At 37.5% G+C, this 243,793-nt stretch overlaps 1 protein-coding gene across 10 annotated transcripts; it reads right to left on the bottom strand.

Annotated features, from left to right (window-relative positions):
• Nucleotides 1-225: 225 nt before the first annotated feature.
• Nucleotides 226-134,309, bottom strand: ATP11B (ATPase phospholipid transporting 11B (putative)). 10 transcript variants are annotated; one of them, XR_009540683.1, is made up of 32 exons: nucleotides 134,023-134,309; nucleotides 110,840-110,956; nucleotides 104,831-104,920; nucleotides 103,096-103,176; nucleotides 97,829-97,936; nucleotides 97,515-97,643; nucleotides 96,786-96,889; nucleotides 88,049-88,096; nucleotides 85,838-85,902; nucleotides 83,247-83,328; nucleotides 81,273-81,423; nucleotides 79,979-80,176; nucleotides 70,917-71,159; nucleotides 69,739-69,914; nucleotides 69,173-69,241; nucleotides 67,554-67,627; nucleotides 67,377-67,480; nucleotides 64,354-64,535; nucleotides 62,656-62,859; nucleotides 57,301-57,454; nucleotides 55,390-55,492; nucleotides 52,639-52,784; nucleotides 51,395-51,454; nucleotides 49,719-49,846; nucleotides 48,404-48,542; nucleotides 36,122-36,187; nucleotides 35,478-35,581; nucleotides 34,029-34,194; nucleotides 31,271-31,356; nucleotides 20,143-20,276; nucleotides 2,056-2,123; nucleotides 1,692-1,745 (listed from the first exon to the last, which is right to left on the bottom strand). XR_009540683.1 is itself a non-coding variant. In XM_060150073.1 (31 exons), the coding sequence occupies exons 1-31, from the start codon at nucleotides 134,047-134,049 to the stop codon at nucleotides 1,627-1,629; spliced, it is 3,639 nt and encodes a 1,212-aa protein (XP_060006056.1). In that variant the 5' UTR covers nucleotides 134,050-134,309; the 3' UTR covers nucleotides 226-1,626. The 10 variants fall into 10 exon arrangements, 8 of the variants coding, with proteins under 8 accessions (XP_060006056.1, XP_060006058.1, XP_060006064.1 ...); XR_009540682.1 differs by lacking the exons at nucleotides 1,692-1,745; nucleotides 2,056-2,123 and adding exons at nucleotides 15,914-15,964; nucleotides 18,611-18,686; XM_060150073.1 differs by lacking the exon at nucleotides 31,271-31,356 and having other exon boundaries at nucleotides 226-1,745.
• Between the last annotated feature and the right edge of the window lie 109,484 nt (nucleotides 134,310-243,793).

The following is a 243,793-nucleotide window of genomic DNA, read 5'->3' as shown; positions in this document are numbered from 1 at the left end:
TGTTGTATCTTCCCTTTGTCATTATCTAGTGCCCTTATTACTGAAAATGTTCCTTGCTTTGAAATCTGCTCTTCTTGAAAATTATATAGCTGCTCTTGCTTTCTTTCGATTAGCATTAGTGTGGTGTATTTCTCCCTATCCATTTATTTTTTTTTTTAAAGATTTTTCGGTGTGGACCAGGACCATTTTTAAAATCTTTATTGATTTGTTACAATATTGCTTTTATGTTTTGTTTTTTTGGCCCTGAGGCATATGGGATCTTAGCTCCATGACCAGGGAGCAAACCTGCACCCCCTGCATTGGAAGGCAAAGTCTTAACTGCTGGACCACTGGGAAGTCCCTCCATCCATTTACATTTAATCTATATGTCTTTATATTTAAAATGGGTTTCTTGTAGATAACATATTGTTTATTTGGTCATGTTTTTAGATCCACTCTAATGATCTCTATTTTTAAATAGGTACATTTAAATAACATACTGATTAAATAACATTACTGATACATTTCTATTACTATCTATGATATGCATTACTGTTTCTATTTGTTGCCCTTGTTCTATTTTTGTCTTTGATTCTTTTTCTGGCTTTTGTAGTTTTAATAGCATTTTCTATGATTCCATTTCTCTCCTTTCTTAGCATATTAGTTATACTTTATTTCCCACCTTGTTTTTAGTGGGTACCCTAGAATTTGTATATACAATTATAGCTAATCCAATTCTGTCAAATAACACATCACAGGTAGTGTACCTTATAGTAATAAAATAATCCTAAATCCTTCTTCCCGTTCTTTGTATCACTGCTGTTATTCATTTCACTTATATATAAGCATATACATTAGCATACATATTCATAACACAAATACCTAAGCATACATAATCGAATACATTGTTGGCATTTGGAAGAAACTGTTATCTGTTAGATCAACTAAAAATAAAAGCTTTTATTTTACCTTCAGTTATTCCTTCTTCATTGCTCTTCCTTATTTTATATAGATCTGCGTTTTTGACCTATATTACATTCATTCTCTTTAAAGAACTTTTAACATTTCTTGTATGGTGAGTGTACTGGCAACAAATTCCATCAGTTTTTGTTTGAGAAAGTGTTTATTTCTTTAGTTTTGAAAGAACAGTTTTGCAGAGTACAGATATCTATGTTGGTGATATTTTTTTCTCAAAAATTTAAATAGTTCACTCCATTTTTTTCTTGCTCACATGGCTTCTGAGAAGTTAGTTAGATGTGATACTTATCTTTGTTCCTCTGTAGATAAAATGTTTCTTACCTCTGGCTTCCTTCAGATTAGCTTGGTGATCTCTGAGTTTCCTGGATCTGTGGTTTGGTGTCTGACATTAACTTGGAAATCTGTTGTTGTTTGAAATATTTCATCTTTTCCTTTATTTCTTTTATTGATATTACCATTGTACATATGTTATACCATTTGTAATTGTACCAAAGTACTTGCATAATATATTGGGTTTTTTTTTTTTTCCAGTCTTTGTATTTGCCTGCCTTTCCAATATGGGGCAGCAGTGTGCCCTCTGTCCTCCAGTCTGTTATGAATTCAAGAAGTTTTAAAATACCTGTTCAACTTCTTACTTGCTGCTAGGATGGAGTGGTGACTTCCAGCTCTTTAAATGCAGAACCAGAAACAAAGTCTTGATGTGCACTTGGAACATTCACCAAGATATATCAAATGCTGGGTTTTAATATATTCCCGAGGTCTGGAATCATTCAGCTTATGTTTTCTGACTATAACAGAATTATAAATAATTAAAAATAGTGTATCCCCCCAAATACTTGGAAATTAAATAGAAACTTACTTAAAATTTTTAATTAAAATCATTAAACACTTAGAAAACTTAGATTAAATAAAGCTTAATTCTTATAAAGATTAATCACTTATAAAACTAGTACAAAGGTTAAAAGACAAAAGTAGTAAAAATAACTGTAATAGTTAAGTGATACACAATACAAAAATATGAAAAGTGTGACATCAAAACCCTGAAACGTAAGTGGGAGAGAGTGAAAATATAGAGCTTTAGAATGTATTCATACTTACTTAAGTTGTTATCAACTTCAAGGACTGTTTTGTTATATGTAAACCTCATGGTAACCACAAAGGAAAACCTATAATAGATGCACAAAGATAGAGAAAGGAATCTAAGCATACCACAAAAGAAAATCATCAAATCACACAGGAAGAGAGCAAGAGAAGAAAGGGACAGAGAAACTATAATACAGCCAGAAAACAAGGCACAAATGGCCATGAGTATATACCTATCAATAATTACTTTAAAAGTAAATGGACCACATTACTCAAAGATAGACTAGGTGAATGGATAAAAAACCAACCAACCAACCCAAGACCAATCTAGCTGTCTACAAGTAACTCACTTCAGATATAAGGACACACTGACCGAAAGTGAAGGGACTAAAAAAGACAATCCATGTAAATAGAAACCAAATGAAAGTTGCAGTGGCTACATTTATATTAGACAAAATAGACTTTAAAACAAAGAAAGACTGTAATAAATGACAAGGGCATTACGTAGTGATAAAGGGGTCAATCCAACAAAAGGATATAATATTTGTAAACATTTAGGAGCCCAACACAGGAGCACTTAAATATATAAAGCAAATATTAACAGACTTTAAGGGAGAAATAGATAGCAATACAGTAATAGTAGGGGACTTTAATACTCCACTGTCAATAAATAGATCATCCAGATGGAAAATCAATTAAGAAAACATTGGCTTTAAATGATATGCTAAACCAGACGGACTTAACAGAATATACAGAAAATTTCATCCTAAAGCAACAAAATACACATTCTTCTCAACTGCACAAGAACATTCTCCAGGACAGATTTTAGGCCACAAATCAAGTCTTAATAAATTTAAGAAGATTGAAATCATATCAAGCTTCTTTTTTTGAGCACATGGTATGAAACTACAAATCAATTACAAAGAAACAAACAAAAAACTGGAAAATTCACAAATATGTAGATTAAACAACATGCTACTGGGCAACCAAAGGGTCAAAGAAGAAATCAAGAGAAATAAAAAATACCTTGAGACAAATGAAAACGGAAATACAACATATGAAAACTTATGGGAATACAATTCTTAGAGGGAAGATAAGTGCCTAGAAAGAAACAAGAAAAATCTCAAATAACCTAACTTTACACCTTAAGGAACTAGAAAAAGAAGAATAAACAGCCCTAATTAGTAAAAGGAAGGAAATAACAAAGATCAGACTAGAAATAGATTAAAAAGGCAATAGAAAAAGATCAATAAAACTAAGAGCTGGATGTTTGAAAAGTAAACAAAATTGACAAACCTTTATCTAGACCCATCAAGAAAAAGAGAGGACTCAAATAAATGAAAGAGATGTTACAAGTGATACCACAAAAATTCAAAGGATCATGAAACTATTATGAACGATTATATGCTAACAAACTGAATAGCCTAGAAGAAATGGATAAATTCCTAGAAACATACAGAAAATCTGAGTAGATCAATTACTAGTAGGGAGATTGAATCAGTAATCCAAAACCTCCCAACAAACAAAAACTCCAGGACCATATGGCTTCACTGGTGAATTCTACCAAAATTTAAAGAATTAATACCAAACTTTCTCAGACTCTTCTAAAAAAACAGAAAAAGAAGGAAACCTTCCAATGTCATTTTACGAGGTCAGCATTACCCTGGTTCCAAAATCAGACAAGGACACCGCAAGAAGAAAAGTTACAGGACAATATCCCTGATGAACAGAGATACAAAAACCCTCAACGAAATATTAGCAAACTGAATTCAAGAATACATTAAAGGGATCAGACACCATGATCAAGTAGGATTTATTCCAGGGATCCAAGGATGGTTCAACATCTGCAAATAAATAAATGTAATATACTACCTTGTCATATGATTTTTATCCTTTATTTTGTCAGTCTCAAAAGATGGAGAAAAAGCTTTTGACAAAATTCAACCCTCATTTATGATAAAAATTCTCAACAAAGTGGGTATAGAGAAGATACACATCAACATAAAGGCCATTTGACAAGCCCACAGATAACATGCTCAATGCTAAAAAGCTAAAAGCTTTTCCTTTAACATCAGGAACAAGACAAGAATGTCCCCTTTTGCCACTTTTATTCAACATAGTATTGGAAGTCCTAAGCAGAGCAATTAATTAGGCAAGAAAGAGAAATAAAAGGCATCCAAATCAGAAATAAGTAAAACTATATACAGATGACATGATATTATATATAGAAAACCCTAAAAACTCCACCAAAAACTATTAAAACTAATAAACAAATTCGGTAAAGTTGCAGGATACAAAATCAATATACAGAAATCTGTGGTGTTTCTATACACAAATAACAAACTGTCAAAAAGGAAAATTAAGAAAACAATCCCATGTACAATTGCATCAAAAAGAATAAAATACTGGGGAATAAATTTAACCAAGGTAGCAAAAGACCTGTACACTGAAAACTATATGACACTGAAGAAACTGAAGAAGACACAAATAAATGGAAAACTAGTCCATGCTCATGGCTTAGAAGATTATTGCTAAAATGTCCATACTCTCCAAAGCAAATTACAGATCCAGTGCAATCCTCATCAAAATTCCAATGGCGTTTTTCACAGAAATAGAACAATCCTAACATTTGTATAGAACCACAAGAGACCTTGAACAGCCAAAGCCACCTTGAGAAAAAAGAGCAAAGCTGGAGGTATCATGCTTCCTGACTTCCAAATATATCACAGAACTCTAATAGAACAGTATGGTATTGGCATAAAAACATATATAGATCAATGGAACAGAATAGAGAAACCAGAAAAAAACCCATACACGTATGGTCAATTAATTTACAACAAAGGGGCCAAAAACCTACAACAGGGAAAGGAGTCTCTTAATAAATGGTGTTGGGAAAAGTGGACCACTATCTTCCACCATACACACACACACACACACACACACACACACACACACACACACACACATGCACGCTCAAAATGGGGGGCTTCCCTGGTGGCACAGTGGTTGAGGGTCCGCCTGCTGATGCAGGGGATGTGGGTTTGTGTCCCGGTCTGGGAAGATCCCACATGCTGCGGAGCGGCTGGGCCTGTGAGCCATGGCCGCTGAGCCTGCGCGTCCGGAGCCTGTGCTCCACAACGGGAGAGGCCACAACAGTGAGAGGCCCTCGTATCGCACACACACACAAAAAAGCTCAAAATGGGTTAAAGATTTAAATGTAAGACCTGAAACCATAAAAGTCCTAGAAAAAAATAGGTGGTAAACTCCTTGACATCAGTGTTGGCATTGATTTTTTGGATTCAATATCAAAAGTAAAGGCAACAAAGTCAAAAATAAAAAAGTGGGACTATATCAAACTAAAAAACTTCTGCACAGCAAAGGAAGCCATCAACAAAATGAAAAGGCAACCTACTGAATGGGAGAAAATACTTGCAAATCATATATCTGACAAAGGGTTAATATCCAAAATGTACAAGGAACTCATACAATTCAATAGCAAGAAAATAAACTATCCAATTAAGAAATGGGCAGAGGATCTGAATAGACATTTTCCCAAAGAAGCCATACAAATGGTACATGAAAAGGTGCTCAACATCACTCATCAGGGAAATGCAAATCAAAACCACAATGTCACATCACACCTGTTAGAAAGGCTACTATCAAAAAAAGAAATAAGTATTGCTGAGGATGTGGAGAAAAGGAACCCTTCTACCCTGTTGGCAGGAATGTAAATTGGTGTAGCTACTATGGAAAACGGTATAGAAATTCTACCTATGACCCAGTGATTCTACTTCTGGGGATTTATCCAAAGAAAAGAAAAAACATTAACTCGAAAAGATATGTGCACACCCATGTTCACTGAAGCATTATTTATAATACCTAAGATATGGAAACAAACTAAGTGTGCAACAATGAAGAAATGGATAAAGAAAATGTACATACATACATGAAGGAATATTCAGCCATAAAAAAGAAGGAAATCCTGCCATTTGGGACAATATGGATGGACTTTGAGGGCATTATGCTAAGTAAAATAAATCTGATAGAGAAAGACAAATACCGTATGAGCCAACTTATATGCAGAATCTAAAAAACAAAAACAAGAAAACTGAGCTCATGAATTAGAGAGAGAACAGATTGGTGGCTGCTAGAGGTGGGGGCTTAGGGTTGGGTGAAATGGGTGAAGGGGGTCAAAGGTACAAACTTCCAGTTACAGAATAAGTCATGAGGATGTAATGTACAGTATGGTGACTACAGTTAATACTGTACTGCAAATTTGAAAGTGCTGAGAGATCTTAAAAGTTCTCATCACAAGAAAAAATTTTGTAACTACGGTGAGGGATGTTAACTAGGCCTATTAACCATTTCACAATATATACAAATATCATTATGTTGTATACCTGAAAGTAATGTTATCTGTCAATTATACCTCGATTAAAAAAACAAAAGTGTGGAAAGAGAGGAGAAATTATTTCAGACGTATGGAGATAAAAGTCTTATGAACTAAATTTAAATATTTAAATAAAATGGATAAACTCCTAGAAACATATAAAATATACAGGAATAACTTGAATAGATTCATAATTGTAAAAAGTATATTAGAGATAGCAGTCAAGGACCTGTCCTCTGAAAAAACCTCACGTCCAAATGTTTTTATTCTATGAAACTCTACCAAACTTTCAAAATAGCTAATTCTATTTTATGCAAGTTGTTCCAGAAACCAGAAAACAGGGGAAGTGGGAGGTCTTCCCAGCTCATTCCTTGAGATTAGTGTAATACTGACTCAAAAACCAGAAACAAAAAACCCAAACCAAGAGAATAAAAAGGAAAATTATAGGCCCATTTTGTTTATGTATGCAGATTCAAAATCCTACATAAAGCAATAGTTAAATGAATCCAACAGAGCACTAAAAATAACATATCATGAACAAGCAGGATTTCTGCCAGTAATGCAAGGATTGTTCAATATCAGAAAAATCCATCAATATACTTCTCTATATTAATAAAATAATGGAGTAAAACATTTCATGATAACTTTAGTTGAACCAATCATTTTGCAAAGTTCAACACCTATCTATAATTGTTAGTAAACTAGGAATAGAAGGAAATATTCTTAATGAGGGAAAAGCTATGTATACTCAAACTCTACAGTATATATCACACTAAATGGGTAAACCTTAGATGCATTCCCTTTAAGATAAGAAACAAGATTAGGATATCCTTATCACCACAAATGTTTAACACAGTATTGGAAATCCTGACTAACACTATTAAGAAAAAAGTGAAGGGACTGGAAGGGAAAAAAAGTATATCCCCCAAATATTTAGAAGTCAAAACACCTCTAAATAATCCAGGGATCAAAAAAGAAATCATAAAGGAAATAAAATATTCTGATTTGAATAACAATGAAAGGATAAAATCTGTGGGAATCACCTAAAGCAGTACATGGAGGGAAATGTGTAGTTTTAATGTCTTTATTAAAAAGGGTTAAAAATCAATTTATCTAAGCTTCAAAAAAGCCATAAAAGAAGAGCAAATTAAAACCAAAATAGAGGGACTTCCCTGGTGGTCCAGCAGTTAAGAATCCTTGCTCCCAATACAGGGAGCATGGGTTCGATCCCGGGTTAGATCCCGCATGCTGCAACTAAAGATCCCACACGCTGCAAAGAGCCTGTGTGCTGCAACTAAGGCCCAGTGCAGCCAAATAAATAAATGAATAAATGTTAGAAAACAAAATCAAAATAGAAAGGAATAATACAGATGAGAGCATTAGGGCAATAAAAATAAATGGGTAAAATTAACGAAGCCTAAAGTTGATTCTTTGAAAAAATTAATAGACTTGATCAAACCCCTAGCAAGATTGGTCAGGTAAAAAGTCTAGGAAAAAAGCTACCAATAAGCAAAAACAATACATATCCTATAGTCACTATAAGGATAATCAAAGAATATTCTGGACTTTATGTCAAAAATATTGGAAATTACATGAAACGGACAAATTCCTTAAAAGATACAACTTACCAAATTTCATAAAAGAAACAGAAAATGTGAATAATCCTGTCTGTTTCAGAAATTGAATTTGTGATCCACAATATTCCCCCCCCTGCAAAAAAAAACCCCCCAAACCCCTCTAAGTGGTCCAGATGACATGAATTCTTCAAAACATTAAAAGAAAAAATAATAACCTCATAAACTCTTCCAAAAAAAGGGAGGAGGGAACACTTCCCAAATTGTTTTGTGAGGCCAGCATAACCCTAATACCAAAACCTGACAGAGATGGTGTAAGAAAATGAAATCACAGATCTATATCCTTCATAAGCATGGATACAAAAGCCTCTAACACAATATTAGTATATCAAACAGCAATATATAAATGGATAACACATCATACCCCAGTGAAATTTATTTCAGGGATATAAAGTTGGTTTAACATTTGAAAATCAACCAAAATAGTTCACCATAGTACCAAGCTAAAACATACAAAACCGTATGCTCATCTTGAAAAATGGAGGAAAAACATTTTCAAAACTCAACACCTCATGGTTCTCACCATGTCTATTTAACATTGTACAGGAAGCTCTAGCCAGTACAATAATGCAATAACAAGAGACAAAAGGCATGAAAATTGAAAAAACTGAATTCTCAGATGACAACTGTTTACATCAAAATCAAAAGCATTCTACCCAAAAGTTAAAAAAAATAGAAAAATTGAATGAATTTAGCAAGGTTTAAGTTACAAAGTAAAAAGCACAAAAATTAATTGCATTTATGTATAACAGTAATGAGTAACTGGAAGATAAATTAAGAAACAATTCTATTTACCGCAGCACCAAAAACCTTAAAAATTTTAAGAGTTTAACAAAGATTTGCCAGATGTCTATACTGAAGACTACAAAACCTTCTTTAGAAAAGACCTAAGATAAATGGAGAGATATATCATGTTCATGGATTAGAAGAGTCAATATTAAGATGCCAGTGCTTTTAAAATTGACATATAAATTCAGAGCAATCCAAATCAAAATCATACAGGATTTTTTTTAAATAAATTGATCAGCTGATTCCAAAATTTATATGGAAATGCAAAGAACCTAGGATAGACAAAACAATCTTGACAACAGAGTTGAAGGGCTTAAACTACCTTATCTCAAAGCTAGGCATAAAGTTATAGTAATTAAGACAGTGTGCTACCAGTGTAAGGCTAAATGAACAGAATTGGAGAGTCCAGAAATAGACCCACATTTATACAGTTAACTTTATTTTATAAATTTTTTGGCCACACTGCGTGGCTTGTGGGATCTTAGTTCCCCAACCAGGGATCAAACCCATGCCCCCTGCAGTGGGAGCACGGAGCCCTGATCACTGGACTGCCAGGGAATTCCCCAGTCAGCTAATTTGATGAATTAACGAATTCACCAAATGAATTCAATGGAGATAGAGAACATTTTCAACAAATGGAGCTAAACCAAATAGATACTCTTATGGGGGTTGGGAGGAAGGAAGATCCTCAATCCTTGCCTCACATCTTACACATAAGTAAATTTGAGATGGATCATGGACTTAAATGTAAGAGGCTGCTTTCAGAAGAAAACATAGGAAATTATCTTCATGAACTTGGGGTTGACAAGAATATTTTAGATAAGACACAAAAAAACACATAACCATAAAGGAAAAAAAATGGACTTCATCAAAATAAAACACTCCTGCTCCCCAAAGTCACCAGTAAGAAAATATACAGGCAGAGCACAGGCTGGGGGAAAATGCTAGTAATACATATATCTGACAAAGAACTTACTAACATCCTTATAAAAAGGATTCCAACCATTCTGTAATGAGACAAGCAACCTAATGAAAAAAAAAAATGGCCAGAGCCTTCAATACACATTTCAGAAAAAAAAGATAAATTGTCAGTAAGCATATAAAAAGGAGTTAAACATCATTTGTTATGCAAATTAAAATCATGAGATATAATAAAACAACTGGAACTCTCATTGTACACAAATGCACATAAAATGGCACCTACAGTCACCTGGGAAAACTTTTGGCAGTTTCTCATAAAATTAAACATAAACCTACCTTATGACCCAGAAATTCTACTCATTATTTAATAAGAGAAATGAAAACACGTCCACGAAGAATGTTCATAATAACTTTATTTGTAATCACCCCAAACTGTAAATAACTCAAATGTCCATAAACCAGAGAAAGGATAAATTGTGGGATGTTCATGAAAAGGAACACTACAGAGTAGGAAAAAACCCTCCAAACTATGGATATATGCAACATGTATGAACCTCACAGACATTGTGAACAAAGTCAGATGCAAAAGTGAACATGTATAATTCCATTTATATGAAATTCAAGAACAGGTGAAACTGATCTATGACAATAGATAACAGAAAAAAATGGTTGCCAAGGGCAGAAAGGGAGAGAAATACATTTCCTGGACACCTTCTGAGATGATAGAAAAGTTCTCTATCTGGACTTGGATTAGGATCACACAGATGTATACAATGTCAAAAGAAATAGAACGTAATCCTAAAATCTCTGCACTTCACTGTCTACAGATTTTACTTGAATACAGACCGTTTTACCTTAAAAATTAGTATTAAAAATCTGACATCAGGGCTTCTCTCGTGGTGCAGTGGTTAAGAATCTGCCTGCCAGGGCTGGGGACACGGGTTCAATCCCTGGTCCAGGAAGATCCCACATGCCGCAGAGCAACTAAGCCCGTGCGCCACAACTACTGAGCCTGTGCTCTAGAGCCCGCGAGCCACAACTACTGAGTCTGCATGCCACAACTACTGAACCTGCATGCCTAGAGCCCGTGCTCTGCAATGAGAAGCCACTGCAATGAGAAGCCTGTGCACCGCAACGAAGAGTAGCCCCTGCTGGCTGCAACTGGAGAAAGCCTGCATGCAGCAATGAAGACCTAACACAGCCACACACACACAAAACAATCTGACATCAGATTTTTATCAGATCTGCCACTTCCAAAGACAGTTGTTCACACAGACATGTGAACTCACCTCAATTTACAACAGCTTTGTTCTTTGAGTCAGTTACTCTTCAAAATAAAACTTGAATTGTTTTCGAATTCACTAAATTTTCTAGTGAAATGCTGCTCATAAAATTTTACTTTCTTGCCCTAAATTTCCTATTCATTGAGAACATGATCCAGGGACTTCCCTGGTGGCGCAGTGGTTAAGAATCTGCCTGCCAACGCAGGGACCCGGGTTTCAGCCCTGGTCCGGGAAGATCCCACATGCTGCAGAGCAACTAAGCCCATGAGCCACAACTACTGAGCCTGCACTCTAAAGCCTGCGAGCCACAACTCTGAGCCCGCGTGCCACAACTACTGAAGCCTGTGTGCCTAGAGCCTGTGCTCCACAACAAAGAGAAGACACCGCAATTAGAAGCCCGCGCACCGCAACAAGAGTAGTCCCTGCTTGCCGCAACTAGAGAAAGCCTGTGCGCAGCAACGAAGACCCAACATAGCCAAAGATAAATTTATATATAAAAAAGGAACATGATTCATTATGTTGTACAATAAAAGTTAAAGACCGAAGTACCCTAAAGATAGTCCAAACCCTCAACTCCTTTTAAAATAAAAACAGATGCCGAGATAAACTGACTTGTCCAGGATCATGTTCTTGTTTCATTTCAGAAATAAAAATACATATATACATTGTCACCCTTTGCAAATACTAACACGCAAAAACAACAGCTTACCTTTTTAATAAACGTAGATGAAATAATTACGTGGCAACTGAAGCATTAGAAACGATGACTGATCATTAGGTTAGAATATTTTAGAAATAAATGTTATATATATTTTATATATATTTTTTACATGTTATATTTTAAAGCACATTTTTAAAAACTTTAATTTTTTTGGCCGTGCCATGCAACATGTGGGATCTTAGTTCCCCGATCAGGGATTGAACCCTGAATTGGAAGCATGGAGTCTTAACCACTGGACCGCCAAGGAAGTCCCAGAAAGCACATATTTTCTATTAAACTAAGGCATTTCCAAATTTACACTGGCTGGTTTTTCATGAATGATACACTTTCTAGTTGAAGTGTGTTGGCCTTTACAGTTGGTGCATTTGAATCAGACAGCTTTTCAGGAACTGTACTGATAAGCTATAAAACTTGGGTAACAAAAGAACTTCTGGATTTTTGAAAACTGCAGTTAGTGAAAGGCATAATGGAATTTCTGTACTCTAATGGAGGGAAAATGTAGTAAAAATTTAGCTAAAAAAACCCCAAAAAACTTGGCAGTGCTGGTTGTGATGAGCAGAGAGAGGCTTAAAATGCATTCAAATAATGGAAAAAGACTTTTACTTACATAGGAAAATTTTTATTTGATAAATATAATTTCATAAACTTTAAAAAATTACTGAGAGCTGTACAATAGGTATACTACATTTACTGACAATGCAGATAATTTAGATATTAGACAGCCACAGTGTCTGAGGTCCAAGATTTTAAACTGAGTGTTGTGACAGTATTTCCAACTACTAATTATTCATAAAAATCTAAGTCACCATTATTACAAACATATCATTAGCTATGATCTATTTTTTGCAGGAATATCATTCAGGTTATCTCACATAAACAGCACTTTAATAATGTTCTATTTTTATGAAAATAGATGACTCATCAGGATAGAAATAAAAATGTCTCTAAAGGGGGACCAAAATTAATAAAACACGTTTTACATAACTCTTTGGTGTGTTAGTCTTATTAATGCCTGCTTGTATCATACTCCAAATTGATATTTACAGGAAAAACACAAACATGGATGATTTTCCCTTTCTCCCCAGTCCCCAATAACTTTTCAGAGCAGCATATGTTAAAAAGTTTTGGTATTAATTATAAATTTTTTAGTGGCCGTGACTCCTGCCTATCAGATAGGAGTCTGAAGCTTACCACAGGAGCCCAATTTCACAATCTTAACGCAGTAGAAACGACCCTGGTCTGAGTAAGGTATTCCCTAACTGGATGATTTGCCTCTGTTTAACCTCCTACTCAGGACAGTGCCAGAGTTTGGATCAGGTCTGGGAAGCCTTTGGACCTCAGGGAGATTAAGACCCAAGGAGGAGGCTAGTTAAGAGAAATTCAAACTAAATTCTCCCCTTTTTTCTTCTCAACCCCACAGAAAGGCTGGGTAGCTGTAGTTCTCCTGGCCCACATTCTACTCCTTCTGGGGTGAGCCTAATGCTTGCTAAAGCTAAGGCAGGGTGCTGAGTCACCTAAAGCAGCTGATAGGCAATTTTGGAAACTGACTTGGTGCTTGCTGCTATCTTCAGGGCTACAGGCTTCAGGCTTGGCAAAAGCAAGCAAGTGAGGCAAATAGATTTGGGACCACTAACTAGCAGTAACACATGTAGCATCGTACCCTGGTTTTGGCAGATAAAAGTTAATTATCAACATCATACTTTCCAAAGAATTTTAAAGAAATATGCAAGGGAGAAAATTTCTGATTATGCAGTAATAGTTTTACAATATGAATATTTAGCACTAGAAAACTACCGCAAGTTTGTAGACAAGAGTTGCTTTCTTAAATAAACAGAAGAAAACCCCTTTCTTACAAGCTAATCTTCCTTTAAATGGAGTAGGTTTTGAACAACAGACTAGGAGAAGCATGTCAGCGGATGCTATTAACTTTTTTCAGATATAAAATTCCTACATAACTTCAAATACTGAATGCAGAAAATTGCATCAATCACACCTTGAGCACCATATAGGCTAGCTGACCTCATGCCTTGCTGTAGTTGGTCAGAGACTGCTTGATGGCTTTGCAGTCCTTCCCTAGTGTTAGTAGTCAGTTAAACTGATGGCAAATAAACACTGTAAGGTAGATGTAATGCAGGGCTACTGAACGTCATTTTGTTATATGAACATTTTATAAGACAGTCTAAGAAAAAGCAAATTCTGTATTATTCTCCACTAATACTCTACTGAATATTTTCTGCAATATTTCCTCTTCTGGAACATGAGCTGGTAAGGGTACACACTGTACATTATCCCTTTACTGTATTTGCAGGATAACAGTATCTTCCTAAACTCAATCTAAGTTAAAGAAGGGCTATTTATGAAAATTAATATTTAGGCTGAAATTCATAACCTAATATCCTTACATTATTGAAAGAGACAAATGTTATATTAGCAAGAAAACAGTTTACCAGTGAACAAAGGTAAAGTCTTAATTCTACCATTCTTCCCCTACCAGCCCAATTCCAGAAGTCTTATATTCATGAAATGGGAAAGGGGTGGAGGGTTGTGCAATAAACCTACAGAAAGGAATTATCATATTCTCCAGGGAAAATTTTGGCAACACCTTACTTAACCATTTCCATACAATTTTGAATGTATATGTACACAATAATATGCTTAGAGATGAGTAACAGTTCTTTAATAATCATTTCCAAGTTTTAAAACATTACTTTTTATCAAAACAAATGACAAAACTGGATCTACATGATAAACTCAGGATGAAAATCAAGTACTGAACTGCAGTGAGTTAACAGCAGTAATACATACCTGATTAATTATTTTTAGCATTTAAATTTACTGCAGCCATTACCCCATATAATTTAGCATTTTAGACTTTGCTTCATTTACATTCTATAGCCACACCTTATAATGGGACACTGGGCAGATTTCACTTCACTGTAGTAGTAAGTTAGATAACGTATACTAACCTAAAAATAACAGGATTCTCATCTGAAATTCTTTATTCTAAAAGCTAGCTTACTGAAAAGCAAGAGCAATTCTGAGCTAGTTACAGAAAGAGGCTCTTCTCATTTTATTGATTTAATTATCCTAATATTTTGATTTGTATAATTAAAAGTATTTGCAATATTTAAATAGTTTTCAAACTGGTTTTTTATTGATTATAGTTGAATTTACAACAGTGTCGTAAAATACTATACACAGAGCCTTCAGATAGACAAAAAAAGCGAATTTAAATATATTAACCAGATTAAAGCATGCGAAAGATCCAATGATAAACACATTAAATAATAATATGCTAATGGTGTCTAATTTACCCACTATAGGTTCTTTACATTGTCACAAAAATAGTAAACATCAATTTGAAATTTGGTGAATGGACTTGATTCCTGATTTATAGGTAAGATATGATATACCCTTTGCATGTATATGGTTAACTTAACTGGTTGTGTTACAGTACATTTAGAGAAGTTTTGGTACTGGTATATATTTACTACCCATACTGCAGCAAATAATGGTTGGAAATGCATTCTCCTAATTTGCTCTGTGAACTTAGAAAGCACTAATGAATGAACAAACATGGGTCACTGAGGGACCAAATTCCTTACTATTCACATTAACTTTTCCCATGAAAAGTTTCAAATATAACTCTAATAAAAAAATAGAGTTTTCAAGGCAAACTTTTCAGCATAATTTATAGAGGCAGATTTAAACAGAAGACTCAATAACCAAGCCATACTAAAAAATACAGTTAACTAGGAATTAGCTCCCTTTTCTACCTTGATGTTAAAATATTTAGTGGCCTTAGCAAAAGGCTGAAATGCCATTGGGAGTCCCATAAGCACACGGGGACAACCCAGATAAAGAGATGAAAAATGTCTCTTTATTCATAAATTTTAACATGTTCAGATTTAAATTAAGAGGGCAGCTGACAGGGGTGCATGGTAATGCTTTTTGTTTGTTTGCCATTATAACTCTGAGTGGGCATGAACTACTCCAGAGATTTCAGAAAGTAATTCCGCAGAGGTAGTGTGGCCATTACCAGGATGATCACACTGAATTTTAGGAAAGGAGTTGAAATGGCTCCCACAAAGTACTACTGCCCCTTTAACAAGTAGACGAGTCCATTGTGGAGAGAGTCAAGATGCTCCTGTCGTTGGTATAGAAAGGATCCGATGCACTCCATGATCTAAAGTAACAATAAGAGAAAAGTTTGGCTCACCAGGACCTATGTTTCAATTGAGAAAAAATTTTACTCTAAAACTTAGGACCAAAATGCGATTTGAGTATTAAAATAAGCACTGATTGATGCATTTTAAATGCTAAAGATAAGTTCTTCTTACTAGCACTGAAGGACCAAACATTATATTATACAAAAACTTGGGAAAAATAATGCTCTAGTCATCATATAAAAATATTAGCCAAAATTCATTAGCATTAAAACAATTTCTATAGGTAGCAAAGCATGAGACACTCTTAAAATCTTAATTCAATAAGAAACAAGTTTGTTATTAAGAGGTATGCACATTTGGTTTTACTGAAAAGCAACTAGGCTGTGTTTTGACATCACGAAAGCAAACAAACAAAAATCCCACTTACCAAAAGCTTTGGAATGAAACAGTAGTATGTTCATATTATATTATTATTTCTTTTCAGGTATAAATTCTATTCTAAAGGTTTTAGCATTAATTAGCTTGAACAAAGTAAATGTTTTAATTCAATAGGTATCAAAGACACCTTGAACGAAGTAAATGTTTTGACTCAATAGGTATCAAAGACAGCTAGAAGTCACTAGGGTTTTCACTTAACTAAGAACAAATGATCCTCTGTTGGTCTGGAAAATGTTAACTACTGTCTGTCTGAATGATAAGGCCATAAGCAATTCATTATATAATACTTTATTTGCAGCTGTACCAATTTCAGCTAAAATAACTTAAGACTAAAAATAGCCTGCCATGCTTAAAATGGCCTAACCTATTTCAAGGACAGTATTAGGATTACCAAGTTAAAGGTGGCCTTTCTTAGAAGACTAAAAGCACTTAATAAATACATTTTATGTAACTTTTTCCAGGGTTCCCACTTTCCTTAAATAGAGAAGTTAGAGAAAGAGATTAGCACTTAAAATGGCCCAAGTTCACTTTTATAAAAAATCTGCTGTTTCCTAGAGACTAAAGTTTGTATGTAGTTCAATTATAAACCGATTAAGTGAGCATAGTCACAATGAAGACTGGAACCTAGAAACTTTACAAAGTTGGCAAAGAGGAAGACAAACAAGCAACAACAATACCAGTGGTTTACAGGTTCTCTAATTTTACTAGTTTCCAGAAAACTTAAACAGTATCTACCTTCGTTTAAGAAGGGCTTGCTCACTACGGTCTCTCTAGCACCTAGAACTGTGCTATAGTAGGTACTCAGTATTTGTAAAATAAATGAATGGAGTAAGACTATGAACATTTCTTAGAGTAAGTATTTATGCAAGAAAAAGTATGCTCAGACACACATGACAAAACATAACTATAAACAATACTCCCAAACTGCCAATATTTTAGTTTTTCCTCTTTCCCAACCATTGCTTACATAGAAGAATCTTATTAGGTAAGGTTTCCTTCATTTTTGATCTTTTCAAAGCACACATGTGCATTCATATTGTTAAATATCATATTTGACAGAACATTAAACACCTGAACTACATATTAACTATTAACTCCTTTCTACTTAAAAGACAGTTTTGATTAGCATAAAGTAACTGTTGGTAAATTACACACAGAAAAGCATTTATTGCTGAAGTACAGCCCTTTAGAGTACAACATGGCATATCCTTTATGTAGCACCATGATGCTATCTTTGAAACAGAGTTTGCAATATGGCATATTCCTTTGACAACATCAATTAGTAAAATGTAAGTAGAATTTTTGTGCCTGGATGGTAAAACTTTATTAGTAAAGAAATCTGTCATATGAAAGCACTAATTGTATTTCTCAGGAGATGACCATTACCTCTTATGTTTAATTAATGTTAATGGAACAAATATCCAAAGGATTCTACATCTTGTAAATAGAGGTATCAGTCTTGCCCTACCTTTTAAATTAGACATGAGAGAAATGTAGAATAGACGCTATTCCAAAAGCAAAACAGAATGCCAAATATATTTCGCTAAAACAATTACAAGTAAAAAACAAAAACAAATGACTTTTCAAAGTTTAAATATAATGTTAATGGATCCATGGCAATATTCATATAGCCCTTAGAAAAGCACCAAGTGGTTTTGAATATTGTATAATTTTATCCACTAAAAAAAAAATAGAACAAATCTCAAAAGACTTTTTAGATTATTCATTTGAAGAAAACAGGGAGATAATGACAGTAGTAACCAACAGCATAACCTGAGATGCTGGACAAAATTGGAAAGGTATTTATAGTCTGTCAAATAAGATATTCATTACTGTTAAACATTTTATTAGAAAAAAAAAACTCTTAAAAAAGAAAAAAAGTGAGATACAATTTTAAGGGGAAAGAAGTACAGATGAGAAGAGACACCTTCAACAGAACATGCAGAAATAAATCCCATAATTCCTTGGGCAGGTTCAAAAGGGATAATGCAGCATAAAAATGGTTATGTAAAGAATAATGGGGTGCATCACCTAAATAGTTGATATCCAGAAAATGGGAATATATATAAAGCAGAAAAATATTCTGGGATCATTTAAAATTAATTCTAGTCTTTTTTTAGTAGTTAGTGAAGACGTATATTGTCATTAAAGAGAATTTTGTGTTGAAAAAGATGTTCTAAAAATTCTATACAAGTTCTACAGTAGTCTCTTAGTCTAATTCCCACCTTAGTTCTGTGCAGTAAAGCTGTCTTATATTATACATTAGGTCTTTCTGGAACTTCCTTTGGGACACTTGTTGGCCTGGGTACATGACAGAACTACTTTCTTATAATGCATTTCATAATACAGTTGTGTAAGTCATAACATACAAGTCCCAATAAATTTAGGTGCTCATAGTAATTCTTACATGTGGAAAAAAATGCCTACAAAATAATATCACAGCATTATGGAAATATTTTTGATCACATTATAATCAACAAATGGGGTCTGAAACCACAGACATTATGTTATTAACATAAGAATGCTCTTTATAAATGCAACTGTACCATAAAGAAATGGCCACAACTAAAGGCAAAGTGGGAACTAACAAGTTCACCAGTAAAAGTTACCTGAATTCTATGATACAAGAATGATGTCATACTCATTATTTTTAAAACATAAAGTCAACCAAATATTAAAAATTCTTATCAACAGATAAGAGTAGTGCCTCCTCTGCCCTTTATTCCCTGCTCCTGGGGTCTTTCCAACCTTTTCCCAGGCGTGGCACATGTAGAAAGTGATACTATTCATGTGGCACGCTGTGGACAATGGAAATGACCATCCATTCTTGCCCATCCGTAACCCTTCATGAACACGAGTGCACTGCTGCTCTGACTTTGAGACTTTGTTATCATTCACCTAAAGAATACCAAAGTGTGAAAAAAATTATTTCTATTCCTTAATATTCCCTAAATAATAACATGTCTCTTGGGGAAATGTATAAAGAATTGAATCAATTTCACTTTTAAATAATTTAAGTGGTATATACCAAAAAATGGTATTTTTGTTATGATCCAAAAGAGCAAATCTAATTCAAGAAACACATTTAGGAGAAGACAAAAACACTAAAATTCTTCTAAACCGTAATTTAAAGAGCCTGTTCTAACCTACAGACTTTTAATTAGACCATAAATACCGAGTAAAAACTTAAAAATCACAGCTTATTTTAAAACCTCATTATACACATAAAAAGGTGTAAGAGAGCAGAATTTCAGCCTTTTATGTTTATAAATACCTCAAAGTCTCAAATGAGTGACTAGACAATATACATGAAGAATAAGAAAGGCAAAATCTTTTGACTTTACTATTATGTGTAGCTTATTTTGTAAATACAAAAAGCAAACATACAAGCAAAACAAATACAGGAAATAAAACAATTTAGGTATAATCAGAAAAATAAAGTTATAAAAATAAAACGAGTACCAGATACACACTCCTATTCACCACATTTGAGAAAGACTGTAAAGCAAGATATTTTGTTCATTAGATGAAAAGTCTCTTCAAAGGTGCTTTCTGTTCCTTTGTTAGTGAAAGAAACCCCTACACCCTAAAGCCACAAAGTGAAATACCATCAAAGAGTGCTAATAAACAGCACACTTCCTGCTTCAGTTGGTAAAACCAGGGGCTGATTTATTAGGTATCTAGAGATGCAGGTTCATCCTGTTCCAGTTTATAGGATACTCATCTGCAGCAAAGGCTACTTAGAGAAATTTCACACCTGCTGACATGGGACGGACTACATCTTCCTATTACTCGTTCCAGCATTCTTCCAACAGATGCGCACGCTGTTTCTCCTTCTGAGAAACAGCACATGGAGTCCAAGCACTTGATACTTGAATTTGTTTCAGTAAGCTGAAGGAGTTGAAGGAGAAAAATATTAGTTATTTATAGATTTGAAATTCCAAAAAGCATTAAAAAAACTGCAACAAGCACTTTAAAACCAAAAGTAATATATACATGTTTTCTATAATATGGAAATGTATGGAAGGCTTTAATTAAGAGTAATCATACAAAAATATTTAAAAGGCACTGTGTCCTAAATTAGAGGCTGAGTAAAATCATTATATAAAACAAGTACCTGGATACTATATAAATCTGCAAAGATTTTGCATTTTAATATCTTAATATATTATGATTAAAATGATTTATTTACATCAACCACTCAGAGACTTAATGAATTCTCATTCTTCTTTGAGCTTTTGTTTAGGTGAAATGCTCCTGCAACTTCAATTAAAAATATCTAGTAACTGAGAAAAGTAGAGTTTAAATTATTTTGAAGACTGGGAAATAACCAGGCAGGACCAAATCCCAATCTTCAACAATAACAACAACAATAGTAGCAAACACCTTATGTAGTGCCAGGTTCTAAACACCATATAGATATATATATGCACATCATAAATAATTCTTGAAAAAAGCATCATCTGCCTTAAATTGCTAAGCAACTATTAAGTGCTAATGCCCATAATAAGTTCATCTTGCTTTTTAAAAATTAACTGATGATACATTATTAAAATAAAGAAGTAACTAAGTAGTACTATTTAGATTTAAAACTGAATTAATTTCTGTAAGCTTGCAAGGTTAATATTGATTGAGGGATAAAAAAACCTGGCAAGAAAAACTTAAAGCCACAGTACTAATAATTTCAATCCTGTTAAAATAAGGGGTAAAAAATGGTATGACCACATAGCCCAATGACTCCCAACCCTGGTTTTGACAGTCAAGGGTACACCTAAATTTCTCAAGGGTTATCATTTTGAACTTATTTTCACTCATTTTCCTTTACGTATATAACATATTGCATAACAAATCTTTCAAAAGCATAGAGGAAGGAAAACAACAAAAATAGATTCATTAGAGTGCTGCAATTCACAAAGGTTGGGAATCACCAAGTGTCGAGTGTAGGCATGGCAACAGGGGACACTTGTGGAGACACTCACAATGGACAGAGGACACAAACATGATGAAACGTAAATAACCTGGCATTCCGAACCTAAGTAACTGGTGAGGTCCTGCAAAATCCCTGCTCAGAATAATGCGCCAAATACCAAGCAGTGCGAGACAACTTGGTTCCTGTTAGGCAATGAACTGATTGCATCAATGTCCTAGGATCTGCTAAGCACTGAGAAATAGCCAAATTTTACTTATTCCTTCATTATAATACCCTTGGGTTTAGGACTGTTTACGATACTATTTCTTAAACTGTGTATTATGAGATATTTACAGACATTGCACGAAAAAAAGTTCTGTGGCCAATTAAGTTTGAGAAGCACTAGTTCAAGGAATGTCTAAACAGACTTGGTGAGTAAAGGACTGTCAGTAAGTCAGGTTGTGCGGTCAGTCTCCAGGGAGAGAGCTAGACATGGTGCAATTCTCAAATTTGTTTTTTTCAGTAAACTCCCCTTCCTCCCCTCCCCAAATGGAACATTAATCAACACCAGGAGGAACATTAATATTCAGTGGAAGATTTTAGGAAATGCTGGTTTAGGTAACAGGATTTCACCAGTTTCCCAGTTTCCTCCTCGGGTCACTGGGCTCCAGCTTCCTCCATCTCAAAGCCAACCTCTGTAGGAAGCAGGACTTTAGAGCTCCCACATGCTCAAGGATAAAGTACTACACCTCAAAGAGGCCTGTAGGGCCCTTTATAACCTGATATCAGGCTGCCTTTGCTGCTCTACTTCTAAATGCTCCTGTACAGTCTCTACACAGCCAACCAGGCAGTGCTCCCTGCCTGTGGGTGTCAGGGCCTGTCACCAATTGGGGGGCAGACTGCTGACCCCTAACACCAAGTTCAGTTTAAATACCATCATCTCTATGAAACCTCCTCCACCTCTCCAACTATCAGTACTACCTCTTTCTCTCTAGATTCTACTCCAATTCTTGTTTGAATCATTTAAACGACAGAAGCACTGAACTTCAACTTATACTTCACTGAGCAAGGCACTGTGCTAGTTCCTAAAGGGGACAGCAACCCTGCCTTCAATCTGTTGAGTAAAGGATAAAGAAAAGGGTGGGAGATAAGCCAGAACAAGTAATAATGGCAGTTATATTAATGGAATGCTTACTATGTATGTGCCAGTTAGTATATAAGATGCTTCTCATGGATTATCTCATTTATAACCACCTTTTTGGACAGGCACCAGGCTCATACACATTTTACAGATGAGGAAACAGAGAAGTTAAAAATATGTTCATGCTCACCCAGCTGGGGCTTGAGTCTTGGTTTGATTCCAGGGCCCAAACCTCTTTACCATGCTGTTATACTGCCTTCTTATAATTATGGTATGAAGCAGAGTACAATATTGAAAAAGAGAAAGGAAAGCTCAAACCCAGCTATTGTTGTTGGTATTACTGGGAGAGCATGAGAGATTTGATGAAAAAGATGGCATATGAAGACTGGATGGGATTTCAATAGCTGGAGATGGGAGAGTAACAGCATTCCAGGCTAAGCAGAGAGAATGAGTAACTGCGTGGGCAGAGAAGTATGATGTGCATTTAGTGCATGTTTAGCCTAAGTGTAGAGAGAGTAGTTGTTACTCCTACCCCCTTGCAAAAAGACCAGTGTGACTCTAAGTGTGATCTATGGATCACTGTTGGTCTGAAAACACTGTTACTAGCTCATGAGAGACAAGTGCGTCTGGCCCGTGAGAGTAAGAGATTAGACAATTTTATGGCAATTTGACAGAATACTTTTGTAACTGTTGAATCTAATTTAAAAAATGGGGCTTATTTTATATATCTTTCAAATTTCATTTCCTAGTAATTCATTTTTATTGTATTTTACAAAAGTATTGGTCCGTGATGAACTGGAAATGAACAACAACAAAACAAACAAGAAAACAAACTGGTCATTCACAACATTTATCTGGGGAGCACTGAACTAGACCAGAAACTTGAAAGAGCAAGGGGTTTGGTTCTTCTTAGCTTAACAACATGTGCTTTACTACTGCTGGTGCTCAACCAACTGACAGGGATTCACTAAAGATAACATCCATAAGGTCAGCAGCATTTGAGTGTCCACATACATGCAGAACACTGCTTAGGTTTGGATCTGCTTTGCATTCATCACCTGTTACTTTAAAACCTAAGGACAAGTATTAAACTAAGGGCAACTCAACACAGAGAGTAAACATCTTAATATGTCAAAAATATTATACGGGCTTCCCTGGTGGCGCAGTGGTTGGGAGTCCGCCTGCCGATGCCGGGGACATGGGTTTGTGCCCCGGTCCGGGAGGAGCCCACATGCTGCGGAGCAGCTAGGCCCGTGAGCCATGGCCGCTGAGCCTGCGCGTCCGGAGCCTGTGCTCCGCAGCGGGAGAGGCTGCGGCGATGAGAGGCCCGCGTACCGCAAAAAAAAAAAAAAAAAAAAAAAAAAAAAGAAATGACTTTTTCAGATCACCTTCTGAACTAAGCAAAATATATTTCCTTTTTATTCCCTAAGGAGAAAGAAAAAACCCAACTGTTTTGAAAATGCTGGTTAACTGTGTTACTGTAAAGCTATCTATAGAAAACACTATAGTGTTCTCTAGCAAACCTCCAAGCTCCATCATTTTCCATATATACATATTTGATCTCATATCATAGCTTCCAGTATAACCGGGGGTGGAGCATTTAGATCTCATTTCATTCAAAGTAAGGAGAGGGAGTCATTACCTTTTTAAAAAAGAGACTATTAATAAATACTAGAAAAGAAAACAAGTAACAGGAGTGAGACCCTACCTGGTGGCACTAAACAGTAACTTTTAACTTAACAGAAATTTTGATTTATTGGTAAGACTCACTCTCCACCACATTTACGTCCCAGAAACAACCACATAACTTAGAGCTAAAAGGGCTGCCAAGCAAAACAACTATGGAGATCCAACATGGGTATGTATGGCTAATAAAAATTTTCATCTTTATAGAACTTCCCTTTTGAAATAAATTCTGGCTCACTGCTCTTATTTCCATTATTTTCACATCAATGATGGTAAACATTTAGAAGTTTCTCCTGTTACTTCTATAAAAATCTTCCTTAAATTTTCTAAGTGTTGGAAAACTGTCATACGTTTCGAAGTTTTTTAGTCACGCCTATGACATTTTACCCTATCAAATCAAATAAAGTTCTTTAAGTTTAGATAGAAATTATTTAACTATTGACCATATTTGTTCTTTTGCCTGTAAAATTGTTTTATATACTTCATAATCAAAGAACACCTTGTTTAGCCTTAAAGGAGATATTTGGAAAGAAGCCTTAAACTATAATTATGGAGGGAAGAAAAGGCATTTAAGGAAATGATTTTCTTTTAAATGTGAGATCAAAAGTCATCAAATGTTACCAATTTCCATATTTGGCTAAGAATAATAAAACCCCTACAACAAGTTAATAGCTTCAAGTTCTTATTCAGAATTGGAAGAGGTACCTGTTTAATGATGGTATTTAAATAACTGCTTCGCTTACTCAAGGCCTCTTTCTCCAAAACATGCTGTAAGCTCACATTTACTCCTCTGGACTCCCTTCCCTTTCTTTTTCACCAAGTAAAATAAACAATTTTGAAAGCCAATTATAAGTATAAATAAAATACCTCTATACTGACTTTTAGGGATCTCCAGAATGAAGGAGATTTCCATATGTGTTGCCTTAATTTAAGTGTGAAAATAAGCATACAATATGAATTCTATTTATTAGGTAAGCTTGTTCTTTTTTTTTTGTGGTACGCAGGCCTCTCACTGCTGTGGCCCCTCCCGCTGCGGAGCACAGGCTCCGGACGTGCAGGCTCAGCGGCCATGGCTCACGGGCCCAGCCGCTCCGTGGCATGTGGGATCTTCCCGGACTGGGGCACAAACCCGTGTCCCCTGCATCGGCAGGAAGACTCTCAACCACTGCGCCACCAGGGAAGCCCAGGGAAGCTTATTTTAATAAACTTGGCTTATTCCTTGTTTCAAAAAGACTGAGGCCCCTTTATTTTAATGATGTGATTGCCAAATAACAGTATCTGACTAGGAATTTGTAGTTTAGGTGAACAAGAGTATGAATTATCTGTGAAAAATGATAAAATCTCCGATTTTAATTTAATGGAGAGAGTAAATCAGAATAGCAACAATTAACTAATCAGCACAGCTGATGTTAAGAAATCAGTTTTCTAAGTATCAATCATTCACAGCATATCTCATTACCATTTGGTAGAAATAATATCAATACTAATATTTTTCTTCATTTTGACCTCCAGATGAAAAAGCTATTCAATAAGTCAGGACAGATTTGAAAATAACATTAGTTTTGTAAACTGTCACATTTATCAGATATGCATCTAGGTCCTGCCTTACTATTATTAGTCTTTTAAATGTTCGATTGTATTTGTTTACAAAATTTTACTCATTCAGAAAAGTGTAGCTTTTAGTGGCCAATAACTAAATACAGGCCATTAAGGTTTTCTGTTCCTTTTGTAGTTCACTGCTTTGTTAAGTGAAGCAATAGCTGTATGTATCTTTGTCACACAAGAAGAGGAAGGTGACTTGTAGTTGGTTGAAACTGCTTAAAATGTTTTTTGTTGTTGGTGGTGGCAGGTTTCAGGTCTGGGGCTTAAGCGTCCTGGTTCACAATGAGAAAGGTCAGTAGCCGTAGCATCCTGCTGATATCTCTATGGTAGCTAGGTGCAAGCTGGAAAGAGGGCATCCAGAGTAGGGCCAGGAATCCAGAGACAAAAATGTGACAGAACAATGAAGGCCTAAGAGGCAGGGTGACATAGAGAGAGATGACTAGGAGAGTCTAGCCCATGGCAACATTTAGGGCTCAGCATAATTCTGCCAGATTTGGCAAGGCTGACCAAATTTTGATTAGAGAAACAACTGCCGTTTCAAGACAGAAAATATAGGAGAGAGAGATTATTTAATACTTACTTTTTAAAAAGTGATTTTTATCTCAAAATATATGCCCAAGACAGAAATATATGAGACGAGAAATACTCAAGATATATTTCATTCAACTAATTAAAATTCAGTGATAAGCAGGAAAAAACTGCAGATCAGGGTAAGCACCTCCAGCAATTTTACTAAAATCATATCGATGGTTTGAGGGCTTTTCTACTTTCTTGTTTATAGGAAGAGAGACCATACGTCACAGGATGATAAAAGAATTCACTTATCATTCCTTTGTAAAAGTAACCATAACAAGGCCCCTATTATTGAACAGGGGTATTCTAAAAACCCAATTCTCAACTGTTCTATACATTTTAATAGACATATTAAAGTAAAGCAGCACCATATCCATGTCTTTTGAAATATCCACTTGAGCTTGAATCTTTGGGGAACTTTTATCGCAGAGGACATAATTTCACAGTATTAGCACAGTCAGTTCCCAAATGGATTATGTGCTCTGGGAATTAACCAGGACATCTTATAAATCCCAGCTAGCTTCCCCTCTTTAATCAATGAGTTCTTCAGCTGAGTTTTCCTTGTAACCAATGAGGGCATGTTCTAAAAACTAAAAATCTTTCTATATTTATCAAAGCAAAATACAAGATAAATATATTATGAAGGTAATCATATGGAATATCCCAAAACAAAATAAAAATTCAGAATTGTTTTGAATTTCTTTTCAACTAATAATAATAATGACTGGGAGTTGATTAATCTTCAACATTTTCCATTTTCAGCAATTCACTAAAGGAATCTAATTTTTAACATATGTCTTCCAGAATAATTCACATTTTTTCAAATTATTGTACCTGTTCCACTGTCTGATTTATAATCTTCAAGTAGCTTTGTTTTACAGTTTCACCATTTATGAGGGTTATCTCAGATAAGACAACAGCACCTTCTTGACCAGTAATTAGAATGTACAAAGTGGCAAACAGCCCAAGTAAAAATGTAATTACTAGTGGTAAGAATTTTTATCTTCCATGGTTACTACCAATTAAAATATTTTGCATATCCCAATTAGGTCTAGAAGTGGTTGTTAGGGTTTAATTCTCAAGAGGGAGTGAATCAAGTCCTCATTAATTCATACTTTTTTATTACAAAGATGTAATTATGAAAGTTTATGAAAAGTAAGAACTGAGAGTTTGGTGAATACCAGTCAACAGAAAATTATTCAGTACCAAGTCTAAGCACTCACTCATTTGACCATTCAACTCAAGAGGTAGACTTAGATAAGTAATTCAGTGTCTAACTATGTTAACATGTATAAAATGACACATAACTACAAGTGGGAAAAGTGATTTGGGAAATAACAGAAATAGCATGACATATTTTCAAAAGAAGTGAAAAGGAATAAATTCTTGAGTATAAGACAATAGGTTAGAATTTGAAGTAAAGTAAGATTTAACACTATAAATCCAAAGGAAGATTAATGAAATATTCAGATACAGACACATAAAAAATGTAAAGATCATAAAAAAGGAAAACAGGTAAACAAAAACAATATATGAGAAATGGTGAAGGAATTAGTAAAGTAAAAACTGAAATGTCAGGCCAGTTCTCCCATAGCATGCCCCAAGCTTGAGAACTTAGCAGATATGTCCCCAGGAAGGTCCAGCGCAGTACTACCTAGTGCACGTAAGAACTGTCCTGCTGGCTGCAAGCCTCAGCTAGCAGGTGCCTACTGTCCTCCCCTCTGTGCTTGCTTTCAGCAAATTCATATGCTGAGCTGACTGAACCCTTATCTTCTTCCATCTGGAAGGACAGAAAAGCAACAAGTCTCATATTACAGAACAATACTCTCACTGTATATAAGTTTAGAATCAAAATAGCAAGTTGGGGTCCACAATCTGTGAGGCACAAATGAAAGTTCACACAACACCACATTCATTTACTGTCACAAAAGAGAGCAAACAGTAGCTTCTTAAGGAGCATACAACAGAGCATACAAAAAAAAGCCATGATTTTCTGGTGCACAAAGTTAAATTAAAACCAGGTTTCCATGAATAAAATTAAATTTCTTCTATTAAACAAATTCCTTGCCACTAAGAGTAGGGTTCTTATTGCAAAGGTATGTCCCATTTCGCATCTCTGATGCTCCCTCTCAGAAGACTTCTCTACTTTAACTGGACTTCAGCAGAGTGGAAGGGTCAATCATATGGCCTTTCAAATGTTAGACATAAGAGTAGGGGGGAGCTTGACTTGATGTAGTAAACAAAATTAATTTAATCCTTAATTTGAAATATATTTTTTAAGTGAGTGTTAACTTATATAAATTTCTACTCTTCTGCTTTTCCTATTTTTTTTTTTTTGGCTGTGTCTTGTGGGATCTTAGTTCCCCAACCAGGGATTGAACCCAGGCCCTCGGCAGTGAAAGCGCAAAGTCCTAACCACTGGCCCACCAGGGAATTCCCTCTATATTTTAAGTATTAGAAACCTTCTAAGGAGTATGTGCCCAGAGCCAAGCTAATTTTAACCTTTCTTAAATTATAAAAAAATGTCCTCAATAAATAAAAAACAATTTTCCCCCTCATTTCTATGTGTTTTCTCAGTCTTAGGACTAATCAATAATTATTTCTATAAAAAATGCTATAGTAAATTTCTTACATACATAAAAAATAAAGTAGTAGAATTCCTTGGTTTCAAGAGTACAGTAAGTTTATGTAAAGGTAGATTATTATTATAGTTTTGCCTATAACATAAAGGAGTGTAAAATACTCAAAATGAGTTTTCTTTTATTCAAAAGAAAATTATTAATAGTTTTGTGTTAATGGTCCTTAAGAAGTACTAACCTGATTAAAGATTTGAAAGCTCTTAAAGATATTCGATATATGCACAATCTTCCTCTCTGTCACAACAGTAAACAATTAAGCTACCATGGATCACACCCAGGAATATCGTTCAACGTAGTTCAAAAACAAGATGTATTCAAAATCCACAGCATGCATCAACAGACAGATGTTTGTGGACACTTGTTCTTCATGAAGCTATGAGCAAATGCCCATCCAGTGATCATTCACCACTCATGTAAGCAATTGTTATTTCTGCCTGGCCTTTGGTTGAGCACAGTATTTCTTTTTGTTTTTCTCTGATGCTGATAGTAAGCATATAGACCACAGTATGTAAAATAGTCATTTGATAGGTGAAGAACCTAGAGGCTCAGAAAGGTGAACTAATTTCATTAGGATATACAAGGTGCAGGGCCAAGGGCATGCTGTGCTAGCATTCAGGCCCACCATCTCCCCAACAGGGCTCTTCTCCCTTTGTTACACTACCTGATTGGACGGTGCTTACGGGAAACCCTACCTGACTCATGTACCCTGCTCTCATTGTGTTCCTTCATAGATGAATGTTAAGTTTACTACTTTATTACACTATTAAGGAGAGTGGGATCTCTTTAATTTATGATCTCCGTGTATCATTCTTTTTTAGTCTATCATTGCTCAAAAAATGTTGCTTGATTTGAGCCACCATGATATGAGAAAATATGATTTAATAAAAACATTAAGATTATTCACAATGTAAAACTTAATCCTCACAGAAGTGCTTGCCGGAGTGTTCTTTTAAATAATGAGCTCTCCTATTGCCTTGGAGCTAAATAATTAGATGTTTGAAAATGTGATAAATACACACTGTTTTCAGAAGGCACATATAGATAAAATGTGATGCACATATTTGGCTCAACCAAAGGTGAAGGCAAATCTTCCAAGCTTGTTTTGATTTTAGTTCTTGTTTTATACATGAAATTTAGTTGACTACCACTTAACCACCCATTTGTATACTCATTTACAATTATTATACCTTTGTAATTCAAAGTAGAATATTTCAAAAATCCTGATGCTAATAGGAATAATAAAATCGAAAGGTTTGGTAAAATTTTCAAACAGCTCAAAATTATGAACTCATAGGACTACATAAGAAGTTATTTAAGCAGTGCTCTGTCAAAGTCATTTGTTTGATCAAGTGAACATAGATGGATTAGAAACCTTGAGAATAAAAAAGAATTAAAAAAATATATGACTAAAAATCCAGGGTGAGAAGTTGAAGGGTGCCAAAACAAAACAATCAGTTATATTACTTTTCCTTTTCAAACCAGACTGGAGTTAAAATTAATATATAGCTTTGGTATCTTAATATGAAAAGTTCTAGGATTTAAACTTTCATTCTCTTCCATCAAGACATCTTCGGATTACTGATTATTTTTTGTGGAAACTGACAGAATGGATCTGTCTGTGGAGATAAAGGTATACATATGAGATACAAAATGTATTGTTAAAATCTTACCTATTGTTTAAGCAAAAAAAAAAAAAGGAAAAAAAATTAGGACACACTTTTGCATTATTTTAAAATAATTTGTAGTCAATAAACCTGCTTGAAATCTAGAGTGATTTTTTTTCAGGGCTGAATTATTTATACCAATAAAATAATTAAAAAGTAAAAGAAAAAAGTATTTGTTCAATTTATAGATGCACTAAACAGCAGCAAGGATATGAAATGTTTCAGCAGCCATTACAGTGTACAAAGACAAATATACACATGTATTTGCAACACAGATTAAGGCAAGATAAAAAATGGGCAATTCTCACTTCCAAGTAACTGAAACTTAAAACTTTCAATTTCTGTAGCTTAAATTACTCAACATGCAGGAGCATTCTTACGTACCAGTACGACAAGCAGAAGCATTAGAATTGTGCTAGAAAAGGTAGTTAAGGTATAAAATATATAATAAGGTACAGATCTCTGTCCTGTTATACTGAATTTTTGTCTCAAAGAAATGGATGTATTTTTTAGGTTTTAACATGCATATTGATAAAGGTCAAATTAGAGACAGAGCTGTGCTAACAAAAATGCCCCACTCTTAATTCATGCCTCTGCCCATCTTTTGAATATTTTTAAATTGACCTTTAGCATGCAGAAGAGTTAATGAGGTTCTACTCCTCCTACTCTACCTAAGTTTGCTCAGCTGATTCCTTGCCCTCGACAATGGCTGCAGTGCGATGAACTCGTCACTGAAAGCGACTGTGTTGGAGTACATCTATAAGTGGACAGAAAAGGGATGGGACATACAACAAGTCAGTGAGCTGTATTTATCACCTAAGAGACAGACACAGGACAAGCTTTGCAAAGACATTTGTCCCTACAAGAATAGGATATATCATACATGGTACACATTTGTAGGGCCATTGGCTTTGCTATCAAAAGAATTTATTCTTAATACCACATTGTTATTCTGCAGAAAAACAAAGCTCAAAATAAATGCTGACAACTCTTCTTTTGATATGATTTTTCTTGCTACTTTTGGTAAGCAATGAAGTAAGTAGCTGACAACTTTCTAACAACTTTCTCAACGTTTGAAATCAGAGTTGAAAGTACAAGGCTGAAATAATAAAGATTACTGACTATAGCGAAAGAATAATGTCACACACGGGATATGAATGACCATATACTGTCTCGACAAAAACAAAAAAATCCCCAGTAGGCTAGAAAATCCCTGAGTGGAAGTAGAGATTTCCTCTTTAGATTATTTTTATTTCCATGTTTATTTTTTATTGACGTATAGTTGATTTACAATGTTGGGCCAATCTCTGCTGTACAGCAAAGTGACTCAATTTTAAAAATATATATCACATTCTTTTTCTCTTTAGATTAGATCACAGTTGAACATCCAGTCAAATCATTTAAAAGGAATTTAGTAGGGTAGAAAGGGAGATTATACTGGCTTTCATACATAGAAAAATGATTGATTTTTAAAATCAACTTCATTTTTAATCAATTTAGCCTATGGTAAAATAACTAAAATATATATAAAGTACTTTTAACTTTTTCTTGTCTAAGGGTCCGCCTTAAAGTATCAAATATTTCCTGTGTAATCCTTTAAAAAGAGTTCTACAAAAATGGTAATAAGGACTAATATTATCACCTTTTATTATCATTAAGAAATCTCTAAGATATAATGCTCTGCCTAAAGAAAATTTCTAAGGATAAATGTAAATAAATCATTATTTACTTTTATAAAGAATAAGTTTTAAGTGATGTCATTAATATATTTTGGTGAAATATAACTTTATATAGCCAAGAGGGCAAGACAAATATGTTCTACATAAAGGTCTAGAAAAAGTATAATAGACAATGTATTAAAAGTAGTATTCTATTATCATGAATATCTCTGAAGATTAGAAAAAAGATAGGCAAACCTTTCTGACATATATTTAAGTAATATATTGCAAGGTGGAAAAGTCTGCCCATACTGATATAAATATATGCATAGGCAGACACAGTAATCAGATTATGCAAAGTTTTTCAGCCCCATCTGAAGATCAGTATCAGAGCAACATCCTCATCTTTCTTATAGTTATGTTCTTACTGAGGACTTACTACATACAGACCCAGGGTTAGGCACTTTATATTAATGATCTCTAACCAGCAAGTAAGGTAGTTATTATTCTGATTCTACAGAGGAAGAAACTGAGGCTTAGGGAAGTGACTTGATTAAAGACATCCATTTTATAAGTGGTTAAAACAGTATCTGAATTAAGTTTGTCAGGCTTCAGAGGCCTATGCTGCTTCAGTGGTGTTAAAATGTATATTGGCTAGGACTGAGTGACCAAAGCAAACAAGTGCTAAAGAAATGTTAATATGATCAACTGAAATTAAAACCAATACACTGTTTAAGAAGCCTAACTCAAATCACTAAATACTTAAGAAGCACTTATTCTATTTGTAGCATGAACACACAACTAAATTTCCAAAATTTGCTTGGCATACAGCAAATATGCAAAAAACAAAAAAAAAAACAAAACCCCCCTCAAAACCCTCAACCTAGGCAGAACTAAATGATTAATAAACTCTGTGTTTACAAGGGCATAAAAGTTGATTAGAATGTACTCTTGAGGACATATGTTCAATGTCATGATACGGTTAATAAGACAAACCAATATTTCTAGCTTATGTACAAGTCAAATACACAAAAAAGTCAAATATACTAAATAGCTATCATTTCTTGAGGATATACTCTGTGTTTGAACATTATTCCATTTAATCCTTATTACAAATGTAATGAGATAGACATTTGTCATAATTTTACCCATGAAGAAATGGAGACTTAAAGTTATAGAGCTACTCAGTGGTAGAATGTGGGTTTTGAACCCACAACTATCAGGCCCTAAAGACCATATTCTTAAACACTATGTAACATACTATTAATATCTGCTGTAGTATAATATTATTAGTAAGTGTCTAGTGAGAGAATATATTTTATAAAAATCCATTCTGTAGAAGTTATTTAGGTTAAAGAACTTATTTCATACTTTTGTTGAAAACAATATGACCTGAAGAAGCACTACTGAAATTCTAATGGTTCTGAAGAAATGGATATATATCCCAATTATATATATTTGATAGAAGGCTGTGATAATAGTATTTAAGACATATTTATACTATTATTTGGACATAACTTGATAGTTTTATACTTAAAACCTAGTTCTATTAATAACACAAGGTAATTTTTAAAAATTATAATTTTTCAGGAGTCATAAAATTCATAGCAACAGTAACAACTTTAAAAATATCACATGTAACAATATTTATATTGCAAAATACTTGATACAGGAATAGATAATTTCCTATTTTCTAATATAAGCAAATTATAATGACAGCTATTCATCAAGACTCCTAATTAAAAAGGTATTGTATATAAAAAGTGGTTACCTGTGCCTTTTCAATATTTGTAGGATGAAACTGTCGGTCAAATACTTTCTTCACAATATCAAGAAATAGGCATGTAACAACCATGAGAATTATGGCAAACCAAGCAGAACCACTTGACAAGAGCTGAATAAATACAAAGTACATATTCTGGGAGCTCAAAAATGGCCTGCAAAGAAAGAAAGTGGGCTTATAATAAAAGAAGAAACCAACAAGACAGATTCTTAAATCAAGACATTAAGTAAACCCACTATACATGAAGGTTACAATTTTAAGAATACTCCAGGAAAATATTCAAAATGTGGAATCAGTGTAATTTAATTAATCAACTAACTAATAAAACATGGTAGATTTTAATTGTTAAAAATAAAATCCAATTTAATTCATTTGAATGACAACCATGGTTTTTATAATTAGGAAAGTGGCAAGTAATTGACTTATCCTACCTTAAGTGTTAGGATAATTCAAAAGAATTATGTAGTGAATAATACAGACTTAAGAGACCAAAAAAGCAAGAAAAAGTATGTAATAAAATATTTTCTACTAAGCAACTACAAGCTTGATTACCCAAATTTTAGGTTGAAAAGCTCTACTCAGAGGATCTTCTCTACACATGGATTTTAAAATAAATGTACTCACAAATATTAGTTCTACATAGTAGTAGGTATTGTCAAGATACTCTTTTTGGGTTTGTGTATATATCACTTCAAAACAATGAGGGGAAATACCGGAAGAAATGCAGAAATAAAGAGGATTGAAAACAAACAAATGATATTCATTAGAGTATCTTTTTATAATCCTAAATGAAAGTTAATGTTTAGCCAATACAAGTTTTTCCCCTGCCTTTTGTAATTTTGCCTGATACAGGGATCACAGGCACAGTAGGCAATGTAATATACATTCTCCAATTGAGGGATTTCAGCTGTCCATCACTTACCAAACAATCTTAGGAAAAGCATTAATTTTTAATCTATCAGAATAGCTGAATATCTGATTTTACCAATGAATATGCAGCACATTACTTTTGAGAGAGAAGTTAACTCATTCATGAAAATTTAATGATTCTACGTGACTTTTTAAATTATATACATTAATAATAATTTAAAGGTAATACGATTAGTGTAAAGAACATTAATTTTCAAGTAAATCCTAGCTTTGCTACTTTTAACCATTGTGATCTTGGAGCTCAGTTTCCAAATAGAAAAAAATGGGGTAACAAGATTATCATGATGAATCAATGTAATATCTTAGGCAAAACACTAGAATATAGTAGGTATTCAGTATTTGTTAGTTTCTTTTTTCTTCCATATCAGTAAGATCAACTGAAAAAACTAAATTTCTTATCAGGATAGGGTCTCAAAACTATTCTGAGTAGAATTTGTTCATAGTAAAATCTATCATAATAACTATTTATTAGAGTTGAATCAATGTAACTAAAATATAGTCACTCACCAGAGAATCCCTCCATAAAACAAAGAAAATACAAAATAGAATAAAATAGATCCCCAGGTAACAAGATGATTGATCCAGGTCCAAAAATGAGTTTCCAAAGCCATCTAAAAAAATAAATAAAAAAATCCTTAATGTAAATTAATAAATCTTTAACTTCTCAGCTAAAACTCAAGAATAAAATGTATTAATTATAAGTGACTAAGGTTGCTATGGCAAAGTCCCTCAGAAGATAAATATTAATGAAAAGATCTTAGTATGAAATTCAACAATTTCAAGTTTATAGTATTTTTCTTCTGTGAGGAAGCAGTATTAAAATTTCATGAGTACTTTGTTCAGAACTCCATGGCCTAAACCAGCTTGTGTTGTCTTGCATTACACAGAGAGAAGCAGAATTTCGGAGATGAGTACTGAGGGGTTAACCTTTATCTGACCATAAAAATCAGCTAAGGCTTTACAAAATAATGAATTTTAAAAATGATTCATAATGAATTTTTTGACAGAAATTAAAATGAATTTTTAAACTAGGCATCCATGAAATTATTCATGACTGAAAAAGGAAAATCTATCAACAAAGAAATGAGGAAAATTAACTAAGAATTATGCAGACACAAAATGTATCTGTGCTTCTAATTTCTGTACCATACCTTTGCTGTGACTGTAATAACCATGACTGTGAAGACCAAGGTACCAAATGTCCAATTTCCAAACATCTAAAACAGAATGAATAAACCAGTATTGCATTATGGGTTAAAATGATGCTAAATCAGAAGTGATGCAAAGAGTAACTAGTGTACATTCTTTACTAAAAATCATTTGCATCATTTACGCCAGTTACATTTGAAATCTGTGACTAGATTAGTAAAGTTAAAGGAGAATGAGAAGAAACACCATAAAGTATTATCATGTTTATTATTATGTAAAATGATTCTTTGGATAACATTATCAGACTGGAAACTCAAAGATGGGTTTGGAATTATGTGGCACAGCTTTTAGTGATAATGATACAGCTGTTAGTGACTGCTTTACTCCTATCACAAAGTAAAAATCAAATAAAACCCTGTTCAATCACAATTATTTTCTGAAATCATTCCAACCAGATGTCACAGCAGATCACCTGCCACTGTATTTCTGGACACACTATAGAAAGAGCAGGTAAAAAGAAACTTATACACAAAACCAACACCTGAAAGGAAAGATAATGGCCAGTGGACCTATTCAAGGGATTTCACGTAAAAATGCAGTTAATGCCAGTTAGATAGTTTTGCCCTGGGCTTTATAGCCAAAACTTACTAAGGCCTATTAAAAATGAAGAATCCCCAAAGAATGTCAGGATTTAATTTCCACAAATAAAAGCACCAGAAATTTATGTTAATTTAGTTTACAAAGTAGTCATAATCTTTACCATTGGTTTAAAAAATTATTTAAAAGATTGGTTGTTTAAAAAGAAAGAAAAAAAAATATGGGTTCCAATGGCAATAAAACTCATCTAAGTAATTAAAGATAAACCACAACCTCAGTGCTTATAAAATTATTGTTTATTTAAAAATACTTAGTATATTGCCTGGTATAAATAAAATACTCAACAAAATTTTTAAAAATTTGTATGGAAACACAAAAGACCCTGAATAGCCAAAACAATCTTGAGAAAGGATAATGGAGCTGGAGGAATCAAACTCCCTGACTCCAGACTACGCTATAAAGCTAATGCAATCAAAACAGTATGGTACCGACACAAAAACAAACATATAGATCAATGCAACAGGATAGAAAGTCCAGAAATAAACCCATGCACCTATGGTCAATTAATCTATGACAAAGGAGGCAATAATATACAATGGAGAAAAGACAGTCTCTTCAATAAGTGGTGCTGGGAAAATTGGACAGCTACACATAAAAGAATAAAATTAGAACATTCTCTAACATCATATACAAAAATAAACTCAAAATGGATTAAAGACCTAAATGTAAAACTTCTAGAGGAAAACACGGGCAGATCACTCTTTGACATAAAATGCAGGAATATTTTTTTGGATCTGTCTCCTAGAGCAATGGAAATAAAATCAAAAATAAACATATGGGACCTAACTAAGCTTAAAAGCTTTTGCACAGCAAAGGAAACTATCCACAAAATGACAAGACAACTTATGGACTGGGAGAAAATATTTGCAAATGATGCTACTGATATGGTATTAATTTCCAAAGTATACAGTTCATGCAGCTTAATTATCAAAAAGAACAAACGACCCAATCAAAAAATGGGCAGAAGACATAAAAAGACATTTCTCTAAAGAAAACATACAGATGGCCAACAGGCATACGAAAAGATGCTCAATATAACTAATTATAGGAGAAATGCAAATCGAAACTACAATGAGGTATCCCCTCACACTGGTCAGAATGGCCATTATTAAAAAGTCTACAAATAGTAAATGCTGGAGAGGGTGTGGCAAAAAAGGAACCCTCTTACACTGTTGGTGGGAATGTAAATTAGTGCAGCCATTTAGGAGAATAGTATGGAGGTTCCTTAAAAAGCTAGAAAGAGTTACCATATGATCCTGCAATCCCAATCCTGGGCATATATCTGGAGGAAACTCTAATTTGAAAAGATACATAGACCCCAGTGTTCACAGCAGCACTATTTACAATAGCCAAGACATGGAAGCAACCTAAATGTCCATTGACAGGTGAATGGACAAAGAAGATGTGGTACATATACACAATGGAGTATCAGTCAGCCATAAAAAAGAATGAAATCATGCCATTTACAGCAACATGGATGGACCCAGAGTTTAACATATTAAGTGAAGTCAGAGAAAGACAAATAAAATAAGATATTGCTTAAATGTGGAATCTTAAAAATGATACAAATGAACTTATTTACAAAAGAGAAATAGATTCACAGACATAGAAAACAAACTTATGGTTACCAAAGGGGATAGCGGGTGGCGGTGGGGGGTGGGAGAAGATAAATTAGAAGTTTGGGATTAAAATATACACACTACTAAATATAAAATAGGTAAACAACAAAGACCTAATAGCACAGGGGACTATACTCACTATCTTGTAATAACATATAATGGAAGAGAATCTGAAAAAGAATATTTATATATATATATAACTGAATCACTATGCTGTACACTTGAAACTAACAACACTGTGAATTCACTATACTTCAGTTAAAAAAATAAATAGCTTAAAAGGCAAAAAAAAAAATCAATAAATAATGGTTATTATAATCAACAATGAAACATTAATATTCCTTCATTTGAGAGTATTTTGGGGAGTTTATTTGTCAAGAGGAAAAAAATGGAAAAGTCATATTGACTTTTCCTACTTTTATCATCTCTAGAAATGACCTGGAAATACTGAAAAATCATTGGATCTCACTTAACTCAGCTCTTAAGAGAGCCAGCTCCTCTTTCAGGGATATGGAGATAGGTAATTGATGTAGTCAGGGAACCTGGGTCTGGGAGTGGTAACAGCCACACATGTCTATCCCTCAGTATATGGTTTTACTGGGCCCAGACTGGGGCTAGTTACATGGTATCTTCCTTAGAAGCAGAGGAAGATTTAGGGCTCCTTCTAGTATTCAAGGCCCTAGAGGGAGCTATAGAAGACACATTCACATTCTCTCTCCTTTTTGGATAAAATTAGCACAAGTTATGTATTTCAATTGCATCAGTCATTTAAGACTCTTTCCATTCTGTTTTCCCCTTGAATTAGTTTAGGTGGTGATGAAGTGAGTGGCAGAGGGGATATTGGGGATCTGGCTAAAGAGAAGTTGAGTTGGGCTTATTACATTGGCTTGGGTTAAGTGGGACCTATTTATGTCACTCATAATCACTTCCACATATACTTGTGTTTGTACTTACAGTTCTTTCCCTTAAAGAGGGCCTGCCAAAACGAGTAAGGCTTAGATTACTCTACTAAACCTGGATCTGCCCCTGCTCAGAATAGACAGACCTCTTACCCTATGTGTAAGCTCCTGACCTCAAGGAGCTTACACATAGTGGAGGAGGCAAAAAATAAATAAACCTAAATATATATACTTTGAGGTAAAGAGCCCGTGCTCTGCAACAAGAGAAGCCACCACAGAGAAGCCCGCACACTGTAACAAAGAGTAGCCCCCGCTCGCTGCATCTAGAGAAAGCCCGTGCGCAGCAACGAAGACCCGATGCAGCCAAAAATAAATAAACAAACAAATAAATAAAAGAAAATAAATGTAGAGTAAGGGGTCGGGAAGTGATGGAAGGTGAGGGAGATGGGATTTTACTGGAGTGGGCTAGAAAGGCCTACTCAAGCCAGTGACATTTCAGGAGACCTGAATGAATAAGGGAGATAGTCAAATGACCACGTGAGAGAAGAGCATCCAGGCAGAGAAAGAGCAAGTGCAGAAGTCCTAAGGCAGGAACTAACTGGTCTGAAAGAGCAAGAAAACCACTGTGGCTGGAGTAGGGTGAATAAAAGGGAAGGTGGAAGGAAATACAGTCCAAGAGGTAGTCCAAGATCTTTTCATTTTTAAAAGATCACTTGGGCTACTGTGTGGAGAATAGATAGTAGGAAGGGGAAGAACAGAAGCAGGAGGAGGAAGAAGGCAGTTATTATGGTCTCCGAAGAGATGGTGATGATCTGATTGGTGTGGAGGAGGAGAGAAGTAGAAACATCCGGGATATGTGTGACATCAGAACCAATGCGATTTCATATGGGTTGTGAGAGAAGAAGTGAAATGAAGGATGATTCCTAGATTTCTGCCTGAGCAGATGGGTAAAAGGTAGCTCCATTTATTAATAAATATAAGAAGAACTGGAAGGGAAATGGGTTTACAGAAGACATAAAAAAATTCTGTTTAGCAATATTAACTTTGGGATTCTTATGAGACTTACAGGTAGAGAATGTAGTTAGTTATTTGAATCTAATAAGCAACTGGCAGAGATGTAAAATTGGGAGTTCAGCATATAAGCAATGTTTCAACCATAAGAAGGATGAATTCACCCTGTGTACAGATAAAGAAAAGATGGCACAGCACTGAGTCCTAGGCCACTGCTCCACGTAGAACAGCGGTTCTCAAGGTGGGGGCATTTTGCCTCACGGTGGACAGCTGGCTGGATCTGAAGACATTTTTGGTTGTCATAACTGCGGGGCGGGGTTAGGGGTGTATGCCTGTGTGCTACTGGTATCTAGTGGGTAGGCATGCTGCTAAACATCCTACAATTCATAGGGTGAACCTCCACAGCAAAAAATTATCTGGCTCAAAATGCCACTGGTGCAGAGGTTGAGAAGCCCTGATTCTGAGGGTAGGAGGTGAAGACTGAAAAGAAACAGTTGGTAAGGAAGCCAAAGTAACTTACAGAGGCTGAGAGAAGATAATGCGGCAGGCAGGAAGGCTTCAAAAATTATACCCAATGGTTGAGTTCAAAAGGGCTGAGGCACGCTCATAGATTTAGCAATGAAGTGGTGGCTGGTGACCATAAAGAACATGGTTTTGATGGGAGTGCTGGGGGTGAAAGCCCCACAGGAGAACATTCAAGGGAGAAGAGGAGGCCAGAAAGTAGAAATAGTAAAAAAAAAATATAACTTCTTCAAATTTTGTAACAGGTCTAACTTAACTACACATTGATCTATAAAAGAATTATCTTCTATAGAGTTAATCAGTTGTTCAGTTCTCCAGTACAAACTATCTCTTTATTATTGGTTTTAAACACTGACCAATTGTTGGGTGATACCATAAGAAGCAAGGTATATTCTTCTGTTCTCTGTATATGATGTAATTTTCTATTAATTGCTTGGAATATTATTAGTGCTTTAAATATTTGTCTCATGAATAAATGAACATATAGGGAAATTCTGTAATGAACTAGATAATCAAAGATATTTTAATCATACAAGCTTTAATTAAAAGAAATCTGTATCTACTGGCAGGAATTAAATTGCATATGTGTTCTTGAATGACCTGATTGGTAATTATGGTGGTTAAATCATTTGAATGAAAGTAAAGGATACTGAATTCTCAGTGGAATACAAATATAAAATAGTATATTTCTATCTTAACACAGAGCTCTTATCATTTGATGGCTAGGTTTCAACAGCTGATGACATGTATAGTGTGAAAGAGAAACTAATTAAAGATAGGAAGTTAAGGGGAGAAATCATTAACATTAAAAAAAATAGTAGTAAAAACTACAAAAAGGTTTATTTTTCTCTTTCTCTCAAAATTACAACCTGAAATTTCAACTCTTCCATTCTGTGTTGCTGATTGTTTTCCCCCAACTAGTCTGGCAAACAGTCCAGACCTAGAAGGCTTGAATAAGAGGTGAAGAATTACTTTTTCATCCTTATTCGTTCCTTTGTCATTTGATTTTTAATGTGGTAGAACAGTGAATATATAGTTTAGAATGGTGCCGAGGGTCTGATAATTCCAGCTTCCCTACTGGAGAAGTCCAACTGGAATTAGAATACTCTTAATAGTTTTTCCCTTTTTCTCTGATCCCATATTTTTTTGAATTTCAATTATTTTAGTTTTCCAAACTGGGTATAATTCCATACAGAGAGAAAAAAAGAAATTAATGGTTGACATTTTTCTTTGAGTTTCTGTATACTTCAGTAAAACAAAACCAAAACAAATTTTAAAAACCCTTATTTGGGTGGGATCTCATTTTAAACAGTAGTTATCTAGATTGTAATTTTCATATCAGACCACTGAGAATGAGTGGAATAGGTATTAGTGTTTAAGTTCCTGAGTTAACAAAGGATTTTTTCTTTATTCTCTTTTTCTTCTGAAGTCTTCGGTTGAAACCACTAGACAAGCAGAATGTCATGGAATGTTGGGATGGGAACTCAGCTACCTCTGAAACTGTTCTCCCAATATTTTTCTCCCTACATCATCTTAGTTTTCCACTCTTACCACATGACTAAAATTCCCTCTGTTCTGTTTCCTTCACTATAAATTTTTTTTTAATTCTTCTAATATACACTTACCCAAGCCACGATGCCTTTGCCATTGCATTCTATGGAAGTTTGCTTTAACTGGAGGTGAACTCCTGTAATCTAAATTGTTCCTCTCATACTTTCCTTATCTATAATCTTAAGTAACATCTTCCCTTGTCTATGACTTTATAAATATTCTTCCCTGAGAAAAGTTTCTTCGTGAGATCACAGAAAGACAACATAAGCTATTTCCAAAAGTATCCTGGACAACAGCAACACTGTTAGAACAAGCAGTGTCCCAATATGAGAACAGTTACTCTGTAGAGATAAACAAAGGAGATAAATTTTTCTTTTTTAAAAAACATAGTCATTTGCTTTTAGTACCTCTGTAATTTACAGTAACCTTAATAAACATTCTTCATTGGTGTTCACTTCCCAATTATTTAGCTTCTAAAAAAAAATGATTTCATAGGTGGTCAAATTCATAGAAGCAGAAAGAACGGTAAATTCCAAGCGCTGGTAAGAAGGGAAATGGGTAGTTCTTTAATAGGCACAGAGTTTCAGCTTTGCAAGATGAAAAAGTTCTGGAGATCTGTTGCATAACAATGTGAATTTACTTAACACTACTGAACTGTACTCTTAAAAATGTTAAGATGGGCTTCCCTGGTGGCGCAGTGGTTGAGACTCCACCTGCCGATGCAGGGTACACGGGTTCATGCCCCGGTCCGGGAAGATCCCACATGCCGCAGAGCGGCTGGGCCCGTGAGCCACGGCTGCTGGGCCTGCGCATCCGGAGCCTGTGCTCCACAACGGGAGAGACCACAACAGTGAGAGGCCGGCGTATCACCAAAAAAAAAAAAAAAAAAAAAATGTTCAGATGGTAAAAAAGTATCAAATTATAAAATTTTAAATATATGCAGCTTACTGTATACCAACTATACCTCAATTAAGCTGTTTTTTAAAAACCAGTATCATGGAAGTCAGTTTTTTCTATTATTCTTGGAGGAGTTAACATTTTTTAAAAGTTAAATTAAGATCTCTAACAAAATACATTATAACAATTTTACCTTTGTCAAAATTCAATTAATAAAAAAGAAATGATTGTTCTGTTCTCTTCTACAAAGCCTGTTAAAAAACACCAACTCAAACAAAGTTGATCTTGTTGGATTACAGAAATAATATGAAGTTTTATGCTAAGCTCATTTTCAGCTCTGGAAAAAAAAAAAATGAAGGGACTTCCCTGGTGGCGCAGTGGTTAAGAATCCGCCTGCCAATGCAGGGGATATGGGTTCGAGCCCTGGTCCGGGAAGATCCCACATGCTGCGGAGTAACTAAGCCTGTGTGCCACAATTACTGAGCCTGTGCTCTAGAGCCTGCGAGCCACAACTACTGAGCCTGTGTGCCACAACTACTGAAGCCTGCGCACCTGGAGCCTGTGCTCCACAACGAGAAGCCACTGCAATGAGAAGCCCGCACATCGCAACGAAGAGTACCCCCGCTCACCACAACTAGAGAAAGCCCAAGCACAGCAACAACGACCCAACACAGCCATAAATAAATAAATAATAAATTAATTTATTAAAAAAAGAAAAAAAAATTACCCAAATATTCACCAAATTTCAAATCTGACTTTTTGACAAATGTTTGTGAAAAGATGATACTGAGGTATTGGAAGACAAGCCCCAGTTTTTAACTAATACTTATATTCCAAATACTTTGAGTATTTTAAGCCTGCATAAGGCTAGACAAATTTTATTTGAGTTTAACTCTTCTAATATTTAGAAGAAAAATAATTAAAAATTAGTTAGGGGCTTCCCTGGTGGCGCAGTGGTTGAGAGTCCGCCTGCTGATGCAGGGGACACGGGTTCGTGCCCTGGTCCGGGAGGATCCCACATGCTGCGGAGCGGCTGGACCCGTGAGCCATGGCCGCTGAGCCTGCGCGTCCGGGGCCTGTGCTCCACAACGGGAGAGGCCACAACAGTGAGAGGCCCGCATACCGCAAAAAAAAAAAAAAAAAAAGTCAGTAGTTCAGTCCTCTTAGTATATTTTTTGTTCTCTGCAGGCAATCAAGGAGTGGCAGTAAAGGAATATCTTTTTTATGGTGCTTGGAAGGTAAAGATCTGTCCATAGGAAAGCAGTTTATAGACACACACACACAAACAGGTACTCAGACATGTCATATACATTCTTCTAGTCTTTCCAAATCTCAGAGAAAACTTATCAGGATTCTTATATTTTGCTAAGAGAAAAGACCTATTAAAAAGATCTGAGGGGAATATATGAAGAATAAATAGTTCTTTCCTAAGTAAAAGAGAAGTTAAGAATGAATGAATGGATACTTCAAAAATATTTGTTGAGGGAGTTCCCTGGTGGTCTAGTAGTTAGGATTCGGCACTTTCACTGCTGTGGCCCAGGTTCAATCCCTGGTCAGGGAACTGAGATCCTGCAAGCCACATGGCATGGCCAAAAAAAAAAATTGTTGAAAATTAATTAATACCTAGAATATTCATGATACTGCTAGGCCCATCACAAAAGATGGGGGTAGAATCTTAACTTCCCCTGAAGTCTTGCCCTGCGTGGATCCCAAACTACTGCAACTCCTTCTCCTCCTCCTTTCTCAGGATCATTTGTTTGCACTGACTTCATCTTCACCTCTAGCCACTTCTCTTCCCAGTACTTCCCCCTAATATTTTCTACTCTAGGTCCTCCATTGTTTGCAGATTTCTTGGGCATACAAGAATAATTACTGGAAAACAGAGCATTCAACCCATGTCGAAAAAGACTTTCAGTATAGGGAGGCGTAAGAGGGAGCTACAGTGAAAGGACAGGGACCTGTGGGCTCAATCTTGAAGAATAGACAGTCATAAGACTGACTTTGGAAAAAAGAGGCAAGAGCATTCTAGAGAGAAAACATAGTAATGGCTTGGAACTAGAAATGAGCACTGCATGTTCTGAGAGAGCCAGCAAGGACAGTTTAACTTACACCATTAAAGAGGAGAGTTTCTGGGAGAAGTAGATTAGAGGGGGACTGGGTAGGACAGGGTCTTCAATATAATGATTTGATAGTAATAATAACAAGTAATACTGCTAAGATTTATTGAGTACTTCTATATGCTAGCCACTATGCCTAATGCCCTACATGTAATATGTTGTTTATTCCTCACAGCAAACCTATAAGGTAGTAATCATGTTCCTAATTTTGCAGCGAGGAAACTGAGCCTTACGGAAGTTAAAGAACTATTCCCAAATCACTCAAATAGGAACTTCAGGTGCCAGGATGTAAATCCAATTTGACCAATTGCAATGTATGCTTCTTTTCCACTGTTTCTACAGGGAGTGGTAGATTAATTTCTAGTGGTATATATGAGTGGTAGAACCGGTAGGCTAAAAGGGGAAGTTAATGATGTACAATTTGAGTTAAAAAAAACAATAACAGGTGGTAAAAAGAAGAAAAACTTTTGTACTAAAGGGCCAACAACAATTTACACTTCATTAAGATTCTTTTCTTTTGTATAAAGCATGCTCAAGATTTAATTTAAAAAAATTATTTATTTATTTGTTTGTTTGGCTGTGCTGGGTCTTAGTTGTGGCATGCAGGATCTTTGCTGCTGCGTGCGGGATCTTGAGTTGTGGCATGTGACCTCTTAGTTGTGGCACGTGAGATCTAGTTCCCTGACCAGGGATTGAACCCGGGCCCCATGCATTGGGAGCACGGAGTCTCAGCCACTGGACCACCAGGGAAGTCTCTAAAGATTTAATTTTAAAAGTCACTAAAAACTAGAAACAAACCTAAATTATAAGTATTCTTAAATAATTTATGCCATGTAATGAATATTATGTAGCTGTGAAAAAATATTTTTGAAGCATTTTTAATAACATGAAAAATCACTTAGACTATAGTAAGGGGATAATTATAATAAGCCTATCATTGAGAAATAAGGGGATAAGTTATGACGTTAATGAAAAATAGTAAAAAATTTAAAAAAATGGAAGAAAATATGTAAAAATGACAGAAATAATTACACCTGGGTAGAAGAAGAACAGGCGGTTTATTTTCTTTGTATATTTTTCCTATAGAGTATTTCAAATTTACCATAATGGGCATGTTACTTGAACCTCTCACTGTCGTGGCCTCTCCCGTTGCGGAGCACAGGCTCCAGACGCGCAGGCTCAGCAGCCATGGCGCGCAGGCTCAGCAGCCATGGCTCACAGGCCTAGCCGCTCCACAGCATGTGGGATCTTCATGGACCGGGGCACGAACCCATGTCCCCTGCATCGGCAGGCGGACTCTCAACCACTGAGCCACCAGGGAAGCCCCCACATGTTACTTTTAAAATCAGAAAAAAAGTAGTAACTAGCAACAAGAGAGATCTCTTTTAACTTCCTTTTCATCCAATGACATCTTCCTTCTTTCTTAACTCTTTTCCCCTCTTCACTCTGTCCAGTTTTAGCCCAGTATTTCAGGTGGAAATGGGCATGCTCACTCATATATCTATATGTTTGATGGTCTTTGCACAAGTGGCAATACTGCACAGAAGGGTACCAGGCTAATACTTGTTTCTCAAAGGAATTTAGGATCTTGGCTAAGCACATAGGTTTTGAAGTTATACAGATCTGAGTTTGAATTATACTCTTGTAATTTATTCACTATGTGACCTGAGGCAAGTTTCTTAACCTGAGGTTAATTTTCTAATATGAAAAAATATTTTCCTCATACAGGGTTATTACAATTTAGTAAGCTAATACATGGAATATACCTGGCAGAGAGAAAAAAATTCAATAAAAGGTAGTTATTACTTGGGGGAAGTGCTGTAACCTTCATGTTACACAAACTAGATTCATATATTTGTCCAAACCAGGCTAAATACGTCCTCAAAAGTAGAGTGGCAATAATACGTTCCATTTCTACATCCTAAAGGGATCTGCATGGTTAAAGCCTCTCTAAAATTGAAACCCATTTCCTTCACTGCACTTGAATATTTTATTTTACTTGTTTATTTTCTGTTTCCCTCACAAGACTCTTAAGCTCCATAACTGAGTGTGTTAGTTCCTCTCATAAATCCAGACACTGGTATAGTACATGGTAATGGTTGGTCCTCAATAAATGTTTGTTGAACAGATAAAACTTCATATTCTCCCAACTGCAAACCTTGTATCTCTGTTTCTGCAAATATATTGAATATTTTGGAATACTTAAGTATTGCCAGTGGAAAAGAGAAACTAAAGGTGACAAGCATTTCCAGTCCACCATAGTACCACAGCTGTCATTTATTTTCCTCTGACCCATCTAGCTAAGCTTAGAAAGAGAGGCCTAGTTTTGCAGAGTCTCTCAACACGAGCACTCCAATCAGGACACAGAAACAACATACTGTGTGGTACTCCTTTCCAATTTCACATTTCAGAAAAATGGCCACTCTAAGCAGTAACTTGACATCCTTGGAATTGCTGGAGTGCACTGAAAAGTACAGTAGCACTTCCTAAGCATACCACCGCGACCCCCCAAAAAGAAAAAAAATTCCTGCAATTAAAAGCAAAAACCTAAACATTAAGTCCTTATTTCTCATCTAAAAAAGCTGAATCATAATATCTCTCCAATGGGAGTATTGTGAGGATTAATGGAAATGGGGCATGGAAAGCATTGAACACAATAGTTAAGTACGAAATAAACAGTAGCCATTGTTAAAACACAATCCTGAAGTGAACATCATGCAGAGGGGCATGAACATATCCTCATGTGTGAATTAAGTTTTGAACAGCAAAACTGCTTAGGTAACTTGAGTTTCATATTAAAATTACACTGCATTGCCTTTCTGTTTTAATTCTCATTTGTATGAAATTTTATTAAGTAAAAAAAAGTTAAAAACCTTTTTATAATTGCATTTTAATTTAATTCCTGCAATTTTATAACTTAAATGGAATTTTACTTTATTTTGTATGACAGAAAGTTATCAAAAGCCAAACTAAATTATTAAAAATGTTCTTTAAAAAACTATGTATTTTACCTGGCCATTTCCAAGCAGAGATGTATCTTTCCCTATCAGAAAATAGGATCCAAAAAAGAAAATAAAGGCATGACTGAAACCCAAGATGGTCCAATAAAGAAATGTTTTCATGCTCAGTTGACGGTTTTTACTAATGTCCCTGCAAATTTAAGAAAAAGGAAGAAAAAAAGAAATGTATTAGGACTTATTATACCTACTAAATAATTATTGCAGTTTGATAATTAAAAAACAAGATGGATTTTTAATTTAAAATTGCTTAAAAATTTTAGCAGAAAGAATAGAACCTAATTTACAAACCACTATACATCTGTGTAACAGCTTATAATTCTCATAACATATTCAAATACATTTTCTCATTTAATAAAGAAATATGATATAGGCATAATACTTCAGTTTAATTGTGAAAAGTTGATTTTTCTTTGTTATATTCTTTTTTTTTTTTTTGGCTGCGCCTCATGGCTTGTGGGATCTTAGTTCTCCAACCAGGGATCGAACCTGGGCCCCAGAGCAGTGAAAGCCTGGAATCCTAACCACTGGACCACCAGGGAATTCCCTCTTTATTATATTCTGTTGTAAACATTCAGTCATTCTGCCATGATTGTTTCTTTTTAGTGGAGTCATCTGAGTTAGGTTCAGCACTGAGGCTCCTGAATGAGTTCCTGTCTATCAATAGCTATTATGAGAAGAACCATCTGTGCCAATCTTGGGTCAAGACCAGTCCTAGTTAACCTGGGAAATCAAGGTAAGTTACTGCCATTTCTGGATAACTGAATATCTCTGTAAGTGTAGAGGTCAAGTTAATGTGGGAACCATAAGCTGGTCCTGAGCTGACTCCACATATCTATGATTACTTGGTTCTGAGAAAGGAATAACCCAGGGGAGCTGGGAAGATTTAATGTCCTCAACTCTGCATTTTGCATCAATTACTACTCATAAATTTGGCAGTGCCAGAACATGAACTAATTTCTTAGGAACTCCAGAGACAACTAATTACTGAATAACTTCTTTTGTGTCCATGAAACAGAGTATTACTGGTTTACAGCAGTAAGTGTAAATTACACAGCTGCTCAATGCATTCCTAGGATGAAACTACTCATTCCTAAAAACATTGGAAAAAATCATTCAAATCTTCTCTTTAATGTTCAACAATTATAAACCATATGACAACTGAAGTACTTCCTCAGTAAAGCATTAAGCACCAAGACAGTGCTTGATATATCTGCTTATTTTTAAGATACTTTCAAAAATTGATAACTATGTAATGTACTATTTGCAGTAAGAAGTGTATGGACATTTAATACTGGAAAACACTTACCGATAGAGAGCGGGCTTGTTCTGTAACACATGAGGGTCTATATGCTGTTCCAACAGACTATATATCAGAATAGGCAGGGATGTAAAACAAATATTGTATAAAGTCAGGTACACGCTGTCATACAATGTCTAGAAAGAGAAATTTGTAGGAATTTTGAGACCCTAAACTATGTATTACTATTATACTTATGCATGTAATTACAAAGAAGCATATTAAAAATAAATATAAAAATTACATTACATATTTTCTAATTTACACAAAATTCATTTTATTAATTCCAACTTGTTTCTTATATAGACATAATGTTCCTAGATTTATAATCTTTGTGGAATCTGGAACATTTTGTTATGTCAAGTGATTCTGCTATTATAGTGAATTGGATCTATATTTCAAGATACTCAAATTTGGTCGCTGTGATATAATTTTAGACAATTCTCCTACATGTATCCTGGGCTTGTTATTATTCCCTTGATATGCTACACATATAGTTTTGCTTTCATGGCTTTGTCTTCCCATCTAAGTCCTACACTTCCTTTAATCCATGATCCATGAAACTTAAAAACACTGGCTCAAATTCCTGATGATAGCTGCTTCTTCTAAAGTCATATGTGCTACTGTTGGTAATTAGTTGGTACTAATTGCTTAGCACTTTGCCTATTCTTTGAATATTGCTTTTCTTAATATTGATGCTGTCTCTCGAATTATACTATAAACTCCCCCAAAACCTAATCAAAATAGGTTAAGTCTCCTTGTCACATGCTCTTACAGCATTCTTTATTTCATCCAAGTAAGCAAACATTGTTACTGGCAATCAATGTCCAAGCAGGTATCTGAAATTTAGAGTTATAGGTTGTAAACAGAGGAGAAAACAGTGATTAAGGGTAGAAACAACTCATTAAAAAACCCTAAGAATAATACACTTGTCATTTCAATAAACTAGAATAAATGTCTTGATCAATTAGAGATGTGGAGTGTGGTATGTGAAAAGGGTGCTCAGGTAGTCAGTCAGAAGCGGTAGGTCCAAGTATGGTTTAGCTATGGGATCTTGGGCAAGTTACTTAATCTCTACGGATTTCAATTTCCTTTTCTATGTGACATGTATACAACAGAAGACCCACCATGTGCTTATTATAGCTACTGCTAACCTATTACAGAGTTTTCCCTCTGAGCCTATAGCTTCAGAACCCTTTTCAATACAGCACTCCTGGAACCTCTATTAATTATTTACCTTCTGAGATGAAATCTGTATGTCATCCCTGGACTCAATCACTAATGTTTCTTCCAAATCTAAAAAAATTCTATGACTCAAAAAATAAACAATGAGGTAAACTTCCAATAATTATCTGGCCTGGCTTGATATGGATTTTGCAGAAACACTACACGTAAGTTGAAAAAAGTTCACAAAATTCTCTCATAAGCTATTAAGAGTTAATATCTAGTTTTTTAAAAAGCATCCAGAGTTAAAATATATTTTGGTATTAACACTTGCTTCAAACTGAAAATCAGAATAAAGAAATATTATGGATGTTATGCTAATTAAATACACTATTAGAAAAGTTTTGTCTAGTTATCTGTAGGACTAGGAAAAATGGAAAAAGTCCCTCCAAGTATCTACCAAAAACTGAACACACACACTTTACTTTAAAAGGATAAAACAAAAGATTCTATTTACTTACCTGTTGAGAAAACAAACAGTAGAACTGATATAAAAACTGGGGTGTGATAAAGCACACATTCTGAAAAACAAGATTAAATGGAAATAATTGAAATATTTAGGTCTAAAAGAGAAACAATTTCTAAAAATGGCTATTAAGAGTCCAAAAATATAGTATCAGTTGATATGGTAAGTAGATCTGCCCATAAGAACTTGTCCGTATAAAATGGGGAAATAGGATTCCCATTTTATTAAAAAATGTCTAAAAGTAGTCTAGGCAGCATTACAAATGTCAGAAAGAAAACACCTTTGACTCCTATCATTGCCAAGCAAAACCGTAATTTTGAATTTATAACCTACCAACTATTATTCAATACTTTTCATTTATAGTACAATAAGAAAAGTTTAAACTTTAGAGCTAAAATTGCTTTAAAATGCAGAAATATTTAAAATACAACAAATGGAACGATCAAAACATCTTTCCATTTCAATAGCCTTATGTCACAGCAAAAGTTATAATAACAAGCTAGGAAAAAACTGCCACCATCATCTGTTAGCATTATGCAATCTACCTGTGTTCTTTCACTGGGTTGCAGCTATTAATTAATTATAGAAATATACGCAATATAGGACATTCTGATGTATTAAATGTCTTGGTACTCAGAGGCTCTTAATATGGATTCCACAGAACCCCATCTTTGCCCATAAGGGTCAAGAGATTAGGACAGTGTTTCAACATAATTGGTTTCCTTGTAATCCTATATATTTTATTTTATGCATCTAAAATCCCTATAATTTGTAATCTCAAAAAAGATTAAGAACCTCTGCTTGAAATCATCATATTGGAGTTAAAATTAAAATTTATTACTGGTTCAGGACAACATAACAATAAAGAAATCAAACTGTGTTCTAATTTGCATAGAATAACATACTAAGTGTGAATTTTGATGTATTCTGACAAATTCACACAGCTGTGTAACCACCACCATAATCAAGTTGAACTTTTCTGTCATGCAAAGTTCTCTCATATTCCTTTCTAGTCAATTCTATCACCTGCACCCTTGGCCTCAGGCAACCACTGATTTGCTTTCTGTGAGTACACATTAGATTTATTATAATAAAATAATAAAAGGATATTCCATAAACTGTTAGTTTTACTTAGAGAAAAAAATTTTAAGAATAATTTGTACAGTAATAGCATTCCTTAAACTGAAACCTCAAATACTCTGTTAGAAATTGATTCTAAAATATATCCATGAAACTTACCTTATAAAAAAAATACTGTACAAGGGTAGCTATTCTAATATAATAAAAATGACCATGAACAAAAAGCAATTTGGAGAGAAATTTAAATCTAGCTATTGCATAGTCACTGTTCCTTGCAGCTTGTCTTCCTTCTTTACCCATGATTCCTGTAATAAGGGGACAAAAAGGTAAGTTCATTGATAACTGATAAGTGTAATGTTTATGATATATCTGCAAATACCTTAATTAACTGTAGCAGCTGAACCTGGACTTAGGATCACTATACCCTAAAATATAGTAGACAATAGATTCCCAAAAGGTTGCTCCCCTTAAATCAAATATGTAATTAACACAAAGCTGTAACTTATACCAGGCATGCAATATCAATTTTCAAAGAATCAGAATAAAATTAATATAAAAATAATATTAAAAGTTCAGGATCTAAGAACATTAAAAAAAAATTCTAATGAAGAGAATGCTATAAAACAGCTTTGACTTCACTATTTCCAATTAACATGAAAAATATGCAAATTGAGTAATTTGAACCAAGCAAATATGATCATGTTTAATGGTCTTAAAACTTTCATGCGTAAGTCAAACACAGTGTGCTTTTTAAAAGGAAAATGTACACTATTACTTGAAATCAGTACATAATTTTATCTGATAAATATGAGAACTTTTTTTTAGGTTACTATAATTCTTTAGGTTTCAAAAGTTATTGCCAAATTTGTTTATTCAATATGGAAGCAGCTTTGAAAAAATTATTTTTCAAAATTAAAATTTTTTACTTTTGTCATAAAAGTGTTCCAAAATGTATAGGTAAAGACAATCACCTATATTCGCAACTCCTAGAGAAAACCACTATTTTTGGTCTATATACTTTTAGAATTTTTCCTTATGTGTATTTCATGTATGTGTATTTAACATATATAAAAACGAGTGCATAAAGATGGGATTATTTGTTTTGTAATCAGCTTTTGTCACTTACTACATTATGGACATTGTTTATAACATATGTGTTTGTTAACATATTCATTTATTTTCTTAAAAGAAATTCCTGGATGCAAAATTGCTAAGTCAATAGGCACACATTTAAAATTGTTATACATAATAATGCAGGGGTACCAATTTACATTCCCACTAACATCGTATAAGGGCATCTGTTAATCTATACCTTTGTCAATTCCAGGTTTTATCAATCTTTGTAATTTCTGCCAATCTGATAAGCAATTTTAATTTATATTCTTTTAATTATTAGGGAGACAACATTTTTTTCGTGCATTTAGTATTCTGTTTAGATTTCTCCTTTTGTGACAACTGATGGCTCACACCTTTCAACATATTTCTACTAGAATGTTTTCCTTATTCTCCTTAATTTGTTAAGACCTCACATATTAGGAAGATTAAGACTGTCATCTATTTTGCAAATATTCCTTACCAGCTTGTCTTTAAAATTTGTTTATGGGAAGTATTTACTTCTGCCACACATATTGATCTTTTTCCTTTTTAGTTCCTTGTTTTGTTTGGTTTTGTACCTAAAAGATCCTTCCACACCTCAAATAACAGGATTATTCATTAAAGTTTCCTATTATTTTTTATGGCCTTCAAAAATTATTTAAATCCTTAATCCACCTGGAATTTGTTTTGCTATAAGCAATGGAAAGGAACCCACTTTTTTTTTCCAAATAATTAACTAGTTATATCAGCATATTTTAATCAAATAATTTGCTTCCCTACTTATCTGAAACATCTCCTTTGTTATATACTAAATTTCCAGATGTTTGAACTGATTCTGTTCACTGGTCTGGCTGTTATCATATTAGAATCAAACTGTTATAAATACTGTAGTTTTTATGCTCTAACATATGGTATAGGAAGTTATCATCAAATTACTATGAAGATTTCTGGGTAACAACAGTATACACACTAGAAAGAAAATGAAATTTTCAAAATGAAGAGTTAATAATCCCAAAGAGGAAGGAGTTGATTTGAGAGATACACTGGAAATATTAGACCCAATAACTACTCATCACATAGGCAATTCCAGAGCGAGGAGTATCCTCTTTTCTAACTCTAAAATTTTATCCTTCAACAAAAAACCCATACTCTTCTCTTTTCCTTCCTCAATAAAATTATTGAGGAAGTTAGGTCAGAATATGGTTTAAATAGGAAATGACTGATAATTTAAACATAATAAAGTGATTTTAGTATTCTGAATCTAATAAAAATTTTAGGCAAAAATAGAAAAGAAATAAGAATGAAGGTTATTAAATTAGAAAGTATTTGAAATTTTACAATTATATTATAGTTTGGTGTAATTTCCTGTCTCTAAAATTATCTTTAAAATAAGTTGCAGAATCTTTGATGAATAAAGTAAATAATAATAACATTCTAAAATGAGAATTTAAAACCATGAGGGTAACTATGTAAATCACAAATTTAGAGTGTTAAAATGATAAAATAATGTGTAAAAGTACTTTAAAAGGTACAAAATGGCAAGTAAAAGTAAAGTTACTTTATTGGGAAGGAGAATTGGCAAAGATAAAATTCACTAATGTGGTATTTATTTCCTTGAAAATTTGGAAGTAAAATATCCTAAATATTGGGCTTAGTTATAATAGCTTTCCGATGGAAATACACTGTGATATATTACCCTGCTGCATTTAGTGTTCATTCATATATTTGATATTGTGCTTTAGTCTACAAAAGGAAAATTCAAAATCACCAATTGATTAAACTAACTTTTTAAAAGTTCAAGAAAAAATCAGTCACCTATGCCAACATGTGCTTCTTGTATCATGCTTACATCATTAGCACCATCGCCAACAGCCAATGTTATAGGCTTCTCAGGTGAGATTTTTATCAGTCTTATTACCTGAAAGACATACAACTAATTAGTTTTAGATAAAATTTAAATCTTCATGTATTTATATAAAGTCATTTATCTGAAACGATCTGTTGTAAGAAAGGTAGAGCAATGAAAAAAATGTTTATATTAGACGATAATAGGCACCGAGGTTCACTTTTTGAGGGATGTCTCCATTAAGATGTTAGGAATGTTTTTCAGAAATGACACAGCAAAACAGAGTATTATCTTTGGATTTTCTGATGGTATGTAAGAATCTTTTAAACAGTTTAAATTTGTAAAAAGCTTAATAATAATTGTGTAAAAAATAATTACAATTAATTGCACTTTGTCAGGCAATTTTTTTTCCTTCTCAAGAAATTATTCTTTTCATTTGATACAGGGGAAAGATAATTATTTTCTCTTGTAATAAAATTTTTAAAATTTTATAAAGCAATCAAAATTAAATTCAATAAAATCAAAAGAAAGGTTTCTTTGGAATACTTGAATATACTTTTATAAAGAATCTAGGAGGACTTCCCTGGTGGCACAGTGGTTAAGAATCCGCCTTCCAATGCAGGGGATGCAGGTTCGATCCTGGTCAGGAACTAGATCCCACATGCGTGCTGCAACTAAGAGTTAGCATGCAACAGCTAAGGAGCCTGCTGGCTGCAATCAAGGGGCCCACCCGCCGCAACCAAGAAAAAAAAAGAATCTAGGCATTAGCTCTGTTTGGTCTCAGGTTTTAGTCTCCATAGACTGGGGGAAATACATGGGTTATAATAATAATAAAATAGGCACTGTAAAAAAAAATCCATGAAGCCAAAAAAACTGGATGTAAAATTTTTTAGACCTATATGTAAAAAAATGTGTTCAGATGTGCATTTCAAAGGGTATCCTTGTGAAGATTACAGTTGCAAAAAATATTTGTATAGGCTATCACTTGAATCATAGTTAGCTGAACTTTAAATAATTCCTGTATATAGCTTCATATCAGAATTAATTGGCTTTTCAACTTTTTACTAAAGTTCTATTTATCACTTAACAGCTATCTTTAACAAAGAGAATTATCACTTCGTAAGAATGCAAGAATAAGCACAGATCAACAGAACCACCTGGAGGTGCAGATGAACTGAAGTCTTATAGGCTCCCTCACCAGTTAAGTAACTAACTTGTGAGACTTCAGTTATCACAGTTCAAATTTATGTCTCAGGAAAATCACAAACTGCTACCTACCACGTGGTCATTTCTAGGTCACAATGATCTATTTCTAGGTCATTATGAATAGTTGAAACTTCAATATTCACTGTGAAATTTCCAAAGGCCTAATGTACGTGGTTAAAATTCATATTATGAGAAGTGACTGACCCCTAGTAAGATACATATACTGCATACCACCAAATGGAACTATATGAGGCATTAACGTTAAAGAATACTTTTTTTTTTTTAAATTAATTTTACTTTTGGCTGCTTTGGGTCTTTGTTGCTGCAGGCTTTCTCTAGTTGCGGCGAGTGGGGGCTACTCTTCCTCGTGCTGCGCGGGCTTCTCATTGCAGTGGCTTCTCTTGTTGCGGAGCATGGGCTCTAAGCATGCGGGCTTCATTAGTTGTGGCACATGGGCTCAGTAGTTGTGGCTTGCGGGCTCTAGAGTGCAGGCTCAGTAGTTGTGGTGCACGGGCTTAGTTGCTCCACGGCATGTGGGATCTTCCTGGACCAGGGCTCGAACCCGTGTTCCCTGCATTGGCAGGCGGATTCTTAACCACTGCGCCACCAGGGAAGTCCGAAGAATACTTTTAAATCTAAATATATTTATGGGACTTGTTATGACATAAACATACCTTTGCTTTCTGCAGTGGTGCCATACGACAGCACATTACAGCTGAACAATTTTTACAAACTTCCATAAATAGTTTTTCATGTTCCCTGAGTGCAAGAGACAGACTGGTCCCATCCACCACCAGACCATGCTGAATCACATGGTCCTCTGTAATTCTAAAAAAGAAAATAATTATATTCTCTGTAAGATACTTTAAAGCCATATTATTCAGACTCATCTAGTAAACAAAAGCTTCTTACTGAAAGATGGATCATTTACTCAGACTTCACTGTTACAAAACTGGCATGTCAGGGAACAGAGTTCTATCACTTGAAAGTTAAGATTAAGCAGAACTGAGAGTGACTGATATGATGAGTAAAACAGACGATGTTCATTTTTACAATGAATTGGTATATACATGCAGTAACCATATTTTCTAAAATGTGAACTGTAATACATAATCTGAGGATATTCTCCCAAACTGTGACTATGGAAAGTCTTACAAAAATAAAAGAAGTTACTAGTTACACATTTAGCAAATTCTAATTTTAAAAAATTAAATGACATCAAGAATGTTCGGGAAAATTTACAAGCTAGATTCACCGTAGGAAGGAAAGGAATGAAGGAATCATAACTGTCTCTTGATATTTAACCCTACAATGGACTGTAATGCCAGGTATTACGACGGTGGAACATGGATAACCCCTCTTGTGGGCATACACTATACCGAGGACTACTCCAAAGCATGACCTAATTACTGGCAACTGGGCAAACTACTTGTGACAAGAAAGAGGTAAGAAGAAGAAAAACAAAAAGAAAGATAAGAAGCTTGCATCAGTATGTAAATCAACTGTATTACTGAGCACACTATTTTGTTCAACTGCTTTACCCCGCTCCTCCTTTGGTAATAAGAGTTTCTCGCTGAAAGAAGCAGCATATGTATATACAGATTTACATTCTGGAGCAAGCTTCTTATGCTGCTAAAGGCCAGCACTCAAAGTAGCATTGCACTAAATCCACCAAAAGGAAAATACTACAGTTCACCACTGGGTTCACAGTATAGCAAGATTGCTACTGAGAAACATCCATACATTTTCAATTTTTTTTCAGCTTTATTGAGATATTATTAACATATAACATATATAAGTTTAAGGTGTGCAACATGATGGTTTGATACACATATATACTGCAAAAATGACTACCACAACAAGGTTAGTTAATACCTCCATCCTTTCACATATTTTTTTGTGTGTGGTGATAACATTTAAGATCTACTTTCTTTACAACTTTCAAATATATAATATAGTACTGTTAATTACAGTCACCATGCTGTACATTAGATCCCCAGAACTTATTCATCTTATATATAAACTTATATATAAGTTTGTACCCTGTGACTATCATCTCCCCATTTCCCCCACACCCCAGCTCTTGGCAACCACCCTTCTACCACTAGCTTTTTAAAATTCCACATATAAGTATTTGTTTCTCTCTGACTTACTTTACTCAGCATAAAGCCTCAAAGTCCATCCATGTTATCACAAAAAGCAAGATTTCCTTCTTTTTTATGGTTGAATAATATTCCTTTGTGTGTGTGTATACACACACGCATATCACATTTTCTTTATCCATACACACAACAATGGACATTTAGGTTCTTTCCATTCTTGGCTACTGTGAATAATGCTGCAATGAACATGGGAGTGTGGATATCTCTGAGATAGTGATTTCATTTCCTTTGGATAAATACCCAGGAGTGGAATTGCTGGATCATATGGTAGTTCTATTTAAAATTTTTTCCATACTGTTTTCCATAGTGGTTGTACCCTCAAATTTTAAATGACAAGTGAGAAGACTATTAAATGAGCAACAAGCTATAAAAACTAAATAAATACTGTAATTTTTGTCTTATAATACTTAATTCTTTTCTGTAAGTTAAAATTATGTCTTTCATAGTATGCCTAACAACTACTGTGTTGCACTACAACTAATAAGTGGTAAACAACATTCACAACATAAAATTTAAAAAATGTGTATTTCTTTTAATAATTCTCCAATATCCAAAATCAGCACCTAAACTATTCTTCCTCCCTGTTGGCTGAACTTATTTAGCAGCCTCTGCTGCCTCCAATACATTCAGCGTGAGCACTGCCTGAGCACATGGCCTCATAAGAAGAAGTAGCAGCCAAGAGTAGGATAGATCAGATCAGTTTCCCTTGGCAACCTTCCCACAGCATACTAACTTAGGTTTTCCTCTGGACAGGTGTCATAAATCAGCATACTATCTCACAATCCATGGGGTGACATTTATGCAGTACGGAAAACCAGCTCACAGTTCTGGTACACAGTAAGGTAGCATCTGCTTATTTCTGTAGTCTCATGTCTCAATACTTCCCACATCATCTCCCATCTATTCCATTCTCTGGCCATATTTAACTACTATCAATTCCTTGAATGAATCTCTCAGCTCTGGGAATTTGCATACATTGCCCGCTTTGCTTCTTGGTGTTACTCTCTGATCAGTTTACATTTCATCGCTGGAAACAACACAGTCGTGAGTTCTAATGTAGAGCAAGAACTTAGCCTACGCTAAGCTCAGGCTAAGCTTCCCTCTTCTGTCTACCCACAGCTCTCTGTTCTTGCCTCAGTTACAATTCAGTTGTGATAGGTCTATGACAATATATTTATTTCTGTTTTTCCTACACATTGTAAGTATTCTGGGAATAAATACACCTTATGTGACTCTGTTCCAAATGCCCAGATAAGAGACAATCATTATATGTTTGTGAAGGACTGGATATATACACTAAAGCTTTCAAAGGTATGGAATTCTTTTGCTATACCCAAAATTTTTAGAATAGATACTTCCTGAAAGTCTGTAAATCAAAATCCTATTGACTTACACGGTTAACTCAGAAAATGCACTCCAGGAACTCCCTGGCAGTCCAGTGGTTAAGAGTCTGTGCTCCCACTGCTGAGGGCCCAGGTTCAATCTCTGGTCGGGGAGCTAACATCCCACAAGCCTCATGGCATGGCCAAAGGAAAAAAAGAAAAGAAAACGTACTCCACCAAAAAGATGGTATCTCTAAAACATAAGTTTCACACAGCAAGCCTAAAATTCATTTTAAGGTATAACCTTCACTTTATAATACAGCTTTTGTACAAAAAGGGAAATGAACAATACCCATGATCTTAACAGACTCACTAAAAGCACATATATAGAAGACTTAAAAAAATTCTAAAATACAAGTCATAATTATCTTTAGATGGCTGTATTATATTATTAACCATATCTTCTTTACCATTTTCAGTATTTTTTAAATGAACATTTAGTATTTTTAAAATCAGGAGTAATATTTAAGAAGTAAATGATTCTGAGCAAATAGTCTGTATGTTTTAGGGAGTTCTTGACATTATGATACTTAAATGTTTAAGCAATCACAATAGTGTTGGCACTGCTCCAAAACTGTAGTATAATTACCTAAATTAATCACCTTTTTGAGCTCAAGCAAAGACCCTTCTGAGAGCTGTACTGTCTCTTTAAAACATTCCTTAAGTAAGTTTTTCTCTGATGAAATCCAGAGTTTAGTATCACATCAATCTCTGCATAACAAATGTAAATCAAGCACTGAATGTACATTGACAACTGTGGCATTGTCTTTTCGCATTTGTTTTTCTGCATTAATATTACAAGACTGCAAAGACAGGTACCTGTATAATATCTTAGATGGCTACATACAAGCAACCCTGATGCTTACACTGAAGCACTCCTAATTTATTGTAAAAACAACTGACTGTGTTAAATGGGGGCTCCTAAATAAAGTTGATTTACCGAAAAAAGCAGATTTAGAGAAAAAGAGAACGCATTAAGAAAATAAATACCTATGAAATTATCTTTGAACAGTAAAATGCAGATTAATTTCCCTGTTTGGTCATGTGAACCTCATCAGTGGTTGGCAAATGTTTTCTGTAAAGCGTTAGAAGTAAACATTTTGATTTTAAGTTTTGTGGGCCATGAGGCTAAATTGAGGATATTATGTAGGTACTTATGCTACAAAAGAGGAAACAAATTTTGACAAAAAAATTTTTAAGTAAAAAATGTAATAATTAAGGGACTCTCTCGCCTTCTGAGAGGGTCCACACTGTCTGTGGAGTGTTTCTCCCTAAATAAATCCACTTCTTATCTATCACTTTGTCTTTCACTGAATTCTTTCTGTGATGAGACATCAAGAACCCGAGCTTCATTAAGTCCTGAGGCCAGTCTTTTGAGTTCTGCGGGAACTAAGGCCCGCACCCAGGTGGAGGATGGAATGATGATGTTGACCCACATGACTTTAATCAACTAAAGCTTGGACTCTATCAATCGTGGCCCCAATTCTATGCTGAATTCTCCTCTGCTCAAGCCCCTTCATGAATATGCATGTACCCTTAACTTAAAACTTCCCCAAGTTTGCTGTTTGGGGGAGACACTATTTTAGGAAAGATCCCCAGTGTTCTCCTTACTTGCTGCAAGTAATAAATCTTTCCTTTTCGCGAAAAAAAAAAAAATTAAGTACAATTTTTAAAGTAATAGAAGTCTACTAATGAGGAGAACAGAAACCTTTTTATTTTGCAGGGGGAAGAACTCCAATTAATTTTGATTAATTGGGGTTCAAAGTTCATGTTTCCTATCATCAAAATCAATTGCACATGTCCATGTGTTAATGCTGATCTGTAATGAAATTTTACATTTTATTGCAAAAGAACCATCTGTAATGAGATTTTGTATTTCATTTTTGATTATGTCTTTTCAAACAGGCAGTATATTAAAGCATATTATCACTGAATAATAAACACAATTCTTTGCCACCTAATTTGATAATAATCAACACTCCACTATGCTTTAAGAGTGTGATATTAAAATTCCATTTTTCTTTTCATGTTTGGACATGATGGTTAAATACAGATAATAAAAATATACTAAAATGTCATACGGCAAAATGTGTGGCACGGAAAACATTAACAAGTTATAATTGTGTCGCTGTGATTTGTAGTATATATCAAGCAGCAGTGAGAAATGAGAAAGGTGCTTTATAAGGTCTCTGTCCCAATTACTCAACTGTGCTGTTATAGTGCAAAAGCCTTCACTGATGATGTGTAAATGAACAAATGTGGCTCTGTTCCAATAAAACTTTATTTACAGACACCGAACTTTTAATTTCATGTAATTTTCACACCATGAAATATTACTCTTCTTTGACTTCTTTTTCATCCATTAAAAAATGTAAAAATTATTTTGAGCTCATGGGCTGTAAAAAAGGCAGTAGGCCATATTTGGGCCCATGGGCCATAGCTTGCTGGCCCCTGAACTCCATGATACAGATAATTATATTCTTACCTTCTGGCAAGCTGCCTCAACTTTTCAGCACATTCACTGTCTGACGTCTGGTTTATAAGTTCAAGGATGTTCATGGTTCTGTGAAAATGTCCACATGACAAACTCACACTAACAGCTGTTTCATGTTTATCTCCAGTAAGTACCCATACTTTGATACCAGCCATTCTCAATGCTTCAATAGTTTCTCGAACTTTATCTTGTAGTCTGAAAATAAAAGAAACAAAATTAGTAGTAGAGAACATTTTTTTGACTGTATTTAAAGTATGAATCACAAAGTAAAGTAAGGTAATTCCGAACTCCTTAACCTAGGGATGTTATAGTATAGTAATATAATTGAATTTTTTTCCATTAGGGAAAAAATAGGAATAACCAAATTAGTGACCACCTGGCTAATATAAAATCTACAACTGTGTGCTAACACGTTTGTCACAATGGGAATTCCAGAGTTGTGAGGCATTTTAGGTGACAGATACTAAATGATCGCTTGGGTCAATACTGCCTTAATGAGAACATTTGTGCATTCTCACAATTGTAAAGTTTCCTTCCCTTCATTTTGGTTACTGATAATACTACTGTAAATGTATTTGGTTTTTTGAAGCTCACAGGGTATTGATATGTTGGAGCACTATGTAAACTTAAATGTAAAATCTACAACTTCATATTTTAAGAGTGTATCTTCAAAGCTGATTTTTATAGAACCAACTAACTATATAGTCTTCATAAACTCATTTTCTTAGAAAGTCTTAAATTTCAAATTAGAAGATTTTCTCCTTTTTCGGCAAGAAAATCTCTTACCTCATTAGTTCAAAATTCAGACTGTGGACAATAATGGTCTACATATAACCTCAGGGAGTCTCATAAATCTCATGAGGACAACTGAAAAGTAAATGAAACCCTAGATTTTAAAAAATGCAAGCACCTTTAGATCTAGCGGGTAGAGAAAAACGTAACAATAGGCTTAATTTGTAGAATTCAATTTAATTCAAGAAACTGTGAAACACACATGGAGAGAGATGCTGGGAACAAAGGCAAAGAATAAGTAGACCTCAAGGAATTCATAGGCTAACAGAGGAGAAAGTCTTCAACAAATAATATACTGCCTACAAAACTACTACAACAGAACTACCTACAAAACATGGAGGCTTTCCAAACGAGAGAATTTTTAATACTATTAGGGGTTAGGAAAGGTCTTCCTGGAGTGGGGGTGATATATGAACTATGGTTTATGAATAGGTATTCACAGATGGATAAGGGAAGAATGATCCAGGCAGAAAGCACAGCCTTGCCAACGAAAAAAGTCACAAAATAGAACACTTTTAACTATAGCTGTCGTTCAGAGAACTAGACAGTTTGGTACTGTTGAAATGTAAAGTGGAAGGGGGCAGTGGTAAGAGGTGAGGCTGGAGAATTAAGCAGGAACTTAAAATCTTTGTATGGAACACTGAGGAATAGTCTAAAAACTCCAGACTACAGGCAAAACTATACATGGCTGTATTCTTTCAACTATTTCAGATAGCTGGCTAGAACAAAAATTATATATATGGACTGGGAAAAATTAAGGCTTTAATTCTCTATTTTCATTTTAAATATATTAAGTATAAAAATGTTAAAAAATAGAATTTGTCATAAATTAGAAACACTTGGCTAGAAAAATTCTTATGAGAGAAAAATGATATTGCCTATTTGTCTGATACTTACTTGTCTTCTACTGCTGTAGCTCCCAGTAATATCAGGTCTTTCTCTATGAACTGGAAGACATCTGCCAATTTCTCTTCCCGTTGCTGCAAGGCAGTCCTGGCTTCAAATAAATGTCTATCTATTTCCTCATACTCCTTAGGTGTAAACTCTCTATAGGCCATACACAGAGTTCTTAGCCCTTTCTAAAATAGGAAAATTAAAGACAAAAATTGAACAAAGATAACTAATGGGGAATTAAGAAGTCACTGAAATAAACTGAGGACCCCATTACCAAAATTCAACTATAAATAATTTAAAAAGTACTATCATCTAGTGATAGGAAATAAATAAACTGTCACAAAACCCTAGTTATCTGAGTTATGGGACACATATTATCATAGCTCTTGCAATTTTTGATGAGTTCCTAAACAGTTGCTCAAAAAAATTAAGGTCATTGAATTGTAGAACATTAGAGCCTAGACAGGATCATAAAGACGATCTACCTGTGATTTTAAATATGTTTTACCAGGAAAGCCAAAAAGTTCTATAATGGTACCTTTAGGATTGTCAAGAGAGAGGCAGCCCCAGGTTCTTCTCTCCTGTTTTAACCACTACAACTCCACTTTTATCTATTTATTTTTTTTAGACAATTTTTTTAAAAGTCTTTATCGAATTTGTTACAATACGGCTTCTGTTTTATGTGTTTTTTTTGGTTTTTTGGCCGCAAGGCATGTGGGATCTTCCCGAGCAGGGATTGAACCTGCATTGGAAGGTGAAGTCTTAACCACTGGACTGGCAGGGAAGTCCCCACTTTTATCTACTTTAAAAGAACTTTTTTTTAAGCAAAGGGAACTATAATTTCCTGAGGGTTCATGATATGACAAATTCACATTTCAAATAAAGAAGCCTGTAAAGTGGTCATTATCAACCAACCAATACTTTCTAGAGCCACTGAATGAATGATTTTAAATTGTATCATTATACCTTTACTGGTGAATTGGAATTTCACAAAACTTAGGAATATATATTTGATTATCTGATTCTACCAGGTGTAAACTTTTCTTATGGTGTTAATATTTGGAAGTTGGTATCTAAATCTGAAAGCTTACAAAAGTTCTTTTTCTTGCAACACATTTTCCTCAGAAAAACCCAAAATAAATGTTCTAATAGCAGGACTCAGAAAGGAAAAGTTTTAAAATACTATATGACACTACTTAGCAGATTTCTAAATGTTGTCATTCCTTGATTTACAAATGACCTACACCTATAAACACCTGCTTCTCTTAAATAACAGTTAAGAGACTATGAGAGTTACTAAATTAATTAATTCCACAACAAACATTTATTGAGTGCCAACTACGTGCCAGCATTTTTCTGGATTAAAATGACAGAAAAGTAGAATAGGACTTCCCTGATGGTGCAGTGGTTAAGAATCTGCCTGCCAATGCAGAGGACACGGGTTCGATCCCTGATCCAGGAAGATTCCACATCTTCCTAGGATGTTGCTTGCCATGGAGCAACTAAGCCCGTGCACCACAACTACTGATCTCACACTCCGCAACTACTGAGACCACATGTTGCAACTACTGAAGCCTGCAAGCCTAGAGCCGGTGCTCCGCAACAAGAGAAGCCACTGCAACGAGAAGTCCACGCACCGCAATGAAGAGTAGCGCCCCCCACTCGCCACAACTAGAGAAAGCCCACAGGCAGCAACGAGGACCCACCGCAGTCCCCGGCCCCCCCCCAAAAAAGTAAAACAATGCCTTTGTTCTTATGGATATTACAGCGTGGTAGATGAACTAGACCATAAACAAATAGAAAGTAATGGGAGAAAAGAAACCATAAGTAAGTAAAGGAGGCAGGTGGGCAGCATTTATAGAAATGCAGAAATGAGAGCTCATGAGGCTCTAAGACTGAGACGGAGCTGCTTAATAAGTTTCCTCTTCACATGAATTGTGGCACTTTGTTTTTGTAAGATTTTCCTATTCTTTTATTGAGGGACATAATTCACGTACCATAATTCACTTTAAAAAGTACAATTCAGTGGTCTTTAGTGTACTCACAAAGTCGTGCAACTGTTATTACTATCTAATTCCAGAACATTTGTGTCACCCCCAAAAGGAATTCCATATTCATTAGCAGACACTTCCCCTTCCCCCCTTTCTCCAGCTCCTGGCAACCACTAATATGCTTTCTGGCTCTATGAATCTGTCTTTTCTGGGTATTTCATATAAATGGAACATGTGGCCTTTTGTGACTGGCTTCTTTCACTTAGCAATCTTTTCAAAGTTCATCCATGATGTAGCATATATCAGTATTTCATTCCTTTTAATGGCCAAATAACATTTTGTTATATGGATATGACACATATCATATATGGATATGACACATCAGTTGATGGACATTTGCGTGTTTCCATTTTTTTGGCTATTAGGAATAAAGCTGCTAAGTACAAGTTTCTGTGTAGATGTATGTTTTCAATTCTCTTGGATGTATACCTAGGAGTGAAATTACCAAGTATATAGTAACCCTATATTACTCTATGTTCTATGAGGAATTGTAAAACTATTTTTGGAAGTGGCCATATCATTTATATTCCCATCAGCAATGTTATCAGGGTTCCAGTTTCTACACATACTTGGGATTTTTGTACGTCTCTTTTTTTTTTTGGTGGGGGGGTCATGCTGCACAGCATGCAGGATCTTAATCCCCCGACCAGCGATGGAACCCATGCCCCCTACAATGGAAGCACGGAGTCTTAACCACTGGACTGCCAGGGAAGTCCCTCCCTTTTTAGTATAGCAATCTGAGTGGTCCTTGTAGCCATAAGTACTCTGGCTGTACTAGGTGCAAAGAGAAGACATATTTTAGCAGGTTAAAAAAGGTCAAATTTTAACCAACGAATGAGGAGCCAACATATAATGTAACAGAACTGCAGAATTTCTATAATTTTTGATAAAATACTAATGCAAAAATGAAACCCCAAATCTTTCATATATATATATATTTTTAGCGGTTTTTAAATTAGAGAAATTTGCACTTACCAAAGCAAATTCATCTACATGAATTCTTGTTTTTTCTATTTCTCCACCTATACATTCCGGGAGAACTGATGATTCGGCTCCTTTAACAAATAAAAGTTTCTCACCTAAAAAGAAAAATGAGTTATTAAGTTCTTAGTATTACATAACTAAAAATTCATGAACATTTAAATTGGTTACCTGAAGGTGCCTGAACAATTACACTCATTCTTCTACGATCTGAATTAAATTCCAGAATATGAAGCAGTTTGTACCTAAGGAAGAAAAAATAAGAAAGACAAAATCTGTACTTTTTTGAATATTAAGTGAATATTTGGAAAGAATCCCTATAAAAGATAAAATGGTTAATTTAGAACAAGAAATTAATCTCAGTTACATTTTTCAAGATGATGGATTATGAGTCATTAATAACACAAGACAGAAAAAGAAGGAACTGACATTTATTAAGTACTTACCAAATGCCACGTACTTTACATACCTTATATCATTTAATACCCATGAGAACCAAACGAGGTAGGTCTTATCTCATTTTACAGGTGAGGACTATTAAACTCAGAAAGATACACTCATTTACCTTAAGTCAAATAAGCATGTGAATGGCACAGCAAGGAATGGAATACATATCTGCCCAGCTTCATGTTTTTCCTCACTAAAAAAGGTGACTGATTCTCAACTCTTTTTTCTGCCTAAACACACCTGAGAAATACGAACACTCACATTAGTAACAGAGGCTCATTACAGCAGTGATTCTGAACCTACGACAGGGCATGTGTGTGCAGTTGGGGGACACAAAGGCCTCTCTAGGGAGCTGTAAAAGAATTTGTGTGGATGGGTCAGGTGTGGATTGAAAAGTCTTCTAGATGAATTTATACAATGATGTACATATGGAATGTTTTGGCACATCTCAAAGAAAAACACTGAGTAGAATGGTTTATAAGTTGATAAAATGAGCTAGACAGGCTCCCAGATAAAAGTAGCCAAAGACTGGGCACTATTTAGTTCAGAAAAGCATAGTCTGGAAAAGCACAAGTGGAGCTGAGATATGATCAGAAATGATAAAACCACGAAAGATATGAATGTGATAAGAATGGACTAATTTATCAAACAGAGGAAATACTGGAAATAATACAACAGTTCCTTAATGTTTGAAAGATAAAAATCATAGGAAAGATGAGGAAGTTTTTATTTAGTGAGTAGAAATTTACAAAACTCATTATCCTAAGAATGTGTAAAAATAAACACATAAGTAAATTCAAGAACCATTAAGCTAAAATACAGATGAAAGTTTCAGAGTATTATACTGTTACTACCATGATGAGATACAATGTAATACTGACATCATTCTAGAGCAGGTGTCAGTAAACTTTTCCTGTAAGGGGCCAGACAGTAAATACTTTAGGCTTTGAAGACCATATATGATCTCTGCTGCATATTTTTTTTGCTTTGGAAAACACTTTAAAAATGTAATTTAGGGGGCTTCCCTGGTGGTGCAGTGGTTGAGAGTCCGCCTGCCGATGCAGGGGACGCGGGTTCGTGCCCTTGTCCAGGAAGATCCCACATACCGCGGAGCGGCTGGGCTCCTGAGCCATGGCCACTGAGCCTGCTTGTCCGGAGCCTGTGCTCCGCAACGGGAGAGGCCACAACAGTGAGAGGCCCGCATACCGCAAAAAAAAAAAAAAAAAAATGTAATTTAGTTTGCAGGCTGTAGGCCAGATCTGGTTTCTGGGTCATAGTTTACCAATTCCTGTTCTATAGTAAACACTTAATATATAGAAAATTACAATATAGAAAAAAATTACCGTTCCAGTTTTCCAAGTGTTTTAACTTCCATAGTTTCTCCAGAATTGCCAATAAATACAATGCCAAATCTAGGGAATAAAAGGAGAAAGAAATATAAGATTTAAAGGATGATATTTTATAATTCACAATATAACTAACTTGAATAAAATCATTTAAAATATAAGTTTAAGATGTATTTTAAAGTTATTTCCTTTGAGTATAGGATTATTTTTAAGAACTTGAAGGATGACAGTAGATCCAAAACAATACATACACAAGTATTTCTCACAAATTATATTGTTCATATTTCACAGTAACCAGACTTTTAAAGAGATCTCTTCAAAATATGACTTAATGCAAGCCTGACAACAAAATTAATGACATTTCAAATTCTCATTTAAAATACTTTTATGTGTAAATATACATATAAATAAAATACCTTTATGTGTAAAAAAAGTGTAAAAATAAAATAAAATACCTTTATGTTTCTCAATTTTGTCTGAGAATTTAAAATTATGTTCTTGCATTTTCACATTTTCATTTAAAAGGTATTTTTCTGAAGATTTGAAAATTAAACTTAAACTACCTTGCAGCAGCTTCCACGAGAGCCTTTTCATCTGGTGAAGATGCATAGTACTCCAACTGGGAGGGTGCAAGGTTGGTTTGCCAGGGACCATCACCAATTCCATCAGTCTGAACACTGCTAATCTGCACAGTGTGACAGAGACTGACTGCTTTAAAGAAGAGATCATGTTCTTTAATCTGTAGAAACATAATTAATATTCATAATAAAATATACCAATACCAAAAAACATGTAGGAACATGTAGGAAACCAGAAACAAAATTCTAAAAAATGCCAATACAGCTCATAATTTGATAAACTAAGACGTAGAACCAGAGTGCTACAATTTTGAATTGCATAAATAACAGCTGGTTGCTTCTGAATCCCAAGAGTAAAATGTCACATTTGCTTATGACCCTTCAACATCTGAGTATATTTTTAGGAGGCATAAACAAATTGCAAGTAAAGGTGAAAACTCTTTTGTGGAAGAACTGAGATCTCAAAAACTCTATTAAGCTCTATTCCTTAACAAAGTCCTCTTTATTTCAAGGCAGAAAGGGCTTTCTTTAACTTAGTCCCGTTTAAATACCCAGAGAACTAAAGTAGATGCATACACACACACACACACACACACACTTTTTTTTTTTTGCGGTACGTGGGCCTCTCACTGTTGTGGCCTCTCCCGCTGCGGAGCATAGGCTCCAGACGCGCAGGCTCAGCGGCCATGGCTCACGGACCCAGCCGCTCCACGGCATGTGGGATCTTCCCGGACCAGGGCACAAACCCACATCCCCTGCATCGGCAGGCGGACTCTCAACCACTGCGCCACCAGGGAAGCCCTATATATATTTTTTTAGTGGAACATTTTATTTATTTATTTATTTTTAATAGATCTTTATTGGAGTATAATTGCTTCACAATACTGTGTTACTTTCTGTTGCACAACAAAGCGAATCAGCCATACGTATACACATGTCCCCATATCCGCTTCCTCTTGAGCCTCCCTCCCTAAAGTAGATGCATATTAAGTGACAAACTGGCTTATGACTATAAATTTTCAGTGCTGAATCAAAGGCTAAACATTTCAAATGTATATTCCTTGCCCCACTAACACTTAAACTTTTTCTCCTACAACCCACCAACTAACAAAGAATTACTATTTCAAATGAAACTCCTATTTATTAACTTAAAAATTGCTTACTAGTTCAGTTTCATTTTCAGGACTGGTTCTGAAAGAGGAACTGGTTGCAAGATGGGATAAGTTGTTAAGATGGGATAAACTACTAAGATAAGATAAGTTTCCATCTGAAGAGTCTGGTGTTGGTCCTTCAGATACAAGTCTACCATTGATTTCTTGGTATTTTATACCATTAATTGAACATTCCCGAAACTGCATCTCGTTTTCGGTCAGTGTACCAGTTTTGTCTGTAAACACATACTCGACCTAGAAATAGAAAACAAAAGAAAACAAACCTTTATGTTCAGGGCATTATGTTAAACAAAAAAACTTTGTACTCTGGCTCCTGAAGTTGTTTACCTATTAACATTGATATACTCATGTTAAAAGTCTTACTTATAATCTGAGCACAAGCAAATAATTAAAGATGCCACAGAAACAAAACAGGGTAATACAAAATATTTAAAATCTATATACTCTTTGAAGTCTGTGGCATCTTTAGGTTCATGTTCATCTGTAGAGTTGACTGATAATTTCTGCTGAACAAGCAGGAGAAATACGAACTGCAGTTATTCTCTCTGGGTAAACTGAGGAAAAGTCAATACTGATATTTGGGGATAACCCCCAAAAACAGCTGGGCTGCCAGGCTTTTCTAGGGAAAACTTTTGGACTTGTAAAGAAAACCAAAGATTAGCATTCATTTGAGGATATCCCCTTACATGAAAAGGCAAAGAGAGTCTAAAACAAATGACAGGCAGTTCCACGATAACACTGTCTTGAAAACACAAGAACTTATTACAATGAGACTGATATATAAGGGAACAATTTGAGCATAATATGAACTTTGCGTTTGATTATGAACAGTTTCATCTGTGAGAAACACTAGGTGAACACAGAAAACTGCATCCAGTATACATGAAATATACAAACCTCAAACAGCTAGCAGCTACTTCAGGTCGCCATGTGTGTTATGAGCCATAACCATTCACATCTGGTATCATACTTTCCTTCTGTTTTCAGACAACCTTCCTTCCAATACTTCACAATAACACACAAATTGCAATACTTCTGATGGCCACTTTCACAAGAAAACTTCAGGTCATTTTCAAGATAAAGTGCCATATTTATTGTAGTATTTATGTATTTCTTAATAATCTAGCAAGTCCTGTTGTCATTAGGTTCTTATCTTTTTTGTTGTTTTTTGCGGTAAGCAGGCCTCTCTCACCACTGTGGCCTCTCCCGTTACGGAACACAGGCTCCAGACGCGCAGGCTCAGCGGCCATGGCTCACGGGCCCAGCCACTCTGCAGCATGTGGGATCCTCCCGGACCGGGGCACGAACCCGCGCCCCTGCATCGGCAGGCGGACCCCCCAACCACTGCGCCACCAGGGAGGCCCTTATTTTTTTATTTTAAATGTGTTACTGACAAAGTTTTTGTTGTATCCCAATTCCATTTTCCCATAAGCCCTGTGTGTTTTGTTTTTTTTTTTTTTTGCGGTACACGGGCCTCTCACCGTTGTGGCCTTCTCCCGTTGCGGAGCACAGGCTTACGGATGCGCAGGCTCAGCGGCCATGGCTCACGGGCCCAGCCACTCTGCGGCATGTGGGATCTTCCCGGACCGGGGCATGAACCCGTGTCCCCTACATCGGCAGGCGGACTCCCAACCACTGCACCACCAGGGAAGCCCAGCCCTGTGGTTTTTACTAAGTAATTTTGCATAGCACAGTGATTTTAGGAATGCATATGTCACATTACAGCGGAACTGATGTACTGAGAAAGGAACTAGGAAAAAACTGAGAAAATGCAACTAGCAGAAGGCTTTAAAGAAACTGTCATTAATATCCTCAAAGAGGTGAAAGAACAGATTATATTCAAGAAACAAGAATAAGATGTAATTAAAAGACGACCATTCTGGGAATTCCCTGGCTGTGCAGTGGTTAGGACTCTGCGTTTCCACTGCGGGGACATGGGTTCGATCCCTAGTAGGGGAACTGAGATCCCGCAAGCTGTGTGGCCAAAAAAAAAAAAAAAAAAAAGACCATTCAGATATACTAGGATATTAGAAATTAAAAACATTACAATACAAATAAAAGAAATCAAAAGATAGGTGGAACCAGAGGGCAGACGGCAGAAGCAAGAAGAACTACAATCCTGCAGCCTGTGTAAAAAAACCACATTCACAGAAAGACAAGATGAAAAGGCGGAGGGCTATGTACCAGATGAAGGAACAAGATAAAAACCCAGAAAAACAACTAAATGAAGTGTAGATAGGCAACCTTCCAAAAATAAATTTCAGAATAATGATAGTGAAGATGATCCAGGACCTTAGAAAAAGAATGGAGGCAAAGATCGAGAAGATGCAAGAAATGTTTAACAAAGACCTAGAAGAATTAAAGAACAAACAAACAGAGATGAACAATACAATAAATGACAATGAAAACTACACTAGAAGGAATCAATAGCAGAATAACTGAGGCAGAAGAACAGATAAGTGACCTGGAAGACAGAATGGTGGAATTCACTGCTGTGGAACAGAACTAAAGAAAAAAGAATGAAAAGAAATGAAGACAGCCTAAGAGACCTCTGGGACAACATTAAACGTAACAACATTCGCATCATAAGGGTCGCAGAAGAAGAGAGAGAGAAAGAACCAGAGAAAATATCTGAAGAGATTATAGTCAAAAACTTCCCTAACATGGGAAAGGAAATAGCCACCCGAGTCCAGGAAGCGCAGCGAGTCCCATACAGGATAAACCCAAGGAGAAACACGCCGAGGCACATAGTAATCAAATTGGCAAAAATTAAAGACAAAGAAAAATTATCAAAAGCAGCAAGGGAAAAACGACAAATAACATACAAGGGAACTACCATAAGGTTAACAGCTGATTTCTCAGCAGAAACTCTATAAGCCAGAAGGGAGTGGCATGATCTGCTTAAAGTGATGAAAGGGAAGAACCTACAGCCAAGATTACTCTACCCAGCAAGGATCTCATTCAGATTCGATGGAGAAATCAAAAGCTTTACAAATAAGCAAAAGCTAAGACAATTCAGCACCACCAAACCAGCTTTACAACAAATGCTAAAGGAACTTCTCTAAGCGGGAAACAAAAGAGAAGAAAAGGACCTACAAAAACAAACCCAAAACAATTCAGAAAATGGTCAGAGGAACACACATATCGATAATTACCTTAAACATGAATGGATTCAATGCTCCAACCAAAAGACACAGGCTTGCTGAATGGATACAAAAACAAGACCCGTATATATGCCTGTCTACAAAAGACGCACTTCAGACCTAGGGACACATACAGACTGAAAGTGAGGGGATGTAAAAAGATATTCCATGCAAATGGAAACCAAAAGAAAGCTGGTATATCAATACTCATATCAGATAAATAGACTTTAAAATAATGTTACAAGAGACAAGGAAGGACACTACATAATGATCAAGGTATCGATCCAAGAAGAAGATATAACATTACAAATATATATGCACCCAACATAGGAGCACCTCAATACATAAGGCAACTGCTAACAGCTATAAAAGAGAAAATCGACAGTAACACAATAATAGTGGGGGACTTTAACACCTCACTTACACCAATGGGCAGATGATCCAAAATGAAAATAAATAAGGAAACAGAAGCTTTAAATGACACAAAAGACCAGATAGCATTAATTGATATTTATAGGACATTCCATCCAAAAATAGCAGATTACACTTTCTTCTCAAGTGCGCATGAACATTCTCCAGGATAGATCACATATTGGGTCACAAAGCAAGCCTCAGTAAACTTAAGAAAATTGAAATCATATCAAGCATCTTTTCTGACCACAACACTATGAGATTAGAAATGAATTACAGGGGAAAAAAACGTAAAAAACACAAACACATTGAGGCTAAACAATACGTTACTAAATAACCAAGAGATTACTGAAGAAATCAAAGAGGAAATCAAAAAATACCTACAGACAAATGACAATGAAAACACGACGATCCAAAACCTATGGGATGCAGCAAAAGCAGTTCTAAGAAGGAAGTTTATAGCTATAAAAGCCAACCTCAAGAAACAAGAAAAATCTCAAGTAAACAATCTAACCTTACACCCAAAGGAACTAGAGAAAGAAGAACAAACAAAACCCAGAGTTAGCAGAAGGAAAGAAATAATAAAAATCAGAGCAGAAATAAATGAAATAGAAACAAAGAAAACAATAGCAAAGATCCAATAAAACTAAAAGCTGGTTCTTTGAGAAGATAAACAAAATCGATAAACCATTAGCCAGACTCATCAAGAAAAAGAGGGAGAGGACTCAGATCAATAAAATTAGAAATGAAAAAGGAGAAGTTACAACAGACACCACAGAAATACAAAGCATCCTAAGAGACTACTACAAGCAACTCTATGCCAATAAAATGGACAACCTGGAAGAAATGGACAAATTCTTAGAAAGGTATAACCTTCCAAGACTGAACCAGGAAGAAACAGAAAATATGCACAGACCAATCACAAGTAATGAAATTGAAACTGTGATTAAAAGTCTTCCAACATGGGCTTCCCTGATGGCACAGTGGTTGAGAGTCCGCCTGCCGATGCCGGGGATAAGGGTTCGTGCCCCGGTCCGGGAAGATCCCATGCCACAGAGCGGCTGGGACCGTGAGCTATGGCCGCTGAGCCTGCGCGTTTGGAGCCTGTGCTCTGCAACAGGAGAGGCCACAATAGTGAGAGGCCCACGTACCGAAAAAAAAAAAAAAATCTTCCAACAAACCAAAGTCCAGGACCAGACGGCTTCACAGGTGAATTCTATCAAACGTTTAGAGAAGAGTTAACATCCATCCTTCTCATACTTTTCCAAAAAACTGCAGAGGAAGGAGCACTCCCAAACTCATTCTACGAGGCCACCATCACCCTGATATGAAAACCAAACAAAGATACCACAAAAAAAGAAAATTACAGACCAATATCACTGATAAATATAGATGCAAAAATCCTAACAAAATACCAGCAAACAGAATCCAACAACACATTAAAAGGATCATACACCACGATCACGTGGGATTTATCCCAGGGATGCAAGGATTCTTCAATATACGCAAATCAATCAATGGGATACACCATATTAACAAACTGAAGAACAAAAACCATGATCATCTCAGTAGATGCAGAAAAAGCTTTTGACAAAATTCAACACCCATTTATGATAAAAACTCTCCCGAAAGTGGGCATAGAGGGAACCTACCTCAACTAATAAAGGCCATATATGACAAACCCACAGAAAACATCATTCTCAATGGTGAAAAACTGAAAGCATTTCCTCTAAGATCAAGAACGAGACAAGGATGTCCACTCTCACCACTATTATTCAACATAGTTTTGGAAGTCCTAACCATGGCAATCAGAGAAGAAAAAGAAATAAAAGGAATACAAATTGGAAAAGAAGAAGTAAAACTGTCACTGTCTGCAGATGACATGAGACTATAAATACAGAATCCTAAAAATGCTACCAGAAAAATACTAGAGCTCATCAATAAATTTGGTAAAGTTGCAGGATACAAATTAATGCACAGAAATCTCTTGCATTCGTATACACTAATGATGAAAAATCTGAAAGAGAAATTATGGAAACACCCCCATTTACCACTGCAACAAAAAGAATAAAATATCTAGGAATAAACCTACCTAGGGAGACAAAAGACCTGTATACAGAAAACTATAAGACACTGATGAAAGAAATTAAAGATGATACCAACAGATGGAGAGATATAGCATGTTCTTGGACTGGAAGAATCAATAGTGAAAATGACTCTACTACCCAAAGCAATCTACAGATTCAATGCAATCCCTATCAAATTACCAATGGCACTTTTTACGGAACTAGAACAAATCATCTTAAAATTTGTATGGAGACACAAAAGACCCCGAATAGCCAAAGCAGTCTTGAGGGGAAAAAACGGAGCTGGAGGAATCAGACTCCCTGACCTCAGACTATACTACAGAGCTACAGTAATCAAGACGATATGGTACTGGCACAAAAACAGAAATACAGATCAATGGAACAGGATAGAAAGCCCAGAGATAAACCCACGCAACTATGGTCAACTAATCTATAACAAAGGAGGCAAAGATATATGATGGAGAAAAGACAGTCTCTTCAGTAAGTGGTGCTGGGAAAACTGGACAGCTACATGTAAAAGAATGAAATTAGAACACTTCCTAACACCACACACAAAAATAAACTCAAAATGGATTCGAGACGTAAATGTAAGACCCGACACTATAGAGGAAGACATAGGAAGAACACTCTCTGACATAAATCACAGCAAGATCTTTTTTGATCCACCTCCTAGAGTAATGGAAATAAAAACAAAAATAAACAAATGGGACCTAATGAAACGTCAAAGCTTTTGCACAGCAAAGAAAACCATAAATACGAAAAGACAACCCTCAGAATGGGAGAAAATATTTGCAAACGAATCAACAGACAAAGGATTAATCCCCAAAATATATAAACAGCTCATGCAGCTCAATGTTAAAGAAACAAACAACCCAATCCAAAAATGGGCAGAAGACCTAAATAGACATTTCTCCAAAGAAGACATGCAGATGGCCAAGAAGCACATGAAAAGCTGTTCAACATCACTAATTATTAGAGAAATGCAAATCAAAACTTCAATGAGGCATCACCTCACACCAGTTAGAATGGGCATCATCAGAAAATCTACAAACAACAAATGCTGGAGAGGGTGTGGAGAAAAGGGAACCCTCTTGCACTGTTGGTGGGAATGTAAATTGATACAGCCACTATGGAGAACAATATGGAGGTTCCTTAAAAAAGTAAAAATAGATTTACCATATGATCCAGCAATCCCACTACTGGGTATATACCCAGAGAAAACCATAATTCAAAAAGACACATGCACCCCAATGTTCACTGCAGCACTATTTACAACAGCCAGGTCATGGAAGCAACCTAAACGCCCATCGACAGATGAATGAATAAAGAAGATGTGGTACATATATACAATGGAATATTACTGAGTCATAAGAAGGAACGAAATTGAGTCATTTGTTGAGACGTGGATGGATCTAGAGAGTGTCATACAGAGTGAAGTAAGTCAGAAAGAGAAAAACAAAGATCGTTTATTAATGCATGTATGTGGAACCTAGAAAAATGGTACAGATGAGCCAGTTTGCAGGGCAGAAGTTGAGACACAGATGTAGAGAACAGACATATGGACACCAAGTGAGGAAAACCGCCATGGGGGATGGTGGGGATGGTGGTGTGCTGAATTGGGCGATTGGGATTGACATGTATACACTGATGTGTATAAAATTGATGACTAATAAGAATCTGCAGTATAAAAAACAATGCAAAAAAAAAGATAGGTGGAAAGATAAAGTTCATGAATTCTCCCAAAAAGATTATAAAAACAGAGAAATTAAAATTGAAAGTCAAAGAAATCAGAGAGTCAAGATAAATGATCTGACATCCAAAATAATAAATTTCAAAAGAAAATCCCATAAAACATAAAAAGACACTTTACCAAAGAAATAATATAAGAAAAATTCCTAGAACTGAAGGACTTGTGTTTCCAGGCAAAAAGGGCTCACAGAGTTTATTGCCCAATGAAAGAAAAAAAAAAAGACTCACACCAAGGTATATCATAAAATTTCAGATTCATTGAATAAAGGGAAGATCCTAAAACACTAAACACTTCCAGAGATAAAACAACAGATCACACATAAAGAACTGAGAATCAGAATGGCATTGGATTTCTAAAAAAAACACTGGAAGCTAGAAATAAATGAAGAAATGCTTTTGAAATTTTGAGGAAAAATAATTTCCAACCTGGCATGTGTTACCCAGATAAATTATTTTTTTTAAGATTTGTTTATTATTTATTTATTTTATTAATATTTTATTTTTTGGGGGGCTGTGTTGGGTCTTATCTGCAGCACATGGGATCCTCGTTGAAGCATGCAGGATCTTTCATTACGGTGCGCGGGCTCCTCGTTGGAGTGTGCGGGCTCCTCGCTGGAGTGTGCGAGCTCAGTAGTTGCTGCACGTGGGATCTTAGTTGCCCTGCGGCATGTGGGATCTTAGTTCCCTGACCAGGGATCAAAGCCGCGTCCCCTGCACTGCAAGGCAGATCCCTTACCACTGGACCACCAGTGAAGTCCCTACCCAGCTAAATTACTAATCAAGTGTAAGAAGGGAATAAAGATATTTTCAGACATGCGAAGTTTCAAAGTATTTCCCTGTTATGCATCCTTTTTCAAGAAGTTATTAGATGTGTTCCACAAAAATAAGAGAATAATCAACAGGTGGGAAGACATGGGATCCAGAAGACAGGAAATCCAAAACGGGTGGGAGACAAAGGAAGTTCTAGGGTGATGGAAAAGCAAGCCCACGGTGACAGCAGAGAAGCAGGCCCAGAAAGAAGTCCAAATTGAAGCAGAAAAATAAAAGGCTTCAAAACAGAAAGTCAGCGAGATAACAAGAAAGAGAAAGGAAATCCTAGATTACCTGGTGTGTTTGAATACGTGGAGAGATGGTTCATATACTTGTCAGAGATTTGTTTGTGGTAAATGAAAATTAAGCAAATAAAAAACAGAGCAATTAACTCCAGCAAAACCAAAATACATAAGAAATAAAAATGTAAGTATAGTATTACAAAGAGAACAAGGAATTAGTAAATAATACCAAAGCAGTCCTAATAATGTAAATGAATATTTATTAAATCCCAAATTGTGATTTAACAATACTGGGGTGTCATGGGGAGGCAAAGTTGGTATATGTCTGGGTATGCGTGTGGAAGGAGTAGTGTAGTATTATATGTTTAGATTCCATAGTAAATAATGTCTCAAATTTAAAAATCAAGAAAGAACACTATATAGAAATACAGTGCTAAGTAATGAAAAAAACAGCTTAAGATTCCAAAATGGGAAACAAGAAATTAGGTGTGGAGCAAAGAAAGTGTGGCTGTTTTTTGGTATAAGCCTTGTAATATTTAGTTTTATTAGTCTTTGTACACTTATTATTTTGATAAAAATAACAAATTAGAAAAAAAACGGATCATTTTTACCTGTCCAAGTTCTTCATTCAGATCAGAAGTATTGACTTGAGCTTTCTGATCTGATTCTTCATGATAGAGATCAAGATCCCAGCCAATAAAAAATGATCCAAGAAATTTCTGCATTTCAACTGTCACATATAATGAAATTGGAATGATGAAATTGTAGAGTACCAAAAAAGCAAGGAAGTCTGAAATAAATTTCAGAATCTAGGGGAAAAAAATGATTGCTTGATAAGACAAAAATATGAAGGAAATTATCGGATAGTTTCATATCTCAACAGACCATCAACTATATTCTGAAGCAGAAAAGTCTCATGAAATGAAATTCATTTACTGAATTGTCTTTTTAACAGATTTCCTTTGGTTATTTTATTGCTCATTAGAATCTTGAACAAATTAAAAGAAGAAAGGTTAGAACCAAATTACTTAATTTGTTACTTTTTAGAAGCTACCAGAAAAGCCTGGTGTGACTGAAATTACTTATGACAAAATTATAATTAGAACCTCTGTAGCATACTTACCATTCTATTTCTACACATCAAAATCACAGATAACTAAAAACTGACGGTAATTTTAAAAATGTAAAATAATTGCTAGGCTAGAACTGCTAGAAATTAAAACTCTCAATTACAGATTACACAGGAATAGCCTACTTCAATGGCATAGCAGTTCCACATTTTAAAATATGTTCTGTAAAAGATAAAATACCTAATTGTAAATGATACTGAAAATATGTTCCTGTGATTATCTGCTTTTTGGTCTCTTGACATTCAAACTTATCTTCCAATATTTGCACTTTAATCTAAAGTGAAATTTGGAGAACAATTTACCAAAACTGCACGTTAACTTCTCCTGGTAGTCCATATTTACTCAGTTTAAAACTTTTTATGACATAATTCGTATTTACTTCATACCACCAATATATTGACAGTAAGACTCCTTGAATTATTCTGATAGAAGTGAAAATTCTATTTACATACAGTAAGTAGAATAAAAATTTCAATTTGTATTACTGAAGTGGAATGCCAATACAGATGACTTAAATGTCTGTGATCTCTTTTAATTATTCAAGTCATGCCATAGGGAATATAACTGCTTATGCTGTAAAATGTAAAAAGCATACCAGTACAAACATGCTGGCTACTCTTCACATGCAATAACCTTTTGTCACCCTTCAATAGTGATAGTTTTAGGGATGACAGTGGTCACTCCTATCAGAAGTCACTACCAAAGCATTAAAAGAAATAAAATTTCCAAAGAATAAAATTTTCTTTGTAACAGAGTCAAGAACACCATGAAGTACCTTACTACTATTTCTTTGATGTTCTGTTTTTTGGTTATACCAAGGTTCATCCCATTTTTCTTCAGCTTGCCATGTATATTTCAAGATAGTACTGATGATGGCTTCAGAAATAAGAATTATTAGATAAATTATCAAAAATGTATTCATTGACCTGAAATGAAGAAAGAGAATATAAAATGTATCAATTATATGTTACTATACTCATTTGTTTGGAAATTAACATTGGTATTAAATAAGATACTAAATATCAATATATAAGATATAACGGTAGCTATTTAAAGGACACAGTCTATGTTTTTAAGAAATGACCATTCAATTCAATCCATTTACTAGAAATAAAAGAACAGATACATAAGATTACAAGCATATTTACTATAGTTAACTACTGTTCAAAATGCTTATAGTGGGCTTCTCTGGTGGTGCAGTGGTTAAGAATCCACCTGCCAACGCAGGGACATGGGTTTGAGCCCTGGTCTGGGAAGATCCCTCATGCTGCGGAGCAACTAAGCCCACATGTGCCACAACTACTGAGCCTGCGCTCTAGAGCCCGCGAGCCACAACTAGAGAAAGCCTGCACACAGCAATGAAGACCCAATGCAGCCAAAAATAAATAAATAAATAATTTTGTTTTAAAAAAAAAAGAAGAGCACATTTCTGCATTAGCGTGTCCCAGGAAGAAGAGAGACATGAGAGGCAACGCTGAGTCATCCCAGCTCCTCTCAGCAGAGCTCAGCTGACCCTCAGCCAATCCACTCATCTGTGACAATGAATGGAAGTGAATGAGTTGTAGGACAGTTTATGATGCAGCAATTTGGTGGCAGTAGCTCACTGGTACACCCTCTATGTTGGTACTTCCCCTCAGCCAATAAACCTACCTAAGTCTCCCATTAGGCAGGGAGACTCCCAAAAGTCTTTTCTTTGGGGGGGGAAAAATTGAAATCTTGCCATCTGTGACAACATGGATGAATCTAGAGGTTATTATGCTAAGTCAGACAGAAAAAGACAAATACCGTATGATCTCACTTATATGTGGAATCTAGAATAACAAAACAGGGACTTCCCTGGTGGTCCAGTGGTTAAGACTCTGCTTTCCAATGCAGGGGGTGTGGGTTCGATCCCTGGTCAGGGAGCTAAGAACACACACACAGTCCCTGGTTGGGACGCTAAGATCCCACATGCCTTAAAAAATCCAAAAACATAAAACAGAAGCAACATTGTAACGAATTCAATAAAGACTTTCAAAAATGGTCCACATCAAAAAAATAAATAAATAAAAATTAAAAAAATTAAAAAACAAAACAAAATGAAAACAGACTCATAGATACAAATAGGTGGTTGCTTGCTGGTATGGGGGGGATGGGTAAAATAGGTGAAAGGGATTAAGAGGCATAAACCTTGGGTTATAAAATAAGTAAGCCACGAGAATGTAATATACAGCATAAGGAATATGGTCAATATTATTGCAATAACTTTGTATGGGGCCAGACAATTACTAGACTTACTGTGGTCAACATTTCATAATGTATGCAAATGTCAAATCACTATGTACTACACCTGAAACTAACATAATATTTTACGTCAACTATATTTCAATAAATTAAAATTAAATAAATAAAAATGAGAAACCATCCCTATCTTCAAGGATACCATCGTTTGTTGACTTGAAATATATATTTTTATATACATATTTTCTACATATAGAATAATATACATAGCAATAGTAATATTGGGACTTCCATGGTAGCTCAGTGGTTAAGACTCTGCGCTCCCAATGCAGGGGGCCTGGGTTTGATCCCTGGTCAGGGAACTAGATCCCACATGCATGCCACAACTAAGAGTTCACATGTTGCAACTAAGGAGCCCTCAAGCGACAACTAAGGACCTGCCTGCTTCAACTAAGACCCAGTGCAAGAAAATAAATTAATTTTTTAAAAGTCCTATTTATGTGTAAATAAATGAAAATAGTTTTCTTACTTTTCTACTGCAGATCGTTTCTGTGATTTGCTCTTGTAATTTAATGCCATCTTAGTTTCCATTCCAGTATACACAGCAACACCTGCAAAACAAACAGTCTTAAGATAATCCTCTACCATGTTTCACAAAAGAAATGTACTCACTAGCACGAAAGAAAATCTAAGAAACTGTATCATCTGAGAGTTGTCAGAATTTGGCTTTCCTTTAAGTCTTTCTGGAGTTTTTTTTAAAAGGCTTTCCAAGTGCAATTTTGGGAAATTCCAGTCATTCAACCGGTTGAATGAGGAAGGCATGTGGGTTCTGTTCCTGAATTATAACTGGGATATCTGAATGAAAGAGGTATTATTTGAGTTGGAATTGATGGAGGAAAGAATTCGGAAAGATAAAGAAGGCAGGGAAGGCCATTACAGACAGAGCAAACAGTGTTAACAAAGACAAATAGAAAAGCGCTTTCTGTTAGGCTGTAACAATGGATTGGCGTCAGTTTGAAAGACCTTGAATGCCAGAATCTGGAGTCTAGACATAATCTCATAAGCACTGGAAAGATAATATGGAATGTCAGAGTAAATGAAATAAACACAAGGAAAGTGCTATTTTAAAAATATGTGCCTACGTGAATGACTGAGATGAGAATGACAGTAATAAGGGGACTAAAACTGGGGTAGGACCAGTCTTATTTAAAAACTTTGGAGTTAGAGCTTGGTTTGAAGGCTAGCTCTGCCACTTATCAGTTCTGTGACCTTGAGTAAGTTATCTAATCTTTCTGAGTCTCAATTTCCCCATCTTTAAATGGGAAAAATACCTAATAAAACTGGTATGAGAGTTGTGTGGCAGATTAGCAAAATGCCTAGAAACAGAAAGACGATCAATAATTGGAATTTTCACTATTGGAATTATCCTTCCAAGGCAGGGATTACAACTCAAATGATAAAGGGCACCAAAATTATAGAAATGTGAGAAATGAGACAAAATGGTACAACACAGAGAGGTGGTGCTGAGGAAAACAATAGCAGACCCATTTAAAGGCATTCAAATACACGTTTCCTAAATTGAGTGTGAAAGGTGTTACTGCTAGAGAGGTGTTAAAATACAGCATTACACGAGAGGGCCTAAAAGCCCTGGAGGTTTTCTCTGGCTTCTGCCATTAAAACTTTACTATGGTCCCCTTTTTAAAATTGTGGTAAAATACACATAACATACAGTTTGCCTTTTTAATACAATTCAGTGGCACTTAGTTACATTCACAATGTTGTGCAACCATCCTATCTAAGTTGAGAATATTTCATCACCCGCCCCCCCCCCCGCCAAAAAAATCCTGTACCCATTAAACAATCATTCCCAATTCCCCTCCACTCCCCAGATGCTGGGAACCACTAATCTACTTTCTGTCTCTATGAATTTGCCTGTTTTGGGTATTTTAAGTATAAATGGAATCATACAATATGTGGCCTTTTGTGTTTGACTTCGTTCACTAAGCATAATGTTTTCAAAGTTTATATATGTTGTAGCATATATCAGTACTTCATTTCTTATGGATGAATAATATTCCATTACTTGGATATCCTACACTTTGTTTATCCATTCATTAGTTGGTAGACATTTGGGCAGTTTCTACCCTTTGGCTATTGTGAACAGTGCTGCTATGAACATTCTCATACAAGCCTTTGTTTGAGCACCTGTCTTCTTCAATTCTTTAGGGTATATAGCTAGAAGCAGAATTGCTGAGTGATACAGTAATTCTATGTTTAACTTATTGAGGAATTGCCAAACTATTTTCCACAGCAGCTGCAACATTCTACACTCCCACCAGCAATGTATGAGGGTTCCAGTTTCTCCACATTTTTGCCATACTAGTTATATTCCTTTTTTAAAAATATATGGAATTCTTTATCAGAGAGCCTAATACTGAGAGATAAGATACAGTACAGTTAACAGGAAAGAAGAGACTGAGGAAGAAGAGCTCAAAAGCTGTAAATATTCAGTGAATAACACAAGCTGGCCAGAATATGACGGGCCATTCCTGAAAGGCGAGGAGCCAGTTGACAGCTACAGGTTATCACTGACTTCACAATTTACCTAGAGTTGACTCAGAGCATAATGAATTAGTTTAGCTCGACAATGCAAGAGCACTATTTATTCATCCTTTTGATCCAGTCAGTGTATGTTCCAACAGTATCTGTTATATAGTCACAGATCAATAAGAATTCATTGAATGAATAAACAGATGAACAAATGAGTCAGCAGTTTTAACAATCCAATCTACGAATAATCATAATGGAATTTTATACAAGTGGTTTACTGCACCAAGGTGTCAGAGTATATAGTTCTCAACACCATTAACAGAAGTGCCAGAATTATCTTAGCATGGAGTATTCACGAAGAAAATATAAGAGCAAGGTTCTAACCTATTACTCAAAAATAGGAATTAACAAAAAATATAACACAAAATTATATTAATACAATCTTTGAAAGAAAATTATCATAGACAATACATTATCTAACCAAAAGACCACAAATACTGTGCTTTTAAAAATACTTCATATAAAGCATCAAAACGAATCTATAATTTAAAATTTTCAATATATACAAACCAAAAATTTCTTTTGTGTTTTTTAATCTGGCTCCACGAAGCAAGAGACTCTCTGGCCCCAGAGGTCTAGGGAAAAAATAACCAAAATCATTGAATATATTAAAATTTCAATTAAATTTTAAAATGGCATCTTTAACAGACAGAAGGTACTTCAGCTATACTTATAACAATGCTTTCATATAAAACCAAAATCTCTGCTACTGTAAAGCTGTCGAGGTCAATCATGATGCTAGTTACCATAACAACCAATATCTGCCTTAGCATTTCAGTCATTTTAAGATCAATGGCTCAGAAATAAGACTATACCTGTAGATAAAATCACAAAGCCACTTGTTTCAGAAGTTTAAACATAAAACTCAACAAAACCAAAAATTAAGCAATGATTTTAAAATGTTTTACACAAGATAAAATTCTGAGCAAAATCAATTAACATTTTTCAAAGGGAAAATACAGAATTAAAATGCAGTGTAAACAGGTTGTGTGAAGAATAAAATGCAAAATAAACATAAATTGTAGTATGATTTGTATATAACTGCATGAGTTCTGCACAATTAAAATTATACTAGGTTATAGAAGATAACATAGTAAGTGAGTTAGTACTTTTTCTAGGCAAGATCAACACTACAACTTGACTACTTGCATTGCATACTTCCTGGAGCACAGGTCTTCTTGCTGTTTGAATTTCTCTCCATAAAGGAGATATAAAACGAAAAGAAATAACTAGAAAGGAAAATTGTATTTTCTTAGTGATAGCAAATGATAAGACTCTGGTATGGATAAGTAAAAAAGCCTTTATTTTGTTGATATTCCTTATCATAAGGCTTTTCTGAAATATACATACACAGTTATCCAAATCAAACAGAATCTGAACCAATTCTGAAGAGGTCTGCAAACCTAAACACTGTAAAAAAAATAATCCAATGAACACAGTCGGTGGGGGGCCAGGTGTTTGGGCTATGGTTAACAAGTATGGTTTTATTATATAGTCGTATCTGGAGCACCCTGAATGGATATTCCAAAATCAATTATTCAGGAGCCATATTATAGCTCTTTTCTACTTGGTTTTGGTTCCAGCAATGAATAGAAAAACTTTGAGCTCATGTTGGCATATAAAATTGGGATATAATGATAGAAAGCTTCAAATTAAAAGATAATTCATCAGTTCACTCTGGTTGCTTTAGCAAAGAACATGGCTCTTTTTTTTTTTAAAAACCATTCTACCTGCTAAGGTAACATAATTGATCTTTTCCTTTACCAGCCACAATATCTTAATGCAATCCATACTACGTATCCACACATGCATCCCAATATGTCACTGTAGAAATCAAAATAAAACCCAGTCACTGTTATTCAGCAGGGGTCCTACACTTAAAAAGACCTTGTTACAGTTTATTGAACGTGCTCCTGTATTGACTTTTATTAAAAGTGTGAATCCATGCTGATGCATATTTTTGGTAGCTTGTCTTGAGGATTTCATTTTTAAAAATTCTCAACTCTTTATGTTAGTGACTTATTTCATGCAGTCAGTATAAATTGAACGTCTCCAGAAAAGAGGTGGAGTGCTAAGTTAACTAGAAGTTCAAGGGCTGATTCCGAGGTTTTTTCTAAATTCAGCTTTGTGGTCATGAGTAACAATGTAATCTCACCCTATCAGAAAATCTTTGAAATGAGCCAAAGCCTTTCATGTAGGTACCAGAAATTAACCTGAATATTGAGGGAAAACAAATCAAAACAACCAACCAACCAAATAACCAATCAGAAGAGTATATAAGAAGTTACTGGCCAATAAATACTCTAGTTTGTAAGGAATGATCTTGAAGTGAAGAAGACCATAATATTTTTATTTGTTAAACATTACATAAGACATTTTTTGTATTAGAGACTTATGTGGTGGTACGTTTAGATGTGTAAGGATCTGGATAGGGACCACTATGATTCCTTTATGTTACTACCCAATATATCAGACAAAGAAATATGAGTACACAAATAATCTTACTAAATGTTTTTGATGTCATTTCCTGGCATTTGCTTCATCCTCATCTCATCTGCTGCTGCTAGAAATTACTAGAAGATGAAATGCTAAATGTTTTTAAATTAACCCTTTCCCATGATATGGGATATGGATATACTTGATATGGATATACTTGATTTTAGTCCCTCCCCCAAACAATTCTCACTTATAAGCGATTGGATAATACAAATTTATTCTTACCTTACAATTTCTTCCATTTGTTGAGTTATTATCATTCGTCCCATGAATCTATCAAAGAATTCACTATGTTACAAAAAAACTAATGAATGATACATTACTTATGACATCAATGGGTGGAAAATTTTAAGACAGTTCTGGCACTATTCTTAGATACGAAACAAAACCAACCTTTTGCATATATGAATGGTCCAATATTCATGTTAGAAATTACAAAGGTGAATCAGTCATTAAGCTTTAAAAAATTAATATTCTTGGAGTCCCAGGGAGCGATCAGGGGTGCTGTTTGTCTTACCATCCTCTTCTGCTTCACCCCTTTCCCTTTCCTGAACTGTTTTGTGGAGGAGCAGTGTAAAGCCTTCCCTCACTATGAAGTGTGCTCCTTGCCATCTGCTGCATAATCTTCCTGGGCTTCGCAGATGATGTACTGAATCTGCACTGGCGCTATAAGCTGCTGCTGCTGCCCACAGCTGCCTCACACTACTTCTCCTCATGGTCTATTTCGCCAACTTTGGCAACACGACCTTTTTGGTACCCAAGCCTTCTGCCCAATTCTTGGCCTGCATCTAGACTTGGGGATCCTGTACTATGTCTACATGGGGCTGCTGGCAGCGTTCTGTACATGACCCTCGTCAACTTGCTACTTAAAGTCTTTGGGCCCATGCATTAGAGAAACCTCACTCTGTTCCTGCTGCTGCTACATGTCATGGGCAGTGTTGTCACCTTCTCCAATGGGTACCAGCTTGTCGAACTCTTCTGTGATGTCTGAGTCCCCTAATCCACTGCCCTTTGCTTCACAGCCTCCAGGGTTCCTGACTCAGGCTGACCTCTTCTGGATCAAGACTGCCTCTGGGCTCAGGCCTCTCCCACCCTTCATTCTCCTTCAGATTTTGTACTCAACATTTCCTTTCCCCTGTGATTACTGACATCCTGGGCTTTTCTTGCCCTCTAATGACTACTGATTGGACTTTGCCTATGGCTTTCTTCAACTTGCCACTCTGCCCTCTCCGTCCCATCTCTGCGCCCTTCTAAGGTGGGATACTGTAGCTTTTATGCAGTTACCCACAACTCTGACACTCAAGGAATACGTTGGGCCTGGGGATAGAGGACACAGGCTCCTGGCTGAGGATAAGGACACAGGCTCAAAGATGACTTGACATTTGACTATAAATTAAGTATTCTGATGATTAAGAGCAGGCTGGGGGCGCCAGGTGTTCCAAATGGTGACAAGAAAGTATTGTCTTTAAAAAAAAAAAAATTCTTGCCATCTCTACTCCAGCTATAAGCAAACTAATGAATGAAAAAATGTTTTCAAAATGGCAATGCAAATGTAATATATTATTATGATTATCAGTTTGGTCATGATGAGACTTTATAATTGCTACACAGAGATGCATATATTATTTAGCCAACAATGAATGCTCATACATTTTTATCACAGTTTACTAAATAAAGACTCCGGTAACCAGAATCATTCATTCACTCATTCACATACTTATTCATGCACTCATTTATCCAACAAATATTCACTGAGCAAACTACTATGTGTGAATTACGTGTGGAGGGTAGAGTAGTAAGTAAAAAAACTATTAGTGACCTCCAGAGCTTCTTTAACTTTTGGTTTCCTGAAATTTAGAGTGAGTGGCCTGTTGTTATAATGAATTTTCATAGCCTGGCCTTTTAGTTCCAATTTCCACTACCAAAACAGCTCCATAGCACAAAGTCAACTCAAGTGAAAAATTACTTTCTATAATAGTGAGAGGTAAATTCTGAGTTGAAGCAAATTCTGGGCAGAGCCTCACGTTAATCATTTAACTATGCAAAGAAGTATTAAGCATGACTTTCCAAATGTCCCCTGTTATCCCTCCTGTTTCCAGGTTACAGATGCTTCACCCCTTGTAGACTTTGGATTCATTATTTCTTGCTAATCTCTTACTTCTTCTTCCTTCAGCCTCCTGTATCAGGGAGAAGCACTGCTTTTTTTTTTTTTTTTTTTTTTTGCGGTACGCAGGCCTCTCACTGTTGTGGTCTCTCCCTTTGCGGAGCACAGGCTCCGGACACGCAGGCTCAGCGGCCATGGCTCACGGACCTAGCCGCTCCGCAGCATGTGGGATCTTCCCAGACCGGGGCACGAACCCGGGTCCCCTGCGTCGGCACTGTGCCACCAGGGAAGCCCTGTTGTTTTGTTTTTTTTTTTTTTTTGCTGTGCCGCGTGGCATGCGGGATCTTAGTTCCCCAACCAGGGATCGAACCCATGCCCCCTGCAGTGAAAGCATGGAGTCTTAACCACTGGACCGCCAGGGAAGTACTGATTTTTAATTATCTCTACTTAACGGAATTTTATGTAGCTCTGGTTTGAGCCTCAAACTTTGGATTTAGATTCAAAGAGCCAATTCAGCTGGTGACTCCTAGACCCTGTTCAGAGATAATGTGTGGTCAGTCTTTCGATTTTCCTGAGCCAAATGGCAACAAGAGACCTGTTCTCCTTCATTTTATCTGTCCCGTTATCCTTGATTCAAAAGCACTTCTTGTATTTGTTCATGCCAGTACCATGCTGGATTAACTCATTCTGCACTTTCCATAGTCCTTTCTCCAAACCCACACTATGATTTGTTTCAAAATGGAAAAGAGCTTTATTATTCTTTACTGATTATAAAGACTGAATATACTCAAATACACATACTTTATAAAATGATTCAGACGATGTAAAAAGACGACAAAAAGGAAACAACAATCATCAGTAACCCCACTACTCAAATAAAACATTATTAATATTTTGAGGTATGTTTTCCAGGCTTTTTTTCCATGCACATATAAATATGTATGTATCTTAAAAACAAAAATGGGATCATATCATAAATACTGTTGGTAATATTTTCTCCCCACTTAACATGTCCTGTGAAAAATACAGATCCAGGGCTTCCCTGGTGGCGCAGTGGTTGAGAGTCCGCCTGCTGATGCAGGGGACATGGGTTCGTGCCCCGGTCCGGGAAGACCCCACATGCCGCGGAGCGGTTAGGCCCGTGAGCCATGGCCGCTGAGCCTGCGCTCCGCAACGGGAGAGGCCACAACAGTGAGAGGCCCGTGTACCGCAAAAAAAACCAAAAAAAAAAACCAAAAAAACAGATCCACATCATTACTTTTAATGGCCACACATAGCATTGTATTTTGGGGTCACTGCATAATTTATTTAAGTAATTCACTACTGACAGAAGCTTAGGTTTTTTCCCAACTTATGGACAGTCTAAACAATACAGCCCCAAACAAGCTAGTGTACATATCTTTTCACATTTGCATTAAGATATCTTTTTTTTTTTTTTTTTTTTTTTTTTTTGCAGTATGTGGGCCTCTCTCTGTTGTGGCCTCTCCCGTTACGGAGCACAGGATCTGGACGCGCAGGCTCAGCAGCCATGGCTCAAGGGCCTAGCCGCTCCGCGGCATGTGGGATCTTCCCAGACTGGGGCACGAACCCGTGTCCCCTGCATCAGCAGGCAGACTCTCAACCATTGCGCAACCAGGGAAGCCCAAGATATATTTCTAAAAGCAGAATATCATTATTTTGTTAGGAAAAATTCCCAGAAGTAGAACTGATGAGTTGGAGTCTACAAAAAATAAAGAGAATAGAAAGAATTAAAAAAAAAGAACAAAAAGAGCAAAGGAGCCAAGGAAAGAGACTATGGAGAATACTGTGAAATATGCACCTGCTAGAGGCTGTACCTAAACAGAAGACTCTCCTAGTTTTTATTTCTTCCAGTGGTTGGGCAGAGATAATTTCTTAACCGTACTCTAGCCTCTCCTCAATAAGCTGTTAAAGTTTTCTAAAAGGAAATAATGTGGACTTCCCTGGTGGCGCAGTGGTTAAGAATCCACTTGCCAATGCAGGGGACAAGGGTTTGAGCCCTGGTCCGGGAAGATTCCACATGCGGCAGAGCAACTTAGCCCGTGCACCACAACTACTGAGCCTACGCTCTAGAGCCTGTGGGCCACAACTACTGAGCCTGTGCTCTAGAGTCCGCCAGCCACAACTACTGAAGCCCGTGCACCTAGAGCCCGTGCTCTGCAACAAGAGAAGCCACCACAATGAGAAGCCCGTGTACCACAACGAAGAATAGCCCTCGCTCGCCGCAACTAGAGAAAAGCCCGCGTGCAGCAACAAAGACCCAATACAGCCAAAATTAAGTAAGTAAATAAATTTATTTAAAGAAAAATAAAAAGGGAAATAATGTAACCACTGTTAACTAATAGGTAACTGGGAAGGAACTGACAATATCCAAAGGAGAAAAGTTAATAAACACAGAAAAATGTTCAGCTTTTCTTTTTTTTCTTTCCTTCCTTTTTTTTCTTGGCCGTGCTGCATGGCTTGCAGGATCTTAGTTCCCCAACCAGCGACTGAACTCAGACCCCGGGAGTGAAAGCGCCGAGTCCTAACCGCTGGACTGCCGGGGAACTCCCTGCTCAGCCTTTTTAGTAAAACAATAAATTAAAACTAGTTTTAAAACTATAAAACTATTATCTACAAAATCAGCAAAAATTTTAAAACTATAATACTTAATACTAGGGACTTCCCTGGTGGCACAGTGGTTAAGAATCTGCCTGCCAATGCAGGGGACACGGGTTTGAGCCCTGGTCCAGGAAGATCCCACATGCTGCAGAGCAACTAAGCCTGTGCACCACAACTACTGAAGCCTGTGCACCTAGGGCCTGTGCTTCGCAACAAGAGAAGCCATCGTAATGAGAAGCCCACACACTGCAACGAAGAGCAGCCCGCACTCACTGCAACTAGAGAAAGCCCGCGCACAGCAACGAAGCCCCAACACAGCCAAAAATAAATAAATAAATTTTAAAAAGCACGAAAAACAAAACTTAATACTTGTAACATTTTGAAACAATAATAAGCCTCATAAACTTATACTTAGCTCATAGCAATAAAAATTAATCCAATGTTTTTGGAAAGTAATGTGTCAGTAGGTTTAATAAAGGCCAAATTCGATTAGGGTTTTAATCTAATAATTCCACTTTTGCAGCTCTGTCTGTTCTTAGGGAATAATCTAGTATTAGATTATTAACTCTAGGAGTCAGGAGCTATCACTGTTTCCTTACTGCTGCATTCCCAGTATCTAGCACTATGCCTCAGTTATTGGAGGCACTCAATATATGATGAATAAATGGGCAATAAAAATGTTCTCAAATCCTTTGATTAAGTAATACTGTGGAACTCTTATCATTCATTTACTCATTCAACAGATATTTATTGAGTGTCTATTCTGTTCTAGGTATTTCAATTCAATAGTTAAGTGAATTGTAACACACACAAATCTTAGTTGCATATATCACAGAATTCAATAAAAGGAAAAACTTAAGTGCATAAAATTAAGTCCATAAAGATATTTATTCTTTTCAACTGTCAACAAACATGTAGTAAGGCCTCCTATATGCCAGATCTGTTCTAGGTGCTTGGGATACATCAGTGAACAAAACACACAAAGATGTCTGTCCTTGAGTTTACAATTTAGTTGGAGAAGGAGATAATAAGCAACAAACATAATAAATAAGTACATTACATAGCATACTAGAAGGTATTATGTGCTATTAAAAAAAAGCAGGAGAGGGTAAGAAGGATTAAGTCACAGTATTAAATAGTCAAAGTAGGCCTCACTGAAGAAGTGATTTTAAGCGAAGACTAGAAGGTGGTAAAGGAGTTAGATAAAGAACAGCTAGTGAAAAGGTAGAAGTGGATATGGCATTTTCAAGGGAAAATAAAGAGGCCAGTGTAGCTCGAGGGTGAGGCACGAGGGAGAAGGGTCAAAAATTAGATCAGAGATCAGTTGGGGATGGAGGCAATCAGTTAGATCATTATAAAGATATGGGTGAGACAGAAAAGCCATTGTAAGGTTTGGGCAGAGGAATGCTATGATCTGACTTACATTTTAAAAGGATGACTCTGGCTGCTTTTGTGAGAACAGACAGACCGCAAGGGAAAGAAGAGTAAAAGCAGAAAAACCAGTAAGGAAGCCTTTGATAGCAGTAATCCAAGCAGAAGATAATGCTGGTTTGGATCAATTGAGTAGCAGAGAAGGGGGTGAAAGATGGTCAGGTTTTGGATGTATTTTGAAAGTAAACCAATATGATATTCTGATGGATTGGGATGAGATGTGGCAGAGAAGGTGAGAAGAGGTGAGCAGAGAGGGGATGAAGGAGTCATGGCTGACTCCAAGATTTCTGGCCGGAACAACTGAAAAGATGGACTGTCATCAGCTGAAATGGGAATGGCCGTTAGCATAAAAACTTCTGGAGGAAAGATCAGGAATTCAGTTTTCAACGTGATTAATTTGATATTTTTTACTAAATATCCAAGTGGAATTGTGGAACAGGAAGTTGGATATAAGAATCTGAAGACTAGGGAAGAAATCTGGGATTGAGATATAAATTTGGAGTCATCAGCATATAGATGGTTTTGAAAGCCATCAGCCAGGATGAGATCACAAAGAGTGAGTTCAGATAATGAAAGGTATAGGTAGAGGAGGGAAGAGGACTGAGGATAGTCCTGGGGCACTCTAACATCAAGAAGTCATAGAGAAGAGGAGAAATCAGCCAAAGAGATTGAGAAGGAGGGACTACTGAAGTAAGAGGAAAATCAAGAGAGGGAGATGTCTTGGAAGCCAAGTGAACAAGTTGTATCAAAGAGGAGGGAATGATGAACTATCTAACTACTGGATTCTGAGTTGGTAAACTTATATGTAATAAGGTGTCATGCAATACTTCTAATAGCAAAACAATGGAAGAGTTAAGTATGGAAAGACTGGGGAACCGTTAGGTTCTAGTACGTTTACTTAGACTATTATGCAGCCATTAAAAAAGATCATTAAGAATACTGTGTAGTAAGATGGAAAATACTTTAAAAAAACCACAAAGGCAATCCATATTCTTTCAAGAAATATTAGAAAATATGGAGAACAAAAAAGGTGATTAAAAAGCAGCTGAAATCGTACCACCAAGAAATAAGTACTAACATTCTGACATGTAATTCCTCTAGGTTTTTCTTTCTCTCTATACCTATTTTTTTTCTATCTAACTACCTAACTACCTATCAAATACACATACATACATATTTCTTTTTATATAATTGGGATATGAGACTACAGCTCTATAACATTTTATTCAACATTGTATTTCAGTATGTTGCTATGTCATTAAATTCTTTGAAAGCATCATTTTTATTACCTACCTAATTAATCTTACATCTATACCATAAAGCCATTTAACCATTCCTCCTACTTGGACATTAAAAATTTTAAACATCAATATTTCCCTTATAAATAGCATATAGTATGGTACAGTAAACTGAAAAAATACAGTTAGAGATATATAAAATATCTTTACAGCTGTGAGTTCCTCAAGGATGGAAACTGTGCTTATTAATCTTATTTATCACTTATCATAATGAGCACAAAGGTGCTCAACAATAATTTGTTGAATGAATGAATAAAAACAGCAATAAAAATTTTAAAGTAGTGGCATAATTATGAGTTATTTTTCTATTACAAAAGTCTTCTGTAGTAATTACATTTGTATTTTAAAAAAACCCATATACTTTCAGTAAGGAAGAGGAAAAGAGAAAATAAAGAGGAATACCTTATATTCAACAGTGAATTATTTCTTATTTAACAAAAATATTTTTAAACTTTCTCCCCATTTTCCAAATAACGTAAAACCACCCACGAAAGCATTAGTTACATTTGATCTCATATTAATCTTATGCTTTCTTAATGCTGCATCATTTTCTAGTTTTTAATACTAATCTTTTAATAATTCACCCTTGTCTGAGACTTGGAAATAACAGCAATAGAGAACTCTTAAAGTACTAAATTCTTCACAGTTAAATCTATCTTATAATCTAAATGCTCTTAAAGCATAGAACTCCAAATTTTTACAGTTAATTGGAAAACTCCATATTGTATCCATATTTGACTTTGATGAAAATGCAAGATTTTTATAATATCACATAGAGAAAACTCCATTATAAATATATGGATCCAGAATAAAGATATGTAAGACATCTGAAAAATCCAATGACTAGTGATAAGATTTTAAAACATTTCAACCAACAAATGGAGATGGAGAATATGACAAGAAGCTGAGGGTAATTTTTACAATGTGGTTATACTTTATATTCTATCACCAGTTATTGAGTAAAAATGAGTAGTTTCTCATGGAAGTCTTTAATAATAAAAAGTTGTTTCCATTCCATAGACCACAATAATTAGCACAGCACTCACTGAAAGATAACTTACACTGTATTAATATTTAGTAAATTGTAATGTTAAAAGTAGTTAGTTCCTATTGAACATAAAGACATGGCCCTTGCCTTCATGGAGCACATATATACACACGCACTCACACACGCACACCATTAGATTATTTTCTTCTAAGGAAATAATCTTATTTCTGTTGTAACTACTATTATAGTTATAAAGTTTATTGCTATTGTTATAAAGCCAATTCATACCAAAGTAGAAGGTAATAGGAAAGAACATGTGACTAAAAGCATGGCTTTTGAATTAATACTTTGGCTTAGAATTCTGGCAAATTCTGCTTTTAGCTTTTTTCCCCTTTAACTGATCTCCCACCTTGCTCCCCCCAATAATGTCAATTAGCTAACTATCTCAGTGCACGTTTATCATTGTAAAAATGAAATCTGTAAACAGAACTTAAAATGAGCATGGTGATTATCACACCATACCTGTACAAGTCTGCTTCTGGTTGCTGACATTCTATCACAGCTATAAGAGTGTCCAAATTGGCAACTGTCTGTAATACTGCTGTTTCTGGAACTGCCACATGGGTCTGAAAAAAAGAAAAATTAAATCACAGTTTTGAGATCTACATGGAACTTTAGATAACATTTATTTCAAACCTCTTTTACATATGAAATCACAGCATTCTGTAGCTGAGATCACTTAGCTAGATGGCAGAAGAGAAAGAAGAATGTAAAATAACAAGTAGTAAAAGGAGCTACTGTGATTACCTGTCTACAGAGGACATTTGCATACCAGGAAATTTAAGTCTGTGTTAACAATCATTACTGCTCTAAGTTTATTATAAAAAATTTAATAGGGGGAAAAAGTGTATCAAATAAAATCCTTGATTGTATTAATACTTTGAAAACTGAGAAAAATGTAAATGTGTCCCGTATCTAAAAAAGCACCAATGTATTAGAAGATTATTTTTTTCCTAAAAACACTTTTCGCTTTTCTTAAACTTGACTAAATTATGTGAGGCTCCCCTTGAAGTAAATGTATAATAACATTATTTCTTTAAAAAACACTTAACTTTTAAAAAGTTTCAGTAATTTAAAACATTTCTCCTTTTTCAGGTCAAACTTTATTACCTTAACCAAAGGAAAGTATTACTATAATCCAAAGGCATTTTGTTCACCAAGAGCGACACTCAAACATAAGCATGTACAAACCTTCAGGTTAGTTTCTCCATCCAAGCTAGCAGTTGTAACGTGACAAGAACCATCAAGTCGATCTGAGGACAGAAGCACCAAATCTGCAGGGAAAATTTCATCTTTGGCTACTCGAACAATATCACCCACCTATGAAGAATTTTGGGGAAAAGTGGATATACAGATTTTAAAAGGCAAAGACTAAATTTTATTGAGTTCTAAACAAGTGGTCTATCATAATATTTTAATGTAGGAAAGCAGACTTTTAACTAAAACAATCAGAGAATTTGTGATTTCAAAGTATTATTGATTTCTATTATTTACTAAGTGCATACCCGAATGTTTTTTGATCTAGTTTTTACAAGGCCACCACTTCGAACAACATAAACAGGAGCTCCATTTACTTCATTATCTGAGTTATGTCTTAACCAATCTTCATATCCCTGTAAACATCAAAAGAATAAAAAATGCCCCTCTTAGTATTAGAAGATACTTTTTATCAAATGAGAAAAAGAAACATAAAAATTTCCCCCAAACATTTCATTCATTAGAATTATGTTAGGCTACCTGACTCAGGTATTTGACATTCATCACTACTAGAAACACTCTTTTCTCTTGGTTTTCATCACATACATGTTCCTGGTTTTCATACTATCTCTCTAATTACTCCTCCTCAGTTTCCTTACAGGAGGCTCCTTCTATGTCACCTTAATGGGCTTTTTTTGCACCGTTCACTTTCTCATTACCAGATTTCTTCTATCCCTGTGTCTTCAAAAAGTTCTGAAATTTAGGGACTTCCCTGGTGGTGCAGTGGTTAAGAATCTGCCTGCCAATGCAGGGGACATGGGTTCAAGCCCTGGTCTGGGAAGATCCCACATGCCGTGGAGCAACTAACCCCGTGTGCCACAACTACTGAGCCTGCGCTCTAGAGCCCGCGAGCCACAACTACTGAGCCCACGAGCCACAATTGCTGAAGCCTGTGCACCTAGAGCCTGTGCTCTGCAACAAGAGAAGTCACCTCAATGAGAAGCCCACGCTCTGCAACGAAGAGTAGCCCCTGCTCACCGCAACTAGAGAAAGCCTGCGCACAGCAACAAAGACCCAATGCAGCTAAAAATAAATAAATAAATTTATATAAAAAAGGGGAAACATAAGCATTTCACAAAGAATCCTTTGATTAAATGTTAAAGAGTGGTAATTTTTAAAAAATATTTATTTATTTTTTATTTGCTTGCACTGACTCTTAGTCGTGGCAGGAGGGCTCCTTAGTTGTGGCTTGTGGGCTCCTTAGTTGTGGCTCACTAGCTCCTTAGTTGTGGCATGTATGTGGTATCTAGTTCCCTGACCAGGGATCAAAACCAGGGCCCCTGCATTGGGAGCGTGGAGCCTTATCCACTGGAAAAGACTTATGCTATTTTAGAGAAAATTCAAGCACTCAGAGGTATAGCACAAGTATAGATAATGGAATGATATCTAAGAAGTAACATTAAGTGATAAAAGTAAGGTACAGAATGTGTTGTAGTCTATGCTATCATTTGTGAAAAATATATGCTTACTAATGTGAACACTTTGTATAGATACCTGGACTAATGTACAAATAATGGCTCCCTCAGGGGAGGAGAACTAGGAGACTAAGGGATAGGAGCATAAGAGACTTTTACTATATGTTATTTAATTAATTAATTTATTTATTTGGTTTACAATAGCCAGGACATGGAAGCAACCTAACTGTCCATTGACGGATGAATGGATAAAGAAGATGTGGCACATATATACAATGGAATAGTACTCAACCATAAAAAAATGAAATTGAGTTATTGGTAGTGAGGTGGATGGACCTAGAGTCTGCCATACAGAGTGAAGTAAGTCAGGAAGAAAAAAACAAATACCGTATGCTACATACATGTGGAATCTAAAAAAAGAAATTAAAAAAAAAGGTTCTGAAGAACCTAAGGGGAGGACAGGAATAAAGACGCAGACATAGAGAATGGACTTGAGGACACAGGGAGGGGGAAGGGTAAGCTGGGACGAAGTGAGAGAGTGGCATGGACATATATACACTACCAAAAGTAAAAAGCAGCTCGGTGCTTTGTGACCACCTAGAGTAGAGGGGTGGGATAGGGAGGGTGGGAGGGAGGGAGACACAAGGAGGAGGAGATATGGGGATATATGTATATGTATAGCTGATTCACTTCATTATAAAGCAGAAACTAACACACCATTGTAAAGCAATTATACTCCAATACAGATGTTAAAAAAAAAATTATTTGGCTGTGCTGGGTCTTAGTTGCGGCATGTGGGATCTTCGTTGCAGCATGCAGGATCTTTAGTTGTGGCATGTGGGATCTAGTCCCCTGACCAGGGACTGAACCCAGGCCCCCTGCATTGGGTGCACACAGTCTAAACTGCTGGACCACCAGGGAAGTCCCTATGTGTTATTTTATACTGTTTCCATTTTTAAAAAATATGTGCATCTATTACCTAAAACTATTACAACATTATAAAATATAAAACAAATACTAAAGATTGCTCTGAAGGTCTATGTTTTTCAGGGAGAATCCTTTTGGGAAAGCATTTTTAAGACACAAATTATGCTGGCTCAATTTAAGATGTGGTATGTCAATTTTAGAGAAATTTAATTGAGAGTCAAAATACCTTTCCTGAAACTGTCAAAAAGCATACTTTTATAGTCAGATGACATCAATAAAGCAATAAATTTAAAATTATCTTTTTCTGAAGTTATCATTCCATTTACTTCCATTGACAAATTTAAACTAAAACAAAAATGTATTAGAAATCTTTGGCTTACAAGTACAAATGAAAAAGTATCATTACATACAATCTATGATACAAAATAGACTGCTTTTTCACAAGAGCAGTCATAAGCAGATTTACTTAGGGTTTTATTTTGATTTTTTAAAAATCTGTTTTGTTTTGCTTTGTTTTTAGCAGTTACACAGCGATTTTATAGTGCAGGGATTTCAAGTGCTAACATAATTTCTGATTTTTCAATTGAAAACTCTAGAGACCATTTCTTGATGTTTCCTACCCTGGAAAATGTTGTTCCCCTTGATTCTTCAGACTCTGTTGTTCTTACATTCCTAATTACCTTTCATATCTTGCTTACTATTATTCTTTTGTGTAGATACACTTGTCTCCCAAAATCCAAATATATATCAGCAACAACTCTAAACAGTTGGGGAGGCATACAGTTAAAATCTTTTTAAACACAAGTTCACAAACTATAATTCATCCTACATGTCACTGCCAGATTAAGCTTTCCAAAACACTGTTTTAATTCACTATCCTGTTCAAACCCCTCCTGACAACTCTCAAAGAGTCTTCCAGCCTCTTTAATTTAGTACCAACATCCATTTCCAGTATGTTATCTTTTAGTACATTCCTACACAGGGTCAAACATTAGTCAGATATGTCATTCCCTAAAATAAGTCTTGCCTTTTCTTCCATTTAAGCCTTTGCTCAAGTTGTTTGTTTCTATCTCACCTTCTTTACCAACTATCATTTTATCCATATTCCAAAGTCTCATCTCTAATATTTCTTCCATGAAGCCTTCCTTGATTATCCAGATGAAGTGTTCCACCCTTTCTCTGAATACCTACAGCTCACTGGCTCTTTCTATGATCTTATTAAACTATAATTATTTTTGTATTTGGTCTTACCTTCTCTACTTCATACGTTTTAAGCTCATACAGGACAAAGATTATGATATTTACCAGAGCACTATATCTTGCATTACACAACTAAAGAGAACACAATTTGCAAATATAGCTGGAAGAAGTTAAAAAAAAAAATCTAACAACTTCATTCATATTAAAGTATAAACCAGGGCAAGAAGTATTACAACATTTAACATTGCCTTAAAAATATTCAAGAGATTCATTCATTCATTTATTCACCTATCAAACAAATATTTACTGAAGGCCAAATATGTGCACAGCCTTGTTCTGGTCACTGGTAATAAACTAGTAATATAAAACAAAGTCTCTTCCCTCATAGAACGAAACATTCAAATGAAGATGACAGACAAACTAATAAACAAGCATTTATTCAATAGAACCATAGGTAGGCAAAAATGATATGAAGCAAAAAGACCAGAGCAGGAAAGAAGAAAGTGACACAGAGGTCAGGAAAAGCCTAAGATATCCAAGTGGAAACAGTTGTATTTCCAAGCACAAAGAGTTGTATATGTGTGTCTGGAGTTCAGAGCATAGTTTCAGGATACATGTAAATTTGAGACCCATCAACATATAAATGGTACCTTAAGCCACTAGATTGGAAGAAATCACCAAAAAGGAAACTATATATAGAAAAGAGGTCCAAGGGACAAATGTGTGTTACTTTGATAAAATAAATGACATCTACAAAGCCAAGTAAATATGCATTAAGTGATATGGATGCTTACTGACTTACACGAATTCTCATCTCCAACAGAACACTGAATATAGGGAAATCAAACTTAGAACGGTAGCATGATATTCTGACACACTAGATAAATAATGCAACTGTTAATCTACAGACTCCCCTTACCCATATCATGTAAGTAATAAATATACTACATCTCAGAATTATTAAAATGTTTTCCAATTTTGTTTCCATGTCAATTTCTACCTTATCCCTATATCTTATATAATGAATATTTATCATACTGACACAAGAAAATTCAAATTAACTCCCTTTCAGGAGGAAGGGTTCAGTTCTGTATAATTGAGCCTCTGGCCCAGTATCTTCTCAAAGATATTTTGAGAAGTGGTAGTATATAAACATGTCATTTCTAGGAATTTTTAAACTTCTTACTTGTCATGTTTATCCAATAATACTGTTCTTCTATACCTACTTTTTTTTTTTTTTTTTTTTTTTTTTTTTAGCGGTACGCGGGCCTCTCACTGTTGTGGCCTCTCCCGTTGCGGAGCACAGGCTCCGGACGCGCAGGCCCAGCGGCCATGGCTCACAGGCCCAGCCGCTCCGTGGCACGTGGGATCTTCCCGGACCGGGGCACGAACCCGCGTTCCCTGCATCGGCAGGCAGACTCCCAACCACTGCGCCACCAGGGAAGCCCAATATACCTACATTTTAATATCAATTCAAGATCTGGTTGAAGCTATTTCCCCTAGAATACTATTTTACATAAAAATCGACCTCACCAGAGGAAGTTGTAAAAAGTAGGAAAGCACTGTACAATTCTTATTCAGAAATGTTCGTGCCAGAAGTACATGTTCTGCTCCTTATAAACATATCCCCTTTGAACTGTATTTCCTTTAAATATGACCAAACTCTGCAAAGATGATTATAATAATTAATCTGTTTCATATATGAATTGGTTTGTACATATAAAATGCTTATTTTTGGATGCTCCCTAGGTGTATCAAAGGAACGACATATTTTAACAATTGTAATCATCCCATCAGTCACCAGGTACCTGATAACGATGGCTTAATTCAGTTTAATTTTACCATAGGCAGAATCAAATAAATTTCTTGTTATGAAAATTATTTTCACAACAATAAATCTTACTTTGGAGTGGAAATATTAAGCAACTTCTGAATGACTTGGGAGAAAAATAACAATATGAAGTATTTCATACCTGCTTTATGGCTGTTACTGTTATCACAAAGAATAACGGGAGTCCACTGGTAATTGGACTGGTAGGTGTATCAATCATAAGCTGGATTAAAAAACAGAGAAGGCAGAGTATATTTTATATTGTACACATATTGTGTATACTGTAATAACATCTAGAACCTCATAATTATTGGGAAATCTGAAAACATTATACAAAACATGTATCATGGTCCAGATGAAAAAATAACATGAGAGAGAGACTACGCAGTGAGTGTAGTTTAGGTCACAGTTTCACAAGTTCACTTTGATGGCTTTTATATGGGGTTAGCAGAATACCTAAATCTATTGCATACCCACAAATACTGCTAGGGTGGACTCAGTCTCTGCTTTCTTAACACAGAGTACTTAAGGTCTTCCTCGGTATTTGCCTTGGAGGGGAGCTATAGCTGCTCAGAATCTCAGTTCACATTTCTTTGCCCATCCTGAGAAACGCTGTAAAGTCTGTCAGTTTTTACCCTGGGATCCAGCATAAACTCACCACTTAGGGAGAGAAAACAAGAAATGGGACTAGGGAAAGGGTTTCTTTCTACAAGTGATTTTGTTACACCTAGCGGAGCCAGAAGGGTACAACTTGGAAAATGCTGCTGCAATTATCTAAATCATACAACTGAGGTTTCAATAAACTGCTGGAAAAGAAATATTTGTAGTAATTATATCTGGTTATTTAGAACATGGGTCTAACGATTTATTAATATTCCTTTACTCTGGGTAGGCCAATTAAATTTGTTCTACTCCACACACAAGCTGAATTCCTTATCTTAGCTAGTAATTTCACAAATGCATGTTACATGGACATAGTAAGTATAAATTTCTCATTTTTCCAACTAAACCAAGCTGAAGTTCTACTGATGAAAAAAAATCAGAAGTTCCTTTTCTGTTCATGAAGCAAAGCAATTAAAAAAAAAAGTTTCCTCAAGCTTTACAGTGACTACTTCACAAGTTTTTTTCTTTTGAAAGCCCAGGTTCTATGGAGAGAAAAGTTCAGAGTTTATACAAAAATTCAATGCCACACTGGAATACACTGCCAAGGTATTATCAGAAAAGAATAACCTCTTTAAAAGAAAATGACACTTATTTTAAATCCTGATTTATACTCAAGTTTCATAAGCTGTTCTCTTGATATTTTGACATTAGGAAAAAAAGCACAATGTGAAAATCAAGAAACTGTCAAATAGCTTATAATGAACATAGATTTAGGTTAAGAAAACAGTCTCCTGGAGAAAAATCAATAATCACGGGGATTCTTAAAAATTATAATTAAAAAAATTTTTAAATAAAAGTAAAATTTAAATTAAAAAAAAGAAAAGCCAAAGAAAGATTTACTTTGTACAAAGATGGTTCCATAGGCAGAAATGTGCCAAAAACATGTGCTGTATATTAAAAGCCAAAATATTTATGTCCGAGGCAGAACATCTGAAAGGATGATGTTATTTTCTTGGCTTTGATTATGATTATCAGCACCATAGCAATCAGTGATAAAACAAAATACAATTAATCTTAAAATTCACTGGCTATTTTTCAGACATCTTGATGTGGTTTAAATCATTGTATTCAGTGAATACAATGGGGAAGCTCTGCAAAAAAAAAAAATGGTCCCACAGTCAAATGATTTAGAATGCAATATAACTTTTCCCTGAAGATATATTTTTAGAACCCATGTCTACAAACTTAACAATTTATGAAGTGATAAAGCTTACCTGAACCAAAAATATAATAAGAAAATAAAAGTTTGCCACTCTTCTGAATTGTTCAAATAAATTTTTTGGAACAAAATTCCACACAGTATACTAAAAAAAACAAAGGAAAAAAAAAAGAAAAAAAAAGATCAATAAGTTAATATTTTAAAATAATATATACTATACACATATAATAACAAGAAAAGTAGTATCAGATTTACTAAGCCCTTAGACAAATTCATGTAACTCTCAATGCTACAAAAACTATCTGGTTTTTAGAGTTTCAGGGCTTTTATTCTATTTTTTTCTGCCTTTTACTATTTATTGGCAATTTTAGTATAATTTTTAAAAATGAGATAAACTGGAACCCATCAATTTTGCTATTAAATTCTTAGTTTTTTAGAAGTTGGAGATGGCAGATCTAAAATAATATTTTAATAACTGATTTTGGTTACACAAGACTGAACCTAATGCTGAAGATGAATTAAGAGTTGATAGAAATGCTAACACTGGATTCAATTTATTTTAAATTTTATTAAATTTATATTATATTTATTTTATATTTTATTTATTCAGAAACAGAGGCAATGGTATAATTTTTCAGTTATTCCATTAAGCATGGGATATGGAAAAATAAACTAGAATGTGAAAAAGATTAAAAATTACTTTAGGTAAGTGATCACTGGTATAACCATCAAGAAAATCTCATAAAGGATATGAAAGTCTGTCACAGTGTCAATTTTTAAAGACAGCAGAGTATAATGGTTACGAACATAGATGGTAAAGGGTTAAACTGCTGTGGCCTAAATCCTAATCCAAGGTCATTTAGTGACCTTGGACCTAATCTCTTTGTACTTCACTTTGTGCCTCTATAAAATGAGGACAATAACAACAATCATACTGTATAGGGTTGTTATAAAAATTAAATGAGCTAATATATTTATGAAGCACTTACAACAGACCCTGGCTCATATTAACTGCTGTGTGTCTGTTGTTGTATTATTCATCAGTTTATAAGCCTATAATGCTATATTATGGGGGCAGGGTAATATCGTACAAATTTTACTTGTGCCACTCACTATTCACAACACAACTTTATGCATGAAACAGGGAAACACTTCACAGCACTGTTACTTTACCCTATGTCCATTCTCTCAGTAGAATCTAAGATCCCTAGAGACATTGTTTTATTTACTGCTCTATTGCAGTTACACTAGAGCACACAGCTAGAGATCAAAACTTTAGCAGAATAGATAAGTAAATAAATATGCTTGGAAAAAGAATTTTTTTCCCAGATAATTCTCCTGATGTCAGGCAATAACCATTGGTCAATTCAACTACTGACCAATAACCATTGGTCAATTCAACTATTGACCAATTACCATTGGTCAATTCAACTATTGACCAATAATCATTGGTCAATTCAACCACTGACCAATTCAAGATTTTCTCTGGTGCAATGAAAGACAGTTCTAATTTCTGAATTTTGGTACGTCAGAAATTTGCTTCTTAATCAGTTTTTTTTTTTTTTTTTTGGGCTGCACTCTGTGGCTTGCAGGATCTTAGTTCCCTGACTAGGATTGAACCTGCGCCCTTGGCAGTAAGAGAGGAATCCTAACTACTGGACCGCCAGGAAATTCCCTTAATCAGTTTTTTAAGACCTCAAACATCCTTTCACATATGAACAATTTTATAAATACGGTTAGGTTCCCAGAAGAGCCCACAAAAGCCTATTTGACCCAAGGGTATATAAAGAATAGTACAATTCCTAACACCTTCCTTTCTTAGGTGAAATTATATTTTCAGTTCTAATCTGGGATACCTGAAACATATTTACCTGTGGTAGTGGTAGCACCAGTGGCTCTAGAATCTGGGATTGGGAACTATGTTCAAGGCTCTAGAGAGAAGAGAGGTAGAGACTTCCTGGAACCAGAAGAAGTCAGTGCTCAATGTGTGCATATGAGGTGGTAATTCTGGGTCAAACCATTGCCAGTTGATCTTCACTGGGGTAAAAAGGCAGTTGTCCCTACAGGGGTCATAGTATTTCCATGCAACTTCCTCAGCACCAGATCAAATGTATAAAACTTTATAGGAATTAACTTGACGATGTTCTATGTTTACATCAATCTATATAATAGTGACAATATATTTTATCTTTCAGAATCTTGAAAAGAGCAACTATATAAGTTGGTAATAAAGTAAATTAATTGGTTTCAGGATGCTCTCTTTGGCTAGCTCAATAATACAATGGAAAAAGTGAGAATACATAAAAATTTCTTAAGAAAGCTAGCTTACAAATGTTAGGAATTATTGTTTTCGGGTTTTCTGAAATACAAACATTAATAGATTGAATAAGTCTAAATTCTGCATTTGTCCTGTCACACATAGAGGAGGCACTCTAGTAGAATAATATTAAGACACATGAAAAAACTTCTAAGAAAAATAATTCATTATGCTTTAAAATTATTTTAATTATTATGTAATAACAGTCAAGAAAAATGAACTAGAAGTATACCTTCTCTATAGCTATGTATACAACTTTATCATTGACTTTTTTTCCTCCTAAGGTCTGACATTAGTAAGAAAACAAAAACATGGTTATAAAATTAAACCTTCTGCAAGGAAATTTTTTTTTTAACGTCTTTACTGGAGTATAATTGCTTTACAATAGTGTGTTAGTTTCTGCTGTATAACAAAGTGAATCAGCTATACATATACATGTATCCCCATATCCCCTCCCTCTTGTGTCTCCCTCCCACCCTCCCTATCCCACCCCTCTAGATGGACACAAAGCATAGAGCTGATCTCCATGTGCTATGTGGCTCCTTCCCATTAGCTATCTATTTTACATTTGGTAGAGTATATATGTCCATGCCACTCTCTCACTTCGTCCCAGCTTACCCTTCCCCCTCCCCGTGTCCACAAGTCCATTCTCTATGTCTGCGTCTTTATTCCTGTCCTGTCCCTAGGTTCTTCAGAACCACATTTTTTTTTAGATTCCGTATATATGTGTTAGCATACAGTATTTGTTTTTCTCTGACTTACTTCACTCTGTATGACAGACTCTAGGTCCATCCACCTCACTACAAATAACTCAATTTCGTTTCTTTTTATGGCTGAGTAATATTCCACTGTATATATGTGCCACATCTTCTTTACCCATTCATCTGTCAGTGGACACTTAGGTTGCTTCCATGTCCTGGCTAGTGTAAACAGAGCTGCAATGAACACTGTGGTACAAGACTCTTTTTGAATTATGGTTTTCTCAGGGTATATTGCAAGGAAATTTAAATTTAAGATAAGGAAGTTACTATAGCAAATTAAATTAAAGACATATCATGCATCTACAATGTGTAAGACACACTATAAGAGGAATAAAGAGAAGAAGTTTAATTTAAATAGAGTAGATTAAGAACAATATATCAATAGCTATATTCAAAGATAAAGTAAAAGAAGGAATAGACAAAGAATTCAATGGGAAGGCAATTCAAGAAGTCAATTAGAAAGAAAAATTTAATGAAGGAGGTCACATTTGACACAGGCTTTAAGAGAGGAACACTCAGCAGGCTGAAAATAGGGGGCAAACAGAGGGAGAACATTTCAGGAAGGAAAGACAGAATGAACAAAGGCAGCGAGGAGGGAAGTTGATCGTGGCTTTGTGGTATAGAAGATATACAGTCTGAAAGGAGTTTAGGGAAATAATAGGGGAGTAGAAAGGTAGTAAAAAGGGAACAGTGAGAAGCCAGCCTCATTTGTGGTCAGGAAAAAAAAAAGACACTGTCTATATAAATATCTACATTCTTGAAACTGTGGTCAAAAACATGAAATATACATTCTCTGCAAAAACATATAACCTACTTTTAAAAAACTGCAGTTATCAATACAAAATCATAGCAAAGGCACAGTGGTAGGGAAGTTCAACATGAATTCATGGAATAGCAGGTAATCTGGTTTGGAAGTTTAAAAAAGTGGTAATGGAATAATAAGGAAGTAATAAGGGAATAATGAGAAAGTCTCCAAATGTGTGAAAAAAGGGCAATGTTTATTTAAATATCTACATTTTTGAAACTGTGGTCAAAAACATTAAACTTCATACTGCTGCATATGAAAAGTCATAAAGATAGTTAATCTCAGAAGTTCTCCAGGACACTCAGCTTCCAGTATTGGCAGACTGTGAACTCCTAGCAGATAAGAATTATGAAAACTAGATTAAAACAAACTATTTAAAATTCTGGAACATGTCCAAAATATAGACAGAAACTGGAAGAGAGTTTAATTTCAAAAAAATTACAAATGGAAGGAATATGAATGATAAACTATGGCTTCTTAGTCTGGAGATAATATCCAACTCTCACAGCTAGAGCAGCCAAACAGTGGGGGAAAACTACCCCCTTATCAACAAAATATCACAGAGATTTAGAGTTCAGGGCTAGAAAAGTGGCTGGAAATTGATGGGAAAATACTGATCGCGAAACCATGCAAGGAAAATTACCCAAATTCAGGACATAAACTATCCAAACCTAGGCTGACAGCTAAACTATGCACTAAAAAGGAAATGAACTAATGAAACTGATACTTGCAACAACAAGGATGAATCTCAAGAGTACTGTGTTAAGTGAAAAGAAGTCAGACACAAAAGACTCCTACTGTATGATTGTATTCATATGACATTCTGGAAAAGACAAAACTATAGTTAAAGAAAGCAGATCAGCTGCTAGTGCTAAAGGTGAGGAGGAGGGGGACTGGTTACTAACTTTCTGGAGTGACAAATATATTCTGTATCTTGATGACAGCGGTCACATGTTACACATTTGTCAAAACTTATCAAATTATACACTTAAAATTAGTGAATTTTATTGTATATAAATTATACCCAGTGTTTTAAAAACTTTTTTCAAGAAGGACTTTTATTTCTTGCATCACTTACTAAGAACTGTATCATTAATCTAAAGCTCCTATATTACCCTAGATTCTGATATTTCCCCTTCCTGCCCTCTGCTTTAGAACCACTGTCCAAAATGAGATGTCAGTAATGCGTGTGTTGCATATGTAAATAATGTAAAGCCTGGAAAAAAGGAACAGGGAAAAGGAACCATTGGCCTAAAACAACATCTTCAAGAAAAATGAGATCAGGATTAGAGAGAAAATATTAGTCGCCCTGGAAGAGAGGGAAGGAGCAATACAAAGATGCTTCTTAAGGTGGTCTATTAAGCAATAGCTATGCTCAGAGAGAACCTTACCCTCAGTTTCTGACTCACATCCTCTATAACTGCACTGTCCAATAAGGTAGCCACTAGTCACATGTGGCTACTGACAATTAAAAAAAAATTAAAATTAAATTAAAAGTTAAGTCCCTCAGTTACATTACCACATTTCAAGGCCTAAACAGCCCTATGTGGCTAATGGCTATCATATTAGACAGCATGGAAAACATTTCCATCATGAGAGAAGAGTCTATCAGATAGTCTATTTTGAAATTGAAGATTATAGAATAATGCTAAGACATCTTAAAAATGCCATAGGAAAAACTGAACCAAGGAAAAATATGTAAAAGTGAAGTGGTTCCTTGGTACTATAAAATGTTTATAGAAGAATGATAAAACTGGAGGAAGTGAGGCTTTAAAGTCACACAGAACTGAGTTCAAACTCCGATCTCATCCCTGGGTAAATTACTTCCCTGCACTTCAATTGAAAAAACTGATATAAAATGAGTATAACAACACTTTGTTAAAGCTATCTTAAAGTTGTTTTAAGAATTAAATAATATGAGAAGTACCTAATACAGTGTCTGGCACATGGTATAAATATTAGTTCCTTAGTTTAACTGCAACTAAGGGTAATTTTGGGCGTACTGGCCACCTGATATTAGCAACCAGAAACTTTTTATTTTACAGTTCACAATTTTTGTTAAGATAAATCTACCAACCACCATTTCCTTGAATTTTAAAGGATATAAATACAAACAAATCACCTTTTAAAACAAAATAGTACATAACCCACAGTTTTAGTAATAAAAGTGTTAATTCTTACCTTAGATGAAATGATTCGGTTATCTATAAATTTCTGAGGTGTGTAAAGGCCATACTGAGGAAACCTGTTGGCTATGTAAATAGTTCTTGTGTCACTTTGATGTGGTGGGTCAAAACCCTAAGGCCAAGCAAAAGAAAAATAATGGACAACAAGGTTAGTTGTTATGATTCTTTACTGCTGGTTCTATTTAACTGATCATATTACACATATTATTACTGGCCTTGACCTGCATATAGGCTCAATCTATTTAATTATCAGAAGAGTTAAGCCATATATTTTTTTCTTTCAAAGTAAACAGGTACATTTTCTTCAGATATAAACTAACTAGGTAATAACCTCTGGTAATGAAAAATAGTCCATACTGTCAGAAATGCTACCACAAGAAGACCTACAGAAGCACTTGAAGACAAGGCTTCTTTCCTTCCCTTTCATTCCTGGGGTTCCTTGCTTTTCTCTTAGGATAGATTCCTAGCCAGTGATATGGAAGTCCTGTGTAGCTAAGGCCTAGTCAGCACCTACCATATCTAAGGACAAAGGCTTACATTTTATTTTACACCCAGATCAACTCGGTTTCAAAGGGCTTTGTTCCCAGAGGACATAAAATGCATTGGATAGCCCAGATAAAATGTATTGGATAGCCCATTCCATACAAGCATTTCTTTGCGCTAGTTACATTATCAATCTACTCCCTGAAATATGGATATATGCTATAATCCTGGCCTCAAATTTAGAAGACCCTCAATTAAGGTACATTTAGGAATGATCTCTAGTGGAAAAGTTTGCCCTGGTGACAAGAATACTGATACTTTATTCCTACAGCATTGTACTCTTTTCCAGAGGGGCAAGTGAATCTTTAAGACTCCTTTGATAGATATCGGCATCCCTGTAAAATTTCCACTAAGCACAGACACAAATAGTGGAAATTCCCATATTACCTAGAGGGATGTTTTGTTTAGCACATCAGAATATTAGAAGTGCTATATATGGGTTTCAACTGCTGTTATTCATGGTTTTAAACAATTTATTTTGTGATCTTAGAAACAGCTAATACAGAACTGTGCAAATTAAATATATTTGTATACTCCATTAAAAAATGAAGTTTTATTTTATTTGTTTATGCTACTTAAAGTGATGACCACATTTTGTTGATGTGCCATTATGTATCCGATTTCAAAATCAGTTTAAGGATAAAATGTGGCACACATGTTTATTTTCCTCATAAATTTTCTCTTAAACATTTCACAACTGTGCCCTGTCACAACTCATGGGAGAAAGAGGGCAGGTTCCAAAATCAGAGTCAGAACTCACTGCTCTATCTGGAATATCATAATCATTTAAAAGATATATACCATTTATTCAATCAATAACTATTTACTGAGTTTAAGCACTATGTTAAGCCATGAAGGATTATGTGATTTGTTACATACTCGAGCATATCATAACATGCTCCAACTCAATAAATAAATCAATGAACAAACAGTTTGAATGCTACTGCTGTAGTCTATGGATGTGTTTTTCAAAGATGGTCCACAGAAGTTTGCCTGTAACGTTCATAAAATAACAAAAGGGACACACAGGTAACGGAAGCATTAGACTCCATGAAGCATATTTATTCTGTATCCACTCTGTAACCATGTTAACATAACACTAAGTCATACCCCATGCATGTAAACTTCTGAGACAAAGAAAAATAAAGTAAACTTGAGGGTTTGAAAGAGTATACAAATCTTTAAGAAGATGTCAAGACAACTGAGACTGAGAACCACTGATATAAAATTTTATTTTATTTTTTGCTAAATCCCACCAAGATTATTACTATGTACATCTAAAGTTAAGAAACAAAAAACAGGGACTTCCCTGGTAGTCCAGAGGTAAAGAATCCGCCTTACAATCCAGGGGACATGGGTTCACTCCCTGGTCAGGGAACTAACATCCCTCATGTCGCAGGGCAGCTAAGCCCATGTGCCACAACTACTGAGCTTGCGTGCCTCAACTAGAGAGCCTGTGTGCCGCAAACTACAGAGCCCACGCGCGCTGGAACCCGCATGCCACAACTACAGAGCCCACATACCTTGGAGCCTGTGCGCCACAACCAGAGAAGAAAAAACCCTGCATGGCACAACTAAAGAGAAGCCCGTGCTGCAATGAAGAGCCCGTGCACCACAATGAAAGATCCAACGCAGCCAAAAATAAATAAAATAATAAATCTCTAAAAAAAAAAGAAACAAAACAAATGCCCTCCCCCAAAATATACTGATGTTTACATTATAACCTCTCATTCATTACTAGAATTAATATACTATATACATAAATGCGTGCACTTTACAGGAAGCAAATGCTCATCATTCTCTATCCCTCTCTCCTGGATGAACCAGTGACCACATACTAAAGTTTTGGAACTCCTGAGATTTCTACAATTATTTCAAGGAGATATTTTGAGATGTTCCAAGAATAAAATCAGTTTTAAATTAAATTGAATTTTAAATTCAGCATCGCCATATTCCAAGAAATCATAATTTAAAATAAGATGACAATACCAAAAGGAGAATAATGATAGTATGTTTTTCCTTATTCCCAAAGGTGCTATAACATCCACTTAAGTATTTTGAGTTGTTTTTCCAGTGATTAATTAAAATGACCTTATCCAATCATGTTATAATCAATGGCATGTATATACATGTGGCTGTGGGTATTTTTTTACACACACAAAATAGTTAAATTTTATATTTGTGACTGTGGTATAAGTACAGCTAAGCGTCTCTCATGGAAATTAAAGCTATAACTTCAATTCATTAGCATCAACTTCTTTGCCACAAATTCAATTAGCCATGAACTAAAAAGAACAAAACTGTCCAAAAATGAGAAAAGTGACTTAGGGCAGGTCTGTGAATCTCTGAAATTGTACGCAAATTTGCATATCCGTGCATTAAAAATTTTTTTTTTAAATTTTGGCCATGCCACACGGCTTGTGGAATCTCAGTTCCCTGACCAGGGACCGGACCTGGGTCACAGCAGTGAAAGGGCCAAATCCTAACCACTAGATCACCAGGGAACTCCCATACATGCATTTTGCTGATGACAGAATAGTTTTCCTCAGATTCTGATGACATAAAGAAAGTTAGAACCACTTATCTAAGGTCTTGCTTTTATAATCAGTTCCCCACCTCAATATTCCATATTTTAAAAATGACACAGAGGGGAATTCCCTGGCAGTCCAGTGGTTAGGACTCTGTGTTTTCACTGCCAAGGGCCTGGGTTCAATCCCTGGCTAGGGAACTAAGATCCCACAAGCCGTGTGGTGTGGCCAAAAAATAAAATAAAATTAAATTGGAAAAAAAAAAAAAAGGAACTTAAAAAAATGACACAGAGAATTGTTGCTTCAATAACACCTCTACTTTGTTTAACAGGAATCAAAACAAACAGAGTTTATCAAAATTAATTGTATAATTATACCATAAATGTGAAGTTCAAGTATAGTTTCATGCTATTTCTAACAAGCATTATCAGCAATTCTATGCTACTGCACAATCCGAACTCCCTAATCACTAGGCTATGGCTACACATCAGGGTTCAGAAACCTCTGGTATGTATTACACTTTCAGCCCAGACTACCCATTCACACCCTGAACCCCTGGATGGCTTGCTCCTTTCTTCTATGGTTTCATCTTGTCCTGGATAAAGGAACTGAGATACATTAATGCTATTCTAGCCACCCTGGTTTTATTTTTATTTTTTAACATTTATTTATTTGGCTGTACCAGGTCTTAGCTACAGCATTCAAGGATCTTTAGTTGCGGCATGCGAACTCTTAGCTGCGGCATGTGGGATCTAGTTCTCTGACTGAGATTAAACCTGGACCCCCTGCATTGGGAGCACAGAGTCTTAGCCACTGGACCACCAGGGAAGTCCCCACCCTGATTTTATTTTAATGCCTGCTAAAAAGTACAGCTGACCCTTGAACAACTCCAGGGTTAGAGGAGTCGACCCTCCACACAGTCAAAAATCTGAGTATAACTTCAGAGTTGGCCCTCTGCATCCTCAGATTCAGCCCTATAGTACTGTTGTATTTACTATTGAGAAATCCACATATAGGGGGACCTGCACAGTTCAAACCCATGTTGTTCAAGGGTCAACTGTATAGGCTTTTGGAAGCACATAAATTTAAACTATTTAAAAATAACAACTCTCATTAACTCTAAAAAAGTATGAAATTAAAAACCTCTTTTCTGTCTGGATTTATGAGCATATGTAAAAACCACAGGTACTTTTAAAAAAAGTGGATCTGGGCTTCCCTGGTGGCGCAGTGGTTGGGAATCTGCTGGCCAATGCAGGGGACACGGGTTCGCCCTGGTCTGGGAGGATCTCACATGCCGCGGAGCAACTAGGCCCATGCAGGACAGCTGCTGGGCGTGTGTTCTGGAGCCCACGAGCCACAACTACTGAAGCCCCCGTGCCTGGAGCCCATGCCCCGCAGCAAGAGAAGTCACCGCAATGAGAGGACTGCGCGCCATGGTGGGGAATTGGCCCCCCACTCACTGCAACTAGAGAAAGCCCAAGCGCAGCAACAAAGACCCAATGCAGCCAAAAATAAATAAATAAAAGAAATTAAAAAAAAAAAGTGGATGAGCATTTAAGGTGGAAAAAAATTCCCATGATGGCATTCAAGGAAAGAACTGAAAACACAAGGGACTGATTTGAAAAAGACTCCTTTTGTAACAGTAAACTGATGAAACCTAGGGAAGCCAAACCAGAAAACAGCTTATAATTTTTAGATGTTGGTCTCTGGCACAAAGCAGTACTTAGAAATGACTCATAACATTTTGTATTTTCATACCAAATATACCAGCCTCTGTACTATTCTTAAAATCCCAAAGATTTTATGAAAAATACGAGCATTACAAATAAGAGCTAAGAAGAAACTAAAACTACAGTCCTATAATTAAATATTGCCACACTTCTTTAACATAACTAAGAAAACATTTTTAGAGTTCAGTGATTAAATTTGTACATTTAATCATTCCTATGTGTGATCTACTTCCTCCATAATAGAAAGAAAGAAGCTACAAAACAAACCAAAAACCATGAAAAACAACATAAAAAGAAGCATTCAAAACTGCAATGGCACTGTTATTAAAATAAATGAACAGAAGCTTTATTTCAGTCACACACTTTATATGACACAAAGTGATTTTTGTTGGCTACGTGTTCCAATGTACACAGTACTTCTGGGGAAGAATGATTTCACGTATTTTACCAAATCTACAAACTTAATTGTGAATTACTGTTTCCTGGATATAGACTTTGAATAAAATACATCTATACGAAGGTATTATAAGAACAAGATAATTTTACACTGTTAAGAGACCAAAGCAAGGTGAGAGGGAATAACTTAAAATGTCCATGATCTAAACACAATTTAATTTTAACTTTTTGTATCATGTTACATAATTTTCATTTTAGGATTTAAGGTAGTTTGCCATCTATCAGACCAGTCTGGGCTTCCAAGAACTCTGGCTTACTGCAGAGGTGGGTAGGAACTGGCTTTCTAGTTACAGGGTTCAAAATTTAGAGTGATCTTTGACTCCAAACATCTTAAATCATCTGCAAATACTTTACTACAGGAAGTTCATCTCTTATAGGAAGCTCATCTCTTATATTACCTCCCAAACTTGATTTCTCACTCCAACATACACCTCTAGCAGCCCCTGTGGAAATAATATGGTGACCCCTCAAAAAAGTAAACACAGAATAACTGTATGATCCAACAATTCCACTTTTGTGTGTAAACTCAAAAGAAATGAAAGCAGAGACTTGAACAGATATTTGTAAACCCATGTGCATGGCAGCATTATTCACAATAGCCAAAAGGTGGAAGCAACCCAAGTGTCCATTGACAGATGAATGGATAAACAAAATGCGGTGTGTACAATGGGATATTATTCAGCCTTAAAAAGGAAGGAGATTTTGACACATGCTATAACATGGATGAACACTAAAGACATTATGCTAAGTGAAATTAAGCCTGTGACAAAAGGACGAAATTTTAAATTTATTCCTCTTATATAAGGAGTAAGAGTTGACAAATTCGTACTTTGCCAGGCATTTATTCAAGGGGGGCTGGGGAGGGGAGAGGAACAGGGCATTAGTGTTTAATGGGTATAAAGTTTCAGTCTGGAAAGATCAAACAGTTCAGGAGACACATGGTGAATCGTGATTGATGGCTGCATAACAGTGTGACTGTACTTAATGCCACTGAACTGTATATTTAGAAATGGTTAAAATGGCAAATTTTATGTTAAGTATATCTTACTAGAATTAAAAATATGTCAATTTCACCCATTTGGGACTTTACCATGGATTTTCTGGATTACAAGAATCCTATCTGGCCATAATTCAACTGTGACAGTAAATGTCTCTTATTTGCTAGACTGGTGATTTGAAATCACAGAGACATTTATGATAAAAATAAATGTGTGAGGTAGTCTTAGTTTAGATCAAATTTAAAATCACAGATTTCACTAAGGGAGAATTTAAGGTTTCTGTAACCAAGAACCCTAAATTGATTTTTTTGGTTTACCTAGCCAGTTTAACACCGGCTGGATAAGGAATGAAACTAGTAACTCTTCTACCTGTGGTATCCAGATTGGAGACAGAAGAGTAAAATGGAATTTCTAGTAAGGTTTCCCAAACATTTTTAAGCCTTCTCCCTCTCCACTCACAATCATAAACAACAACGGCAACGAAGATGGCTTCCTACGTCCTCCTCAGTATATCAGAAGCAATGGGGTTACAGTTCTGAGGCCAGAGACAAATATCCTTTACACAGAAAACACATCCCTTACAAAATATCTTCAAAGTGTAATATTTTAAAATATATATCAATCACAAAGACACACCCACAAAATTCTAAACAATAACATTAAAAAGTATATTGAAATCAACTATACTTCAATTAAAAATAAATAAAAATTTAAAAACTAATAAAATGGCGAAAAGTATATTGAAGACAAAGAATAGAGACAAAAATTGACACAAAAGTTAGAAAGAAGTAGGGTGGAAGGAAGATACACAATTGTCCTGTTAATTTTATATATAGGAAACTTGTTTTCAGGAATGCTTGAACCAACAAACTGGAACCAAATAAATAGCAGCAGCAGCAATAACAAAACCCAACAATCTTGTACCTACTACCAGTCTCACTTTCCACAACCTAGACATCCTACCTTTCATCCTGCCATAATTATAAACATTTTAAATGTTTCTCAAAATTGGTAACACTCTTGCTCTTATGTTGAATGAAATTGTATGCTGTTCCTGTTACCAGATAGCTACAATTGAATACCAAGCATTAATATTTAGCAAATCAACCAAAATAACACTATCACTGAAATACTATTTCTGAATGACCATATAGTTTGCTTTACAGGCTTTTCTACTCACCTATGTTTTCTGATCAGTTGCTTAATTGTGTTTCCCTATTCTCATTGAGAGAAATTATATGTAATGGTTCTCAATTAGAGCTAAGAGATTACACGCCTCAGAGTTAAAACTCCTTTTGGGGAATGAGCCTAAGGAAAGGAAGGAAGACTTCTAGAAACCATTTTCAGAAATGAGGTTGGGACTGATTTTCACAATGATTTGAGGGGTGGGGATGTCTAGTGGCATTTAGTAGGTGGGTGAATGGGTGGGGCAGAGATATTAGACATTCTTCAATGAACATCAGAGTCCTGACAACAAGGAAATGTCCTGTGAACCAGACAACTTTCAAATGCCCTGCCTGATATTCACATTCGTAAAAATCTCTTTAGAAAAATATGAACCTCCTCTTTAAAAACAAACACAAAATGCTTTGCACGGATTTGTGAATTTTTCAGCAATGCAACTACCATGTAAAATGAAGGAAGATAACATTTTGTCAGAACTTCCCAGAGTGTTCACTGTTTCAGAAAACTGCATCACCAATGGAAATGTCACTTGTATATGAGTCACCAATACACTACACTTTCAGCAGTCTGCACTAGTAGCCATGAAGTCACACTGATTACAGCATTTTATTATTCACTACCTTTAGTGTAGTTACGATTGAGTACTTACATACTGAAACAGATATTATTTAATATAAATGTATTTATTTTTCCTTCATACTAGTTTCCTCCATAACTAGGGTTATAATGTTGATTTTTTTTAAAAAATCAAGTTATATATGTAGCAGGTTATATATTTAAATTTTATTTCAAGATAAAAATGGAAAGAACATTTATGAAATATCTGTTAGAAATAGGGGGCACTGGGCCCAACAGGATTGAAAACTATGTACTTTTATGGCCAAAATCTAACCAATATTACAAGTACTATCTTGGGTTTATAATAGAATCCCCTCAAGTTAGAAGCTGCTGCTTATACCATGAGCAGAATATCAGTATTCAAACTAGGAAACTACAACAAATATTTCCAAGTACATATTTAAACAGGCTTAGGTGTTACGGAGAAAAATTCTAAACAATAACAACATAAAAATATATTGAAGTCAGAGAATAGAGACAATGAGTGAATCCTATTTAGTTAAGAAAAGAACTAAAACAAAAGGTAAAAAAAGTAAGGTGGAAGGAAGATACACAATTGTTTTACTAATTTTATATGCTGGGAACCTGAGAAACATGCTTCAGAAGAAAGTAAAACATGTCTATATAAGATTTAAAAAAAAAGAACTTAGCAAATCCTAAACTATTGCTATGAAAATTTGATAAATTTTAAGCATGGAAATGATTATTCAGCAACACTGGGTCAAACTGACATAATTCTGAAAATGTATTTTTAAAAAAACACAAAAGAATATGTTCGCATATTTTCAGTTCTTTTGGCAAACAATTCATTTACCCTGTATAATGACTATTAAAATTCTACTGCTGATCTGCAAATTCTTGCCTTTTGGTATTTTCCGGCACGTAATGAAAAAAATTTACTTTAACAACCAATCAAAGAGTATTTACTGAGTACTTAACTAGGTGCTTTTCAATGCACTAAGGACCACTGATGATAAAAAGGAATACGTGACTTAGTCCTTGCCCACTTGGAGATGATGAAACCTTAGTATTTTAGGCCCTACAATTTATTTCTTAGATATCACCTAATTTCCTATTTCCTCTCACATATTTAAGATCAAACTAGAATTATTTTCTGGTTTGAATATGGTACACCCAGCATGGATATCTACTAAGCAACTTTATGTAGAGTTTAGGAGAGGGTTGGACTTGAGATTGGAAGCCAGCAAGCATAATGATGGTGGTTAACGTCAAAGATATGTATGAGACTGCCTGTTAAGAGAATACAGAGGAAGAGAATAAGGGTAGGAGATGGAATTCTGAGGGCTATCATTTAAGATACATGTGGCAGAAAAGGAATAAGCAAAAAGGAAAAAAGATCATCAGAGCAGAAGAAAAACAAGAAGAGTAGTATGGCAGAAACCTGGGAAGAAGTTGCAAAAAGGAATTATTTCATATGCTGCAAAGGAAGATAAGAACTGAAAAAAAGACAACTGAATTTAACAATTCGTAAATCATCAGTGGCTTCTGCCAACGCAGTTTGAGTACAGTTAAAAGGGCTACAGTGGATTAATGACTGGGGATGGAGAGGAGGGTGGGGAAGTGGGGATAGTGGTTAACAACTGAAAAGCTGGATCAAGCGAAACATTTTTAGTAAAAGCAATACATAAGCTTATTTTTATGTTTGAAATGAAGAATCTGGTAAAGAGGAAGAAAAAGTTATGGGAAGGAAAAATCACTGAAGGATCAAGGAAAAAGAAGAGAAAACAATCAAGAGCCAAGGTATAAAGCATTAACTGTGGAAATGGACAGGATCTCTAATTCGAAATGGAATTTAAAAATTTGAACATGAAAAATGAAGAAAGCTGAAATCATATACTATTAAATTTTCTATTTTGGTAATTTTAAGAAATACCTTTATGATGAGTTGATACAGTCATCAACTGAGTAACTAAGTTCAGTTACTCAGTGTTTACAGACTTCCTATCTTCCTATGGCTTTTTGTCTACACTCACATCTAATGGAAACTGACTGCCGCCACAAATCAGATCACCAATTCTTCCCTATAAGATTCAATTAACTCTAAACTTCACATTCACTTTTTTAAAAAATTACTAATAGATATTTCTTTTATAACAAAAAAACATAATTAGGAAACTTGGAGACACTAATTATTAATGGTCATCACACTGATTTCTGATAACCAAAGGCAACGGTTCACAGAGTTTTGGATTTCACAGAACAGTAAAAAAAATTTTAACTGGAAAACTAACATAAATTTGCCAACTTCTAATTCTTCTAAGCAAGAATATTAATAAAAAAGAAAGTAAGGAAAACAACCTAAGACTTAGTTCTTCTCATAAGTCTGAGAAACTATCACAGCCCAGTGGAGCCTAAGAACACATGAAGACTAAATGTAACGTGTTATCCCAGATGAGATTTTTTTTTTTGCAATATGCGGGCCTCTCACTGTTGTGGCCTCTCCCGTTGTGGAGCACAGGCTCCGGACGCGCAAGCTCAGCGGCCATGGCTCACGAGCCCAGCCGCTCCGTGGCATGTGGGATCTTCCCGGACCGGGGCACGAACCCGTGTCCCCTGCCTCGGCAGGCGGACTCTCAACCACTGCGCCACCAGGGAAGCCCCATCCCAGATGAGATTTTGAACCAGAAAAAGAATACTAGTGAAAACCACAATGAGATATTACCTCACACCCGTTAGAATGGCTATTATCAAAAAGACAAGAAATAACAAGTGTTGGTGAGGATGTAAACTGGTACAACCACTATGGAAAACAGTACAGAGGTTCCTCAAAAAATTAAAAATAGAACTACCATATGATCCAGCAATTCCACTTCTGGGTATTTATCTGAAGAAAATGAAAAACACTAATCTGAAAGATATATGCACTCCATGTTCACTGTGGCATTATTTACAATAGCCAAGGTACGGGAAAAAACTGAATGTCTATCAACAAATGAGTGGATAAAGAAAATGTGGTGTGTGTATATATATATATATAAAATTATAAAATATTATTCATCCATCAAAAAGAATGAAATCTTGCCATCTGCTGCAGCATGGATGGGCTTTGAGGGCGTTATGCTAAGTGAAATAAGTCAGAAAGAGAAAAGACAAATACTGTATGATCTCACTTATATGTGGAATCTAAAAAAAACTCCAAGCTCATAGATACAGAAATAATGGAGAACAGACTGGTGGTTGCCAGAGGTGGGGTTGGGGAGTGGGTGAACTGGGTGAAGGGAGTCAAAAGGTACAAACTTCTAGTTATAAAATAAATAAATTATAGGATATAATGTACAGCCTGGTAATTATAGTTAATAATACTGTATGTATTGTATATGTGAAAATTGCTAAGAGTGTAGATCTTAAAAAGTTCTCATCACAGGGAAACAAATTCTGTAACACTGGGTGGTGATGGATATTAACAAGACTTACTGTGGTGATCATTTTGCAATATATACAAATATGAAATAAAGTACAGGGTTTAATAATAATGTATTAATATTGGTTTATTAGTGTAACAAATGTAGCACAGTAATATGTTAACAATAAGAGAAAGTGGGTGAGAAGAATGTATAGGAATTCACTATTATTTTTGCAAACTTTCTGAAAATCTAAAACTATTTTAAAATAAAAAGTTAATTTTTTAAAAGTTAAAATGACAGTCCTCAAAAACAAGGACATATATAAGTTTAAGCAAAGACAAAGACACACACACACACACACACACACACACAGAGACGTGTGTGTTACACTGACCTTGCTTTTTTCATTTTGCCATAGACCACTGAAAACTTTATCTCCATCTACAGGAAACATCATTTATTAGGGAACTCATGGTCTAAGAGACTATATAAAGATTGATAAAAGCATCTCTGATTATTTAAGAATTTTGACTTTTCCTGTCTCATAATAAATTCCTAAGTTTCTTTCTTTTTTTTAAATTCTGCAAATATACGATGGAAAAAAGGTTGATCAACACTCACAGGTAAGCACTGCATCAATTCCCTTTAATGTTGCATAGGAGTTGGACACACAAAGTCTGAAGGTCTGCACATCTAAGTTAGAGGCCAGTTCCTCCACAGTATTTAAATTTCAATAGGAGGGACTTCCCTGGAGGCGCAGTGATTGAGAGTCTGCCTGCCAATGCAAGGGACAGGGGTTCCAGCCCTGGTCCGGGAAGATACCACATGCAGCAGAGCAGCTAAGCCCGTGCACCACAACTACTGAAGTCCATGCTCCTAGAGCCTGTGCTCTGCAACGAGAGGCCACCTCAATGAGAAGCCTGCACACCTCAACGAAGAGTGTCCCCCGCTCGCCGCAACTAGAGAAAGCCTGTGTGCAGCAACAAAGACCCAACACAGCCAAAAATAAATAATAAAATAAATTAAAAGAAACTTTCAATAGGAAAAGACAAGGTTAAGAACTACTTCCTTGCCTTTCAGTAGTAAAAAAAAAAAAAAAAAAAAAAAAAAAAAAAAAAAATCAAGCCCATCCTCACATCTTTGTTAGTTTTCTGAACTAATATATTAAAGAGCATAGTGGAGAAGTGAGGTAAGGAAGGATATCTATATTCGTTTTGTAGTTCATGAAATGCAGTAGTGAAGAAACAATTTCCTAGGTAAAATGTGATTAAGACTTGAACTGACTTATATACTACTCAAGCTTTATCTATCAATTGCACTCATTGCAAAAGACTCTTCAAAGCAAAATCTTAAAAGACCAATATGTAACACAAGTATTTACTGAGGAACATGTGCTTGATACTATGCTAGGCACTGCACCAATTTAAGTAAAAATATTCGACCATTATGAAATATCAAGCCACTTACTATTTCATTTATTAAATTACCCTATTGTTAAATTACCCTATAATTTATGATTTGTATGATTTTAAAAATCATTACAAATACTGTGAACATTGACTATGTGCTAGGTAATATGCTTGGTACTGTGGAAATACCAAAATGAGAAGTAAGGGCCTGAATAAAACTTCATTAAAAAAAAAAAGCCTTTTAATAAGCACAAAAAGTGAAACAAATATCAAGTAAAATGAGTAAAATTTTGACTGAAATAGCAGTAAGTCATTAGATGACTCACTTTTTTTCTATAGAAAATTATCAAGTACATTCTTCTGAATAGAGTTAAATAACGATTTTTAAATATAAAAAATAAAGTATGGCATAATTTCATTACAGATGTAATAAAAGTTATTAATAAAAATGGACAACTAGGAACTGCCCTGGTGGCTCAGTGGTTGAGAATCTGCCCACCAATGCAGGGGACACGGGTTCGAGCCCTGGTCCAAGAGCAGCTAAACCCGTGCACCACAACTACTGAGCCTGCGCTCTAGAGCCCACGAGCCACAACTACTCAGCCTGCACACCACAACTACTGAAGCCTGTGTGCCCTAATGTCCGCGTGCCACAACTACTGAAGCCTGCACGCCTAGAGCCTGTGCTCCGCAATGAGAGAAGCCACCACAATGAGAAGTCCGCGCACCACAACAAAGAGTAGCCCCTGCTCGCTGCAACTAGAGAAAGCCCCTGCTTTAAATTAAAAAATTAAAAAAAAAATTAAATTAAAAAAAAGACAACTATCTTAACTCTTCAGCATTTCCAATTTCTATTTCAATATCACAAACTTCTCAAACTTCAAAATAGTTTGTGGTTCCTAAAGTTTAAGATGAAAAAAGAAATTTAAAACTGAAAATCTTTCAAAAAATTTGCCATGCTGTTCAAAATCAATTTAAATGTATTGCATTTGATATTAGATAACATATTCAAGAGGAGATATATATTAAGGTACAAGCAAGGCCTAGCTTCTTCTGGTACCTAAAATATTATGTCAACTTGAAAATGGCCATAGCTGACTAACTACAGGAACCCTTGATCACTTCTCTCCTTTTCCTCTACAAACCTGTCACCCCCATCTCCAGAGTACCACTGCTGCCTAAATTTCTTTCCCTAACTTATTCTTCTTGCCTCACTCTTGGATAGATTTAAAATGGCAGGATTAGGAAAGAGATATATAGGGAAAACTGCTGCTACTGCTAATTCTCTTCCACACTGCTAAATTCTCTGGAAAAACTCTCTGGGTTAAGTCCTGCCTCTGGCACTAATTAGTTACTGACCTTGGAAAAGTACATACTTTGAACTCCTCCTTTTACTTCACAAAAGCAAAGACAGACAAAAAATGTTTTTTTCTTTAATTAAGACGACTTAGCTAGGCTTAAAGCAAGATAATCATTTCGGTAATCAGGGGCTGAGCCTATGGGACTCTGGGTCTGGAAATAGGCAGCCTGAAGTTCAATCCCCTTTTGTACCAGGGTCCTAGAGTCAGGTCAACTGAAAGGAGGTTGAAAAAAGCTGTGTACTTTTAAACATGTTTAAAACCTCCAAAGAGGTAACAGAATAATATATTTTTTTAAAAAAAGAACAAAATATTACAAGACAAATCGGCCAATATGCATCAAGAACAGACAGAAACCAAGAGGTCCAATAATAAATTCTGGAAAAAAAAGTCATTTAAATTAAAAATTCAAAAGACAAGGATGAACTCTAGATTGGATATGGAAAGAACTGATGACTAGAAGCTAGAACTAAGGAATTCACACTGAAAGCAGCACAGAGAAAATAGATGAGAAATATGAACAAGAAGTTAAGAGCCAGAGCACAGATTAATATCAAGCAAGAGTTTGAGAATGAGAAAATTAAAGCCTGAGAAGCAATATTTAAAGGGAAAAAAAGACTGTAAATTTTTCTGAACTGTAGAAATGACAGCTTTCAGATTTAAAATACACACAAGTGTAGAGCAGGAAAAACAAAAATCATATGAAACAACATGATGAATACAGCAGAGTAAAAACTGCAAAATATCGAGGACAAAGAGACAATCTTAAAAACAACGTTTAAGAGAGTATCAGCAAAGTAATGACAATTAGATTAAAAGCATATTTTACACCAGCAATAAATGTCCAAAAGCAACAGAATAAGTAGTATCTTCAATATGTTGAGTGAAAGTAACTGTTAATCTAGAATTCTGAATCTACTTAAATTAGTATTCAATAATTATGAAATAGACATTTTAAGACATAAAAACTAAGAAAGTTTACCACACATGAAGTCCTGCTTAAAAATAACTAAAGGATGTATATTTCAGCAAGAATAAAAGTAAATACAGAGGGAAGAGATGGTATTCAAGAAATAATGGTGAGTTAAAAAAAATCACTGTAATCAATCAAAATGAGTTACAGTTAAAAAGTTAAGAGAGGGCTTCCCTGGTGGCGCAGTGGTTGAGAGTCCGCCTGCCGATGCAGGGGACACGGGTTCGTGCCCCGGTCCAGGAAGATCCCACATGCCGCGGAGCGGCTGGGCCCATGAGCCATGGCCGCTGAGCCTGCGCGTCCGGAGCCTGTGCTCCACAACGGGAGAGGCCACAACAGTGAGAAGACCGCGTACCGCAAAAAAAAAAAAAAAAAAAAAAAAAAAAGTTACGAGAACGTTTTGAGTTTAAAAAGAAGTAGAACTACAACACACATTATGGAAGAAAATATTTGCAAATCACATACCTGATAAGGGTCTTGTATCCAGAACACATAAAGAACTCTTACAATTCAAAAAAAAAAAAGACAACTTAAATACGGGCAAAAAGATCTGAGTAAGCATTTCACCAAAAAACAAACAAACAAACCCATAAAATACAAACAAAAAAACTGGTTAACAGGGACATGAAAAGATGTTTGAAACCATCAGTCATTAGGGAAATATAAATCACAATCATGAGTTACCATTTATACTCACAACCATGACTGCAATCAGAAAGGCAAAAACAAGTGTTGGCACGGATATGAAGACACTGGAACCCTCATAAATTGCTGGTGGAAATGTAAAACGGTGCAGTTACTTTGGAAAACAGTTTGGCAATTCCTCAAAAAAGAGAGGTACCATATGACCCAGTAATTTCCACTCCTTAGGCATTTACCCAAGAGAAATGAAAATATACATCCACAAACTGCACATGAATGGTCAAAGAATCATTATTTCTGATAGCCAAAAGGTGGAAACAAACTAAATGTCCATTAATTGATGAATGAATACACAAAATGTGGTACATCTATACAATGGAATATTTGATATTAAGAAGAAATGAAGTACTGATATATGCAACAACACAAATGAACCTTGAAAACATTATACTAGGTGAAAAGAAGACTGTGACAAAATACCACATAGTGTATGATGCCATTTACCTGAAATGTCTAGAGGAGGCAAGTCTACAGACACAGAAAGTAGATTAGTGATTGATTACGGCTGGGGGCTAGCGGCTTGGGGGAATGGAGAATGAGAGTTAGTGGGTAGGGAGTCTCCTTCAGGGCGTATGAAAATGTCCAAACATCACAGTGTGGAGGTGGTTGCACAACTCTACGCAGTACGGTATGTGAGTTATATCTCAAGAAAGTTGGTAAAAGAAAAAAATAGAGCTAAACTATTATGTAACAGTAATGTGGAAGGTGAGAGGGAATACTGAGGTCAACATCTTCTAAATCCCTATATTATTTGTAGGTGGATAGAGATGCTCAATATATAGGCACAGCTAGGGAAAAAAAAGGATAAAAATACAATCCATAGCTTCTACATGATCGAAGGGAAAAAGTATGAATAGAAACTTAATGAATTCAATGCAAGGCAAATCAAAATCCTAGAAAGATTTCCACAGAATTAGACAAACTGATTATAAAAAATAGCATATGGAAGAGTAAAGATCCCAAGCAATTCTGGGGGAAAAAAAGGAATTGGGGGTTCTGCCTGGCCAGATATCAAGACTTCTCATAAAACACTATAACTAAGATAGTGCCTTACTGGTGCACCAACAGATCAATACATGAACGAAACACAATAGAGAACCTAGAAACAGAACACAAAACAAAGAGAATGATGGTATATGACAGAGAAGGCAAACAACACTGGCTAGTGGGGAAAAGATGGCTCATTCAATGAATGGCACTGAGACAAATAACTTCTTATGTGGGAGAAAACAAATTCCCTACTTTATTCCATACACAAAAATAAATTCCAGGTATATTAAAGACCTAAATGTTGTAAAACTAAATTTTTAGACAACTTGAAGAAAACACTAGAAAAACAGCTTTATGACCCTGGTGTAGAAAAGGAATTCCTAAACAAGTAATAAAAAGTAGAAATCATTCACCTAATAAATTTACCTACAAATCAATTTACAACATCAAAAAAGACACCATCAACAAAGTTAAATACAAGGGGCAGGCTAAAAGAAGATATTTACAACATATACAACAAAGAATTGGCATCCAGACTACAGAAGAAACTAATAAGGAAAAGACACACCACCCAAGAGGAAAATGGGTAATCAGTGGAGGCTAACACAACGTTGTAAAGCAATCATACTCCAATAAAATAAAAAGTGGGTAATCTATTCATATGAGTGAAACACAGGACACCTGAATCTCACTAGCAATCAGCAAAATGCAAATTAGGGCAAAATGATATACCTCTCACACTCATCAGATTGGTAAGTTTTTCAAGTCTGACAGTACAAAGTGTTGACCAAGATGTAGGAAAAGGGGAACTCTCATGTTTTAGAAAATAATCTGGCAATATCTAGTAACAGTCATAACGTGCACACCCCATGACCCAGCAATTCCACTTCTAGGTATTCCAATTTAAAAAAAACACACATAAACAAAAATGATCACCGCAACATTTTTTTTAATAGGAAAAAAACTGACATCAATTCAAATATCCATTAGTCCTCGAAGAATGGCTAGGGCTGGGGTTGCTGCATTTTGGTAGTTCCAGAGCCTAGCAATATGCTATCACAGGTATATGTTCAGAAAATCTTTGGGTGAATGAATAAATAAATGAGAAAGAAATAGTGTTACCTATAAGTAGATGCAGAGTTGAGAAACAGCTTTTATTACATGGAGAACTAAAACAAAATAGACAAAAATCCTTGCTTTCATGATACAAATGAGACAAATAAGTAGAGTACAGAGCATGTTAAATAGTGATAAGTGCTAAGAGAAATTAAAAAAGCAGTGAAGGGGATAGGGAAGTATGGGGGTGGGGATTTACAATTTTATACTGAATGGCCAGAAAAGGCCTCACTGATATGGTAACATCTGAATAAAGATTTGAAGGGAGTGAAGGAGCCAGCAGATACCTAGGGGAAGAACATTGCAGGCAGAGGTAACGGCCAAGGCAAAAATCCTAAGACTGAAGTACGCCCGGCACTTCTGATGAATAGCAAGATCTGTGTGGATAAAGAAAAGTGAGTGCAGAATGATGGGAGGACTTCCCTGGCGGTGCAGTGGTTAAGAATCCGCCTGCCAACGGAGTGAACACAAGTTCAATCTCTGGTCCGGGGAAGATCCATCCCACATGCCAAGGAGCCAACTAAGCCTATGTGCGTGCCACAACTACTGAGCCCGCATGCCACAACTACTGAAGCCCTCACGCCTAGAGCCCGTGCTCTGTAACAAGAAGCTGCCGCAATGAGAAGCCCATGTGCAGCAACGAAGACCCAACGCAGCCAAAAATAAATAAATAAATATATAAAAATTAAAAAAAAAAAAGAATGATGAGAGATGAGAAGTGGTTTGGGGAGCGGGGTGGATACAGATCTAGCAGAGACTTTGGCTTTTACTCTGAGCAAGAAGGCAAGTCCTCAGGAAGGTTTTAAACACAGGAATTACATGACCTAACCTGTGTTTTAATAAGATCACTCTGGCTGCTATGTTGAAAACAGACTGCAGGGATTGAAGGGATATTTAATGATGATAGTGGCAATCACAAGGTTCTTTGGGGTATCTGGACAAGGTCCCTACTTCAGTGCTGTTAGGATAATTGGGATTCCACTAATGCTTGACCTCTCTAACCAAATGAAAAATTGGGTATCTGAGAATATAAGTCTGAACATAGAGATAAAATAAGCAAATACTCTAAGCTCTCGGATCTTAACCATTTTTGAGGTTAAAATTTACTTGTTCACACCAAAAAAATACCACCGTAGGCCTGTGCTTCCCTGACCTACTCCTCCTCATTCATTCCTTGAGAGAAAGGCAAAGAACACAGGTACTTCCAAATTGATGCTGAAATAAATCTGATACTCATTCACTTAGTCAACCAACATTTGGTGGGCGAGTACCTACAATATGGGCCAGCTGCTGTCTTGAGTGCAAGGGCTATAAAGATGAACAAAATATGGCCCATCCTAAGATATTTACAGTCTAGTGTGTGAGCTACCTAGACTTACATAATGTGCCATAAAGAAACACAAGCTCACTTTTAATGTTATACAGCAGCACTAACAGAAATATAACATGAGCCACAAATACAAGCCACATATGTAATTTAAAAATTTCTAGTAACCATTTTTAAAAAGGTAAAAAGAAACAAGCAAAATTAATTGCAATATTTGACTTTATTGAATAAATCCAGAATATTATTTCAACATGTAACAATATAAAAATTGAGATTTTTACATTCTTTTTTATACCATTTTTTAAATCCTAGGTGTATTTTATACTTAAGCATATTTCAACTTGAACTAGCCACATTTCAAGGGTCTTGAACAGCATAATTATGCAGAATAGACCTATTTTTTAGAAAACTGAAAAGAATTTGACACAGGTACAGGGCAAAGTAAATTAGTAGAGGGAGGCTTGAACATGTTCACAGCTTAAAGAAAAAGAGTAAACACTATAGAAAATTGATATGGAGTGTGGAGAGCAGGATGAAAGAGCACGAGTGAACTGGTTAGTTTGGAAAAGAGGACCGTCGCACTTCCTCTGTGACAAGTGGAAAGGTTAGAATTAAGATATAAACAAGTCTGGTGAATGCGAATGGGTTGAGAGTTTAGGTTAAGAGCTTCCCATTTTTCTCAGTGAATCAGAAGACAATCTTACTAGCCTCCTTCCACCACTGCGGATACAAACCTGAAGGGACTACATTTATGGAACAATTTAATAAACTGTATCCTAGTATGACAACATTAAGTTGTGTTTTTAAAAATTATAGTAATTTTCTAGCTTTCTTATGGACTGGTCAATCTTTGAATTTTGTCACTTGATCTCTAAACACAGAAGCAATACTATGGATTCATTCTTTATTTTCTCACCTATTCATTTATTCAGCAAACATGTACCCAGTGTCTACTCATGTCAAGTACTGTGTGAGACAATGAGCATACAGAGATGAATAAGGCCCTCAGTGACCTACATTTGTGTCCCCAGTATTTAGCTTATTATGTCTGCACACAGTAAGTGCTTTAAAAACACAGCACTACATTGCCCTGTAAAGAAATATTACATGTCAACTAAAATATGAACTGACGAAGACTTTCATTTGTCTAAAGTAGCGCTGTACAATGATTTTCTGTGCTAATAAATATGTCCTACTCTGAACTGTCAAATATAGTAGCTAATAGCCACATGAATTTTTAATTAATTAGAATTTTAATAGCCAAGGTGGTTAATGGCTACCACAAAAATCTAAATATGAGAATACAGTGAGTAGCTAATGGCATTTCCACTATTATAATCTTGGTGCTGTCATCTCTAATGAGTTAACACACATGTGATGCTAGAATAATACCAACTGTACCAGAAAGACATAAGAAAATTTTCTTAGTGTAAAATAACTTTAGCATTATGAGCCCAAAAAGAAAGAACAAAAGAGAAAGAAAAAATAAAGGATAGTCCAATCTTTTCAGTCTACTTCCCCAAAGGAAAACATCAACTTTCTGACAACCTCCTAATTTTTCTCATTGTGTCAAGAAGTGAAGATAGTCTGCAGAGATAAGGAGTCAAACTTTTTTAAATTAGAGGAGAATTAATAGAACATATGAGTTGTTTCAGTACAAAATGACAATGAACTTTTTTTTTGGCAAGACAATTTAACTTGTTGAAAATCGGGATGCATATAATGAATTAAGTGTTTTTATAGCTCAAAAAAACCTGTCTTTGTGATCTGCTTATTAATTTCTCCAAATCTGTCCTAGTTATCTGAATTTTCTTAAGTGAACCAACCTATTGCTAAAAGACTCAATTCATTGAGCAACTGGAAGTATAATTTAAACTAGACTTTGAATTGAATAATTCTTGGTGTAGTAACCAGAATGGCTGTTTATGACTGGGATAGTAAAATACACTTTCATTACTCTGTGAATCCACTATCCTTAATGTATAATTTAAGTGACTGTACAAAGGTAATCAGAGAAACAAAGTCCTACATGGGCACAGGTCTGATTACATACTTCCGTACTTCCATACTGATAACTTAAAAGTAAAACCAGTGAAGTGAGCAACCAATGTCAGAGAGAGCATTTTTTGTGTACAGTGAACTTGTTCAACTTGTTAACCACCCTGTAAGGCAGCTGTCTTGTAAATTAACCACACAACTCCCTGCCCTTCCTTTTAGTTGTGTTCAGCTGAAACCATTTAAAATAAACATTACCAGACTGCCTATCTTGAAGATGAGAATGGTTATACAATCAGGATTTTATTCAGGTTAACAAAAATACCTAACACTGAGAAGTGGTGTCTTAAATCTACTAGAAAAAACTTTAAGAGAACCACTAGCACACAAAAACACCATCAGGTAAACAAGACTTCTATACATGAAGATGGGCAAATCAAAGGCATGAGATCAGACCTGAAATAATCAACTTCTAAAGTTACCGAGCTGCCACTTACTGCAACGAAGCCAAAGTATTACAACAATCTGGTATTATGATGACATCATTAGCTTGGTTTCCTAATAAGGCATATATCTGGGATATATGAATGCCCAATTACCTAAAAATAGAGAGCTAACATTTGTCTGAGGCAGTGGCAGGCAGTTCTAGTTTTATTTATAAGATTTTTTTTTTTTTTTGAGAATGATGCCCACTGCCAAATGAATTAACAGAAGGCTAGCTCTGAAACAGCATACTTCTTAGTCATAACAACAACAAAAAAATGTTCTTCCAGAGCAGGGAAAAAGAGGTATCAATGTTTTGGTCCCACAAAATCTTTACAGTTCCACAAAAACGGTTTTTGCTTCACGGCCTTTTGAATTCGTAAGTGAAAACACCGAAGTTGTAACAGCATTTAATTACTAATGCGATTTAGAAATTAAGCCGCAAACAGTAACAGACCTCATCATGGAGGTAAGGTTAGGCTTCTTCAGCCAGGAGCAATTTCAGTCCTAACTGTCACGTTGCCTTAGTGGTGTATTTTGTGGGCTGCAGCTGCCAGCAGGCAAGAAAGTTTTCTCTGTGAATTAATTCTGAGAAAGGTGGCGCTTTTTATATGCCTTAAATCACCCTTTTCTAAGATCCTTTTTTTTCTCCAGGTGTTCCAGTAAAACTGAAAAGTTAACCATTGCTTCCAAACCGGTCTCGTTCAAACTGCCTCGGGAGAGCGGAAAAAAAGGGAGGTTCGCGTTCGAAAAGTTTCACTTGGGGTTAGGGCGAGGACAAGGTAAGAAGGAAAAGTCCGCCATAACTACCGTACTTACCTTCGAAACTAGACGGGGTGTTGGAATATTCTTTCTTTCCCTCACCCAGGCCTTGGGTAAAATTTCTTTCGTTGAGAGCGGTTAGACTAGGTAAGTGACCCTCCTCCTTGATAACGCAACCGCGAAAACAGCGAGGAGAGGGAGCTGGAGACAAGTCCTCACCCTCCCCTTCGCTCAAACGAGTCCCAAATTGTTAAGAGGCAGGAAACACAAGCCTCTTTTCTCTCCCCAAGACCTACTCTCTTTCCGTGCCCTCGCCCGAGTTCCTCAGGAGGGACGCCGACCCCGCTCCGGACTCGCTTCTGATCGCAGCCGCCCAGGTGCGCCGAGGAGGAGGGAGTAACCGAGAAGCGCGGGCAGGAAGCGGCCGCCGACCTCGGCGGCCCGGGCTCGGCGGCGAGACGCGTGCCGGAGCTGCTCGGGGCTCTGCCGGCTCCCGGGCCCTAGCCCGCCTCCGCTGCGGCCTAGCCCGGAGCCCGCGCCCCGGCCTCGAGGCTCCGCGCCGCCGGCCCTTCCTCACCACCTGGGCCCGAGAGACCGCGCAGGAGCAAGCGTCCGGGAGGTGAGGGGCGGAGGCACCTACCAGCTGCTGCCGGACCCAGCGCCACATGCCCCCGCCGTTGCCGTCCCGGTCCCGCGGGACGCGGGGGCCGAGGGGCTGCAGGTGGAGGCCGAAGAGCCAGAGGGGGAAGCAGGAGAGCCCCTCCGGCTGAAGTTCCGCTCGCCGTCGCGCTCGCCTCACTCCCCGCGCCGGGGCCCCATCTCGCCGCGCCGGCCCCGAGGTCCTACAGGCGCGGTCCCGGCACCGCCCCCGCCCGGCGCAGCTGAGTCCGCTGCCGCGCCGCAGCCACCTTCATTATTGACCGTTGTCACCCGCAGTACCGCCACAACCCCACCCCCGGCCCCACCCGGGCCAGCCCCCGGCGCCCCGGCCCGCCTCCGGACGTGACGAAATTGGCTGCGCGGACCGAGGGCCTAGGCTCAGCCGCGTGCGTGGAGTAGGCGGCGAGCGTGGAAGGGGGCCGGGCTTCCGAACGCGGCGTCTGGGCTCTGCCCCTCCCCTCATATCTGGGGTAGGATTTAGTCGCGTGGGTGTGTCTGTCTACCGAGTCTGCAGCTCCTGGCCGACTCCTCTATTCCTACCTCCTGTTGCGGGTCTGCTTCTGGTTCTCTGCCTTCTTTGGTTCCCCCAGCAGCCCGACACGCATACGCAAGATCAGGAGTGTAGTGATTGAAAGTTAATTCCCGGAGGTCTCCAGTTTCGGTTCAGTGAAATTGCCAAAGCCTTTGTCTCAACACTTAACGCAGCTCTCTTTAGCAAAGGACTGAGCTGGGGCTAGGGAAATCTTGATCACTTCAGTAATTTTGAAAGGGGATGCAACTCCCCTGGGCCTGGTCCGGTGCGGACTAGCGTTTCCGGGAGAATAGAAAGATACGCTGTCTTGCAGTGCTAAATTGAACAGGTTGGGGGAAAAATACTTTCTGTGGGAAGGTAGTTGTTTACTGTTAACTGCCGAACTCCTGCAATCAAAAACACCTCATCAGTAACAAGACGTAGATAAGAGAAGGATGTGGAAAAATAGAGGTAAGAAGGAATATAAAAACAACTGGAATAAAACTTTGACTTGGAAGGCTGAAATGAAGTGCCGGGTCTCGGTTTATTCAAAAGCAAGCCCGTATACATCTTGAGTGTTATGTATGTGTATTGTGTGCAGTATTTTGCTGAATTAAAGCACATTTCACCATTCGACACACAAGAGTTAAAGAATTTTTTTTATTAAGCGAAAACAGAAATCTAAATGAGATTAGCAAAACTAGGCACGGTTTTTTGCATATATAAACACACAGTCTTTTAGTTTCAATAGACATTCCTTATTATATAATGATTATCCAGCACTACAAATAGAGCCTTTCCTTAGGAGTATTTATGGTCTGTAAAACCAGAAGTGGAATTTTACATTATATATAAATCCAACTATAAAAATTAACTAGATATCGAAAGAGAAAAAGTAATCTCACTTTTGTTCTTCTAACTGAACCTTGCTTTATGACCCTAAAAGGAAGTTTGAGATACATTTACTTATCTGTAATAGGGATAAAACATTACTACCATTCATGGAGCACTTGTGTGTCCCAGGCCCTGTAATAAACTCTTTACTTGCATGGTCTAATTTAACCCCATCAATCCTTTGAAGTTGATACTACTGAAGTTGATACAATATTATTCCCATTGTGCGGATGCAGACATGGAGGCGCAGGTTAAGTAACGTGCTCAGGTTAAGTAACCTTAAGCTATTGTAAAGAAAAATAAGCTATTGTAAAGAAATACAATAAGCTATTGTAAAGAAAAATATGAACATACCTATTTTTATTCGTCTGCAAGTGGTCTGAATAAAATTAGGCCAGCAAATTTTTATTTATATGCCACTAAAGTTTGTCAAGACAAGATAAGCAATAGAAATCTAGAGGACATTTTGTGCGTTGTCATTTAACTGTGTCCCAGTTTTCAAAAGGTGGAAGTGGGAGGAGTTGATTCTAAACGCCATGGTGGAATATGGTAAGACGTTATCTCAAGATAGCTGTTTAAAGATAATAATCGTAGCTCAAACTGTCAGTAACAGAATGAGTAGTCATGGCAGTGTTTTGGTCTAAGCATTTTCCAGGAGCAATATTCTACACCTCATATTAATCTAAGAAGCATAAAATAGAGTATTTTTATACTGTAGATTATAACTCTTTAGTGGTGATTAAATCAATTTAGTATGTCATGAGCTGTCATGATCAGTATCTTTAAAAAACAGAACATAATGGGCTTCCCGGGTGGCGCAGTGGTTGAGAGTCCGCCTCCCGATGCGGGGGACGCGGGCTCGTGCCCCGGTCTGGGAAGATCCCACATGCCGCGGAGCGGCTAGGCCCGTGAGCCATGGCCGCTGAGCCTGCGCGTCCGGAGCTTGTGCTCCGCGGCGGGAGAGGCCACAACAGCGAGAGGCCCACATACCGCAAAAAAAAAAAAAAAAAAAAAAAAAACAGAACATAAAACATTGGAATATATTGCTTAGTGTAAATAATATGTACTGTTTTGTGAAACTTGTTTCAGGTGTGTGTGTGTGCACGCACACACACACATCAGATCACAATATAAAAAGAATGTCTTCCTATTGGTTGTGGTTGGAGAAGTTTGAAAACATTGAAATCAGGACTTAAGGCAAGCACCAGCTGTAAAGGAAAGAAAGAAAATATATTTGCAGTCAATGGTAGTTCATTCATTCCACAGCTATTTCTTCAATGTACTGAACACCAAATGTATGCATAACAACTGCCTAAAATTAGGAGGAGACACAAGTGCAACTTTTAAGGTGAGCCCTTCTCTCTGGGGAGAGTTTACAATCTTGTTGGAAAGAGAAGTTGCAGAGAGGAGTCAGTTAAATAACAGTCCAAGGCAGTATGAGATTAAGTTCTAAACTATACCAATAATAGTCATTAATTTCAGAAAACTGATGTGGGCAATAGCAGTTGAGGAGCGTTCAGAAGAAAGGAGGTGAATTTGAGCTGAACTTGAAATGGGAGGATGAAGGTGGGAGGGAAAGGCTTTCCAGCAGGAAGAAGTGCGGAAAGCTAAAGATGTTTGAGGTACAACTAATTTGGAGTAATAAGAGGTGGGGTTGGGTGAATAAGGGGAGGCGTAGTATCAGGAGAGTTTCCAGTTAGTCACGGGAGTTTACCAGAAATTGGGCAATCACTGGAATTTTCTGAACAATGAAATGACAGGTTGCAATCAGAGTGTTAGTCCATAGACATTATACGTGATAGAGTGAAGAGAGAAGAAAGCTCAGATAGGAAATTATTGCTAGAGTGAACCATCCAGCTCAAAAGTGCTGGACTGGCAAAGAGCCAGAAGTAAAGCACGTTGTAGGAAGTTGTGCTCTGGCAACACACAAGGAAACCTGAAACTTAAGCCATTTCAAGTGAGGTGACAGACCTTCCAAGAGAATAACAGCATCACACAACAGTCACTGATTTAATGGTAAGTATGGTTCTTTCTCTTGAGTAAACTTGTTAATATAATTCTGTGCTAAATATACCTGTGAGATGTGTTTGTTCCCAGGGGGTAAAAAATCTCCTGGTTTGCTGTAATAGAGATTCTTAGGTATAACAAAGACAAAGAGGGATATTTTTCTTGATCAGAACATCTTGGACCATCAATAGGAAGCACAGACTGTGAGCTTGTTAAGGTCACGATTCCTGGCTCATTCATTTTGGAACCCACAATGTCTAAAAGGTACTCAACAGATGTTTGTTAAATGAATTAATAAATTAATTCCAATAACTGAGTAGTTAGGGAAAAAATATTTAGTTCTGGAATATCAAAGTGATATAAAGCAAAGTATACTGAATGATTTCAGTAGATCCTAAGCTATGCAATAAGACCACTGGTCACCATCCTTTAGACTCAGGACACTCTCTGTTGTGTGCCTCTCAGAACTCTTCAAGGTTCAGTCTGATTGGAGGACAGTAAGCCTTGCCAATCTGTTGCCTTAATTATTTCTACATTGATGGAGCCATCAGGTGGGTCCTAGAATCTGCTCTCATTGTTAAAAGGGCAGCTTTCTACTTTCTCAAAATCATAAATCTAGTATATTGTAAATTATTATGCTTAAAAAGCAGTTTCTTTCTGGTTAACTATCATTCCAGAATTTCCAGACCAGACTTTAGGCAAAGAAAAAACAGACTTCAGGCAAGCTTTTTCCAGTGCTGACCAGGATTATATATTTTATCACCTCGTAAAGAAATTCATCAGGAACAATGTCATATTACATATTTCCAACTTTTCTTGAAAATTTCTCAAACAGATGTCAGTTGTGGACTAAGTTATATGAACACAGTTTTAATTTCTGGCTACTTATGCTTATACAGAACCGAAACTCAAAGCCACTGTGAGAGTTAGGATCCATAAAAATGATCTCTTTCTTGAAAGAGTCAAAGTATGTAAAGCATCCATATGTTCTGAACTGTACACTAAAAATGGTTAAGATGATAAATTTTATATGTGTATTTTACCACAACAAAAAAAATGGGAAAGAAAGACTGCATGGGGAGGCGTTTGTTAACAGCTACTTCATAGATTTTTCTAGGCTAAACCATCACAGTTGTGTTCAATGGCAAAATCTTGGCATTTGCCCTTTTATCTATATTAGAATAGATCCAAAATTCTTTTCTGAGGAAAATCTTGACTTAGCCCACAAATATTTCCTTAGCTCCCATCTGTTTGCTTAACTTTTATGAAACCACGTTAACTCCATCCCCATTTCTGCTGAGTCCTAATGGATGTGAGTATGCCCTAACTTGCCAACACGCCTTTCTGATTTGCAGATTTATCAGAAATTCTCAACTGGGAGGAGAAATGTTAATGGAGGATTTCCTGAGGACTGTGTACTGTCTTCTGGTGATGTCAATTTTATTTTTAGATTAAAGAAAAATGATCAGGAATCTGTCTTTAGATAGTCTTGTTTTGGCTCCTGCTGCGGTTACTTTTACTGAACTGCAGTTTAGGATCATATGAACAGCATAAGTCTAGAGACGGTAGGAGAGGCAGCCTCAGGAACCCCGCGACTGCTTTTGCTGTGGAGGTGCAACTGGGAACACCGCTCACTCATCACACTGTGTTCTCTTGACGAGAGCCTGCAGAAATTCATTACCACAAATGACTCTGCTTCTCTTGAGCAACTAGTTTGTTTCATAAGCTTGTGAGCATTATGTAATTGAATGTGCTTCCTTCTGTCCTTGTGTTGGTACTTAAAAAATTCAGAGCCTTTTTTATGGCAAATGCCCAGACTCTACAGTGTACACTTTGTGAATTACTCTTACCCTGACTTCTCATTTTGTTTACTTTTAGTTTCCCTTTGGCTGGTTACTCCACCTCCTTTATATATTATACTTTGTATATATTTTTAAGCCACCTTCAATCTTTTCTGAATAGAAGGAATAAAGGAAAACATAAGACAATCATTCATTTTATAAGTCATAAAGATTAGTTTTAAAATAACGATGAGCTCCAGATAATCTAATTGGAAGATTATGTGATTTCTTTACCACTACCACAATGACATATGTTTTTCACTACTTTACAATGAGTATAGATGTTAATTTGTATGAGTAGGAGATTAAACTGGAAGGAAACAAAACAACGAGTAAAGGCTGAAGCCAGGTTAGGCAGTATGTGAAAGGAGGAAAAAAACTGTGAGCAAGAAAACATGCTGAGTCAAAGAGAGAGCTGTTTGTTAAGGTTGCAAGAAGTAGAATGGGTTGGAAGTTGAATATTGAGAAATACTAATTCAAAGAGATTTCTGTACGGGAAACAGGAAGAAAGTGGCTGCTTGTTTGAGGGGTTTTTGGTAATAGCTTTCCACTAAGGAAGGGTCTGGGAGATTCACAGTAATAACAGCCAGGGGATATCAGAGAGCAGGTGAGGGTGCAGTGGGGCAGAATCCTGGATAATCCTGGATAACAGGTATAAAGCCTGTTGCTGCTTAGTGCTCAGGAAGGCTGAGAAGAAGTTCTCTGGGATGGACTGAAGACAGTGGCTGGGTTGGTTTGGGATCAGGGGAGATAGGATGCTGGGGCAGAAACAGAATGCAGCCAGGAGGAGAAGCCACACTTTTCCAGGAGTCAGGTGAGAGAAAGATCTCAACTGAAGACATCTGAGATCTGGCAGTGGCCCTACAAGAACCCAGAGTAGGAAATCATTGGGTAGCCTAGGGCCTGGCACACAGTATGTGTTCAGAAATTTTGGGGCTGCACTGGGTCTTCGTTGCGGCGCGCGGGCTTTCTCCAGTTGCAGCAAGTGGGAGCTACTCTTTGTTGCGGTGTGTGGGCTTCTCATTGTGGTGGCTTCTCCTGTTGCAGAGCACGGGCTCTAGGCGCATGGGCTTCAGTAGTTGTGGCATGCAGGCTCAGTAGCTGTGGCTCGCGGGCTCTAGAACACAGGCTCAGTAGTTTTGGTGCACGGGCTTAGTTGCTCCGCGGCATGTGGGATCTTCCCGGACCAGGGCTCAAACCCGTGTCTCCTGCATTGGCAGGCGGATTCTTAACCAGTGCACCACCAGGGAAGCCCCAGAAATTCTTCTCTTACATAAATAAAGCTGTACCAAAATGAACTCTGTATCTATGTTACTGTGATTGCCCACTTGCCTGTGGTTAATATCCTGACATGGCTCTCACAGCAAGACAGCCATTTGTTGTACATATATGACAAGATCTGGATGAGTCAGCCTTCGGAAGTGACTCCCTACAGAGGAGAGGAAAGAGGTGAATGAGGCTGTGGTCTCAGCCGCTTGTGGGTCATTTCACATGCAGCATGTACCTCTGTTTGGAAATCTCTTCTGATATCCTCTACCGTCTTACTTGACTAATTCTGTTACCGAGTCCAAGCTGCCAGTGAATCAGAGACGAGGTGCTGAGGCAAGGAATACGACTTTATTCAGAAAGCCCGCAGACCAAGAAGATGGCAGACTAAAGTCTCAAAATAACCATCTTATCGGAGTTTGGATGCCAGTTTCTTTTATAGCACAGAGAATGGGAGGAGATGAGGAAGTAAAGTAAAAAGGCCATAAGTTTTGCACATATCACCTGGAATGGCCAGCCTCGGGGAGGGGATGTGTTCATTTCTTCTTTCTTGTAGCCATCCACAGTTGGAGAGGGTCCGGATGTTTGACTGAACAAAGGCACTTTGGTTTAACATTCAGGCAGAGGGGCAGGGTTCCCCGAGGCAGGCCATTATGTATAGACAGTATCCTTTTAGTGAACAAAAGCAGCTGAAAGCAAAGGTTAAGGTAAAAGAAACAGATCCAACATGTAGTCAGGTTTGGCTCTTCCCTGTTACAATTCTTCTTCATCATTTAAGTCTCAGCTTAAAAGTTACCCTTCAGAGAAGGTCAGGTCCCCTTGTAGAGCTGTGTTAAGACATTTATAAATCCTACGCACTTAAAAGATCTCAGTGGCTGCCAGCCCCCAACTAAATATGAATTCAAACACACACAAAAAAGTGTGAAACATTTACCATTTTTTTTGAAATAACATACAGCAAAATGTATACATATCCTGAATAACTTCTTTTTAGATTTTCTTCTGATTCAAATTATCCCCCTCTGTCTCTGTTTCATACATGCTGCCCTATTCTCTCTCTTTTTTTTTTCTTGAGCCTCTGCTGGTGCCCCAAACAAGTGCTGAGTCAGCCGTCCAGGTAATTTTGCACTCTCCCCATTAAGCATTCCCAGTGTCCCATACCTCTCCAAGTACTGTACACACTGGTAGTCATGTAATTGCTTGCAGAAATCTCTTTAATGTCTGTCTTCCCTATGACACTGTATTCTTCTGTAGGTCAGGGTCTCAGTTTGTGTAGCTAAAGAGCTCAAGTATTTGTTTGACCAGCTATTTTGTAAAATGTAAACAACTTTTAAGTGACTAATGAAGAAATCAGGGAATCTTCTAGAGTGGTGAATTGGACTTTTATGAGTCAAAAAGGGATAAAAGAAGATGATGACTTACTAGGTGAGAAAGACAAATGAAATAAGAGGTATTGTCTTCTACAGCAGTGATTTCCTCGAAGACTTTATAGACTAATGTTACTATTCTGGTAAATTCATTTCCTCTAGATAATTCCTAGTCAAATACATAATAAATCTGTCATTACAGTCAATATATCATTGATAGTTTTATAAGACCCATTCATAAAATCTTACTAAGGACTTTCCTATTCTGGCGCAGATGCTACATTCTACCTCTTTCCTTCCACCCTCACCTCTTCTGCCACCATTCAGTTATTTAACAAATGTTTTTTGAACATTAAGCAAATGCTAGTCATTGTGCTAGGTGCCTGGGCTAACATTCCCACACACCTTGCACTCAGGGGGTTCATAGTTTAAGGCCTGGGCACCATCTTAGAATGAAGTTATTAAAGTAACACAATTTTATGTCTGTCATCTTAAATATAATAAAAGTATTATATGTGAAAGTATTCAGAAATTACTGGTACATAGAGTAAAGAAGGTCTGTAAGAAGATAAAATTTTAAAATTTCGTAGTTCTGTCACCTCCAACTTCAGACCTGCTTGTTCACTGACCAGATCCTCACAGTTTCAACTGGGACGTGGTAACTTTTTTAGATGGAGCAATGCTTCTCGCCAATCATCGTATACATATTCAGTGACCTTGCATGAAGAAACATCCTGTCTGCAGAAAAGGAGACTGCACCTCATCTACACAAGGCAGGGCTGATAAGGTTTGTCAGTGTGTATGTGTATTTATGCATGTATGTGTGTATCTATGTGCCAAGAGGGGAGGAGATGGGGAGGTGATGGGTACATGTTTTATTACTTAGCTCATTTGATTTTTATCCAGTTATTGATGAGTGTAAAGTCATAGCCTCAACCTTCAGAGGTGGTTGTTAGCTTTACACAGAAGAAAACTTTATCCCATGACCACAGCTTGCATTTCCAGCCCCAAAACAGGACAGGAGAGAACAGGTAATTCAGTGGCCAGAAATTCAATTCAGTCATATAATGGCAGATCAATATTATCATTGTAAACAAAGGGGAGATTACTGTTAGATGCATCACTCTGTGGCTTTCCACTGTCCTGTGGAAAAAAAGGGGAAAAAATCCCCTCACAATCTCAATAGGAAAGGTAAACAACTTTTCAAACACGCACATATGTGTATGTTTTCCTCTGTATTATTATATGTTGTTTTTATTAATGTATCTTTACAGAAAGATGTAAATCTAATTTAACCTTGAATAATATAATACTGCATGTGAATTCTTATGAATAGGCCTTAGTCCAACTCAGTAATTAATGACAGCTTTAAAGAATATAAGTGCTCCACAAGGTTGCATTAGAATTCTGAATGGCATCTTTTTACTTTACTGAATTGTTTTGATATGCCAGACAAGAAAATGCAACTTTTCTCCTGTGTTAATTAATTAAATAGTATACTGGGAGAGATACCAGTTTTTAGGTTGCATCCATCGGTTTTAGCTCCATCTGTTGCGTTTTATCAAGTTGCTATTTAAACTCTGATACAGTACTTCATTTGTAGTTTCGATATTGTCCCCATTATCTTCCCTAAAATGAAAACTCCACTACTGACCCCTAAACATGCTCTCATGTTCCTCAGCATCAGGGTGGGTGTGCTGGTCCAGTACCAGAAAGAACCTCTTCTTCTTTGAGGCTGGATCATGGACACATGAATGTCTCAGAGTCTTAATAGTTCTCATAGGGGCTCTTTGTAGAACATACAGGTGGCATTTGTCTCCGGTTGGAACCTGGGAGTCTCTTTTTCCTGGATTTCCCTTCTTCCTCTTGCCCTGTCTGCCCTTTCCCAGAATCCCAGTTTTGGGCCTCTCCCTGCCCCTTGGGTCAGAGTCCAAGAAGATGCATCACTGAATCCAACTTGGGAGAACGACAGAAAGTACTTGTGTTCTTCAAAGTGGGGCACTTGCTGCTATTGATCACCAGTGTTAATATAACTTTGATGCTTTATTAATTTTACTATTTATATTTATTTAATATTATCGATAATTAATAATAATACCAGAAGTGAGCAAATACAGCCTGCTCTTTAATTCCTCTTTATTCACCTGTCTCGAATTTCTAAATATGCTTAATTAGATTAAATGTGGCTACTTATAGAAAGATGCAGTTTAACTGTGATGCAATAATCACACTATTTAACACTATACATTCTTGTAACTAATAGAGAAGCTTTCTTATAACAAATTTAATTATTAATAAATGGGGACATCTCCTCAATACGGTGCTCAGAGAAAATAATTGTGGAGTAAAAGACATCTTTTGTGAATATACAGTGCCGAGGGGCTCAAAGTCTGTTACTCCTTTGTATATATTTTTTCTCCAACAATATCATCTCTGTGGATAAGAGAAGATCTTCAACATCTTGCTCTCACCTATCTTTCTTCTCTGTAACCCCAATTAGTTTCAGTTTCCTTCTCTGCAAGCAATTACCTTTATTTCCTTATTCAGAGAGTGAGGTCTTTGAAAGCCAGTGCATCAACAGAAGCCAGAAAATTATGTATCACACTGTATATTTAATAATGGTGTACAATCTGATTACTGTGAGTACAGTTTTCAACGGTTTTCTATTTTAAAAGAATTTTATGTGATAGCAACCTTTGTTCTCTCAGGATTACTTGAGTGGAAAAATCCCTTTAAGGCTAAAACAGAACTCATGGTATAATACTGATTCATCAGTAATGCAAATTAGCTTTGAACTTACCATCAAAACGTGGGGGAAAAAGTGAATCAAAACTGAAAGTAAGACCCTCAGTTCTGGCCCTCGGCTTCCTTAGGTGGTTGATGCCCTTGGACACACTTCCCTCATAGCAATGGTGAGGACCGCTACCTTACGGGGTAAAGAAAATAATCTGCTGACTTTTACTATTGTACCTGAAACAAAGCTAAGAGGAAAATAATGTTGATTTTACATGTAGGTAAGTTCAATAGAATTTCACTTCATCTCACCTACATTCCAAACCACTAGAGCACTAACTGTTCACTGGAGACTTTAAGGTCACTGTAAAATGAGATGACAGTTTGGTAATTAACTGATTTAAGGTTGAGTGCCAAGACACAGCTGAGGCTCAACACCCACAAACCTCGAATCCACTAAATTATCCTGTTTTGAATGTCTACTTCAGGAAAAATAAGCAGATGATTTTAAGATAGCTATTTCATTTTGTATGACCACAGTCTGAGGAAATGTTAAACTGTGTAGTCTAAGAAAGCTTTCAGAAGACTCAAGATGTGAGCTGATGTATTTCATTAAGGAAAGATCATTACCTCCTTGCTAATTCAGCCAAAAATATGATTTATCTTTAATATAAACTCCCAGATATGAAAAAATACACCATTGGATTTTAAATTATCAATAACCGTTAATATTCAGGTTGCTTCAAGGATGCTAGAATTGATTCGATTATTTTATCACTTCCTTTATATTGTGCCTTCTCTGGATTTACAGTCAGGAATTTGTCAGATACAATTATATTTATAAATTTAATTTTCTTTTGCACTATTTGACAAACTAGGTGTATTCCCAGATTATAAAAAATTTCTTTGGATTTATTCTTTGTTTTTCTTAAAATCGTTCACTAGTTTTCATGTTATTTCCCACAATCTACAACATGAGTACAGTAATCATTTAGTAGCTAGAAAAGCTGTGATTATACACTATTTGCTTGGCCCTGATTGATTTTTTAATCCACTGCATCCAATTTAATTCACACACTTTGGTATTCAGCCCAACCAAGAATCTTAAGTTACAAAAGTAACATTTTATATACTTTTAAACTGTGTTTACTTTTATGTAATTTTAATGCCCCAAATCCAAATACCAAATGTTGAAAACTTTTGGCATTATATTTTGCTTCTCTACTTTTGTGCCTCAACTACTATGTCTTTCTCTCCACTTCTGATAAAAAGCTAGCCTCCAATTTAGCAACCTAAATGTCTAGGTCATTACCCAACACCATCCTTAATAGTAAAGGAAATGCAAATGCTATTATTACAGTGCTATGTGTCTTTTAAAGGCTGTTGCTTAGCACCTACATGTGAATCAACAAATCTGCCAACTACAAAGTTCACTTTTATTTAACAAAATGCAGTAGGCCTCCCAGGATTGGATATCCCTCACCCCTGTGCCAAAGCAGGAAAATTTGATTAGGGGAAAAGCAGAAATTCCCTGGATGTGGTGAGAGAAGCAGTACACGTTATCCATATGTAGCATTAGGAAGACCTTTGGAAGATATATATGTGTGGCATCCGGGTCAGGGCCAGGAAATTTTCTTAGCTGAGGTCCTAGTCTGGCTCTTTTTTTGGGACAGCAGAAATGTGCATGCATTTCTGCTTCCTGGTCCATTCAAGTTTGCAGTGGGACTTTTGGCTCTATCTGAACCCCGTGGGACCAGTGGAGGTGTCAGCCTGCAGCAGCACTAAGCAACCTCATCCCAAAGCAGCAGCAGGGAAGAGATACCTGCCTGTTCTCTCTCCTGGGTTCTGAGCAACACCTGTGGCCCTAAGGCTGTGTGTGGCCACACAGCTCTCTGGTGATAGTTAATCCTGGGATTTACATTAGCATTTAGGAAGGGATGCAGCCTGCCCCACAGTCACCTTTTCACAGGTTCAAGGTGGCTGCAGGCAAGGATCTGAGCTCAGAGAGTAGTAGGAACACACCTGAAGCTGGAGCTATTCCTCACCATTCCATGCAGGGAGATCAGAATTAGTGGGGGGGGCAGCCAAATTAGGAGCTATTGTGGTTGCTGAGGCCTGGAGCAAGCGGGCTGGGAATCCCCTGGGACCCTGATGGAAGGCAGAAGGGACTTGGAAGGGGAGGACTGAATCACTAGCAAGTACCCCAGAGAGGCCCAGAGCTGGTGATGATTGTATGATCCTCATTTCTTTGCATTGTTTTTTTCCCCTGGGAACCTGAGAAATATCTATTAAAAAAAAAAAAAAAGAAGTCACCCAAGTTGTGGGAAGTTCTGCTGTCTTTAGGGCCATACTCTTAAGACTAAATTGTCCAGTCATACATAGTCACGAAAATACTCCCAGATGGCGAGTTGCCTCCTTGTCCTTTGTGAGAGACCGTCAAACATGCCCAAGAGCAGCCATCATTTCAACATATATTAAGTGAGGGCCTACTATGTGCTAGGAGCTGTATTTGCTACCACACAGATCAAGGGAGGTGGGGCAAGTGAGGCCTGTTTCACCTGAAGACAGAAAAGGAAGTTAACTTCTGGATGTCATCCCTGTGCATCCACCATTCTGTTTACATTCTGTAACTGACCTGGAGTGCACTGTGCTCACTAGTAAGGGTGTAGACAATTTAGAATAGAAAAGGTTTGTTTGACACTTATAAATGCAGAGGCGATTACCTGGGGAAGACTTGGAGAATTTAACTGTTCCGTAGAGTCTTCTCCAAATGTTCCGGATTAGAAAACATTTCATCAATATTTTGAAGTTGATCAGACTGGGGATGTTCAATTTAGCAAACCTCCCAAAAGACTGATATATGAGATCAGAAAGGTACTTTATTAATTTACAATGAGAAGTAAAACCTTCAGGGATTGGGGAGACCACTGTTTAATTTTTCTTCCTCTCATTCTCTGAATGGAAACCCCATAAGAAACCAAACAATCAGAATATACCTTGAAGAGTAGGTATTTATGAGAGACATATTTAATGGCATTATGTTCAGACAGCCCAATGCATGCATTTCTGCTCTAAGAAAATACCTACCAGGCAGACCAGATACTAAGTAGAAGCGGCTGGGTTTTCTTTCCTCAAGACACAAATTGACTGGACTCTGTCAATGTTTACACTGTGAATCTCATTTTCCTATATTTTGGGGGCAGACCAAGTCTCACTACCATTCTTACCTTTACTCTATTAATTAGGTAGCAGGCTATTTTGTTTCTTTAAGGTGCATCTCAGTGTTGATCTTTGTTTTAAAACCCAGAGGGCAATCTTATTTCTCATTCTTCAAGAGTATCTCCTTATGGCATGTACTACTACTTGTGAGTGATTACTAAACTTTTAGCTATTAATTATTTTGACTTCATTTCCAGTTTTACGTTAGTTTCAGAAATGGAAGAAATAGCATGGAGAGTGCATCATTAACAAGCTAGGTTTAAAATTAGGGTTTCCTAATGCCTAATCTTTTGATAAGTTCACTAGTTTTTGAAAGCTAATTCCATGTTATTATTACTTTTTTAATTAGCAGGCTTATTATTTAATTGGGCACTAAGGTGCCGATTAAAGAAAGAAAACTCTATTGTATACTAAGGAAAACAACTGATTAAATTTCCTAGAAGTCATTGTGTATTCTACTGTTTGGAGATTAAGTAGAAGTAAAATCAGTTAAAAACATTTAAAAAAATTTCCTAGAAATAAAATCCATGGGAGATATAAAATCATTGTCAACTGGGCATTCTCTCATTGTGTCTGTGTCTCTATGCGTTAAGAAAATTGCCAAGGCCAGCACACTGTTCAAAATGGATAAGCAAAAATCCTGGTCAGTTTTAAATCAGCTCAAGTCAATTTGGTGGCTTGACACTGAGAACCCTGACTAGTACACCTGGTCTAGCCTACAGCTAGGTCTAGGAAGCTACTCTGTAAATGCTTTCTCCTGCACCGCGGCCTCTTCTTGCTTGCTTCTGTGGATTAGGCCAGAGCCACTGTCTGGCTTGGAAAGTCAACTTCCCAGGGGAGCAGTCAGTACATTGACTTGTAACTGGATGGCCAAAGGACTGGTTGTTAAATCCACTGGGTTTTCCAACAGAAAAAAAATGGGAGGAAATGTTATCATATATTCAAACCCTCTGGGAATCTTCCTTCCTAAGACAGTACCCTCTGCTCCCATCACAGAAAAGGAAATTAAAAACAGAAACATTTATATCCACTCCTAGTAAGCCAATTTATGAAGACTGAGACTTCACCAGATTCTGAAATGCTGTGCTCCCATTATGTAGTTATGTTGTCCAGACATGCCTTTTAATAGTTGAAGAAAAATCTCTCTTCTACCCAAGGAACATAGTTAGTATACAAATTCATGGGCCAAAAAATGTTCATCCTTGATAGTAATCCATCCAAAGAATGCAAGTGAAAGCAACTTTAAAATAACAGTTTACATCTACTGAAATAGCAAAGTATATCTTTTTATTATAACAATTGTCAGTGTTGAAGTGAAATTATGTACTCATTCTTGATGGCACTGTAAATTAATACTATCCTTTTGGAAAGGAATATGGCAACAAAGAACAATAGACGTAAATATAATCGAGTCCTTTGTTCCATGAGGAATTTATCACAAATAATTCAAAAGAAATAAAAAGGTATGTACATGAATACATTCATTACCTCTTTATCCATAATAATAAGACATTGGTACAGAGTAAAAAAATCAACATTGGGGTATAAATTAAAATTTTGGTTGATCATTTTTGCAAACTAGGTACGACATTCCTTCATCAATCATAACTGAAAAATGAGCATCTATTTTATGATATAAATGTGTAGTACAGAGACTACTGACACAGTCCAGCAGCGGACAGTGGTGAGAAAGGATTGATTCTGCAATATAATGTCAAACATAAAATATAAGTACTAAAATCTTAATGAAAGCACAATTTCAATAGTCAAGGATACTATTATGACCTGTACCTCAGAATAACCTAATAGTTATGAGGGAAGTTTCTCTTTTATACTATTATAGCCAATAAATTAGGAAGAAATCATAGAGTATCACTATATAGGTATTGCTCAACAAAGGCTACTTGCATCCCAAGAAGACAACCAGACATGTACCTTCTGATGGAAGTTTATAAACATCTATGAGGTGGTTTTGTCCTCCACCAAAACCCAAAAAAGCTAAATATGATCAAGTCTCAGATACACCGCTGGAAATATGTTTAATGAGTCCATGGATATTCAATCAGCAAAATCTAGACAGTGAGGACTTCTGCAGGAGTACAACCTTTTTCTTCAACAATAAAATTCCAAGCTTTTTAAAAAGAGAGAGATCCAGGGGAAACTTACAGATTAAAGAAAAAAGCCCTCAAAATATATATCAATCAATAACAACATATGGACCTTGTTGGTACCTAGATTTGAACAAACTGTTTTAAGAAAAAGTTTTTACAATTACAGTAAGGAAAATGTGAACACTGGGTATTAGTAGTATTAAGGAATTTTTCCTGACTTTGGAGAGAATGATAGTATTGTAGCTTTTTAAAAAGGGAAGTCCTTAAAAAAATGATGCAATATTGAACTATATATAGAATGAATGATATGATATCTTGAATTTGCTTCAGAACAATCTGGAGTTTCTTCAGATAGAATTCACATCAATTTTGTTATGCAACTGAAGCCCACAGAATGTTGCACATGTGCTCCAGACCTTTCCATTTACAAATTTATTTATTCCTTTGAAGGAACTTATCTTTTTTCACCACAGCTTATTTCTGCTTCACGGATTTTGTCTAGCTTCTCCCACTACTTCAATACCATAGGAACTATTTGCCACATTTGTTCTTTAAAAAAACACAAACAGAAATTCTGCTATTAAGTTTTTTTTTTAGGCTGCGTTGGGTCTTAGTTGCAGCACGCGGGATCTTTCATTGTGGTGTGCAGGCTTCTCTCTAGTTGTGGTGCATGGGCTCCAGAGCACATGGGCTCTGTAGTTGCGGCACGCAGGCTCTCTAGTTGTGGCACGTGGGCTTAGTTGCGCCGTGGCATGCGGGATCTTAGTTCCCCTAACCAGGGATCGAACCGGTGTCCCTGCATTGCAAGATGGATTCTTAACCACTGGACCACCAGAGAAATCCCCAAATTCTGCTATTAAAATGTATTCTTGCCCCTGGCATTCTCATCATAAAAGGAAAGTCATAGAATCTGAGACCAATTAAACCCACAAGTACTTATCGGAGGCACATGATGGATTATGCATAGAGGGTGATTGAGACAGGTTAAAAATAAATTCTTTGTCTTGAGAAATTGACCAGCTAAATGGGGAGAAAATCATGTGGAAATAATTATAACAATCCTTAACATTTATTGACTTCTTACTGTGTGCCCAGTACTAGCTAAGTGCTTTACATGCATTTAATTTTAACCCTCACAATGACTCCATGAAGTAGATATTATTATTATTCCTAAAATACAAATTAAAAAACTGAAATGTGCAAACTTTATATAACTTGCTCAGTATCATATGGGTAGTAGAAGGGCCTGGAACCCAGCTCTCTGTGAAGCAAAAGCCCACACCAAGGGCTTCTCTGGTGGCGCAGTGGTTGAGAGTCCGCCTGCCGATGCAGGGGACACGGGTTCGTGCCCCGGTCCGGGAAGATCCCACATGCCGCGGAGCGGCTGGGCCCGTGGGCCATGGCCGCTGAGCCTGTGCGTCCGGAGCCTGTGCTCCGCAATGCGAGAGGCCACAGCAGTGACAGGCCCGCGTAGCGCAAAAAAAAAAAAAGCCCACACCAAGCACAGTCACACAAAACTAGCTGTAGTCTACTGAATCGAGATTTACTCCAAACTTTCATTGTACAGAGAGATATACAGTGAACAGGCCTATATAGACACTGCCATCTGCCACATGAATGTTATGACAGTTAATTTTATATATTAACTTGATTAGGTCATAGGATGACCAGATATCTGGTCAAATATTGTTCTGGGTGTTTTTGCAAAGGTGTTTTTGGATGAGATTAACATTTTAATTGGTAATCGGATTGCCCTCCATAATGTGAGTGGGCCTCATCCAACCAGTTGAAGGCCTGAATGGAGCAAAAAGACTGACCTTCGTCCAGATCAGAGGTAGTTCTCCAGCAGACTGCCTTTGGATTTTATCTGCACAGTCAGCTCTCCTGGGTCTCTGCCTGTAGGCCCACACTGTAGATTTGGACGTGCCAGTATCCATAATCACATGAGCCAATTCCTTATAATAAATCTTTCTTTCTCTCTATGTATATATTTAGTTCTGTTTCTCTGGAGAAGCCTCACTAATGCAAATGTATTTCAAAGAAGCAGTGTTTAAATTACCACTAAATTTTGCACACTGACACAGTAATTTTATATGAAAGTGGCCTTTCTTTCCCATGAATCATATTCCTGAAAAAATGTGCTTCTAAAAGTCATAAACAGATGATCCTACCTGCTATATTTGATCCCATCTTAGAGAAAAGACCAAAGGAAACAAGTTTTAGTTGTCATCACTAAATCTATTTCTAAATCATTCTACTGATAGAAATGTTGACCTTATATTGGTATTATACTACTACTTTATGGAATAAAATTATTAATGAATTCAATACATATTGGCAGACCCCATGCTAGGCACTGAAAAACCACAGAAAAAATAGTCCCCGACTCTAAGTAGCTGACAATCTTAGTTTCAGCCAGATAAGCTAAAGCCATTATAATATCATGATACCTGCTGTATTGGAGGTATGTCCCAACTGCAATCGGTACAAAGAAGTAGTGTCTAATCTCCAGGAGAGTCAGGAAGACATCCAGAATAACAGTTTTTTTTTTTTTTTTACATCTTTATTGGAGTATAATTGCTTTACAATGTTGTGTTAGTTTCTGCTGTATAACAAAGTGAAATAGCTCTATGCATACGTATATCTCCATATCCCCACGCTCGTGTCTCCCTCCCACCCTCCTTATCCCACCCCTCTAAGTGGTCGCAAAAAACCGAGCTGATCTCCATGTGCTATGCAGCTGCTTCCCACTAGCCATCTATTTTACATTTGGTAGTGTATATATGTCCATGCCACTCTCTCACTTTGTCACAGCTTACCCTTCCCCCTCCCTGTGTCCTCAAGTCCATTCTCTACGTCTGCGTCTTTATACCTGTCCTGCCCCTAGGTTCTTCAGAACCACTTTTTTTTTTTTTAGATTCCATATATATGTGTTAGCATACAGTGTTTGTTTTCCTCTTTCTGACTTACTTCACTCTGTATGACAGACTCTAGGTCCACCCACCTCACTAAAAATAACTTAATTTCCTTTCTTTTTATGGCTGACTAATATTCCATTGTATATATGTGCCACATCTTCTTCATCCATTCATCTGTTGATGGACACTTAGGTTGTCCATCGTCCTGGCTATTGTAAATAGAGCTGCAATGAACATTGTGGTACATGACTCTTTTTGAATTATGGTTTTCACAGGGTATATGCCCAGTAGTGGGATTGCTGGGTCATATGGTAGTTCTACTTTTAGTTTTTTAAGGAACTTCCATACTGTTCTCCATAGTGGCTGTATCAATTTACATTCCCATCAACAGTGCAAGAGGGTTCCCTTTTCTCCACACCCTCTCCAGCATTTATTGTTTGTGGATTTTTTGATGATGGCCATTTTGACTGGTGTGAGGTGATACCTCATTGTAGTTTTGATTTGCATTTCTCTAATGATTAGTGATGTTAAGCATTATTTCATGTGTTTGTTGGCACTCTGCATATCATCTTTGGAGAAATGTCTAATTAGGTCTTCTGCCCATTTTTGGATTCGGTTGTTTGTTTTTTTGATATTGAATTGTATGAGCTCTTGTAAATTTTGGAGGTTAATCCTTTGTCAGTCGCTTCATTTGCAAATATTTTCTCCCGTTCTGAGGGTTGTCTTTTTGTCTTGTTTATGGTTTCCTTTGCTATGCAAAAGCTTTTAAGCTTCATTAGGTCCCACTTGTTTATTTTTGTTTTATTTCCATTCCTCTAGGAGGTGGGTCAAAAAGGATCTTGCTGTGATTTATGTCCAAGAGTGTTCTTCCTATGTTTTCCTCTAAGAGTTTTATAGTGTCCAGTCTTACATTTAGGTCTCTAATCCATTTTGAGTTTATTTTTGTGTATGGTGTTAGGGAGTGTTCTAATTTCATTCTTTTACATGTAGCTGTCTAGTTTTCCCAGCACCACTTATTGAAGAGGCTGTCTTTTCTCCATTGTATACTCTTGCCTCCTTTATGAAAGATAAGGTGACCATATGTGCGTGGGTTTATCTCTGGGCTTTCTATCCTGTTCCATTGATCTATCTTTCTGTTTTTGTGCCAGTACCATACTGTCTTGATTACTGTAGCTTTGTAGTATAATCTGAAGTCAGGGAGCCTGATTCTTCCAGCTCCGTTTTTCTTTCTCAAGATTGCTTTGCCTATTCAGGGTCTTTTGTATTTGCATACAAATTGTGAAATTTTTGGTTCTAGTTCTATGAAAAATGGCATTGGTAGTTTGATAGGGATTGCATTGAATCTGTAGATTGCTCTGGGTAGTATAGTCATTTTCACAACATTGATTCTTCCAATCCAAGAACATGGTATATCTCTCCATCTGTATCATCTTTAATTTCTTTCATCAATGTCTTATAGTTTTCTGCATACAGGTCTTTTGTCTCCTTAGGTAGGTTTATTCATAGGTATTTTATTCTTTTTGTTGCAATGGTAAATGGGAGTGCAGAATAATAGTTTTAATAGTTAAAAAATGTATTGTGGTAGGTCATCACAGACTGATTTTCCTTTCAGACCTTCACTTAAGGCAAGCTCCACATTACGTCAACACAAAAGGAATCCTGGTCCTATTTTTTTTTCTTGTTGATTGACCTTCCATACTTAGGAAAGCTACCTTAATACCTGGGAGGAACTCATGTTTTCCTAGGCAATTCCATTTTTCTTTCTGTCTTTTACAGAGTCCTGGAAGATGGGTTTCAGAGCAACATTATGCTGAGTGAAATTACGCATGTCCAAAATGCAGTCACTTCCCTTTATCTCTTATAAACTCCAGATCAACAATGTCAGCCTCTGACTCCAGACCTACAGATGGAGAATGATTCATTCCCGTATGGGTTTTCCACACGCAAATGCAATTAAGGAATTTGAAATTGCTTAAAATAATTAACAATAAGCTCTCCTACTTTTCTCCCTTCCTTAGATTATTTTTCCTTATGAACCATCCGTGGTAACTCTTTTTTTTTTTTTGGTGATACGTGGGCCTCTCACTGTTGTGGCCTCTCCCGTTGCGGAGCACAGGCTCCGGACGTGCAGACTCAGCGGCCCTGGCTCACGGGCCCAGCCGCTCCGTGGCATGTAGGATCCTCCTGGACCGGGGCACGAACCCATGTCCCCCACATCGGCACGCGGACTCTCAACCACTGCGCCACCAGGGAAGCCCCTGGGAACTCATTTTTAAGAGCTTGATCTTCCTTGACATTAACGAGACTAATGTTACCTTATAAGCAGCCCCTTTATGCCTATTTGCTCAATCAAAACCAAATTTAATCACTACATTGCATGCTGTGACTTAGACAATGCTCTCAAATTAGACCCTTTGCCAACTTGTGTCTCCTAGTAACTTTCTTGATCTAAATAGAATCTTGACATTAGAATAGATTTTCACATCTGTTGACTAGTGAGTAGAAAATAATGGTCAGATTTTAGGCATACTTCTGTGATTTAAAACTGGCCTAAACCCATACCCTAACCCTAACCCGTACCCTAAACCGTACCCTAACCCTAAGCCGTACCGTAACCCTAACCTGTACCCTAACCCACACCCTAACCCCAACCCGTTGCCATACCCTAACCCTTACCCTAATGCTAACCCTAACCTGAACCCTAATCCTAACCTCTACCCTAACCCTAACCCTACCCTAACCCATACCCTAAACCCTAATCCTTACCAATAACTTAATTTAAAAAAAAAATATTTTTCTGCGGTTAAAACAAATTAGCAGAACAAAATAAAACAGAAAGTAACCTGAGTGTCCCTCAAAAAAACTGACCTAATTTTATATATATTTTACATCAAGAGAGGTTAGGTATCTTTCATTATTATCAAAGGGTTTCTGCCCCTTGCACTCCCTCCTTCCTTTACAAAATGGCATTTTGAACGATTACACTAAGAAAGGAGGAAACATTTTGAGCAGAGGCAGACTTGTGGCCCGCTGTCCAGGGATTTACTGACTGGGATGTACAGGGGCTTTTTGTTCACTGGAAGGTGTAACAGCTTGCTAATATCTTGTTGAGGGTGGTGGAGTGGCATGTGATAAAGTTCAGTTTGTTTCATGCGGGTGTCAGTGGCCACAGGGATCTGATTTGAAGGGGCAGAGCAGGTAGCACTAGCTCTGGATGTTCTGGGGCCTAAAATTGTAGAGCAAGAGGTGTGTTTATGATGTGGTGAGGCATACCATGGGCCAGCTTGCTGGGGTTCAGCGCTGAGCTCCAATCTCACAGAGGTTCAGGAGGGAGGCACAACCAGGCACAAAGGACCAGCTATGAACCCTGGTCAGTCTTAGTGAAGCTAGAAAGGAATAGTGGCTCTTGGTGCTCATGTGGCATCTGGGATTCACTTTTCATCATGGGGAGCTCAGAGTAACAGACGAGCATCATTCTCCAGAGGAGGAGGAGGTAGGAATGGAGCTGGGACTTGGGAAGGGTAAAATTTTAATTTCAGTTATGATGGAGTTCACATTTGAAGTCTGGTCCTATTGGGAGTGGCCTGAGAACTTAGAACCAGGGACTCAGAAGGGGGGGCCAATGACGCAGGCTGACCACACACAGGAGAGATAGTTATTAATACTTCCCACACCCCTATGTTCATAGCAGCACTATTCACAATAGCCAAGACATGGAGAAAAGCTAAGTACCCACTGACAGATGAATGGATAAAGATGTGGTATGTACATACAATGGAATACTACTCAGCCATAAAAAAGAATGAAATAATGTCATTTGCAGCAACATGGATGGAACTAGAGATTATCATACTAAGTGAAGTAAGTCAGAAAGAGAAAGACAAATACCATATGGTATCACTTATATGTGGAATCTAAAATATGACACAAATGAACTTATCAACAAAACAGGAACAGACTCACAGATATAGAGAACAGACTTGTGGTCATCAAGGGGGAGGGGGAGTGGGGGAGGGTTGGAGTGGGAGTTTGGGGTTAGCAAATGCAAACATTATATATAGAATGGATAGGGCTTCCCTCGTGGCACAGTGGTTAAGAATCTGCCTGCCAATGCAAGGGACACGGGTTTGAGTCCTGATCCGGGAAGATCCCATGTGCCACAGAGCAACTAAGCCCATGCACCACAACTGCTGAGCCTGTGCTCTAGAGCCCATGAGCCACAACAGCTGAAGCCACAACAACTGAAGCCACAACAAGTGAAGTGCCTAGAGCCCGTGCTTCACAGCAAGAGAAGCCACTGCAATAAGAAGTCTGCACACTGCAACGAAGACCCAGTACAGCAAAAAATAAATAAATAAAAATAAATACATTTATAAAAAAAAATAATTACCCTCATTTATGTTAAGCACTTCAAATAGTAAATACATTAAATCCCTATCACCCCACAAAATACGAGCTATTAAAAAAAAAGAATGGATAAACAACAAGGTCCTACTGTATAGCACAGGGACCTATATTCAATATCCTGTGATAAACCATAATGGAAAATAATATTTAAAAAGAATATATACATATAACTGAATCACTTTGCTGTACAGCAGAAATTAACACAACATTGTAGGGACTCCCCTGGTGGCGCAGTGGTTGAGAGTCCACCTGCCAATGCAGGGGACACAGGTTCAATCTCTGGTCCGGGAAGATCCCACATGCCGCGGAGCAACTAAGCCCTTGTGTCACAACTACTGAGCCTGTGCTCTAGAGCCCGCAAGCCACAACTACTGAAGCCCATGTGCCTAGAGCCCGTGCTCCGCAACAAGAGAAGCCACCACGGTGAGAAGCCCGTGCGCCGCAACGAAGAGTAGCCCCCGCTCGCCACAACTAGAGAAAGCCTGCGTGCAGCAACGAAGACCCAACGAGCCAAAAATAAATAAAATTAAATCTTAAAAAAAACCCAAAACCCCACAACATTGTAAATCAACTATATTACAATTAAAAAAAATTTTTCCTGAAGTACGATTAACATCTTTACATATATCTCATTGTCTAGAATTTAGGCACATGGTCACAACTGGCTGTAAGAAAGGTTGGGGAATATAGTCTTTTATTCCAGGTGCCAGTGTGCTCAGATAAAAACTGGGATTCTGCTAAGGAAGAAGAGGGGAATTGATACAGGGAGGCAATTACCACTTTCTACCACATTCCTCACATCCTCTGTAAGAGCACTGGCTTAAAAAAAAGAAATCCTGACTGTGCCACTTGCCAACAGTATGACCAAGAGCAAGTTAATTAATTCATCTGAATCTCAGTCCTAGCATCTGTAAAATGGGCATATCAGAACCTAGTCCACAGGTTTGTGAAGATTAAATAAAGTTAACGTATGTAAACAGTACTAAATACATGTTGGTTTCCCTTGCCATAAAGCTGGTTCTGCTTTTCCCTTGACCACTTTCCTGGTAGTATTTTGACTTCTTGATCAAGATTACCCTGGGAGATCATATTAACTAGATCTTATCCATGAAGACAAGGAAGGGGACTCATACAATGCAATTCTTCTCTTACCTCAAGGAAGGGAGTTGATAGTAATAAAACACATTCAATGAATTATTAGCATTGAACCATTCATTGTAGGTTTCATGAAAACTTTTGAAGAAATTACTGATTCGAGTCCAAACTGGTATCCTCCTGAAGGATGCCTTAAAAACAGTTAAGTGTGTCATCTTGAAACAAAATGAAGGCTAGAGTTTATTATTAAAAATAGGTTTTTTTTTGGTGTCTGCCTGAAATGAAGTCCAGTTTATGGAGCCTAAGCACTGAAATATTTGCTGCCTTTACAGTAAGACATTTACGGCACCATGTTTTTCTTGTCATATGATTGTCACCTGTTAGACCTCATTGTAATCGTGGACTCATACCTTTGGGTCCAGCTCTTGTTTCCTAAGGCAATATGAAACTTAGATTAGATATGAACTCTCTGCTAAACTCAGTGGTTGAAAAAGTCCCTTCAGAAGTGCAGTATCTGACTGTCCTCCTTTTGACCTTCTCTGTGCATTTTCTTTCTTATCTTGGTAACCATAGAAATAACTTGGAGAGGTGAAGTTGGCAGAGCTCCACGCCTTCACTGCATGGAAGGCGACAGCTGCACTAGTGCTTTGCCAATGACGATTAGACAGAAAAGGTGAAGGGTTGGACCTTTAGCAGTAGCTATTCTGGCTTTTGAAGGAGTGTGGGAGAAAGAGGGAGGGCGAAGGGCTTACTGTCCCTGAACTCTTATCTCTCAGTTAAATGCACCCCCATATCCCCTGAGACCCTTCATTTTTCCCTCTACAGGTCACTGATGCCCACACCTACTTGGTCCTTCTCTCCCACTTAGACTCATTTGTCCTTATCTCCTTCTACTGATCTGTCAGACCCTGTGTCCTCTCTCAAGGTATAGGGTGAATGTGAACTTTGGAATGACAAAGATCTCTGAGCTAGTGCACCTGATGCTCAATTTCCTGCTCTGTGAAATGGTAATAAAACCTACTTCTCACAATTATTTTGAGGATTAAAAAAAGATGTATTTATGTATACATTTCTAGGCATGCAGTATGCATCCTATAAATGTTGGTATATTTCCCTACATATTAATCTTTCTCCTTTGACCATTTCCATGTTCTTTATACCTCTAAAACTTTACTACTCAAAGTGTGGTTTGAGGACCAGCAACATCTCAGACCCAGCCTGGACAGTATGCATTTTAACAACATCTCCAGGCGCTTCAAATGCATGTTAAAGCTTGAGAAGCACTGCTGCAAGACAGAGACTCCTTCTCTCACCATCCTTTTTCTAAAGGGGAAAGAATAATGAACATCACTGATTATGTGCCTGCTCTGTGTCAGGTGCTGGTTTCTTTGCTGCCATTTCCCTCCTCCTCACTCTGTGAGGTTGGCACTCTTTCCCTTTACCTGTGAAGAAATGAAGATGAAGGAGTTAACGCCCCAGCCCAAGAGCCAGTAGAAACTCAAACTCAAGTCTTTTTGCCTGAACACTTTACACTACTTCCAAACTACATGGGTCTACTGGCTTTTACTGCTGGAGAAGGAGACAAAAGTGGGGGAAAAAAAAGAAAACGAAAACAGAACAAAACAAAAAGAGAGACATGGAAGCACTAACCTTGAGTTTCTATGAAATCAATAAAGAACCACTTTTTTTTTTTTAGACTTATAAGAAACATTTTTAATATCAATTTTAAGTTAGAGAGATGCACAATTTTTGTGTTTTTTAAAAATTTATCAGAACGGAAAAGAGAAAAAATTTGAAAATCACTGTTATACAGCAAGCATTAATTTCCAATAAAATTTTACATATTTTCTTAGTAATTCATGTAAAATTTTTATCCTAATTATAATGAATCAAAAACATTGCATCTTAAATCATTCCATATACAAGATGAACCACCTTATTGTCTTATGGGTGAGTTGCTACTGCATCATCTCTTCAGAACTGGAAACCTGGGTTGAGCTGAAGCTACCTACAGCCAGGTTCCTTCTTTTCCCTGTCTGCATATCACATAAATGTATGGATAGAAATGGCAATGGTGATTTTGTTAGTATTGTTTGTTTTTCCTAATTGCTCTCTGTGCTCAGGAGATAACCACTGAGAAGAAATGTCCAGAATTCTGTCATGGATTTGGTACAGATTTTTCCAACTACAGTTGAAGAAATTTTCCATGAATTCATCTTGTATACCTTATGGTAGACTGAAAGGACCTCTCTTCCATTGGCAGTGAGGTTTAAATAATTTAATGTATGTAACAGCACATCTCAACTCCAATCTACTTTCCTCACAACATCTCCACTTCTTGCCTGTTGTTCAAACTTTTGCTGCATTTTGCTGTTCAGCCAGAAGCTTCTGTGACTTCAAATCTGACGACCTCTCTATGTTGTCTTATAATAAAACCCTACATTCAGACTTTAAGCTTCAACTTCTATATTAATTGAATACAGCTATTGCTACAATAATGCTACATAACAAATCACTCATAAACTTAGTGGCATAGGGGCTTCCCTGGTGGCGCAGTAGTTAAGAATCCGCCTGCCAATGCAGGGGACACGGGTTCGTGCCCTGTTTTGGGAATATCCTACATGCCGCGGAGCAAGTAAGCCCCCGCGCCACAACTACTGAGTTTGCGCTCTAGGGCCTGTGTGCCACAACTACTGAAGCCCGCATGCCTAGAGCCTGTGCTCCACAGCGAGAAGCCACCACAATGAGAAGCCCGCGCACCGCAACGAAGAGTAGCCCCCGCTCAATGCAACTAGAGAAAGCCCGCACACAGCAACAAAGACCCAATGCAGCCAAAAATAATAAATAAATAAATAAATTTTAAAAATAAATAAAAAGCAAACGTTATAAAAAAAACAGTGGCATAAAGCATTAACTCACTTGTCTGTGAGGTCCCTGGATACTTCTGATTCTGGTTATAGGTGTGAAGATCAACTAGGGCAACTGTACTTCATATATCTTATCCTGGACCCCAGTTTACAGGGGGTGAGGCTGCCTTGAAGCTACCAGGAAAATACTATCTAGAGCATTTTGTTCTCATGTTGGAGGCTGGAAGCTCATAGGAATTTTAGGATTTAGAAACTTATCTCTCAAGAAAATGTGGCCTTCCTACCATATATACAATATTTCTCTTATTTAAAAAAATTATATATATAATTTTTATTTTATATTGGAGTATAGTTGATTAACAATGTTGTGTTAGTTTCAGGTGTATAGCAAAGTGATCCAATTATACATATATATGTATCAATTCTTTTTCAAATTCTTTTCCCATTAAGGTTATTACAGAATATTGAACAGAGTTTCCTGTGCTATATAGCAGGTCCTTGTTGGTTACCTATTTTAAATATAGCAGTGTGGGGGACTTCCCTGGTGGTCCAGTGGTTAAGAATCCGTCTTCCAATGCAGGGGACGTGGGTTCGATCCCTGGTTGGGGAACTAAGATCCCACATGCCATTGGGCAAATAAGCCTGGGTGCCTGCACTCTGGAGCCTTCAGGCCACAACTAGAGAAGCCCGCACGCTGCAAGGAAGACACACGCAGCCAAAATAAATAAATAAAAATAAATAAATATAGCAGTGTGTACGTGTCAATCCCAAACTACCAATCTATCCCTCTCCCCCCAGCCCCTTCCCCTCTTGTAACCATAATCTCATTCTCTAAGTCTGTGAGTCTGTTTCTGTTTTGTATATAAGAACCACTTTCTTGATGCCTGATTCCAGCTGTCCTCAATTCTTTTCCAGGTTCCTTGACCTTTATTTGATATTGACATACATTTTGGAAGTTAGTAAACGGTGATAAAATATTCCACAAACATGAAGTGATTGTTTAGTTTTCAGCCTGTTCAGTGAAATGAAGTTATCAGCTGATTTGGCACCCAACCCAGCATGTGACTGTGTTGCTTCCTTCATGAGTTTTTTTCAGAGGTATTTTTTCTCTTGACTAGATTCTACGATTGTAACTATCAAAGTTAATAAACTGTTCCAATTTACCAATTTCTTGTTTGTTACCTATTTTTCCATACTTTTTTTTTTTGTGTGGTACGCGGGCCTCTCACTGTTGTGGCCTCTCCCATTGCGGAGCACAGGCTCTGGACGCACAGGCTCAGCGGCCATGGCTCACGGGCCCAGCCACTCCACGGCACGTGGGATCCTCCTGGACCGGGGCACGAACCCGTGTCCCCTGCATCAGCAGGCGGACTCTCTACCACTGCGCCACCAGGGAAGCCCTATTTTTCCATACTTTGAAGCTTAATTCACTAGACAACATTGCATAACCTGCCAGAAATGGGATGATAACTGCTCCCAATAAGTAATTATTTAAAACCGCTCCACCCCACTTACTCATGTAAATTTGTTAAGACACCATTATGTAAGAGGGGATGATTATCTGAATTCATCCCCTACGGACACCAAACTTGGGAGTCAGGTGGTGGTAGTCATCCATTCCAGATACCTATCTGTTGTGGGAATGAATTTCGGTTCACAAACAGCTGTGCAGGAAATATCACATTTCTCCATTTTCCCTAAGTCAACTGAAATCTGACTCTGAGCCCCCATCCTGCAGAACAGGCAGAGAATTCACTCACTGCCTTGACTGGCTCTTGCCACAGAACTGTGCTGAGATTCTGGGGAGATACGGACCACTCTGGTCACTGATCAATGGCTCACCCTGGCTTCTGCTGCCAGGCCTGTGTCTCATCAGCATGGCCTGAGGGCTTAGCTGCTTCTGGACCATGCCTGGGAAAGGAGAATCCTGGGAGAGCCAGGGTCTGTCCTTAGGAGCACTATAGGCCTTCCTCTCGGAGGCCCTGCCTCATCCTGTGGCTCCGCTGTTAAGTGATGCAGCTGGTCCCTGGTGCTCCAGAGAATCCACTGACTTCTGTCCCCTGTCCAGTCTCCCAGAATCTCAGCTCTCTCTCTTTTCTGATTTTAAAAATGCTTTCCTCTCTCCTCTTCCCCTCTGACACCCATGATTATGTCATTTATGGACTTAGGTTTCTCAAAAGATCAGAAGAGCCTCTGATTTCGTATGTACATGCTTTCAGTTCTGTCAAAATGCCTAAGGTGAGAAATTACAAAGGATCTTCCTTCTTGCTTGAGACTGAAAGAAGAGAAAAAACAGGAAGACTGGGTAAATTAGAATTAAAAAAAATTATCCTGACACAGGTCTATACCAGTCCCTCAAAGACGTTTTTATCTTGGGATTTTTGTGAAGACAATAAAGGCATTTATGTTTGATTAAAATCTACTTTGGGGACTTCCCTGGTGACCCCGTGGTTAAGAATCCGCCTGCTAATGCAGGGGACACGGGTTCAGTCCCTGGTCCAGGAAGACCCCACATGCCTCAGGGCAACTAAGCATGTGCACTACAACTACTGAGCCTGTGCTCTAGAGTCCGTGTCCCACAACTACTGAGCCCGCACACCTAGAGCCGGTGCTCCACAACAAGAGAAGCCACCGCAATGAGAAGCTCGCACGCTGCAATGAAGAGTAGCCCCCACTCGCAGCAACTAGAGAAAGACTGCACCCAGCAACGAAGACCCAGCGCAGCGGGAAAAAAAAAAAAAAAATCTACTTTGGGTTGAAAACTCTATACGCTTTACTATAAACTACACTAAAGATAAATATATGATTCTGATATAAATTTCCAGTGCCTGCCTCCTGGAACTGGGAAGAACTTGTAGCCCAGGTTTAGGTCTGATCTGTGTTCCTTTGTGGCATTTCCTCTCCTACTTTGGTTCACGGGGGCATTTCAAACTTCATACTTTAGAAAGAGACATTCTCTACTAGCTGTCTAAGGGTAACACAGATTCCCAAACCATTTTCCCTGTAATATCATTAAACATTCCTCCTGTTCTACATATGCATCATGTATGATAATATAAATATTATCATCCTGTTTTTGATTCATGAATTTAACATTTTATCTTTTTTCTTTGAAGGTACTAATCATAGTTTTTTGCAATTTATTTGTGCTCTGCAGGATTCTCTAGCACATATATATATGTTTTTTATATATATATATGTATTTCCAAATAGATAATCATATTTTTAGGTTTGTGTATCTTAAGTTTGTATTTCAGGTATATTAAATAAAGATCCATGTATAGATTGATTTTAAGGCATTTAACTAGATAACTTGAAGGTGAAAATCATTTTAAAAGGAGAATAATATGCTGTTTTCCCAGAGTGAACTTATTAGTTCACTAATAAAAACCCGTTTATGCAAAGGATGTGCTCCTGAGATGTGTGATGCACAATTTTATAAATTATGTCATATTTTTAAAGTATTAAGATATGTTGATAAAATTCTTCTAGGAAACCCTTTTTGAAAGTGGAGAGTTGATCGATAATTTATCTCTTTTCAGCATGATGAGGTGGTGAATAACAGAGGCTCAGAAATTGGACTCTACGGTTTTGAATCCTGCCTTCACAACTTTTGTGTGATGTTGAACAAATTACTTAACCTCTCAGACTCTCCATAAAATGAGGATAATAATATCTACTTCACAGGGTTGTTGCAGGGACAGAATGAAAAAAATACATGTAAATCACTTAGAACGATGCCTGACACATATTTAGTAAATGCTAGCTACTATTTCTATTTTAACAATAGAATGAGGCACCACTGTAAACTATCATGGTGTGTAATCCATCCCACCAGTTAGTTATGGATAACTGTTACTTATACTTTTGTTAAAAAGTATTGCATATGATGTCTATGACATATTTGCTTCTTATAATAATGAAACTTCAGAAAATTCACTGTGTGTTATCAAATGTGATTGTCTTGAACAATTACTGAATTGTCTCCAACAATTAATGAGTATGATCTCAATCATCAGAGTGAAAAAACGTTACCGTGGAATCACATGGGACTCTGAGACTCTCTGATACACATGCACCCCTTACAACACCTACACAGTGACATACATGCAAAAGGTACTGCTTGCCTCAATGTTTGCATGCAAGAACAAACAAGAAATGTGTGTCTCTGAAATAAAATGTTAAATTTCATGCCAATATAGGTATTTATTGTTTGTGGGAACATCATTTAATAGATAGGTATTAACACTTTTACAATTGGTTACTTAGGATACTGTATTTTAACTCAGCATCAGTCAGTTTTTCTGAAATGTGATATATTTTCTTCCTCCTTTAATATTTGTACGAATAACAATGGTACCTAACATTCATTGACCAATTACTACATGCCTGTGCTTTCTTTGTATTGACTTGGAACAGCCTGATGAGCTGGATACTCATTATTTCCATTTTATAGGTAAGGCACAGAAGTTTGAATAGCTTGACTAGGTTAATAGCTAGTGCGTGGTGGAGCCTAGATTTGGACCAGTAATCTCTAGCATCAACTCAGTTTAACCATTGTACCATACTATACACTAAGTTATATATTAGTGTGTTAAATGTATAATGTTCTACAAAATGCCTGACAGGGGTTTGCATTTGCCATTGGTTGATTTTAAATCAAGTGAAAATTAGAAGTGTGAATCTGAGACTATGTTAAAGTGAACTTTATAACATTTAAAAAATAAATTTACTTATTTTATTTTTATTTTTGGCTGCGTTGGGTCTTCATTGCTGCGCGCGGGCTTTCTCTAGTTGTGGCGAGTGAGGGCTGCTCTTCGTTGCAGTGAGCTTCTCACTGCGGTGGCTTCTCTTGTTGTGGAGCACGGGCTCTAGGCACACGGGCTTCAGTAGTTGTGGCTCACGGGCTCTAGAGCGCAGGCTCAGTAGTTGTGGTGCATGGGCTTAGTTGCTCCGCGGCATGTGGGATCTTCCCGGACCAGGGCTCGAAGCCACGTCCCCTGCATTGGCAGGCGGATTCTTAACTACTGCGCCACGAGGGAAGCCCCTATAACATTTTTGTAAAATATTTTATATAGAAGTATACCTTATCCAGTTAACATAGATTTTGTTTTTTTAAGCTCTAAGTTGGTTCTTTAAAGTGAATTTCTAAAAGCCCTTTTTTAAAGAAAAAAAAACAGGTATAATGAAGCTCACTTTGACAAGAAATATGTTGACTGAGACTGTGAAAATAATAAAAATGGTACCTTACATTTGTCTAATGTTTTATTTTTTAAATGTTTATAGGTGTTGAATTCGCTATTACAGGAGGAGCAATTCTTTACTTTGCAAAAAGATCCAGCATTTTCTGAGAATTACATTATCACATTCACTTGACTAATGAACTCCTTAAAGCTTTATAAATATTATCCACTGTCCTCTGGCAGCAGCAGCAGCAGCAAAAAAAAAAAAAAAAAAAGTCACTGAGTTACTGGCCTCAGGAATGCTGGTCTGATAGGGGAACGTTTACTCTCTTGTTAATTTGAAGACGCTTTTAAAAATAGTGATGTGGAAGTTACCTATTAGTTAATACAGGAATCAACCTTATCCTTTGCTTCATTCATTAGAACTCCATTTGGTGGAAAACTTTGTCCTGTGAAGCTTGAGCTCTGATGAAAAGTCTCCAAGGCACTTACTTTCATATCTCAAGTCATCTGAGTAAAGTTTGAAGTGCGGTTTGGTATTAGATTAGTGGTAAAAATATCCCTTATCTGCAAGCTTGTATGCTGTTTGCATTCCCATTACAATTGTCCTTGTCAGAGGTCTGTTCCTACCCTTTCTAGAGTAGCCCCACAGACATGTGGGAACTCAAGACAGTCCCTAAATCTTTCCTCTGTTCTTCTCTTTCTCCCTTTCCCTCTCCCTCCCTCCCTTTCTTCCTTTTCACCAGCGCTTTCCACTCATTGTTTTTTATCCTTCCTACAGGGCCACACAAAATAAATCCACTCCGTCCTCGGACTTATTGTCCTACAACTAACTGGAGGCAATTATTATCTTTACTCACATCCCTCCAACTAAGATTGAAGAATCACTCTATATTAAAGGGTATAGGATCCTTCAAGCTTTCTTTAGAAACTAGTATTAGCCAATGTTTATTGAGCACCTACTATGTGCCAGGCAGGATACCTACACCATTTCTAATCCTTACAACCTTGCTAGATGAATTAATGATAGCCAGTACTCACACAGCCTTTACCATCAACTCATCTAAGATATGGTAAACACAAGTAAAGCTCTTATAATAGTGGTTGACACACAGTAACATTCAATTAACTGTTTTTATATCTTCTTGTACTTCTGCAAGCATCTGGAGAATTTTTAACTCCATCACGGTATTCTACATTTATCCTTTTTTTTTTTTTTTTAAAATTTCAGCGTGATAGAATTAACCTGAGGAAAACTTTTGGCTCCTTTTATTAGTTTACTATTTCTCCTGGCTTTGTATTAAACCACTTATTTTGGTCCTTAAAGTCACTCAAAAGAATGATAAAAGATCAAGGATGGAGGCCTGCAGTTTTGAAAAACTTCAGTTTATTCTGGGCCAGGCCTTCCTTGCACAGTTCTCTGAGGTCTGTTTCTTCTGTGGAAGAAACACTATCCTGCACAGGGGGAATGGCACCTGAAAGTGGAGTTTCAGCTCTAACAGGAGAAAACTAAAAACATCGCTCTGGCGTGCTTTCCATGTATTAAAATTCATCCTGAAAAAAACCCTGCCATTTTTCGCAGCTCAGTTACAGGGAAGGAGAAAGAGCAGACGGCCGTGGCGATCAGGGGTGGGGTGGCTGGGTCAGCTGCCACTCCAGCCCGGGAACAGGTACCGGTCGGCATGTGCTGTTTGGGGAACACCACTTAGGGAACGGGCATTAGATTTCTACCGCTGGCCGTGTCGGGTACTGCATTTTAGCTCAGCATTGCTTTCTGACCTCCACATCAGCTGGGATTTTTGGCCAGTTCTCTTGGGCTCACACTTCTTTGAACTGGGAAGGACTTGTGGAACTAGTCTAGGTGGTTAGAGAAGCCTCAGCAGTGGGACAGCTGTGCTTGCTGATCTGGGATGCTCCCCCTTTGGGGAAGGAAGTGCTCTGGAGTATAGAGTGCTCGGTTCGATTAGGGAACGTGAGAAGAAGCCTGCGGGAAGGAGAGCTGGGATTTTATTTCTGTGTGCTACACCCAATCTCAACAGGTACTGGGAGCTGTTCTTGCCCTGAAGATGACTGTATCAGCTCCCCAACTCCTTCTTTTCTATTTTTCCATGTATAACTTCAGCCTGACTCAGAGAGGGTTAAGCTGCCTTCCAAAGCACACAAGGTCACTCCTATTCACAAAATGTCAAGGCCAGAAGCAGAGCTGAAAATATATTCAGTGTAGGTTTTAGTAAAATATATTTACATGGTTCACTGTCACTTCCATGGGTAATGTTGCTGCTAGCCATTCCAGTGTAGGAAATGGAATGGCTTCAAAGAACATTCCTACCAACCTCCGTGCTGACTCACATGTCATTCTCCACCCAATAGTGCAGGGCCAATTGGGTCATTACACACCAGAAGGACTGAGGGCTTTAAGAGGGACATCTCCAAAAGACAGAGTTTCCAGAATATTAAATAGCTTACAAACTAATGCCCACAAAAAAAAAAGTGATCACATTCTTATCATGAGATGTGTATGTTCCACAGAGACCAGTACCAGTGGCAGCATGTCGTGGAGGAAAAACAAGGTTTAAAATATTAGGAGCCAGAAGTTAGTCTATGAAAAAATTTTCTGAATCTGATAAATCATAAATAGAAAAAAATCTGATAATAGAGCTTTTCTCAAATTTGACAGCATCCTAAATATTGACATGACATTATCAAATATGAGTTGTGAAGCTAAAATAAGTTCTGCAGGGATTTCGCTGGTGGTCCAGTGGTCAAGACTCCCAATGCAGGGGGCCCAGCTTCGATCCCTGGTCAGGGAACTAGATCCCACAGGCCGCAACGAAGATCTCGCACGCGGCCAGGAAGATCCTGCATGCCGCAACTGAGACATGGTACAGCCAAATAAATAAACGTTAAAAAAAAAAGTTCTGCAATATATCCATAGTAAGAGCAAAAAGCTTCAAATACTGAATTATCTTTTTATTTTCTTTATAGGAAATATTACAAAATAATTGTCAAATGAAGATGTGATGAAAGCCTATACAGCCAAAAATGTTCTAAACAAGTAAATATTATAGAGGGGTGCCAGGCAGTTAATCAACAAAAATACTGTTGCTTTTTGGATCTTGTGATTTTGTGACATATCAACTTCTCAAAATTTGTAATTGCTTGTAATTTATTTTTTCATTCCAAATAAATATTTATTTCCATACCAGCTTTTTCTGTCTTTACTGATCTTTTGGTTACATGTCCACAATCTGACAACAGATACTGTGTCCTGCTTCCGATTTTTGAGTGATACTCTGTTTGGCCCAGGTCATAGTCAATAAATGTTAATCTAGTGAATAAAAGCATAGATCATTGCAATCTGGAGGGTTAGGTGGACCCGAAAGAGAGTGGACTAATCTTGGGTTTGGAGGATGGATAGAATTTGAAGAGTTGAGCGGGGTAGTGGCATTAGCAAAGATGTAAAGATAGGAAGACCATGGAAAGATCAGAGAATAACAAATAGTTAGGATTAAGCTCAAAAAACTTGTAACTCTGTGAGGTGATGGAGATGTTAACTAACCTTATTGTGGTAATCATTTTGCAATACGTGCTTATATAAAATCACTATGTTATGCATTTTAAACCTACGCAGTGTTATTTGTCAATTATATCTCAGTAAAGCTGGGGGAAAAAAGATTGGCTCAACTGAAAGGCTTGTGTTGAATAAGGGGTGAGCAAAAAGGAAGGAAGTTTTAGGCTACATTAAGGTAGAAGGATCTAGAATGTCAGACTAAGGGAATTTAATTGTACTGTACAGTCAAGGGACAATGTATTGGACATCTGTTGCCTCTGCTTACAGATAAGCTCATCCCCTCATCTTGTAATAGCACCTTTATTTTCTAAGGAACCACGCTTTTCCCACTCTTACTCTATGTAGGTTGGATGGGTTGACATCACCCCAGGCTCTAGGGATGGGTCCATGACCCAGGTCTTGCATATCAGAGTCTGTGTTAGGACTTCTGCTGGACTATTGAGAAAGAGTCCTCTCTTTCTGCTAATGATGCTACATTTCTTCAGTATAAGTCTGCAGATAGTGGTAGCTGTTTTGTCACCCTTAGGAAGAGTGTGCCTGAGAGTGAAGCCAACCCATAGCAAAGAGATGAAGGGAGAGAGACTCTCAGTGACGTCTAGACACTAGTGATGTCTAGATACCTAGACACCAGGGCAACCATGCTTGAAGGCAGATACCCTTGGCCTTTTCAGTAAGGTGTGAACCAATACATTTCTTTTTTAAATTGTCAGTAGGAACTGGGTTCTTTTATCTGCAACAGGAAGACTTCTGATTACTACAGGCAATAGAAGTTTGTGAGCAGGGTTTTATGAAGATTAATCGAATGGCAAACAAGGTAGAGAAATCAAGATGCTGGTAGTAGAAATAGGAAGGAGAGAAAAGTACAGAGGAAGAATTCAGAGGGCTTGTTGACTAGAACAGGAAGAGGAAGGAAAAATGACTGGAATTTGGAGACTAAGTGAAATGATGGAACCACTGAATCAGCTAGTATACCATGTTCCCCCCTACTCCCTCAGGAGTAAGTACATTTATTCTTCGGCTTTCAGTTTGAGGTGATGACAGGGAAATCAAGTGGAAATATTTAGCACTTGGTTAAAATGTAGAATTAAACCTCAGGAGAAAACTCAGGATCCAAGATATAATAAGTATATGTGTTGGCAAGATGGAACAATGTGATGATCTGAGGGGAGAGGGAAGTCTGTAATAGTAGATTGAGAAATGGGTTGATGGACAGGAATGTCAAGAAACACAAGGCTAGGAATGAATCAGGCCCTTTTCCTCTGCCAGACATCTAGTCTCCACCTGCTGCAATTCAGGGAGCAAAGTCTATGAAAATGAGGACATGCCACTCGGGTAGGCACAGCTGCTTCAAAGTGCCTTGCAAGGCGAGAATTGAGTGAGTGTGGGTGAGATTTCTGGAGGAGTGGTTGTGGAGAAGAGAGTGATGAAGAGCAAAAGAAACAGAGATGGGAGGATGATTAGAAAACTCTCTTGGAATTCAAAGAAAGAGAACCTCTCAAAAAATGGATAGTCAGCTGTGGAGAGATGAGGTGAACATCACAGGAGATTGTAGGTTCGCTGGGCTCTAGAGGTGGAACTAGATTAAAGTGAGTGGTTAATATAAAAGTGGAAGCAGTGGGTGGAGACCAGGAGTTTGGCAGAGAAAGGAAGGAGAGGGGCAGGGTAGCTTACTAATGAAGCGGCTTAGCCAAGGCTTTTTGTTTGCTTTGTTTTATATCTAGGACAGAGGAGGCTTGTTTCAGAGGGTAGACAGAAAAAAGGGCCAGTGGATTAGTAGGGGGTGAAGAAGATAGAGAGAGAGGATTCAACTGAACAGGGAAGGAGGTAAGACAGACAGTGGTGGAAAGAGCAGATGGGAAAGGAAGCAATACATCCCCCATCTGAGACTGGTGGGGAGGCTGAGAGAAAGGGTGTAAAGAGAGATGCTTGGAGGAAGAATGGAGAGAAGACGAGGCATCTATCATGTGTGTCCAGGATCGATAAGACAGTAACATGAGGTGTCTGCTGCATTCAACAGAGTCTGTGAATCAAGTTACAGTGGGGACGTCCAAATTGCTTTTCTCCCCAGGAGACTTCACAGAAGATTATATTACTGTAAACTGATGTGTGAGCTAGGAAAAAAACAAAAAGGGATACAGAGTCTGTATCTTAGCTTTGTAGCTTCCAGTGAAAATGGGGTAATTGTCTGTCTTGTCATGACAAGAAGTAGATAATGCAACCTCATCATGACACAATACAGACAACTTGTCATCAGTTTTACGAGGTAAAAGTACAGATGTAATTGGAGGTGACATAAATTTTATAACTGTGCTGTGGAATATATACTCCTTTCTCTGAGAGGATCCCAGACAAGCCAAATAACAAGTTTGGTGGCTGTGGCTTATTGTGGTGAGTAATAAACTCATCAAAAGAAGAAGAAAAACTTGCTCTGAATCAGAGGCAGAGCCATGAGGTAGTCTATCTTTGGTTCTTACTATCAGATCAAACTACCCAGTGCCAGAAGAACCTGAGAAACCTGCAGGGGAGGAGCGAGTCATCGTGTCTTGTTGGATAAAGTTTGCTGCATTCTGTCTGTCCGTCTCTCTCTCTCTGACAAAACTGGACTATTCTTCAAGGCAACGGCTTTTGCCCTGAAAAGGTAGTGTGTGCCAATGGTGTGATGGTGATGATGGCCCTTACTCAGAGCTTCCTTTCTTGAACCAGTCCTGTGGCATGCAAGCCACTCTAACCCAGCCTCTTCCTGGCACACTCTGTGCTCCTGGGCACACCCCTCCTTGGGTCTATATAAGGAAATAAAAAGCACAAGTGGTGGCAGAACTGGGCGGGCAGGTGAGCGAAACAGGGCAGGACTCTCTCATTAAGACCTTCTTACTTAATGACAATTACTTCAGAGAAGTGTGGGCCCAAGGGACTTGGCCAAAAAGTCCAAGCAGTTGCTTGTAGGGGAAAAGAGTGTGGGAAAACATAATTATTTCTTGCAGAATAAGTAGCTAGAACCATGTCAGTATCATGGACTTGTGATGACATAGTTGCATTAGGCCATATGACTGTAATAGACAAGATTCCCTTGAGTCAAGGGGCCCTAATAAATGCACAATTCGTGGATCTCTGCTAGGGTGGGTCAATGCTCCCCAAGGGGTGTTTGGAAATGTGAGGGGTGTTTCTGGTTGTCACATGATTAGGATGAGACTGGTGTTTAGTGGGGGTGGGGTGCAGTGATGCTTACCATCCTGCACTGACTGCCCAGAGAGCGCAGCACAGGGAAGAGTGGCCCCACCGAACATGCTGACATCACCCTGATGAAAAACACCAAGTTACAGGTACCAGAGAATGCTCCCTGGTGGAACTAGACTGTATAGCTTTTGATTTAATGAATCAAATTCTTTGAAAACAAAATCCAATTAAGTTGAATGTTTTGGACATTGATTAATTTCACTGCCATTTTCAAATATAAAGGATAAATACCAAGGAATGAAGCCTAAGTTTGTGGAGAACGAATAAAGTTGTTTGGATCTATGTTCAAGATACAGTATAAATGGGAGAGGGAGATGGGGAATTAGTGTTTAATGGTTAGTGTCAGTTTTGCAAGATGATAAACTAGAGATCTGTTGGCACAACAATGTGAATATACTTAACACTGCTGCACTGTACACTTAGAAACGGTTAAGATGGTACCCAGAGTCATAGAAAACAAACTATGGTTACTAAAGGGGAAAGGGGAGGGGGAGGGATGAATTAGGAATTTGGGATTAATAGCCACACACGACTACATATAAAAGAAACAGGGAACTATATTCGATATCTTATAATAAACTATAATGGAAAATAACCTAAAAAGGAATATATAGGGCTTCCCTGGTGGCGCAGTGGCTGAGAATCTGCCTGCCAATGCAGGGGGCACGGGTTCGAGCCCTGGTCTGGGAAGATCCCACATGCCACGGAGCAACTAGGCCCGTGAGCCACAACTACCGAGCCTGTGCGTCTGGAGCCTGTGCTCTGCAACGAGAGGCCGCGATAGTGAGAGGCCCGTGCACCGTGATGAAGAGTGGCCCCCGCTTGCCGCAACTAGAGAAAACCCTCGCACAGAAACGAAGACCCAACACAGCCAAAAAATAAATTAATTAATTAATTTTAAAAAAAGGAATATATATATAATATAGATGTATATATTATATGTATATATAAAACTATATCACTTTTCTGTACACTTGAAAGTAACACAACATTGTAATTCAGCTATTACTTCAATTTTAAAAAAAGGTTAAGATGGTAAATTTAATGTTATGTGTTTTTTTTCCATTAAAATAATCAGCAAAATAATAAAATTTAAAAAAGATATAAATGGCTTGAGAACTGGACAGACCCCTCATTTTAAACCTTTGGAACAGAATTTCCATATAGGAGGGACAGACCTAGGGAAATCATGGAGAACTTCGTATTTAGGGTCCCTGATCATCAACCTTTTTGTTCCTCTCTCTCTTTCTCAGCAGGAATCCTCTCTGTCATCCCTCCAGGAAGCCATAATCTAATGATAATCCCTTAGCTTGCTACAGCTGAGCAATCCTTTTCACATATGTTGTCTCATGTGTCATCCTTGATTCCCCCCCCTTTCCCTCGTCTGTCCCATCTCTCCGCCCCAATCCAGCCTTGCCCAGGATTCCAGCAGGAGCCTTCAACCTAGTCTCCTGCATCCCTGCTAGCCCTTCCCTCCACCCCCAATTCATTCCCCACACACCAGCCATAAAGATCTCTTTTAAACATTATTCAGATCATGTCACTCCTTAGCTTCAAACAAGTTAATACCCTCCTTTGCGCTAAAACTGAAAGCAACCTTCTTACACGCCTCTCTCCTTCCTTGTTTCAACCTCTGGCCCCTTGCTCACTGTGCTCTAGCCACACTGGCCTTTCTTCCCCTCCTCACCTTCCTCAAATGTGCTCAGCTTGTTGCCACCTTGGGAACTTTGCACTTGTTCCCTCTTCCTGGAATGCTCTTTAGATGGCTAGCTGTTTCTTATGCTTTACAAGTAGCTAAAGATGTCACCTTTTCCAGATTCCTTCTTGGTCCTCCCCCACCCCTACCCTCATCTCCATCCTCATCTAAAATTGCCTCCCTCCTGCAATTATAATATTTATCTCAATCTGAAATCATCATCAATCATTTATTTGTTCACACTTTCATTGTTTGTTTGTTTTCCTCTATTAGGATATAAGCTCCATGAGGACAAGGTTTTGCCTATTTTGTTCACCATTTTTTTTTTTTTTTTTTTTTTTTTTTTGTGGTACGCGGGCCTCTCACTGTTGTGGCCTCTCCCATTGTGGAGCACAGGCTCTGGACGCGCAGGCTCAGCGGCCATGGCTCACGGGCCCAGCCGCTCCGCGGCATGTGGGATCTTCCCGGACCGGGGCACGAACCCGTGTCCCCTGCATCGGCAGGTGGACTCTCAACCACTGTGCCACCAGGGAAGCCCCTTGTTCACCATTTTATTACCAGCATCCAGAACAACACCTTTCACAGAATAGGCACACAACAAATATTTGTTCAATGACAACCTAAATGGGAAAAGAATTTGAAAAAGAAGAGATACATGTAGGTGTATAACTGAATCACTTTGCTGTATGCCTGAAACTATCACAACATTGTTAATCAACTATACTCCAATATAAAATAAAAAGTTAAAAGACAAACATGAAAAACTGCAAGCTTAAACCTCCCTCCAACTAACTAGGCTAGCCTCTCACTCTCCTAAATAAAAAACAAAAACATATATTTGTTCAATGAATGAATAGGTGAAAGAATGAATTTGATTTTGTAACAGTCCTGCGAGACAGAGAAAACATTCTCAGTCCTATTTTACCAACATATTTTACAGAGTAACTGTATTGCCAAAATCACGTAAGTGATTTTGTCTTCTAAGTCCTCTATGCTGTACTCTATTTGATGGCTCATAAGCAGTTAATCTTAGCCATCTTAGAGGAAGGAAGTGGGGCACTTGAAGAGATTACAAGTCATATTACATACACATTCTTATTCATAAAATTGTAGCCACAGATAGAGAAGGGGATGGGGTCCTACCTCCTCCATCTCTCTAGTGAACCCATGCATAGTACGGCTGGATGAGCAGGAGAATGTGGTGGTTCATTGCAGGGGCTCGGAGGGAGATAGACCTGGGTTCCACTTTTAATTCTACTACTTACTGGCTGTGTCTTTATATAAGTTAGTTATCTTTTTCTGAGACGCAATCTCCTTTCTTGTAAAATGAGAATAACACCATTGACCTTTTAAAGTTCTCTGGGGGATTATTAAATGAGAGAGTATCTGATGTTTGGTGTATGGTAAGTGCAGGATAAAGAATAAAGAATATGGTGTCAGAGTGTTATAAAGATGGAATTGAACAGGCTTACCAGAAATTTAACTTTCCAACACCACTCTCTTCCACCTACAGACACGGAAGGGAAGTTAATTTCTAGCACTGAGAACTCACAAGCTGTCGATAATCATTGGATGATCCAAAATCATCCATAATTTTGCACTCTGAAGAAACTCAAGGTCAGAAGGGATGACCGGCCTGGGTGCCCTAGGCCACTAGCAATGGAACTGGAGATGGAAGAGGAACCTGAATGAACTGACTCCTGTTTGTGACTCTCTCTACTCACTGTTGATAGCACAAGGCATGGACTTCTCCATCTGTTCCCTTCCTTGGCCAACGTACACAACTGAAGCCAGGAGGGTCCCCTTAGGGCAGATAGGATCATACAGTTAGGGGCAGGGGCTGAGGAGTCTTGGTGCTTTCTCCAAAGCCCAATTACTGGCTGTGTAACTTGGGCAGTCACGTACTTTCACTGAGTCTTAGTTCCATCCTCTACAAAATAGGGATGATAATAGTACCTCTTAGGATTGCCATAAAAATTAAATAAAACAACCCATGTAAAACTGCCTGCAACACAGGAAACAATAATAGATCTATTTCTAAACTTGTATTAAAAATGATTTAAAAGTGCCTGTTGTGGGGACTTCCCTGGTGGTCCAGTGGTCAGGAATCCACCTTCCAATGCTGGGGACGTGGGTTCAATCCTTGGTTGGGGAACTAGGATCCCACATGTTATGGGGCAACTAAGCCCGCGTGCCGCACCTACTGAGCCCACGTGCTCTAGAGCCCGTGCACCACACCTAGAAAGCCCGCACGCCTCAACTACGGAGCCTGCGTGCTCTGGAGTCCACACGCCACAACTAGAGAACAGCCTACGTGCTGCAACGACAGATCCCACGTGCCAGACCCGATGCAGCCAAATAAATAAATATATATATATATTTTAAAAAGTGCTTGTTGACGGGGGAAAATATAGTTTTGTTCATATGATGCAATATACAATATATGATAATTTTCCACTAACCTTGGAAAAATATAAAATACATCGTTCTAAAGAAATATATTGATTATCACTGAATATTGGTGACTAGAAGAAAATAAAACATCACAAACTGACTGGTAAATTAAGCCCCCTACCCTACACATCGTACTGTAAAAGCAAATAATGAGACTGTATTTTATTAAATGTTGGTACCAATAAGTGAGTTACAACATGAAATACATTAGAATAAATTTCTGCATAGTCTATACGGACAGAGTAAATATATCAGTAAAAATGGGCACAAAGCAAGCAGCAACATAAATCTGAATGAATTTCTATACAGGGAGCCGCAGCACGTGTAGCTAAACAAACATTCCACTAAACACTAGCACAAAATACAGGAGCAGATTATCGCATTGGAAGGTATGTCAATATCACAGTTATGTGGGCAGTTAAATCAAGTAATTCACAGAAAATTAGTAAACAGAAAGCAACAAAGAAACAAACTGAATTCCAACAGAAATCATGTGATATCCCCATTAACAATGAGCAGAAACAAGACAAAAAGGCATCATAGAGGTTTACTTTTTATCTTCAGAACCTACGAAGGCTTCTCCTTTAATTCCCACCAAACATCAAACCCAAACCCTCTGCCACTGCTGCATCCTGATGGGTCTTTTCATCATTAGGTGTCACTACACTAAAAGTAAAGCCAACATCCTTCAACAAATCAGTAAATCCACATTTTTAGACTGATTTCACCATTATCTGTTGCTCTGTAACAGTGTGTTTACTATCAACCCAATGCTTCTCTCCTTGTTTTCAAGTTTTTGTAATTTTCTTGGTTGTCGCAAGATCTGAATAGCACCTGGCAACACTATGGTCTTTTCTCTCTAAGTCTTAAAACATTAAGCCTGACTCTAATGTTAGAGAAAAGCTTGTATTGCTTTTGAGCCATGAATTATTTTTAAAAAGAGAGAAGTATAATGTGAAATAGAAATTATTACAGGAATAATATAAACTCTACACCCATCAATTTGGGGACCTATGACATACTTTTTTAAGGTAACTCCTAAAGGGTGCTGCACCCCACCAATAGGAGAGAATCATAATTGCTATTGCTTGGTCCTCCGTTATATTCCTTGCCTCCTAGTTTTGAACTTTTTATTGGTAGCACTTAATTCAACATGGGATGATTTTTAGATAACTCTTTCAGTGGGAAAAATACATAGCATACATTAACTAATATGATCATTTAAATCATTTATGCACATATACATCATTTAAACCTCAGAAAACTATGTTTCCAGTAGTAGCCTAGTAGCCTGAGCACTGCTATAATGTATTTCAGTGCTTCTTAAAATGTGGTCCATGGACCACCTGCATCAGAATCCTTTAGGGTGTTTGTTTAAAATGCAGATTCATAGTCTCTGTCCCTTGTTTTCCCCCAGAGTCTACTGAATTAGATTCTCATTTTTAACAAGGTTCCCATGTGATCCTGGGTCCAGCAAAGTTTGCCAGCCCGGGCATTTCACCTTGGAGTTGGTCTTCTTGCCCCCATGTCTCAGTGAGCATGTAAAAGCTAGCTGAAGGGAACAGCCCTCCTCTCTCAGGTATTTGCCCAGGTGGCAGTTACAGCTTTGCTGGAATTCACAGGCTCTTTAAGCTTGGATTTGAACTGTGACTTGTGATATTTACTGCAGACCCTCTTCTTTGTTTGAGTACCTCCTTGAACAGTCCAGTCTAGATAATCACCCTTTTCCTCCCCCCATTCTTGTACCCTCAAGGCCACACACACAGCACCGGCTGCTTTGCCCAGTATGTTGGGTTCATTCTGACCCATCTGTGGTCCAGGAGAAAGAAATCCCTGTTAGTGGGGTCATGCTACCAGGACAGCCTCTCTCCTTGGCTCAGACAAGCCACAGAGAATGGGAAATTTACAGACATTATAGAGAGCCATCTCACTCAGGGAGGTGGGCTTTAGACATTCTACAGGACAGACAAACCTAAAGGTACTTGTTCCTGACAGAAAACATAAATTAGACTTAATGAGGCAGAGGGTTGGATGCACTTTGTGACTGAATGATTTCCTATAAATTCAGGGCACCCTTCCCCAAATTCAGCGCAAGTTCTTTAAAACCAAAGTTTAAGCGAAAGTCTGAGTTTCTATGGTATATTCTTCAATTCAGGACCACTTTTTTTTTTTTTTTTGCGGTATGCGGGCCTCTCACTGTTGTGACCCCTCCCGTTGCGGAGCACAGGCTCCAGACGCGCAGGCTCATTGGCCATGGCTCATGGGCCTAGCTGCTCCGCGGCATGTGGGATCTTCCCGGACCGGGGCACGAACCCGTGTCCCCTGCATCGGCAGGCGGACTCTCAACCACTGCGCCACCAGGGAAGCCCCAGGACCACTTTTAAACACACTAGCTATGGGAATCAGAGCATTTAGGGAAGAGCTAGGCAAATATTCCCCGGGGATCAGAGTGCCACCTGGGCAGGAAGGGATGTGGGATTCTGTTTGGCCATGTGGAAGAGGCTGTAGAGTCCCCTGAATTTTTCTGTCTACAGAAGCAGTAATCTTTCATTATAGGCCATTCTAATCATTGCTGGGGTTTTCTTAGATGTTGATAAATGAGTCTGGGTATACACCAGTGGGTCTGTATCGTAACCGTAACTGCACATGACAGTGGTCTTCCAGGTGGACTGTTCATACAGGAATGATGCAAGCTGACTCATTCAAATATGGAAAGAAAATATTAGAGCTTCTAACTGTAAAATATTGCATTATAAATGTTTACGTGTGTGTGTGTGTGTGTGTGTGTGTGTGTGTGCGTGTGTGTGTGTTCTTCCGCGCCTGCGCAGCTTGTAGGGTCTTAGTTTTCCGACCAGGGATTGAACCTAGGCTCTCGGTAGTGAAAGCTCGGAGTCCTAACCACTGGACCACCAGGGAATTCCCTGTGGGCTTTTTCTATGAATAGTTCCTGTATACAGTTTACAAAAATAAATATACATTTATTGAGGGTGTGTGCTCAATAACTTTTTATTGACTAGGATGCATAATCAAAAAAATTGGAGGGCTTCCCTGGTGGCGCAGTGGTTGAGAGTCCGCCTGCCGATGCAGGGGACATGGGTTCGTGTCCCGGTCTGGGAGGATCCCACATGCCGCAGAGCGGCTGGGCCCGTGAGCCATGGCCACTGAGCCTGCGCATCCGGAGCCTGTGCTCCGCAACAGGAGAGGCCACAACAGTGAGAGGCCCGCATACCACAAAAAAAAAAAAAAAAAGTTAAAAAAATTGGAGATCACTGTCCCACAGGCAACCGGTTAGGTGTACAAAGCAGAACAATATTTGATTTTAGTTTGCTGAGCAATTTCTCAGTTGTATGCTACTTACTTGTCATTTAGCCACTGATTTGGTAGCTAGGATTGTAACTAGGGAATAATCTGCTGCTGGTAATTAAGGAACTCCAAAACAAACCACTGAGTCGTGGCTATGGTCAGCCTCTGCTTCCCACTGTACTGTTTCCCATTGTTTTCCCACTGTACCCCTCCTCTCCTTCCCTTAGGTGGAGGAGTACAGTGGGAAAACAATGGTTTGGGCGTCAAACACACCCCTGTCTGACTAGTATGACTCTAAACTTTGCCTCTTATTAACTTTATGATTTTGAGAAAGTAAATTAACCTTTAAACTAGTTGAGCCCCAATTTCCTCACTTGCATGATGTGTTTGTTATAAAAACAAAATGAAATGACATAAGCTAGCAGAGTGCCTGGCACATAATAAGCACTCAACAAATGTCGGTTCCCATGCTTCTCAAATCTCTTGCTTGTAGACCAAATCACATATACTGAGAGAATTGCCAAGTCTATAAAGTAGGGCCAAGTGAAATACGTGAACAACATGGCCTGGGAATTACATGACATAGACTTGCCAAACTAAAGAAAAAAATCCACCCTGCCAGTACTAATGACAGGGCACCATGCCAGATGGTACTATCTAAACAGGAGCTCCTTATCTACACAGAGGGCCTGGTATCCCACCCCTAGCCAAGGGAGAAGAGAGTGTGTAGTCCCAACCTTTGGTGCTAGCCTTGGTGGGCCTCCAGGTCTGTACTCCAGAGGAAAGAAACACCTCCCATGCCTCTGCTGGAGTTCTACTGCCTGCCTGCACACTTGGCATTTGCAAAGAGCCCCACCTGGGCAGGCAAGGCACAGGTGACAGAGCAACACTTGCAGAGATTCTGATGGATCAGCAGCCTTTCCCAGGCTTCATGAAGACCACAGCTATGGCAGGGTGGCCGGTGAAGCTTCCTTTCTTGGCTTGTAGCAGCCAGGATAGGGTTATCTTCCTATTCTGTTGGTTGTAACCCAGGGTGAAATAGGCTATGGGAGAGCCTGGGTGTCAGGGACAATTTATTTTCAATAGACCTGATGATTTTAAAAGTCACTGGAGGGTGGGAGGGAGGGAGACGCAAGAGGGAAGAGATATGGGAACATATGTATATGTATAACTGATTCACTTTGTTATAAAGCAGAAACTAACACACCATTGTAAAGCAATTATACCCCAATAAAGATGTTAAAAAAAAAAAGTCACTGGACTCTCCTCCTTCTCCAAAGCATAATTTGTAGATAAAACCTGTAGTAAACTGAACAATGGTGCCAAAGACAGCTTAATCTCTGGACTGTGCAAATGTTATTTTATATGGTAAGAAAGACTTTGCAGGTGTGAATAAAAGATCTTGAGATAGGAGATTATCCAGGTGAGCCCTGAATGCAATCACAGGTGTCTCTCTCTCTCTGTTTTTAAAACTGAAGTACAGTTGATGTACATTATATAAGTTACAGGTGTACAACATAGTGAGTTACAATTTTTAAAGGTTCATAGGTGTCTTTTTAAGAAAGAGGCAGAGGAAACAAGGTACTACTGTATAGCACAGGGAACTATATTCAATATCCTGTAACAAACCATAATGGGAAAGAATATGAAAAAGAATAAATGAGTCACTTTGCTAGACAGAAGAAATTAACACAACATTGTAAATCAACTATACTTCAATAAAATCTAAAAAAAAAAAAAAGAAAAAGAGGCAGAGAGAGATCTGACATAGAAGAAGAAGGCAAGTGGACACTGAATCAAAACGCCACCCTGTAGGCTTTGAGGACGAAAGAAGGGGCCATGAAATGGAATGCAGCCTCAAAGTTTGTAGCAATTTGTTACAGCAGCCAAAGGAAACTAATACAGAACCTTATATGCAATGAAGTTTTGGGGTTTTTTGGAAGTTTTTCTGTACACATAATCTCATTGGATCCTTACAATGATTCTATGGCTTATAGCCATAGTTCTGTAGATGGGGAAATTGAGGTTCAGAGAGGTTAAGTAATGAATGGCCCAAGCTCATCGAGCTAATAAGTAGGGGGGCATTGGGATTTGAACCCAGTTCTTCTCATGTTAGAGATTCTGTCCTGTTAACGACTGTGCACTTTTGCATATTGTTATGTATTTTATTGTTGAGAAACAAAGAAGTTAGCAGTTGCCTGATGACATAAGCAAATAACAGGGCTACAGGTAGAAGTTAAGTCACTGATTATTTTCTAGTGTCTTAACCAACATATGCAGAGTAAGGAGAGAACATGGGAACTAATTTCCTTTCCTCAAATTGTTCTATTTCCGAAAATCAGTCACCTTAGTCTTGTAGGTTGTTGTGGGGTGGTGGATTCCTACCTTTCTTTTTCTGTCTCCAAGTTTCAGTTTTCGTGTTTGAGTCACAGACCAAAATCAGGGGTGACTCCTTTCTCTGGGCTGCTGATAGTTTGTAAGCATTAGGTGGAAACTTCAGAGCACAGAGTGAATCAGGCCAAGGGTTATTTGCCACTCTAGGGTCCATTTAAACCAATGCCCAACAATGGTATGATATTGTGTTTTAAAGCCCCTGCTTGTGAGACCTTGTTTTTTTTTTTTCTCCTCCTCCTTCTTCTGAATGTTTGAGAAGTTTTAATCCTCAATTTTGGGGTCTGAGTGGAGAGAGAATTGCACCCAGAGGGCTGGGTACTCTCTAAGAAGCTGTTTTGGAGAAGGGAGCTCTTCCTCCTCTCTCACTTCCCTTTGGGAAGACATGATTGGCAATGTTGACATTCAATCCTGATCCACTCCTTCAATGCAGAGGTCCTTCTGAGTATTTTAGGAACAACACAAACATAAATGCTTCTGGCCCAGGTAGGTAGCCCTGCCTCCCCCTCCTCCCTGCCATCAACAGACACTCTGAATCACCACAATATTGGTGGGGGAGGGGTCCAATGCTCCATGTGTGGACTTTCAACCAATTCTGTTTTCAGACTTCCGTAGCATCTCCCACCTTCTGTGGCTCCTGATACCACCAAATCCTTAGCTGCCCAATGCTTCTGCAGGGCACATTGGTTTGCTCTCCACGGGAGCCCCTTCTACGGACAATTTTCATAGCTCTCTCCCCTTTTCTAATGAAACCGAGATCCCCTAGAACCGACTTCCCCTGCCAAGTTTCTGATCAACCTCTCTATCCAAAACTTTATTTCCTTTCTTGTCCTGCACCTGTTCCCTTCAGGATTGAGGAGTATCAAAGAAAATGGGGGATTGAAACTAAGCAGGACCCTCCGGGGCCCTCCAGGGTAAAATAGCCTCTCTGAGGGCTTCCCTGGTGGCGCAGTGGTTGAGAGTCCACCTGCTGATGCAGGGGACGCGGGTTCGTGCCCCGGTCTGGGAGGATCCCACATGCCTCGGAGCGGCTGGGCCCATGAGCCATGGCCGCTGAGCCTGCGCGTCCAGAGCCTGTGCTCCGCAATGGGAGACGCCTCAGCAGTGAGAGGCCCGCGTAAAGAAAAAAAAAAAAAAAGCCTCTCTGTGTCCCCCATTTCTTGTTTGTAGAAAAAGGCTTTAGTCTTTTAGGCGTTCCCTAAGTTCCAAAGAGCAGGCCCAGGCAGTTACTAATTAGGGAAGTGAAGAAAACTCCTTCAGAAACAAAGAAAAAGCAGTTAAACAACAAAAGTAATGACAATACTTCAGTGATAAAGCAGAGTCCTAGTTCCTCCTCAAGGGATACACATAACAATCTGATGTATATCTTTGAAGTTGTTCTTCAGGACATAAAACCCTCACTCAGGCAGAGGATGGTGACTACTGCTGAACATAAGCACTAGACCCATACTGGATGGAACCAGAAGGTTAATGATTGAGATTCCTGAAACATCACCCTGTTACCTCACCACTGACCCATCAGAAGAAAAAAGTTATGAATCCTCCAGCCCCTGCATCCAAATGTTGTCTTTTTTTTTTTTTTTTTGGTGGTACGCGTGCCTCTCACTGTTGTGGAAGTTGACTCTTCCGCCATCTTGGACCTAGTTGGTTCTAATCAGTTTATGTCATTCTTTTAAAGGTTGTGCCCTGCTCCCTTCCTGTCTCAGGCAAGCAGACCCAAGTTTGGTTTGGTAACAATAAGACAATCTACTTTTTGTGTCATAAGATTTTGTTACATTTACTGATATCTCTTCTTCTATTCTCTTTGTTATGATAGAATTATACCTTTTTCTCACGGACGTTTTGGTGAGGACTTGAATTGGAAAGGATATGTGATCAGTCTATTTGTTTAACTAGAAATCAGCCTTTACACTGAGTGGTTCAATTTGTTTTCAGTCATGTCTCTTCAGGGCAACAAATGATGGAATTAAAAAATCTTTTCCTAAAAAAAAAAAAAATCCTTTCTGTGATGCTTTTAATTTTAAAAGGCAAGTTTTGTAACAGGGAAGAACAAAATCTGACTCCATGTTGGATCTGTTTCTTTTACTTTGACTTTGCTTTCCATTGCTTTTATTCTGTCTATAGCTATAGGCATACATAATGGCCTGCCTTGGGGAACCCTGCCCCTCTGCCTGAATGTTTAACTAAAGTGCCTTTATTCAGCTCACAGGGAAACATCCTGACCCTGCCCACCTGTGAATGGCTGCAGAAAAGAAGAAAATAACACATCCCATTCCTGAGGCTGGCCAAAACCAGGAGATATTTTGCAAGACTTATGGCCTTTTTACTTTACTTCCTCATCTCCTCCCCCTTTCTGTTCTGTAAAAGAAACTAGCATTCAGACCCTGATAAGATGGTACTCTAGGACACTAGTCCACCATCTTCTCGGATGCCCAGCTTTCCAAATAAAGTTGCTATTCCTCGCCTCGTTACCTTTTCTCCCAATTTATTAGCCTGTTGTACAGTGAGCAGAGTGAGCTTGGACTCGGTAACAGTTTAGAGCTTGGACTCAGTAACAGTTTAGTTCTTTTAATGTTTTCATTGGTACATTTATACATTGTTTTCTACTGAATCCTTCTGGTTATGCCATTTCTACAGCACATTTTAAAGTCTTCACTTAATTCCATGTAGATGTTACCGAACACAAATTCATGTGTCCAATGCACAGTGAGGCCAAACAAACTGAAACGTCCAAGTTTGGAGCAGAGAAAGGTTTATTGCAAGGTCAAGCAAGGAGAACAGGTGGCTCATGCTCAAAAAATCCCAAACTGTCCAATGGTTTCCAGGGAGAAGTTTTTTAGGCAAAATTTGGGGTGAGGGCTGCAGAGTGTGTGACTTTCTTCTAGTTGGCTGGTGGTGAGGTAACAAGGCAGTGCTCCAGGAATCTTGTGCTCTGCCTGAAGTTACCATCCTCCACCTGGGTGGGGGCTTTAGTTCCTACAGAAGACTCAAAGATATTGTTATGTATATTCCTTGAGGAGGAACCAGGACCCTGTCCCATGGCTGTACTATTGTTTCTTGACTATTCCTCCCCTGTTTTTTCATTCCTTCCCTTCCCTGATTAGCAACTGTTTGAATCTGCCTTTTGGAACTCATGGAAGGTCAAGGAGGTTGAATGAAGTCCATTTCCTACAAACAAGAAATGGGGGACATGGAAAGGATTTGTACCTGGGAGGGCCCCACAGGATCCTGCTCTGTTTAATAGATGACTATCAAATGTTTTAAATCCAGTTCTTTAGCTTTAGTCTTCTAAATGCTTTTATTCCATAACCCCGAATTTGAGTTAATTATCTTTAAGCCCTCCCTGGGGGGCTTGTCAGTATTTTCCAGTTGGCTAAATTCAACTTTGAGGCATTTGATCCTTCCTAACAAAAACAGTAATAATATCCATCTGGAAATTTATTGTTTTAAAAGTATCTTCATGCATACCATACAATGTTCTTCTCCCAATAACCTGTAAGGGAGGCAGTGAAGATAGTTTCCAAATTGACAACAGAGGAATAACCAGGGGTTGGGAGGGGTGACTTAGTGGCTCATCTAAGTCCCCACAGCTAGTGGAGTTGAAACAGGAGGGAAGGGGGCAGGGCACAACCTTTGAAAGAATGACATAGCCCGAGGACATGACATAAACTGATTAGAACCAAATGGGTCCAAGATGGCAGACAAGTTGACTTCCACTAGACCTTGAGCCTCAGTATGTGTGCTCACTGTAACACATCAGAAGCTAAATGACACACCCACAGGCACCATGACAGTTCCAAGACCGACCATAAGGATCCAAAACTGGGTGGTAGCCCAATTTCTGGGAATCCCCGCTCCTTCCTGAAACAGCTGGAATACTCCTCCCCCTTATTAGTCTATGAAATTACCCACCCCTATAAAAACTGACAATCCCATACCCTGGTGCCTTTCTCACCCTCTGAGATGGCCCACACTCTGTCTGTGGAGTGTGTTTCTCTCTAAATAAATCCACTTCTTACCTATCACTTTGTCTCTCACTGAATTCTTTCTGCAATGAGACGTCAAGAACCTGAGCTTCATTAAGTCCTAAGTGATTTCAGTTGGAAGACTGCAGGTTTTGGCCAGGTTCGAGTCCCAGCAGCATGGGTTCAAGTCCCAATCTGAGGTGCACGGTTTCAGAGTCACAGCCAGTCCCAAGTCACCCCGCTCTTTAAGGTGCTCTTTCCAATTCTAAACCTGCTGACATTCATTTCTCACGATAACGAATTAATATCTCACACACATTATTCCCTACTGTACTACCACAAGCCAAACCCTTGAAACCTCAAGTTCAGTTTACTGAGAGCCTTTCTTCTGTCCCCCTTCCCCCACTCTACATCAACACATTGAACTTCTTTTTTTAAAATTAATTAATTAATTAATGTGGTTGCGCCAGGTCTTAGTTGCGGCTCACTGACTCCTTAGTTGTGGCCGGCGGGCTCCTTAGTTGTGGCACGTGAACTCTTAGTTGCAGCATACATGTGGGATCTAGTTCCTGGGCCCCCTGCATTGGGAGCTCGGGGTGTTAACCACTGAGCCACCAGGGAAGTCCCCAACACATTGAACTTCTATTGTGCTTTTGCCTTTGTCCTACCTTCCTAAGTATATCTCCTTGTTACTTACCACTCAAACTTAGACTGATTTTCAAAGCCTTCCAAAATCTAACGGCTACCATTATCTGGTGCTTCCTGTATGTCAAGTGCCATACTAAAAGCTTCACACATACTAATTCATTTAATTTACTTACCAATTCAGTGGGGTAAGCACTACTATTATATTACCATTCTTACTTTACAAAGGGGGATAGTGGGGGTACATAAAGATGAAGTAATTTGCAAAGCTAGCCACACACCCAGTGAGTGCTGGAGTCAGGGTTTGAAACCAGGCAGTCGACCTCTGGAGCTTCGCAGATTCCATAATCTCACTTCGGTATGACTTCTAGCTGTTAAAGCCCATCATACAAAAACTCCGTCTCCACCCCAGCCTGAAATCCAGCTGGCAAAAAGCAACTAGTTCACTTTTTTCCCCCACATCTTAGACATCCAGTAATTCTTGTGGGTGCCAAAGGCTGACCTAGGATTTTCCACTTTTTGCTCACCATCTGACTTCCTAAGGAAGTGCTCAGGGCTGTTTGGACCCTGCGGCCAAGTCATCACAGAAGTTGAGATTGAGGTTAAAGTTCTACTCTTACCTTCTCCATCTATCTTGCCCTCTTGTTATTCACAGCACTAGGCATGTTGTGTCCCTTGGAGCACATGCTCAGTGAGTCCCAAAGTCACAGGTTTTTATTTCCTTAGCATGAGCTTGATTATTGGTCCATTTCCTACTGCTTCTCTATACTATAGACAGGACTTCTTAAATTAATTTGAAGTAAATGCATCAAAATGTTGATGGTTAAATATTTTTGTTTGTATTTTTTCTTTTTAAAAATTAAAAACAATTTAATTGTAGTAAAAAACTCATAACATAAAATTTACCATCTTAGCTATTTTTAAGTGTATAGTTCAGTAGTGCTAAGTATATTCACATTGTTGTGCAACATATCAATAGTTAAAACACTTCTAAAACAATAAAATTCTAGGTGGATATTATTGTTTTTGTTAGGGAAGGATAAAATACCTCAAATATTGTGAATGTAGCCAGCTGGAAAATAGTGGTATTTGATAGAAATAGGAAATTTGGGAGGCTGAAGTTTGGGGGAGGAGTTAATGGTTATCTCTGGGTTGTGGTACTATACATGATTATTTTCTTCTTAGTATCTGAAATTTGATGGTTTTCCTACACTGTACATGTGTTACTTTTTGTTGTTGCTGTTACTTTTTTTTTTTTCACGAATGAAACAAAAGAAACAAAGGAAAAACAGCACAGCTTCCTGGCAGGTGTCAAACATGTATGCCCCAGTTTGATATCAGTATATTGGAAGGCTACTTTTAGGCATACTTTTGTAGGGGAACTTTCCTGGTCTTACCCAAGATGAAACAATTTCAGAAGTCTGGGCATAGAAGGTTGAAGGAAGCTGCTGATAGCTGGGGCTCCTTGGGATGCCCAAGTTAAATTGGAAGTTCTTGCTGTATTCTTAGACTTTCTGATTAGATTGGAGCATTTTGTCCAGTGCATAAAACCACAGATTAAAACATCCTTTGGCACCACCTTATGCTAAATTGAAGGAATTGCACCTATTTAGACCGGTTTCACTGTATAGTCTCAGTAGCTAGACTCTCCATGAATTGGAGAGATAAGGAACTTATTTTTGCAACTATACACTGTTAATTTCTTTCTTTTTTCCAAATTTACTCTTATGTGATGTGATACTTGAATTGCTTGATACTAGGATTCACGATTCAGTTAAACATCTGTTTGGACAAATATCTGTGTGGAATTTATACATGTTTGTATCAGGTTCTCCTTCTGCTTGTGTCACAAAGATGTCCTAAGACTGGCTTGGGATGATGTACCTGAGGTCACTTCATATATGATATGATTGTCAGGGGAGGACAGAGCTAGGAGTCATGGCTAAATTGAAGGAGGAAAGTGCTTTATAATTATGGCAAGATCAGTCAGTAACAACAATGACAGTCAACATGCATATGGTGCTTTTGGTGCCAGGCCCTGATCTAAGCACTTTTTATGTATTAACTGATTTAATCTTCCCAACAACCCTACGAGGTAGGTCCAATCACTATCTCTCCATTTTAAAGACCAAGAAATGGGGGCACACAGAAATTTAGTAACTTACTCAAAGGTCACACAGTTAAGTAAGTAGCCAAGCCGAGATTTGAACTCTGAACTTATGCATTTTGGCTGCAGAGTCCATAGTCATTAGGCAACACTGTCTCCAACATTAAGATGCTAGAAGTTACAGCTCCCACCTTTTCAGCAACTACTGAAACTGAGCAGGACCCTGTGGGGCTCCAGGGCACAGAAGCCTTTCTGTCCCCCATTTCCTGTTTGTAGGGAATAGACTCCAGCCTCCATGACCTTCCCTGAGTCCCAAAGGGCAGATTCGAACAGTTGATAATCGGGGAAGGGAGGGCATGCAGAGAAAAGGGAGAAGCAGCCAGGAAACAATAGTGCAGCCTTCCTCCTCAAGGGATACACAGAACAGTATCTTTGACCTCTTCTGGAGAACTAAAACCCCCAACAAATGGAAGATGTTAATGATTTGATGAAGCATTCTTCATTCCAGAGAGAAGGTCACAGTTTGATAACCTTGAGAACCACAGAAGCTCATCAGGAGACCACCTGAGTCCAGATTAAATGAATGCAGGCCCTGCACACTCCCTGATCCTTATCAGTAACCCCACCCTTGAACCATTGCTATAAAAATCCTCACCAAATCCCCCCTGGTACGGACACACAGTTTTGAAGGCATGAGCCTGCTGTGTCCCCCTTTACCTGGCAAAGCAATAAAGCTATTTTTTTTCTACTTAACCCCAAACTCTGTCTCTGAGATTTGATTTGGCACTGGTGTACAGAGGCCGAGTTTTCAGCATCATTGGCTTATTATAAAAGGATATAACTCAGGAAGAGCCAGATGGAAGAGATGCACAGGGCAAGAAAGGCATAGGGCAAGGTATGCATACGGCAAGGTTAGGGTACAGAGCTTCCATGCCCTCTCCAAGGCCACTTTCACAGCGCCTCCATATGCTCACCAACCCAGAAGCTCTCTGAGCCACGTCCTTTGGGGTTTTTGTGAGGCTTCATTCCATAGGCATGATTGAATTAATCGTTGGCAGTTGGCAAATGATTCAACCTCCAGCCCCCTCCCGGGAGGTCAAGGGTGGGACTGAAAGTTCTGACCCCCTAATCACTTGGTTGGTTACATTCTTTCCAAAAGTCACCTCATTAACCTAACAAAAGACACCTTTGTTGCTCTCATCACTTAGGAAATTCCAAGAGTTTTAGGAGCTCTGTGCCAGAAATGGGCACGAGGACCAAATATATCAGCAAAGCTGATCTACTGACACTGACCTGTAGTGAAAGAAAGTACAGTGTTTATTGCTGGGTGCTAAGCAAGGGAGAGGAAGACAAGGCTCAGAGTCATTCCAACTTGGTCTTTGAGTTAGAACTTTTTTTTTAAGGGGAAGAACAAAGAGGCTGGAATTAATCACTGTCTTGTGACATTTCTTAATCATAGTTTTGGGCGTCAGGATGTCTCTGGTTTATGATTCTCTGGCCTGGTGGTCCATGGCTCAGGGGTCTGTTAGTCTGTCTTGCCCTGGGGAAACAACCTGAGTTTGTACGTTGGTGATGATATATACAATAGCAATTGTAGTCATCTGACTCTGGTTGAGTAGTGCTCAATTAGCACAGGATTGAGGTCACAGGGGACAAGAAAGGGAATAAAGTTTTGGATAGAGAGATTAATCATAAACTTGGTAAGGGAACTTGGTTTTAGTGGGACTCAGTTTCAGTATTACTTGATCACTTTTGTTGCTGATTCAGTGAAGGCAGCCATGAGGCTGAGCTGAGCTCTCACTGAGTTAGGGGGTGTCAGAATTGGAATCCAGGCATGCAAAGGGTGTTCATCCCGATAAATGTACTACCACAAGCCAAACCCTTGAAACCTCAAGTTCTTTCTGTCCCCCATTTCCTGTTTGTAGGGAATAGACTCCAGCCTCCACGACCCCCTACTCCTTGGACTGGGAACATGGCAATAAAAATGAACTGGAAGTAAATCAGATCTTGTACAGTCTACACCTTCCCAGTTGTATGGAAAGCCCGCCTAATCGCAAACAAGGTGATCCTGATTGCTACTGCCTCCAGGTGCCTGAATGAAGCAAATAAAAATGACATCTGGAAGATTAAAGTCCTACAGTTGGTTTTCAATTATTTCTACACATATTTTTATGTCTAATCCATTTTGTAAACTGTAGGGTAATCACTAAAACAAACAAACAAACAAACAAAATAAACACCTAAAAAGAGTGTATATCTTTCAAGCTAATAGGGAAATGGCACATGCAAACAAGAATCACTACACAGAGGGCAAGAGAGGAGAGAAAAATGAAAGAGTTGGTAGACAAATAGAAAGCATGTGGTAAGATGGTAAATATAATCCCCAAACAACAGTATTACGTTAACCAGAAATGGACTAAATGCCCCAGTTAAAAAGCTGTATGTGTATAATGTATAATGGGAGATCTATCTATCTATCTATCTCGCTGCACCAGGCGGCTTGGGGGATCTTAGTTCCCTGACCAGGGATTTAACCCCAGGCCCTAGGCAATGGAAGCACAGAGTCCTAACCACCGGACTGCCAGGGAATTCCCTATGTATATTATTTTTTTTAAAAAATTTATTTTCAAGCAATATACCTAAATGAGAAAGATGATAAAGATATAGAAAGACAGTAAGGAAAATATTAACCTCCTGTCCAATTTGTTTTAACATTGGAGCAGATACGTTAATATCAGATAAAACAGAATTTAGGAAAGAAGCATTATTAGAGTTAAAGGGCTTTACTTCATAATGATGAAAGGTTAAACTCACCAGGAAGATACGGAAATACTATATTTGCATGCTTTTAATATGACAACAGCAACACATATAGAGCAAACTCAGGCAGAACTACAGGAAAAACAAATTCACCAACATAGGGAAGACATGATACACTATACTGAGCTGTAAAGAAAGTCTTAACAAGTTTAAAGAACTGAAATCATATAGACTATGTTCTCTAACAGAGTGTATTTATGCTAGGAAGCAATACAGAGATAAATAAAGAATCCCCATATGTTTACAATTTAATCAGTATGCATCTAAACAACACATAAGTTTAAGAAAAAAATCACAATGGAAATTAGAAAATATTTTTATCTGTATAACAGTGAAAATGCTACAAATTACATCTCTTAAGAGAGGGTTACAATGCTCAAGGGATCAATCCAAGAAGAAGATATAAAAATTGTAAATATTTAGGCACCCAACATAGGAGCACCTCAATACATAAGACAAATGCTAACAGCCATAAAAGGGGAAATCGACAGTAACACAATCATAGTAGGGGACTTTAACACCCCACTTTCACCAATGGACACATCATCCAAAACGAAAACAAATAAGGAAACACAAGCTGTAAATGATACATTAAACAAGATGGATTTAATTGATATTTATAGGACACTCCATCCCAAAACAAGAAAATACACTTTCTTCTCAAGTGCTCATGGAACATTCTCCAGAATAGATCGTATCTTGGGTCACAAATCAAGCCTCGGTAAATTTAAGAAAACTGAAATCATATCAAGTATCTTTTCCAACCACAGTGCTATGAGACTAGATATCAATTACAGGAAAAAATCTGTAAAAGACACAAACAAATGGAGACTAAACAATACACTACTAAATAATCAAGAGATCACTGAAGAAATCACAGAGGAAATCAAAAAATACATAGAAACAAATGACAATGAAAACACGACGACCCAAAACCTATGGGATTCAGCAAAAGCAGTTCTAAGAGGGACGTTTATAACAATACAATCCTACCTCAAGAAACAAGAAAAATCTCCAATAAACAACCTAACTTTATACCCAAAGCAATTAGAGAAAGAACAAAAAAACCCAAAGCTAGCAGAAGGAAAGAAATCATAAAGATCAGATCAGAAATAAATGAAAAAGAAATAGGGGCTTCCCTGGTGGTCCAGTGGTTAGGACTCTGTGCTTTCACTGTGGCAGCCTGGGTTCAATCCCTGGTTGGAGAGCTAAGATCTCACAAGCCACGGGGTGCACGCCCCCAAAAAATTAGAAAAAAACAGAAAAGTAAGTCCACATAAATTAGAAGGCAGGAAATAAAACAAATGATAACATGAACTAATGAAATAGAAATCAAACATTCAATAGAAAAGATTAACAAAAACCAAAATGCAGTTATTTGAAAAGACTAATGAAATTGATTAACTTCTGGTGAACGTATCAAAAAAAGAGAGAAGGAACAAATAATAAATAATCGATACATGAAAAGATTATAAGAGAATAATATGAACAACCTTAGGTACCCAAACTGAAGATTTAGATGAAATATTTAGATTCCTAGAAAAAGAGCAAACTTACCAAAACTGACATAAGAAAACACAGAAAACCTAAATACTCTATAACTATTAAGGAAATAAAGACCCTTATTAAAGAGCATCCTGGGACTTCCCTGGTGGTCCTGTGGTTAAGACTCCGAGCTCCCATTGCAGAGGGCCCAGGTTCGATCCCTGGTCAGGGAGCTAGATCCCGCAGGCTGCAACTAACAGCCCACGTGCCACGACGAAGATCCCGTGTGCTGCCACTAAGACTGGCACAGCCAAATAAGTTAAAAAAAAAAAAGCATCCTGAAAAGACAATTTATGGTCTGATTGGCTCAACTGGAGAGTTCTACAAAACAAGGGGGGAAATGCCAACAATTTTATGGTCTTTTTTTTCTTTGGTTAATTTCAGAAGGCTAGCATAATCTTGTACTAATATAATAGATACTGCACACACACAAGGAAAAATACAAATTTCATTTACGAATATAGTTGCAAAAATTCTAACAAAATGTTAATAAACCAAATCCAATAATACATAAAAAAGAATACATCATGACCAAATTGGGTTTATTCTGGGAAGTAAAAATATAGCTTAACATCAAAAGTTCAATAAATGTAAATATTCATATTGACAGATTATATGAGGAAAGTCATATAATCATCTCAATTGATTCAGGAAAAACATCTGATAAAATTCAACATCTGTTTATAACTAGGAAAAAGTACTGTTGGCAAACTAGGGATTGATGATATTTTTAAGGATAAAGGACATCTACAAAAACAAAACAAAACAGGGAACTAATGGAACATTCGAAGCTTTCTCTTTGAGATCAGTGTATTAATCATGTTTTATGTTTTCTGTATCTTATGATGTTTTGACCTCTTAAAAATCTTAATGGTCGAGCAGAGGCTGGCTTCCCAGGGCTAACCAATTCCTAAAATTAGTAAATACTTTACTTGAGAGCATGTCTCTCACATGCAAGCCAATCACCTCCTTTATCTAATGCTTACATACTAAGTCAATATTTCCCCTGGCTAAGTCATCCCAGGGCCAGAACCAGGTAGCTAGAGAGGACTCCATAGCCCAAAGCCCACCATTTGTTATTCAAATTAGCTAATCCTAAACTGTTTACTCTGCCCTGCCTTTCCCACAGAAACTCTAATAAGGGCTCTGGGTTTAGGCTTTTCCCTCCCTCCTGTTCTGCCCCCTGACCACACTTGCTGCTCCTCATGTGGTCTGTATGATGTGATGTGGCCTCTTCTCTAGGAGATGTAAGCAATAAATTCTTATTTCAATGGCATTAACCTTTGTGTCATCACTTAGTCACCTCCATAAGTTAAAATCCCACAGTTGCAAATCAGACAATCAGGAAAAATACAAGGATGTCCATTATCACTATTTTCACTCAGAATTTTAGCTGAGACCCAGTCAGAGCCATTAGATAAGAAAAAGAAATAAGAATTATAAGGATTGGAAAGGAAGACACAAAACTGTCACTGTTTAAAGATGACATGATTATGACAAAATCCAAAATCACCTGTGAATACAGTATTAGTTTATAACCAAATGGAGCAGTGGATACAAAATCAATATAAAAATTAATTGTATTTCTATATATCAGCAGCCAATAGTTAGAAAAGGAAATAAAAGATAACCATTCAAAGTAGCTTAAAAAGTCATGTCCCAAGGTATTAAAAAAAAATGTGTAAGACTTTTGTGAAGAAAACTGTAAAACTTAATGGAAGAAAATAAAGGCAACTTAGGGACTTCTCTGGTGGTCCAGTGCCTAAGACTCTGCACACCCAGTGCAGGGAGCCCAGGTTGCACCCCTGGTTAGGGAACTAGATCCCACATGCCGCAACTAAGAGTTCTCATGCTGCAACGAAGATCTCGAGTGCAGCAACTAAGACCCCGTGCAGCCAAATAAATAAATAATTAATTAAAAAAAAAGAAAATAAAGGCAACTTAAATGTACCATGTTTATGGATCTGATGACCCAACAGCAACAAAAAGAAAAAGGAGGAGGAAAGGAAGAGAAAGAAAAAAAGGAGAGAAATTGGACCCATAATCAACAACATGACAAGTCAATTTTAGGTAGAAAATAGATCTCAATGTCAAACACAAAACTATAAAGATTTTTGAAGATAATCTAGGAGAATATCCTTATGCTCATGGGCTAGAGAAAGATATTTTAAAATAAACTATAGGAAATAATGATTGCTAAATTTTGCTACATGTGTCAGACGACACATTAAGACACATTAAGAGAAGGAAAAGGAAAGTCACAGAGAGGAGAAAAAACACTTGCAGTACATCTAACAAAAGGCTCACATGCAAATATAAAAAGAACTTCTACAATTCAATGAGAAAAAGACAAATAACCAGATAGCTAAATAGAAAAATGGAAAGACTTGAATTGACAATTCACAAAAGAGGATGTCTAAATGGCCAATAAACATATCTAAAGACATCCAGACTCATTGGCAATCAAGATCACGCAAATTAAAACCACAGTGAGAGGGCTTCCCTGGTGGCGCAGTGGTTGAGAGTCCGCCTGCCGATGCAGGGGACTCGGGTTTGTTCCCCGGTCTGGGAAGATCCCACATGCCGCGGAGCGGTTGGGCCCGTGAGCCATGGCCGCTGAGCCTGCGCGTCTGGAGCCTGTGCTCCGCAACGGGAGAGGCCACAACAGTGAGAGGCCTGCGTACCGCAAAAAAAAAAAAAAAAAAAAAAATCCCACAGTGAGGTACAACTACCTATCACATTGGGTAAAATCTAAATTCTAACCATAAGAAGTGATGGCAAAGATGTGGAACAATAGGAAATTCCATATACTGTTAGTCGGGTAGCAGGTGGTAAACTGTTTCAACCATTTCATAAAACTGTTGGACTTTATCCAATAAAGTTATAGATTTACATGTCCCTTGACACAGAAATTCCTCTCCTAAGTAATAAACCCTAAAAAGTGTGTGCCTATGTTCACAAGGATACGTGTACAAGAATATTTAGAGCAGGATTAATTGAAATAGTTCCAAATTGAAAAACTATAAAGTAAAGCAGGGGGATAATTACTATAAAATTCAAGAGAGTTGTTAAGGAACGGGTAAGTGATGGGGTCAGGGCATTCCTTGGCCAGGGTCAAGAAGGTAGCTAGCTACAAAGTTTATTTGCATCCACACCTACATTGATGATTACAACAGTGTGACAACTCTAAGGGTTATGGAATGTAATTCTCTTTTGCAACATAGACTTAAAGTAAAACGCTGAGGCAATGAGATTCAGGGCAGGTAGGAAAGAAGGATGAGTGGAAATAATCTGGAACAGAAAAGGATCTCTCTTGGGAGGCAAAGGGCAGCTGAAGGAGAGGCTCTGTCCAGTCAAAGGATGACATAAGGGTCTCGAAGGGATACAAAAAAGGAAGCCATGGTGTAGCCATGGCACTGGATAAAACATTATGCATCTCATAATTTCTCCTCAGACTCATCTTACACAGGAAGTAATCATACAACCTAGATATTTTAGGATACCGTGGATTCCAAGTGTTCATGTGTTACCTGAAACAGATATATCACTCACTGAATTGTATAGTTATTTTGTATCTCTCTTCATACAATTTACAGTCATTAAATGTACATATAAATGACATTCATTTGTATCCCTGGAATAATTTCCATGTAAATAAATTCACACTTGAGAGAAAACTCTTTGACAGATCATGGCATTCTGATTGTTGGTTCAGGGACTTTGATCAACCATCACCACAGCCCTGAGGGTTGTGGCTCTGGTCTCTTCAGGCGGAACAATTTCCTCAGCTTCAGTGAAACTGGAGCCCTGTATGACCTCTTCCTAGCCACAAGAGGACAGAAGTCATGCACATGAAATTTTTGAAATTTTTGAACCTGCACCTGTGCTGTCCATAACCTGAGACTTAGTGAAAGGGTTAAATCAAAGCCAAGGGCGACATGTATGGAAAATGACTTTTGTTTGGCCACAAGGCTTATGGGATCTTATTTCCCCGACCAGGGATTGAACCTGGGCCACGGCAGTGAAAGCGCCAAGTCCTAACCACTGGACCGCCAAGGAATTCCCGGTAAACAACTATTTAAAAGAACTTTTTGGTTATAAGTTTTGAAGAAGATACCTCATCAATGTTGCTAAAATAACTGGCATTTTCTTTTCATTTTCTCTTTTATTGATTTTTCTCCTTAGTTTCCCCAAGGCCTGTAATATCCTGGGGGCTTCAGAACAAATAGTAAGAAACAATTTGGCGCCGCTTGGGTGGGTGGGTGGGTGTGACGCTGTGGATGTGAGAGGGAAGAAGAAAACAGCTCACCTGGATATGGCTATTGCTGCAGCTCAACTCAGAAACGATGACAGAAATAATGAGGAAAATAATAGTGGTTTTAAAAACGATTTGGCAGCAATTTTATTTGTTGTGCAATAAAATGGTTGGCCTGTGGCTGTATATGTAGATTTAGAATAAACTTTCGAAGCATGCTCAGGAGGCATGCACGGTAATCCTATTAACTGATAACAGGATTTGTGCACATACCTCCCACATGCAGCATCAGTAACCCACCCTTTTAGTATGCTGTGAAATGCAATTTGTGTGCAGATGAAAAGTTTACAAAACATGGGCCCGTGCCATGAAGCTCAACAAGGCTAGCACACTGTGTGGCAAGGTTCCTGAACCCAACCTCTGTTGCTCCTGCTGTCTCCCTCCTTATTGATTTCTGTCCCTTGGCCAAGCAGGCTTTGTGATGGTCTGCATCGACCCTGAAACTTGCAAAATGAGCTAATCAAATAGGTGCAGCAGAAACCAATCCTGAATTTCTGGGAGGCTTTGGAGTCATGCCATACATGGGAGGTGAAGAAATGACTGGGTCAAACAAATGGTGGCAGAATGTATGGGGTGAGGCATGAATTTTGGTTAATCATTTTTACAGAAACATCCACAGAAATAGGTAAAGCAAAAATTAGAGGGTAATGCTTGATGGACTAAGTCTTAGTCTGCTAGAGCTGCCATAACAAAATAGCACAGACTGGGCGGCTTAAACAACAGGAATTTATTTTGTCACAGTTCTGGAGGCTGGAAGTCCAAGATCAAGGTATCAGCAGATTTGGTTTCTCCTGAGACCTCTCTCCCTGGCTTGCAGACAGATGCCTTCTGGCTGTGTCCTCACATGGACTTTTCTCACCAGACCCCTTGGTGTCTCTTCCTCTTCTTATGAGGACACTGGTCATATTGGATTTGTGCCCCACCCTTATGATCTCATTTAACCTTAATTACCTTTTTAAAGAACCTATCTCCAAATACAGTCACAGGGAGGGTTTCAACATATGAATTTTGGGAGAACACAATTTGGTTATCACAGAAAATGACATAAGTAGTGCTTTAAAAATAAGGTCTTGCCATACACATGGCCAATAAGCATATGAAAAGATGCTCAACATTGCTAATTATTAGAGAAATGCAAATCAAAATTGCAACGAGGTATCACCTCACACCGGTCAGAATGACAATCATTAAAAAGTCTACAAACAACAAATGCTGGAGAGGGTACAGAGAAAAGGGAACCCGCCTACCCTGTTGGTGGGAATGTAAATTAGTGCAGCTACTATGGAAAAAAGTATGGAGGCTCCTCAGAAAACTAAAAATAGAGTTGCCATATGATATAGCAATCCCACTCCTGGGCATATATACAAAGAAAACCCTAATTCAAAAAGATACATGCACCCCAATGTTCATAGCAGCACTATTTACAATAGTCAACACATGGAAGGAAACTAAATGTCCACTGACAGGTGAATGGATAAAGAAACTGTGGTAGGGACTTCCCTGGTGGCGCAGTGGTTAAGAATCCTCCTGCCAGTGCAGGGGACATGGGTTCCATCTCTGGTCCAGGAAGATCCCACATGCTGCAGAGCAACTAAGCCCATGAGCCACAACTACTGAGCCTATGCTGTACAGCCCATGAGCCACAACTACAAGGCCCAAGTGCTGCAACTGCTGAGCCCACATGCTGCAACTACTGAAGCCCGTGCGCCTAGAGCCCATCCTTCACAAGAGAAGCCAACACAAATGAGAAGCCCACACACAGTAACGGAGAGTAGCCCCCACTTGTTGCAACTAGAGAAAGCCTGCACACAGCAATGAAGACTCAATGCAGCCAAAAAAAAAGATGTGGTACATATATACAATGGAATATTAGCCATAAAAAATAAATAACGCCATTTACAGCAACATGGATGGACCTAGAAATTATCATACTAAGTGAAGTAAGTCAGAAAAAGACAAATACCATATGGTATCACTTATATGTGGAATCTAAACTATGACACAAATGAACTTATTTACAAAACAGAAACAGACTCACAGACATAGAAAACAAACTTATGGTTGCCAAAGGGGAAGGGGGAGGGATAAATTAGGAGATTGGGTTTAGCAGATACAAACTACTACATATAAAATACATAAACAACAAGGTCCTACTATATAGCTCAGAGAAATATATTCAGTATCCTGTAAAAATCATAATGGAAAAGAAAAAAAAGGTCTTGCTAGTCATATTTTAAGGTTTTTGTTCAACATGTTCTACCTATCTTCCTAATGAAGCTTATAATAACTGGTGTATATTTTCATGTGAACATCATATAAAGAGCAGCAGATGTTAGAAACAGAAGCTGCTGTGAAAAATATGGAAAAGAATAGACTCATTACTTCCACTGCTTATGAATGAGAAAATACAGATTCACACTTTTATTTTCTTAACAAATGATTATACAGTAAATTCACATATTGAATTTCTTCATTCTTCCCAACAAGCTAATTGAGGAGGGAAAGTTATTTTAATAAAATGTATTTATGTTAACCATTGCTCTTAATATACTATGACTGCATATAGTTTAAAGAATGTATAATCATTCAATGTACAATAGATTAAACAATGAGTACAAATAGGACAAACAGATTTAGTTGGGGGAAGTTCTAAACCATGAAATAGTATGAAATTTGGATATAGGGACTCTGTTGGTGGCTGGTGAGGAAATAGGTTATTCTAGGTCTTTTCTTTTCCATATAAAATTGGAATCAGCTAATCTATTTCTACAAAAAAGTCTGCTGGGATATTGATTGGGAATGTGTTGAATCTATAGATCCATTTGGCAAGAATTGATATCATAATAATACTGAATATTCTGGCCTGTGAGCTCAGTACATTTCTTTAATTTTTCTTAGCACTGTTTTATACTTTTCAGAGTTTACGGCTTTTGCACTATTTTGCTAGATTTATTCCTAAGCATTTCAAGTTTTTGATGCTATTGTAAATAATTTAAATTTAAATTTCCAATTGTTTTCTACTAGTATATAGAGTTACAATTGACATTTTTTAGATTGATTTTATATCTTTCAATCTTACAAAACCCATAGTTCCATCTTTTTTTTTTGGTATATTCTTTAGAATTTACTACATAGAAAATTATGTCTTCTGCAAATAAGGGAAGGCTTATTTCCAATATGTATGCCTTTTATTTCTTTTTCTTGCTTTATTCCATTGGATTTCCATTATGATGTAGAATAGCGAAATGAGAGTGGACATCCTTGTCTCGTTTCTGATCTTGGGGGAAAGCATTCAGTCCTTTATCACTATGGATGATATTAAATGTAAGTTTTTTTGTGGATGTCCTTTATCAGCTCCTTCCTTAAGAAACCAGAAAAAGAGGCAAAAATCAAGCCCAAAGTAAGGAGAATAAGGGGGAAAAAATAAACATAGCAGAAATCAGTGAAATAGGAAACAGAATACAATAGAGAAAAATCAATTAAATCAAAACTTTAGATCAGTAAAATTGATAAACCTCCAGTTAGACTGAGAAAAGCAGAGAGAAGACACAAATTAACAATGTATGGTGTGAACAAGTGGCGTAAACACCAACCTTAGGTGGTTACTCAAGAGATAACAGTTACTTGAAACATTAAATTTCTATGTAACTTAGTAGTTCTCAAACTTATGCATGCATTCAAACTTGAGAGTATGGATTCAGAATTGCCTTGAGCATTTATTAAAACACAGATTGCTAGGTCCTGGGTTTCTGATTTAGCAGGTCTGGGGTGAGGCCTGAGAATCTGCATTTCTAACAATTTACTAAGATGTTAATGATGCTGACCTAAGAGGTACACTTTGAGAGCCACTGTCTTAGATACAAAGGTTTTAGAACACTTTGACTCTGTTTTTCTCTTGACTTCTGCACTATTTCTGCAATGTATCAATTTAACACCCATAAGGCAATGTTCTTCTTGTTTACATAGAAAATATTCATTTATATTTATCCACACATTATCCTCTCTGTTGTTCTTCATTTTTTTTTCTTGCATCTTTGAGCATCCATCTGGGACTATTTGCTTTTCTGCCTGAAGAACAGCCATTGGCATTTCCTTTAATGCAGGTCGGCTAGGGATGAATTCACCCAATTTTGGTATGTCTGAATCTAAATTTATTTTGCTTTCATCTCTGAAGGATATTTTTGGTGAATGTAAGACTCTAAGTTATTGTTCTCTTTTAGCACATTATCTTCTGACTTTTATAGTTTCTGTTAAGAAGATGGTTGTTCATCTTACTATTGTTCCTTTGCAGAGAATGCCTTTTCTTTCTGCCTGCTTTTATTTTATTAATTTATTTAGTGTTTGTGAAACTATTGTTTGTCTTTTTTTCTATTTTATTTTATTTTATTTTATTTGTTTTTGTTTTCTTTGCGGTATGCGGGCCTCTCACTGTTGTGGCCTCTCCCGTTGCAGAGCACAGGCTCCGGATGCGCAGGCTCAGCGGCCACAGCTCACGGGCCCAGCCGCTCCGCAGCATGTGGGACCTTCCCGGACCAGGGCACGAACCCATGTCCCCTGCATCAGCAGGTGGACTCTCAACCACTGCACCACCAGGGAAGCCCCCTATTTTATTTTTTAACTAAGGTATAATTGACATTCAACATTATTTTAATTTTAGTTGTACAACATAATGTTTTGACATTTATGCATATTTTTAACATCTTTATTGGAGCATAATTGTTTTACGATGGTTAGTTTCTGCTTTATAACAAACTGAATCAGCTATACATATACATATATCTCCATATCTCCTCCCTCTTGCATCTTCCTCCCTCCCCCCCTCCCTATACCATGCCTCCAGGTGGACACAAAGCACCGAGCTGATCTCCCTGTGCTATGTGGATGCTTCCCACTAGCTATCTATTTTACATTTGGTAGTGTATATACGTCCATGCCACTCTCTCACTTCGTCCCAGCTTACACTTCCCCATCCCAGTGTCCTCAAGTCCATTCTCTATGTCTGTGTCTTTATTCCTGACCTGCCCCTATGGTTCTTCAGAACCATTTTTTTTTTTTTTTAGATTCCATATATATGTGTTAGCATATGGTATTTGTTTTTCTCTTTCTGACTTACTTCACTCTGTATGACAGTCTCTAGATCCATCCACCTCACTACAAAAAATTCAATTTCATTTCTTTTTACGGTTGAGTAATATTCCATTGTATATATGTGCTACATCTTCTTTATCCATTCATTTGTCGATGGACACTTAGGTTGCTTCCATGTTCTGGCTATTGTAAATAGTGCTGCAATGAACATTGTGGTACATGACTCTTTTTGAATTATGGTTTTCTCAGGGTATATGCCCAGTAGTGGGATTGCTGGGTCGTATGGTAGTTCTATTTTTAGTTTTTTAAGGAACCTCTATACTGTTCTCCACAGTGGCTGTAATCAATTTACATTCCCACCAACAGTGCAAGAGGGTTCCCCTTTCTCCACACCTTCTCCAGCATTTATTGTTTGTGGATTTTTTGATGATGGCCATTCTGACTGGTGTGAGGTGATACCTCATTGTAGTTTTGATTTGCATTTCTCTAATGATTAGTGATGTTGAGCATCCTTTCCTGTGTTTGTTGGCAATCTATATCTTCTTTGGAGAAATGTCTATTTAGGTCCTCTGCCCATTTTTGAATTGGGTTGTTTTTTTGGTATTGAGCTGCATGAGCTGCTTGTAAAATTTGCAGATTAATCCTTTGTTAGTTGCTTTGTTTGCAAATATTTTCTCCCATTCTGAGGGTTGTCTTTTCATCTTGTTTATGGTTTCCTTTGCTGTGCAAAAGCTTTTAAGCTTCATTAGGTCCCACTTGTTTATTTTTGTTTTTATTTCCGTTTCTCTAGGAGGTGGGTCAAAAAGGATCTTGCTGTGATTTATGCCACAGAGTGTTCTGCCAATGTTTTCCTCTAAGAGTTTTACAGTGTCTGGCCTCACATTTAGGTCTTTAATCAGGTTTGAGTTTATTTTTCTGTATGGTGTTAGGGAGTGTTCTTATTTTATTCTTTTACATGTAGCCGTCCTGTTTTCCCAGCACCACTTATTGAGGAGGCTATTTTTTCTCCATTGTATATTCTTGCCTCCTTTATCAAAGATAAGGTGAACATAAGTGCATGGGTATGTCTCTGGGCTTTCTATCCTGTTCCATTGATATATATTTCTTTGTTTTCTGAATTTTTGAACTTTATTTATTTTTTATACCACAGGTTCTTATTAGTTACCTATTTTATACATATTAATGTATATATGTCAATCCAAATCTCCCAATTCATCCCACCACCCCCTTCCCCGCTTTCCCCTCTTGGTGTCCATACATTTGTTCTCTACATCTGTGTCTCTATCTCTGCCCTGAAAACATGTTCATCTTTACCATTTTTCTAGGTTCCACATATATGCGTTAATATACGATATATGTTTTTCTCTTTCTGACTTACTTCACTCTGTATGACAGTCTCTAGATCCACCCATGTCTCTACAAATGACAGAATTTCGTTCCTTTTTATGGCTGAGTAATATTCCATTAAATATATGTAGCACATCTTCTTTATCTATTCGTCTGTTGATGGGCATTTAGGGTGCTTCCATGACCTGGCAATGAACATCGGGGTGCATGCGTCTTTTAGAATTATGGTTTTCTCTGGGTATATGCCCAGTAGTGGGATTGCTGGGTCATATGGTAATTCTATTTTTAGGTTTTTTTTTTTTTAGCGGTATGTGGGCCTCTCACTGTTGTGGCCTCTCCCATTGTGGAGCACAGGCTCCAGACACACAGGCTCAGCGGCCATGGCTCATGGGCCTAGCCGCTCCATGGCATGTGGGACCCTCCCGGTCCGGGGCATGAACCCATGTCCCCTGCACTGGCAGGCGGACTTTCAACCAACCGCCACCAGGGAAGCCCTCTCATTGTAGTTTTGATTTGCATTTCTCTAATAATTAGTGGTGTTGAGCAGCTTTTCATGTGCTTCTTGGCCATCTGTATGTCTTCTTTGGAGAAATGTCTATTTAGGTCTTCTGCCCATTTTTGATTCGGTTGTTTGTTTTTTTAATATTGAGCTGTTTATGTATTTTGGAGATTAATCCTTTTTCCATTGATTCATTTGCAAATATTTTTTCCCATTTTGAGGGTTGTCTTTTCATCTTGTTTGTTGTTTCCTTTGCTTTGCAAAAGCTTTTAATGTTTCATTAGGTCCCATTTGTTTATTTTTGTTTTTATTTCCATTACTCTAGGAAGTGGATCAAAAAAGATCTTGCTGTGATTTATGCCAAAGAGTGTTCTTCCTATGTTTTCCTCTAGGAGTTTTATTTTGCCCGGTTTTACATTTAGGTCTCTAATCCATTTTGAGTTTATTTTTCTGTATGGTGTTGGAGTGTTCTAATTTCATTCTTTTACATGTAGCTGTCCAGTTTGCCCAGCACCACTTATTGAAGAGACTGTCTTTTCTCCATTGTATATCCTTGCCTCCTTTGTTATAGATTAGTTGACCATAGTTGCGTGGGTTCATCTCTGGGCTTTCTATCCTGTTCCATTGATGTATATTTCCGTTTTTGTGCCAGTATCATATTGTCTTGATTCCTGTAGCTTTGTAGTATAGTCTCAAGTCAGGGAGTCTGATTCTTCCAGCTCAGTTTTTTTCCCCCAAGATAGCTTTGGCTATTCGGGGTCTTTTTTGTCTCCATATTCATTTTAAGATTTTTTGTTCTAGTTCTGTAAAAAATGCCACTGGTAATTTGATAGGGATTGCATTGAATCTGCACATTGCTTTGGGTAGTATAGTCATTTTCAAAATAGATTCTTCCAATCCAAGAACATGGTATAGCTCTCCATCTGTTTGTGTCATCTTTGATTTCTTTAATCAGTGCCTTATAGTTTTCTGAGTAGGGTCTTTTACCTCCTTAGGTAAGTTTATTCCAAGTATTTTATTCTTTTTGTTGCAATGGTGAATGGGATTGCTTTCTTAATTTCTCTTTCTGATCTTTCATTGTTAGCGTATAGGAATGCAAGAGGTTTCTCTGCATTAATTTTGTATCCTGCAACTTTACCAAATTCATTGATTAGCTCTAGTAGTTTCCTGGTGGCACTTTTTGGATACTCTATGTACAGTATCATGTCATCTGCAAACAGTGACAGTTTTACTTTTTCTTTTCTGATTTGGATTCCTTTTATTTCTTTTTCTTCTCTGATTGCCTTGGCTGAAACTTCCATAACTATGTTGAATAATAGTGGTGAGAGTGGACATCCTTGTCTTGTTCCTGATCTTACAGGAAATGCTTTCAGTTTTTCGCCATTGAGAATGATGTTTGCTGTGGGTTTGTCGTATATGGCCTTTATTATGTTGAGGTAGGTTCCCTCTATGCCCACTTTCTGGAGAGTTTTTATCATAAATGGGTGTTGAATTTTGTCAAAAGTTTTCTCTGCATCTATTGAGATGATCATATGGCTTTTCTTCGTTAATTTGTTAAAATGGTGTATCACATTGATTGATTTGAGTACATTGAAGAATCCTTGTATCAGTGGGATAAATCCCACTAGATCATGGTGTATGATCTGTTTAATATGTTGTTGGATTCTGTTTGCCAGTATTTTGTTGAGGATTTTTGCATCTATATTCATCAGTGATACATTGGTCTGTAATTTTCTTTTTTTGTAGTATCTTATTCTGGTTTTGGTCAGGGTGACGGTGGCCTCATAGAGCGAGTTTGGGAGTGTTCCTCCCTCTGCAATTTTTTGGAAGAGTTTGAGAAGGGTGGGTGTTAGCTATTCTCTAAATGTTTGATAGAATTCACCTGTGAAGCCATCTGGAAGATTGTTAGTTGGAAGATTTTTAATCACAGTTTCAATTTCATTACTTGTGATTGGTCTGTTTATATTTTCTATTTATTCCTGGTTCAGTCTTGGAAGGTTGTACCTTTCTAAGAATTTGTCTATTTCTTCCAGGTTGTCCATTTTATTGGCATAGAGTTGCTTGTAGTAGTCTCTTAGGATGCTTTGTATTTATGCAGTGTCTGTTGTAACTTCTCGTTTTTCATTTGTAATTTTATTGATTTGAGTCCTCTCCCTGATTTTCCTGATGAGTCTGGCTAAAGGTTTATCAATTTTGCTTATCTTCTCAAAGTACCAGGTTTTAGTTTTATTAATCTTTGCTATTGTTTTCTTTGTTTCTATTTCATTTATTTCTGCACTGATCTTTATGATTTCTTTCCTTCCACTAACTTTGGATTTTGTTTGTTCTTCTTTCTCTAGTTCCTTTAGGTGTAAGGTTAGATTGTTTGAGATGTTTCTTGAGGTAGGCTTGTATTGCTATAAACTTCCCTCTTGGAACTGCTTTTGCTGCATCCCATAGGTTTTGGATTGTCGTGTTTTCATTGTAATTTGTCTCTAGGTATTTTAAAATTTCCTCTTTGAGTTTTTCAGTGATCTCTTGGTTATTTAGTAATGTATTGTTTAGCTGCCATGTGTTTGCATTTTTTACATATTTTTTCCTATAATTGATACCTAGTCTCATAGCATTGTGGTCGGAAAAGATACTTGATACAATTTCAATTTTCTTGAATTTACCAAGGCTTGATTGTGACCCAAGATGTGATCTATCCTGGAGTATGTTCCATGAGCACTTGAGAAGAAAGTGTATTCTGTTGTTTGTGGATGGAATGTCCTATAAATATTAAGTCCATCTTGTTTAATGTATCACTTAAAGCTTGTGTTCCCTTATTTATTTTCATTTTGGATGATCTGTCCATTGGGGTGGATCATCCCACCACTTTACACTTTAATAGTGTTAAAGTCCCCCACTATTATTGTGTTACTGTCGATTTCCCCTTTTATGTGTTAGCATTTGCCTTCTGTATTGAGGTGTTCCTATGTTCGACGCATAAATATTTACAATTGTTATATCTTTTTCCTGGATTGATCCTTTGATCAATATGTAGTGTCCTTCTTTGTCTCTTGTAATAGTCTTTATTTTAAAGTCTATTTTGTCTGATAGAAGAATTCCTACCCCAGCTTTCTTTTGCTTTCCATTTGCATGGAATATCTTTTTCCATCCCCTCACTTTCAGTCTGTATGTGTCCCTAGGTCTGAAGTGGGTTTCTTGTAGACAGCATATATATGGGTCTTGTTTTTGTATCCATTCAGCCAGTCTATGTCTTTTGGTGAAAGCATTTACATTTAAGCATTTACCTTTAAGGTAATTATCGATATGTATGTTCGTATGACCGTTTTCTTAATTGTTTTGGGTTTGTTATTGTAGGTCTTTTCCTTCTCTTGTGTTTCCTGCCTAGAGAAGTTCCTTTAACATTTGTTGTAAAGCTGGTCTCGTGGTACAGAATTCTCTTAGCTTTTGCTTGTCTATAAAGGTTTTAATTTCTCCATCGCATCTGAATGAGATCCTTGCTGCGTAGACTAATCATGGTTGTAGGCTTTTCCCTTGCTGCTTTTAATATTTTTCTTTGTATTTAAGATTTGATAGTTTGATTAATATGTGTTTTGACATGTTTCTCCTTGGATTTATGCTGTATGGGACACTCTGCACTTCCTGGACTTGATTGACTATTTCCTTTCCCATATTCGGGAATTTTTCAACTATAATGTCTTCAAATATTTTCCCAGTCCCTTCTTTGTTTCTTTTTCTTCTGGGACCCCTATAAATCGAATGTTAGTGTGTTTAATGTTGTCCCAGAGGTCTCTGAGATTGTCCTCAGTTCTTTTCATTCTTTTTTCTTTATTCTGCTCTGTGGTAGTTATTTCCACTATTTTATTTTCCAGGTCACTTATCCATTCTTCTGCCTCAGTTATTCTGCTTTTGATTCCTTCTAGAGAATTTTAAATTTCATTTATTGTGCTGTTCATTTTTTTTTTTTTTTTTTTTTGCTATTTAGTTCTTCTAGGTCCTTGTTAAATGTTTCTTGTATTTTCTCCTTTGTCTTTCCAAGATTTCTGATCATCTTTATTGTCATTACTCTGAATTATTTTTCAGGTAGACTGCTATTTTCTCATTTGTTTTGTCTGGTGGGTTTTAACCTTGCTCCTTCACCTGCTGTGTATTTCTCTGTCTTCTCATTTTGCTTAACTTACTGTGTTTTGGGGTCTCCTTTTCACGGGCTGCAGGTTCATAGTTCCCATTGTTTTTGGTGTCTGCCCCCAGTGGCTAAGGTTGGTTCAGTGGGTTGTGTAAGCTTCCTGGTGGAGGGGACTGGTGCCTGTGTTCTGGTGGATGAGACTGGATTTGTTCTTTCTGGTGGGTAGGACCACGTCTGGTGGTGTGTTTTGGGGCGTCTGTGACATTAAGATTTTAGGCAGCCTCTCTGCTAATGGGTGGGGTTGTGTTCCTGCCTTGCTAGTTGTTTGGCATAGGATGTCCAGCACTGTAGCTTTCTGGTCGTTGAGTGGAGCTGGGTCTTAGCATTGAGATGGAGATCTCTGGGAGAACTTTTGTCATTTGATATTATGTGGAGCTGGTAGGTCTCTGGTGGACCAATGTCCTGAACTCGGCTCTCCCACCTCAGAGGCTCAGCCCTGACATGTGGCCAGAGCACCAAGACCCTGTCAGCCACACGGCTCAGAAGAAAAGGGAGGGAAAAAAAAGAAAGAAAAAATAAAGTAAAATAAATTTTAAAATAGAAAAAATTATTAAAAATGAAAAAGTAATTTAAAAAAAGAAAAAAAAACAGAAGAGAGCAACCAAACCAAAAAACAAATTCACCAATGATAACAAGCACTAAAACCTATACTAAAAAAGACAAAAAAACACAAAACAAAAATGGACAGACAGAGCCCTAGGCCAAATGATAAAAGCAAATCTATACAGACAAAATCACACAAAGAAGCATACACATACACACTCACAAAAAGAAAAAAATATATATATTAAAAAAAAAGAGAGCAATGAAATCAATAAACAAATCTACCAATGATAAAAAGCTTTAAATACTAAACTAAGATAAATATAAAACCAGAAACAAATTGGATGTAGAAAGCAAACCCCAAACCTACATTTGCTCCCAAAGTCCACCACTTCAATTTTGGGATGATTCGTTGTCTATTCAGGTATTCCACAGGTGCAGCGTACATCAAGTTGATTGTGGAGATTTAATTCGCTGCTTCTGAGGATGCTGGGAGAAATTTCCCTTTCTCTTCTTTGTTCGCAAAGCTCCTGGGGTTCAGCTTTGTATTTGGCCTCGCCTCTGCATGTAGGTTGCTGAGGGCATCTGTCCCCCACCCAGACATGATGGGATTAAAGTAGAAGCTGATTAGGGGGCTCTGGCTCTCTCAGGCCAGAGGGAGTGTGGGGTACGGAATGCAGGGTTAGCCTGCAGTGGCAGAGGCCAGCAGGACGTTGCAATAACCTGAGGTGCACCGTGTGTCCTCCTGGGGAAGTTGTCCCTGGATCACAGGACCCTGGCAATGTCAGGCTGCACAGGTTCCTGGGAGGGGAGATGTGGATAGTGACCTGTGCTTGCACACAGGCTTCTTGGTGGCTGCAGCAGCAGTGTTAGCATTTCATGCCCGTCTCTGATGTCCATGCAGCTCGCACCTGTCTCTGGAGTTCATTTAGATGGTGCTCTGAATTCCCTCTTTGTGCACCCCGAAACAATGGTCTCTTGCCTCTTCGGCAGGTCCAGAGCTTTTCCCAGACTCCTTCTCGGCTAACAGTGGCACACTAGCCCCCTTCAGGCTGTGTTCACTCAGCCAACCCCAGTCCTCTCCTTGGGATCTGAGCTCCAAAGCCCAGCTTCCAGCCGCCACCCGCCCTGGTGGGTGAGCAGACAAGCCTCTCAGGCTGGTGAGTGCTGGTCGGCACCGATCTTCTGTGTGGGAATCTCTCCGCTTTGCCCTCTGCACCCCCGTTGCTGCGCTCTCCTCTGTGGCTCCTAAGCTTTCCCCCCACCCAACCCCTGTCTCCACCAGTGAAGGGGCTTCCTAGTGTGTGGAAACTTTTCCTCCTTCACAGCTCCCTCCCAGAGGTGCAGGTCCTGTCCCTATTCTTTTGTCTCTCTTTTTTCTGTTTTCTTTTGCCCTACCCAGGTACGTGGGGATTTTCTTGCCTTTTGGGAAGTCTGAGGTCTTCTGCCAGCGTTCAGGAGGTGTTCTGTAGGAGTTGTTCCTCACGTAGCTGTAGTGATATATCTGTGGGGAGGAAGGGGATCTCCACGTCTTACTCCTCGACCATCTTGAAGGTCTCTCTCTGCCTGGTTTTAAAATTTGCTCCTTGTCTTTTGTTTTTAGATCTTTTGCTCTGATATGCTGGTTACGCTTTTCTTTGTAGTTATTCTGATTAGGATTCATAGGACTTCTTGAATGTGTGATTTGAAGTCTTCCATCAAGTTTGTATTATGGTCCCATATCTTTTCAACTGTATTGTTGCCAGAGAATATGGTCTTTATGATACTGATTCTTTGAGATGTGTTGAGACTTGTGTTATGGCTGAGTGTGGATTTTTAGAAATACTGCTTGTGAGCTTAGAAGAATGTGTATTCTCTACTTGTTAGATATGTAATTTTAAATGTTAATTATAGAATTTTTATTATATTTGTTCTTTATTCTTTATCCAAATTAATTTGTTGTCTTCTAGACCACCAATAATTACTAGAGGTGTGCTAACATATGCTATGATGATTTTGAGGCAATTTTATTCTGTGCATCCAAGTTTAAAGTTGTTATAATCATATAGTGAATTGAAAACTTTTATTATTATATAGTAATATTCTCTATTCCCAATAATGCTCTTTGTCTTATATTTTATTTTATCTAATATTAGTATAGTGATCTCTGCATTGTTTTGGTATTTCTTTTTTAATCTTTGTTCTTTTAAACTTTCTACATTTTAATATTTTAGATGTGACTATTATAAATGGTTTAGCTAGATTAAAAAAATGGACTTTTTCTTTTAACCTGTATTTAATTCATTTATATTTATTGCCATTATTGTTATATTTGGACTTGCTTCTATCAATGTAAATTTTCCTGTTTCACTTGCTTCTTTCCTTCCTTTGCCTTTTTAAGATTAATTCAGTTTTTTAGTTTAAATTTTTTCTTAACCATTTCCCCCCTCAACCAGTTAAAAATAATATATCATATTCTTTTAGTAATTAATATTGAAATTTTATCATACATATGAAATTTAAGTTTAAAGTAAGTTAATATGTTAAATGAACTCCTGAACAATGCAAGGATCTTAGAACACTTTCCATAAGCTATTCACTTCTGATTAGTGAATTAAACCCAAAATTTGGAGACTGATGAATCTCCAAATGCTACTGAAGGCAAGAACTTTAGTTCTACACTTTATTGTTTAAACACCGTAAATTAGAATACCTCCTCCCCTTCCTCCTTTCTTTTTCATCTTCTTCCTCCTTGCCCCTTTCTTTCTCTTTTTTATGCCTATGATGTCATTTAAAATTATCTACATCTTTACCAATTTGTTCACTATTAATTTGCCTTTCAGACTTTCCTTTAGCAATAATTTTATTTCTTACTGAAGCACATTCTTTAGAAGTTCCTATGGTGAAAATCTGTTGATGGCAAACTCTCTAGGTTTTTGTTCAGCTGAAAATGTCTTCATTTTATCATTATTTCTGAAAAGATAGTTTTGCTGAATACATAATTTAAAGTTGACAGTTCATTTTTCTCAATTAGGAAGTTATTATTTCCTGTCTTTTTGCTTTCTATTGTTACTGTTGAGAATCTAATCATTGCTTTTCTTTCAGGTTGCTTTCAAAATCTTTTTGTTTTTTGTGATCTGCAATTTCATTACAATGTATCTTTGTGGGTTTCTTTTTATTTATCTTGCTTATTATATATTGACTTTCTTTACTTAGGAGCTTATGTATCTCATCAGTTTTGGAAAATTCTTGATCATTTTCTCTTCAAATATTGCAGTTCCTCCATTGTATTTTTTTCTTTAGGATTCTGACTGGATGTATTTTAAAGTTTTTCATTTTATCCTCCGCAACTGTCAATCTCTATCTTAACTTTTATCTCCTTTTTTCTCTAAACTGGATCCTGGATATTCTTTCAGATATATCTTCCAGTTCACCAATTCTCTCTTCATTCACATCTAATCTGCAATTTAAACCATCCATTAAGTTTTTTTTAATTATTAATTAATTTTATTTATTTTTGGCTGCATTGGGTCTTCGTTGCTGCATGCGGGCTTTCTCTAATTGCAGTGAGTGGGGGCTACTCTTCATTGCGGTGCACAGGCTTCTCATTGAGGTGGCTTCTCATTGTGGTGGCTTCTCTTGTTGCAGAGCACGGGCTCTAGGGCACACAGGCTTCAGTAGTTGTGGCACGTAGGCTCAGTAGTTGTGGCGCGTGGGCTCTAGAGCGCAGGCTCAGTAGTTGTGGCGCATGGGCTTAGTTGCTCCATGGCATGTGGGATCTTCCTGGACCAGGGCTCGAACCCGTGTCCCCTGCATTGGCAGGCAAGATTCTTAACCACTGCACCACCAGGGAAGCCCTCCATTATTAAGTTTTCTTTTTCAACAATTACATTTTTTATTTCCAAAAGTTCCTTTTGTTTTCATTTTTTCAAATCTGCGCAATATTTGTTTTTGGTTTTTCTGTTTTTGTTTTTTTTTTGCGGTAAGCAGGCCTCTCACTGTTGTGGCCTCTCCCGTTGCAGAGCACAGGCTCCGGATGCACAGGCTCAGCGGCCATGGCTCACAGGCCCAGCCGCTCCACAGCATGTGAGATCTTCCCAGACCGGGTCACGAACCCATGTCCCCTGCATCGGCAGGCAGACTCTCAACCACTGCGCCACCAGGGAAGCCCCTGCGGAATATTTTTGATAGTCCCTTAACAATTACTTGTTCTGTGAAAACATCTTTAATTATCTGAACAGATTATATACAGAAATATTATATTCTGTATCTGACATTGCCAAAATATGAATTCCTTAGGGACCTGAATCTGTTTGTAGTTACTGATGACTTGCAATAATAGTGTCTTCTTTCCACATGTACTTTCTGATTTTGATTTTGAGCTCATAACTGCTTGCTCTTAATCTGTGGGAATCTTTTGGTAATACAGTGGGGTGGTTTTCTTCAGAAAACATTTATTTGTACTTTTGCTAGGAATCAGGGAGAGTATTGACCTGGAACATTTTATCTTCCTTTAAGAAATGTCAGCTTAATGTGGGACTCTCAAGTTCAACTTTTGTACTTACTTCTAGCCCAAGACTTAGTTCAGCTACCTCAGCTCTAATATTGGCTTGTGCCTTTAGGCCACTCTACCTTTCCCTTATTATTACTGCTCATCATTCTGCATTTTTGAAATTTATTTTTGGAGAGAGTATCCTGAAAAATTACCCTTTTTCTTATGCTTTCAGACATGCAATAAAGAATGTTTTATCAGGATCTATCTGTTTTTGTGGTGGGAGGACTTTTCAGAATATTTAGTTCCTCTTACTTCCAGAAAAGGAAATCTGATACCTTTTTTTCAAGTGTCTCTTTAATAAGGTTTAAAATATTTACAACTAGATCTTCAGCTGAGTTTAAAAAAAGTAATTCAGACATCAAAACCTATCTTATTCACCATGATCAAGCAGTGTTCCTCACAGCTCCAGTTTTATGATCTTCCTATTCACTTTGTCTTGCATGTGGAATGTAAACTTGCCATGGAAGGTTTGATTTAGAATGTTCAAATGAGCAATTATCTTTTAACACCAACACAAGTCATGCATATAATTTGGCAGACTGAAGATTACATACAGAAAAGACTTGGCATTTCTTACAAAACAAATAGAAGAGTGAGAACATTTCTGAGTGAAGGCCAGTGAGCTCCATCTCTCTAAAAAGATAGATAAAACAGCAAAGAGATCGATGGCTTGACATTAATGAGACTGACAGTCTTTAAAATTTTATAAAATTTTTCTCTTAAATCTTCATACATATCCAGAGCAGTCACTGTTTTTCTGTGAATGCAGCAGTGTGTAAATTTGACTATGTAGAAGTTTCACAGGTATCTCTGAATCATATACTTAAAGTTAAAAATGTGCTGTTTAAGGCGGACTACCACTGATAAATCAACTATAGTCTTATTCTGAACAATAATCTTGGTGAAATCATGAGCTTGATATACCAGTTATATTTTTCTACAATATACAATGTATCCTTTGATGTATGTGTATCTCAATTCAGAAAACACCATTTTAAGGCAAGAAGAAGGTGTGAGTAGCAGATTGAAGTGAACTTACTTTCTGAAATTGCACCACAGAGTCTTCATGGGCAGGGTAGGGAGGGGCAAGTTGGTCTGGAGTGGTGGAAGCTCTGGGTAAGACTCTGATTTTCAGGTGCTATTTGTTGACAAATAAACAAGTGTGGGCATGCAGAGGCTTGATCCTCCTTCACATTTTAAAGTGTCTCTTCAACTCTCATAAAATGAAATTTGTGTTCACTCCCCATCTCTGGGTCTTAGTTAGTTCCCCAGTACACTAAAGAGGCAAGACCAAGTGTTCTCTAAGGTTTCTCCTAGCACTATCAGTCCGGTGTAATATGTGAAGGTGGGGTACATGTTAGTATTCACCACAACCTCCTCTCACTACCACACTAAATAGTGTGCAGTAGAAAAAGGGAGGACATTAGCCACAGCAATTAGACAAGAAAAATAAAGGTATCCAAACTGGAAGGGAAGAGGTAAAACTGTCACTATTTGCAGATGACATGATACTCTATATAGAGAACCCTAAAGACTCCACACAAAAACTATTAGAACTAATAAATGCATTCAACAAGGTATTAAAATACAACATTAATATACAGAAATCTGTTGCATTCCTTTACACTAACAATGAAATGCCAGAAAAAACAACCCATTAAAAATAACATCAAAACAACAACAACAACAAAAAACAGCCTAGGAATAAACTTAACCAAGGAGGTGAAAGACCTATACACTGAAAACTACAAAACACTGATACAGAAATGGAAAGACACCCCATGCTATTGTATTGGAATAAATAATACTTTTAAAATGGCAATACTGCCCAAAGCAATCTACAGATTTAATGTGATCCCTATCAAAATACCCATGACATTTTTCATAGAACTAGTACAAATAATCCTGAAATTTATATGGAACCATAAAAGACCCAGAATTGCCAAAGTAAAACTGAGGAAAAAGAACAAAGCTGGAGGCATAACTCTTCCAGACTTCAGACAATACTGAAAAGCTACAGTAATCAAAACAGCATGGTATTACCACAAAACAGGCATATAGATCGATGAAACAGAATACAGAGCTCAGAAATAAACCCACACACCTACAGTCAATTAATCTTCAATAAAGGAGGCAAGAATATACAATGGAGAAAAGACAGTCTCTTCAACACGTGGTGTTGGTAAAGCTGGACAGCTACATGTAAATCAATGAAATTAGAACAGTCTCTCACACTATGTACAAAAATAAACTCAAAATGGTTTAAAGACCAAAATATACAAAATGACACCATAAAATTCCTAGAAGAGAACACAGACAAAACATTCTCAGACATAAATTATATCAGTATATTCTTACGTTAGTCTCCCAAGGCAAAAGAAATAAAAGCAAAAATAAACAAATGGGACCTAATAAAACTTAAAAGCTTCTGCACATTCAAAGGAAACCATCAACAAAATGAAAAGATGATCTACAGAGTGGGAGAAAATGTCTGTAAGTGATGTGACTGGCAAGGGGTTAATATCCAAAATATACAAACAGCTCATACAATTCAATATCAAAAAAAAAAAACCCAATCCAATCCAAAAATGGGCAGAAGACCTAAACAGACATTTCTCTAAAAAAGACATACAGATGGACAACATGAAAACATGCCTGACATCACTAATTATCAGAGAAATGCAAATCACAATCACAATGAGGTATCACCTCACACCAGTCAAAATAGCTATCATCAAAAAGTCTACAGATAATAAATGCTGGAGAGGGTATGGAGAAAAAGGAACTCTCCTACACTGTTGTTGGAAGTGTAAATTGGTGCAGCCAGTATGGAAAACAGTATGGAGTTTCCATAAAAAACTACAACTAGAGCTACCATATGATCCTGCAATCCCCCTCCTGGGCATATACACAGAAAAGACAAAAGCTCTAATTTGAAAAGATAATGCACCCCAATGTTCATAGCAGCATTATTTACAATAGCCAAGACATGGAAACAACACAAATGCCCAACAACTGATGATCGGTTTAAGAAGATGTTGTATATATATACAATGGGATATTACTCAGCCATAAAAAAGAATGAAATAATGCCATTTGCAACAACATGGATGGACCTAGATATTATCATACTAAGAGAAGTCAGACAGAGAAAGAGAAATATTACATGATATCACTTATATGTGGAATCAAAAAATAATACAAATTAATCTATATATAAAACAGAAACAAACTCACAGACATAGAAAACAAACTTACAGTTACCAAAGGGGAAGTGTGGGGGGGAGGATAAATTAGGAGTATGGGATTAACAGATACAAACTACTATACAAAAAGTAGATAAGCAGTAATGATTTACTTTACTGTATAGCACAGGGAACTATATTCAATATCTTGTAATAACTTATAATGGAAAATAATCTGAAAATAATGTAACTCAATTACTTTACTGTACACCTGAAGCTAACACAATATTGCAAATCAACTATATTTCAATAAAAAAAAGAAAAGAAAAAGAAAAAGGGAGGACAGTTTCCTCCATCATGGACCTAAACAGGCTCTCAACAAAGTTGTTTTCCTTAAACACTGTTTAATCTGTAGATTATTTCATGAAAAAATATCTTGATTCAAACAACTTTGTTACTTTATCTCTTATTCCTTCTTAGAGAACATTGAGTTACCTCCTTCACATAGCTATGATAATGTTGGTGATTTCATTAATTCACTTCACTGCCCTTAACATGAAGACAGTACCTGTCAAGATAAAGCAGAAAAATGGAAAGAAACTAACAGTTTGGTGACACTATTAGAGCCGCTGGATTAACCCTTGCTTAAAGCTTGAACTGGAATTTTCAGTTATATGAACCAATGCATCATCTTCATTGTATAAGACAGATGTGGGTTTTGGTTACTTGCAGTTAAAAGCGTCCTAATGAAAATATCTCCATTTAGAGTATAACTTGAAAATATGACTCAGATAAAGGTTCATTACCTCTGAGGGAAACCGAAGTTCTAGGTCACACTTTCTGCTTTAAGAAAACCAACTCTACCAAAATCCAGATTTATAAAACAGTAAATTATTTGCATTTTAAAAGGAGTTTAAAAATTCTTATAGGAGGCTCACTACAAGGTTTCATTATTTAGCCATTCTCTCCAGTGAATTTAAAATGTGATTTCCCTGATGTATCACCTAATGTATACTTTTTCAGGGACATATAGACTGTGTAAAGTAGAAGCATGCTGGTTCCAGGGTTCTGGGTAATTAAGTGTCATCTCTGTACTCAACCTCTGAGGGTACAGTAGTAGGCAATCTTCTGGGCAGATATCTCAGTTTCCTCCAGGAGTTAGTTGGAAGCTTGCAAAGAGTCTGGGATTTGTCATTAACCATTTCTGCTGTCAAGCAAATAAGAGTGATGACCAGGCAGCACATACAGTTTCTGAAGATTTATTGAGGGGAATTCATGGAGCTGTGAGCTTAGCAGGTGTGTGGTTACCCAGTTGCTCACCACATTCTAGGAGTACACAGTGACCCTGGCCCTTGAACTTTAGGGTTTACACGTAGGGTGACTACATGTCCTGATTTGCCCAGGACAGTCCCAGTTTATGCCACCATGATTATTAATACCCGCCTCTACCAGTTCCTGCTTATAAGCTGCATGACTAGGGGAACACCAGCACAGAGAGGTACATAGATCAAAGTAGTTTGAGGAATAGAACATCACAAGAAGGACTGAACAGGTCAGCATCTGGAAAACCAGGGTAGAGGCTACAGCAATAATTATGTAGGGAGAGCTTTTTAATTATTATCACATAAATAAAAATGTGGTTTATTGTTTGGCAGGGTAAATAGTAAATATACTGTTTTGTTTTTGAGATGAAAACAAAGACTGACATAGGCTAAACAAACTCAGTGACCATTAGCCAATGGCTAGCAGTGTTATAGATCAGTTATACAGGTTTCAGCTCCTAAGGCAGAGAGTGATTAACTTCCTTTTTGCATCATGCTCACGCATCACATCACCCTTCCTTTTGAGCCAGCACTTGGCCTCAGACTCCTTCTGTGGCAGCCACTGCCAATTGTTGAGAGCTGCGACACGAGATCACACCTATTTGTGCTCCTTGTCATTTCATTCTACCTGCTCCAAAATGTCATAATGGGTACTAACACAGCTCTGGGTTTTGCAAGAAAATAAATGCAAAGCTTTTGGAAGAGAGACCAAAGGATTCATTTGTCCATTCATTCCTTTTTATAAAGATTTTTTGACATGCACCATTTTTAAAGTCTTTATTGAACTTGTTACAATATTGCTTCTGTTTTATGTTTTGGTTTTTTGGCCGGGAGGCATGTGGGATCTTAGTTCCCCTGACCAGGGATCAGACCCGCACCCCCTGCATTGGAAGGGGAAGTCTTAACCACTGGACTGCCAGGGAAGTCCCCGTCCATTCATTCTTTTCAACAAATATTTATGTTTCATGGAAGAAAAGGAGTGAGACTGAATTCACATTTGTTAACAGTAAAGTAACATCCGACCTCATGGTGGGCAGAGGTGAAGAACTATAAGGTTTCCAAATCAGCAGCCAACTATAAACTCACCTGTAAGAAAGAAATTGTAGTGCACATCTCCTTCCACAGCAGGGCACTCCAAGCTCATCACTGAAAACGCCCGCAGTGTTGCTTCAGCGAGCGGTTGGAGAACAAGTGCTTCCCGTCTTTTCTCCATACCTAGGGATTATTAAGTGGGTAAAATTAAAAGTACATTGGCAGGGCCCTGTGTGAATGAGGCGAAGCCATTTTAACATCAATCCCTATGGTTCCAGCAACTTATTCTAAATTAATTCACGTTTAAAAATCTGACAGAAATGTGTTAAATTTGAGAACAAATTGGACTTCAGATCTGTTTGGGTCTCCATTATACAAAGATGAAATAATTATATAAAAGATGGAAAAATTTGGGGGCAAAATAATTCTCATTCAAAGCTTTATTACGGTTTATCAGAAAACTACAGTCAGCTTCACCTCAAACGCTCATGCCTTCATGTGAATGGGCAATATACAATTCAAATTACATTTGCATAAGCAGAATTTTAGATAAATATGAGTCAGGTCTCAACACTTATTCAATATCTTTATCCCTGTGTCTGGGACAAAAATCTTTCAATATTTCCAAAGGCCCGATAGCATTTCCAAATCAGCAGTGGATTAAGCTGGGACCGCGCGGCTCTGATGATGCAAATACAAGTGTATGGGGTGGCCCTTATAACTTGTTTTTCGCATTACAAAATGAAACCGTTAAAGGGGCGACCCTTACCTTTTCTGGTAAATTAAAGATTTTGAGGACCAAATCCTGGAAGGCTGGCATCAATGACGCCGGGCGTGCTGACCCCCTTCCGAGCAGCGAGCGCGGCGCCCAGGAGCCCACGAGTTTCCGCCGGAGAGGGGCGCGCTGAGCGCTCCCCACCGCTCGCCCGGGCAAACGGAAAGGGCTAATTGGTTTGCAACTGAGCAGCGTATTTAAAAGGCAGCATTAAAAGCCCAAGGGAGCAGAAGCCCAGACTGTGGAGCCGGCAGAGCGGCGGGCTTTGAGGGTCCCCGGGGCGAAAGAGGAAGGGACGGCGCGCCCGGCCGCCGGCAGATGGATCCCGGGCTCCCGCGGCCCGCGCCCGGGGGTCGGCGGCCGCATCAACATCTTCCCACTTGGTTTAAGTTTATTCTGGGCCGCCGCGAGCTGGAACAGGAAATGTTCAGTCTTTCATGTCCGTTGGCGGGTTGCACTTCTGCACCTCCCGGCGAGTACTGATTAGTCAGTTGAGTTCTACCGCGTTTGAAGTTCACCATTTATTATTAAAGAGAAGTGGCAGTGATTAGTTCTGAGTCCTCGGAGAGCTAAATAAGTATTTACCAAATAACAAGATTCAGCCCTACAAAACCAGCTCGAACAGGTTTCTGAAATCCCGGCGAGGGCCCGAAGTTCCTCCCCCAGGCAGGAAGTGGAGCTGCGGCCTTCCGGGCAGAGGCAGCCCTCTGCAGAAGTGCCAGTCGCTGGAGACCTTTGAGAGTCCTGGCAAAACGGAGAAAATCCCAGTCCTAAGTCCAACTCGGTGGTCTGAGGTTTTAAATGATTTTAGGCATGACCCTCCCTGGTGGCGCAGTGGTTAAAAATCCGCCTGCCAATGCAGGGGACACAGGTTGGAGCCCTGGTCGCGGAAGATCCCACATGTCGGCGGAGCAACTAAGCCCGTGCGCCAAAACTACTGAGCTTACGCTCTAGAGCCCACGAACCACAAGTACTGAAGCCGGGGCGCCTAGAGCCTGTGCTCCGCAACAAGAGAAGCCACTGCAATGAGAAGCCTGCGCACCGCAAGGAAGAGTAGCCCCCACTACTACAGAAAGCTGGTGCGCAGCAACGGAGACCCAATGCAGCCAAAAATAAATAAATAAATAAATAACATGCATAAAAATGATTTTATAGGCTGTGTTTCTCTTATAAAGGCAGAGGTGAATGTCAAGCTAAACTTTGAACTTTCCTTTTAAAACAATTTAAACAATGAAGTAGCATTTTATTGCTCAATTAAGAGGGTTGATTTGTATTGCTTCCAACATTAGGATTTTCTTAGCCCCAGTGAGACAGTCTGGGAACTGGGACCCTTTGCTGGGACCTGGGCCCCTTTGCTGCAATGCTTGCCCTGGACACACTGCTCCTCCAGCCACAAAATACAAAGAAACTGTATGGGACTAAAAATAACTGCATGCATGCCCAATTAGGGCAAATTCTGGACCCAAAATATAGAAAGAGACCAAAAAAACCCAACTGCCACTTATGAAGAGCCTGGAGCAAAAGCAGGGTGTTGGGAGCAAAAGCAGGGTCCTGAGCATACCTCCTGCACACACCACCACCAGAGGGGTGGGCAAAACATCTAAGCCACCCCTCCAGCAGGACCCCTGGACACACCCCTATCCTCACCCCATATAAAGAACAAGCTTGCGCCCCTCCAGGAGCAACCAAGCAAGGGAACCTGTTGTTTGTTCTCACTCCCCGCTGCTGCAGCAGGGGCCCCAATAAAGCCTTGCCTGAATTTCTTGTCTGGCCTCTAGTCAATTTGTATTGATTCGGGAGGGCCAAGTGCCGTGGTCGGTAACACCAGTATGCTCCAAAATATATTCAGATTGTGAGCATTGAAAAGAGCGTATTTAGACGGCTTATTTGGCAAACAACTTACAAGATGGCATCGTTGTCAAAAGCATTCATGGTGGTTATCTTTAAAACCTTTTTTTCCCTTAGTGTTAGACGAATACTTTAGAGCATGTAGAATATGCATGTATTCACGCATCAATATCATGCTATCGGTATCTCCAGTTTTGTATCATGATTTTTTCAGCCACACTTTTTTCGTCAGAATTTTCTATTGACACTAAAAATTTCTAGAAAACATTACTAATTGTTGAACATTAAGGTGGTTCCCAGATTCCACTATTATAAATAGCACAATTAACATAGTTATACATAAGTCTGTTTGCATCTTTCTGATTAGTCCGTTAGGAAAAATGCTCAGGTATGGAATTACCAAGACAAGCATATGAAAAAATTTAAGCTTCTTAGTGTATCTTGCCGAATTTATAGAATGTAAATTGAAGGCATTTAATAGATAAAAAACCATTTTAATTTGAATATCTTTGGTTATGAGTTGGGTTTAATATACTATGAGTTCTTTCAGAACAGGGCCATTTTTTGCTCATCACTGTATAACTGGTGTCTTGTGTAATACCAGGTACATACTTGGTACTCAATAAATATTTGTTGATTGAATAAGTAAAAGATGAATAAATGTTAGCAGGATATTTGAGTTTCTTTTTTTGTCAATTTCTTTTTCATATTGTTCAGTTATCGATTATTGTGACAGTTGTCTTTTTCTTATTAATTTAAACTGTGTTTTACATAATTAGGATTTAATCTTTTGTCATATATGTGGCAAATCATGTGCCCTCCCCAAAGCATAAATATGTGTGTTTGTGTGGGTGTGTGTTTGAGTACTTTTCGATTTCCAGAAGTTAAAAAAAATATAATGGCATAAGTATTTGTGACACCTGTTTTTAAAAAAAATTAATTAATTTAAAATTTTTGGCTGTGTTGGGTCTTCATTGCAGTGTGCGGACTTCTTATTGTCGTGGCTTCTCTTGTTGCGGAGCACAGGCTCTAGGCGTGCAGGCTTCAGTAGTTGTGGCACGTGAGCTCAGTAGTTTTGGCTTGCGGGCTCTAGAGCTCAGGCTCAGTAGTTGTGGCTCATGGGCTTAGTTGCTCTGTAGCATGTGGGATCTTTCCGGACCAGGGCTCGAACCTGTGTCCCTTGCACTGGCAGGCAGATTCTTAACCACTTTGCCACCAGGGAAGCCTGACACCCTTTTTTTTTTAAAAAAAAATTTGTTTATTTATTTGGCTGTGCTGGGTCTTAGTCGCGGCATGTGGGATCTAGTTCCCTGACCAGGGATCGAACCCGGGATCTCTGCATTGGGAGCGAGGAGTCTCAGCCACTGGACCACCAGGGAAGTCCCTGTGACACTCTTTATCACATACACAAATTAATTTGCTATAGCTGTGCAATCTAAGATTTGAGGCAGTTTTATATATTTTAGGCAGCACATTCTCCTTGTTTACCAAGTTTTTCCTTGGCCTTGAAGTTTTTTTCAGGACATAATGCGTCAAGTAAAAGGGCATTGCAATTTTAGTCTTAGTCTGACAAACGCTAGGCTCAAGACCTGTTGTCATACCAGGGAAAGATCTGTCAACTCCTTAGTTCCCAAACAACTATCTAATAAATGCTTCTTGCTGCTCTTCCATTTGCCCTTCTGTTTTCTTGTTCATTATTATTAAAGACATGAATAGAAAAAGGATCTTTGCTTCTTAAGGGGTTTTCTGCACATATCTCATTCCAAATGAACATGTAATCCCCTTTGTTATTCCACCTGGTTGTGGTTGAAATGACATAGTGTCAGGGACCGTGGGATGGAAACGGGTTGCAATTATTCCAAGTAGTAATGATTTAAAACTTTGGGAGTATGGATATTTAATGGAGAGAGACATTAAGCCTTAGATTTCTTTTCTTTGCTAAGCATTCCCAGAAATAAAAGCATGATATAGGAGCCAAAAACTTGTCTAAGGCAAACACTACAGTATTTAAGTCACAAAAGCTGACAAGATTGCATATTCTATGTACTTTTGTAAGGTTAGGCTTGAGGCTTAGAGATGGGAAAGGAGCTCACTTGGAGTAGATTTTTTTCTTCTTCTTCTTACATCAGCACCAGTTTGGGTTACCTGAAGCTCTGTTTCATTTTGTCTTTACTCTAGACATAGAGCAGTTTCTACCTGAGACACTGCTGGCCTGAACTAGAAAAACTTCTGTGAACCCAACACTTGTCTTCTGTTCAAGGGATACACACCATGTGGGATTGTTTAAAAATAGTTATTCAATAAGCATTTAGCATGTGCTTTCTGGGTTGCTTGTTTGACTTTTTCAGATGCTGAAGGATGTAGGCTTTAGTGGGAAAGACAGTGAAGGAGAATTAACCTGATCAGATTCTGAGTGGTTTACCGCTATCTGTCCTTCGAGGCCCCTTGAGTTCCTGGAGTCTTCTTGGACTCTATAGTCAACACTGACATGTTCCTTTCTGTCTACCTTTCATTCAAAAATATTGAAGCCAAGTATGTATAGTGAACAACAACACGGGCATGGTTTTTATTTTCATACAGTTGACTTTCCAGCAGGAGGAAACAGGCAATAAATAAGGACACAAGAAAACATGGCAATTTCAGATGGTGAAAAGCGCTGTGAAGAAAACGCATGCCAGAGAATGTGGCAGGTGGGGTGAGTGGCTGGCTGATGCTGGATGGTCCCGGAAGGCTTTTTCAATGGGCAACACGGGACCCAAGATCCTACTGAAAACAAGCAGCCAGCTGTATCAGGGGAGGGACTGGCCGCTACAGAGGACAGAAGGCAGGTAAGAGCTTGGATGATTGAGGAATAGAAAAGAAGACCAGTGTGTCTGAGGCTAGTGAAAGTGAAGATGTGCGGTAGGAGATGGGGTCTCAGAAGTCGGCAGGCCTCAGGACATCTAAGCCTTTGTGGTACTTTGGTGAAGAGTGTACTTTTTCTTTTTTTCCTGCTAAGTGAAATAGGAAGCTATGAGAAGATTTTCAGTTTCACAGTACAAGCTCTGATTTGGGTTTTCAAGCGATGGTTCAGATTGCTGTATGGCAAATTGACAGAGAACGTGAGAAGTGGAGGCAGAGGGACCAGTTGAGAGTCTGGTACTTCCTCATTTTCAAAATAATGCTCTGAGGGGGTCCCTAGTAGTGGGTTACAAGCTCCTTTAGGATAAGAACATGCTACTTCTCCTCTTTCGATTCCTTTTCCTCATCCTTCTTTCTTTTTTTATTACTCCTAGAGGCTCAAACAGTGTTAGCAACGTAATGGGCTCAATCAAAACTTGCAATGATCTGGATGACTTTTCTGCAAATTACTGCCATGACTTTTTGGATGTAGAAATGGCCCGGTGTATTTGCCATTTGCTTTGAATGTGTGGAATCAAGTGATTTCAGCTCCTTGGAAGAAGGTAACTGCATAATGAAGAGGTGATGTTTTCTTTTTTCTTTCTTTTTCTCAGTTCTATTGAGGTATAATTGACAAAAAATTATAATTTATTTAAAGTGTACAGCATGATGAACTGATGGAGGTATACATTGTGAAAGGATTCCCACCTCATATATTTATTTTTTTTCTTTTTTGGTGGGAACACTTAAATTCTACTCTCTTCATAAATTTCAATTATACAATATAGTGTTATCAACTATAGTCACCATGTTATACATTAGATCCTCAGACTTTAATCATCTTAAAACTGAAATCTTGTACACTTTTATCAGCCTCTCCCTATTTCCCCGATGCCCCATATCCTGGAAATCATTATTCTACTCTGTTTCTATGAATTTGACTTAATGACCCTTTCAATGTACTATTGAATTTGGTTTGCTAATATTTTGTTGAGGATTTTTGCATCTATGTTCATCAGGGCCATTGGCCTATAATTTTCTTTTCTTGTAGTGCCTTTCTCTGGCTTTTGAAAGCAAACTAATGCTGACCTTGTAAAATGAGACTGGGAAATGTTTCCTTCTCTTCTGTTTTCTTGGAAGAGCTGGGAAGGGTTGGTATTAATTCTTCTTTAAATGTTTGGGAGAATTCACCATTGCAGCCGTCTGTTTTTTCCTGTGTTGGGAGGGTTTTAAACACTGATTCAATCTCCTTACTAGTAATTGATCATTTCAGATTTTCTATTTCTTTTTTTATAAAAATATTTATTTATTTATTTATTATTTATTTGGCTGTGCCGGGTCTTAGTTGCGGCATGCGGGAACTTCACTGTGGCATGTGGGATCTGGTTCCCTGACTAGGGATCGAACCCGGGCCCCCTGCATTGGGAGTGCAGAGCCTTAGCCACTGGACAAACAGGGAAGTCTCTGGTTTCTTTATGAGTCAGTTTTGATAGGTTATATGCATTTAGGAATTTATTCATTTTCTAGGTTATCTAGTTGTTGGCATGTAATTGTTCATAGTAGTTTCTTATGATCCTTACTATTTCTGTGTTATCAGTTGTAATGCCTTCTGTCTCATTTCTGATTTTTATCTATTTGAGTATTTTTTCTGTTTTTCTTAGTTAGTCTAGCTAAACTTTGTCAATTTTGTTTATCTTTTCAAAGAACCAGCTCTTAGTTTCATGGATTTTTTTCTCTAGTCTTTTTAGTCTCTTTTTCATTTATTTACACTCTGCTTTGCTGTTTCCTTCTCTCTGCTGACTTTGGATTAGTTTGTTCTTTTTCTAGTTCTTCGAGGTGTAAAGTTAAGTTGTTTATTTGAGATCTTTATTTTTTTCTTAGCATAGGAATTTATTGCTGTAAACTTCCCTCTTAAAACTGCTTCAGGGCTTCCCTGGTGGCACAGTGGTTGAGAATCTGCCTGCCAATGCAGGGGACACGGGTTCGAGCCCTGGTCTGGGAGGATCCCACATGCCGTGGAGCAACTGGGCCCGTGAGCCACAATTACTGAGCCTGCGCATCTGGAGCCTGTGCTCCACAACAAGAGACACCGCAATAGTGAGAGGCCCGCGCACCGCGATGAAGAGTGGCCCCTGCTTGCCACAACTAGAGAAAGCCCTCGCACAGAAACGAAGACCCAACACAGCCATAAATAAATAAATAAATAAAGCAAAACTGTCAGTAAGTAAAAATAAATAAACACTATTATATTAAAAAAAACTGCTTTAAGTTTTGGTATGTTATTTATTTCTATATTCATTTGTCGTAATTTTCCTTTTGATTTCTTCTTTGTCCTATTGGTTGCTCAGGAGCATGTTGTTAAATCTGCACATATTTGTGAATTTTTCAGTTTTCTTCTTTTAATTCATTTCTAGTTTTGTACCATTGTGGCTGGAAAAGATGCTTGATATGATTTCAGTCTTCTTAAATATATTAACACTTATTTTGTGGCCTAACACATGATCTATCCTGGAAAATGTTCCATGTACACTTGAGAGGAATGTATATTCTGTGCTGTTGGATGAAATGTTCTGTATATGACTGTTAGTTTAGTGTGTAGTTTAAGTCCAGTGTTTCCTTATTGATTTTCTGTCTGGATAATCTATCCATTGACAAAAGTGGGATACTGAAGTTCCCTATATTATTGTATTGTTATCTATTTCTCCTTTCAGATCTGTTAATATTTGCTTTATACATTTAGGTGCTTTGATGTGGGTGCATAAATATTTATAATTGTTATATCCTCTTGATGACTTGACCCCTTTATAACTGTATAGTGATCTTATTTGCCTCTTGTTACAGTTTTAGCTTAAAGTCTATTTTGTCAGATGTAAGTGTAGCTACCTCTCCTCTCTATTTTTATTTACATAGAATATATTTTTCCATCACTTCACTTTCAGTCTATATGTGTCTGTAAAGCTGAAGTGAATCTTTTGTAGGAATCATATGGTTGAATTTTTTTTTTAAATTCGTTCTGCCACTCTATGTCTTTTTTTTTTTGCGGTACACAGGCCTCTCACTGTTATGCCCTCTCCCTTTGCAGAGCACAGGCTCTGGACACGCAGGCTCAGTGGCCATGGCTCACGGGCCCAGCCGCTCCACGGCATGTGGGATCTTCCCAGACCGGGGCACGAACCTGTGTCCCCTGCATCGTCAGGTGGACTCTCAACCACTGTGCCACCAGGGAAGCCCTCTTTTTTTTTTTAATTTTTATTTAATTTATTTTTTTATACAGCAGTTTCTTATTAGTCATCAATCTTATACACATCAGTGTATACATGTCAATCCCAAATGCCCAATTCATCACACCAACACCCCCACCCCCCTGCGGCTTTCCCCCCTTGGTGTCCATACGTTTGTTCTCTACATCTGTGTCTCTATTTCTGCCCTGCAAACCGGTTCATCTGTACCATTTTTCTAGGTTCCACATATATGTGTTAATATATGGTATTTGTTTTTCTCTTTCTGACTTACTTCACTTTGTATGACAGTCTCTAGATTCATCCACGTCTCTACAAATGACCCAGTTTCATTCCTTTTTATGGCTGAGTAATATTCCATTGCATACATGTACCACATCTTCTTTATACATTCATCTGTCAATGGGCATTTAGGTTGCTTCCATGACCTGGCTATTGTAAACAGTGCTGCAAAGAACATTGGGGTGCATGTGTCTTTTTGAATTATGCTTTTCTCTGGATATATGCCCAGTTGTGGGATTGCTGGATCATATGGTAATTCTATTTTTAGTTTTTTAAGGAACCTCCATACTGTTCTCCATAGTGGCTCTATCAATTTTCATTCTCACCAACAGTCCAAGAGGGTTCCCTTTTCTCCACACCCTCTCCAGCATTTGTTGTTTGTAGATTTTCTGATGATGCCCATTCTAACTGGTGTGGGGTGATACCTCATTATAGTTTTGATTTGCATTTCTCTAATAATCAGTGATGTTGAGCAGCTATTCATGTGCTTCTTGGCCATCTGTATGTCTTCTTTGGAGAAATGTCTGTATAGGTCTTCTGCCCATTTTTGGACTGGGTTGTTTGTTTTCTTAATATTGAGCTGTATGAGCTGTTCATATATTTTGGAGATTAATCCTTTGTCTGTTGATTCATTGGCAAATATTTTCTCCCATTCTGAGGGTTGTCTTTTTGTCTTGTTTATGGTTTCCTTTGCTGTGCAAAAGCTTTGACGTTTCATTAGGTCCCATTTGTTTATTTTTGTTTCTATTTCCATTACTCTAGGAAGTGGATCAAAAAAGATCTTGCTGGGTTTCCCTGGTGGCGCAGGGGTTGGGGGTCTGCCTGCCGATGCAGGAGACGCAGGTTCGTGCCCAGGTCCGGGAGGATCCCTCATGCCGCGGAGCGGCTGCGCCTGTGAGCCATGGCCGTTGGGCCTGCCTGTCTGGAACCTGTTGCTCTGCAGCGGGAGAGGCCACAGCGGTGAGAGGCCCATGTACCGCAAAAGAAAAAAAAAAGATCTTGCTGTGATTTATGTCATAGAGTGTTCTGCCTATGTTTTCCTCTAAGAGTTTTATAATGTCCTGTCTTACATTTAGGTCTCTAATCCATTTTGACTTTATTTTTGTGTATGGTGTTAGGGAGTGTTCTAATTTCATCCTTTTACAGGTAGCTGTCCAGTTTTCCCAGCACCACTTATTGAAGAGACCGTCTTTTCTCCATTGTATATCCTTGCCTCCTTTGTCATAGATTAGTTGACCATAGGTGCGTGAGTTTAGTTCTGGGCTTTCTATCCTGTTCCATTGATGTATCTTTCTGTTTTTGTGCCAGTACCATATTGTCTTGATTACTGTAGCTTTGTAGTATAGTCTGAAGTAAGGGAGTTTCATTCCTCCAGCTCCGTTTTTTTCCTCAAGACTGCTGTGGCTATTTGGGATCTTTTGTGTCTCCATACAAATTTCAAGATTTTTTGTTCTAGTTCTGTAAAAAATGCTATTGGTAATTTGATAGGGATTGCATTGAATCTGTAGATTGCTTTGGGTAGCACAGTCATTTTCACAATATTGATTCTTCCAATCCAGGAACATGATATATCACTACATCTGTTGGTGTCATCTTTAATTTCTTTCATCAGTGTCTTATAGTTTTCTGCATACAGGTCTTTTGTCTCCCTAGGTAGGTTTATTCCTAGGTATTTTATTCTTCTTTTTTCCAATGGTAAATGGGAGTGTTTCCTTAATTTCTCTTTCAGATTTTTCATCATTAGTGTATAGGAATGCAAGAGATTTCTGTGCATTAATTTTGTATCCTGCAACTTTACCAAATTCATTGATCAGCTCTAGTACTCTTCTGGTGGCATCTTTAGGATTCTCTATGCATAGTATCATGTCATCTGCAAACAGGGACAGTTTTACTTCTTCTTTTCCAATTTGTATTCCTTTTATTTCTTTATCTTCTCTGATTGCTGTGGCTAGGACTTCCAAAACTATGTTGAATAATAGTGGTGAGAGTGGACATCCTTGTCTTGTTCCTGATCTTAGAGGAAATGCTTTCAGTTTTTCACCATTGAGAATGATGTCTGCTGTGGGTTTGTCATATATGGCCTTTATTATGTTGAGGTAGGTTCCCTCTATGCCCACTTTCGGGAGAGTTTTTATCATAAACGGGTGTTGAATTTTGTCAAAAGCTTTTTCTGCATCTATTGGGATGATCATATGGTTTTTATTCTTCTATTTGTTAATATGGTGTATCACATTGATTGATTTGCATATAAGAATCCTTGCATCAGTGGGATAAATCCCACTTGATCATGGTGTATGAACATGGTGTATGAACCTTTTGATGAACCTTTTAACGTGTTGTTGGATTCTGTTTGCTAGTATTTTGTTGAGGATTTTTGCATCTATATTCATCAGAGATATTGGGTGTGTAATTTTCTTTTTTTGTAGTATCTTTGTCTGGTTTTGGTATCAGGGTGATCGTGGCCTCATAGAATGAGTTTGGGAGTGTTCCTTCCTCCACAACTTTTTGGAAGAGTTTGAGAAGGATGGGTGTTAGCACTTCTCTAAATGTTTGATAGAATTCGCCTGTGAAGCCATCTATCTGGTCCTGGACTTTTGTTTGTTGGAAGATTTTTAATCACAGTTTCAATTTCATTACTTGTGATTGTTGTGTTCACGTTTTCTATTTCTTCCTGGTTCAGTCTTGGAAGGTTATACCTTTCTAAGAATTTGTCCATTTCTTCCAGGTTCTCCATTTTATTGGCATAGTGTTGCTTGTAGTAGTCTCTTAGGATGCTTTGTATTTCTGCAATGTCTGTTGTAACTTCTCCGTTTTTATTTCTAATTTTATTGATTTGAGGCCTCTCCCTCTTTTTTGTGATGGGTCTGGCTAATGGTTTATCAATTTTGTTTATCTTCTCAAAGAACCAACTTTTAGTTTTACTGATCTTTGCTATTGCTTTCTTAGTTTCTATTTCATTTATTTCTGCTCTGATCTTTATGATTTCTTTCCATCTGATAACTTTGGGTTTTGTTTGTTCTTCTTTCTCTAGTTTCTTTAAGTGTAAGGTTAGATTGTTTATTTGAGATTTTCCTTATTTCTTGAGGTAGGCTTGTATAGCTATAAACTTGACTCTTAGAACTGCTTTTGCTGCATCCCATAGGTTTTAGATTGTCGTGTTTTCATTGTCATTTGTCTCTAGGTAATTTTTGATTTCCTCTTTGATTTCTTCTGTGATCTCTTGGTTATTTAGTAATGTATTGTTTAGCCTCCATGTGTTTGTGTTTTTTAAGTTTTTCTCCCTGTAATGATTTCTAATCTCATGGCATTTTGTCAGAAAAGATGCTTGATATGATTTCAATTTTCTTAAGTTTACTGAGGCTTGAATTGTGACCGAAGATGTCATCTATCCTGGAGAATGTTCCGTGTGCACTTGAGAAGAAAGTGTAATCTGCTGTTTGGGGATGGAATGTCCTCTAAATATCAATTAAATCTATCTGGTCTACTGTGTCATTTAAAGCTTCTGTTTCCTTATTAATTTTCATTTTGGATGATCTGTCCATTGGTGTAAGTGAGGTGTTAAAGTCCCCCACTATTATTGTGTTACTGTCGATTTCCTCTTTTACAGCTGTTAGCAGTTGCCTTATGTATTGAGGTGCTCCTATGTTGGGTGCATATATATTTATAATTGTTATATCTTCTTCTTGGATTGATCCCTTAATCATTATGTAGTGTCCTTCCTTGTCTCTTGTAACATTCTTTATTTTAAAGTCTATTTTATCTGATATGAGTATTGCTACTCCAGCTTTCTTTTGGTTTCCATTTTCATGGAATATCTTTTTCCATTCCTTCACTTTCAGTCTGAATGTGTGCCTAGGTCTGAAGTGCATCTCTTGTAGACAACATATATTTGGGTTTTGCTTTTGTATCCATTCAGCAATCTGTGTCTTTTGGTTGGAGCTTTGAAGCCATTCACGTTTAAGGTAATTATCGATATGTATGTTCCTATGACCATTTTCTTAATTGTTTTGTGTTTGTTTTTGTAAGTCCTTTTCTTCTCTTGTGTTTTCCACTTAGAGAAGTGCCTTTAGCATTTGTTGCAGAGCTGGTTTGGTGGTGCTGAATTGTCTTAGCTTTTGCTTGTCTGTAAAGCTTTTGATTTGTCCATCAAAGCTGAATGAGATCCTTGCTGGGTAGAGTAATCTTGGTTGTAGGTTCTTCCCTTTCATCACCTTAAGTATATCATGCCATTCCCTTCTGGCTTGTAGAGTTTCTGCTGAGAAATCAGCTGTTAACCTTATAGGAGTTCCCTTGTATGTTATTTGTCATTTTTCCCTTGCTGCTTTCAATAATTTTTCTTTGTCTTTAATTTTTGCCAAACTGATTACTATGTGTCTCGGCATGTTTCTCCTTGGGTTTATCCTGTATGGGACTCTCTGTGCTTCCTGGACCTGGGTGGCTATTTACTTTCCCGTGTTAGGGAAGTTTTCGACTATAATCTCTTTAAATATTTTATCTGGTCCTTTCTCTCTCTCTTTTCCTTCTGGGACCCCTAAAATGCAAATATTGTTGCATTTAATGTTGTCCCAAAGGTCTCTTAGGCTGTCTTCATTTCTTTTCATTCTTTTTTCTTTATTCTGTTTTGCAGCAGTGAATTCCACCATTCTGTCTTCCAGGTCACTAATCCATTCTTCTGCCTCAGTTATTCTGCTATTGAATCCTTCTAGTGTAGTTTTCATTTCAGTTATTGTATTGTTCACTGCTGTTTGTTTGTTCTTTAATTCTTCTAGGTCTTTGTTAAACATTTCTTGAATCTTCTCGATCTTTGCCCCCATTCTTTTTCCGAGGTCCTGGATCATCTTCATTATCATTATGCTGAATTCTTTTTCTGGAAGGTTGCCTATCTACACTTCATTTAGTTGTTTTGCTGGGGTTTTATCTTGTTCCTTCATCTGATACATAGCCCTCTGCCTTTTCATCTTGTCTATCTTTCTGTGCATGTGGTTTTTGTTCCACAGGCTGCAGGATTGTAGTTTTTCTTGCTTCTGTTGTCTGCCCTCCACAGCAAGATCTTTTTTTGATTCACCAACATCTCATTGTGGCTTCTCCTTTGTCTTTGGGTGTTGGGTATCTTTTTTGGTGAGTCCCAGTGTCTTCCTGTCAATGATTGTTCAGCAGCTAGTTGTGATTCTGGTGTTCTCACAAGAGGGAGTGAGAGCACGTCCTTCTACTCTGCCATCTTGGTTCCTCCATGAGTCTTTTATCTATTTCCCACATTTGCTATCTTACTCAGTGATGATAAAGATCTCAAAAAAAGTGAACCTTTAGTTGATACACTAAAAATACTTTTCACTTTTTCATATTCTATTTATATGGTTGTAATTCTGGAGTCTCCTAATTCGTTAGCCCTAACCATAGAAGTGCTTATGTAGGTCCTGAGATGTTTATGGTAATCTTTTGTGATATTCTGTCCCAGCTTACACTAAGTGAAGACTAAGGGGTGATGTTGAAATCACATCACTCCAAATTCATATGTTGAATTAAACCCTAATATGAAAGTATTTGGAGGTGGGGCCTTTGGGAGGTGATGAACTCATGAAGGTGAAGCCCTCATGAATGGGATTCATGTCCTTATAAAAGAGACCCCAGAGAGCGCCTCCTCACCTTCAGCCATGTGAGAACACAGTGAGATGTTGATGAAACACTAAGCAGGCTCTCATTAGACACCAGATTTGTGCCTTATTCTTGGACTTTCCAGACTCCAGAATTGTGAAAAACAAATTTCTGTTGTTTATAAGCTATCCAGTCTATGCTATTTTTGTTATAGCAGCCCAAAATGACTAAGACAATACCTCAAAATGTCTCTTTGAGAATTAAATGAGATGGTATATATAAAGTATTTGGCATATTGTTAATGCTCAGTAAATGTTGACTATTGTCACTAGGTCATTTTCTTATTATAGTAGTGATACCTATTCATTACAGCCAGTTAAGAAAATACAGAAAAACAAATCCTCCTACACTGTTGGTGGGAATGTAAATTGGTGCAGCCACTATGGAAAACAGTATGGAGGTTCCTCAAAAAACTAAAAATAGAGTTGCCATATGATCCAGCAATCCCACTCCTGGTCATATATATTTGGAGAAAACTCTAATTCAAAAAGATAACAATCTCCAATGTTCATAGCAGCACTATTTAAAATAGCCAAGACATGGAAGCAACCTAAATGTCCATCAACAGATGAATGGATAAAGAAGATGTGGTATATATACACAATGGAATATTAATCAGCCATAAAAAAGAATGAAATAATGCCATTTGCAGCAACATGGATGGACCTAGAGACTATCATATTAAGTGAAGTAAGTCAGAAAGAGAAAGACAAATACCATATGGTATCACTTATATGTGGAATCTAAACTATGACACAAATGAACTTATTTATGAAACAGAAACAGACTCACAGAGTTAGAAAACAAACTTATGGTTACCAAGGGGGAAAGGCGGTGTGAGAAGGATAAATAAGGAGCTTGAGATTAGCAGATACAAACTACTATGTATAAAATAGTAAACAGCAAGGTCTTACTGTATTGTACAGGGAACTATATTCAATATCCTATAATAAACCATAATGGAAAAGAATATGAAGAATATATATATATATGCATGTATATATATATATATATCTGAATCACTGTGCTGTATACCAGAAACTTATACAACATTGTAAAGCAACTATACCTCAATAAAAAAGAGAAAGAAAATATAGACAAACAAAAGGAAATAAAATGATGCATAATTCCATAATCCAGAGATAAACAGAGATATCTACTCTCAATCATTTTCTCTGTATATATTTTTATTTCACAAAATTTGATTTTATCATATTGTACCTATTGTTAACAGCTTTGTACATCATTATATAATCTTCTGAAAGCTAATCAAGACTAGATGAATAAAATTCTATTGTATAAATGTACTGTACTGTAGTTTATCCTACCAAATCTCTTCTGTTTGATCTTTATGATTGTTTCCAATTTTTTTGCTGTTGCAGAGAGTCCTGCAATAAGCATTCTTATACAAACTTTCCCCCCAGATATCTGTGAGAATTTTGTTGGTTCGATCATAAAAGTATAGTTGCTCAGTTGAATAGTATCTATGTTTTTAGGATTTTGGATCCTTACTAATTGGCCACCAGAAAGTTGTTAAAATTTATATTTTAATCAGCAGAATATGAGAGTAGGTGTTGCCCTGTACCTTCATCAACACTAGGCATTTAGCTTTTAGAACAAACTTTCACTCATTTCCTTAATACTTTCTGAGGCACTATTCTAGGCATGACGGTACAGTAGTGAAAAAAACAGACAAGAATCTCCCTGTTCTCATGAAGCTAACATTGAGTATGTTAGATGATGTAGTTGCTGTAGAGGAAAATAAAGCAGAGCAGGAAGAAACAGAATGTCTGTTTTGTGGGGTTGGGGGAAGTGCAATTTCATGCAGGGAACCAGTGAAGTTCTCACTGAGAGGTGAATTTGGGCAAAGACCTGAAGGAGGTGAGAAAGTGGGTCTTGAGGATATTTAGAGGGTGAATTTTCCATGCAGAGGGAAGAACAAGTGCAAAGATCCTGAGGCAGAAGCATTCTTGGCATGTTTATGAAATACTAGGAGACCAGTATAGTTGGAGTGAGATGCATAAAGAGGAGAATAAAAGGTGATGAGGTCAGAGAGGTAGCTGAAGCTTAGGTCATGTAGGGAACATTACACCATTATAAGGACTCTGAATGTCACTCTTCATGAGATGGGGAGTCATTGCAGATTTTTGAGCAGGGAGAGGCATCATCTACCTTACATTTAAAGGATTACTCTGCCTGCTGTGTTGAGAATAGATTGAAGGGTGACAGAATGAAAGTAGTAGGGAGGCTGATTAGAAGGCTATGGCAGTAATTTAGAAAATAGAGGTTGGTAGCTTAGACGAGGGTAGTAGCAGTACGGTTGATGAAAAGAAGTCCAGAAGTAGGTGCAGTGAAATGGCGAGAGATTTGCTGATGAGACAAAGAGAGGAGGCAAGATTTTTGATTTGAGCAGCTGGAAGGATGGAGTTACCATTCACTGAGATGAGGAAGACTGGAAAAAGAATAGGTATGGGGGTAGATTAGGAGCTCAGTTTGGGTATGTTACCTTTGAGATGCCTTTTAGACGTCCATGTGGTGGTGTTACATGGAGAGTTGAACACATGAATCTAAAGTTCAGGGGAGAAGTTCAATGTGGAGGGAGTAGTGGTTTAGGGAGGTGCGTGGGTAAGGTTTAGGGATAATTTTTTTACGGTGTGATAGATTATACTGTTTGTTTGTTAATGGAAATGATCCAATAGAGAAGGAAAAACTGATGATACTGGAGAGGAGAGAATAATTGGTGCAATGTCATCAAGTAGGTAAGAAGGAATGGGATCTAGAAGACAAGTGGAAGGGTTGTCTTTAGATAGCAACAGAAACAATTCATCTGGAGTAACGGGAAGGAAGGCAGAATGGTTGAGTGTGTACACAAGTTTATGGCTAGACATGGTGGCAAAACCCTGTGGAATTTCTGTTTAATTTGATTTTATTTTCTTGGTGAAATAAGTAGTAAAATGGTCAACTGAGAATGAAGGAGCTTGGACCAACCCACTGAGATCTACTGAAAACACATCACTCTTGCAGCAGTGTGGGGGATGGGCTGCATGGGGCAATGCTGACCTGAAGAGACCACTGCAGTCATTCTCAGTGGGAGATGATGAGAACCTGGATAGGGAGGTGGTGCTAGACATGGAGAGAATGCATACATTCTAGGTATGTTTTGGAGATAGGACACTCAGAACTTATTGATGGATTGGGAGTGGGTGCGAAGGAAAGGATATCAAGCATAATACTGTTTTGAAAAGCATTCTAAAAAGCCAATAAATTACAATGGCTTCTGTTATATGGAAATGAAGGCCTGGGAGCTCTTAGTATTTTGAGTCAACTAGAGCACACTACAGATCTTTTCTTTTCTAAAAACCCTCCTAACATTCTGATAATCTTTGATTTTTAACATAGTATGATTAAAAAAAACAGCACACATGATTTAGAGAAGTTGTTGGTAATCATTGGGCTCGGTGAGTGGGTAGTATATCCTTGTTTTGCAGGTGAGGAGACTGAGGCCCAGAAAGGTCAATGAAGCTAATTACAAATGTTGGGGGGGGGATTAAACAAAAAGTTCTTATTAATTTAGAATAATGAAAAGCAATTTACATCTTAAATTGCAGATATTAACTACATGCTTATTTTGTTTTGTAATAATGCCTAGGACAGAATCCCATGCAAACAGGTGCTTAAGAAATATATTTGACAATGATTCTGCATGATGTATTAATTGCCATTAATTGTTCAAAAACAATAAAAAAATAAAAATATGTATAACATATCTCACAATATTGGCAGCCTCTTACATTAAGGTTATACGATTCTCTAGCTCTTCCTGGAAGCAAGAGAGATGGGAACTTAGGTGTCCCATAGGTAAGATATTCTTTCTTAGATAAAAATGTGAAACTGAAACTGAGCAGACCTATGTAGAGGCCTTCCTCGTGACAGAACCCCAGTGCGTGTTCTGCTTATCAGTGATGAAGAAAAAGACTGTGGAAATATACTGTGGCCTTCTATGCCCTCCATGAGTAGAGAGAGAAAGAAACAGGCCCTAGCAGTGGATGACTGGAGAAGCTAAGGAATATAGAAATAAAGATAGGTCAGTCAGGCAGAGAAATAACCATAACTTAAACAATAAATCAGCCTCAAGGACTCTCAGTTCCATTTTAAAGGTGATAAAGTCTAATGCACATTCCTCAGTTGTTTTACAGAAACCAGACCCCAACCAGACAGAGAATGATGACCATGAGCACGTAGCCCCCAGACTGGCTGGAGCCTGAAGACTGATAACGTGATCAATCTCTGTGACCTCACCTGGTTACCTCACCACACACCAACCAGAAGATTGCATGAACTGATCACATTCCCCATGACCCTCATCCTCACTTTGTCTTTAAAAACCCATCCCTAAAAACCATTAGGAAGTTCCGGTCTTTTGAGCATTAGCTGCCCCTTCTCCTTGCTTGTCACCTTGCAATAAATGCTACACTTTGCTTCACCACAACCTGGTGTCAGTAGATTGGCTTTGCTGTGCATTGGGCAAGTGGACCAAAGTTTGGTTTGGTAACAAAATTGAATGTTTGTTATGTCCTGAATCTCTGCTTTCAGCAGAAAAGTAAAAAGTAGACAGTAACTTTAAAACACTGATTTGGGCTTCCCTGGTGGCTCAGTGGTTGGGAATCCACCTGCCAATGCAGGGGACATGGGTTTGAGCCCTGGTCTGGGAAGATCCCACATGCCGCAGAGCAACTAAGCCCATGCGCCACAACTGCTTAGCCTGTGCTCTGGAGCCCGCGAGCCACGGCTGCTGAGCCTGTGTGCCACAGTTGCTGAAGCCCGCGCGCCTAGAGCCTGTGCTCCGCGGTGGGAGAAGCTGCTGCAATGAGAAGCCTGCGCAGTGCAACGAGGAGTAGCCCCCGCTCGCCTCAACTAGAGAGGGCCGGCACGCAGCAACGAGACCCAACACAGCCAAAAATAAATAAATAAAATAAATTTAAAACACTGATTTATTGAAGTTTCACATAGGATCCTAATTTTTTTGGTTTATACCTAACTCAAATTTTGAGTGTTTGATACTGGAGTTTCAATTCTATGTTTTAAAAGAACTATTGCTGTGCCAGTCACCCTTGTTTCTGGAATATGGTAACTTCCCCTAAAAAAGCAAACATTGGCAAAGTACTATGGTATAATATAGTTCATATTTTTTTATTTGTTGCCTTAGAATTTTTCCTTCACTAACTTAAAAATATTTTTAGTAAGCACTCTCTAAATGTCCAGTTTCTTGGGGCAAGGCTTTGTGTTTCCAACTTGAATATCAGCCCTTTGAGGGTAAGAAAGATTCTCTATTTCTGAGCATGCTTCACATAACACAATAAATAGTAGCTATTATGAATGTTACTTCAATAAAAAAATAATTGAAATCCTTAAACTTTAGTTTTTCATTTAGTAGATATGCTTTAAATTGTCACTTTTCCCTCTGTGTACAAACACGCATGTAAAGAACCACATTGTCTTTGGATTCATCTACCTCTGACAATTAATTATCTAATTAATTAATCATCTGATAATTAAAATGACCTCCTTTTGGCTGATATTGGATCCCAAGAAAGGTTCAAAAGAAACTTGACACATCATGTTGTGTCATGTTCCATTGTGAAACACCCCTGCTGTTTCTCATATTATGTCATATCTGATCACATGGTGGTAGCATTAAGTTGAACAAAACATGGTGACATATCAGAAAACAACCCAGTACATTCGATTTATGTGCAGTCACTCATTCTTCACTCTTTCAAAATGGTATAGTCACTAGGCAAAGTTGGCAAATTTAGCATGTTTTAACCATCAACAAATCTAGGACTGCTATTTGTCAAGCAATTCATATACTGGACTTAGCCCTTTTCTCAATTTCGAATTCAGGATTTTGATTATGGCACTTTGGACAACATATGGGTTTATGTGGCTTACAGTTCTTGCATGATCTTGTATTTCTGTCTACAGAATTCTTAAGTTAGCATTAGTTCTCACAGTGGAAGAAGTAGAGCTTTTTAGTGGATTTGGGACATACCATTTTTCTCCCTCTGTCTCCAAAAAAAGTGATTAACAAGAATTATTAGACTTGAAATGGAAACTCTGCAGGAAAATTCTAATTTCATAGTTTTCATTTGGTATTCTATATTCACGGCAGCCTCAGTTATGGCAGTGTTATTGCCTTTATATTTATGGAAGCATTTTTGGTTAAAGGTGGTGTACTGATTTCCAAAATGAAACTAGGATTCCATGGCCTGTGGAATACATTGAGCCCATGGAGGTATAATACATCTTTAGCATTGTATGTTAAACATTTTAACATATAGTACTCATGAGCCTTAGCTCAAAACTCCAATTTTCACTTACTGTGATTAATGTATTGTTATTATGGAGTAATATGGAATTTAGGGAGGACCTACACAGTAAAAGTGACCTATGACTGACACACTGTAACAAGCTACAGATGACATGGGTCTCTTCTCAAAGGGGATATTGGCTTTCTGTATATAATTAATAACAAGAAAACTGTATCCTGACTTTACGGTCTGCAGTAGCATCCTGGAACAAAAAGGGCCATAAATTAACATCAATTATGCATTAAAGTTCCAATTAACCTGGCTGACACTGATATACTTTAACAAGGCACATTTAGATAAAAGAAGAAACTCTCTAATTACTTGGAACAGGACCTTATGACCCATTCTGCTCTTTTATCCCAATTCCAACCTAATGAAGAACGAAGAGAGAGGGAGAAAGTTCTGCAGAAGGTGACAATGCAGCACCAGAACATATCCTCTGGGATACCATTTTACCATCAAAAATTCTCCACCATGAATATTCTATTGTATTTGTATTCTTAAAAACAAATACCCTCATTAAAGAAGAAGGGTATTATAAGGTTGAAAATGGTGTCATCCTTTGAGATTTCCCAGCAGAACCCATTGAGCATATTATAAACTTGAAACGGAAGCTCCCCATTCTGCCTGGACCTGCTTTAGATTCATTCTCTAGGAGAGGAGTTCATTGGTTACTATTCCCTCTGCATTGCTCACTCTCCCTGTCCCTCAAATCTTTGGACAGCCTTCCTGTTTCCATTTCATCTGGGGAGAGCATTCTGGTCCCTGTTCCCCATCTGTTCTCCAGGTGGTTCTTTGGATTTTGTTCATTTTCGTCTTCTGTCCACTCCCTGGGCATTGTGCCCACTTACTTCTCTAGGTTTCTGTGTCCCTCCCGGTGTCCCTTGGTCAGTTAGCTTCATCCAAAATTGCATATGCATCATCTAGGCTGCACATTACATGCACTGAAGTATTTCTTCACCTGAAAACACAGAAATAGCAGATGAAGATGTGTTTAGAATGGATGGGAAAGAAAATGTGGTGACTGGGCTACAGGGAAAGTATGGGAGCAGGATGTATCCCAGTAACCTGAGGAGCCAGAGGAGGGAAGGACACACAGAATAAATTAAGAACTTATTTGTCTTTGTTGCACATTTATCTTTTTGTGGATCATTATCAAATGTTATCCTTTGCTTTCCTGCAGTGATCTCCTATTACATACCTGCTCATTTCTTCTTATAGTTCTTTTTTTTTTTTTTTTTTTGCGGTACACGGGCCTCTCACTGTTGTGGCCTCTCCTGTTGCGGAACACAGGCTCCGGACGTGCAGGCTCAGCGACCATGGCTCACGGGGACCCGTGTCCCCTGCATCGGTAGGCGGACTCTCAACCGCTGCGCCACCAGGGAAGCCCCACCCTGCTCATTTCTTGATTTTTCCTGGAGCCTCTGCTCTAACACACCCTCCACAGTAGATGGAGGAGCCTTGTCTCACTTACCCTGTATTCAATCAGGCTTCCCTGCTCATCCCCTTTCCTCCTCCCACCAAATAGCCCAAGGCATAAATACTTTCTTCAAGGCTCTTCCCTGCCTACATCCAAAATGAGACTAACTTTTTATAGATATGAACTCAGCTTTTAGCCAAATAGGAAATTAAAAAAATCAAGAAATGCATCTAAATAAAGCAGAATTTCTACTTATACATTTGAATAAATATATCCAAGTTCTTTCAGGGCCACAGATATACGTGAATAGATACGTAGATCTATCTAAGTGTGAAGTAAGTATCTAGAACAGATGCTTATGAATAGAGATGAAAGTAGGCATATAGAAATTAAATGTTGACAACATATGTGGCCAATGAAATTATCTCCAAATAGAATTCTGACCACATTTTTGTGTTTTCTGTTTTGTTGGCAAAGGAAAGTGATAGTAAAAACATAGGACCAAGGATGTTAGTCCAGCTTGGAGGCTGGGATCTAGGGTTAATTGATTTGAGCTGAGGCTGGTGGGGGAAGGGCAGCCACCCTGCAGCAGGTAAAGCAGGCCCCAGGAATGACTTCATTTGAAAGCTGACTTTCTACCCCTAACCCATTTGCCTATGTGCTCAGGTCCAGGGCTTCCAATAGTTTTCCTGTCCCTAGCTTTGTGTTCTTCTGAACCTGATTTGACAATCCAGCTCTGGCCTCTGGCACCCCCGCTGAGTATGTCTTTAGCCTGCTTCACTGGAAATCTTAGTTCAAGGATAATCAGGAAAGTCTTACAATCTTCCAAACAGAAAGAACAAGTTATGTAAAAAAGTAAAAAGAGTCAGACTGGCCGTGTTCTTTTCCTTTGAAACATGAAATCCAGAAGACGGTGAAATATAGCATCTACAGAAGACTGTGATAAAATTATTGTAATCCAAGTCATATGAGAGGAAAAAAGAAACCAACCTGTGAACCTCTGTCTCAAACTGGTCCAGGCCACCCAGACCTTTCACCTGGATTACTGCAGTAGCCTACTCACGAGTCTGCTCTCCACACAACTGCTGGAAGGAT

Source organism: Lagenorhynchus albirostris, chromosome 5 (assembly GCF_949774975.1).
Source record: "Lagenorhynchus albirostris chromosome 5, mLagAlb1.1, whole genome shotgun sequence".
NCBI classification, from domain to species: Eukaryota; Metazoa; Chordata; class Mammalia; order Artiodactyla; family Delphinidae; genus Lagenorhynchus; species Lagenorhynchus albirostris.
This window is presented reverse-complemented; position numbering and strand designations above follow the sequence as displayed.

Bases quoted from the DNA above. Each gene is read 5' to 3' on its own strand.
- ATP11B (XM_060150073.1), bottom strand. From the start codon at position 134,049: ATGTGGCGCTGGGTCCGGCAGCAGCTG. The intron at 104,921-110,839 runs GTAAGAATTAAC...TGTTTTTTTTAG, and splicing joins ACCGAATCATTTCATCTAAG to TATACTGTGTGGAATTTTGT. The intron at 62,860-64,353 runs GTAAGTATCAGA...TTTTATTTTCAG, and splicing joins GCTACAGCAGTAGAAGACAA to ACTACAAGATAAAGTTCGAG.